At 37.0% G+C, this 238,556-nt stretch overlaps 10 protein-coding genes across 16 annotated transcripts; 5 read left to right on the forward strand and 5 right to left on the reverse strand.

Annotated features, from left to right (window-relative positions):
• Positions 1–2,741: 2,741 nt before the first annotated feature.
• On the forward strand, positions 2,742–19,755 carry LOC139150390 (adenylosuccinate synthetase isozyme 1 B-like). The gene is made up of 12 exons (XM_070722731.1): positions 2,742–3,019; positions 8,241–8,343; positions 9,632–9,736; positions 10,337–10,394; positions 10,785–10,892; positions 11,318–11,399; positions 12,591–12,717; positions 12,973–13,127; positions 15,423–15,547; positions 16,423–16,520; positions 16,815–16,964; positions 17,996–19,755. The coding sequence occupies exons 1-12, from the start codon at positions 2,825–2,827 to the stop codon at positions 18,046–18,048; spliced, it is 1,359 nt and encodes a 452-aa protein (XP_070578832.1). The 5' UTR covers positions 2,742–2,824; the 3' UTR covers positions 18,049–19,755.
• A 4,234-nt stretch (positions 19,756–23,989) lies between these two features.
• On the forward strand, positions 23,990–34,997 carry LOC139150392 (N-alpha-acetyltransferase 40-like). The gene is made up of 8 exons (XM_070722736.1): positions 23,990–24,119; positions 29,144–29,188; positions 29,703–29,806; positions 30,181–30,276; positions 31,370–31,528; positions 32,046–32,129; positions 32,818–32,895; positions 33,355–34,997. The coding sequence occupies exons 1-8, from the start codon at positions 24,114–24,116 to the stop codon at positions 33,527–33,529; spliced, it is 747 nt and encodes a 248-aa protein (XP_070578837.1). The 5' UTR covers positions 23,990–24,113; the 3' UTR covers positions 33,530–34,997.
• Positions 34,998–37,573: 2,576 nt separating this feature from the next.
• Positions 37,574–92,231, reverse strand: LOC139150391 (protein numb homolog). 4 transcript variants are annotated; one of them, XM_070722733.1, is made up of 10 exons: positions 91,845–92,208; positions 91,530–91,674; positions 55,107–55,323; positions 52,060–52,134; positions 49,004–49,078; positions 43,528–43,668; positions 42,851–43,058; positions 42,221–42,439; positions 41,296–41,583; positions 37,574–40,972 (listed from the first exon to the last, which is right to left on the reverse strand). In XM_070722733.1, the coding sequence occupies exons 2-10, from the start codon at positions 91,625–91,627 to the stop codon at positions 40,302–40,304; spliced, it is 1,992 nt and encodes a 663-aa protein (XP_070578834.1). In that variant the 5' UTR covers positions 91,628–91,674; positions 91,845–92,208; the 3' UTR covers positions 37,574–40,301. The 4 variants fall into 4 exon arrangements, with proteins under 4 accessions (XP_070578834.1, XP_070578836.1, XP_070578835.1 ...); XM_070722735.1 differs by lacking the exon at positions 91,530–91,674 and having other exon boundaries at positions 91,845–92,231; XM_070722734.1 differs by lacking the exons at positions 91,530–91,674; positions 91,845–92,208 and adding an exon at positions 60,630–60,996.
• Positions 92,232–101,159: 8,928 nt separating this feature from the next.
• LOC139150396 (uncharacterized) lies at positions 101,160–129,456 on the reverse strand. Its single transcript, XM_070722740.1, has 19 exons — positions 129,278–129,456; positions 120,561–123,739; positions 120,053–120,203; positions 119,369–119,525; positions 118,777–118,991; positions 117,838–118,369; positions 116,928–117,068; positions 115,673–115,848; positions 114,746–115,103; positions 114,066–114,257; positions 113,234–113,392; positions 112,514–112,685; positions 111,550–111,893; positions 110,801–111,008; positions 109,486–110,358; positions 108,149–108,417; positions 107,461–107,658; positions 106,439–106,541; positions 101,160–105,049 (listed from the first exon to the last, which is right to left on the reverse strand). The coding sequence occupies exons 2-19, from the start codon at positions 123,731–123,733 to the stop codon at positions 104,923–104,925; spliced, it is 7,548 nt and encodes a 2,515-aa protein (XP_070578841.1). The 5' UTR covers positions 123,734–123,739; positions 129,278–129,456; the 3' UTR covers positions 101,160–104,922.
• Positions 129,457–139,358: 9,902 nt separating this feature from the next.
• Positions 139,359–152,889, reverse strand: LOC139150722 (protein SpAN-like). The gene is made up of 10 exons (XM_070723136.1): positions 152,780–152,889; positions 151,493–151,721; positions 150,019–150,148; positions 147,404–147,473; positions 146,488–146,691; positions 144,134–144,260; positions 143,434–143,550; positions 142,750–142,850; positions 140,456–140,580; positions 139,359–139,726 (listed from the first exon to the last, which is right to left on the reverse strand). The coding sequence occupies exons 1-10, from the start codon at positions 152,855–152,857 to the stop codon at positions 139,603–139,605; spliced, it is 1,305 nt and encodes a 434-aa protein (XP_070579237.1). The 5' UTR covers positions 152,858–152,889; the 3' UTR covers positions 139,359–139,602.
• A 7,295-nt stretch (positions 152,890–160,184) lies between these two features.
• Positions 160,185–164,974, reverse strand: LOC139148854 (blastula protease 10-like). Its single transcript, XM_070720284.1, has 7 exons — positions 164,918–164,974; positions 164,258–164,461; positions 162,735–162,861; positions 162,245–162,361; positions 161,616–161,716; positions 160,711–160,835; positions 160,185–160,487 (listed from the first exon to the last, which is right to left on the reverse strand). The coding sequence occupies exons 1-7, from the start codon at positions 164,972–164,974 to the stop codon at positions 160,364–160,366; spliced, it is 855 nt and encodes a 284-aa protein (XP_070576385.1). The 3' UTR covers positions 160,185–160,363.
• An 18,883-nt stretch (positions 164,975–183,857) lies between these two features.
• LOC139148855 (uncharacterized) lies at positions 183,858–187,663 on the reverse strand. The gene is made up of 2 exons (XM_070720285.1): positions 187,255–187,663; positions 183,858–187,084 (listed from the first exon to the last, which is right to left on the reverse strand). The coding sequence occupies exons 1-2, from the start codon at positions 187,661–187,663 to the stop codon at positions 183,858–183,860; spliced, it is 3,636 nt and encodes a 1,211-aa protein (XP_070576386.1).
• Positions 187,664–203,091: 15,428 nt separating this feature from the next.
• LOC139150393 (uncharacterized) lies at positions 203,092–216,779 on the forward strand. Of its 2 annotated transcripts, XM_070722737.1 has the most exons (13): positions 203,092–203,250; positions 203,522–203,696; positions 204,787–205,045; positions 205,892–207,133; positions 210,060–210,250; positions 211,383–211,686; positions 212,096–212,145; positions 212,317–212,382; positions 213,081–213,172; positions 213,371–213,422; positions 214,308–214,396; positions 215,542–215,640; positions 215,824–216,779. In XM_070722737.1, exons 2-13 carry the CDS (start codon positions 203,600–203,602, stop codon positions 216,592–216,594), a joined length of 3,312 nt encoding a protein of 1,103 aa, XP_070578838.1. In that variant the 5' UTR covers positions 203,092–203,250; positions 203,522–203,599; the 3' UTR covers positions 216,595–216,779. The 2 variants fall into 2 exon arrangements, with proteins under 2 accessions (XP_070578838.1, XP_070578839.1); XM_070722738.1 differs by lacking the exon at positions 212,317–212,382.
• Positions 216,780–221,948: 5,169 nt separating this feature from the next.
• On the forward strand, positions 221,949–223,405 carry LOC139150395 (histone H4). Of its 3 annotated transcripts, none has more exons than XR_011556228.1 (3): positions 221,949–221,963; positions 222,243–222,650; positions 222,989–223,405. XR_011556228.1 is itself a non-coding variant. In XM_070722739.1 (2 exons), exons 1-2 carry the CDS (start codon positions 222,471–222,473, stop codon positions 223,118–223,120), a joined length of 312 nt encoding a protein of 103 aa, XP_070578840.1. In that variant the 5' UTR covers positions 222,354–222,470; the 3' UTR covers positions 223,121–223,405. The 3 variants fall into 3 exon arrangements, 1 of the variants encoding a protein (XP_070578840.1); XR_011556229.1 differs by having other exon boundaries at positions 222,300–222,650; XM_070722739.1 differs by lacking the exon at positions 221,949–221,963 and having other exon boundaries at positions 222,354–222,650.
• Positions 223,406–226,896: 3,491 nt separating this feature from the next.
• LOC139150399 (uncharacterized) lies at positions 226,897–230,935 on the forward strand. The gene is made up of 2 exons (XM_070722744.1): positions 226,897–227,937; positions 229,143–230,935. Exons 1-2 carry the CDS (start codon positions 227,597–227,599, stop codon positions 229,213–229,215), a joined length of 414 nt encoding a protein of 137 aa, XP_070578845.1. The 5' UTR covers positions 226,897–227,596; the 3' UTR covers positions 229,216–230,935.
• Positions 230,936–238,556: the final 7,621 nt, after the last annotated feature.

Here is a 238,556-nt window from a genome sequence, read left to right on the forward strand (position 1 = left end):
TGCCCCTCCCCAACATCGGGAAAATTTGTCCCCATATGATATGGAAAAGTTCTGCGCATTTTAACAAACATCTGTGCATTAGGGGAAAGTGTACCAGCGTGTTCATCATCAAATTTGAAGGAGGTTTATCATTGTTCTGAAAAAGTTCACCATTGCTTTTTTCCATAATTTCAAAATTATCAAATTATAGTGATGTCTTCCGTAGAAAACAGATACAGCAAATTGTCCTTGACATGAAATATGTATTAATTTTCAGCCATGTGGATCAACTCCGTTTGTACTTTTTAACGTCAGAGTTACATAACTTTTTGAAAGTTATAAATCCAAGACAAATGCTGCCCCTCGGGGGTATTTTTCATGTAAGAGAAAATCGCTTTGGGACAGTTTGATCAAAATACATGTAACTTTTTGGTGCTCTCCCGATCGAGAGAGTTCTCATTTGGACATGGAGGAATTTCCCCTTTTGATCTAGTGTACACTACCGTAAAACCAGAGTCACATATTCTTTCCGTAGACCGTTTGATTTTCAGGTGTGATAACAAAGTTTATCAATTGATGTGTTAATAATTATATTCTCGTACGTTATTACGTCACTATTAGTACATTGTCTCACTGTATATACTCAGATCCTTTCTTAGATTTCAGCTTTCAGGCACCGCTTACTATCACTATTTATTCTACCATCAAGCATCTGCGCTTGCCAAGGTCTCTTGTCCGGGCAGCTGCATGCTCCCCGAACGGACCCATGCGCGCGGACGATGACAAACAAGGGGTTTCATCTGCTGAGACAATAAGTTTAATCCATCAGGTGCCTTTCTCGTGACTTATAGACCTGTTCCCGCCAAAACTGATTTATCAACGGGATACGTCGCCTGCCTTACATTTCTACCTCCAATAGAGACACTTCACGTCACTTGGTCACCGATATTGCACAGGTGCGCTAGGAGTAAACAGTCTGGTTGAACTTCCTTTCTGCTTTGCAGCACTAGATATGAAATATGAATGAAATATGTGTAACAAAGGCCGGGGAGTCGAGTGTACAGTAGTAGGCCTATTATTAAAATTGGACGCCCAGCCTCTGTTATACACGTAATTCATCATACACACTCAGTGATTTTATCGTGTACTGCTAAGCAGAAAGGAAGCTCAGCCCTGATGAAATACTAACTCGGTTTTCTTGATATCGATATGTCATAATTATGATATTATTATGAATATTAAAGTGCGCCTGTGACTTGACAAGATCCAAAGTTTGGGGGCAGCGTCTTGTTTACAAGCAAATTAAGCCTACAATGCTAAAAAGTCATTAAAAAAAATCATATTGAACTTGATCGGATCAATATTGTACATGTTCAGACACACAATAACCGCCTATTGTTTTGTCCGGAAATACACGCATACACGAGTGAATGCTGCATGCTTTGTTGTTCTTGTTGGAATTCTAGTGAGTTTGAAAGAAATGACGCTTTTTGATTTAAAGAAAAACGAAACGGACTAAAATTGTGTATTTGGTTAGTAGTCCAGTCAGTATGCTATAACCAAGACCAGTAACAAGAATAATAAATATTAGTAATAGTGTTTGTATTAACTCCCTACTCTTTATTGTTCTTGCTACTTGGCTTTGTTTAAAGAACATTCCTCCATGAAGGCGCGACATTGCATAAACGTCCTCAAGAATATGGAATGGGCTGCTAAGTGAACAGCTTCGACACTTAGTATACTACATTCCCTTTCTAACTCAATAGCCTCGGACTGGTTGTTTTCTTGCGACACACATACCTGCAAAAAGCAAATAACCGAATGACACAAAATACGAGAGGTGACTGTGCCAGAAGAGAAATTGATTAACTTCCAGTCAGAAGGGTAATAACCATGGCAACATTGAAAATTTAGATTCGGCAAATATTTTTATTCGCAAGAACCACTAATAACACGGGCTAACTACAGCTATCAAAATCTAAACCCGCTGCGAACTCGAGCAAAATCTGGATAAAAGGAGATTGTTTCTGGCCATTGACGTCGGCAAAAGCACAGTCGTTTGGTGGGCTATTCAGCTCAGGGACTATTCGCCCCATAGACGAGTGTACAGATGCGAGAAGGGCGAATAGTCCCAGAGCTGAATAGCCCACCAAACGACTGTGGGCAAAAGCGATGAGATGACTCCGCTTCTTTTCCATGACCACTATGATTTCGTTGGCGTTGACTGGTTATGTGATTTTATTATAATACTTTGCACTCCTTTAAAAGTTGTGATCACTAAATCAATTTGTTCAGAGATGCAGCTGATAAAAACCAGCTCCTTTTTCATAGTAAAATAGCCGGAGCAAATATATGCAACTGGTGCCAAAGAGGGCGCTAGACTCTGCAACAAATGAAAGTTACTTAGTGTTTGCATTGATAATTCCTGTCAACAAAGTTGTTATATTTGTCTAGGCCCTATCCTGGCAAAGTTTCTTTCAACGAGACGTTTCTGAATATCTTCCCCGTACTGATGTTCTGCTAGTTTCCACGTCGAGCACCACAAGGCTATAATAGCTTTATAGGCCTACCGTGGAAGTGGTCTTTGAAAAAACTCGATTAATAATCATATGATGGATCGATATGCTCACCAGAACTGACATTGCAACTAATAATTGTTTATATCTCTATTCATCAGACTTGTTACGTCATAACCTCCGGTTACTTTAATTTATGCAGCCTTTTATTGTCAGTGCAAGTATAAGTAGGCTGCCTTCCCCTATACATCAGTCATTACTACTATACTATATGGAATTGACCATCCACGCAGGCGTAGAAGTTCGAACATCCTAAACCGCGCGAAAACATGGCGGACACGGCGATGAGCAACTGTGACTGCCCCGAAAATGGCCTCGTGAGCGACGATCAACTACGGAAAAGACGTAAGGATAGTGAGCCGAATAAGGTTACGGTGATCATCGGCTGCCAATGGGGTGATGAAGGGAAGGGTAAAGTGGTTGATATGCTCGCCGAAGAAGCCGATCTCGTGTGCCGGTGTGCGGTACGTACACGTCTCTGTTTTGAAGTTGAACCCTTTCCTCACTGCGAACATTAGTGCAGTCGTGACGTCAAGGCGGTCAATGCTTGGCATGCACGTGAAAGTCAGTCGAGTGATCATTGTTATCTCAGCGAGAATTCGTAAATCTACATCTGTGATATTTCTATGGTCGACGAAAAGTTGTATTAGGAGGACGTCGGGTTAATATTGTTACCATTTGATAGGCACTTGAAGGTGTGATCACGGTCCCCCGAGGGACCGTGCGGCCGTGGTGTGATGTAGCACGGAGTAACATGTTGTCAGTCACTCTCGCTGCATTTGTATGGTTTCTTCCGGTGGTCATGGACACAGGCACCAGGCGCGTGGACTTCAGTTTGTCAGTAATGCACATGTAAATAGGTTTTCTGTGTGTAGTACATTCGGAATCCCATGTGCGTACGCCAGTGACCATGGACAAGTTTTCTACGCCTCAGAACTTTTAGACCGTGCGATGTAGTGTTACACATGTATTATTCCTATGGGCTGAGTAATTTTTGATGTACCAGTAACCATGTTAAAAACCTGTAATACAACTCAGATTCAGAGGGATGCATTAGTTAGATATGTGGATCTGAGACCCCAAAAATGACTATTGTAATATCAGAATTTCAATAATCATTGGGTTTTATATGCACAGTCAGGATGCATTAGAAGGTGGAACCCAATGCATTGCCTGTATTTACTTGTAGTAGCCTGCTAGCCATTTTGGGTACAAGGTTGGACCATGAACGCACCAGAGAAACTCCATAGTATGTCAATGGAGGTTTTTTACATCCATGGTACGTCCAAGGTTAGATCTCACAAAACCAGTATACAGCAATGGGCAGTAGATCCATTCAATTCATCAAATTGATATTGCCAATGTCATATAGTATTCCTAGCCAAGCGAGACTGGATCACGTGGATTGGTAGTTTTTATGCTCATGGATTGATAAGAACAGGTTTCCAACACACACTCAAAATTTGCAAAATCTTACATGATGTTTGTCACTTTGTGTCACAGTAGTAAAGGTGCAGAAATTGAAGGCTTTGGACAGGTCACTACCTAAATGTCAGACCAGGATATTGGCCTTATTCATTCTTGTTGATGGAATGACAGGTATTATAATTTGTTCCTGACAGAAATATTGAAGTTCACAGATTTCCTGTCAAATTTCAATTTGTTTTTATGAAATTTGTAGGCTTGATAATGAGTTTGCGAACACTCGAAAGGTAGTGGGTCAAACCTTCAAAGTGCTTGTACAGGGATACCTGTACGTCCCAGGGTTCCCTTCATCATATTCAAACATACCTTCCGCGGTAATGTAATAATATAGCCTGCTATAAACTCAGCACCAGTGTCAAATATGTTACAAAATGTCATTTTGTTGGTTTTTAATTTTATTCTGCTAAAACAGATTGTACATAAAACCCATGCATGATGCACTGACCCTTAAAACTCTAAAACTTGTGAAAGTAACTATATGAACTCAGACAACATATAACAAAGGGGATTTAATTGCAAATTTGTAGTACAGGAGATGCATCCAAATATCTTTTATGATAGAACACCAAAATCCAAATATATTAAAATTTTGTCAAAAAAGAAAAATCTTACTTAGTCATTTTGTGCTATCACTGACCAAACTTCTGGCATTAGTTCAACAATGATGGTAGTGTACATCTTTCTTGCATAGTGCATACATATGACAATACTTGAGTTTGTTGTTTTTTGAAAAACAGTCAAAGGTAAGATTAGCTGTCAGGATACTGCCTGCTGTGTGTTTCCCAACAAAACTACTGTAAATATTAGCATTTTTCAAGGGCTTGTACAATCTCAAAACTTGATGGTTAATAATGTGTTTTGTATTCCAGGAAAGTCTGTGTCTTCTCCAGTATATTTTACAAGTGAGATGTTTTATCTGAAACTGGGAAATGACTTTGTTTGCATGGCTCTGTCATTGTTGTTCTTCACTGCATAGCTGGTTGCTATGCCATTACGTACCTGAAGGCATTTGCCAGTGTGTTATGTAATGGCAGTGTTTGCAAAGTTTGTGAAAGTCACGTTGGTGATACCTGCACATGTATGCAACCTACGGCATGTCAAATAGTTGCACCACTTTATCACCACAGGGGATATAGAATGACCCTCGTAACGGAAAGGGTATTTGTTGCATCAGTCATCATGGTCTTCCTAACACTGCAGCTATCTTTCCCTTAAAGCTTCATTAGATCAGAGATCTCATAACTCATCAATACATAAAGAGCTATATGTATATTCATGTGAAAGATATACTGTCAGTATGTTGTGAGAACTAGGAATCTTTTGCAGATAAATTCCATTGAATTTAGTATACAGAATTATCATTTTTGTGTTTTGCCAGGCTGTAAAACAAGATTTGCAGATTAGAAGCCAGTCCCCTCCTGTCTTTTAAGGGTCAACCAGACTTCTATTTAAGTTTCTCATATCCACAAGAACTAGGCGCATGCACACGTGTATAAACTTGGAATTGAGTTGTGAATTGTGAAGTCAGAGGTCAGAAGCATGGGGAAGGTCAGAGACGAGATTTTAAAATAATCTCTGCTTTGCATTTCCCATTCAGTGAGGAAGTGACACTATTAGTGTTATTTTGGTCAGGTTGTTCCATTTCCATGTATTACAATCACAATGATGATACACAGACATTGTTGCACATAACCTCAATCACCAGACAGTGTGACTGTACCAATGTTGGGGCTACTCATTTTGCCGACCTAGATAATTATTTACATGTCACCCACATCAAAAATACCATTGAATTGATTATGCTTATCTAGCACCACTCCCCAACAATGTTGTTGGTCATTTCTCTGGCCCTTTAAGTTGGAAGTGGTCAGTTTGCTTTTATAATATACCAGCAAAACAACTCTTGGTCAATCCATAGTGGATTTTTTGTCATATCATCACAACTGATGAATCAAGTTCACTCTTTTTGCCAAGTTTTTTGCTATTCCTTTTTTTTTCTTTTGAAGAAGAATTTTTATATTCTATGCAGAAGATCAGGTATCATGTTTTATGAGAGACAAGAGTTGATTGTTTCCTACAAACAATAGTTTATTGGTAACAACAACAATGCTATATCTCATTCAGTTTGATGTTTGAGAGAATTTAACCTTCAATATACACACACCCATTATTGTAGTTCTTTCTGATAAGTTTCTCATATTGTACTGAACTCTGTATTGATCGACAGGCCAATGTTTTGTTGACAGCTTTCTTGTAATATTAGGATGAAACCTGCAAAGTTGGTGGAAATTCAAAATAAAACCATCGATAGACACTGTAACTGATTTTACTTCTCTCTGGTTCTCTTGTGTCCTTTATAGAACCTGTTTTATCATGACATGACAAGACCAGAGTGTCAAATAATTTTGCACAGGTGAATAGTTGGAGAGCCGGCCCTTTGTTTGTTTGGGCACAAACAGTGGAGCGGAACTGTCCATGGTTTTAACATGTTTGTGTATCAACAACTGCACACAGTTGCCAACAATGGTACATGTGTGGGCTCTTTCAATACTCAGGATGTATTGTGTATACCAGCCATCTTTAAACAGTGCAAAGACATTTATTTGCAGAAGATACCAGTAACTGACCCATGTAGATACATTTCAGTATAATTGAACATAGCCAGGCATTGTCATCTAGTTTTGTGACGTTGTCAGTTGGTACAGTTTGATGTGTGCATCGCTGATGATAAATAGATGCTACAATGATAAAATGTATTTTCTCTACATACAAAACTGTACATAGAAATTGTACTAAATTATATAGCAGTATCAATTTTTTATTAAAAATCAAAATGGTGCAAACTGCTGCCAGTTTGAACCATCAATATGTCCATGAGTGTAGTACCAGTGATATGTAATTTGGCAACCCAAGCTCTACAAGGGCCTAATGTATTACCATGCAATTGCGATAACACTTATGTGACGTATATTTGCTTTTGCTTCTGCATTTTGACTCTGACATCACAAACCTTTCCATGGCTAGAGCAATAGTCTTAAGCGTATATTTGAAACAGTCAAAACTTCGAAAAGTTTTGTCGCTATGGTATCAACATGATAAAATGTTTCCTTGCATTTCTGTTAGTATTGAATCCAGGGAGAGCATGTCATTACGTGTGACAAAAGTTTTATTAGAACATTCAAAGTGCAAATGATAGTGTTTTCACGTTTACTTATTGACGTATTAAATCTGTATTTACAGCAGGTTAAACAATCTTAGAGAGTAGGATACCATTGTAGCTAGGAAGCGGCAACCTTCCTCAGCCCTTTTCAATTATATAGGAATGGCTAACAGCACATAAGTGACAAAAACTAGACCTTTTTCTCCTTTTACTGCAGTTTGCAATAAACAGACTGAATTTTAATGAAAGTATCCTCAAGTTTTGATTTACTTTGCAAAACAGAATGTTGATCCAAAAATGAAAGTTCCATTCTATTTAAATTTGTCATGTGTTCAGTGCCCATGAAGAGTGAAGTTTTTGAAGTATCAAAATTACACAAGCTTAATCCTGCCAAATAATATCACTCCCGTATCTGCTTATTCGGTAAAAAACAGTATGGAGCCAAATCTATGCATTTCACACCTAATTGGTGAGGTATGCTGCAGCATGCAGTAATAATAAAAAAAATTATGTTTACAATACTAGTATACGGGTATTCGAGAGCCTTTAAATGTTTTTTACACAGTTTTTTCAAAAGTTTTTGTTCAAATGAAAGACTTGGGATCTGCTATGCCCACTGGTTTTAACCAATTTGACTTGACTCATGAACTTGACAGGATATTAAAGGGTTAATATCTCATGTGAAATTTTCAACTGACTCTAAGTTGGTAAGAAAGGACTTGTGCAACAGCTCCTCAATGACAGTCACCATGTAATGATGAGACAACAAGATCACTTTGTATGTACAGAAATTGTGATGTTCTGATGATTGAATTAGAAAAAGATTTTATGAAGAAAGTCTGTTTTGAGATGTAACACTGTTACTATACTGCAGATGAGTGTTCCAGAGAGATATCATTTTGTAGTTTGGTACTCCAGTGGTAAAAATTTCAAATTCAGTTAGATACTTTTCATATTTAGCCTAGGTAAATCGTTATAATGAATTTTATTGATGTTACACAGACTTTTGATAATTTTATTTCCACTTTGTAACTTTTCAGGGTGGCAACAATGCAGGACACACTGTTGTGGCTGGCGGCAAGGAATACATATTTCATCTGTTACCAAGTGGTTTCATCAATGAAAACTGTGTCAATGTAATTGGTAGGTGATAAGACTATTCTAGAAAATACATCTGACACAAACACTCATGGATTAGCAAACAGACAACAATCAAAATGATCTAAAGGAATTGTACACTCTCAAGCAATTCCTCTCTTCAAATGTTCAAATGCAGAAAATACTTGGTGTAGGAACTGGTTAATTATGGACTGCAGAGTGAAGGTTGTACTTGACCTTTCGTTTACCGCTGAACTGTCTCCAATTGTCGATATTCCGTCCAGTTTGACCAGAATAGGATTTGTATTATTAGCTGACATCACAAGGTAATAAAAGACAAAAGCAAATATAAAAGAATTCTTTGTCAGAAGTGACAACATTTGCTGTATACAGTAGCTCCAAACATGCAACTACCTTCATCCAATATGCTACTGACAGCTGGCTAAACCCAATATGGTTTCCTAGTGTATCATGGATAAATCAAAATCTAAACTGAAGCAAAACCAAACTGTTTCCAGAATCCTTCTGAACCAACGGCAAAGCCACATGATGACAAATCATTCCTCATAGGAGTGTTTGAAGCAGAGATGATAGAATGATAGTAGAAGCATGATTGCTTTGCTTTTAGAGTTCAAAACAGTAGTGTTGAAAGTGGAGTGCATATAGCATTCTGTAACATTAATTGAAGCAGTTTCTTTGTTAAAATAGAAAAAATACTTCCTAAAAGAAAACTATGAGATGGTGTGTCAATAAAGCTTAAATGGCACTCATCATGATAACTTCAAGAAAAAGAATTTCAAGAATACATGTATAACAAATGCATTCAAAAACTATTTTATAAGAAAGAAGTTTAAGAAATGGTAAATCCAAATTATGAAAGCTTGTTCTTGCTAGATGAATCATCTTTTTGAGTTTGTTTCTACTTTCCGATCATTATCTTAAATGTTAAGTTTTTCTGTTAAAACTTTATATATTTGTCTGTGTCTCATGTGTGTTATTTTAATAGTGTCTTCATTGTTTTGTCCCAATACCATGATATAAATGTGAATCGATGTACATCTCTCGTTTTTCCAGTCCAAACATGTAGGAAAGACGTATTCACTGGTACCAGCAATCCATACCCACCATGTCCTTGCAAATTATGTTTACATGCAAACCTTAATGATTACATGTACCATAACCTTTTTCTTGGTTTTGTGATCAAAAGCAAAGAACACACCTGTGTGGGCAACCACTTTGTGGCTATACATTAACAGAGAGAAAAAATGTTTCAATATACTTTTGCAATTGTCAACAATACTAATATATGAATGTTATTGTCTTGAATTGTCAGGTAATGGTGTGGTTGTACACTTACCTGGACTCTTTGATGAGCTGAAGAATAATAAGATTGAGAACTGGGAGAATAGACTTATTATTTCTGACCGAGCACATCTTGGTGAGTATTGTTGCATGTGTGATTAGATTAGAGACATTTAGATGGAAAATGTTACTTCTCCGAGTGACTTAGTTTTGGATCTAAAAAATCCACATGCACACCTACGCTCATGCTGTGTTAATTTTTTTGTAAATAATAAATGGACGTTATTTTCACTTTTGTAATGTTAAATGGGAAATGAAAGATTTCCTATGACAACTTTGACTGTGTCTGCATATGCTGTTTTCTTTTTACTAACATTTGTTCCAAAGATATGCTAAAAAAATTACAAGATATTTCCAAGCTTTGCATATACCACTAATGCAAAATAGATGTGGAATGTTATAGTTTTTGGTGATAATTTAAAACCCTGAGATTACACCCATACCATAGAGAAAGATTACATACACCACTTTCAGTCTTCATTGCTATTCTCTGCCAGTCATTGTATGCAAATAATCTTTTTTTCTTTGAAGTATTGATCACTCTTCAAAAAAAGATTGACGTTTTTTCAGCTGCCAGAAGATTTCTATTCAGCATCACATGCAGTTAGTCATAACTGCTTCCTGTAAAAATGAAAAGAGGATAAAAGACTTTGTTTTTTTGCCTTTTCATGTACAGTGTTTGACTTCCATCAACAAGTGGATGGTTTACAAGAGACAGCTAAAGGGAAAAACAGGTGACTATTGTCAGTCAAATCATATTCATGATTGTACTTGATTATTTCAGTGTCTAATGTGTTTTATACTGTCAATAGCTTTCTCATTCTAATTAGGAACTTTGGTTTTGTTAATCAATATTCATATTGAATTGTTAGGCACATTGGTTCAATGGAACTGTTCAGCGTTTATTGACCTCTTTCTGCATTTCATGATTTCAAGTATTATAAAACTTCAAAAACCAATTTATTATCCTTAGGACAAAACTCCCCATTCGGGGACTATAGAGTGTTGATATGGCTTTCCCATTATTCATTGGAACTTTGAATAAAAGAACACAGTTTGTGAAACCTTAAAATGGCTTGATAATTACTAATTACTGTTGCCGATGTTTCTTTTCTGTACTGTAGTATTGGAACAACGAAAAAAGGAATTGGTCCGACATATTCCAATAAAGCAAGCAGAAGTGGTATTAGGATATGTGATCTTTTAGGAGATTTTGAAATATTCACTTCAAAGTAAGTCTGCATAAATCATTTCCATGGTTTATAGCATTCCAATCAATTCCTCAAAATAACACATCCTGGCTTTCAATTTATTTTTGTCTGATTCAAACAGAATATGATGTATGCTATGATTCATCAAATGTGTTTTGATCATTACAATAAAATAATACATATACAGCAATTATTTTAATTTGCAGAGTTTTACAAGATAAAAGCTCATTTTGCCTCCTGTTTTCTCAACAAAACAATTAGATCAGTAAATCTGCTCACTTTAATACAATATCTCCATAATGTAAGTCTCAGAACACTATGATATACTTTCCAAGGTGTATCAGTTGGCACTGAACTTGAAGCATGCCTGTGTAGTATTGAAGGACTCTTTGAAATTTTAATCTTTGAACATTTAAGCTGATTTCTCAATACATTTCACGTTGTAGGGTTACAAGCCTGGTAAAAATGTACCAAAAACTCTATCCTGAACTTGATGTGGATTTAAATAAAGAATTAAAGAAATACAAAGTAAGTATTTTTTGTGTACTTTTCATTTACTAGAGTGACATTAGAGTTACAACTGGTAGTGTAAACTAAATTAAATTAAATGTTTATGATCAGCAAGAGGAAATCTAGAAATGACATGGTGTTTTACTTGAGTGTCATGCTCATTTGTAGTTGGAAATTTGAACTTTTCTTATTGTATGAAATTTTTTGGAGCCTGTTTTTATGCCCATGACATCTTCATAAAAAATTAAAACGATAAAAAATCATTCAAAAGAGTTAGTGGAATTTTGATGTTTCAAAACTGACTATCCATGTTTATACTATCGATTTGTGTTGAATTGATTACATGTGGAATCAAATGAAATTATAGAAGATGGTTTGTTTTGGACGTCTTTTCAAGTAAATTTGAACAAATTGTTAAGAACCGTGATCCTTTGGGGGATGTCTCAGTTTAAGATCAGTGGATTGGAATGAGCTTACTTGATGCATCAACCAACTTCTCACTTTGAACCATATGCCACAGACCAGATCCTGCACAAAAATGATAATATTGTACGGAGCAAGCAATATTTGTGATAAAATACTTGTGATACTGGCGTATGAAGTATTCTCATGGCCAATAAAGAAACTGTGTTAGTTCTTCTAAAAGTATTACAACAGCTGCAATGGCTTTTATCACCACTGTCATTGCCAAATTCAATACTTAAATTTTGATTAGGAAATGAAGTTGACTTCATAAAGTCATCAACATTTTTGAAACATCTACAGAAACAGAAAACAATAAGATACAGAATCAAAACAACATGTGAGAACTTTGAAATCCATTCTAAAATTAAAATAAAATGTAGAAAGCCCAATCACAAGATGACAGCCAGACATGAACAATATAATGCATAAGGACAATTGTATACTGAAGACAAACAAGTGAACATGTAAATACAATTGAACAGATAATTTAATTGATATCTTAGTATCTGGAGTAATTTCACACTATTCAATACTTTCAGCTTAATCTCACTTTGTCACAATTAAAAAGTTAACTTGATTACTTCAGGGAATATTAGGAATATTATTGTGAAGTTTATGCCCAACTTTCTGTCAGAATATTTAAACATTACTAATTCTAAATTTTCAGAATTTATGAACTTGGTATTGATCGACAGTGAATTTTTCATGTGGCAATCTTAATGGTGAAATGAATTTTGTTTTCAGGAATATGCAGATACAATACGTCCCATGGTGAGAGACACAGTTCATTACCTGTATGAAGCCCTCAATGATCCAAGCAAGAATATCCTAGTGGAAGGTGCTAATGCTACAATGTTGGACATTGACTTTGGTAAGGACTACATCTATTTATGCACTCAATGAAAATTGATTTGAGCAAGAATAGACTTTCTCCTCAATTTTTAGTCCTGGGGACCATAGGATCATTTGACAGATAATACCACAGCCAGATGTCTATGAAAATATCATGGAAAGACAGATTTGACATCCTTTTCAGTCAGCAGTGCTAGCTATTGATGATACAAACTCTTTGTTTCTTTGCTACATTCTCAAAGTAATATGGTTTGTAAACCTCCATCTTACTTAGGCACCTATCCCTATGTAACGTCATCTAGTTGTTCAATTGGTGGCGTGTGTACAGGACTTGGTATTCCACCCAGCAAAGTTGGTAACGTCTATGGTGTTTTCAAAGCTTACACAACCAGAGTTGGAGAAGGCCATTTACCCACAGAGCAAGTCAATGTAAGTTTTGTCATAATTTTCTAGTACGAAGAGAGTATTTGTTATGCCTAAAAATATCATGGAAATTAGCCTGTTCATAGGGATTCTACAATTAGGGTGGCCAAAGTTAAGCTAAAATGTTGCGACATATTACGCAACTCACGCACACTGAAAGTGAAATTTGATTTTCGTGAAATTTTAAACGCCATTTTTGCTGAAAATAAGTAGCTCAGTTACTGAAAAAATGGATATTTCCAATTAAAATCGATGTATGAGGCAGGTTTCATAAAAAACTGAAGAAAAAAACGATTGAAAAATAGTGTTTTTCCTCTCCAAAAATGCCACTTTGTACTGACCAGCCACAGCGCTCGAGCGGTCGCCGCTCATGGCACGCACTTCTGAATCCAGTCAATACCTATTTCGCAACGGAACTGCTTTCGGGCCCTGTGCATGCTGTCATAGAACTGTGAAACTTGGCCAGGAAGTGGCAGACCATCCCATTTACATGTAGTGGTGAGTTTTTGTTATATTCTGGGAATTTTAGCCAGCAAACAAGAGGTAAAGTGAGTACGGTAAATTCGGTGTAGATTTTTCCCATTTAGATACATATTTTTGCCATAAAACTTGTAGCATGCTCTTTTTAAACATCATTCCAACATTTCTGTGAAATATGACGAAAATCTGTTCACGAGCACAAGTACGAATCATAAAAACAAAATCGTGTTCATTCATAGACCTCAGTACAGTGTGACTCAAGATGGCGGCGGAAGGCAGTCACACTGACACACCATTGACAGCCTGCCTGAGGCTGAAGTTAGGGACAGCTATTTCTTACAATTTCATGGCTGAAAATGAACTGCATTAAAAGACAATTGACTGTTTAAATTGATTTGTTAGAATTGAGTGTTATTAAATAACATTGTGACAAAATTTCATTGTATTGTGAGCTCTAGTTTTTAAGTTATGTGAATTCAAATTCATAAAACATAAAATACATCCATTTTTCGATGGTACGGTGCCGCCGCAATTTTGACTAAGTCAGACAAAATATTTTCAATTTTCAACACTCACAGTTTCAAAATCCAAGACTGTGCATCAGTCAAATCTTGATTTTTCCGTAATATTGGGTAAATCTGTGCACAAGACACATAGTTTAATGATTCCATGTGAAGTAAATAAAAAATTATGGGTTGCCAAACTTGAAGGAATCGGCATTCATTGAAATAATTTTAAAATTTACCGAAAATTGTCCGCGAAAAAATGGCATTTTTATTGCTTTAAAAATTCATAACTTTTGATTGGATACAGCTATTTGCATAATTTTTTTTTTATTTTTCTTCTTGTACCCCATTCTTGCTAAAATCCATTTAAACTGTGTGTATAAACAAGAGAAAAAAATGGCTTGGCCACCCTACTACAATCACTTAGATTCCAACACATAGAATCAAGTGTGAGCAAAGCCAATCATTTGAGATCTTTGGCAACCAAATCTATTGCAATGTAAATCAACTTGCAATTAGCCAACACACCAGTGGTCAGTCTAGTTGTAATACAAAGAATGTATGCTGGACTATTAAACTAGACTTACGGACAGCTTGCTAGTTTTGACACTGATCCAGGGACCACAAAACGCAAAGTGGGTTTCATCACTGTGGAATACACCATGTAAGGGCTAGCTGTATTGATATCAAATTTTATCTTTAGTGACATCACAGCTGAATGTACTGTTTGAAAGTTAGCTGTGTTGATATCAAATTTATCTGTAATTTTAATCATTAGCATCAAATTTGTACAATGTGGACATAATCATTTTCCTTAGTTATGACATTAACAATCTGCAAAAATCATTAAATGCAGTGAATTTTTGATTGGGCTCAAACTCACAACATACTGCACCCAGTCACCTAGCGAAGACCCCACAGTCAAAACTGCTCGGCCAAATCCCACTCTTAACTGTTGGGTTGTTATGAAACCAAACAAACAAGGTGTATTGATGATATTAATGTCAGGGGATTTTACTTGTCTGTTTTCATTGCTTTGGAATATTTTCTACTATCGTTATATCAGCTAAATATGATGGCTTGTGTATAATATTGCAACTTCTGAATTTTGATAAAAAGTTGAAAATAAACAAATCACATCATGGGAGTCAGCAGTATTTCTGAATATCCAAGTAGAAGTCATGGTCAATACCTTTGCTGTCAGTGAAATTTACTTGTGTACACAGATAAGTAACAAACTGCTACCTTTAAAGTAAATATCCCATCATCCCATCTCAACTAGTGTGTCGTCACATTTGTATTTTTATTTCCACAGGAAACTGGTGATCTTCTGCAGGAGAGAGGCTGTGAGTTTGGGGCAACAACAAAACGAAAACGTCGATGTGGATGGTTGGATATCATGGTGCTTAAGTATTCACATATGCTGAATGGATACACTGCGTAAGTGTGATGGTTTATCTCAATACATCCTGTAATGTTTACTTTTTGTACTCAAAGTGGTGTCAGCTGTTTGATACAGTTTTCGCCATGTAGGCAGAATAAATATTCATGAGAATGTTATCATCTCATTGAAACATGACTCGTTTGATCAAATTGATGTCGTAAACTACCATTTCTGTCAGAAACCTTGGTGCTGTGTGTTTTACTGTCCGAAATATTTTTTAATTGTAGTCAAAACGATAATTCACATTATCCCTAATAGTCTGTTCATCCCCATTCCCAGTGAACAGGTCCAGTAGGTTTGGCCCAAACCATAGGGACTGTAATAATAGGGTTAAAGAACATGTTTACTTTAAAATTTTGTATTAGAATCATGATCATAATTTTAACTTTTCGGTTGGATGATAGTCACAGAAAAAAATGATGTCACTGTTTTTCAGAAGATCTTGACTGATAATATTGCAAGCTCACATTTTTGACCTTTATAAAACAGAATTGCATGTGATCTATACGTTACATTGTTGACCTTGATAACACAGAATTGCATGTTGGTCTGTAAATTAATTTTTGGATCCCCGACCTTGAAAACACAGAGTTGCTCAGTGTTTTTGCTAAGGGCGGTAAGCAGGTAAATGTTACAAGGGTTCAACAGTCATTTTACCGGGGTTCCCCTTGGTATATCATGGAATTGGATTAGTAGCAATATTACCGGGGTTCCCAAACCATTTACCAATATTCCCCAATCTTGGCAAAAACACTGATTGCACGTTGATCTATACATATTGTGGATCTTGATTTAACAAAATTGCATGTTGATCTACACATTGTATCGCTGACCTTGGTAACACCTAATTACATATTGATCTCTACATCAGACTTTGCATGACCAAGCTGGATATCTTGGATACCTTGGCAGAAGTGAAGATTGGTATCGGATACAAATACAAAGGTCAACAGTTGTCATCTTTCCCAGGTGTGTCATCCGTCTCCATGGCCTTGCTTTCCATTCCTAAAGTATTTTCCATTCCGATGCGATGAAATAAAAGTCAGGCATGTCATACAAATACACTAAAATGAAAGAAATGGGGAAACAAACAGAATTCTTTGTCAAATCATTCAGGACAAAATGCTGAGAAAAAGAGTATTATATTTCCATGCGAATAAATGACCAACCAAATAATCAGGACTTTTATTATTTAATTTTAATCATTTATACTCATCCTGTACAAGCATTGAATGGTATTGTCCATGTCTTCATTTATCGCAGCTGATCAAGAAATTGTCAAGGGTCTTGAAGTGGAGTATCTGGCACTTCCAGGCTGGCAAACCAGTACAGAAAGTGCCCGAAAATTCTCTGATCTTCCACCAAATGCCCAGGCATATGTCAGGAAAGTTGAAGAGTTGCTTGGTGTTCCATGTAAGTATCAATAGTGTTGAGAAGCCACATTGTGAAAATTTGACAAGAATTTCTGCAATAATCAGCTTGTGAAATAGCACTTTGTACTGTTTTCTCCAGGTTGTGTGATTGCACAAATACCCCTATCTATTCAAAATCCCCCTAAAAAGATTACAATTAAGGGCATGACATATCACCCTTCTACAATGAGGCTTGAGATTATGATTTACATAGAGTATTTATAGTAACATTCCATGCCAAGATTACTGTCCATGATGTAATATTGTGCAGTAGATGTAATATACTATCTGTGGTTATGGTAAAGTGATACAAGCTTCCTAGATCTGCAAAACCACTAGATATTTGATCAATGCTGTAATCTTAATTTGCTAATACCTTTAACAAAATCTTAATTTGCATAAGTCAATGTACAAGCTCATTTAAGTCCGTATCATCCATGACAAAAGTATATAATTGGCAGATTCATACCTGTCTGTCTGATCAGCGTCTTACTACAGGTTTTCAATGTTGCCTAGAAGATAGAGCAAGCATCAGAATCAGAATCCATTTCAAAGAGAAATACTGATTCTTTCTCCACGGCTACCCCTCTTTCCTGATGCCAGCATCAGTACTGTGTTATTTTCCAAATGACATTTGACAAAGTAGAGAATCTGGCATGGAAGGCCTCTGCAAAGATTCATTTCATTCTGATTTCACTGTTACACTAGTGATCTGTGTTTTAAGTAAGGCTGGTACATGGTAAACTTTATTGGGATTCCACAGTCATGTTACCAGGTTTCACCAAACCTGTCAATGCTATCCTGTCAAGAGACAACAGAAATGGTACAGGGTTTCCAAAACATTTACCTATGTACCAAAACCTCAGCAAAAACACTATAACCTGACAGTCTACACAAATTTAGTACAAAAATTTGCATTAGCTGAAATTGATACTCAAGTTGTATTGTACACTAATCTCTATCTCTGTCTGTCTCTCTCTGTCTCTCTCTGTCTCTGTCTCTGTCTCTCTCTCTCTCTCTCTCTCTGAGCAGTAAAGTGGATAGGAGTTGGAAAATCAAGAGAATCCATCATACAAATGTTCTGAGGAGAGAGACTGATGTTCATCCATCTCATGGAAACTCAAAGAAGCATAAATCTATGTGTGTATTTATACTCACTTTGATGACAAAGGGATTGACGTTGGAAGAAGAGGAGGGGGCATAGGGACAATACACTGATGCATTGGGAGGGGGAGGGAAGGGTTTGAGGGATTGTCTTCACATTTTATACCAGTGGTGTGTGGTTATATCTGTAAGAAATATGGCAACTTGAAACTGCAGATACTTGATATCTTGCAAGAATAAAAATCTCACTGCATTGTACATCAATATAATATAATATCTGTACCAAGAGGTGCTACTATGTAGGGGGAATTTGTATGGTATTTATATTACCCACTTGAAATTGTGAATGGAAATGAGAAAATTAAGTTCTGGAAAAGAAATATTAAATATGAATAGTTTTTGGCATTTTTCGGCTCTCAAGTATTTTCACTGATTGGAAAGTGTGGAATCTATATCAAAACTAACCTTAACGACCACAATAGAAGGAAAAAAACTTCTTTTGAGAATGCACTTCCACACTGTTGGTAATGTCCAAATTTCTAAACTGTAATATCGTACATGTCTACTGCCAGGTCAATCTTAAGTGTTGTTGGAAATCTGAAATACTTTCACAACATTGGTAAAGATGAATCAAACATCTAGTATTTCAGGGATGATGTTTTTTTAGTAAAAGGGCATTTGTAACATCAAGCCTTGGCGTCACACACCATAAATGGACGTCTCATTTACATAAACATGGCATTGGTCGATCATTAGCATACATCTGTTCTCTGCTGTGTTTGTCAGTTATCACTTTTTTCAAATCAGATGCTATGTCACGTAACACTTTTGTTTCAAAAGAGAAAAAAATCACTCCATCAGTCTTCAATTTAAACAGAAGGAGCAAGCATCAAAGTCATTCACTTTTTCAGTATCAACTGTATATATGCTAATCAGTGAGGATACCCTATAGTATGCATTGAACTTATATATATTTTTTTGCATTAATGTGTATTTTTGTTTATTTTCTCCCTATTGTGTGTTCTTCACTGTGAACAAGTTTCTTTCTCCATAGAAGATTATGTATGTGTGCATGTATAGTTTTCATCAACTACTTCATATTTGTGTTCCACCCAAAGAAAGTTTTACTGTAATATTTGTTTTATTTTCAGTATATTGCTGGCATTTGCATAATGCATATAAAGGAAACGGAAAGATGAGATTATGTTTGCAAGACCACAAAAGTTTTGGTGTGTAATTAGCTAATTATACCAACAATGTAAAGCAAAATGCATCGTCTTTTTTAAATATTCTTAATCATTAGTAGAGTTACCATTAGGAATTAGGATGATGTATCTCACTAGTTATCATGTAACTTTGGAATTTCAAACATTAATAATGACATTATCCAGAATTGTATCATCGGTAATGTGTCACTGATATCTGTCTCAGGTTTCATCATGTACCTGGAAAAATTACAAGCTTAAAGCTTTTAAATTATAGTCAAGTAGGATTGGTTTTGTTTGAGAACCAACAGAAGAAATGGTGTGAACATTAGCCTTACTCTCATGCCAGTGTTTCTGAGGGAAGCCCCATGATGTATCTGTAACTTTCAAGTGTGATACACATAGAAGACTGTGTTACACCTGCAACAGATGTCTGATCCAACCTTGACCTACATTTTGAAAAATAAAGGTGATGAGAATAAATATCAGAGCCTGGGGAAGTGATTGTTTCCATTTTACAAAAAACAAACAATGTTAAGGATGTGTTTATTGTTTACAATCAAAAGATAAAGGAAGGGCTTTCATATTTTATATCATGATCTGAGAACTGTTTGACTATCTAGTGCAATTAATAGTGCTCTGGTCCGTAGGTACAGTTAAATTACACTATTCAGAGGTTCTGTAAGAAATGAAAATGATGATTACGGGTCATGCAGCAGCCAGAGGTTTTATTCTCTCGTTGATTTCTGTAAGTTCATCTGAATCCATTCCAAATACATTCCTGTATTCCCGCCCCATGTCAGTCTATGGATCATGAATATGCTGCTAATTCATGATTCATACAGGTTAGGGTTTTTGATGTGAAGAGTATTACAGGCAGTGGTCATTGATACTGCACATACCAGTTGAATCATTGAAACCATTCTTGATGCATTGTTCTGGCAGATTTTTTTTTGTAGAGACATGAACCAACCTGTGTAAGAAATCAGTTGTGTATGCAATATTACTGACTTACTGGTATTAGATGGACACTCATGGTTATTAATGCACAACAGCCTACAAAAGCAAGGCTCTAGCATGTCATAACACTTATCTGTAAATATGTACAGGTATATGCTGTCCATAGGAGCATTTGTCCCTATGTGTAACTGTAGAGACAAATCAGTATTTCAAAGTCAAACTATCTCTCCATTTGGATGATACAGTCATCTGTAGTGTAATGAGCTTTCATTGATCATGCATTATTCAGGTTATTTTTTTAGATGCGCCTGAACTTGATGATTCTCAAAGAATGATACATTGGAGGTTAATAGGGCTACCTCCCCCCCCCCCCCCCCCCATTTCATTTATTAAGGGTATGGATCATTAGATTGTTGGTGTGGGTTGGTCAAAATTATTGGATCGAAATTACTTAAAAAGTGTGTACATTTACTGACAGAGAAAACCATCTATGTATTCCCTAAAAATGTATATCTAATGTTTAAAGTGAAAAAAATTGCAGTACACTTGATCTGACCATCCTCTGCCAATAATACAGGGGGGGGGGGGGCACAGGCACCACCGTAGTTGATCTGACCATCCTCTGCCAATAATACAGGGGGGCCCACAGGCACCACCGTAGTTGCATGATAGTGCTTTTAGTGTAGTAGAAAGGGGCACTAAAAGTGCTATCAACTATGGTGGTGTCTGTGGGGGTGTGTCCACTGTAGGTATAGGTTGCTGAACTCATGGTACTTTCAGGGTGCACTTGAAATGCAAAAAATCACCATAAAACTCAATATAAATGCTCATTCCTACACTAAATGTCCCTCTGACACAAAGATTGTTATACAAAGAATGCATGTATAGGTCATTTACCTTGCAAGTTTAGTAGTCTGTTGTGATCATTGTTGTGTTTTTAAAAGGCAGGTTTATTTGCTTCCATTGACATTATCCCTGCCATATTTGAAGGCAGACTTGTGAACCTTGACCTGAGTGTAGTGGTGGAAACCTGTACATTTTCCCAAATGTGTTTATTGCCGTCACTCAAATTCCTCAGGGAAACCACTGCTAAACTTTGACCTCCTGTCTGTGTCGGTAACCTAAGGTAATTAGAATTTTTTCAGGAATGCAAATTACTTTCAAAAGCAGAAACTCTTGACTTATTTGTTTCATCTTACTTCCTGTTTTCCTGTTGTCACCATAATCTTTCTCATTCTTTGACATAAACCTACGAAGCACAAACATCCATGTCAATACCTCTCTTTGGGTTCGATGCAGCATAAACACTATGGTCATTATCACTATCCCTAATCCGTAACATGTTTCTTTAGAGCTTATTCAGTGCATGTGCTATGTATGAAGCAAAATTGATTTGCCATTGGCAGGCAAATATTGACTGTCCTTCAGTGTTAAACAGATAATATCCAAAATATCATGTTCCTTTGGATAAACTGGATTATCACCAGTATTCTGCTAATGACCAGTTGCATTGTGTACTTTCCACTGTTCAATTAATTATTTTGACTGCTGTGGTTTGCATAGCCATAAATATTCGGTTGGTTTGAATTTTTTTTACTTAATTAGTTTTGCTCAGGTTTCAACTAAACCTGTTGAGATTTTGCTGCCATTGCTTTGGGATATTGTTACTTTTTCTGTAAGATAGTGATAAATAAATTTGGTTTTATTAAATGGGAAAGTTAGACTTGTAATTTATTTGTTGTATAGTTGAATTGTTCTAGACAAGCTTGTAAAAAGAATATATCAGAATAATATGAATCCTTAAGTTGCTGATAATGCTACCATCCAGCTTGTCGTGTAATATTTGCCTAGAAAGGGCGTATTCCCTAATTCAGAGCGCCATCATCAATTTGCAGAAATAAATTTTTGTCCAAATATTTTCACTTAGGTGTTTTGAAAAACTTCCACGAATTGTACATCTGGTACTCCATTACACTGATGATCTGAATGAAGCTGTGAAAACATCCTTCAAAGTATCTGACTGCAGGTAGCAGTAATGAACACAAGTGCATAAAGACAAATGTCTGAATTGCTGTCAGCCAAATTGCAATAAGTCTCAGAGCTAAGCAGGCTTTTACTCCTGAAGGCGTGACTTTTCACCTCAAATTTGATACTTCTGCATGCTAAAAAATGTCAATCATATTAAACTTCAAGATAATCTAATGAAGCACTCCAAGCACTGCTCATATCAGTGCCTCTTCCAAAGAGATCTTACTTTCCACAATTTATTTACTTAATACCATGTCAATGTAAACAATTGACACGAGAAGGAAGGAAGACAAGGAAATGAAGTTGCTCTGAAGAAAGTTAGAAAAAGAACTATGGTAATAGTAGCCTTTACAAGATAATTGTTTGGAAAAAACAAAGATTTTTTTGTCTTGTCATTGAAAACAGGAGGTCGACGTGCACCCTTGACAATTGACTTTCACAAACTTGCTCTTGAAAATTTAGCTGAAAAATTACCAATAATTCATGTGAAGCCAAATTATATTCCATTTCCATTGTATAGGATAGAAGGGTGATCTTTTTATGCAATCATGAACAACTAACAACTGAATTTATCATGTTCTGGTCAGCACACTGGTTCCAGAGAAAAGAAGTAAAACAAACCAACAAATAATATTCAGACCAAGTAAAAAGAAAAGTAAATAAATAAATACAAACAAACAAACTGACTTGAACTAATATGTATAAGCAGAACAATTGTTAGATTGCTGGTAAATCTTGCAAACAAATAAAAACAATTGTGGAGAATTGCTTTTTAGGGAGCCTTCAGTTATTATGAAAGAGGGGTGGGCTGGAGGAAATTTGGGTGGGCCATCATGTAAAAATGTGACCCTCCCCTGATGCCCCTTTCAAAAATGTGACCCTCCCCCTTCCAAACTCAAAAGTTCAATGTACCAGGTATGTATAACTTTGATAGAATGGTTGACTTGACAAGAAATATAGGCTGGTTATCAAGTATAAAAGGCTGGTTAAAGGCAGTCATATGTTTGTGGGATGCTCAGTGGGTGCTGAACTTAAACACAATTCCAACTACACAGTCATGTAATATTTTTGATTAATACTGATCACGATATTCTAAGTTGTGCACACTCTACCAGATTGTGTCGCTTGGAAAATATCTGTCATATCAGTGTCTGTATCACTATATCATTGTCACTGTTTTTAGATTCACTACAGTCTGAATCACTGCCACTGTTCAGTACATTTACATGTAAAATCACACTCACCATCGTCATCATCATCATCATCATCACCATCCGGCACAGCATACAGCCATAGGTGCTATGTGTGTCCTTTGTTTGCTGATATTGATGCGTCATTCACAGTTAGTACAATTATGCATTTCATTTCTGCAGTTTATCGACACTATGCAAACAGTGACTGCAATTGCAATTCTCATAGGATTGAGAACTTTCTTCCAACTCACAACTTTGCAGTCATCATTTTAAAACTTAGCAAAATGTGACCCTTCCCTAGGCCATGGAGGTCTCTTCCTACCTCCATGCCTAGGCTAAGTTCATAAAATATCAACCTCCCTAGAGCAAGTTTGTTAAAAGTGACCCTCCCCCAATCACTCTGGCACATCCCCACCCCTTCATTATAACTGACGGTTCCCTCTTCCAATTTTTTGTGTGAACATGTAGCTGTCGTTTTCATGATATAACGAGTGCAGCGCCCTCGTTCATCAGACCGTCATATTTATTGGTGATATGTACGCTCAAACTAACACACCATGGACTTCCGCGCCATTTTCGGAAAGTTGAAGTCGTTGAGATCCATGTGTCAACACAGAACGTAACTATTTGATCCCGATTAGCAGTTTAATCTATTTAAATATGGGAGTAAGTATTTTTAGCCCTCTTTTACTATATTTACAGTTTTATACTTCTTGTAGAATTAATTTTGGACTCAAACGCAACCCAGTTCTAGGCCGAAGCGCCCTGTGCTTTCTCGGCATGCACAGATAGAAGATAGATGTCAACAAAGTGTTACTCGTAGATTTGTCAAATAAACACGGATGCGTGCCGTAGACAACATCAATTAATAACTCGGCTTGTATTTCACTTGAAGCCACCATGGCTTTCTGATGAACCGAGTGTATTCTAATATTATATGCGATTTGTGTCCTCAAGTCACCTCGACCCCTCACCATTTTGACCCCGTCACTCAGCTCACAGCGCTGCAGTCACTGGTCACCTCGACACCTTGCTGCGGATCCGTAGCCCTGCCACTCCCCCGACTGTTTTTATTGGGAAGTACAATACAAACAGTCAGGGAGTGGCAGGGCTATGGATCCACAAAAACTCGATACCCTTTATATATAGATGTACATTTCCTTTAGTGTTATATGTAAGGCGATAAACTTGTATCATTATCTCGAAAGAAAGTCGTAGATTTTGTTCAATACTTGAGGCACTTTGAAGGGCTTAATGCCGAGAACTTAATGCCAAAAACCCCCATGGCTATGATTTAGGCCACGGTGAGTGGAGAGACTGTGGTTTGGCAGATGCATTGTAAAGAGGTACACAACCAATCGTTGCCATGTATGCACAGACACTAGACGGTGGTGCCTGCATTTTGGACAACTGTTTTGAAGCAAGCAGATTTTCTTTCAGAAACACCATCACTTCTCCCAGCCAAATTGTATATTTAAAATGTTATATAATACTACTATCGACCTTGTCACTTTTCCTATCTGCATTAATAGCAAAAGTGACAAGGTCGAAGTGATTAGGGTACCAGGTCAAGGTGACCACAACCAGTGACGAGGGTGTACATGTAAATTACTTGGGTCGAAACGGACAGGGGTCGAGCAGGGGTTTCACTAACTTTTGAAGTAGGGGGCTAAAATAAAAATGTATTGGGCTTGCAGCTGCGTGCCACGATCGCCAAGGGGTGCGGGAGGAGGGTTTGCCCCTCCCAGCCGAAGGCCGGAAGCCTTGGAAAATCAGCTAAAAATTCACTTTTTACAGCTCACAGTCAAGGAATTATAGTATTTTCAGAAGTATTGTGAGCAATGTTCCAGGACAATTTGTGTTCATATCATAAAAGCCATTTTCCTGGGAGACTAAATATGCTAATTCATAATTACAAATGATAAAAATTGGGCAATGTTGAATATATTTTGAAGAAAGAAAACTGAAATCTAGACAATATTGACAATATTGCTCAGTAAAGTGCCTTGATGTATGGTATGAAAATCGGTATGTTCCTGGAGAGCCTCTATATTTGCTTTTAGGAGGAAAACTATAATAATTCATTATTGTTAATGATATAAATTTGATATTGTAGACGATATTATACAGTGCTTCATCTAGACAGGGGATGGGGGATTCCCCCTCTCTTGACATGTTGGCACCCCCAAGTAATTTGTCAAGGGGGACCAGCCCCCCATGAAATTGTGCCAGTCAAGTAGCGCTCCTGAACTGGTGAAATCCCCCTAAATTTGCTGGTAAAGGGGGAAAATCCCCCCTGTTGATGCCATCCTGGATGAAACACTTTGATGTTTTAAACACTGAAAATGATAAACTTTTCATTATTGTACTATGTTGTGCTTTAAATTAAGAACCCTGATGTTGGGTATGAAAATAGGTAAATGATGAACGTTAATACCATTTGGGAGGTAAAAATGATAATTTATTTATCAATAATGATTAGAAATGATTATAGTGACCATATTTCACAAATAGAAACAAAGTAAGAACCTTGATATGGAATATTAGAATTTGTAAGTTCAGAATTCACATAATGGATTTAACCTGACGATCATGTTTTTGAAGTCCGCTCATATTTTAAACCACTCAGGGCAAATTCTTATTGGCTTTGATAGACCGAAAAGCAGTATATATCATACCTCCAGCTGTACGTACACATTGACGCCTCTATGCCATGGCAGCGCAATGCACATTGGCCTTCTAAAATTCAAACTAATAAACCGAGAAGTTTTTTCGTAAGAAAAAATCAGGCCATTACCTTTGAAAACAATTTAAACCCACATAATTACTCTTCTCTTGTTCCCAGGGAAAGACACTTATTTTTTTATCCACTTGCCCTTCGGGCAAGTGGGGGGTTCAGTTCACTTGCCCGAATTGGAAAACCACTTGCCCGTACAACTTATGTGTTTGAAAAAAGCTAAAACATTGATTTTTCATTTCACACACTTTATTTTGAAAATTATCATGTTATCATGAGAAAGTGTCAGACATTCTCATAGGGTTCTCCTCACACTTCTAAGAGTGCTGGATGGCTCATTTAAATTCAATTAATTATTAAAGCCCCACTAGCTGTATCTTTTAACATTCTTTATTTGATTTTACTTCCGAACTAAAACAAGTTTTGGGAATGTGCTCTTTGAGGAGTTGGAATACAAGTATTATTATCTGCCCAGTGAGACTGCATGTGCAATTTTGAACTAGCAAAATAATAAATGTGTGCCCAAACGTAAAAGGGCACCCCATGCAAATATAGCAAAAACTGTGTACATCTTGCATATATGCATTTGAATATTAACAGAAACAACAGAGTAGTCCAATAGTGTTGAATGTTTTCAACTGGGACACATATGCTTTGTTTTCTTTGTAGTATGGTGGGATATCAAAGTAATGGTTAAAATGTAAATATACTTGTCCAATTTTTCATTCACTAAAGAATGGTTTGGTAAAGCAGTAAAAAGACATATCCTGTAAATGGGTAGAATTTGAAGAAAACCAGAGAAAATAGGAAGCCTTTTTTAGGTCGACAAATTTAAAGATTTACAGCTAGAGGGGCTTTCATATTCATAGAAAATTCTAAAATTCTAAAAATTCTTAAATTCTAAAGTAAATTCAAAAATTCTAACAGTTCATATGTTTGTATGTTTACTTTCTTGGGGCTTAATGTACAAATAATAACAGCCATTTCAATTGTACCTTCAAGGTCTTTTTGCAGTTAAAAGTTTTAACTTATCTATACAGAAAGAAAAAAATCTGTAGCTATAAAGGAATGTTTTGAAGCCTCTGAAAAATAATGTATTTGTCATGTTTTTACTGCGCTTATATCGTACACCAGCCCTATGAATTACCATTGCACTATACACCAGTATCCTATATTTTTCTAATAACCCAGGTGGTCTCTTTAATGCACATGCGCAGACCTAATAGAATTTGAACCAACAACCTAAGGCGTCAGTGTTTTTCTATGTGTTTGAAAGCTGAATTTCTCGATGTCAAACTCGTTCCAAGTCCTTCTTGACAGTCATTTTAGAATGGGAAAATTCACAAAAAGAGAGGTTGGTCGCCACGGACAAGTAACTTTTGGCTTAATATTGACCTGAAAATTAAGTCAGTGTTCATTGAAAATTCAAAGACTGGACCCGGTGACACCAAAGCTTGCTCATAACTTTCAGTGCATGCAGTCTTGCCACGATTCTACTCACTGTCACTCATCAAGTTAACATTGAAGAGTTCGTTTTAATAAAAGTCCCATTTTTGCGGTGATTTTTCACCACTGGACTTTATTTTTACATTATTATAAACGTTCATACAAAGCACAAAAACCGCTGTGTGTTTCTTTATTTTACCGTATCGACATATTGTGAGACACCGTAACCTCACAGTCAATGCAATAAACTTTGGTGAACGTACGCTCCACCAACTGAACAGCTTTTTCATATGCAAAATCAGCGTACTGTATTTAACCGGTGGTATTGTTTGAAGTTATACTGCATTTTTTGAAAGCGATTATATGATTCTTTTCATCAACTCTTCATGCAATTTAATGAAAAATCTTATGGAAATGTTCACAATGACATAATATGATTATTTTTTGTTGTTTAAGTTCCCTCACCAGAAAATTGCTCTCGTGAATCTGATTTCTAGGTAATTATTTTTTCTCTTGTCCCGTTGGGCAAGTGGCATCGGAGGTTCACTTGCCCGAACGCGACTTTCACTTGCCCCGGGCAATCGGACAACCCTTAGTGTCTTTCCCTGGTTCCTTGGTGCGCTTTAAAAAACACAAGATCGTACAGGGAAGCTTGACTTTGCGATCGTTTCTCCCTCTGTTTCAGTCATTTTGAATTGAGCTTATGAGGGCCGACAGGTGTAGTACACACGTTTCAATTGGCGGATATAAAGGTCACCACATTTGGGTCAGCAATTGCACTGGCCAATAGAATTGTCCATAACAATTCTGATTTTTACTCAGGCAATACACGCGAGGCAATCGCAGTGTTCGTCTACTAACTTTGTTTCACATAAAATCCGTTGAATAGTTTGATAGCATAGCTTGTGATACTTGTCCGAACCATTTCAGAAGGTAAAATAATATTTTAGCTATTAGTCGCAATTTTCCAAAAAAAGTAACCGGTCAATTTCGCTAACTGCCGGCTCTTAAAGGGACAAAGTCAGCTATTTTTCATGAATTTTGTTTGATACGAGATACTACTTATATTGTTTGACATGTCGAAATATACTGAATGAATGGGTGACCACGCATATATTCGATCCCGGTTTTAGACAAATTAATTGAAACCATGGCGAAAATGAATTAATGGTCATGACCATTAATTCATTTTTGCAATGGTTACATGTATCGTATCAAACAAAATTCATGAAAAATGGCCGACTTTGTCCCTTTAATGAAACCCATGTCGAGGTGACATGTTTCCAACTTAGAGTAGTATTGTTTACCAAGAATGTTGTGCTCTGAATTCACAATAATAACTTGGCTCTGATCTCTTTTCATACTTCCATTGACCAGTTTATTCGTCTTGAAATGCTTCCCCCTTTGTGTTGATGATGTTCTCAACCATGAAGTGAAATTATAAATATGACCACGTCTTTTTATACTGTTAACATTTTCTACATTATTGATGTTTTGTATATTTCAGCGCAAATCAGCAAAAGGTAAAGAGAGGAAGATGAGGAGGAAGGAGGTGAGTTAGAGTGGTCGTCATGGCAATTACTTTGCAGAATTATGTTCTGTCAAGTTTCCCTACACATGTTTAATTAACTAACGCTGTGCTTCACAACACTGATGAAGTGTAGGGATGGAAGTATGACCACAGTCACTTGTTGGCTTAAAGTCTTTTATGTTGAGCATGCAAAATAATGAGCTATGTTGCAACAAAGAGAAGATCAGGACATCAAGGAATGTTTCTTTACACACGCTGTCATTTTCTCAGTCCAACTCTGTTGACAAAACATGAAAATTTATTCATCACAAAGCCTTCATTGGTTTCCTTAGGTTATCTTTCAATATCTTCTGCTTTGTCTGCATCAAAATTCCTTTTTTTTGTCAAATTCTTCTCTCCCGAGGTTTAGAGTTACTCTACCGTTTCTAGTAAAATCAAATTGTCCTCTGCACAGCAATGAAATATAGGTCAGTAGTGCGATGTTGACTGGGTTGAATATTATGTACTGTACAACGTGTTTGTCATTATCTTACAGGAAAGTGCAAAACTTGCAGCCAGCCAGGCCATTGTAGACAGTGCCAATAGCTTGGAAGATCCAATGGAAAGCTTAGCTCCCTTCAAAAAATTTGACAGAAATGGGTAAGTGGTTTTCCTTTTGCTTCAGAAATTTAGTATTTACCACCAAGGTATTGCTATTTATGCACTAGAACTCTCGCTATAAATAAATATACTGTATATAATAAATGTTATCTTGCAGTTACAGTAACTCTATAGTACATTCCTGTTTGATTGACAGGTGCTTGATGAAGGAACAATCCTGTGTACCGTATATCTATATTTCAAATACACAATAAACAGTATTGTTTTCTTCCAATCATCCAGATGCTACAGTCTGTGGTGCATTTCATACTGCTTTCTTTAACTCACTGTGTGAGATAAACACATCATACATACCTGTACAATCTGCTTTGGTATCAAGACACATTTCTGAGTCACATTCTGACTATCTGCAGGTTGAACCTGATAATAGAGTGTGTGAGAGTGACGGAGCTTGATAGAGACACTACAGACTGGGCTTTCAATCTCACAAAGGTCAACATGCAAGATCTGTAAGTACAAGGTTAATTGTTGCAACACTGACTCATCCATACTGTGCCATGCACTTCAATTTTCAGATTAACAGTATGAACTCCTTGGTTTTGGTTGGGGAATTATCGGAAATTTCTGTATTTTCATGTATAGTTTCTAAATTCAGACTGAAAGCTCATTATAGGTACTTCATATCAGATTTTGCATCAATCTTCTGCCAACTAATCAACATGAAATGAGTATCATATCATATTGATTACAAGTCAGTGACACATTGCCTTTGATAACAGTAAAAGATACGTACATGTATTTCGTGATATCAAGATGATCTCACGTCCGTCAAAGATGTCAGTTTCTAAAGATGAACAGGTATTGAGATTGAGTCATGTGACTGACAGAAGGTCAAAAGGATACATGGTATTTGTGGTGTTCTGCAGTGACTGTGAATTCTAAGCCACTGGTAAAACAGTGAAGGATCATTTTTCTAATTTTTTTTTGATAATATTGGACCAAATGGACATTATACTCCATTGGCTACAGTTTTTTATCAAAATTTTGGCAAAAATCTGAGAAAAATTGACTAGGGTATATTTTATAAAGGCGAGAAAAATTGACGTTGGCGCTTAAAGGGTTAAAAAGAATTGCTTTCCATTCGCTGTTATATACAGATATTGATATCTGGTGAAGTGTGTTAACTATCTGGTGAAGTGTGTTAACTCTCTGCTTGTAATCTTATGATGCCTTTATACTAGCTAAACCTCTAGCAGAATGCATGCTTGTATCTTCAACTAATATCATCAAGTCAAGATGTGTAAATTATTTCATTATTCAAAAGCAAGCTAATGCATGTGTTTGTTGACCATCATAAGGTCATATACATGGCTGGTTCGTCAGGGATGTAGAAAATTTTGGTTAAATGTAGTTACAAGTGGTGTGTGAGCACACAAAGTTTGTGCAAAATGTCCTGATTTTTGACAAAACATAATTTTCACAGCCAGCAAATTTTAACTGACAGCCAGTTATTTTTGCCGGCTGCCAGCTATTTTCTACATCCCTGTACGTGTTACCTCTACAAAACCTGTATTATATAGCATTTTATATTTTGGCTGACAGATATGAATCCAGTAGCTGGGGCTGGAAAGACAGGGACAAGAAGGAGGAATTGACAGATGACAGGGCATGGTATGTGATTGCAAGGAATCTGGATGGACAAGCTGTTGCATTTGTACATATGAGATTCGATATTGACTATGATGATGAAGTCTTGTACTGGTAAGTGTGTTTTCAAGGTTGAATTTTACACACTAAAAATGTGGTGCTGGTGAGCCGTCCCATACGAAGCTGTGTGCTCATAAAATGTGGTACTGGTGAGCCATCCCATACTAAGCTGCATGCTCATAAAATATGGTACTGGTGAGCCATCCCATACTAAGCTGCGTGCTCATAAAATGTGGTGCTGGTGAGCCATCCCATACTAAGCTGCATGCTCATAAAATGTTAATCATGCAAAGTAATCCTGTGCTAGTTTATGGTCAACTCACTGCAATTCTAAAGTGTTACCAGAGGGATAAATTTTCTAACTACCAAAATAACAGGGAATGATGAACAAATATGTACAGTGCCAGATGACAGTAACAATTGGTGGTTCTGAAGTTGCAGATATCATAACAAAATTCACCAAGATGAGAAAAAGTATTTATATTGAAAAAATGATCTTTGTTGGACATTTTAAGAACTGCAGTTGATTGCATGGACATTAATGATGATTAATTTCTTCCCCAACATTCAGTTATGAGATTCAACTTATGAAAGAAGTACAAAGGAAAGGATTGGGCAAATTTCTGATGCAGATTCTTGGACTTATAGCTCATAAGTGAGTATTGAACTAAGTAGGTGCTAATACATGTACCTCCCGGACAATTACATTCTGGCCCCTTACCCTAAACATTTCAATGGAGTTCGAGCTCACAATGTAGGGTACCCAGTCACCTTGTGGAGAAGCTGCAGACAAAACCACTCGGCCAAATCCCCAGTCTTTAAAAGATTGGTTAAGTAACTGAGCTAAAGTTGTTTATTATCCATGGGATAACTGTCATCATAACGTAAAAAGGATATCCCCAACACACACACACAGACACACACACAGACACACTTACCTTTACTGCAAGCCATTATTGGTGGATTGGATATTTCTTAATAGTAGTCAATGCCAGGGTGTTACCATTCTGATGTTGTTGTGTGTGAAACCATGCATTGAATCTATGATCTGATTAAATATGGTATCTTCAATATGTATGTGAATTTCAAATCAACCGTAACTCTATCACTCAAGTTCAGCATTCAACTACCCAACCACATTCCTGTATTCCTACTACGACTTGTATAACTGAGAAAAAAATAAAAATCTGAAAGTGTCTATAAGATACGTAGCTACCTTAATCATTTTTAATCAGACCCGGCTAATCCTCTGATGCATGATGGAGTCTCAGAATTTAGACATCGCACCAATCAAGAATGGTGATAAAACTACAACATTCATTATTATGCATTAATTCTTTCAGGACAAATATGAAGAAGGTGATGCTTACTGTCTTCAAAAACAACATTGCTAGCTCGGAATTCTTCAAAAAAGTGCTCAAGTAAGTTTAGACTCTGAGACTTTCCAAAGTGAAAGACATTCATTTAGTAAATCCTCCAGTCAGTTGTCCGATTTCATGTACAGTTACTGAGTTACTGGTTATTTTCTGCAATTTTGATCTTTGGATGTATCACTTGTCAACACCGGAAATATGACAGCACAGTGGCATCTGCCATTGCTGTCCTCCCCCAGCAGTCTTGAATCTCAAAATTACCCTAAGGCTACTAGTGAAAACATTGCCATATATCTTGGTTAGATATTTGAAAGATAAATTAAATTTTCAGAAGTCTTGGTCAGAATTATGAGCATTCTTTTGTTGCTGTTACCATTATTAGTAAGTCTACCGAAACTGTCAAATCTTGATTATTATTTTTTTGTCTTCTATTGGTCAGTAATGATGATTTGAAACATTGAAATTGATAAAAAAAAAACAGCTGTGACTTTTCTTCATATATTTCAGGTATGAAATCGATGAGACAGATCAAAGCTCACAGTATCCATTGGATGACTATGATTATGAAATACTTAGTAAACAAATCAAGATACCAAAGAAGACATCAGAAGGACAAGCAGGGAGTAGTAATGGCACATCGACATCCAATGCCAAAGTAAACGGAACACCAACCAAAGCCTGAGATCATCTTTATTTATTGTCCTTGTCAAATTGTAGCAATATAAAATGTTTTCTTATGGCCTATCAATGTCACCGGGTTGACCTTCAAAATATGCTGGTATTGTGTGAATTTTCCATGAAGACTCATTGTGTTTTGTAGGAAATGTACATTGATCTTTTCCACTCCGCTCTGCTGATGAAGCCCACAAGAGGGACTTGTAATAATCAAAGTTGTTGGAAAATATGGAAAAAAACTGTATAGTGAGTTTTTATGCATCAGTATATGATGTTGAAACTTTTCATATGAGTATGAAGTCATTTACCATGGAAATGGTTGTCAGCTTGATGCTATGTTTTCAGTCTAGTCAAGATTTCATTATATTGTGAGTAAGTCATAATTCCTTTTCCACCTGATGTATTTTTGTTGGCAAAGTGAAAATGCACAGGCAAGGTATCATATTAGAAATGCAAATTTAATCATCATTCTGAAAGACAATTCCTTCACATTAGTAACATCACTTTTAAAAGTACCAGAAACAAGGGCATCCTTTATTATTGAAGATACCTCAGTGTTATGAAAAATATTGTCTCTTTAAGAAATTACATTTTGAGGATGTAATATTTTTATCCCAGATTGTCTTCTGGATATCAGACCATTCAACCTTGCAAAATGATAGCCACAAATATGTGACAAATGGCCTTCTGTGCAAAAATTGTGTTTTTAGTTTCTACACAACTTGGTGATTGCTATGTTAGATGGTGATTACGGGGAAGACTGTAATGTGTGAGTGTAGTGCCCCTAGATCCTTGATTGAAATCAGGAACATGAAACTTCAAAATCTGTAAAAAAAACTTTTAAACTTCCAAATCAGACTTTGCACTCTGCATAACACAACCTCAGAATCTAACACCCAAACTTCAGATTCATCCAAAGTTCTGATCCTATCAACCTATCTTTGAATCTTAGCCACTTAACTTCAAATCCTTGCAACCTAACTTCTGAAAGTTTCGACCTAACGTAAAAGTCTGCAAACTTAGTTTGACTTTGATTGTGTGCCATAGGTCTGAGTTTCTGACAGAAGCCGGTATTTATTATAAGACAGAGGTCATACAAAGGCCATACAAGTGCTACAAACAATGGCCAGCAAGTGTGAAAGTTGTACAGTTTAGAGACAATCTTAATCTAAATAGCATGATGGTGTGATCAGTATTCCTAACTCCACTGTCAAGATTAAGTCTCAAGCAAACAAGACATTTGTATCGTGGTAGGACTCTCACACGGGGTGTCAATGTGATTTGGCTAGCAGGCATGATAACATTTTGAAATATTGTTTTCATGACTTGTTCAATCTCAGTAACAATTTACTTTGATTGCTGCAATTTATCATTGTTTCACAAATTACTTTTCCACCATAGTTCTCCTCGGCTGTGTAGCTTTTTCAGTGCTCCATCATGATCATGTGAATTAAATTTCAAACTTCATGAAATTATCTCAGTCTTTCGTCTGCTTTGTTGCTAATGTACTGTTTGTGTAGCTGCTGATCAGTTTAACTCAGTTTTTTTTTTTTTCTGTCGTTGATCAAAAGAATAGCATACTTGTACTGAGAACACCTAACAAGTGACAATTCTGTTCTCTTTGTCTGAGTTATACAGACAGTGGTTGTGTATTGTCTACAGGTGCTTTGAGTGCCAAAGTCGATTTTTGTTGCATTTATAAATATAAAATAGACAATTTTTTTTTCAATTTTAGACAATTTTTTGTTCAGATTTCTCCTAAATTTTGATCAAAAACTGTAGACAATAAAATGTTACGTTCATTTGATCCTTAATTATTGAAAAAATTACAGAAAAATTCATAAAAATTGGAAAACTGATACATAAAAATATTGGGAAAAATTACAGCACTCGAAGGGTTATTCTGATTCATTAAAGTTCTATGAAGTATTTCAACAATTTTATGTTCAACTGTAGTGGAAAATTGAACTTGACAAGCTTGTTCTCATCAAACCGAAAATTCTGTCGCACAGCAGCTCTATCAACTTTGTTCCAGATTCATATGCATCAGTTCACTTATGAAGAAAATTACGAGGTGACGGTCTCTCAACAGTATCGGGTTGAAGATATTGAAGTTGTTATATGATACTGCAGAAGTAACCACTATGTCCAATTATAAACGCCAGCGCATATAGCAAACTGCTCAGCTAAGTTGCTGGGTAATAACCATTTCAATGTCCCAAATACATCTGCCTCAGCTCTAAAAAATATGAAGTTTTTCAACAGAAAGAATGAGTATCTCCAACCATCACAAGTTAAAGACGATAAGCACAGGGAAGGAATAGATATTGTACTTGTGGAGGATTATAATTGGCAAAACTAACTGTTAGAATTTGCAACTTGACACGAGACGAATGTGTCATCTATCTATGTGTCCACACTTAAACATCTGGAGTTCAATGCCCATAAGAGATGCAAGGTTGTCTCCTATGAATGACACTAGAGGGCGCAGTTCAAATAGGACCAGTTTTTTTTGTTAGCATTACTGCTGTTGTTAATAACCAACTCCAATTGTAGCCTATAAACATGATTTTAACCAAAATGCGCTGAAAGCCAAAGTCTAAAAGTTTATTCGCCAAAAATCAAAGGGAATATTTCATATTTGAAAAAGTGCACCATCGCCTTACTCATTCTAAAACATGACAGATTCCGTGTTTTGGCTGTTCATCCAGATACAAGTCAAAAGTAACCTTGGCCTATTTGTTAAAGATGTTTATCTGTCATATTTAACTTTAGAATGGTGCACAAATCACATGGCGGCTTGTTTCAACCATGTAGCCCTAATATACCTCAGACAGTGGCTTATCATTAAATGAACTACTTATACTTCAATTGAAACAAAGTTTTGTTGTTGAAGACTTTTGTTGACCATTTTGATTTTACCTGACTTTCAATTACATAAAACCAAAGAGTTGAAAACATCACTGGCAAAACATGATTATCTCATTTCAGCAGTAAAGTGTTCGGTGTTTGTGCAATATGAACAACGTGCTTGCAATAATCACTATTGTGTGCAAACTCGCAAAAAGTGGCACCATCTCGAACCCTTAAATTGGATTTCTCAATGCCCATTCCTGAAAATTTGGCATTCGATGCATACACCGTACTGCAAACACTCATTGACTTTGAAAATAGTCAGTTTGTCATTGATGTACCTTGCAGTTATTCTCTTCAGGGAAGTGAACTCAATATGCAAAATTCACAAAAATTCATTACATGTTTGATAGGAGCCAAATTGGTTGTTCAGAGAAATGAATTTTATGTCATTTCACTTTCAGACCTATAAGCTCTGGACCACAATTCTGATAATTATAACATGCATATTTTCCTCTCACATCTAGAGACACACAATTTAGGCTGGTTTTGTATTGATGGTGTGCATCCTCAATGACTTTTCCCATATGTTGATAAGCATGTGATTCAGTTTAATACCAAGATAACTTCTATTATTATACATATTGTGTTCTTTCCTGAACCAAAAATACTTGCCAAATTAAATAAGCATGTAGCATCTTGTTCCCCCTCATGGATGGTATTTGGGAAAGTACCAATCTTCCTCACAGCGAAAATCTACTCTTCCCATGGTACCTCGGTATGTTGAACAACTTGAAACATACCCATTACAAACATTTCGCAAAACATCATTGATCCCAATATTGTGGGGTGTTTCCCATACAATAAGTTTTGAAATTTTCCTTTCCTTTCCTTTCGGTTTGTATGTGTGCATGATTTTAAAAGTAAATTTTGAATTTTATTCACCAATTAAATTTTGATGGCAGTTATATCCACCACTGTCAGCATGAAATGCCATGTCTACATAATTGTGTCGTAAATAGGGCAAATGGGATATGTTCAAGTATTGTATACAGCGCCCTCTATAGTCTTTTCAATTTCAAAGCTAGTAAAACATGATTTTGACATACCTTATAATGTTCATTTAACTTAACAGAGACCCAAGGAGTATTTACTACTAGAGTTGAAATGAAAGTCAGTAAAAAAGCAATGGAAACAATTTTTATGTTTTTGATGTGATATTTTTATTATCCTTACTATTTTGTATAACATGGGAGAAAAAGATTGCTATTGACAAATTATGCTCGTAAAGTTGTTGAAAAATGTCATCCCATTTTATAAATTTTATGTTCATACACATGATTGGCCACTGTAAAGTTGTGAACAGGGGAGTTTATCATTAGTATTCGAATCGTGAACACAATCAAAATAATTAGAGCAGGGACATGTTCATAAAGTATAGTCTACATCAAAGTTTAAGATCACTGGATGAAATCTGATGGGGTCATCTACAAGGTCAAGGTCACAATCAAAGAGGGACATTGTTAACAGGATATATCATATCATTATTCACATGTCATTGAAAATATATGCTGGGATGGAGACATGATTATACAATATACAACTGCTCCCTTCCCTGTCTATCACCATTTCCCCCCGAAATATGAGTGAAATCAGAAATTCCCCAACGTGTCAAATTGTAAAATTAAGACTTTATAATTTGTAAAACTTACACATCAGTCAGACTACGTGAACTGAAAAAAAGTAAAGAAAATCAATAATGTACAGGATAACTTTTGTGAATTATTTAAAAATCTTGACAACTGTGTTCAAAGAATATCACATATTTTCTTTGTTTCAATTTTGTTACAAATGATGAATTCTCGGCTTCAGAAGTACAGTTTTTGTCTCATTCAAGCTTTGATCGTATGTAGACAAGTAGTAAAGCATCTCCAAACTTGAAATTATTGAATTATTGAATTTTTTTTCACCCAGTCAGTCTTCTGAGTATCCATTAATCAAATACTTCTGATTAACAATTAAAAGTAATAAATACTGCTGATCTAAAATAAACTAGAACACATCTTATGGTTTGAAATCTTGTTCAAGTCAAAGTGATCCTAAAATTTTCACCTAAATACAAACTTATAAAACAACCAGTAATCCTGCTCTGTTTGTCAGGTAAGACTTACTCTTGTCCAAAGATTGGAGCTGTTTCCTACCACCGTAAACAGCACATTAAACTTGACTGTCAACATAGGGGCAGCAATTATTCTGAAAATTGTCACAATTTTTTCTGGAAATTTATGAAAAGACTGGTATCATGTTGATATTCTGGTGTCCATATCAGGCAGAGCCATAACATATTCATTTTAAAAAATGCTGTTCGTTTCTTCATCAATTTGTTTCGATACTAGGCAATGTGTGTAATTTCCTACTTGAAAATGATTGTTACATTGCATTCAGTGTATGGTGGTACAAATACAAAATCATAACAGCTATCATATGTGTGTTATATATTCACTGTCACTCACTTCTTCCAAATGTGATATATAACAACAAAAATATATATATGTACCAGATTTCACTTTGTGGTGATTACGACATGATCATCTGCAAGCACTAATTCTAAACTTATTTTGGCGTGCCTTAAAAAACTATTCTACAAACACAAAGAGCACCCTCCTCTATGTAATCACGGCTTTATAGCCACGGCAACCAAAGATAGCATAATTAGGGACACACATATCTTATTCTCAATGTTCTCTCTCGGAAGTGTATACTTTTGAACATATTGGAAATATCATATTATGATCCACTGCACAGTACAATTGCTTAGGCTGCCCAGTATCAACGGCCCAACTCCAGATAGCGTGGGTAAAAACAGTAAGTTATTAAATGAACCATCCTCCAGCATTGATATTTATGGATAAGATCCTCCATGGAATCACACAATACTACCATGCTAGTCATTACAACTGTGCATGTCTGAATGGTGACAGCTCTCTCATGATCTCTCTAGGATGTTACATGTTATATACTTGAGAGTATATGGTCAACAATTTTGCACATACACTTATGATTTTTGTAGAAGAGTTCTATGATTGAACACAATTTGTACAGAGTTATCGGCCTGATACCATTATGAGCTCTGAAATCACTGTCATCTCATTTCTTGACGTTTGGATGACAATTCGCCGCGGAAGTAAGGGGAGAGTGTAAAATGCAGTTTTAAAAAGCACAAGAAGATACATGTATTCTCTGTCTGTGGTATTGTATCAAATTGAGTATTATGCCGGGGAGAACCAATCCTTTGAAGTTACCCTATGATTGGTGATACTGGAGTGACTCTGTGATGAAAAAGCAATAACTGGCACTATGGGGTGGGGGGTTGTATTTTTTCACAAACCATAGCATTGCCAGTTCATCAAAATATGGGTAAAGCAGTCTTCTTCAGCACAAAAAAATCTTTACTTTACCAACGCAAAGACTTTTTGTACAAGTCACTCAAAAAACTAGTAAAGGAATTCCTATCCCATATGGCAACAGGTAATATTTCTTAAAATTCACCAAATATTCTGAAACCAGTCAGAGTAAATCATGTTTTTTTCTTTCTTTCAATTATTTCTTATGATATGTTCCACCTGTATGTAACTATGGAAAGATTTTCTCTATTAATAAAACATTATTGGTCCGTCAATTGTAAAACAGCTTTCCAGTGAAGAGTATTACAAAAAGTCTCTTACTGGGCTGTTCAAATGTTTCAATGTAACTTGTAATATTGTCTGTCTTCTCACTGTCTCAGTGTCTATTGGTGAACGATAGCTTCACACTTGAGTAAGAATCTGCAAAGTATGTCTCAGTCCTATCATACACAACATCAAATATAAACTTTTATTGTTTTCGCTTAAGAGACGTATTGCACCTCGCCAGCTGTCATCGGTTTTTCATAGGTTGATTTCAAAAGTTTTGACAACATTTCGGTTGTTGAATGGATTTCCCGGGCTTGGCGGCTGGTTCTGCTTGTTGGCGAGAGCGCTCCACTGAGCATCAAATGGGTCAATTTGTGGAGATGGTTGGTTTCTAGCAGGCAGGTTGCGCGACATGTCGTTTGTCCAGGAACTGTTGAGTCCCCCATTGAAAGTTCTTTGCTGTGCAACGGGTGATGACTTGGCCATTGATGCGCTCATATTGGCATAGCTTGCCTGCTGGTTTCCTACTCCGTTATGTTGACTGTTTGTTGCTGGCATCTGCATAGGCATAAATGGGTCGTTTATAGTATGGCTTTTTATCAGCGGAGGTCTCTCAGACGGCGGTGTGCTAGTCTGGTTCGACAGGTTGTACGGACTGGACTTGCTTTTGACAACACTGTTATTGGCCTGTGATCCAGTCAAGAATGGATTTCCAGGGCTGTTTGCTGCTCCGGCAGTCTGCTGGGCCGTCTCAAGCCACCTGTCGGCATCTGAGAGTTGTCTTCTGTGTCCTGGTGTCCAGGCTGACTTGGCCGGTGAAACTGCTGTCTTTGTTGTGCTGTCTGCTGTAGCTGTGTTTTCCCATGGATTGGCTTGTCTAATCGGCAACGCTGCATTGCTAACAGCAGTCACTGACATAGGAGCATCTGTCAAAAGAAAATCATGTGACATTGGCATGTTTGTTCTTCTGAAGCACCCTTGATATGATATTGAACAGCCCTATCTGACATAACTGATTGATGATACTCTAACCTTTACACAAGTCTGTCATGCAAAGCTTCAAAAAAGACGTTACAAATATCCTAATATATTTGCGATATCCAGGGTGATTTTTGTTTTTTATTCCCTCTGACCCTTACAAACATTGTAGAGTATTGAACACTACCGACTAACATGCAAGACACAGATATGTCATGTTTTGAATGCAATGCACAGTGCTAAGCACAGAGATGGGAAAAGTTGAACATACTTTGTTGAGGTGGTAGTGGTTGTCTGTTTGGTGAGTACATGGAGGTACCGACTCCTGACGACATGGAGTTTGAAGGTGGAGATGTCGTTGCGTTCATTCCTGAGAAGTCAGCAAATGGATCTTTACTGCTGAGTTCATCCAATCCCATGCTTAGTTGCTGACACAAGGAACTGATGCTGTCTTGCTGTGCAACATTGTGGGTTGCTGCAGTCGGCTGTGCAGGTTGGAAAGCCTGGAACGAAGTGTTTTGCTGTGGTCGGCTTGGTGACAATGGAGACGTTGGTGATCCTTGAAAAAGAAGATCAATCAAAATCATTTCAAATTAATATTTGTGTATGGGTTATGACTTTCTGAATTATGTTCAGAAATCAAAGAAAAGATGATTAAAGTTATGAAACTGTGGATGTAATACCATCGTTTTATCAGATTTCAAAACCTGAGGGGGATATCTATCTATCTATCTATCTATCTATCAAGCAATCAATCAATCAATCAACCAATCAATGAACCAATCTATCTATCTATCTACCTACCTTCCTACCTACCTATCAATCTATCTACCTTCCTACCTACCTATCAATCTATATATCTGCGCTTGCATGCATGCATGCACACACATACATACATACACACACACACACACACACACACACATACATATCTGAACAACTAATCATAAATAGCCATCTAGTTCATCTTTTGTTGTTATAAAAGTACATATAGTTCCAATCTTGGCTAACATAACACTTATCTTTGGCAGACAAAAATATTATGCAGTATGAGACAAAATCCATGGAAATGCTGCTTCTCATCACTGTCAATCTATTTTGTAGTTTTGCTTATGCATCTTAATTTCTATACTTGAATTCTTTGAGAGAATTTAAGACTGGACACTTTATCAATCATCTTGTCTCTATTAACTTACCAGATTCCTCCTGTAGACTTTGTAGATCTTTCTGTCTTTGTAGCGTTGATGGCAGTTCACTGAGTCTAAGTGACAGCTGCCTCTTGAATGGAGCATCATGGGAGAGTTGGGGAAATCCACGGAATGATCCCTGCCTCTGCAACATCTGTGCGGTGGCATGTCTCCTTGGAACAGCATGGGGATTGTAAACTGGCTGAATGGGTGGTTGGGAGGCACTTCCTGCAAGGCAATTCACAAAACCTGATATCAGTGCCACTGTGTTTCCAGATGTCAACACTGAAAGTGTTGCTGCAAGTGATGTGATGTCATTGAGGCAAACAAACTCTTGTAGCAAGTGTGCACCAAGTTGAAGGGAAGGTTGATTTTTCCTGGTATTAATTTTTAGAAAATAAAGATTTCAAAAAAACCATTCAGGTTATCATTGGAGGATAAAGTTTACACCAACCCTCTAGATTACACTAGCATTACTTTGCTTTTATGTTCATCATTACTTCCTTTAAAAATTTGATACTAACTCCCGGTCATGTGATGAAATAAAATTGGTTTTGTGAAATTTTTGTAGGGCACAATGCTTTACTTTACTTAGATATAATGTTTTGACATTGTAAATTTTTTCATAACTTTTTTCACCTGTTCTGCTCTTCTCTTCTGCTTCTCGTTCTCTTTTCTGCATTTCCAATTTTTCCGTCAGGGTTGGCTCCCGGAATGATCCCTGCCTGGCAAAGGTGGTTTTGTTGACATCAAATTCCACCTTGACGCCGCATTCCTTATCTCTCTTCTGTTTCCTTTCAAGACATGCAGAAAATGCACAACCTACAGCATGGCTCAGTCTCTCTCCCTGTATAGTGAAAGAGGAAAGATCACTTGAAATATAGCTAATTTCAAACTAAACTGTTTGATATTGACCCATAACAACTATCTGTCTGTTCTGCTGGAGTAAAAATGGGTCATTGTCACTGTCTGGAGAATGTCAATATTGATTTCTTGTCACTCTTACACTAAGCTGAACCACAGCAATACGATGTCTGCCATTTTTTGGCTTCAAACTTTTCATTGAACTAATACTTCTTACAAGGATGCAAGGAATGTCAGGTTTTATAAACAACATGTATTGCTATGTTCAGCTAAGTTAGCACGCAATTATCCAGTCAATGGAACCGTTGAAAAATGTGACAACAAGACTTCATTTCTTTATCATCAAGCTTTACAACATCATGTCAGATTGAACAAAGGGAAAATAGGGAAAAAAGGGAAAATATTCACATGTGGGTTCTCATTACAAACAAGATGATGTAGGCGTAACTTACCGAATCCCTTTGAGCAATGAAAGCATGGCACAGCCATCTCCTAGTGGTACCATCACGACAGATGTAAGAGAACGCCCTCTCATTATTCCTGTCTGGGGCACAGAATGATACCTTCTCGATAGTTTGGTCTACGATCAAGCCCTGCAATGTAAAAAACAAAAAGTTAGCAACATGTTTTCACAGAAACTGTTCCTGCAATGGGAGTTATTGATGAGGGCACTGAAAAGATTATTTGAAAGAAAAATCTTCCACTTGTTTACTTTAAAATTGTTTCATCTCCTTACATGTAACAAATGGCTGACTTTCTGGTACACTGAACTCTACTATCAAATATTCAACAAAAATAATATTTTGTTATGAATAATAGTCATTTCAACATAGGAGGAGTAAACTGTAGGAGGATTATTGAGTCAATCTATGTGGTTGTCTTACACTGCACTAACATTAGCTTTGAAAAACTTCATTGCTGGATGGGTAATGGATGATATGCTCATTTGATCTTTGAAGGCAAAACAGGGAATGGTGATGTATTTCCATGCTGAGCACACATGTGTATCTCATGTATGGTGAATGCTCCGAGTGTTGACATCTCAGATGATGTAAAACAGAGACACATTGAGGGGAAATGCCATGGGATAACATCAGCAGAGGCAAAAACGTGATTTAAGAAAACTATACAACCCATAATGGCAGATTTGATTTGCTTTAAGCAACACAGACATCCCTGTTGCTTGACATTTTAGGAAAGGGCTTGCATTAGTATTGTGATAAAAAATTCATAAGAATAAGTGGAGTTGTCCATCATAATAAGATGGTCAAATATGCTCGGAAGTCTTAAGAATCAAATCTCAAAGTCAACATCTCTCACTTGATCAGTGAAATGATGAGATGATGAATGAATAACTCAAGATTACAAAATCAACATACTGGTTATTTGGAGTTTGTTTCTATTAGTAACTACCTAATGAATTATGACATAGCTATGTCAAGTATGCTCTGAGGCCAACTTAGACTAAACCTTCTATACCAGAGACAACTATTATGTTATGAACTACTTTCACTGATGGCACTGGTAGCAGTGCAGTGATAGAATCACCATCTGTGCAGGTGCATTCTTGCATGTCTAGTAATTCCTACTTGAAGATATTTTTCATGTTGATCATTTTGATACAACATTAAGGTTCAACGATACTTTTGTTGGATGACTAATAGTATCCAAAAACATGAATTTTTATCACATCTGGTACACAAGTTGTGGTGACAATATTGGACGTATTTGCCGGTCTTCTGCCAAAATTTATAATGTTCAGGATTTGCAGTTGACCATGTCTTTATACTGTAATACTGGTAATGAGATTGATGTTACTAAATTGATTATTACTCAGTAATATCCTTTACATATACGGACAATGTGTAATCTGTTACAAATCAGTTTGTAAGACTTGATAGGCAAAATTTCATTGATATGTTGTACACATATCATATCTAAGTTTGCACTTAATCTAATTCACCCTTAGCAAATATATGTTTCCATAAATAATAAGAAATATGACTCCTTCATCCGTGTTGTAATTTGTAAACGAAAATGTTCAAACCACTTACACCTGTAAAACATTTCAATTTTGAACCATTCATATTTACCACTGAGGAAGAAACACATTTTTCAGCATGCAGATTTTCTTCAAATAAATTTTTATAGATTTTTGGAATTCCAATAGTGGAGTCACCAAGGAACTTTGTAGCACATACTACACTATTGCAGATTTTCATCAAGTAATATGATGAATACACAGCATATCTTATTTTTGTTAAATGACTCACTACAAAGTATAATTTTTAGAAGAAAATAAGATTTGATAATTTATTTTTCTGGATTCAGTAACCTATTTCCATACAGATAACTACCTTCATTTTGATAAATATTAGTCATGACTAAAATTCTGATGTCATTTTTATAACTACTTTCTGATCTGGGAAAATCAAATTCTTTGTAGCACTGTTAAGCCGGACAGCCACAGTATGTTTTTGTGAAAGTACTTTTTTCCTGTTGAAAAGTCAAAGCTTGTCAAATTTTACGATGTTAGCAAATCCCTAGTAAGCTGCAATCTGTCCTCTTCCATTAATGCTATTTGGAAATTCACATGGGACTCTAATATAGGGCTATAATTAACTTCTATTTCAAAGCGTCTTTCTATTCTTATTAAGGTTACATGTTACCATGGAATGGACTTAATAACTATTGTCGTTTACAATTTACTTTTCTCAATAGGTTTCCTGCTGTTGCATATCCTGTCTGCAATTCAATATTCAATCTGCACAGCCGCTTCCCTGCAGGATCACTCAAAATCTCATAAATACGCTATGATAAGATAATTAGCCATGCAGTCATTTGGATTGTTTCCAACTTATACCAAATATAAAACATTGTTCTTTTAAATGTTGTTGCTGGGATTTCATTTGTTTCCTTTTCTGTGTGCTGGATCTCCTCTACCCTGACTGGCAAGCCATTTTTGTATTAAAAAATTAGCATAAGGACATCTGACATCTGTTGAGTCATCAAAATATTTCATGTTATTATCTCCTGTTCTACCTTCAATTTCATGGAACTTTTGCAATATAGATTTTCTCTCTCAGACAGTAGATTTTAAAATGCTCATTTCAACACCAACTGGAGAGATATGGAAGAGTTCTGCTTGTTCATCTAAGCATTCACAGTCTATATCAGTCAATCTTGTAAGAATCACTATTCATATGCAAATCAGATGTCAGTTCAAGCACAACCTCTGACCCTAAGCACAATATACAGAGAGCCACATCTATGTAGGCTAAATTTCATCTGCGTCATTTAATATTTAGGGATAAAAACATGGAGATTGCAAATTAAATTTTGTAATACTGAACATTGATGTCAACCGCTGAACCAAATAAAAGGTGGTGACTCATGACAGGGTTGTTCACAATTCAGTGATCATAGACATATACTCATTACACCATTGTAATTTGACATAATTCTTTTATTTCATTTGAAAATGGACAATATTGACAACAATAGTGCCCCAGGGTATGATGTCATTTCTGTCACTGATGTCTCTGTTTTTGTCCATTAAGATGAAAAACGTCTAGTGATTGTTTGTTTCTTTGACAGGCAAGAATGTTCACTTTGAAAGTAAATCACGACTTAAATGATCAGAGAAAGGTGTATAAATGTGAGTAACCTGGGGCTATGTTTACAATTCAGTGCAATATATCAAATGTATTTCTGTCTAATTGTTTATTTTGGTTTAGCTTATGTGTTTTGCATATATTTTATGTATACACTATTTAAAATTCTGGAGATTGTAGTTACTGTTCATTTATTGACTCGTAATCGCAGGTTATTATAAATCTCACTTTACACTGGTTGACAGACACAATTGACATCATATAAACTACAAGTCAACTGCAAATACATGAAATTCCTTGATTATGCAGAAACAAAGAAGTCAATTGTCTATATTTGATGCTGGGATATTATTTCAATAATGCTTCATTGTGGTGACAGGGAAGAAAATATGACTACAGGTACACTTGACCTTGATAGTCCTGAAATTGTAAACTTCTGTCAAGTTGTTACCAACAATTCCAGGCTGTCATAAATGTACACAGACCTTTTTTACTTCATTCCCTCTCCATTCAATGTAATGCACCAGTCAATGTAATTCCCAAGGGACCCTGACTCGGTCGATACCGGACAAATGTGGGGGATGAGACCGTGTTTGCCATGAAACTGTGCCAAGGGGGTGGGGCAATTGCCTCATATTGATCCCCCTAGTCACGTTCGCAGACAAGTGCAGAATTAATGAATGCCCAATCCATTGCAGTGGGGGAAATGTGGGGATTTACTTGTTTTAGGTGGGGATTTTTCAGATTGTCTTTCCTCAGGGAGTGGGGCATTTGACAAATTTTATAAAACTAATTTCCAAGTCTCCCACTATGCCCCAAGGTGCTGGGGGTGGGGGTGAGGGTTGACATTGACTGCCGCATAAGATAACATCTTTTTTAACATGTTTTTTTTTATTGCAAATCAATGGTTTGAGACTATGAGAAAAAACTTTCCATTACTGGGTCTTGTCTATAACTTTACAGGTTAAGTATTTGCCATACGTATGGCCTTGGGCTTCATCTCTCAAGCATGATTTAAAAGTGTGACTTGATAAAAAAAGCTAGGCTAGGAGTGAGGCAACTGCAATGTGGCAACCACCGCATCATCAAATAGAAACTAACTGACTTTATAATGTCATACAGTCAAGCTAAAGCAAAGCTGAATGGGAATATTTCTTGCACTGATCGGCGAGATGTCTGCATAACACTGTAACTTTGCATATGTTCTGTTTGTACATGCAACTGGGGCATATCTATTGTACCAGCTGCACTGGGACAGGACGGCACACTGTAAATAGACCAGCTTTCAGGCTCCACTAATTACATGACATGGTACATGTTTATGTCTGCACGACACAGAGAGAAGCCATATTGGACACAACTCTTGGCTGTTTGACTTCACCAACTCCCACTCCTAGCTCACATTACTGAACTCAACTTTGATTACTTTCAGACATTTTCTTGATTCTGTAGTACCCAACGGGTGAAATTTACACGCCATTGGTGGATTTCTGTGCAAGTTTCAACGGGCTATGAGAGTAAATGAGGACCACACACACAATTGGCAAATCGATTCTATTTTCACCACAGAATACTAGTACATGGCATGCACAATTTTCTCTAATTAGATCAGTTCTCATGACATGATCAGCTATAAAACCACATTAAATTTAATATTTAGCTTTCATCAAAGACCAGCACCTGAGTGATAAAACCCTCCACGATAAAACACCTGACTAGATTAATGTAACTAAACTGACTAAACTGCTGTTTATAATTGAAATTCAGTGTTTACATGAGTTGGCCTGCACATTATTTTAAAGACATAAGAACTTGATTTTATACAAAATGTACATGACAAGTTTTCTCCCTCAGCATTACATCTTATTAATTCAAATACTTCAACTGAGAAACCGTATATGTTAAAGAAATACATGGCTACAGGCTTCTTTCATTTCCCTTTTAGATTATCACTACATCAAGCCTTATGATGGTAAAGCCTGTACACAACCTGGACTTTGAGAAAAATCAGCCAAAAATAGAATTCAATAGAATTCATACAATTATTTTGTACCTGTCAGTAGTCTAGCACATAACAACCTAAAACATCTGGGTTAGAATTTTCTCCATGAAAATTCAGAAGTTGATTATGACAGCCACATTGGAAGTGTCACATCTATACAAGGTAGGCAAGTCAGGAGTACTTCAACTTATGGGATGGTTAGGTATTAATGACAAAATTAATGTTGGCAACGCAAAGGGTCAGTATTTTTGGGAGGAGGAGGTGCGTTGAAGTATGAGGGGTGAGAGGGGTCTCTGTTCAACGATACCTTACCTTGCTGTCTTCATCAACAACTCTAAGTCCATCTGAAGACACCCACAGAATCGCCCTGACTTTCTTTTTCCCCATCTGTGAAGAGACAACACGAGAGAGTTGTTATTTATTATAATACGGTCATTATATCTTGTTTATAGGATTCCAGATATAGCAATGGTAAATAAACACAGTGCAAACACCAACAGAACAGTGTAACCAGTATCCTGTAAAACTGTTCTTTACATCGACTGAAATGTCCCCTTAAAAGGTGTGTTGGCACCAGATTGTCTCATCAGAAAAGATACCCACCAGATTACAATTTCAATGGAAAACAAAAGGCTATCACCCCTCCATAATCCTCTTACATACAAGAACAAAGGTGATCCGTGGATCGCAAAAAGTGCCTTTAAACACTGTTTGATTTCATCAGAAACTCTCTGGTAACAGTATCATTGTATTGATGGGCTTTCATGGGAATGCATGGCACCATTTATTTCAACAAGCTAATTCAAGTACAAATACATTCAGTAATCCAGAGACAAATACTGTATTACTAACAATTGTCAAGTTTATGGTAATCCTGACCTGAGAGACAGATATCAACCTGTTTATTGAAAGGAAGTTCTATAAAGATACAAAAAATAAATACCATGGAATGTCTAGTCTCAATAATTTACAAATCACGCCTTTAAACTGATTCCACACTGGACAGCTTTCCACATTTCTCCAAATTTATGAGAAGCAGCTGACGTGGACAAGCGCTATTAAATTCCAAACTTGTAAAACAACAGACTGGTGTAGAACCTAAATATTTTTTCATCAAGTTTTATTTCTTGCACGGTAAAAGTTGCCTCACTGGTTCTAGACTTGCTGTATGTAGGAACAATGCAACTTTCATGTGCATGATGTGGTGGCAAACAGAGTTATAGCCTACGACCTTTAACTCCAATTCTTTTGGTTTTTTTAAAGCAACCACTTAAGGCTATCAGGTCAACAAAAGACCAAGTTGAAATATAAATCATCAACACGTATTAACTGACAATCGTAGAATAATTATGAAGCAGTTTTTGACGATGTGGAGTTCTGTGAAATAGTTTTCTGGCGCAAGACCAGTTTTTGCATATCAACAACGCTGAATGATTACACAGAAAGTAGGAATGTCGGTTGTAGAACTCACAACTGTCTAAGTAGCCATAAAGCAACTATACTAGATGTATACTCTACTGGTTGACCCACTTCATGTCTTCATGTTGTGGTATACAATAGATCAACAATGTAAATAATCATCACCAACTGACAAAACTTATTAAATTATGCAAAGAAATAACCTACGTGTAAGATCACGTTGACGTATCTGTCAATCAAAAGGAGAATTGCTTATAAATTTGTCTGACGGAGGCCTTCAAAGTATCATTTCTGACTTTGTCATTCACTCTCCTGACTCTCCTCTTTCAGTTGAATGATCACAGCAGTCAAGTCATCAAATGAAGTTAATTATGGGTGAAAAAATCAGATAATAAGGGAGACATACAGCAAACAGTAGCTGTACTTGCTCTGAATTCATAGTTACCATCACATGAAAAACTGACATTTGTTTCCACAAGAAGTAGAATCCAATCTATGATACTGATTGCCATGGTTATAACTTTTATCAACAGAAATTACTAGCAGATCAAAATCAGGATGACATTTCACAAAGCTTTGGCTGCCTTAAAAATCAAACCTGAAAGGTTTGTTTGATACTGTACCACTAAGCAAACTGGTTTTGATTGAACAGAGATGCTGTCATAGATGACAAATTATGGAATGCAAAATAGATCAGGCAGAGAACCACACAACTGTGTTTTCATGTAACACTGGTGTTCAGAGTTTGACAAAGCTACAGACACATGATGACAAACATGCCAGTGACAAGATGACAACGCAGTTAAACCAGAGATGAATGCCAGTACAACAGCAATAGGTCTTGCAATGAACAAACCATGTTTGACTAACAACAAAGATATACATTGAAAGTGACATGAAAAGTCTTACTAACACACTTAGGCCATACAAAGAATAGTGTTATCTAACTTCAACATAAAATTGACAAGTGTTTCTAAAGCACAGGCTGTCATTTTCTTTCACTGGGGAAAACTAGCATTCACTAGAATTTGGAGAAAAACTTCTTTCTCTTTTCTATCTATCTATCTATCTATATCTATATCTGTCTCTCTCTCCCCCTCTCTCTCTCTCTCTCTCTCTCTCTCTCTCTCTATATATATATATATATATATATATATATATACTCTCAAACCATCACTTGTGTTGGGAGGAACACGATGAAAGAATTGGTAGTTAAAGTTTAGTTTTAGGCATGTGATGGCTATGTGATTTAAAAACCTTTAGGTGAGGTGACTGGGGCAAGGAACTGCTTAGATTTGAATGGTAGGTCAACAACACTGGTTAAACCAACACATCCTCCACTGCGCATGAACTAAGCAAGAGTGCATAGGGTTCACACTATTACAGATGATTTGCCAGGCTTCTAATCATTAATCACCATGAAATGTGGGTATTCCCCCCTGAGGCACAGATTTTAAGGATCAAACCATACAGCACATGATTAATGGTCATCCAAGCAAAGCTTTCTTAAGTACAGCTTATCTCCAAAGACTTTTTAGTGTGTGTGATACACAGCACAGATGTTACTACACTAAAATTTCCTAGCTTGAGACTTGAAGGTTCACAATGTTATACAGCTTATACACTAGCATTGACTACCAGAGAAGTCAAGAATCTATTCATCAGTAGTCTAGCATCTACACATCCAGTTTCAAATTCAAGAGCTCTACGTAAACTGTATGGAGACTGAACATATCACTGAGATGACCACAGCTAATGTTCTAAACATAGGAATCCCTGCCTTGAATAGGAGAATTTGAAAGTAGTCTAGAAAGTCTTTTCATTTATTTACGGGCTTTTGTGTTTCTGGATTTGAAGAGTTTAACATAAAGTAAAGTGCTTCTGCACACGCTTGAAAGGGACATGACTACTAGTACATGCATACACATTTATTTACATAAAATACTCACATCTCTGAGTTTTCGAACTGCTTCTTCACATATTGGCATGCCCCTGGATTCAGCAACCTCCACACTTCCTAAATACTGAAACAAAAACAAAGAAGTACAGATTAATGTCTGAATTTTCTCTTTAATCTCTTCTTTCTGAAATATGTCAAATGTATCAGGTGTGTCAAAATCACCATAAACAATACACTTCAGCCATGATCTGATTGTCACAGGATCAAAGGTCATGAGTATGTAAGGTACATCACGTCTCAGGCAGACAATACTGACTTTTGTATAACTCTGCTTTCAATACAGATCACATGAACACAATGACTTCACAGAATTTTACACCATCTATTTTTAGCCAGTCTTTTACTTTTTGTTAACTATTCTCCTTTTTTCTCAGCCTTTCTTTCAGAGCAACAAAAAGAAGTTTGTTCACAAACAAATTCAATTTCACATTTCTACCCCTAGGGCAGTTTTCAGTCTCCTTTCAATCACCTTGATCTTATCTGCCTTGATGATACAAAGATGATATAATCCCTTTCAAGATGTTGATTTTGAACTAGGTGAGGATAACAGATTGGGAATATGGAAATAAAAGGTGCTTTGTGTTACTGGTCTTTCTGTCAGACTTGTACCAAACTTATTTTTTCTGAGGACACCTGCTTGTCAATACAGAGTTGTGCCACAGCAGATATAAATTAGAAAGTGGAGCTGACTGCTGAAAACCAACCAGTCTAGCACCTTACGTCAGAACAGAGAAGATTATATGGACTATGAACATGTAGTCTTTTTAATTAAAGAATGTAATTTTTGTTTCTGTGTTTAATATCCCATGAAAGGAACACAGACCTGAATATGGTTAAGATCATCACTAAAATCAACAAAATAGCATACTTGTAAATTCAGCCAAATAAGACACTGATGTCTGTATGGATTGCTGAAATGCGATCTCACTGTTTGAAGGAAATAAACCAAGCAATGAATTGAAATTCTGGAATTTACTATTCTTGATATGAAAACTCTCATCAAAATGGCGGCCAGTCAGACATATTGGATTGGAAGGCTATAATGAAATTCATATGTGATTTCATTTCACGGAGTTGACTTGTATGATATTTGAAAGCAATCCAGCACAGATGTGTCTTCAATGAAAGGAATTCATTGTCTTCTTAAGGGATAGGCATGAATGATATGCAGACGTTTGCAATATTTGAATATTCATACATTTTTCTCATCTGAGATATGTTTCTTATATGCCATGAGAAATAAGTATATTATGGAAAGAAAACAATATACAATTTATTGTGTGGGAATATTTACTTCAGCTTTTTCTAACGGCAGCACTTACAGACTTCAAAAACTGGCTTTGATGAAAAGCATATTTAGTCAACAGCATGTGGTCTTGACTATGATTTGCAGTTATATAAACAGTGTGGTAATTCTATGGGATTAGAGCAAATATTTGTCTATCAACATTTCATTTTATGACAGAGTTCTCAGACTGAGGAGTTTATGGGTTGCTGCATATACTGTCAATGGCTGACTCAACTGTGATCTGTCTTGCTTCAAACTGATTATGCAGACTTTTGCACTCAACATACATGTATCACACAACACTAGAATTTACGACACTGCCATTTTATGACTAGAGTTTATCTGGGTTTTTTTAATGCCAACTTCAAGTATTACATGAGAAGACTTTGATAGAAACGGCAGAAAATAAAACAGTGAAGTCTTACAAGTTGTATTGATGTAAAATATAACATTGAAGTCACTTTTGCTCTTTAGGTAATGAAAAACTCCACTCCACTCTTTGAAGATGTGTCATATTACACTTAAAGAAATTCCTTACGATGTACATAAATCCTTCCCAGATTATTTTTGATGAACTGAGTCCAACTAGACTGCAAGATATCCTATTATGTCTTTCTTTGGGAGAGGATAATTCCAGCTGAAATGATTTACAATCAAATGGCTTCTTTGGTTTCTTTGTATCTGTTAAATAACTTCAGCTTTAAATCGTTGCAGCCATGATCAGAGTTGTTTTCAGTCACACAATTTTAGAATTGATAAATTAGACTCCCGTACTCATTTGCAGTTTGGGACTTGTAAAATTTTAACATGTAGGAAAAAAATTCTGTTCAGCTGTTCTTCAGATGTCTTTCTCTCCACAGCCTCTGCCGCGGGCGATATTATTTCTGCAAGACATTCATAGTTTTCTTTAGATTTATTGATGGATCTCAGCTCTGCGTGTCATTGATGGATAAGTCAGCATGAATCTCTCAACTGACATGCATGAAATGCATAGATTCTTACAGCTAGGTCACAGGGGAACAGACAACTACAAATCACTGGTAGCTATGCTGTACAATCTAAAGCTTGCACACTGGAAACCCAGCAGAAGAAGCCACAGTGTCATTGACCCAGCCATACAAATTTGAATAAAGACAATAGATTTCGGGGGTCATTCTTCTACATGGTAAATGCTTTGTATTAACAAATTCTACTTGTGACCTTTGACCAGACTTCATGATTTGTGTACATGTACTGTTCATCGTATTTATATGAAGCATAATTCTAGGGTCTGCATCTAAACCGATACCTGGACTGGCTTGCTAGGTATTGTCAAAATTTCCTGACATAATAGAAATGACACACGCAATACCATAGCTATACAGAGCCTAGCCGGGTTTTTTTTATTTGAATTTCGCAACAGAGACAGAAAAAAACAAGTAATCAGACAGAATGAAACTGTTGGTAGATTTAGACTTTTAAATGCCTTGGAAAATAAAATATTATGTCATATAAATTTTTGGTTATTCCTAAAGACATGGATTATGGAGACTGTGAACATGGTACCAACTCATTATATTACAGGGCGACGCTTGTGAAGATGAAGGAAAGATATCTTTTTGTTAGTTTGCTTTGATCCAAAACAGGCATTTTGAAATCTAAATGTCTGTCCTTTGTAGCTTCTAGTGCACAAAGTTGTGCAACAGCCTTCTACAAACTGATCAAATAATCATTTTAATAATTAATAAGGACAAGCTCTTGCTACAAACCTTTACTGGGAAATTACAGGTTCCAGCTTTGACTAACTTCTCATCCTCTTGCCATTGGTGTGGTTTGCTGCATTCCGGTACATATGTTTCCCTTTTGCTCAGGCTGCGCCTTAGTTTCTTCATCCTAAAAGATTTTCTCAGTGACTTTCGGAACGACCGATGGAAATTGTTGGTTCCAACACGGACACCCTTGTTTTGACTTGAGTGGAACAGACGTCTGGTAAAACAACAAAACAGTGCCATTAATGAAAATTCAGAAACCAAAGAGTCTGTATAGATGTGAAAGTAAGCAGTTGGTAGTGAATTTGAATGAGCAGTGGTATATGTTTTGATATTGCTTTCAAGCAGTTGAATTCATTAACATAAAAATGGCATTTCAATATCCTTGTGGAGGTTTTTATTACGAGGACAGCAGCAGGTTTCATACAGCTACCGCAACAGCTGATAATTCACAATGTTAGTTTTACATGTAATGTACCCACTAAACACGTGGAATGAAGCAATCACGTCAGGTTTTCACATTGGTAACTGAATTAAGCTTCCTGTGAGTGACAATGATATCAGCAACTGCACTATACATGTACATATGGTATCTGTAATGACTACTGGACTGATTGCTCTTTAAATGCTGTGAACATCCTAAACTATTCAAGCAGTAAATACGGATTAAAGTGTTGAGTCTACTTGTATACAATGACACAACAATGTTTTAGTTTAGTGCTAACTAATACAGTTTTGAAAATAAGAACTCTGCCACAAATTTTAATAAAATTTGCTACGAACAAAATAAGAATATTATGACAAGATTTCCAAGGCCATGATTGACGTATTTAAATATAAATGAGATATTTTTATTAACCCCAATCTTGCCGGGCCCATTACTTCCTCTCTGTCAAGTCAATGAGGAGTGGTATTGAGCCAAAACATAGCTGTATATTCATCTACTCACCATGGAATGTTATAGAGGGTTGAGTTAGTAAATAATTATGTCTACAGTATGTTTTCAGAGCCTTCAAATTTTCAAGTCTTTGTTAAAATGTAACATGTGGGCCATGCTATGCCATGCCAGTTTTAGCCATCTTGACCTGATGGTGACAATCAACCTTGGCGGGGAAAAGGTTTAAAATGTGGTTTGAAACAGCTGTTATCATGAATATCACTGATATTAGTATTATTCTAACAACCTTGAAGCATTTTACTGACAAAATCCAATGACTGTTACTTTTGTTAGCTTTATCCTTGGAAAGGTACAAAATTACATCTTTTGTTCATGCAAACATATGTAAACAAATTTCAGTCATTTTGACACCATAAAGTATCATTTACATAAATTCTGTACCAGAGAATATTGTCTGAATATGACTGTATAAAAAATTGATGGTATTCACATTTTGTATCAACCCTACCCCGTGCTGGTATGACAACTATATGACATATTCCCACGGCACGGTAGGCAATGCAGCTGAGACTCAAAGGAAATATCTTTTGCACTAAAGACAAAGACAAAACCTAAGGAATGGAATCTGGAAAGGAAATGATCAGTTGATCACTATCTATGGAATGAACACTTGCCATGGACACCCTATCCTGGAGAACCAAGCAGTGTGTACACAACAGGACACTTTGATGTAAATGTAGTCAGGTGCAACTTATCACATCCAGGTCTAATTCTTCATCTGCTCACAGACAAACATGCATAACGTGATATCCATTGCTGACTTGTGGCAGCTGAATGGTCTATTTCTGATTTCATTTCCCAAACAATGCAGGAATTTCTGTCATGAATAAAACATAATTGCCCGGGACAAAACAGAGAACACAGACGTCATGGGAAGTCAATGACTCCTTGCTGTGGTACTAGCTTCCGGCAATGTTTTATAGGGCTCATTATATTTGATACAATTTCATGGAACAATTTTCCAGCTTGGATCATTTGCAAGGAAAAGACTGATTATACATTATTAATCCTACCAACAGTACCATGTACAGTGCCAAGGTACATGCTCTTAGTGATGGCAAAATTCACTCATGCACAGGATGTATTGGAAATGCTCAAAGGTACAGGCTCTTCACTCTGAACAGTCAAGAATATTTTTTCTTTCTCTGACAATCAAATGAAGTGAGCATCCTGTGTTGGCTGATTGAATTGCATGGTCTAAACCACATGCCCTGCCACAGCTGTTCACATAACACTTTGCCTCCTGACTGCATGGGTCAACAAAGCTTTCAACGATGAAGTCATCTACAAAGACGGCAGGGTACATGTCTCCGCCATGCTGAAGGAACACATGGATTCCCAATGGATGTCATTCAACACTCACTGACAAACCTTATAAACTTATATTACCACTTCTGTTGACATCATTAGTGTAATAATCTACTTGGGATGGGTAAAAAATGCAATAGAAAATTCCATTCGTATAATATTATAATTTAAAATTTACCATGATATAATGAAAGTTATTCTTGAATGCCGGGCTTTTACAAAGATTCAGGAACTACAGATGACAACCCCTTTCTGCCGAGCTCTACTGACTCATGGTAACTATAAATGATACATTGTCTCATTAAATTTTTCACATATTTAGCATTGGAACTGAGATTAAGAGGTCAAAGCAATGAATCACTTCATGATGTAAGATTTGCAGTGACCTAATAATGACATTGGCCTGGCAATATCCAGACAGGCTGTATAGTCAGGCTATCAATCTTGAATTGCAATACCCGACAGTAAAACTCATGACCCCTTTTCAAACATGTCATAATGAACAACCAACAGAGAGATACTGATGGCTGTTATCAAAAATATACAAATGACCCTTGAACCCAAGATGGCTGAACTGCACTAGACAACAGATAACCCCTCTTGGCGTCTATGCAACACCCTCTCCCCTTAAAACATGTACACAAGCACAAACCACAACACGTACCCGTAATGCTCTTGTATTAATCTAAGACCAAGTAATCGTGTACATTGAATACGAGACTCTGCCTGTCATGTAGCAAAATTTGAACGAATTAATGACATCAAATAGAAAACACAGAACACTGACAAAGTGGAAACATGAGCAACTCTTGAACTATTTCAATTCATGGCTGCCCATTTAATACTGTCAAATTACCAGGACATCAACTCAATAGAAGTGATGTTTATTCCAAATCTTCAACCATCTCTGTGAAGTGTACAAAGGGAAGGATACTGTACATGCATCTGAACTCTCTTCATTACACGCTGTAAGCTTTGAATGATCAAAATCTTATCACGACCATGACAACCAAACTGACAACATTAAATCAACAGAAACCATAGCACATCTGCCATACAGCCAATAGTGGTATATCCTTCCAAAGAGCTACCTATGACACTGTGGAATGTAATAAATGTGTGAGTGATCTTACCCAGGTTGTGCTGTTTCCTTGTGCAAATTGAAATGACTGGGGGCAGCGATAGTACTGCCAGTGGCTTTGGGATCAGCCACATCTTTCTTCTTGTTCATAGAGAGACGAAGAACAGACATTTTGAACGCTATGCTATCTTGCCCTCATGTCCGTCCGTTCATGATCAACTTCGAATGTCACACAAATGCCACGTTCTTATCAGATCGGCTCACTGGTTTACTAATACAAACAATCAATACTGCATGCAAAGTAAACATTACATCCATCATCTCCCTGCAGCCAATTAGCATTCAGTTATTTGATAATGACTTTGCTTCTGAGAACCACAGTGCCTGCAGTGACAGAATGGTAAACTTCCTTCGCCAGGTGGACACAATATGCTTCTTTTCTATACAATGTCATGTACATACAATTACATGGAATATATTCATTGAGTACATGTCTCCTAAAAAATTCTCCTAAATAACTCTGCAGGTGTCATAAATGTTTAGTATTTAAATCCCTCTGGAAATATACACAGCATGGTTAGACAGACTACCACCCATGAATGACAACACAATATACAGGCGGTTCATCAGTCAACAATGACAACACATTATACGGACAGCTCTGACCTTATCTAATCAAAATGTTTATATAGTAGCCTGTTTTAAAATTTTCATATCTTTGTATTGGTAAAAATCAGGAATTGTCATGTCTACTAATTTTCACCGGTTTACACACAGTTTCGGATAGTTCATGTTTGCTAATTAACAGGCCAAGGATTTTGTAAACACATACTGTGATGATAAAACATCACATTTAGATTTCATCACTAAACTCATGTGGACTGAGACAGTAATTTTAAGTACATGTACAAGCCTACTGAAGGACTTTATTGTTATTTATGACCACGACAAAACTTGGAATTAGCCATAAATATCCTTGCACTGCCCTGTACTTGGCAAGTGTCAAGGGCAGGGGAGCTGAATACATTTTACAAATCTGCTATCGGCTTTGACTGTGAGTTTGAACACTGAATGGCAGGCTATCAATTGAAATGTGTACTGTAAATCATCTACAAGTATCCATGTACATAATGATCTTGCTTTCATTCATAGACCAAGTCAGCTGGCTGACTCTTGAGATGCAGTGCACGTCCTGTTCACAGATGCAACTTGAATGTAAATACATCATCTGTACCTGAAAGTTACAGTACACATTTGGATGGCACAGACACACACATACAAACAACAAAGGAAAGTAGAGCAAAGAACACATTTATCAAGCTCAATGACTGGGGAGGAAATTTAATCAATTTGATAAAAGGTCAGTCAGTCTGTGCTGTGTCAGTTTTCATTACGTCAAAGATGACACTAAAATACATCAAGAGTTACTCTGCCACACTGTCAAACAGTTGTCAGTCAAATTTTCAAACTGTACACTGACAGAAAAAGACAATAAGGGAACCGTAACGGCCAGTTTGTGAGACTGACGGAATTCATGCTTATTATACTAGGTATCCTCTTTACGGCACTATCATCAGTGACACACAACCATACGCTTGACAATAATAAAACCCATTTTACTAGTACTACCAGCATAAACCACTGTTTCTACGTAGGTTCAGTTTTTGCATGGCTTTGGTGATCACCGCAGTATTAGATCATCCTGTACCACACTGAACTGACAAGGAACGCATCGACATTGAACTGACAACGGAATTCCCCTGTCTGACTACAAACTCTGGAATCACCACATACCACCCACATGATCTTGGTATTCACGGAGTAATTTTTAACTTCACACTGCTAATCGATGTGTTTCTTCATGTCAGACATGTGTAGGACAAGTTCAGTATATACATGAGTCCATTAAAACAATGGATTACAAGAACATTATAATTACATTACATGTAAAGAAGTGAAACTAGCTACTGTGAAATCTGACTGGGACGCTTTTGAAGTCATCAAGTTTCCTTCAACATGTCAGTAGTGTTGGATAACTAGATGCAGTGTTCTAACCACCATTGTTAATTACTCTATCAACACATCCACATCTGCTTTGTACTCGATTTTTCTCAAACATTCTGACCAACATCATCATTAACAGTTTCAAAAATCCATCATTAAAGATTTGAATTACCTTATTCGCCACATTGTGGATATCTTGAAGTTGTCGACAAGGTGAAAGTGTGCTATCCTTGATCAGTGTCACGTAGAGTTACGGCAAAGTTTTGCTACCGACATAGTGTTGAAGGGAGAGGCCCAAATGGGTAAAGGTAGTGAGCCAACCACTGGCATATATGATAACAAGCCTTATTGTCATTTGCATATGACCACTTTCACTATGAATAGTACATCACCAGGGAGTGACAGGCTGCTCAGTAAACTAGGTCATCGACAGTGCAGGTCCAGTAACCATTGAAAACAACACAAATTTACATATAAAACCAGTACTTATTTCAAAAGTTACTTTTTATCTCAAAACGGCGCAAACAAAACACAGAAGTAAGCATAAGATAGCTTCTGCTTTCTGCCCATCATAATATGCTAATGTCGAACACCCCTTTCACGCTTCAATTGGTCAACACAATACAACAGTCCTGCGAATTTCCAACGCAATCGTGAGGAACAAAAAGGGTAATTCAAAACCCTACCAACGTTCAAAAAGTGGTTTTGCACCAGATACAACTAAAAGAAACAACAAAAACAGACACCAGAAACATTCATGCCATTTCCCAGAAAAAAAATTCATAATACAGTCTCCATTACACATGAAAAGAAGACTCTCTCAGCAACAATATTCATCATCTCTCTATTGTCCAATCACAAATACCTAACATTTTTGTCTCTACGGTGGACAAACCAAGTGGGGAAAAAAGGGTGTGTATAGACGCATACTGCTTAAGGGAATTCTCATTGACATTTGCATAACAGTGAATTGATTTTAAAAGACTCGGACACAGAGAAGGACATTACTGCATTGTTGATGTCCAGCAATAACAACTGCAGTGAAGACAGAGTGGTCTGTATGGACAGCGGTCAGCATGGACAGTCAGTAATTCTGAGCAGTTTGCTAACCCAACTCACAATTACTTGCACATAAGATTTTTAAACTAAACTTTGACAAACTTTAAATGAAATAGGCTATTTTCCATTCATTACTGAATCTTACTGATTGATTACGCTTGCAAACTGAGCTTTTCAGTGTCAATGCATTTTCTATTTAAATTTTCCATTTGTATGCCATAGGACTGCACTGTTCATCTCCACAGTGAATTCAAAGTTATAAAATTGTTCTTTGTGGGCTTCCCTCTAAACCAATGATGCTAATAGTCTCAGACTGTCTACTACACACTAACAGACCCTACATGTAGGTACAACCACAGACCCTACATGTAGGAACAGACTCTTTTATTTTATTTCTATGTTAGGACTATTGTTGCATTCACAGGAATACATTCCATATTCTATCTAAGGTTCCCTAATCCCAGAGACGAAGTCAATGACCTCAATATCAATAATTCAGTAAATTTAGCTTTATTTGACTAAGAGTTTCAATCAAAGATGTTGGTGTCTACACTATACCTCTGTTCTTTACTTACTCTTCACTAGTCCCTCCACAAGTTTTTTAGGGACTATGTTCTTCCATTTCTATTTCCAGGAGCACTATACAAAACAAAAATGTTGTTTTTGTTTTGGTAATATACAAATGGCGATAAAGTGTAATGCCTAGATGTGTTGAGGGGACATGTCATCAGAGAAAGACAGAGCGATGACATCAAAAGTTTGAAAGTGAATGAAACTTTCTGAAGTTCTGCTTCTGCCCTTCCTTTGAGACTTAATCTGTTGATACTTATCAGAGCTTTGTTTCACAGCATTTCCATTTCACTTATCATTTTGATCAGATAGAAACTTATCGATCAAAACCAATCAATCCATTCTAAATCTCTACGGTTTTTATCCGCCAACAATCAGCAGGCATTCCTAAAAGCAAAAAAGTTTCTCTTTCTGACTATAAATCCAAAACACCTCATGCTCTGATAGGTGTAGTCACGGTACAATAATCAAAAAGGTACACACTTTAGCTGTCAGTACGTGTCACCACAGCGACAGAAATTTCTAGATTTATGGGAGACACAAAGTGGCCATATGAGGGCAGTGTCCATGCACATGTACCCAGTCAACCACTGCGAACCTCCTTTAATACCGTGAACTGTGAAATAAATTAAATTTAGATTACAGTAATAAAGTACACTGTCAATGATTGACATAATTCCCTCAAACAATCATGTCTGTCTTTCTGATACTAGTGGGAACCTTTCGTATTTTCTCAGTGTAACAAATGACTGGCTGCAAGGCAAAATCTCTGACGACTATGAATCCCTGAAAGGACATTACTACAAATGCAAATCCACAATGACATCAGTACTTCTAATTTTCTTTCCTGATGCAATTACTAAAATGTCTGACCATTACTGTTGAAATTGGTTCAGTACAAAGGCAAAGCCATATTATTTGAACAAGTTGAAAATTTTTGCAATTGCTATGATGACATACATGTTCTGTCAGCTCAGAAAAGTAATACCTTACCATATTTTTTATTCAATTGATTTCATTCGGTTAATGGGGTAAAACAAATTTCAAGTCCTGATGTCATTGACCTGTGATAATATACTCATATAATTCATATAGATAAGTCTGACAATGCAATCAAAAGCTGCTTTAAACTTTGAACTATAAATCTGATCCCGCAAAAATAGATTATCAATTCATTCAGGCCTTACGTTGTACTGTTACTCCAAAATAAGAAATTGGCTTTCTTGGTGATTTACATGACATTGAAGAGTGTATGTAGGAACATTGAGTAAAAGCATTTACAGTTTTTCAAATATTCTACAATGCAAACTAATTCAGAAATTATAAACCTGGTGATAATTTGCAGATATCCTCCCTAGCCAATGTTTCCTTTCTTTACATCTTGTTTTTTATCACACAATGGAGTCTACCAGTATGTGTAGCACAGTGCTTAGGAAGTTAGCACAATCACTGTGTTCTATGCATGCTATAAGTTATCACTAATCAACATTATGCATTTACTTTTGTACATACTGGGCAATCAAAACATGAGGACAAATTTACTCAGAAGAAAGCAAGCCTTCTTCAGAAAACTTTTACGAATGAGTAATGTTGAAAGTCATTCTTAAATAAAAACCTACGTGATATGTTAAATGAGAATTCATATCATTTCCCTCATACATCATTGTGAAAATTGCCACAGACTAAAGAAGCAAAAAAGCAAAAAAATTTACGCAGACAACAGATGTGTGATAGTTTTGTCTCAGAATAGTTCCAATATTTCAGGCTCTATTTACTCATCCATGTAAATCATTACTGCTTCCAGGTACATTATGAAGATGAAAACCTTTTGATATATGTCACGTATTTAAAAGCTACACTGCCCTACATGTACTTTCAAGACAAATGAGAAAATATTAAATCTAATTTGCCTCAGGCTAGCTGAATAGAATAATGGAAAGACCAATCATATTCAGTTTTCAAGCAAAGTACTATTTTGAAATACCTCCAGGCTGCAGTCCAAAAAATTATGGAAACAGACAGACAGACAGACACAAAGACAGACATAAGAGGGACTGGGATGGCATTAGAATGGGGTATACGACTACAATGTTAGGAGAATTTTACCTGGAGACACATGAAAATCTTCAAAGATGAAAAGGCATGAACAGGTAGAGACATAGAGGGATATACACAAGTGATAATACCAGCGACAGATGGGAAATGTGTGAGTACAGAGACAGAAAAGACACCATTACCGGTATATGACCCAGAGGCGCACATTGTGATAAAACAGGGAGGAACATACTATGATGAAACTGGGAGCCATGAAGAGAAATTATGTTTAAAATAGCAGTAAGAATAATGATTATCATGCAAACAAACATGAAATATAAAATTTCAATTTTCCAAAATCCAGTTGTAATAATTTGATAATAGCGGTACATGTACTCACACAGGAAATGGATATTCTTTCCTGCAGCCTTTTAATTTCCTTTTGTAAAAGCATTTTAGAAAACCAATGGCATCACATTATGATTATAACTTAAAAGGGATGATGACGTAAGCAAGCCTTATAATTCAGGAAGCCTTGCAGGTGCCCCCTTGACAGCCAGTTCTGTGAGTGACACTATACTACATAGTCAGCTATGTACTTTGACTAATGGGCAGTGATAGTAATATGTTGGGCCGTCAATACCTCTTATTTTCATCTCATATGATCTGTACGATCACATCTGTCATTCAACATTTTCCAAGAACCAGATTTGTATGATAGTTATAATGTACACTGTAAGTGCAGTTTGAGTAGTCTTAAAAAACAGCCAATCGGTTTCAATTTCCCCCATTTGTGCACTAGACTTACTTTGCAATCTGACCAACTGGGGAAAAAGGTTTATATGAGAAGGAAGAAAAAATGTTTGGTCAGTTCTGCCAGCTATGTCATGGAATGGAAACTGTCCAACAAAACGAGAGATATTCAGTATGTACTAGAGCAAAAAGAACACCGTTATTAATTCAACATCAAAAAATTGTAATGTGGATGGAGTGCTAGTACGGTGTACATGTCAACACATATCATATCTGTGCATTTGAATTCTACAAACATGTTCAAACATATTAAAGCAGTCATAGAAGGGAAGCCAAGAACACCTGTCCCATATTGAGGAGTTGTACAAATCAATACAATCCTAAAGGATCCACTTGGATTCAGGAAATTTTGCAGATATCTTCCAATGTAAAAGTTACATTCTTCATAAAGTTACTTCACTCTAGACTCCCATCTCTTTGCAAAGTTTAACCAGGTCATTGGAATTTTGTTATGGTAACTGGATATTGGCTTGCGCCCTCTACGTGGTACTCAGTAGACACTCATTAAGCTCACAGGCGTTAAAGTTTAAGAGCATGTATGCCAGTAGGTGTGAAAATTTTGACTCACTTTAATACTTGCGGCAAAACTTGAGGAGAGCTTTCAAGTTGTTGTCAACATTAGGTTTAATTGATAACCAAACAACAATGGCATACATGTAAATATTTTATCTTCTTAATAGTAATTTCAATGTTAAACTTTATCTGGCACAAATGGATTTCAAATTTTTGTGTTATTTATAATAATAAATTTACCAACTCTTTCCGAATATTAAACTGGGAAGACTTCTTAATTTCAAAGGAAAATCTAAGGAGAAAAGTCAAACCCATCACTACCAACTGAATCATCATCATCATCATCATCATCATCATCATCATCATCGTTATCATACTTAGTAATTACCAACAATCTAATCACTCAAAGATTCAGAGGCTAAATGGCAAAATTCCTACATATGAAATTGGGGCTTGACACAATTTGGCAAACAAGACTCATTCCTAGTGATGTTATTCATCAGTTAATACTTCTCATACTTTTCTCTCCAACCATCAAGTATGTCTGTTTGATGAATGAAATTACTGCTCCTACAAGGATTATAACTCTTGTCCCCATGAGTACTTTATCATCAAATTACATTTGTCTTCTACCATACCTGTCTATTCTTTAATGATTCTCAATGGTACACATAAAACAATAACACCTGACTCAGATAAATATTGATGATTGTAAACTAGGCCTTACATAAAACCTGATTTTTAACGTTTATCATGTCTATTGTTATCATGAATCCTGGAAAGCTGCTGTGAAAAACAACTGCCTGAAACATTGCAATCACAATGAACAAGAAAACACACAATAGCAAATCAGTTGGATAGACAGCCATTACTTCACTGAGTCCTGAAGATTGCCATGCACCCAGTCAAGCAGTACTTCACTTCAATTGCAAAGTGAATATCAAAATACAGAGCAATAATTCTAGACATTTTTTCAAAACATTAAGTGCTTGGCATCTTTTTATTTGAACAATGTACCACAAAATAGAACACCACTAGCAGTATTACCGATGATTTCCCGTTCAAACTGACTGTGTGCTTCAGAGATGAAACAACATAACACAATATCCAGCTGGCAAGGAGGTTATACTCTTACAAGATTGATATGAGTATTCATCACTCAATACCGACCTTTGACATGGATAGTCATTTTGTGTATGTAAATTAGTAGAGGCCATTAATTAGCATAATCAATGGCTTCTCATGACATCAATGATAGGCTATCCACAGTATTTGGTATCTCAATGAAGTGTACATGTACAGTATGTAACCATAACAACAGATTTAATATTTGCCTTGGTACACATTGATTTGAGTGGATGCCAGTTGCATCATATCTGAGTCAGAGAATACAGCATCCAAGTCACAAAGATTACTTATTTATTACCTTGAAAATATGAAATATCTGAATTGAATGAGCTAAAAATGAATAAGCTGAAATTAATTCAACTCTAAATCAGTCACTTTGTAATATAAAGACAGCTGGCTCATGTTGAGTTTCTTGTGAGTAGATCATGTGACAGCTAATGTTTAACCAAGGCAGAGTCCCTGTGACCAAGGCCATGCCAGAGTTCAGAAATACATGTACCTCTGAAATCCTTCTATTAAATGTTAACATTTAATCTCACAACAATGACTATGCAAAATTCCCTAATGTACATGTGGCATGTGTTCAGCGTGTATTCTCGTCATATTTTGTCACTTAAAATGATGTAATACTTAAAATATCATGACACTGTAATAATGCTACATCTCTGATTGGTGGAGATGAGATGAACACACACAATATACCTTTACCTATTCCTATGGACTGTAAATTTTGTGACAGGTAATTTCCCAATACTTTGCATGGCTTTACTTTGAAATATTCTACAGAGGATATAGAAAAATGCGCCACAATCTTTCATATGAATGCTATGCCAGTACAAGGCTGGACATAAACTTTGATGTCATTATCAGTGAACGCTATAAGTGATGATAACACCACTTTGATAATTGATGGTTCAAATAAAAACACACAGAAAAATATATCAGACCTCAGTTATATTTAGTCAGTTTGTCAATAACAGACTCTCAAAAATTAAAACAAGCAATAAAATTTCTTAATAATCTATGTTTACATAGTAACATGATACTTTCCTTGTGTTCTGGAAATAACACAGGAATTTCTTGCTTTTGACCTACATTTTTCCCTGGAAAATAAATTTTAGCAGTTTCACAATACATTTACAATACATGAAACTCAAATGTTTTGTAAGAAAGCCTCATTTTCTTGAAATATATTTGTTACAGTCTCACTTTGTTCTTAGCCAAGGAAGTACCGAAATCTGGACAAATGGAAAACTAGCCAGACTGTTAACAAGTAGCTGTCTGGTTGCTAGGGAAGACAAGAAACTATCACTTGGCAATAATATTAAAACACTTCAGTTTATTTTCAAAAGCTGATGAATCGTATCAATCATTAAAACTAGCTTTATTAGCAGTAATCTTTGCCTGAAAGGAAAGGAAAGGGCTCCATACAACAGCTACACTGTAATTTGTCATGTGACTGATACACAGCATCTACAAAATGTCACTTTTCCTATTTTTCAATTTGTTTCTTTGACATCTTATCAATTTAGGTTTCCTTGGAAACAACATACCTATTCTTGTATCATAAGAGACTAAACCCCTGAAGTCATGTACAATCACAGAGACATTACACATGTGCCCATGATTACTATAACATTTTATTCTGAGTTTCTTGTACAGCGCTCACAAAATCATACATTCACACAAGACAGTGTAGACATTTTGTGAACCCAAGTAGAACAGACAGTCTATCAAATCTCGCTTCTACTGTTTATGACCAAATGTGGTCAGATAAAAATGCTGAAAAGGGATCATTTTCCTTAGATCATGGAAATCTATGACAAGGAAGCAAAAATTACCATGGTTCCCATGAAGTAATAATCCACTGATCATTGAGAAAAAAAACCAAAACACAGACATGTACCAGTACACATTTATGATGACAACAACATCCATCCAGTGGAAGAAGCAAAGAAATAGTTCTAATATCAGAGTCTGTTGACAGCTGCAGCAATGAACGCCAGAATAAAAGATGACATACACGAGATAGTATCGTAGATTAAGATACAAATAGTTAATAAGAACACAAAATTGACTCTGATCATGCCTCTCATTGTCCATCTTTACTAAGCATCATGGGTAACACTCTGAACTCAATAATCTGATTCTGAAAGTAACCATGCACATTACCATCCAATGCCTTGGGTCTGGCTTCATGTTCATGAAGCATAATAAGTGGATTATCGGAGGACATTGACTGTGATGAACAGCTGAGCAGTGTATCGACAATGACCACCATAATGAACAGTTGGGCAACATATTGATGTTGACCATGATGCAAACCAGAGCAGCATATCAAATGATTAAAATATAACAGAAGATTGTTACACTGACATTACCGTACATTAAAACAGGTCAGAGAAATACGTTTCTCTGATGAGATGAAATGTACATGTACGTCAACCTTCACTTTATAACTATTTCAATAACCCATAACCAGATACATGATACCATGCGACATGAATTTCCTTTCATTAGTTTTTGAACTACATGTACCTTAAAATACATGTACATGTATGTCATATGACAACACACTAAAATGGCTCTAAATGTGGCACCGGGGCTGTTTGACAGTGTCATCAGTGAGTTAATGTGGCACCGGGGCTGTTTGACAGTGTCATCAGTGAGTTTCTCACAATCTCACAGTTCCTCCAACTGCACAACTTCAGGCTCTTTGAAATCAAACAGAGGTAACTCCTTTCAATGTACAGCTCTCTTGCCAAATTACAGCAACGGTAACCATGGAGATGGGATTGGTTGCTTAGAGATTGACAACAATGCTACAAACTGACTATACTGCATTTTGGAATGACTGTTGCTATAGCAATTGATATTGCTATTGGAGATTGGCTATACTGTTATGAAGCTGATCCATGTTGCTATGGACATTGACTGTTGTTATGGGGATTGATGGAAATCAACCAATGACATTGAAGAAAAAGAATGGTCATCCTCACCAAGAAATTATACATCAATTTAATACATGCTTCTAGATTCCCTTCAGCTAAAGTGGCGGCATCTTCTTGTACTTTTTACCACAAAGTAACATCCACAACTGACCCTACTTTCAAAGTACCACTTCTCTCTTTAAGCAATATAGGCTGTTATCAGGGTTGTAATGAAATCAATGGCGACAGCAGTATAGTAAATATTTGAAAGATTTCAGCTTTTAATTGCCATTTTTATAGACCATTTACAAAATTTCCAGGTCTTTATTGAATAATAGCTTTTGAGACAGTAAACTTTAAGGCCGTGTTTCATGTTAAATAGAAAGGTCATTCCATGGCATTATTTCTCAAAAGCCGTTTTACTTCAGATTATGTACATGTAATTATCTACAGGCTTCATGTAATAATAATATTCACCACATATTTTGGGGGAACACATAAGCAAGTACATGCAAACTTAAACTTCTGTGATACATTTATCCACAGTCCCTCCATGGAGGGACTGTGATTTATCTTATACAAGCAACAAAAGGAGCAAACACACTTGGCAACTCTTATAGCTTCAGAGAATCTTTTGTTAGAAACTACAATCACGCAAATAATACAGAGTTCTTTGTGCATTTACTGTTCATTTTATTTTCTCATTCTTTTTCCATGATATGAAAAATGACTGCATTCTTCAACCAACATCTGTTCACTTGCTGCATTTCTGCAGAGCATACATGTATGTTATGTGGAAACGCAGTATACATTTGTGGCAATGGAAACTTATCAATAGTCAACAATTTCCTGCTTTAATATTGATGTACAACCATGATAAATTATCAGGACACTTCACATTGTGGTATTCCACTGTACAGATGACAAGGACATAGATGTTTGTGTCACAAGCCTTATCCAAGGCCGCATGTCAGTTCCGTTCATAATCCACCATGCACGCATGACAGGCATGTCACATGTGACATTGATAATTTCATGGATGAAATTATGATTGCCATTCACCTAACGGAATAAGCATTTATTTGACAGACTACAAAACCAGTGAATGATCAGCTGTAGAATCAAATTTGAAAAAGCAATGCACTGTGATACAAAGTATGAAAGAGAAATAACACCACATGTGTTCACATTTGCAGATGAGATATGACAGTGATAATGAAATGAGGAGACAGCTCTTAGTGGTGAAACCATGGACACAGGGAGAAAGGAAGACGGATTCATGTGTCCCTACTCTGTTCAAAATGTGGCATGTAATCCTTGAAAGTTTTGAACAAATGTAGAATATGTGTTCATTTGTGTAACATATGCAAGCATGCATGTACATGTACATGTTGTGAGTATTGTACATCACTTTTCATATGACCATACAGTATGGGTTTTTGCTTGCTGATTCATTGCAAGCTGTGTTGGTACAACAGGTTGCAAGGCCACTAGATATACTCCACTGCCCGTAGAAATAATGTTTAAGGATGTCTACCCCTTGGTAGATGTAGGAAACTCTAATGCCGACATCATACATGTACAAGCACATACACACAATCTGTTACTTCGTGCATTTTATTGAAAATTTTCGACTGTATTTGTAATAAAATTCACAGATGTCAAATATACATGTATGTCCATTCGGGTAAGATTCTATATCTTAATTCACCAATGAAATCAAACACTTTCATTTATGTCAAGTACAACTGCAATTGTCATTTTGATATTTCACTACTTTCAATAATCCATTTCAATGGAGACGGAAATATTTAGAGTAACTAACAGAACTTTTTTACGTGAACATATTTATAGAATGTAAAGTTTACATGAACAGTCAGCTTTTTACAACAGCTTCATACAGGATGCTTTATTGCATGTAAATGTTACAAGGATTCAAGAGGGAAAAGATGCTACATTGATTACTGATTTAGTCTGATGTATGGATGAGAATCTCTCAGGACTTGACGCATAGCAAGACACTGTAATGTTTCAAATTCTTAGGTCTCATGAGTTTTTTATATGGTGGTGTATGATATTACCAACAGCTAGCACTAGTAGCAGCCAACACTCTAAACCAAGCTGATATATACATTGTGATGCATGTAGTTATGGAGGTGACATCATAATCCAGGCACCAAAATGCATACTACTGTAAGCATGAACAAGAGACTATAAGACATCTTCATAGAGCCCTTAATTTGGATCATTTAACACATACTGGTATACCTACATGTACTTTCAGTGTTTTCTCTGCATGTTCACTGATGGGGGCAATTTCTGCGCCATTCATCAAAATTAGGGGGCAAACTTGACATTTGAGGGGGCAGTATTTTTTAATAGTTACTAATGACATTTAACAACATATCCTATCAAAACATGAACATAAAATGGCACTAGTATCCATGGAGACTGAAGCACAACTATGTCCTTTACTGTGTTTTCTTTTCGATGAGTACACTCCACGTTATGCACATCACCAAAATTGAATGACAGGCGATATTTTGTCTTTTCCGGGGGAATATTCTGAATAGAAATAACAGCAAATTTACAGGTCACTACACTGTGCGCTTGGGTCACCATCATACGGACGTATTTGCGTGCTGTGTTTTGTGCGCGATTTTCGCGCAGTCAGTAACTTTTAAAGGGCAGAAAATGGCTCGAAATGCGCAATTTGCGCAATCGCGCAGTCGAGAGAAAACCCTGTACTTTACAAACCTAGTTTATGTATACAACATACATGTTGTATCTGTGGGTCAACGTACTCTTTCTAAAACAATCATACCCGCAATCACCATCAACTATAATGATATTGCACCTTATTCTGATGTACATGTATGTACCCGTACATAATCACTCACAGCTTTGAGCAATCACCAGCAAGCCAAGGATATGAAAAATACATTTAGGAAAAAGACACAAATTGGAATGGATGTATAGATCAGCTTGTGAATATGTGCTTGACTTACAATCCCTAATCACTACAGTATACAATAGCCACACATAAGAACATACATGTTAGCACACTCCCTCACTTTTGTGTACCCGATAATTTTTATTTTGTAGATATTTTTCTATGTTCTTCTGAAATGTTTGAGGGAAAATCTCCTGCTACTTATTTACCCAGAGGCAGTACATTGTAATGACATACATGTACTGTAGAACTGTTGTCACCTCCACAGTTCGTGTTCTTTCTGTCTCTAAAACCTGATTGGCTTGGGGAAAAATATTATTAAAATGCTAACTTTCTCTCGAGGCAACGGCCTACGTGTGTCTGCCATGTAATTTACAACTGCCAACGTTCAATCAAAGTGACTTTATAGAAGTAAGCACTTTCACTCCAATCAATTCCTTCTAGCTCCTCAAGCATAAAATGCAATACTTCGACACGTACAGTAATGCTGGACTTGGAGAGGCAATCACATAAACCCATGAACTGCACAATAATGGATGCAAAGGAATTTGTGAGAATCATAACAAAATGAAAATTGTTCTGTACATCAGAAAAAAATAAACCCAAAAGGCATGAGATGTTAAAGAATAACAGAAAACAATGAGTGGAAGCAGGGATTTTACTGTCGTATCCTGCAAATTAAACTGCTGAAACATCACCTCAGGGAAGGAACACGGAAGTAACATGTGACTAAAACTTCCCTTTTTGCTTTTTTTGGGCCAAAAAATCGATAAACTTCCTGTAAACGGGAAGGAAACAACAGTGAGAATGTCCAAGGGTCAAAACTCACACATTTTGACCCGACACGATGCAATCAAGGACTTGACAGTTTCATAAAAAGCCCTTATATTTGTGCATCGGGGATTAAGCTGTTGGCATGACAACAGCACACTCTTGAGGCAAATGTGTCTCTTCAGAGATATAGGTTTGTTACTGTAGGGTGCCCCAAATGGACATGTTATAAGAGGATATGACAGGATGACAGACAAATGTAAGCTAAGCTGTCACTCAATGAGAACTCATAACGAAGCAAACTTCTCAATGTCACGACTGGAAATCTACTGTACTACATATTGCATCCATTGCTATTTTCTGTCTTTCCCACATGCTTTAGTACATACCAAGCATACATGTCAGCATACACGTCCATTACATGTAGATGTCTCCATAGGACACTTTACAGGGACAAATGTTCAAGAGTTTGTGATTTGACATTGAAAACATAAGTGATTTTACAATATGCTGGTATATTTTTTGGAACTTGAACATGTTTGTTACATTTTTATTCAGCATATCTTTTAATCGTTTTAGAATACATGCATGCAAAAGTCTTGTGAATTTGAACACTCTAATTGCTTGGCAATATTACAAATAGACAAGGGTATTACAAGATTTACTTATTGATACATGAAAATTTGGAAATTACAGATTTTATCAACATGAGTCTCGGAAATGATTATTATAACCATATACTGTAAAACACTTTGCATTAGCGGCATGCTTTTTGAGCGATTTTGGAAATTCATTGCGATCAGCGGGTTTTTAATTTAGCTGAAAAGACATCTTGACCATAGTTGATATGGGGAAAGTTTAAATTAGCGGCATCTTAAATTAGCAAATTGTAACACTTAGCTAAATTAGCTCAAAAAGGATGCTGTTTTACAGTATACTGTACAGTCGACTTGTATGTAACACAAAGGATTAGATAGATCATAAGATGTATGAAACGTTTTGAATGTACTGTAAAATACGCATATCTAGTAATGTTAGAATTTTCACATATTTTTACAGGCAATATCAAAATATGAAAAACAAGATAATATCCTGTCATTATTTCTCAATGCCGCCTTTTTGCTTCACGTATCCTAGCTGGTATATAAACAGTGCAAATTTATGCGTGTTGTTCAAGACTCATAATTTATGACAGGTACACTACTACCGGTTGTTTCAATCAAACTTTGACCCAGTGAGATTACAAAAAATTGAATCAAAGTAGCGATAAATGAACGCTGAAAAGTGTTTACATAGTGTGTGCTGACATACATTGTACTGGCTCTACCCAAAGGTAATTTACAATCCTGTCCTGGATTCACAATAATGAATCTTTCTTAAATGAAGTACTGATTGGATGCTAAATGAGAGATTAATATGTGAAATTGACAATGCTGGCTCAAGGTACACACTTAAGCATAATCAACCTTCCGTTGTCTGTAAAGTGATAAATTTATGCCCTCCCCTGATGTGAATATCCTAATAACTTGCAAACCACATTAATTTGAAACGTAGGTATAGAGCAATGACCCACATAAGGATGATTTCCACAATACACATTAGTCAATAACTAGTATAATTAATTTAAATGTCTCAGCAACCTACTGTGACTGAACTGTAGACAACCATAATTGCACAACGCAAAGTAGTAACATACTGTCATTTAACTAATAAATATGATTACACAAAAATTCAAAAAAGTACCTGGCTTAGCATAACTGTATACTACCAACATGACATGTGTTTTGCAATATTGAAACTAACATACAATAATTACTGAAATTATCTGAATGAATGAATATAATTTTCTATTTTTCATTCCAGATACCAGTATGGCTAAATTTTGTGATGTGTTTTACCTAGATTGACTTCTATATGTGTTACCTTTCATGAATCACCTGATGCAGGAATGCCTGCATTTACCAAAATAGTTTGACTGTAACTGTTATCAGAGTCATCTACACAACACTAAACCATCAGCGCTAGATAAACAGAGAGTGACAGTGACAAGGTCATGTGAACTGACCTGCCACAACCTCAAAAATTGTTTTAATTTCTTGAAACTACAAATGAAAGGTAAGTGAACGGAAATGAATGAATTATGATTTAATTGCCAATAGCAACTGACACTGGGATTACAGTCACATTGAGAGTTCTACACCTAAAAATAAGTTTCTTTGATTTTGTTTTACATTCCACTCTTTCCTGCATGTTGTAAATTATTGAACATTCCAATGTTGTCTAACAGAAGTTTGACCTTTGACATGTACTTTTGATACAGAATAATCCACTCTTTCTGTGACTCACTGAATAATTCAAATCTGACTTCATTTCATGTTCCCAGCAGCTAGTCTGAAAACCAGATATGAACTGAAAATGCTCACGTGTTTCATTATATATTGCATTTATGTGCAAGTTTGAACCTTTGCTACATGCTTTGCTACATTTAAAGTGTTATGATCAACACAATGAATTTCACCACAGATCAATTCTAAAGGTCATTAAGTATTCAAATATGTAATTAGCTGAAATAAAAATAATTAATTTCTTTGAGTACTGTCATTGTATCACAATATAGCATGTGTAATTACCTTTGGTCAAGTCCTTCAAGCTCTATATGCCAAACCGTGAAAGCTTGTTAGCTATTTATGCAAATTATGAATTAGCTGACATGAAAATGCAAAATGACTTTCAATACTGTTATAACCTGGTATAATGATCAATGTACACAGCATGTTTCGCCAAATTTTATCAAGTAAATGCCAGTATATATCCCTAATTTGGAAGGTTCATTAAATATGCATATTGGGAATTGGCTGAAAAAAATGTCAAATGACTTTCATAATCTTGTATCATAGTATCTTTAATGTACATAGCAAGTTTTGCCAACTTTGGTCAAGTCAAAACAGATAAATATCGCTAATAAATGCGGGATATCGGACCGCAGGCGGGCGAAGATTGCATTATAAGCGCGCCAACCCAAACTCACTGCATGGACATCACATTTACGAAATCGAAGTCCAAAGTCAACTACGTCATTGTTAGAATAAGAGAGGTTTTCCATCACACGGGAGCATACCACCACAAATTTTGCACAGATGGCGTTGCACTGGCATTGAAAAAGGGTGCATGGGAGCATGGGAACGCGGGCAGTTTCCCTCGCTATGGGTAGGAAATGCATTGAGCAAGACAAACTTCCGGGTTCGCAAAAAAACGAGGATCCCATTTACGGAGCGCTCAAATATAACTATTTGCTGTGATACATAGCAGGGGCGTATATGTTTGTGATGCTGAGAATAACATCAGTAAATAAATGACGGGTTTTAAAAGTTGACGTTTTTTGCGATGAAACAGACTTCTGAAGGTAGCTCGCTTGGGGAACACGTCATCCCGGCCGCTGTCCGCTTTGACCCCAGTAATTCACACTGGTTTTGGTCGGCCCCAGGTACCCAAGTCACTTCGACCCCGTCACACTTTTGCCTACATGTCCACGGAGACGATTCAACATGTTCCACAACAAAGCCAAGACAAAAATTGAAAATATCAATAAAATGGCTTCACAAAGGCTGAAATACACGATACTCGATGAAGTATGAAGTTTATGAAATGAAATCAAAATTGACAACACAAGTGTTTGTCTCGGGTAATACCACTTGAACTATTCTACAGACTGTTTTTTTCCATACAGTGCAGTATTTGTCAGTGACAAATTAATCTTTGCAATACATTTTTTTGCGATGAGCTGGAAATTTGATTAATATCGAGTTAATGTACATAAATATTCCGTTATTTACTGGGACTCATTTATTTTCTCGATCCGCTATCTGCGGACTACGTGCTGAAGTACATTGACTGTTCATGTCAATGATCGTTTCTCCCTCTGCAGAGTTTCTTTATCCCGTTCAACAACGCTGTACCTCGATCACACGATAGTGACGCTATGTAGCTGTGCAGTATTGAAACTTATCATAAAATGGCCACCTCGTCTAACAGTAACACGTATTGTCGGGATTATCGTACGGAAAAAAGACTGCAAAAGTAAGACTTATGAATCTTCATCAGAATTGAACACATCATGATTGTACACGAGTATCAACCGTGAATGCACGTTGAGCTCGGCAGTTACACAAGCATGGTACGCTACATGCATAGCCCTACGAGTATGGCGACAGTGTCCGGCTTTGGCTACGCCGCCTACCGGAGGTGGGAGGCGGCGTAGCCAAAGCCGGACACTCTCGTCATACTCGTAGGGCTAGCTACATGCACTGCCGCGATGCCGATCGTATGCATTCCAAGGCCTATCCCGGAATTGTTTCACAAACAACCTCAAAGGAGAGCAAACATACTTCTATGGACAATGACGAACACGTTTCTTGGCGAAGCAAAATCAAAACAGTGCAGCAGTACATGAAGTAGGTCATGGCCTTGGACTCTGTGCACGAACCTGATTGGACACTTCAATACCTTTGACCCAAAGTTTATTATTCATCAGCACTTCCATGCCATGAGGCAAGGTAGAGAACGTATGTACTCATTTCTGGCGATCGAGCAGCGAGGGAAACAATCAATTACCAAGGATAAAGCTAATTTGCTAAACGATATTTTATCTTGATAGTGAGTTGAATGAGTAATAAAACATCATATTTTTAATGTTCAATACGAGGTTGAAACACGGAGGGACCGTGGTTGAAACCAGAGCTATCCAGCTGTAGCCAACCTGGACAAGCACATTTCACAGCGCCCTCAAACAGTCGATTGTTTTCACTTGTCATACGCGGCGTAACAGAAAAATTAAAACTTTCATAACTTCATTAATATCCAAGCCACGCCCACCAAAACCTTTTCAGTTCTAGCCATTTGAATTCTGAAGATGTCTACCAAATTTGACTGAAATACGTTCAGCCGTTTTTGAGAAAATGGACCAACAGACAGACAGACAGACACACAGACAGACAGACATCGCTGCGACATATGCTCACGTGTTCACACGTGAGCAAATAAGTCTTCTTGAAACTCGACTTAAATTCTGTAATCTGTGAGAACTATTCAACAGGAATCAAATCAGTGTCAGCTATTGATAAAATCTCTTTCAGTTGTGATACCGTACTGACATCTTCTCTACCACTCTGAATTTTAAGTCTACTTTCTTAGGTGTATATTAGTTTTTTACTCTTTTTGATTAATTTCTTTTACTTTTTTCATGTTATATTTTCTTTTTTAGATGCCATCCTGATTTTATATGCACTGCAGTATTTTGCCACCTTTTCATATTAAATACATGCATCTGTCTATTGGGTTACCCACTAAATTGAGTATACAATATGAGACAAATTACATGAAAGTATTTGAATCAATTGAACCACACATTGATCATCACGTACAGGGCTGGTATAGAATATGAAGATTTAATTTAGAATTTAAACTGATATGTCTCAGTTTGCAAATAATTACATGTACATGTTTCAATTTGGTAACAATACTGTTTTGATCAAATCATTTTCCTTACTGAGGGGAATTGACTTGTGTAAATGTGATGGGTGTAATTTGTACAAACCACCTGTTACACTCAATTTGTGAGGACATATGTCTTGACTTCAGTAAAGCTGTTTGTTACTTAATTTCAGCCCAGTTTCCAACTGATACATGGACCTCCTCTGCATTTAGGTCAGGTCTTTGTGAAGAGCACATGCAAATGGGTTCTGTACTGCAGCTACCATTGTTACAATGAAATACTATCAGCAGACAATTCACATGTAAATATCTTTGGGTACACAACTCAACTGTAGATGCACTGTGGTGGTACAAGGGCTGTGTGAATTTCTTGCTGAATATGGGTGCTCCATGAAGTCATGGTTTGATCTAAAGCGTCAATATTGAATCTTTTATAGTCTTTCGTGAACACATGAAGGACATGACCGCAACATTTTTTGTCATAATCCCTAATCCTAAAATAAATCAAACTAGTCCTCATTTCAGCATGCTTTACAGAAGTATCTCAGTGAATGATTATCAAAATGTGAATCTCAACAGAATAACCTGATACAAGTAAGCTGATTTGTCTAATTAACTATTTATATGAAACTTGGTACAAGTATTTCATTTAAGTATTAACCTGGTACAGGTATCTGTGACGAAACTTGTTTGTGAAATGTCCTGATTTAACCCTTAAACCACCAAACTTTAATATGACTCTGTTGCTCTCTATGTCAAAGTTGGATATCTACACAGGTAAAAGGGAATGAGAGGGCTACAGGCTATTCATGTACAATGGAATATATCAGTTGACTGATTGAATATGGAACAAGACTAGCATGACAAAACATTAATTTGTCAGTGTCATAACCTCGGATGAAATATTAGTTGTCAGGACGACCTGTCAATTGTCTGGTAACCTGTCTGTGAAATGAATGGAGTAGAACAAGGTAAAAACTTCCCAAGTCCTAACACTACTGTCACTTATATTTGGCATGCAAGTTTTGAAAGAATTTCAGTATTTCAAAGAATTTCTAACAGCTGTGTGAAATCAGAATTGAAAAGAGCATTGTCATAAATACATTGGTTTTAGTCAAGAATACAATCCGAGATGATCGTGGCAATTAATAGAAATGATATGGACAGAAGAAACCAGATCTTGTTTCTACTGTCTATGATAGAAGTACATACAAAGTCCAATTTATCATACCATTCACTAGTTTTCTGATGGAATGAAAAGTACATGAATGCCTAAAAGGGAGTTAATTAGCCATTCTTTTGTGTCACCTGAACTGCCAAGTTCTTAAATCAACATTAATCAAATACTTGTCAATCTTTTTACCAATTTTAAAAGGAAACTGATACAGACTTGTCATCTTTGATTGTCTTTCATTCTTATATTTGCTTTGAAAATGCACACTTCTCTATAACTGTTCAGCATCACTATATTTAATCCCCACACACTGCAAATGCCCTGGACTGGATAATGCTTTGCATATCTGTGTACACAATAGCAGAGAAATTTGAGTCCTTTAAACTCAGTAGAACTGCTTTATAGGGGCCTTACAGAAGTGTTGAGGCCTTATAAACAAAGTGACATAATTATTCTCATTTTAGTTTTTTGGAAGTTACTCTTACAAATCTAGAAGTAGAATATCACGAAAAAACATCTAAGTTTATGTTTCACGAATTGGACCATCATTTAAATCTGCATATTACAATCCAATAAGGTAATGTACAGTATTATGTACAGTATATGGTATGTGGTGCGGTGCTGTCCGTAAAATTTCATCAATAACGACATTATTAATGATGAAATTCATTAATCACTAGATAATCCCATCTTTTCAATGCCCATTACTATTATCACCATGACAATCATTCATGGATCAATCTAATTAAATGTTCTATTCACTGAGACTTGGAATCAGTGGGTTTTTTCTTCTTTTTCTTTGCATTAATCAGCAAGAGTCGGTAAAAGCTAAACTAACCATCAGCGCCCATACAGTATCATGCTGGGTCTCCTAAAACACAGATTTAAGAATATTCCATATGTAGTACCATACAAGTTCAGTTCAAGCATTCAGGCAAAACAAAAGAATATCATTCAGGGGTCTCTAACAGGTCACCTTGCTTTGCTGTCTGACAAATGTCAATGCCGTGTCTGTGTAGCACAGTGAAAAAATTGATAGCCTGAGGAACACAGTAAAATAGAGAACACCACCCCTCCACAGTGAACCCAATTAACCTCTTCAAACATTCCAAACATTCAGGACTCGTGTCAGTAATTGCTTGAAAGGCAATGCTGCCTGAAGACCTGAATTATCTATTCGCTTCAGGATGTCATAATGTAGTATGTAATGTGGCGATGAAAACAAAATCATTGCAGCTATGTCCAGCAGCAGTCTCACTAAGCAGCGGTCTCCTTGGTAGGGGTACTCATTTCACAAACCTGACAAGCAGTTGGAATGTTTGCTGCACAAATATGAGTGAATCCAAATTATTTAGGATAAAGTAAAAGACTACGCATACACCTGCATGTGTCTTTGAGCAAACTTAGAATATTTCATTCGCTGGATGACTGACAAATTTCACTTTCAGGATATATATACTGGTGTATCGTACATTTATCCTCCGCATGAAGGCATCAGGTTTACCCTCATCTCAGTCTCAGAATTCCAGCATTGTGCTGATGACTACTGTACATGCTATGGAAAGTGAGCTAGCACATGGTTTCGATAATGATGATATCTTACAGCCAAGATTCAGATACAGTGCATCAATGCAGACATGTATACATGTCGGCTCTCTGAGTACTGGGGAACCTTCTTTGACTTAAAAGAAAAATTATCGACAGATCCTGACTATCAGACTGTGCTGCTGTGTCTGCACATTAAAGACAAGGTATAATCTTATTACAATCAACACTGTATGTAGCTCTGGATGGTTTCTATATTATGGGATATACAAATTATTAATGGTTTAACTTCAACCATAGTCACTACACTGAAAATACATCGATATACCGGTACACAATTAACAATTCCTTGTACGAGCATCACTTCCACCTACGCATGTAAACAGACTCTGACATTCTGCAGCTGATGTGGATCTGTTCATAACCACGTTTGATATTGAGCCCGAAATGTTATATTTTGATCACAGTAGACGTTGAAATTCAGTAAAGGCTAGATAGCAAAATCAAAAACCTTACTTTTCATAGATCTGGAAACTTGGAATCACGTCTTGGGTGGCAAGGATTGCATACGCTACACCCTGCAGTCACAAGGCATCATGCATCAGCTGATGAAAGTCTGACCAGTCCAAGCAACAGATCCCTGCTTTATCAGGTCAAGAAACTAATGGTGTGAGAGAGATAATGCACACTGTGGGGGGAAATCACTGTACGTGACAGAGCAAGTAGTTGTTGCATTTGGGTGGTCAAGAGTCAATTCAATCAAGTCTTATTGGATGCAAGATGGGATAAATATCAGATGGAGAACGTCTCCCTCAGAGTTTTCACAGACTGTTGTACAGTGACATTGTTAATCTCAGGTCAAAACCACCTGTATGCACAGTACAGAAAGAACTCCAACCGGAGTTCCGAAATAACTGTGTAAAAGTACATTGATGTGAATTATTAGTTTGTCACGTGAAAAACATGAGCTGCATATGACAACATAAATTATGGGAATAACACACGGCTCGTTTGAGATACATTACTGAAGTAGCAATAAAATGACATCAAGTCTTTCTCACATCTGGCATTTACGGCAAAATGTTAGAATATTGTACTAACTTTTGCAAACATTTGAAACTCACGTGAGAGCTGTAGTGGGCGGGTGCTGTTCAGCCATTGGCTGTGCCTATAAACTCGGGCTGCTCAGCATTGGTACAGACTAGCCACTGGAATGAAATTCAAAACAAACCGCGGAGGTACGGTTCAGACAGACCACTCACGTGGAGAAATTGGCGACAAACACGTCATAAATTGTCAATGGAGATACATCTTGACGGTGAACGGAAGTGAATATAAGTACATTAACGTGCAGAAATAAATCCAGAAGGTCATTACGTATGCGCCAGATTTCAAACAGATCGTGTTGTTTCTGCCACACATGAAATGAAATGGTACATGTGCCCGTAAATTGACAGTTATTTTTCCCAAGTGGAACAGAATGAACCTGAATTAGGTGAACTGTTGAACAAGACAGCTCTTTGAATTCCAAACAAAACGTGGGGGTTACTTCAAAAAAACAGGAACTGTACTATAATAATGAACGCGAAGTTTGTCTTGTATATTTGTAGGGGAAAATGTGAAAAACATGTGAAATGAGGGGACTGGTACGTGGTAACACCCATGGTTATACATACAGTGACTGAGTATGGTTCGCTGCAGTTGGTTTCACACTGCATGGTAATAGCATCTCTGTAGTACAGGAATTGCAAGAGTTACATCAGAAGTTAAGAAATATTCAAAACCTAAACATTCAAGTCTCACTCTGTTATTGTGTGCAGTAACTCACAATGGATGGAAATGATTTTTTTTTCACCTTTTGTAACTTTCTTGCCATGAAACCCTAATACCAAGGGAAATGTGTCATACATGTACATGGTAGCATGGTTTATAACTCTTTATCAAAAGGAAAATTATAAACTTTGAACAGATCAGAAGTAGCAACAGTCATCGTGAGTACATACATGTAGCAGTGATGCAGCATTTGACTAGCATCTCACTTTCAAATATTTGCTATTTGCAGACTCATTGCTTTTATAGTTTTGTTCACAAAGACTTGACTTCAGTTGCAGAAATCCTACACTGGACATAATGTACTGCTCAATACTGAAGCGGTTCACATTACTAAGTACTGAGAATACACGTACAAGATTACCACTTCCATCAGAACGCAATCTGCTGTGATATTTTAGCATTTGAAATCAAACCAGACATTGGCTACTCTATACTAGTAAACATGAATTAAAACCTCAGTGCTATATTTAAGCTACATGCTGAATGCTTTTAAAGTTCCTAAAATCACCACTGGAATATCATGAAAGTTAAGAGACTGATTTGACTAGCATTCTGACTGCGAAACAGTTTCATCAACGAAAACAGGATAGAAGGATTTGTTGTCACGTAATACCCTACAAATGTACATATCACCTACAACAAAACTATTACATGTATTTGGCAAGACATCAACATGCCACTTGCATTTCAATCTCTTTGGGCTACATCTACGTGTAATTTCCTTCAAACAAACAAGAAGAGCAGTGAAACCTTGGCATACATTATAATAAAGTCTTGGGGTAGCATACACCAAAACTACGGAGAGGTTCTATACAGATTGAAACCTCAATATCATCATTATACAGTAATGCGGCAAAACAGGAGACCAACAGCTCAATAACGTACAGTACACAAACGAGGGATTGGTTTCACCGAGGACAGTGATCCGGCATTCACATGATACAACCACCACAGACTGGCTACAGCTGTCGCAGCTGATGATTAATCGGATAATTTTGTGTTTTTCACTCTTTTGTAGGCTTGGAGCAGATTTCAATGAACAAGCCATCATTTTACAGCTTTCCCCTGAGTCAAAATTCACTTTCCATTATCACTTATCCAACAAAGTGATTGATTCAATTTGCTATACACCAAATGTTTTTATTCCAGGGTCAGACTGTACAGTAAATGTATTTTTGAGACTTAAACATATAAAATATTTGCCAACTAAATCATTTTTGTCTACCTCATTCTACATAGCCTTGTTCACGGTTACAGGTTTGTTACTAAATATAGCTGTACGCGCGCGACATCGGACACGCAGCTTGAAATGCGGACAAATTTTATCAATGTTGCATGCGTGGCTGTTTTTGCAGCTTGTACTCTGAGTCGTGAATATGTTTTTTAGTATTCACTGTTACACTAGCAGTCGCCCACTGAGATGTATTTTCGTCGTTCTTGCATGCGTAATTTTCAAAAGCGTAATCTAAAAATGCGGACAAATATTTATTTTTGCATATTAATGAGAGAACAGTGACGTAAACTGTGAACGGCCCTATTGTCAAATTTCATCAAAAAAGGCACAATGTTGATTAGTTGAGGTAATCCACACACGTCATAAATATGTACACACTGCAAGGCTGTAAGTACTTTACTGTTTCTAGTCTTACAGCATAGAAAAGATAGCTTATTACTCTTTGCTAAGTAAAGAAAAAAGTATTTCACCTGTGGAAAATTAGTGATTGAGTTGACCAATGAAACTAGTAAAATTGCAAGACAAACACAAACGAAGAGCCAAGAAAAGTGCTATATGTGAGGTTAAAATGCATGTTCTCATCCAACATATCGCTGACATATTTCACACTGCATGCCACAACTCACATGTTTTATATTTATTAATTAAAGCAGCTGGTTTATCAGGTGGCATAGGCAGGTTTATTGTTTACAAACAATGAGTTTACCAGCAAATGAAAGTAGTTACCCTCACAGCAATGAATTTCACATCTTCTGATGTATCTCTGCCATGCCATGGAGGTACATGTATACATTTCTCTGCAATGTGTTCATCACACTGTCTGCTGGGCAAGGCTGAATACAAAATGCTTTACTTACACATTTCTTGTCAAATTAAGTATTTGAAGATGCACACCTGACAACGTAGTTGTTTGAATAACATGCATCCAATCATGCGATAAATTAATCACAATTCCTCCATCACATGTGTGGAGGAACTGTAAATTAATGTTGCAATTCACTGACATATATAAATCTGCAGATTTGCATACATAATTTCAATTATCTTGTGCCCATTATTGGGTTACTTGGGAAATGGATGTGACAAATAATGTCCACATAGGTCAAAATATCATGATGATTTCTTTCTACGTCTCCAGTAAAGTCATTGCAATTACTGTGGACATAAATTGCACATACATAAGTTATTGTACATGTGAGCCTCTACTGGCAAATTAAGTCTGCTACAAGTCCTTCAGTATCCCCCAGTACATGTTACGATGTACAATTGAAATTAATCTTCTTTCTACCAGGCTCCATAGACAAACCACAGAAATAAATACCACTTGGGAGAAAGAGGATTACACAATGAACCTCTCCAGTTGAAATAGTGAATCAAAATTATTTGGAACTTTTCATATGCTAGAGTTCTGTATGGTGTACACTTATGTTTGTGGGTTTTTTTGTACAGGAATGTAGATGTGGACTACAACCGGTACACAGTAGATTTATAAATATCAACTTACATATGTATTTTTAGAATATTCCACTTTATGACATACATGTATAGCTGGTGCGCAGCTCTATGAATGTGTATTGTACTTTTCCTACAAAAAATTTTGGACCATTCCATAAACAGGAAATATCAGACTACATTGATCTTCCAAAGACTCACTTTGTATCAAAATTCAAACACAATCCAAGATATCTGGATGGTATTAGCAAAATACATGTTTGGAGCACTACCGACACATCAAGATAGATAGCTACCACTACTGTTCGTTTCTTGTTGTTGCGGTTTTCACAGATTACATGTATGTCAATCAAAATTGGTTAAAATGACATGAAGTAAGGCACTGTCGTTGTGACATTAAGTCTCTTTCAAATAAATCTTAACTGAGAAAATTTCTGATACTATCTGAAGTATAAATCTGAGATTTTGTTTGCAACAATGTCATGATTGATATGCAGATCTTCCAGTAAATGCAGTATGGCAGAATATTTGATATTTGAAAGCGCTGCTTGAGTCACTCCTGCTATAATATTGAGGGGGTGGGGATGGGGGGCATATTTAAGACTGTATGTCAATCAGTTTATGTCTACGTGTCATTAAAGTATGTCTGAAGGTAATTAATTCATGAATTCATAATCACACTCCAGTATTCCAAGTTGCAAACAGGATGAAACTCCGGAAGCTGTACAAAATACATAGAAACTACATTAGCAGTATTAATGGAAAAAGGATATATTCACGTGGAAGTAGAATTACTGTGAAATGACATCAACTATGTAGAACATAGCTCACCCTTGCTGAATATTGACAAGACCCGCTTCAGGCTGGAGTCTGCCTCAAAACAGAGGAATCAAATGGCCCAATGGGAATCCATTTCAACAGACAGTTGAAATCATGATGTAATTAGTTCAATCCAGAAAGGTGACAATAGCTACCCAGTGGGTGAATCACCACCTTGATGATGATTTCATTATCCTATGAATACTATGAATAGTACCATTGTGGCAGGAAGCTGCCTTCTATACACACCTTCTTCCTGTGACCTTAATTAGGGCTAAAGGTCACCTAATAAACTGGAGACCTTCCGAGTTTCAGAAAGGTCAACCATGGAATTTCTACATAGAAGAGGACATGTGCTGACTCAATGTTTTTAGAGAAAGAAAAAGTGAAAAATGTTAAAATGTCCAAAATTCTTGTAATGTAAAATCAGCTTAACAATTTGTGTACCATAATTTGTGTTATGGCAGCTTACACTGTGAATGTGCTACCCTACCGGTATTGCACATATATATCAACTGAAAAATTTAGAATGTATGTCTCAAGGTTTGAAGTTACTCATACTAACACACAATACCGACTAAGCCATTACTGAGCACAGTCAGTAGAAAGCCATCAAAAGATTTACAAGTACATAATAATTCCATCACAGAGACAGTAGCCTGCGTCTAAAAATAAAAGTGCTGCTGTTCCAATGGACTAACAATTCACCACTGTCACAAGTACAGAAAGCTTTTTTTTAAAATCCATCCGGGTCAGGAAGGATGGAAAGTTTGAAGGACAAATCTCTTATCAAAATCCGACTTGACTTTCTATATTTAGACTGTGGATGTATATACATGTAGCTGGAAGGAAGACGTTTGCTGTATGGGCTAGCATTCTGCAGATAACATTTGATATACATCATACCGAAGATAAAAAATAGATCTGACCTGTGTGAGCAGATGGTCAACACCGACAATTCTGCAAGTGCACACCAATACATTATTCTATTAAACTATGGTATCTGAGCTTCTTTGTTTTTGAAACAATCAGGGACAACACTCATTTTTTACGCATAAAGGTAAAATCTTAGTCAATTTGCCATTACAACAAAAACCATGGTAGCAATGCTTTACTTGGCGTTGTTAATCCAAAGATAGGTTTTCATAATGTGCCATGGATTTAAATACACATTGTCAGGATTACAGGTAATATGACTATAGGGAAAACTGATTTTAGGCACATGAGATTGAGAGACTAGTGGGTAACTTAATCAGCAGATGTGGCAATGCTATTTCATTGCCAGCAGAATGTAATCACTCGGTACCTTACACTGTATCATACACATGTATTACATATCAATGTTGATGAACCCAGCATGCACAACAAATTATACTGGTACAGAAATATACTGTACAGATTGTATTAACCATCGGAATGGTAAAATGCACTCTGACATAGTCTGTCACGTTTACAGCTTTCTGTCACTGTTTTGACAGACTCAAAATGCCACAGAAAGTCACAATTTCTCCTTGAATCAGTGAACTGCACTGACTTTCAATGAAATGAACTTACTGGGAAGAACCAAGGACTCTGAAATTCTCACTGCAACAATACAATCATGAGAGACAAATGCAACCCCAGAGCTGCTTTTCCAAAATATGCACATGGCTTGCTAAGGATCCATGAGTCTACTACAGACACTGGCTATAGGTATTTGATATTACTGATGCAGTAGTGATTTCAGACATGAGAATTCATACCATAGAATACAAGTATGTATGTATTCTATGCGTATCATAATTCATGTTCAAGATATCTGAATATTCTTTTGTTATACCAGCGGTTGTCGGCAATGCAGAACACATCTCTAATGATACATATGCAATTCTATTCAACATGAAGCTGAATTATATCAAATGTTTCAGTTTAATATATGGCATCTGATACAAAAAGGCAGAATATGGCATTATACAAACTTTAAACTCTGTAATACGTACGTATCTAATTTACAGGAAAAAAATGAAACCAATTTCTTGCAATGATCAAACTTTCAACATCAGGAATATTCCCAATATTTGCAATCTACAACCAACCACCCACAGCCCTTAGATTCCTTCACCTGCCACCTTTACATTGGATGAAAGGAAGTTACACATCACTCTTCCCATAATATATCCAACATGAAGATCATTATCTCAACAAGATTTATGACAGATTCTTGATGATAATTGCCACTAAAGTGTGACTTAGTGTTGTCATCTATTTCACACATCCTTGCTATTTTTCACTGATAAAGAAATGAACCAATAGAATTGTCTGTACTGTTGATTATGCATGTTTCACGATTGAACTGTAAAGTACACATTTTACAATTGGATGGCTTTTGCATCCTTAAAACACACAGAGTCCCTAAAAAGTCCAAGGATTGAGAATTGCTGTCCTACATTTGAAGCTTTGGACATTGAAAACTGCTGCAAAGACAACCTTATTCAGTATTGCACACCTTCAAAACCTTACAAAATTGAGAATCCACATAACGGCAAAACCGCAGTCTGCTACATGTACAGGGCTGATATTATATCTAAATGACACATATTGCGAATGAAATAATATTTCACTGGGTCAATATTTCAACCTTTCTCGAAAGAGTTCAGCGCAGTATGAACATGGTATTAATCATACCCAAGTAAACAAGGGTACATCAGATAGATTTTAACTGCACCATAATTGACAGTACCGACTCACATTGACTGTATAATGTCTAGACTTCAATTGTTAGAATGTATGTATGCAACAATGTATTGTGAACTCTCATAAAATAATACCCCTATTTTCTAAAAACAAAAGATACATTTTTAGGCTATTCACAGCAGTTGCACACTACAGCATAATTACATAATACTAATAGTTATTCAAAACACGTCAGAGTCAGTTTCCGGGTACAACGGAATTCTTAATCTACATACCAATCCTGTACACCTAGCACCGTTATGAATATGAAATGTGTCTGTCATATGATTTAATAATCATGATTGACAGTTAGGAGATGACAGAATGTTTTTAATTTGTTTGAAACCAAGTCAGGGTACAGTTTGCATGTACCTCTACATGTGTATAAACTCTGAGTGTAAATTACATGTATCTAATCACAGGTAACACTAATGTCCTACACTTCCTCCGGAGGCTAAAATTAATTGGCACAACAGGGGGAATTACAATTGATCAATGTTGCTGAACTAATAAGTGACTACACATTGTCTTGAGTGACCTAGACATTCCAGACTTGACTGTATGTCAGGTCACACCAACACAATTGTAATTGTTTCACTTTATAATAGTTCATTGAATATGACCTCTGTATGTCAGGGTTGGGTTCTTTCGGCTTTTGTTTTTTTTCGTTTTCACTGATGAGATCATAAGAAAGTTATTTTAGTGCTCAGAGGTTATGACGTGTCAACCACAGAGCTTCAATCCTGACAGTGTGTGAACCATTCGCCTTGACACAGGAGAGTACAATATGAATAGTAACAGGAGTTGTCTTGGAGAGTTCACAAGAAATTTTTCAAGTAAATGTATGATTCTGTCAGACTCATGGAATCTCATTTCTTTTTATTTCTATTTTAAGAAAATATTTTTAGCTTAGGATTCTGTCATCGAATTTGATTAGTCACCCTATCATCTTGCAAAGTGACTCCAACTATTGACTGTAACATGAGATGATTTCATACTCTATCTATATGATATGCAGTATCATGCCAAGACCCTTATCGGCCTGAGTTCATAACCTACTGTATGCAAACATCTATTTATGTACAGTGTACATATGTATGCCATTTAAAATTCAGATTTATGTGAAATATTTTTCTTTTTCTGGCTATGTGATGATTAACTACAACGTTAAAGAGAGTCACTGCTCATAACCATGTGTTCGAAACTAATTTGACTGGTATGAAAACAGATACATATACTAGACGAGGGAAGCGAGTCCCTGGATAGGAGAAACACAAATCATTATGGAATGACAAATGTTATTGATAAAAGGGAATAATTGCTTTATAGCTCATGACAATCTTTCAAATTCAATCGTGTTTAATGACAAAAATGTTACAGTATAAAATCCAACATACAATGTATCAATGTCACAATGCTACCACAAAATTTAAAACTCACAGGAAAAAAGAAACCAATTCCTGGCAGTCATGGGTAACCTAGAGGATGTGAAGTACTTGATCTGTGCTTCCTACACCACATTGAAACCCATCAATGTGTAACACTGAAACACTTCCTGACAGTTTGACATTAATGGACCAAGAACTATCATCTTGAGAATACTTGCCAGTGAACACAATACAAACACACACGCTAAAAAAATACAACATCAAACTGAATGATTTTGACAGAATCGAATACTGGTGACTCAGTGTTGAATTGAAACATGAATGGACACGCCTATAGCCCGGTGTTGATGGTTGATAAAACCTGGTAGCGTACATTCTGAATTGTGAATGTAATCAAATGTGATGTCAACTACACCTGCTTTTTTGTTGGTGTTGCGTTTGTATTTTCACGAGGCCAGTTGGCCACGGGGCATGTCTCTCCGCAATTGATAGTTATAAGGGTCATCATATTGTCCATAGACACAGCAAGACACGCTCCAGTCTCTGGGATGGACGAGTACGGAATCTTCGATGTCTGGCCATAACATTGGATTAATCTATAAGTATGACATCATCTCGTGAGTTTGCCCACCCTTCGGACCCTTCGTCGCTTACCTGCATCGATCTGTGATATAGCATTTATCCACCGTCTCTATATTACTTGGTACCTCACGAGCCATTGCGTGTTGGCTTGTACGAGCTTCTCCGATCATACCAACAATTCTGTAAATTTCTCCAGCAGCTGACGATGGTGGATGAACTGTAGTCGACAGCAGAGTGAATAGAGGGAAACCTAAGGGTGACTCACGTCATGTAACTACTACCGGTATCCGACCCGACACAAACTGACTGAGGGCAGAACCGTACAAACTCGACAGGAAATGCTTTTATTTTTCACGTTATTAAGTTGCAGTAAAAATATTTACTTACCGTTGGGGGCTTCCAAGGATTTGGCCTCTCGAGTCCTCAATGAAATAAAATAAAATAAAAATCTACAAAATGCGATTTAAAATTTCGTCGACGGGATATTATGTCAAGTTCGATATAGCCTTGGAATCGAGTCGAATCGTGAGTGTCTGCTGCGCTGCACTCGCTCAGCACGCCGATCAAACTTGTTACTACTATACGGCGGGTAACGCCTCCAAGTCTTCAATAGAACGAAGGATATCAAGTTATGAGTCTCTATGTGAAAGTGACCAGTGGTGTGCGGGAATTCCGAAAATCTTGTTTCAGTGGCAGAAAATGAAAAGCAGCCTGCCGATCATATCCCGTAAGCAAACGCTCTGCTGTAGGTAACAATAACGGCTATCGAAACACGCGTGCGCAGATCAATCAACATAAATTATGATAATCATACCTGGTCGGCTCAGCTTATGTGGACCAGGTGACTCCACAGGTGATTCGTCACAGGTGAATGCACAGAGCGATAAACTAGGTCTTGTGTTGACAAACAGTATCAGTGACGTAATAAAAGGGAACCGGACACACACCTACTCAAGATACCCATCCCACATACCTAACCACCACGAGACGATATCCGCAAGGAATTCGACTCTACGTTTTATACTCTTTACTTTTTCATATTATTACTCTGTCTATTTTTGGAAAAGGTCAACACATGTTAACTCTGTATATTTTACCGGGAAGTTGACTCTGTCCAACGGACTGTCTTTCCTCTTTCTAAGGTTGAAAAGTCCCTATCATGTTACACAGTCGTTGCTGTGCGTGGCTGTTTCGCATACTGGGTTCCTCAAATCATTACCGACTAGAAATTAATTGCTAACACTAACATTTTCGAAAATAAACGAGACAAAAGCCAGTTTCACTTTCCTTATCTTGCTGTGACTTGAGATAACTTTTGCTTTGTGCTACTATTGAAATATTGTCAGAAATTCAAAAAAATTGTTATGACACAAACAGAAGAGAATAAAGATTTAATTGCTCGTAAAGTGACATAATATATGGCACCTTTTGATTGCACTGGGCGGACATCACTAGTAGTCATATTCATATTAAATCGTTCGAGTGGATAGGTGTATTTTATTCAAGCATCTCGACGTCTTTCGGACTTCGTGGACATGTCGAGATGCTAGACTAGCTTTATTTAGGAGTTTCAAGACTGATTGACTCTGAGCTCAACTCAAATAAGAGAAGGCAATTTCTAATCAGACATACTGTACTTATGTATGTTGGTGTGCTTATTGTTTGAAGATCATCGAGATTTCTCTTTCAGCAGAAAGAACAAATTAAGTTTTGAGAATTAATTAATACATACTGCTTGCAAACTTTTGTATTTGTAACCTACGCTGATGTAATGACAAGGTGGTTGAGGGGGCATTCATACCAGTGGTGCAACATTGAGCAGGTTCTGTATCTTTTAATAAAATAAAACGAAATCAAAACTTAGACTCAATTATCATTAGGCCTACAAGAGATTTCCATGATTCAGACAAGTTTGGTGTGCACATATTTGCTACATTGGCAAACATTCTTAGTTTCAGTCAGTTATATCATTATGGTGAATAAATTATATATTCTTTCAAGTTGGTACCTGCTGTAAACTGTTCTTGCCATCTTAAAACTTATCAATTCAAAGTTAAGATTAATAAGTTCTGCATGCAAATTTGAACATCTTTGTTAGACCTACTAACTTCAGCTTCTTGGTATATTGACATTGTTACACTAGCCTTTACAAAGGAAATGGTTATTGTCAAATAGGTGTCTCTGTTCAGTCACTCAATCACTTGTAACATATCGTTCAAAGTTTTGAATGTTTCATAAAAATCATAGCATGTTAAATTGGTTTGGAGTAGACAGGATGTTTGATTTTGTCCAAAAAAGTATCCTATCAAATCAGTGTAAAGTTATTTTTGAATGAGTCAACATTGTAAGAGTAATACTCTGATTACCGTTGTTTATAATTTTTTCAAAGGGGGAGGTGTCTAAAACACAATTTAGGGAAGTCTGATTTCAATAGTTCATTAAACTTTAACAGTGCTTGTTTTAAGATTAGTCTAAGTCAGCTATACAATGCCATAGGATGCAAGGATGTTCACATGTAAATTGTTTATTTGCAACACAAGTGAGTAATAACAATTGAGCTGTGTACAAATTTGCATCACAACAATTTTGAAGATAATTCTGGTTTTATTACATTGAAAAAGTATGTGAGTAATCTTGCCTTGGGACAAACCATCACGTCAAGCTTTCGGTTTGTAATATTTACATCATTGGCAATGTATTGATGTAAAAGTGTATGAAAAAAGGATGAAATTTAACGTCTTTGAATGAGCAATTCTATATGATTCAGAAATGGGTCAAAATTTCAAAAACATTGGCGTTGCTATACAAAAGAGTCTTGATCTTCCTGTTGTGACTCACAATTCATTTTGAATTTTACTCTTCGAAGAATCTTATTGGATCAAAGACAGTCTTTCTATCTGGAAAATATAGTTTTGGTTTTGGTTTTTCAGGATATGGTCAGAGTTTCACTTTAGTTACAGTACTATCAATACTGCATCTCACATTTCACTGTTTTCTGGAAACATTTTTTTTTCAGGAGATAAGATGACAGCCAACCTAGTAGCTGATATACCCGGTAGCTCTGCTGTCAGTTTATGTTTTCATCTGTGATTATCCTATTGTAGTTTGCACTGAGAAAATACAGAAACTTCTAACTTCTAACATTGCCAAATGCTTAAGCAATAATATACCCCTTCCAGCCCATAATAGCAAACTTTGCACTCTATACTATACTCAGTTTCGCCTTGTACATAATGTCATGCAAAGTTTGCTTTCATCCATTCTGGGCTGGGAGATGTTACATTATTCCTATTATAGTATAGTTTTGGCAATGCCAGTGAATTTGTAGATGTAGAAAACATCTATAGGTCACAATACTGGATAATCGGATACATTGTCAGTAATAATCTGGGGTATTATGTCACAAAATTCACCAGTATTGACAAATGCCAGCTCCAGCTGGTATTTGGTAATGCTGGTTTTGGGGTTGTAAATTAGAGTTTATGATTGGCAACTTGTGTTCATGATTGAGGTGCAATGTGTAACCATGCACTGGTCCATGTACAAGTCTTGCTCAAACAACTTAGTTTGAAAATCAGTGCAGTTGATTTCAATTTCCCCAGACACACTGTCTGCATGCAACAACCAAGTTTGTCTTATGCTATAGCAGTGATCTCATAAAATTGTGTTGCCTCAATAAATTAATTATCACGTAGAGCCTTTACTAATAGAAGTGATATCTTGCGTCTCAATATTTACCACAGGGTGCCAATCAGTGGCTCTCATTTACAATCCTTTGCAGGGTCTGTTTTGTCCTTACACAAGCAGAATTTCTGACCTTATCAAGTAGGCTTAATCAATAGTAAAATGACCACGAGTGTAGATAATAAAGGTGGTGGTTATAAGGGTAACATTAACAAGAGCATTCCTGAGAAACTACAAATGAATTTTTATATATTAAAGCCAATGGTATTACAGGAACAATATTTTAACCAAAAAGAGGAATAACTAGCCTAAAATTTCGCATATGCAAATTTCATCACCATTGGAACAACACTGAATGAGCCAATCACTAGGAACTTCATTACGATTTTACTTTGATTATGATTGGACAATATGTTTCAAAAAATGAAATTGAAGAAACTTGGGCAAAAAAATGAGAAAATTCTAAAAAATTTGAATATGTAAATTGTATGATAATTTAAAATAACTGAGAAAGGGAAGTAGCCCAAGAATTTGCATAAGCATATTTTATCATAATTTACATAAAATTGGAGAAGGTCATCTGCGGGGAACTTTTAATCCTGAATTGATGCTATTGAACAGACAGTTTCACAAAAAAAATGTTTTGAAGAAAATTACGCAAAAAAAATCAGAAAAAATCCAAAACATTTGAATATGCAAACATTATGCTAATTTTGTAAGCTGTCAGACCAGTAGTATCAGAGAAAATGTTTCAACCCAAAACGAGGAAATTTCAGTTTCAGAGATTTAGAAGAAAATATGAACAAAATATAGTGCATTCTTTACATATGCAAATTTTACAGTAATTCTTACAAAACTTAATAAAGCATCTCCATGATGCTGAAAAGCAAATTTGAAGGCTGCCAGACAAGTAGTTTAGTGAAAAAATGTTTGACCAATAATTAGACAATCAGCAAAAAAAATTGCACCTGCAAATTTCCTCATCATTAGAGCACGCTCAAGTATGGTCATTCTGAGTGACTAATAGATGAAATATGAAACATTTCTGAGCTGTGGTTTCGGAGAAAAAGTGTGATGTTGCCGACACCAGACACCAGACAACAATAGACAACCAATTTATCTGAACAGCTTCATGTTGCAGACAGTGGAGCTTAAAATGGAATTGAAGCATTATCGAAAGAATATGCTTCTCATGTCATGTGTGTATCACAATAAATATGGATAGACGTTCAGAACACATTCACATTTCAAGGAAAGAGCATGGCATATATACTCCTACAAAAATTAACAGGGGCATTTTCAGACATTTTATTAGGCATATACCGCTGAAAAGCAACAGTGATCTGATGAGTTCTGTCCTTGTTTATTATCCAGCAATCATATCTAAATATTTCAGTTTTGCTCACCAAAGCATAATAACTTGACCACTCTTTGATTGGAGCTTCCAGGAAGTATCAGTGTCTTTCAAGAACCGACTTTCAACCTTGGCTAGTGTACCTGACAGTGCGTACCACACAGACTGTACTGAAAAGCTGAAGAACAGACTTTCATAATACACTACTTCCGTTGACAAGATAACTGTAGTTGATCTGAAAACATAAAATACTCATCAATCCCAAGAAATGTATGATTGCTCTCCCTCTAGTGACATTTAATAAAACAACAAATTCTGCGAAGGCATTAAATTTTCATCGATATCTCAATTTATTTTATGAATCCTCACAAGATTAACATCCAGGATGTTAGACAATAAAAGCTATTGCAGATGCATATTTTGACTGGCATTTAATTTGAAAGATTTCACTATCAGAGAAAAATAAAAGCCTGCAGTCAATGCTAGTAATTATTATTCTTTTTACTGTCACAGTAAAAGATATCATGTCTAGTTGTGACTAATTTCACTGATTGAATGGATAGTAAAGACAATGCATTGCATGTTATTCCATTCAAAACATTTAGACACTCATTAACAGCAATAGAAACAAGTCATCGTTGATGACACAGTCCCCACTTGTTAATGGGTACTTTGATTACATGTCCTCAGAGATGATAGAGTCCTCTTCATTAATTAGGTTTGTGATAAAAATACTTGGATACAGATGGCGCTCAATGGCCAAGAATGAGTTCAATGGTGATGAAAACATAAAACCAATGTACGCAACCATCGTAAAGTTCATGAAATGAGTCAACTAGGAATTAATCAACAGGATGTTGCAAAACATTTTTGCATACAATCCTAACACTTAACAGATTATCACTGGTACCGTATTTCATAAAGTTTGATGCAGTATTTACAACACTATGAGATCAACATCTGTATCAAGTTTCATCAAATTTGACATTGTATAAACTTGTGGCTATATCACTGTAATTAGGAAAGTTCATTACTTATTACAAATTAATTAAAATGACACTGATAAATGTCTTTTTCAATGTTAAAGCAATGTGAGCTTAACATCTGTACAAAGTTTCATGAATTTGATGCAGTATTTCTTGACATATCAGCCTACTTACGAAACTTCAATAATTGACATGTTACTGCTACATGACGTGAAACAAATTGACGAGCATATGTATGAAATAGGTCAATGTCCTTGCACCAACTTTGAATAAAATCGGTTGAGATATGCCTGAGTTATGGCTCTGTACATGAAAAAATTGTAATACATGTAAAATGGCCGCCTGGCAGCCATATTGGATTGTATCACCAAAAAAATCGACGTGCATATCTATGACATTGGTCAATGTCCTTGTACCAACTTTGAATAAAATTGGTTGAAACATGTCTGAGTTATGGCTTTGTACATGAAAAAATCATAGCAAAATGGCCGCATGGCAGCCATATTGGATCGTTTTACAAAACAAATTGATGTGCATATCTACCACTATGACATTGGTCAATGTCCTTGTACCAACTTTGAATAAAATCGGTTGAGATATGCTTGAGTAATGGCTCTGTACATGAAAAAATTGTAATAAAATGGCCGCCAGGCGGCCATATTGGATCGTATCACAAAACAAATCGATGTGCATATCTATGACATTGGTCAATGTCCTTTTACCAACATTGAATAAAATCGATTGAAACATGTCTGAGTTATGGCTCTGTACATGAAAAAATTGTAATAAAATGGCCGACTGGCGGCCATATTGGATCGTATCACAAAACAAATTGACATGCATATCTATGACATTGGTCAATGTCCTTGTACCAACTTTGAATGTAATCGGTTGAAATATGTCTGAGTTATGGCTCTGTACATGAAAAAATTGTAATAAAATGGCCGCCTGGCGGCCATATTGGATCGTATTACAAAACAAATCGACGTGCATATCTATGACATTGGTCAATGTCCTTGTACCAACTTTGAATCAAATCGGTTGCAACATGTCTGAGTTATGGCTCTGTACATGAAAAAATCTTAATAAAATGGCCGCCTGGCGGCCATATTGGATCGTATCACAAAACAAATCGACGTGCATCTGTATGACATATGAAGTAATCCTTGTACCAAGTTTGAATGAAATCGCTCCCTGCATCTGAGATATCTGGGTGAACGGACGCACGGACATGACCGAACCTATAAGTCCCCCCGGACGGTGTCCGTGGGGACTAAATATGATAACAATTCCAGACATATTACTTGAGTAGTGTGAAGGGTTGTGAAATGTTATCATACAATCACCAAAACTCTCTGTATTACTCTTCTTTCACAGGCGTACTCAGAGGGTTAATGGGCTGTAAATTAACTTGAACCTCTCACAGGCTTGTATGAAAAATTGGGTGGTAAACAGGTTGAACGCAACTGGATGAAAAATACATCGACTAAAACTTCAGCAACTTCTGACACAAAGTGCAGACACATTTTCAGCTACAATCATAACACTTTATTTCAAACTGTGATTTTCTCAAATTGCTACAGCAAATTGACGAATAAATTACAACTCTGAATAAATTATTTAAAATGTTATATAATTATTTGACAATATATGTTATATAGATAGGATAAAAATTTTACTGATGAAGTAATCTCAAAAGGAATTAAAATTCATAAATTACATAGATAATTGAGGTAGCATTGTCACAAATTTGTGAAAGGTAAAATAAGCGTTGAGATTTTAGTTTGAAAGATACAGCATTGAATGTGTATATGTGTGCACATGTGTTGGTGCAGAAATACACATAAGAATAGGTTCACTATATACCTATGTCAGACTACAGACATAATGGTTTTGACAGATTCCATGAACTTCATTGCCTTTATAGCCTAACTAGCATTTCTCTGTTCTATCAAATATCAAATGTGGTAACATCATGGCACATGAAAGTGAAATGACAGCAAAATTCCTGCATGAATCATACATCTTTATCATAAAGAGACAGTAGCTGTAACTTTTATGATTATATTATCGGTATTTTGACTTTGCATGTCAATTACCAGTTCTACTTGTTCTACTACTAAAAGCATGTTGAAACATCCACGGTTTAGTTTGTTGGCAAAGTGTTTACACATGTAAATGCACTGTTATTGTTTATATTTGAATCCTAATCAGGTACAAGAATTCACCTTTCAACGATAACCATGCAGTCTATAAAAATACAAGCTGAGTTGAAAAACTGAATACTCTGTATTTCAGTGTGCTTCAGGGGGCAGAACAAGAATCTGTAGTTGATATTAAACCCAAAAATGATGAAAGCAATGTTTAGCAGCAAAAGTCATCCAAATATTACAGCTACTGGCCGTTTAATCTTGACAACTATGAATTGTGAATTATATCAGACTATTTGGATAGCAGAGCTATTGCTTGGGGGATATTTTCTTTTATTAAATATCTGACTCAGTGACTGAAGTAATTCTGTGGGATATGATATCACCTGCTAGCTAATCTTGATGCTATTGTTTGCAGAAGGAAGGAAGTTGGAATGTTAAAGATCTTAAAGCTTTGGAGATTGTCTTGCATTTTGCAAAGCTAATGAACATAGTAAATAATAGTTTTGCAAACCTGTACAAGGAATACTGGTTAATTTTAAGTTTGTAATATTCCACGAAAACAGAACATACATGTAACATTGACTTCAAATGGTTCCAGAGTTTTGCAAACTTCAAGGCTCAATGTTTCAGTCTAATCACACTGCAACTATCCAAATTCTATTTAACTGATCGCGAGACTCAGTGGTGTCATATGTTTGTCATGACAAATTTCCTTAACAGTTGAAACTCAGTCTAAACAAATTAAGAGATGTGTTTTTAAAATGAATGTGGATAGGAAGAAAGCCTATCATGGGGGATCATTGTAAACTTAACAGTACATGTGTACATGAAAGGAATACAAACAAAATCCCAGTTTGGTGAGTAAAAAAAATCCTAGTTTGGTGGGTAGACACAAGACAAAATATGGAAATACAATCAGTTGTAGACTTGTAGAGTATCAATCAGCTAAAAATAATACAAACATACATACAATAATTCTGTTACCCTCAAGTCAAATCACTTTCTTGTTGTCCATTTCTGTTTTCATCAATTATCAAGAGCAGAATGACTTGATACTTTGGAAATTTGACATTTGTAAAAGCAATGAATGGAATGATATCAAAAGTTAAAAGTTGTACATTTTAAACAAATCACACAAAATAATTCATCCTCATATTACCCAATTTTCTGATTTTCATCTTTAAACATAGGGCCAAAGTCCCTGAAGCTACTATAGACATGGATACAAAATTAAGTATTTCCTTACTGTATGAAATTATCTCACTAAGGTCATCCTACGGACAAGTAAACTAAATATTAAAGCTGTCTGACCAGCGGTTTTGAAAGAACAAGCAACTCAACAGTTGACAGAGCTCTGTTGAGTTATGTAGAGAATAACCTTTTGTGACACATGTATTGATGAAGAAGGTGGATATCTTTGATTAACATTGTGAGTTCTGTTTAATAAGTTGAGACTGTACATACTCAGAGAAAGCACACTGAAGAGACAAAGGTTCGAAACTTAAGAAGTTCAAGGTCACAAAGCATTATAAGGAATCATGTTACACTTTCATTGCACTGTTTACACAGATTGCATAATTGCTATAAATAGCACATGAGGAATCTTTATACAGCCCAGCTTTACCATAAAAACCCTATCACTTTGACCACTCTTTTAATTGACCACTCTATTTTTTCCTCAAAAAGTAATTTTATTTTATCCTTACCAAGTCAACCATAAATGGAAATTAGAACTTTCTCTATCTCTATCTCTATCTCTATTGACTATTTTGAGCAATTTCTTTTAGATAACATACAGGGCACAATAAATGACGGTTCAGAATATGTCAAAGTTGGGATTCAGGAAAGTTGCCTTTACATGTTAAATCCTCCAAGATGGTAAGCATTTCACTATGAACTGTCAAAAAAAGTTGAACTTTCTGATAATTCTACACTAAAATTATTTTGGCTTTGATGATTTCCTAATTAATTCAATTATTTAAAATCATATTAATTATTTTTTTCTGGGTGAATTGATAGGGTTTATACAGTACAAGTATTACATACAATGTAAGTCAAATTTTGACCAAAAATGACAAAAAAATTCCTTAAAAATACAGATTTGCATATTTCATCACAATTTGCACAAGTCTAAGTTGGGTTACCCCTAGGGACCTGTATACCAAATAACAAAGCTGTCTGACCAGCGGTTATGAAGAAGAAGATTTTTTACCAAAAACACCTTTTTTTGGCATTAATTTGCCTATTTTCAAAAATATCAAAAAATTAAAAAAAATAGTTTCTCAAAATAGTATTTTTCATCTACACAACAAATATCAAATCAGTAAGTACTGCGGTTCTCAAGATATTTGAGTGGACGGACGCCTCACAAACGGACATACATACATACATACATACATACATACATACAGACTGACGACGGACGCCGGACGGATACCCATCCCAATAGCTTCTATAGACTATAGTGTATAGTAGCTAAAAACTGATTCATAAAAGTTGGTACATGACATAAAAGTCTATCTGATTAAAATCCAACTTAGAGACAGGTCAGTCTTTTACGCTATCATATTACGGTCTTTATTTTTCTGCATAGTGAGGAGAGGACTGTAGGAAAATAAAGACCGCAATACGATAGCGTAAGAGATAGAACCATTTCTACATTGAATTTTAATCAGATTGACATAGAAGTAAAAAAAATACCGCAATTATACGATGTCGCTCAAATTTCATCAGAATTGGTACATACCAAAGATCAACAATAAGTGTTATTTCTATCTGTTCAGTGCAGGAAAATTATACGTTGATGTTATGACAATTTCTGCACAGTACAACCAGAAAAACAACAAGAAATATTTAAACAAGAAAATTAAGAACGACAAAAGTAAATACGGTCTGAAACTTTAGGTACTGAAGGTCAACTTTAGCAACATGCATAGCAGGGAATCTTTCAACCATGGATGTACAAACATAGACATCCATGGTTTCAGCAGATCTGTTAATATGTCACAGTTCATCAACAGTGACAGGAAATGACCAATTAGCTGTTTCAGTGACTGCTACCACTCCGAAACATAATAGGTACCCTGCATACAAATAGGTTAAAGGTCAAAATCCTCTTATTCAGATGTGTGGGCTGATTCAGTTCACTGCCACCACTCCTGCACATTTGCAGGATTTCCCTTTTTCTTACCTCATTTGCACATTTTTGACACTGACGTGTTCATTTGAACAAATTCACATCTCAACCCCTACATCTACCTGTACACCAAATACTGAGACGCTAGCTTTGGCGGTATGGGAGCCTTTGTGTGTGACGGACATACATCCTCACATACATACCCACAAATATACTGACATACAGACTCCACCGACTCATCATATAAGCTCTTTTTGGTATTTATATATAAAACCAAATATGAGCTAAAAAACTGTCAAAGAAAAACTTTTCTATTTCAAATATTATGGCACAAACATACCTCTGTAATATGAGTCGAAATCTTCCATCTCTAAAGTCTCAGTAATTAATACATGTATGAGATAAGATATGTACGTTGCAATAGACCCTACGTCAATATATCAGTTTCTGTATATTCATCCAGTGTATCAGTTTATAGCAAACATAAATTGTTTTAATATGGACCAACAACGTAATGGGTTACTACAGTTTTAACAAACTATATAAAATCACACAATCTCTATATCCTTAATGCTGAAATTTCAAAACTATGAGGTAGATTTCATGCTTTGTGTTCAGTGTTCAATAATATTCATATCATAATATGAAAAGAATACTTATGATATGTTCAAATATTAATGGCAATCCTAGATCCAGTAATTACGTTCTCTGATTAGTAAGTTCGTTTCCTCACTATCCCAACATCTGATAGGTATCAGGAAGGCAGAACATTATGGGAAGACTGCATTAACTTGCATGGTACCTGAAACCCGAGTCCTTGCCTGACCAACTCGGGTGACAAACAGAAGATTTTTAATCCCCAAGGTGTGAATGTTCCATTGTTATCTAATCCAGCTGGTGCCATTGTAGTGCCATTGTAGGAAAGGCAGGTCTATGAAATTGATCCTCATAGGGAAGTAGGGTATTCCTAAGTTAATGGAGCCTTCCCGTAATGATTAATTTCAATTAATTTAAAACTAATTTCAAAATACTTTCAATTAGTTTCAAAGGTATACCGACAAAGTCAGTAATTGGTAAATTTCAATATATATAATTTATGTTATTATCCATGGAGGTAAAAAATCAATCAGAATGAGTGAATATTAAGATTTTCAATTAGTTATCATTGAAGTTGAGAATAAAATTAGAAATTCAAGATTGGTAATAACGCCTTGGACAGAGTTTGATCTTGATATAACCTAATTCTTTCACAGCAAAATCAATGCTTTAATATTGAGTAACTTCATTAATGTAGACAAAATTGTCAACCACACTGCGCTGTCATAGAAAGTAAATACAAGTAAAACTCAACCATTTTCCTGTGTGTTCTGTGCAAATACAAAATAAGTATGGATCAATAAACTAAAAGCTGGTTAAATCATGGGCAGTCAGTCTGTCGAAAACAGACAGTACATACCGTGGTGTTTCATCTTGGACACTACAGAAACGTGCACTCTTAGCACATTTTAGGGATGGAATTTAGAATTATTCATGGGTATATAAAATCTTTTACACTATGTATGTATCCACTGTATGTTTGTTTGTATATATCCACTTACAAAACGGCACCAGTGTAACAAGTATAGTAAATGAAGATTATGCCTCAAAAACTATTCAACACATTTCCTTTTCGTTTGAAACGCCATGATAAACATAACAATGCTAATAATATCAAAAAAAAATTATTTTGGGTATTGACAATTCAAACCGTACTGGTAGTTGCACTGGTTAACACTGATAGGGACACGAAGTGTCACTGCAGGGCATATTGAATACATCAATCCTTGTTTGACAGGGATTTATGGAGGCTAACTTACACAAAAAATGCCATTGTACAACCTGGGTAAAACTGTGTATCTGTATAAAGTGCTAGGCTACAAATATGGGGAGTTTACACAGCACGTAAAAGGTACAAGAGGCTCTGAAAAGATATTGCAAATAATTCCAGAACTTTGTGTGAACTCACTTGAAGATCTGGCTTGACAGATATGCACATAGCAAAACACAGAGACAAACAGAGAATCAGAGAGTGTTAGCACTTGTACGATTTGATTCAAGGACCATAGGCTCTCTATCCATTCTTATACTTTCATCTTTATATTGTTGCATCAGCCTATGACTTGGAGTCATAAACTGGATTACCAAAGCTATGGAGGGTATTGCCATTACCAGCAATATTGTCAAGTTCACAGGCATCAGAAAACTTGAACTTGTCTTCAAAACCATACAGTCCACCATAACTGAGGGGAGATAAAAAGGAACACAAATGATGGGATCAGTTTTTTAGGAGTTTGTTGCATAGAAAAACAAATTTGAAATGATAACATTTGAAGGCTGTTTAAACATTCACACTGGACACTACAAAGATGAGCACACCCCTCTCTTCATCTGCCCTAACACACAAATGTTATGAGGCTTGGGTTTCCGACCAATTTCTCTGTGCTCCCTAACCCAAGCAAAACCACTAATTCTGATATATACATATGTAAAGAAGTTATAGATTCGCATGACAATACCAAATGTCTCTCACAGGTATCATGTTACCACAACACTGACATCTACATGTGCACACCATCAAATTTGCTGCTGCATAATTCTGGTATAGGCCAAAAACTTACCTAAGTTCTATAAAATATGCAAATTAGCAGATTATTGATATGAATAAAGGGCTGAATATCATGGCCTATCATCATTTCTCTCTACAATTAATATTTGGAGAGTTACCATTGATTTGAAATATTCCATAGCTATTTTATGGAAATGTTGATTTCTGAATTATTAAATGAAAATAAGCATCACATTTTTTAAATAGACCCATCTAGACCACATCAGTTCTTGCCATATAGAAAAAAGAATGTAAATTCTACATTTGATTCAAATCCAATGATATCTTCATAAGGTATGATATCAACAGACAGACAATATAAGGTACTTATGAATAAATATGAGAATCAAAAAATCTTGTTGATTGGATCTCAGGGTTGAAATTACAGACACTTCTTTATTTCAAATCTTCAGAAGACTGCACTGCACTCAATCATAACTTTCTAAAACATATGTATTGTTATGATGGTACATTGTAATTCTGATTTCATAAAGAGAACAAATAAACCAAACTACTGCATGTTACAAAATGTTGCACAGAGTTTGATATGGACGAAGGATAAAGGTAAATTTCTCCTCGAAGTGTCCCTAAATGAAAATTTGCAAGCATTTTCCAAAAATAAACTTACCTAGTGTCTCATCTTCTATATAAAGCACACACAGACAAATATGAATAAGTGAGTCATTTGTTTGTGTGCCCATTACAGACATTAATGAAATACTAAAAAGCAAGTGGAATATCAGACAAAACTTTAAACACAGCGGTAAAATATTATTCACATACTGGAAAGTACCTTGAGGTTTTGCAAAACAACATAAAAAGATCTGAAGGGTTCAACATTGCTTATTATGACAAAAATCAGAAAAAATCTTTGGCATCATGATGAAAGTGAGGAGAATTTAGTTGACATCAACCTGAACTGGAAATTATAAAGAAAAATTACAGCAATTGTGGTATATTAAAATGGGGAAGGATTCTGCATTGACAATACATATAATGATGAGACACATTAACGTGCACTGACCTTTTATGTCTTTTCAAGTAGAGAAATCCAGCAATTGCAATCACCAAGACAACTGACACCAATACAGCGATCACAATACCAGCGATGGCACCACCAGATAAACCTGAAAGAGAAGAGGGCATTGATAGTGGGTTACATCTAGAAGCAATCACTGCATAGGCATGCTCAGTTGTCATCCATTATCTCCTACACAGATACCAGAGAGTACACTTACAGCTTTTATCAAACAAGGCAGTATAATAAGCACCTCAGATATTCTGAAAGATGTGAAATAATATGCTAGCTTCTCTGTGGAAATCAATATGGTCTACCTTCATAATACACCCTACCAATTATGTCCAACGTTTTCATCATTTGTAGTCTATTTTTGCTTCATGATAGTTCGCAACGATAGTCAACAGGCGAGGGTGTATTTGGTTTCCCTGTAGAGCGTACTGGATCAGATGGACAGATGTCAAAATTTTGCTGTTTACAAACAATTATTTACCAAAGTCCAATTACTGTTACTCATATTTTGACCTTAGCAATATCAAAGTTACCTGTTTACTGTGGTTGAAAATGTCTGACAGTATAGGTCTTGCAACCATACTGCAGTAACGTCTGAGTTCAAAACAAAGGCACGACAAATTTGTATTCACATAATATATCCTTACTCTTCTAAACTATGACTCTGTCAGAAGCTGCTTGTAGTAGTTGGCTGTATCAAACAGCGAAAACTCATTTTCATTTGTAACATATCAAAATTTTTTTACACAATATCAAGTTTTTGTAGAAGTATGTTGTTAGCAACACTGTAGTAATCATATACACAAATGACTGCATGGGACTTGCATCTAATATACTGTAGTGAAAAGCTGTGCTCTTCAACTTAAAATACAGTTTATTTAAATCACAAACAACTTAGTATAGATATATGTTGCCTTATAAGTTTCAATACTTTTAATTTCCAACTAACAATATTACACTACTATATTGTACTAGCTATATCTTGCCAGCCTCAAGACCATATTTATATACTTTACCTTGTGATAACCTTTCAGGATCGGGTGCACAGTCTGAGACACACAGATTGTCTACTGTGTAGGTATTACCCAGTATTTCCACATACTGTGTCTCAGTGATATACTTTGTGTAGTTGGTAAATAGATAGTCCAGTTGTTCATCAGACATGGCAAGCATGTTGGCCTGGTATACCACGCTACCACAGAATATCTTGGAGTCTACAGGCAATACAAACATTTTGGAAAGCTCACATCCATTGGGAACTTGTAATCAAGTTGTGATGAAGTATTTGTGATTTTCAACAGCACTTACAACTTTCTGTGCAATTTTTTTTTTCAGAGAAAGAAAATTCACTTTCAACAATATACAAGAAGATAGCCTTAGTTATTAAACATCAAATGTACAGTGTAAAAATTTCATTTGATTTTGCTGACCTGATACTGGTTTACCATAATATCACTGTACAGCATGGTGGCAATGGACACTTGAAAAATATTGTTTAATCTGTGAAGTAGCATTCAAAGAATCTTTGTATTCTATTATGTCATGTACTAGGGTGAAATTTTTACTGTTCTTCCCTGAGATGTTTGAGAGTTTCTTAGTACATCAATATCTAAGAAAATGTGGTATTTTCAGAAGAATTCTGATGACAAAACTGTTTGAAAAGAGTCAGAAAAAGAAAACCAAAACCACGGACCAACTCTTTACCTTGTAAATAGACTGGAGTAAATCCACACTGACACCCTGCCTCAACACCATCTACAATCTCATTTATCAAAGCCTGTATATATCTGTCATCAGACATCCACACTTCACAATCAGCATCCACAAGTCTCATTTGAATGCCTTGAGAGTAGGCATGGCTGGGACAGTTGTTCTCATAACCAGGGCTAGGGTAGGACAATGCATACACAGCGGAGGTCCTTCTGTCACAGCAAGTACATCTGTTGATGGATTCGTCCTGAGTCTCATGCCATCTGTAATACAGTATGCCAGATTCAATTCAGTGTGAAACTTTAAAATGACATTGATTCTTCAATTATTTCAAAATATCATAAAAGAGCTTAATTGACATTCATATGCAATAGGGACACACAAGGTCATACAGATTGAGACACATTTACACTATATCTGCCGTATTGCAGTCATCATTACCCTCTATTCTCATCAACTTTTAATTTCCTTTCAATCACCAAATCACTGATATTATGATATCAATATAACAGATTGCAACTTGTTCTGTTTTCTCATCCAAATATGTACGATTCAACAGTTCAATTCAACTACTGGTACAATTCAACCATCGAGCATCCTGCAGCTAGCTGGACAAGCTAAAATCTTGAGATGGGCCTGTGTTCTGAAACTAAATGACTATCAATTTAGTCATGAGTTAAGTGCAGTACTTTACGATCATAGCTCTGATGTTGATTTTTCTATCGTTAATGCGAATGACTTCATAATAAGTAATTTTTGCAAATCATAAAAAGTAAACCACTGGCAATGTTTTCTTTTAAATAACATTGAAAGAACAATTATTCCTCGATTTAAAAAACCCTGAAATTAAAGTACAACCAGTAATCCTTAGAACATTCTTTATCCCTGTATGCTAGGATTGAATTTAAATAAAGCTTTAGACAAGCTTCAATGGAATCATTTTCATGCAAATTAATTATACAAGCTTTTGCTGTAACATTACCTAGGAATTCACCTTAAATGCAACATGTAACAGTCAACACTTTTATAACTGGAAAATATTTCTGCAAGAGCTATAGTTCCAAGGATGAAGAAAATATTAATTTTTATTCCTGCACCTTGACAATGGTGTTAAATTCTAGGTGTTTCACATTTACCGGTATATTGACTTCACTCCTCTGTCAAAAATTTCAAGTTATTTTAAAATGCTGGTCACTTGCATTTCTGACCAATGAGTGAAAATAAAGACAAACACTCCAAGGTATTTGTTGCATGTGTTGTAGCCATGGAAACCTTTGTGTCACTCAGCAAAAATAAGAATATTACGGAAAATCATCAGAATCTTCACCTACTTGTCATTTTCCACAAATATATCACTGTTTGGAGTCAAGACATCAAGGAGTGCCTGGCTTGTTTTGCTTTCATCATTGGTATAAACCAGAGCATCTATTAAGTTTTTGTTGGTGACAGGAGTGCCATTAGGAAAATCTGTCATGCTGGCTTTGTAGACAGCCACTGCATCGGCTCCATTCTGGATAATTCCAGAGTCCTGATCCGGTAATGTGACTTGTGGGGGAGGATTCAAACTGACTGAGCCAATCACAAGGAAACCCTGGCTATTTAACTTTTGTCCTTCCAATCCAATGGTGTAGTAAGAAGTTGGTGGATTCAGGTTACCGTTATACAAGACCACGACCATTTCACTGAGATCAAGTCCTGCTGGTCCGTACAGCTCTATGAACTCACTGATGTCGTAGCTGGGATTGTCAGGGTTGACTTCATTGATGACTGCTTCAGGTACAGTTGGAGGAACTGTGGTGATAGTAGTCACAGGAGGTGGTGGTGTGTACACACCTTCAGTACAGTTATTTGACTCTCTGGGAGACGGAACACCAAGTCCAAATAGAGAAGCCTTCAGTGGTTCACAACAGATGCAGCGGCTTATACTCTCATCACCTTCCATGAAGTCACCATTCTCATCAACCTGATGTTGCCCAGGCAACAGGGCATCCACAAGAGAGGTATCCGTATTGTCAGTTGTTCCATAGACAAGTGCGTCCATAAGGTTTTCCTGGGTTGGTAGAGTACCATCAGGGAAGTTTCTGGGATCATCCCGGTACAAAGCTATGGCATCTGCACCATTCTGAAGGAAACCATTGTCAGCACTGACTATAATGTCCACATAGTCAGATACTCCTTCAGAACCAATGATAAAATACCCATCACTGAAAATTGACAAAATTGAGAATTACTTTGGATCTCCAACAAAAAACTATCTTTTGAGTATGAAACATGGCATTTTCTCGGAAGTACTTGATTGGGTGTTCATCAAATTAAGAATCAAAAAACTTTCAAAACTTTTAGTGACTACTGTAGAGTTGCATTGGCTTACACAGTAATCTTTCTAGTTCTGTGTCTGTGGAGCCCTGTTGTGTCTTAATGCAGCCATGACTGTTATCAAGCAATATGATTTACTAGTCATTTACTGAAAGTTCAAATTTTCTTTGACATCAACAACATTACATGGAAATTAGTACAAAATTGTCTATCAATTGGCAGAATTAATAGAAAATCTTCTAAACTTATTTATTTTGACAATTCTTACAACGCAATAGATTCTTGTTAACACGTGAAAATGACCATGACTTCACTGTCTAATGAACTTACCTGTCTGTTCTGTAGTTCTGCAATGGAATGGTGCTGTAGGATTTATCATTGTCCTGTCCATTGAATAGTACTATAATTAGTGAATCAAGGGATGTATAGCCTCTGCCACCATCATATAACTCTATGAATTCTTTCTCATCAACACCAGGTTGGTCAACATTCAACTCATTGATCACAATAGCAGATAAAGTACAGTTGTTGGCCATTCCTGTGAAATGAAAAATCAAACCCAACTGGCAGCAAGTTGCTAATTTTCCACTGTATTTGAGCATTGAATGCGAAGCTCAAGACTTTTGAAGTTTCATGCCCGCCACTGTTATCTCACTTGTTGTAACCAGCAGACAATGAACAGCTTACAGATGGAGTTCTACAGGTGCAGCGCCCTCAATATAAAATAACTGTTGACTTTGTTTTTTTACACTCAACCAAAACCTATCCAGGATGAATGGTCAAGATTACACACAAGTCTTTCAAGGAAGATTTATTTGAAGACTAAATTTACCAAGTAACACTTATTGTTTATGATCTAGTGTTCATCATCATAATTCACTTTTAACTCCATCAGAGTTTATTTCAATTTCCAACACTATCGGGCGCACTCACTTCATAAGAGGGTGGCACTGTAACCATTGACTAGCTAGTTGTGACTTTACAACATGTGTTACATAAGTAAAGAAGCCATACCACTATCATTGTGAACTGCTCACACACAAAAACCAACATGTTTGTTAACAGTGTTCAGTTCTTACCTGGGGTGGGTTGAGACACTATGTATGCAAATAAATTCACCACATCATTTGAAAGACACCTTGACAGTGATTCATCTGTACTGAGATGACCATCATTCTCGTTCACTTGGATCTGTCCTGGTGTCAGGATTGCTATAAGACTGTCATCCTGATCATCATTGGTTCCATAGATGATACAATCCACCATGTTATCACTGGTTGCCATGGTACCACGGGGGAAGTCAGCAATGTTGGCATTGTATAAGACTGCAGCATCAGGACCATTCTGCAGAAAGTTGAAGTCAACTACAACATCTGGAGACACATTGTCACTACCAATGACAAAGAAACCATCACTATTTGTCCTGCAAATAAAGAAATGTTGAGTGTATGGTACATTTTAATTGATTTGAACTGTAAGCGATGCATTTCCGAGATAACAGACACCGATAGCTTGGGTCAATATTGATTAGTAGATTATTTAATGACTGCATTTAAAGGTATGGAACAATTCAAGGTGACTATTATTAATTTACTAGTACATAGATGGACTTTGATACACTACTACTAAGCTGGACTGCCTTGTTTACTGACAATATGTCATAATCTATAAAGATTAACACATGCTCTGTTGTAAATGTCTGTGGCAACACTTGGCAACACATTACGAGTGACCTGGCCACTCTAATTTTTAACTTCAATACAATTTCCAAGGTAGACATTGTATGATTTCATAGTTCTGCGCACCGACTGTTTGAATTTCACTCATGTGTATTAATTATTCATCCATCTTGACTATAAGTGTTGAGCAACATTATGCATGGCATTTACAATGCACCCTCCCGAAGAGTATGATCTTCCCATCCTAGATCCATTTTAACGACGTTCCTATAATCTTCCTAACTGTAACCAGTGAGATTGATTTCAAAGTACAGTATACTCACCTGTAACCAGTGAGATTAATTTCAAAGTACCGTACACTCACCTGTAACCAGTGAGATCCATTTCATAGTATGATTTATCATCATCAGCACCATTGAAGAACACCAGTATGAGACCATCTAATGGTGTATTACCAACGCCTTTGTCATACAACTCAATGAATTCATGAGTGTCAGTTTCTGGACTGTCAGCATTCATTTCATTGATTATTATGTCTGCAGAGAAAATTCATATATTTCATATGTTTTGTCATTTCAGAAAACATTCCAGTCACTGCAAAGTTTGACATATCTCATAAAAACTTTTTTAGTGTTATTCTGAACAGACATTAACTGTTTGTCCTTCCATTGTAGTATAAATTTTGTCCAGATATTTGGATTTTAAACTAGGCACAGCACTGTATTCCTTTGAGTGCTGTAATTATTCCCAACAAAATTTTAGTGTAACATTTTATTAATTTTTATGAATTTTTATGTAATTCTTTTGATAATTTTGGACTAAATGGACATAACTATTCAATAGCTACAGTTTTTGATCAAAATTTTTGGGAAAATATGAAAAAATAATTGGCTGGATCTGAAAAAAAAATTGGAAGGGTTTATATTTTATAAAAGTGACAAAATTGACTTTAGCACTCAAAGGGTTAATCACTCTACACAGACATGAAAGACACAAGTAAAATATTGACTAACGAACAAAACAGAAAGAGCACAGCTTGTCTGATAATTTCTTCAAACAACACACACTACTTTAAACAGCTTACCTTCGGCCTTAGGAGGGGGACTTGGACAAGAGTTATTGGATTTTGGAGTTGGAGATGCTAACTTATAGCTTGATGTATCAAATCGCATGTTGCCATTGCAACGGCTAATACTTTGATCATTTCCAGAAAGATCTGTGGTATCTTTGACCTGTCTTCCTCCTGTTGATGAACAATGAATGTATTTACTAAGATCACAATTAAGCCAGTTCACTGAAAATTCATTACGCAGCAGGAATACACATGAAACTCAGGCATCTACATTAATTTTCTACTTCCAAAACCTACAGTTGACCAGTACTGAATGAGTGATAGCAGATGCGTAGACAGACACATCAATGTTTAACTTGTAACAGCAACAATTACCGGTGACTTTCTGGGATTGTCTAATTTGTCAGGACTGTTTCAATGAAACAAGGAATTTATTTACAATTATTGTAAACTTTTTTTTTTATGATAAAGGCTTAAAGATCCTAGTAGAATTCTTTTCCATCAATCATAAACAAATGTAATTGAAGATTACAAGTACTAACTTATTAACATTTCTGTTAAGTTTCATAGGAATTCACAGGAGTGTCTGTGCACTTACTCTGAACTACTGGTGATGATAGTAATGTTGGGTGTGATAGTGTTTATATAGGATGATATGACCATCTCTTTTTGACACATATAGTTCAACGGACTTTTGACACTACCTAACACACATATCATGAACGTTACAAGATATATTAATCGATGCAAGAAATTTAACAATGTACATTTTGTAAAATGAGCCAAATTATATTTAAAGGAGAAAGCAAATTGTGCATTGGTCTTAATAAACCAAACAACAGACCTGGTGTAAGTGTGTTCAGTAAAACTTGATCCACATTGTCGTTGTTACTATAGACTATAGCATCTAATAAGCTGACATCAGTGACTGGTGTACTGTACGGAAACGCTGTGGCCGGAGCACGATGGATGGCTATGGCATCTGGTCCATCCTGTAGGAAACCACCACTTCCTGAGTCAAGTACAATATCTGCAGCTGTGAGAGAGATTAAATTCCAGGTTAAAGTAGGTACTGTGATAAGCCTTGTGTCAGGTCGGTGATTATATAACAGAGGAAAGACAGGTGTTGGGGTTAAGAAGGGAGAATATACCTCAATACTAACACGTAAAATACACAATTTCTAAGACGAAACCAGTTTTCTCCCTGATGCTGCTAATGACAAGTGGATACTGCAAGGCTGCTGCTGCTGGACTTTAGGGTGAATTGAACCAAGCTACAATCAACCTACAGATATTAGTGCTTGAACTTAGACTAAGTCCCCCACAAGGGAGCAGTAAAGCATACAAACTTTAAGTAACCAGAAAGTACAAGACTCAGGTAAAAGACAAAAAATAAATGTGAGTAAAGTTTCATAGCAGGGTGGGAAAGTGTAGGTGGCAGCAAGGACTTGCTCTTGCTACGGTGACAGGACATGAATGACCTCTGATTGAGGCTGGTTGAAATTTTGAAGCTGATGCTCTTACCTGGCAGTACATTAGCAGATCCAATGACAAGATAACCATCAGCATTGGTAGTGAAGCCATCAAGGTCAACAGCAATGTACGAACTGTCAAAGCCATCACCATTGTACATTACAAGAGTGATGTAAGACAACAATGTATTGCCTCTACCTCCATCATACAACTCTACAAATTCCATGTCATCATCTCCGTCCTGATCTGGATTGATTTCATTGATGATGATGTCACTATCATACACTGGACACTTATTGAGAGATCCAGGAGTCAGAACACCTGCCACGTATGCATTAGAATCAAGTCTATTACTGGACAGACATCTACTGATGGTATTGCTTCCTGTCTGTACATCATCAGAATTCACCTGTTGGTATAGCGTCAGAAAGTCTAATTACAGAGGAACAAAAACATTTTATAACTTTTCAATTGATTGTAAATTCTCTTCCTTCTGTACCTAATAAGGATGAAGGTCTTTCAAGTTATTAATTTTTGGTGATGTTTCTGCAGATAATTATTTAAAGGACCAGTAGCAGTAACTTTTGATGATTTTTTTCACTATTTTTGGTTTGTATTTCAATCACAAGTTCTTGTTCCATCCCAAAAGCATGTTGAAATTCCTACCATTTAGCCTATCAGCACAGCATCTATAAATATAGAATGAACTGTTATTGTACATATTGTAATTCTAATCTGTGCCATGTCTTTGAAAAACATTATTAGGCGCCAAGTTTACCCCTGATTTTACATTTTTAGATGAGTATCAAGTTGATATGAAACAGTATTGAATGTTAAGAATATTATAAAGTTGGGCATTCTGAATGTTAATGAAAGTTCAATAACTTTTGACAACCTTGAGGATTGAAAGACTGTACCGGTACATGGTGGTCACTTGAGAGATATACCAGTAGCACAATATTTTCTGAATTTACTCACCTGTTTAGCACCTTGGGAACCGAGCAATTCTTCAGCCAGACTATCAGCAGAGTTTCCTTGTTGACTGTACACCACTGCATCTACAATGTTTTCTGCTGTCGCTGATGTATCATTGGGGAATTGTAATGCGGCGGCTTTGTACACAGCAACACCACCATTCACCATGGGTAGGAAATCTGAAGATAATGACAAAATAAAATGAGGTTAATTTGTACGAAAATACTGCAAAGGATGCACAAAGACAGAAGTGCAGTACATCAGTATAATGCCCATAACAAAGTGGAGGGACATGTGCGGCACAAAAAGTGTCAAATTTAAATACTGAGCATTGAAATTGAGCATTGATGTATTTATGATGATGACATTGGCTCATTGATTTCAGGAGATGTTGACACAGAAGGGAGAAGACCATCATACATAATCAAGAAGTTGAAATTGTATCAATTTATGCTTATCTGGGTTCTATTTTTGATGATAAATTAAAATGGGATTATAACACTGATGCCATGGTGAAAAAGGGTCAGCAGCGCTTATACTTTCTCAGAAAACTGGATTCATTATAGTTGATAGAAATATTTTATCCCTATTTTATAAAACATTCATTGAAAATGTTTTAACTTTTCCTTTATTTGTTGAATGCATAATTTGTCTGTTAAAAATAAAAACTCATTAGATAAGATCGTTTCAATATGCTCCAACATAAAATCGGTACTCCTGAGAGAAATTTCTCTGTTTTTATAACCAGCAGGTGCTCCGGAAGGCTCACTCTATAATATCATGTACAACCAACGTTTTATCTTCAGAGTTTGTTGTACTTCCTTCCGGTCAGCGTTTTCAGTCCCCGGCTTGCATGTCAAATCGGCGCAAACATTGTTTTATTCCAACCGCAGTGCGGCTTTTAAATGAAAAGAAATGATGTCAAGCTTTTTGTCCAGTGTCTGTCTGTTGTTTGTTTTTATTTATTTCTCTTTTGTAGATTTCTTGTTCGTGTGTGTAAGTTTTCTCAGTCACCATTTCAGTTGCCCAGAGTTTGGGATGAATAAAGTATTGATTGATTGATTGATTTTGTCACTTTTTTTATTGAAACAAACTCAAAAAGCTAGTTTCTGGAGCTCTCTCTCCTCATGTTGCTTGGTCAGAAGCATCTTGCATAATGAATGTTGCCGCCATCTTTCTCTTTTTTATCTCCCACCCACCCCTTTAAGTCCTTCACCAGGGTGTTGGAAAGTCTTGTTACATTTGGAGCTTATCTCACCTTGATCTACTGCCATTCCAGGCTGAACACTGCTGTCTGATCCTATCACAAAGTATCCTTGCTGATTGGTTGTGTAACCAGTCAAATCAAAGGTAATGATTGACAGATCATTATCATTGTAGACCACAATAATATAGCCGTCTGGAAAATTGGTAATAAATCAGTATTTTTAGTCAGACACATATATGTATTTTCACTAATCCTTACAACTTTGCTCTGATACATTTATCATCTTTTGTGGTAGACTAAAATGTTCATATGAAGCTATTATATACATGGTTCTATGATCAAATATAACTTCAATAATTTGACAGACATGTCAATACCAAACCTCAATTTACCATTATACTGCTTGTTGTTTACTCCCAAATATATCAGTAATTTGCACATTTACAGAGTAGTATTCTCACAGTGATAATTATCAGAGAATTAGGGTTTCAAAAAACCTGACAATCTTGGAAGAAGTCAGGTTGAATTATCTACACTTGAAATCCTTAAACAAAGCCTCATTGGTACATCAGCTAGACAAACAACAATTAATCACTGTTCATATTACAGAATATTTCTAAATCCCGAGGTAGAGCAGCATGAGTCCTCCTTGATTTTCACTTTGGGCACATAACAACAGGTTGAAATCCAATGGGAGACACTTCATAGGGTTGTACCGGTATGTGTGCATTTAGAGCCACAAAACAGGGGTGAGCAAATCCTACAGTCAAAGTTTATCAGCTAGTATTTTACAGTAAGGCCAGCAGTGTTTTGCTTGTACAAGCTGTGGTGGCTTATTGAATTTCAGCTGGCGACTGTGAGCTAGTCATTTTCCAAGGGATCTGAAAATGATTTGATTATCCCTTATGAAATATTCTTACATTTACTAATACAGTTGATAAACATATGTGTATGCACCTACCAAGAAGGGCCTCTCCATATCCATTGTCCCAAACTTCTATCAAATTTTTATTTTGAACCAATCCAACTTCATTGATGCTGAGTGTAATGTTACCACTCAGTGGACAGATGTTCTTTATCTTAGGTGACAGATGGGACACCACGATACTGACTTCATCATCAACACTGCAGCGATTAATGGATTCATCACCATCATGAAATCGATCATCTTCAATGACTTGTTGCCCGTCTGGTGTCAATATATCAACCAATGACTGTGCAGGTGGGTCATTCTCTGTGGTATAAACAATCGCATCGATCAAACTCTCATTTGTAGCAAATACGCCATTTGGAAAATCAGACACACTTCCGAGGTATACGGCCACAGCATCTGGACCATTCTGTATGAATCCATCGGCTGGTGCATTTATGATCAGATCTGGGATGACTGACACTTGATTTGAGCCAATCAGGAAGAGGCCATTGTTATCTGTGCGATGACCGTCAATTCCAATTGAATAGTACGACAGGTCAGTTTTGCCGTTGTACAACACCTAATGAAACAAAAAAAATATTGCATCTGAAGATTCAATAATATTGTATGGTATTAGGTGTATTGAGCATTTATAATTGACAAATTGTCATCTAATCAACAACCAGGATAGCACTGTGAAAAGAGAAAGCTAGGAACAAAATTGACTGAGTACATTCCATACCATACAAACAGTTCTAGTTTCTGTATTTGCAGCAGGAAATATATCATTTGTAAAAACTTCATTGTAATAATAAAGTCAAACCTACTTTACATGTGCTTTCACCCGGTAACAATAGACTTCAAATATTGATAACATGGTCACAAAATTATATCCAATGAAAAGTTTCCTATTGCTTGAAGTAAACCCACAAAATTTGTGATTGACAAAGATGATATAGATGCAATATTCAGTTTGATTTAACTTACCACTACGAGATTATTGAGAGGAAAACCAGTCCTGTCAAGACTTTGTATCTCAATATATTCAGCTTTATCTGATCCAGCCTGGTCTACGTTGATTTCACTGATCACAAGTGGTGGTAATGGACATGAGTTGATGACACCAGGTGATGGGTGTCCCGGTGTAAATGCCATCAAGTCAATGGCATTATTGGAATAACATCTTATAATGGACTCATCACCTATCCAAGGAATAAAATACATTTCATGAGTCCAAATAGTTACTTTGTTGATGACATTTCTTTTGAATGTCATTCGAAAGTACGAACCACATGTAAAATAACTATTCTAATTGTGACAATGTATCAATTGACTAGTGATACACATTCACCGTTCGGTTCAAAATGGCTACTCCATCAAAGGTGAGAATATCTCACTCACTTTCATTCATTTAATTTCCGGATAAAAACAGTCAAAACAGATCACGGACTAACCATTCATTTCAATTTTTATTTCACAATAACCTTATTCAGTTAAGCATATCGAATGTAAATCAACAATAAACTGAATTCAATGATACAGGTACTAATGCAGAAGTCAAATTCAATATAGAGTATACCTGGCTGATGATCCCAATCTTCATTAATTTGATCCTGTCCTGGTGATAGGACATCTAACAATTCTTGATCTCTTTTATCATTTGTTCCATACACAATGGCATCAATTAAACCAATGTCAGTCACATAGGTACCTCTTGGAAAGTCAGATGACTTGCCCTGCATATCAAGGAAACAAATGACGTAAAACAAAAACATAAACAAAACACTTTCAGACCTACACTTTCCACACTACACACGACTTAATACCTTTACGAAGTGCACTTGACATAGCTTTTATGCTGCCCATCTGTGTATGTTAAGCATTTGTATGTACCAGTACATTGTAACTAGCAACTGACCTTGTCCATTTTTTTCAAAGAGAAAACTTTCTGCTGACAGTGAACATCAACACAAAGTTGACAGATTGAAATGTCTTTCAAAATACTTTACAATTGAAATAGGTAGAGTATGGCATTTATGAATACTTAATTAATACAAATTCTTCATTTCGAAAAATCACCCTGGAAGGTTCAGTGCTTTTGGTTTTTGAGGAAGATCACTTTCATTATATATAGTATTGGGAAAAATTCAAAGTAGCTATGCATGAAATGATTGCAAGTAGCTCTACCAACTCTATGAACAAAAATGCTCTCAATAAATTTTCAGGCACACTATTTGACAAAGTCAATACATTATGGTGATACCTTGTGCAAGGCCACTGCATCAGGACCATTTTGAATCCAAGACTGTTCACTGACCACCACATCTGGTGTTGGAGTAATCATTGATGACCCTAATGTGAACAAACCATTCTCATTGGTCTGGTAGCCCGACAAATCAATTGTCTTGTACGATCTGTACCAGGAAGACAGTTACAAGATCTATGATTGGCTATGATGACAGTGATAGATACTTGTTTGCTTCATAACATTTGTTGAGATCAGAATTCATAGAGAAAGATGTTCTTGATTGACAGAAAGATGCATAATTCATGCTCTTACAGTGATGAGAGACTAGTAACATGCAAACAATTGAAGTCTCCATATTTTGTCAATTCTTGTATGTTTTAAAAAGACCATAAAAATCTGTGCATAAAAGAGCATATCCACTGTTAACATTAATTATGTTAAGCATATTAAAAAGTTATCATTTTACAATAAAGGTCACAGGCTTTTTTGACAATAACTTGTAAGAGATCTGTTCAACTTTTACCTGTCATCTCCTCCACTGTAAAGAACCAATACAATGCCATCTAATGAAACAGACTTGTATGGACTTCCAATCTCTATGAATTCATGCATATCATCCCCTTCTTGGTCAGCGTTGACTTCATAGATTCTCAGCAAATCTTGCAGCACAGGCAAGGTTTCAGTCACAGTTTCATTGTTACGTGTACAACTAACACTGAGTGCACGGGGAGTGACTGGAGCTAAGCCATAAACAGATGAATTCAGCGCTTGGCAGCATTCGCATCTACTGATGCTGTGGTCTTCGGGTTTGAAGTTACTGTTCTCATTCACTTGATGTTGTCCAGGTAGAAGTGCGTCCAACAATTCCAAATCTGGGTTGTCATTGGTGCCATACACAACTGCATCAATGAGATTTAAATCTGTCACTGGTGTGCTTGTAGGGAATTGCTGGGGTGGGGCCAGATGTAGAGCCACCGCATCAGGACCATTCTGGATAAATCCCTGTGGATTATAAGGAACCTTGATTTCAGGGTCAAGTTCACTGTCTACATCTGCCGCAATGATCAGGTAACCATCTGCATCAGTACTGTATCCAGTACAATCTATAGTAAGGTATGACACATCACCATTTCCATTGTAGAAAACAACCAAGACACCATCCAGGCTTTGATAACCTATGCCACCATCAAAAAGTTCAATGAACTCATAATTGTGGACTGACTGACCAGAAAAAGCTACATTGACTTCGTTAATCCTGACGGCTGGTAGAGTGCAATTGTTGTCACTACGCGGAGTGGCAGATGTTTGAAGGAATGAAGAAATCTGCACTGGATGCCATCCTCTGCAGCGACTGAAGGATCCCTCCTCTTGTGAGATTGTTTCATCTTCAACAAGCACATCTTGACCTGTTGTGAGTGTTGTGGTGAGAGGGTGGTTGTCGAAATTTCCATCCACTGATGAATAGACCAAGGCATCAACAAGGTCTTTGTTTGTCACTGATGTGCCCGGTGCAACATTGGAAGCTGGTGTGTAATACAAAGCTATGGCATTGATTCCATCCTTCTTGATGAGATCAGGCAAGACTAAGATGTCAGGGGTCCACTCTGACTGGCTGGTACCAATACCAAAATAGCCATTTTCACTGGTTTTGTAACCATTCAGATCGTAATGCAAGTAGACAGTACTTGTTACCCCATCATACAGAGCTATGACCAACCCATCTAGAATGGTATCACCAACTCCACCATCATAGAGTTCAATAAACTGAGCCGATGCATCCACATCAAATTCATTGATGACTATGTTGGGTTGCAGTGTTGGATCAAGAGTTGGAAGAGCTGGGCTTGGCGAAGACAGGGTGAGATTACAGACATTGGTGGCACCTGGCGTTGGCACTGTGAGAGCAAACTGTGACAACTTCAAAGGATCTGTACCAGTGCAGCGACTCAGGCTTTCATCTTCAGCAAGATGGGCACTATCTTCATGGAGAGTATCTTCACCAGGTGTTAGCACATCTGTCAGTGTGTCATCATGTTGACCACCGTTGTCATAAACTATAGCATCGATCAATCCAGTGTTGGTGACACTCATACCAATGGTGTAGCTTGCAGGATTGCCATAGTACAAGGCAACAGCATCTTCGCCGTTTTGAATTGATATGCTGCCATCAAGAATTAGGTCTGGAGTTGGGATAATATTGCTTGATCCTACAACAAAGTGGCCTCTTGCTGGAATGGTTTGATCATTTGGTAATGCTATCACAGCATAGGCTGTGTCACTGCTGCCTGTGTAGAAAACAAGAACATAATTCTGCAGCTGCACTTGATAATTTTCGGTGTTGAATAGTTCAACAAATTCTTGGTCATCAGTTCCAGGGTTATCGGCATTGAGTTCGTTGATTACAATAGGCGATGTCACAGGTATTGATGGAGTTGTTGACTGGGAAATACTGGTTTGTTGTGATGACGTAGTAGATATCACTGCTGTAGGGTATGGAAAACTGCAGTTGTTGTCTGAGCCAGGTGTTATTGGACCTAGCCAGTACTGAGAAAGAATTCTTGGATCTGTACCAGTGCATCGACCAAGAGACTCATCAGGAAAATCATAAAAATAATCATCTTCATGCAGTGTCAGTTCTCCTGGAGTTAAAATGTTTGTAAGGCTGTCAGAATGGTCTCCATTGTTGTCATAAACTATGGCATCTACCAAGTTATCTGTCGTCACTGTCATACCAACTGTGTACAGTGATGGACTACCATAGTACAAAGCAACAGCATCAACTCCATTTTGTAAGATGTGTTCATCACCTGGTAATAGTCTGTCTGGCATTGGATCAACCAATGCTGATCCAATAACATAATAGCCATTGGCACCAATACTTCCATTCAATGCTATCACCATGTAAGCTCTATTGGCATCATTTCCATTGTAGAATACTAAAACATAGTTGTCAAGATTGACTATGGAGTCTGCTGTGTTGTAGAGTTCAATGAATTCTGCCTGATCTGTTCCTGGGTTGTCAGCATTCAATTCATTCAAGATCACTGTTTTGGGAACGCAGTTGTTGCTACTTCCTGGTGTGTGAGGAGTCAGCAGGAATTGTGACAGCGTCAATGGATCTGTTCCGGCACATCGACTCAAAGACTCATCCACATCATCTCCACCGGAATCTTCATGTAGAGTCCTTTGTCCTGGAGTCAGGACATCTATCAGTTTGCTGTCGTCATGGTCACCACCTTTGTCATAAACAATAGCATCCACAAGACTGTCATTGGTCACACTCATACCAATGCTAAACTTAGAAGTGTCACCATAATACAGAGCTACAGCATCAATGCCATTTTGTATTATGTTTGTATCCCCTAGAAGAACATCTGGTGTTGGAACAACATTGGATGAACCAATCAAATAGAAGCCCTTGGCAGCTATACTTGAACTGCTACTAAACGTGATGACATCATAGGCAGTTTCTCCGTTTCCATTGTAGAGAACCACAACATAGTTTTCTAATGAGACGGTTTGGTCAGCTGTGTTGAAGAGTTCAATGTACTCCTTGGCATCAGTGCTGGGATTGTCAGCATTCAGTTCATTAAGAAGTACACTTGCATGACTGGTGAGAGGTCCTAGCAATGTAAGTCCAAAGATCACCAAAGTTACCATCTCTGAAACTTTTGGAAACTTGTTTGTGAGTCCCATCTTGACCTTGAAACAAAAAGGATTAAAAACATTCAACTTATACTGACTAGATCATTAAACCATGTCTTGTAGTTGTTTACACTATGTGTAACATTTCCCATTGTGGAAAGAAACACACATTTACAGGAAAAATGTATTGGTGACAAAACAATGTAAAATGTACTAGTGACAATGCAATGTGAAATGTACGGGTGACAAACAGTGATACATGTAATAGTGATAAACAGTGTTAAACGTACTAGTGACAAAATGTTGAATGTACTGGTGGTAAAACAATCTTTACATGAACTATATGACCAGTGATATTCAGTACCTTTGCAGATGACAAGGCAGTAACGCTTATTTCAAACAGTTGTGCACAGACAAAATACCATTAGATACTGGCAATGTGAGTTCAGTTCTGGATGAGATTGTGCAAACAGTAATACTCCCCTAAAACAATTTTGAAATAGTTCCTTTCAATTGGATTCATTAATTATCACTGACACGTATCAACTTGGTTTTATCAAGCTTGATGCTGTCACATAGCTTTCACAGCTGTTGAGAGATGATCCTTCAATAGCTAAATCCATGTGCGCATACAATGAAAGTTTCAATATGCAACTTTATATTTATTTCTGGTGCATTAAACTTATTAAAGGGCCAGTACTATGCTTACTTTCAATATTTTTCACTATTTATGTTTTAAATATCAACTATACACATAAATTCTTGTTCTACTCCCCAAAGCATGTTGATATACACAGTATTCAGCTTGTCAACTCAGCCTGTGCATGTGTAAAATGCTTTGGTATTGTTGACAAGTGAATTCTGTTCCAGACTTAAATTCAAGTGTAAACAATAACAGTACATTTTACACAATATACATGTCACTTGACAAACTAACAGTTGATGTTTGAACATTCTTTTGGAAGTAGGACAAAAACCTGCTATTAACATGCAAAATAAAAATAATGAGAAAATCATTAAAAGTTTGAGTTCCTTGCCCTTTAAGTTAATATTAATTCATTCATGTGGTTAAAAATTCAGAATGATTTTGTCAGTCGAAATCTGGTAAATCAATTGTAATTGTCTCAGTTTTATTGTCTTCATTACAAATGCACATTATTTCCTATAGTCTCATGTTGGTGAACTTTTGGAACTGTATATTCCAAGGCATATTTTACTGCCAAAGTAAAAGGCAAAAGTGTTTTTTATTTGACATGTAAACTTGGAAGCTAGCTGCAGGAATAAATGTAGAATTATGAAAACAATATTGCCCAGGGGATGTTAATTGCTCTGAACTGCTTGCCAGTGCATGAAAAGTTGAAAACTTTCAATGCACACAAAGAGCGTATACAACTTACAAGTAATGTTCAAAACACAAAGCTAACACACTGCCTAGCATACACGTGTAGGTACGTTCCAATCTGTTCTGATTTCAAGATGTTGACATTTATTAGTTGACTCAATATACCCCTTCATTCTTTCAGTATTGCTTTCAATTTAAAGTTTCACCACCTACTTTCCATGTGACCAAATCTATTTAAATGAAACTTGGCAATACACTCTAGCAATCAATTCAATCATATTTTTGCGAACTCATCTAATCTTTTAATCTGTAAAGCTTGCTCAATCATCATAAATTATGATTCAGGACAGTCAACTAATGTCAAATATTTCATGGTGTGTATAGGATGACCTATATAAACTTTTGATTGTAGATGGAAATTAATTTCCATACAATGGTGAATGATCAGGCTGGTAGAAAATATAGGAGGAGCAATGTAATCATAGAGATTGTACATATGGTAAGTGCATGGGTACATGCAGGTATTACCGTACGTACCAAGTTCTAGTAATAAGTTCTAGTAATATCTGTATATATATATATATATATATATATATATATATATATATATATATATATATATATATATATATATATATATATATATATATATATATATATATATATATATATATATATGTATAGCGCAGCAATGATTTGAAAAATATATTTTACGTAATTAACAGTTACCAAATCATAAACTTACCACATATCAAAGTTTTTAAGATACACTTTTTTAATCAGGTTTACTGTTCTTTACATGGATCATTATATACTATCACACATACACTCTAAGTACATATACACGTCACATGTCACATGATGTGAAACAATTACTTGATAGCAATAAACCTCTGCCATCATTAATATTAAATACAATAGTTCTAATCAAGCAATAGTTAATCCCCCAATGAGTATGAGTACAATGTGTGTTGTATACATACACAGCACTTATGTGTTTATGGCATTAAAAAATTGTTGTCTCCATAGTTTTAGCACCAAAAAAGGAAGAAAGCAGAATCAAATACTGCGCATTTGTCATCAGATGGAAATTCAGCACCTGGGACTGTGCATTGTTGATGGGAAAAATGCACAGTATACCCATTTGGCTAGTGCAGTGGAATTGATGCAGACAATAACACTGACCCACTGAAAACAACATGAAAACAGCAAAAGGAAATTTCCACACAAGCAGAAGCTGAGTCAGCATGATGACGATGATACAATGAATTTTACAGTGCATATGTGATACTATGTACTCATTTCAATATTTTATGGTAGGTAATTAGGGGTACTGTATGTCTTTTTTTATTTACTTTTTCAAGCACACTGTGAAAAGAGGCCAATAAAGCTATTAAATCTAGCTTGACGTGAATGAGGATGTGTGTTTTTGTTTTTAAGATTTTTTTCAAATCTCATCATGTCATCACAATTTGACAAGATGCGGTATGTTAATATTGAAGGCTGTTCACTAAATGCTGACAATGTTAGACGGAGGTGTTAGTCATCTGACCAGAGCTTTATGTCTTCTTGTAGGAATTATCCACAATGCATGAAGGTAAACACATGTAGACCAATGAAGTTATCGCCCCTGGGCCAGTGTTTTCACAATGATAGTGAAACAGGGTGAGGTCAAGTTAGTATATCATTGTTCTTGTGTTCAGGCTTTTGACATCAATAGATATTGACTTTGATAATCTACTGATAAGAATGGTACCTAACTGTCATCAACATGCCCTAACACATGATTGGCCCATTCAGTCCACATGACATGCATGACATAGAAGTCAGTGAGTAATTTGCATAACAAAAGTATAACTGTAATGTACCTATCACCAGGCATGGACACTCCATGGCTGTGTTCATGGCAACGGCATGTTAGGTTTTTTACTAAACCTGGATACACTGTGATTCAATTTGGTATCAAAGTTACACAAACCTACTGAATTTCATAGGATACAAACAACATAGCATCAGCAAAAATCCTGCCCCTATTTGATAATTGATATGTGACTAGACTCACTCAAGTCTGTAAAATTGTACAATTACAGTCAACTTCTGCATCATCAAAATCCAAATGAGGGAACATAATATTACCATTGTAGAAATGATTTGAAACATTTGTTGTGTATAAGTCAGAATTTGCAAACATCTGAACATTTCTGGGAAGCTACAAACCAACTTCCACAGAAAAAATATGATTATTTTCTGAAATTTTATCTGGAAAAATTCAGATTTATCTCGCAATTTGAGGCAAAATTACTGATTTTATTGATTTTATTGTAACATGCAATTGATCCTAAATTTGTAGAACATCCCTAGCAAAATCTGCACACCAAATTTCAAGTATAGGCCTACTAAGACACGTTTTCTTCTTAATAATTTTAATTTGCACTATTTATAAATAGCATATACTCTATTATTCATTGATTAAGCCATTCACATAAACAAGTGGTACTTAAGATTTTGAGAAAAAGTGGCACCACCATAAAGTTTCAGGTTTCAATTCAATATTGTTGTAATACTTTTGTGTGCATATTTATTCATTTCAATTTTTAAAATGAGGATCGTTTGCTGATTATTACTCTATAGACATTTTGATTTCGTCAGTAAAAACAAATGTAGTGTAGAATAAATTAAAACTGAATAACAAAGTGTTTTTATGTCTTTTTTTTAATTTACTGATTAAATAAAAATGTAAAGAAAAAGAATGACTACCGAAAGTTGGGTCAAATCTATACAAACATGACTGTGAAAGGATGCCTTACTGCCTGAATAAACACCCACCATGGAACAATGTCTACTTTTAATATGGTACAAAGCCAAATTAGTGTTCTTTACCCTCGTAAACCGCAGCATATTTCAAAATTACATTGAAAAATAGTTTTGCATCATATTCAATTAAAGACTGCTACTTATACTGAAAAAATAATTGTTGAGAAGTGTTTTGTCACTACTCGAGGGAAAATTATCTGGTAAAATACTAAATGCTAAACTATATTTTGAAGAGATAGTGATGGGGAAGAAATTTCAGTCCTTTCTCATAAGGCTCAGCGAAACACACTTTTGAGAAGAGTTTAATTTAATGAGCTGTGCATCTTTGTGGGTCGAGTTCAGTTCAACAAAATCAACATGTATGACCATGATGACAGGTCACTTAACTTTCATGACAAGTGTCACTATGGCCTTTTAAAAAGTGATTTGTGGCTGTCATGTACATGAAAGTATGTCTTTGAGATTAACACTAAATAAACTCTGTGTAGCAATGCAAGCCTGGGACTGGGAGAGCCCCACTTTTGATCCTGTGATATTTATGAACTCCTCAGTTTGAAAAGTCCTTAACTTCTTGTCACCTTTGATCAAACACTTGTCACTTTTATATGCAAACACTGACATTAGTTGATACAAGCTGGAAAGAATAAACGTGCACGTTATTTAGGAGATAAGGTTGATGTTGGACTGCCCTGAAGAATTCGCAAATAAACTTAAAGAATTGAACATATTGGTGACAATGAATAATTACATCATCAATGATGAAAGTTTCATATGATACATGCTTTCTGTTTGCAGTAAATAATTGTAAAATAATGGTGATAGTAATAATGACAACTTGCTAGCTATTGGTAACTTTGCCATATAAAGCTTGTGTACTGCTGATACATGTAGAATTGCATCGCTCATTGCAAAAATCTTCGCTGATATTGCAAACGTTACCTTTGATCTTCTACCCTCGTACTCGTACTCGTTGGCCCTTTTATAATAGCAGTATTATGTGGTTCCAAAGACTATCCTAAATTTGCAAATCTATAGGTGCATTATTTTGTGAGTCGCCGATTGAGCATTAACCCGAACGACAAATCTTGTAAATTGGGTTTGACATCGTGTCAGTTGACATAAAACGTAAATTGCGTAACAAATACTCATAAACGTTAACTTGACGGAGGTCATCCGTGAAGTGTGTGCCATGTGTAATGTCCGATTCCGGTTCAAACATCCGTTCTTTAATATCATCAAATAAACAGCAAAAACTACATATATACTGAATGATCATTTCTCAGGGTGAAAGCATAGACACTGTAACTTTGAGATGAAAATAATTTTCCCGCTTAAAAAGGGGGTATGCATCGGCATAAAAGTTCACTTCACTACTGTGGCCCCATACAGCACACATCGACAAGGCATGGGGTCCAAAATATATGTTCACTTCAACTTACCGAATGATGCGTAAGGATAGATGTGCGAGTCTGACAAATAACAATGAAATCAAACACTTTGATATGTTCCTCCTCAAGTATCAAAACATCGATTTGAATCTGCCGTGCACCAATTCACTTTGCAGATGTGGTTTCTTCAGCCATGGGAGTACTTGAGCTGAGCAAACTTTCTGCGCCTGGCTCCTTCACTTGACCCCCTAAGTTATTGTGTGTCTGGTAGCAACGGTAACCTTTCACCCACTGCCGTCGATCCATCCATCCAGGTTTCAGCAAGTTTCTTCTGCACGGTATAGGCCGACAACGCGCACGCGGCAGACACGCTAACCTAACATTGGTAACAGTGACAGACAAGCAATCATAGGCCTAAGCGTTTTACACCTAAATGTACTTATTCAACGTATTTTGAACAAAATTAAAATTTAGAGAGGAAAACAATAGTTGTTCGTATTACTGCCATCCCGCCGCTACCATTAGAAGAAATCCCTCTCCCCGCGCTCATCCGCCAAGAAAGCGCTTTAAGCTGTGTCCACAAAAAACGGGGGGGGGGAGGCTGGAGGAATTCAGGGGGGACTCGAAAATTTATGGGGTAGTAGAGGGGGACTTGAAAGTTTTGCTTTGTCTATAGGGAGGACCTGAAAAATTTTTGGTTCCCTTTTACTTTTTACATTTTCCGATTCCAAGGTTTGGTAGGTAATTAAATGAATACCATTTTAATGTAACTAAATTGTTCTAATCATACAAAATCTAGAACTATTTTGTCACATTTCATGACTTTTATCTCTAAAAAATCCAAACATCTAAACAAATTGTCGTAAAAAATCAAACTTAGGCCTTGGTAACAGGGCAGAATCGAAGCTGCGACTGTTGATGATTTTTGCAATATTTGTACGCATAGGCCTATACCATCCACAGTTACTTGCTGTCTCCCTACAGCATGCTGAAACACACAATATTCAGTTTGTCGACAAAGCCTGTATATGTAAATATGTATAGGGTAATAAGTTAATTAGAGTCCAGACTGACAGTCATTTGTCAATGATACAAATGCATGGTACGCATACACAGGCTGTGTTAGCAAGCTGAATACTGGACAGTTCAACATGTTGTAGGGAGTCGAACAAGAATGGAATTATTTATTTTTAACCAAATTTGCCAAAATTTCAGAGATTAAAACGTTTATGTGATGGACCTTCCAGTATTGTCAATTTTGAGTAGCATCTAAATCATCATATATGTCTTGTACTTTAGAAAGAAATTTTGAGTAGGTCACTGTGCTCAGTTTTTTACAATTTGGCAATCAGTCACAATTCGCAGACTCTCTCATGATCTTCATTTTGTGTGCTCTTCAGGAGGTGCAATTGACCTGGCCAGAGTTGGATTAACTCAAGGTGGCTTAGACTGATAAATCCAAAAATTCCATTGACGCCTTAAAAATGAATCAATTTAAGAACTTGCCTTAGGAATACGACTCTACAAACTGCTAATAACAGGTACAGCGTTGAACATCTGCGAGCAGAACTGCGCGATACATGTTTATTTTTTCTGCGCGCACATCCCTTGCCAGTGATAGTTTGGGGGACTTGAAAAATTTTGATCATATATGGGGGATTTGAAATTTTTTTGAGGGTATTGTGGGGGATCAGAAAAAAATTTCAATCGCGAATTCTCCAGCCCCCCCCCCCACGTTATTTGTGAACGCAGCCTCATACAGAACAGCTTTGTTTGACTCTCTCGACGTTTTCTTATGATATCATACCTGTACACAGCCATACTGACAGTGGTATATAAGCTTTAAGTACCACTTCTTTGCATATAGATATCCGTACCTTCTTGGACAAGAAATCCTACAGATTTTAATACTGAACACAGTAGGCCTAAAAGGCCTATTTAAAAGCAATTGCCATAAATCATGGCTTACATTTTCGCGATCGTCCTGTACTATTTGAATATTTTCTGACGGAGCCGCGGAGGAAATGTGTTGCGAAGTCACAACTACGACCGTCTTTCCTAGTCTCTCTCATTTCTATTTTCCATCGTGACCATTTTCAGAAACTGAATATGCACAACTCGAATTAAGAATCAATTAGCGAACATAATAAAGACCAAAACGGATTTTGGCAGCCTTCAGAAAAAGGAACAGAGAAATAATTACGTCAAATTAACTATATAACCAAGGCCTCGTCACATGCGAAATATAGCGATGCACTCGAACATGCAACCAGAAAAGTGACTTTGACTATACAACATGTCAACACATATAATCATTCGATCAATACAATCTATCAAGTTTAACATCAAGCAACTGAGGTCGGAACAGCTACTCTCACCATGGTTAATCATTAAACAGAACAGTACTACCGAACAGAATCCATATTTTAGTGAAAACTCAAACAACACAATTATGATCGATGTGTGCAATCACTTTCGCGTTTTTTTAAATGATACTATCATATTTCTTTGTGTGCGTTTTACTGATTGCTGTTGAAGCTTACCATCTTTCGGCTTTGACCGTCACAAGATAGCAAGCCTCAGTGATGCTCAGCACACTGAACACGGTCATCACCTTTGGCATTGCCGGTAAATATGTGATGTGTAAGTCACATATAAAGTCCTCCGTCTTGCAGCTTATTTAATACAAAACCTATCGATAGTTAGAGTTTGATCGGAATTAGCTTTTCAAACCTGAATGATAAAACATCTTACTTTTAAATATTTTTTGGCAGAATAATATCGGTAAGACAGTCGGCACCGGCATGAAAACAGCTGCTCTAGGGCCATATTGCACTGTTGCCCGTGCGTTGCCAGAGATACATCGCTACTTCCAGAGGCCATATGCCGTAGGCAATGCATTTCTTGTAAGGTATGGCACCTCCTGTGACGTGTCATTATTTAATCTAAATGAAAAAAAAAATGTTTATATTCAAATTCGTATTCCCGTAGGCCTAAATAGATAAAGTAACGAAAGTTACGCTGAACAGCGCCATGAACAAAGGATATAGGCGAACACACACTATAGTTTATTCCGTCAATGGATGCTACATTAAGATTTAATTAAGGCTTTTTTATACGTTCACGTATGTTTATTGAAGATATTCCAATGCTTGAAGTATGAAATCCGTGACGTTCAGATGTAGCTTTCGGAGGTTTATCACGGCTAAGTTTCTTCTTGCATTGATGAATAATGCATGCGTTATTTTTATTCGATGTTTACATGTGATTTTTTCAGAGCTTCCACGCTCGATAGGAGAAGTTCCCCTAGTGCGCTAAAAAGACGAACTTCTGGCGAATTGCCGTCCCCGATTAGCAAGGAGCAACATCTTACAGACGAATGTTCACGGATTAACCCGCGCGCGTTTGCCGAAGAGCCCTTGATAAATGGGCGAGGCGTCGATAGAACTTTTACCCAATCATATTAAATGCTTTATTCAATCGTTGACGTCACACACAGCTGCATCGAAATAACGACCGAAGAGCTTGGTTAACATGCTCTCTGTGCTTGTCTCGTGTACTTTAGTGTCTGACAGACTCGGGCACTTTTTAAAAGTCTCGCAAATACTTTAATTTTCTGTCATAACATCTTCTTGAGCTCAACTGAATGAATATTACGCATTTGGTTGAGAAAATGAAACGTAAAATTGCTCCAGATGTGAACTGTGTCAGTGATTGTCATACATGTGCCAAGCGAAACAAAGTATGTTACATCAACATCCTTTTGCATTCTCTATGAATTGTCTTTGTTTTTTGTTTGTCTGTTTAAATGTTTCTAATACTTTCACACAGTTAATTCTTTCACAGTGGATTCTCTCATGGGTATGTGACAATTCAGAATCCGTGTAACTCTACATGCAACTTTTCGGACAATATGTGCAATTTAAGCATCCCGATTAATATATTTTTCACCAAAAATACTACGTATAAAAGCAAAAGTAAACCCTTGAAAATTGAATATTTATATGGTTTCATCGAGGAACTACGTTAACGGGGGGAAATGTCGTTGATTAAAAACATATCGTCACACATTTGAAAGAGTGCAAAACCAACCCTTTGACTATTTATGACCATTTCAATCGTTGGATCAAGTAAGCCATCATGGCCTGCGTCAATGAGCAATACAAACTAAGGGACTTGTCAGTTTCTTCGGCCTGGGGGGGGGGGCGGTTGGATTCATGGGGGGGTCACCCTGTTTTTGACTTTGGTGATAGGGTGGTCACCATGTTTTTGAAATGCCCAATAGGGGGGGTCAGTGTGTTTTTGAATTTTGACACAGGCTCATCATTGCCTAAAATGCATCGTGTCAGCCACAAATTTCATCCAGTTGCATTTTTCGGCGCGCCCTTCGGGCGCGTAACTTTAATAATCAGACATATTTTTCAGCACGCCCAACTTTAACATATCAGGCATACATATATCAGAGATATATGTATGTTCAATATTTTTTAGCGTGCTCTTCGAGCGCATTACTTTAATACATCAGACATTTTTCAGCACACCTTTCCTGTGCATTACTTTGCATTACTTTAATTATACAAGACATATATATCAGAGATATCAGGATGTTTCATATTTTTCTCCGCGCCCTATACTTAAATAATACTTAAATAAATCAGAGATATATGCCAGAGATATCTTGATGTTTGCTTAGTGAAAGTGTACTATTATGAAATCTGCATTTCATATGAAAAGCATGACAAATTCCTGATACTTTTCTTTTCTCTCTATGAGAATTCAGTATGAGAAAGCAACATGCACAAATATCAATGTTACAAGAAAAGGTCATCTCAGACTCTGCACTCATCAGATTTGGATAAAATGCCTCTCTATGGTTCCTCAGGAGATTTAATTGGATGGCTGGCAAGTCTTAACACCCATCAAAGTTTTTGATTTACTGCTTTTTCCTGTTTGATATTAATGATTGACATCCATTTCTGTACAACAGTTCAGGACATCTGGTTAAGCATAGAAAGTGTGAAATACATTCACAGCTCATTCAAAATGTACTGTATTCAAACTTTAAGATTGACACTTTGAAATTCCTATTTTACAACTGACATGCCAACAATTTCATTAAAACACAGAATGACTGTTGACATATAAAGGTATGTAAAATATAATATATATATATATATATATATATATATATATATATATATATATTATATATATATATATATATATATATATATATATATATATTATATATATTACAGTATTATATTATTACATATTACAGTTGTCGCGTGCAGGGGGGAGGTCACCCTGTTTTCAAAATTTGGAATAGGGGGGGTCACCCTGTTTTCAAAATTTGGAATGGGGGAGGGGGGGTCAGCCACTTTTTGACGTCGGCAAAAAATAATCCACCGGCCCCCCCCCCCCCCGGCCGAAGAAACTGACCAGTCCCTAAAACCCAAGGTTATATTTTCGTTGCGAAATACTTTCATTTTCATACTGAACCTGATGTTGGAGAAATTCAACGTTAAAGCATACATACCTGACCAATATTTTCTACGTTTACTCGCATCTGAAATCGCCTTAACTCTAACGTGGAGTATCCTTGTTATGAAATTTGCGAACAGCTTTGGTATTCTTCAGTTATTTTGTTTTTGTTTCTTGCAGAGAAGAGAAGTAGACTTCTATAAAGACGTTCAGATCAAAACATGGCGTGGTAGTCTACGAGATAAATGAAGATAATTTATCCAGGCAAGATGATGTTGAGTAAGTTACGAGTTCCACGCTTTCCTATTTGCTTGACATGTGTCTGCAGTCCGGAAGGTAAATTTAGATGCAGGTACGCGGTAACGACTCTGATTTCCATGGCAACAACAACGATTAAGAAATTTCATATCTACTTATCCTCAAACTTAAAAAATGATAGATGCATTCAAAATTTAATCCATTCACTCATTCGTTACAATTGTATTTAATTTACCGCTTGAATTTTTGCGATTAAATTTTTTTGTCATTCTACGTCTATAGGAGTCACTTTATGGAAAAATAAAGTTTGGAAATATATGATCACATGAAAAGGAGAGTCCTACCGTTTTAATCCCGTCTCACGGCCAAAAATAACAGGAGAGTGATTTCTTCGTTCTGTGTCGACTACATTCACACTTGTCAATTGAAAGTGCAGTCACCTAAATAGTGTACGAGCCGGAGGAGGAAAGATCGCTTTAATGCATACTCAGAAAAAATTTGTATATTTATTACGATATGAATGGTCGAATCATCACGTGGTGTAACATGCCAAGCACCGACGTTTAGTCGCTTCATTTTTCACCAGATAATGCGTTCGTTTGATCACATTTCGGGCAGAGTGCTAGCCATGGATCAGAACTCTCAGAATAAAATGCATCGGGAATTAAAACATGACAAAAGTGGATGCATTTATCAAAAACGACTCTACTAACATAACAGTAATGAGGACGTTACAAAGTTCTACAACTTTATACCAAGATATGAATAAAAATTTAAGTAGACTGCAAGGAAACCAAGTTCCACTGAAAACATGGGACACATTTGAGGTCTCCACACACGTTTGTGTCCAGTTACAAATTTCCTTGTCCGGTCATTCCCCCAAAGAAGACACCAATATCTACCCACAGACTGTCAAGCGGAAATTTACTGGTTTATCTCAAGACTGTGTCTCCATGTTCAGGAATTTTACAGTACCACCATTAAATGTCATGCAGATAAGCTTATTCCAAGGAGGACATATCTCTTTATTAAACCATTTTGATATTTTATATAGTTACGCCATTCATGTTCGAATATCTTCGAAAGAACTTCATCGTCCAGTGCATCAGCATCTTCAGTTACATCAATCCAGTCACTGACTGAAAATCCCCTTTTAAAACTTTCCAGTATAGGTATATTACTCAGTGAAGGCGCTGCCTGCTGAGTTTGGTGGATTCTTTATCAGTCTTAAGACAATAAAGCAGTCTCGTTTTGGTAAACGCCAGGTCATATGGCAAACTGCTAAGCGAAGTAGTTGAGTAATTATCTAATTTGGTGTGCCAAGTACACGCGTCTACTGTGTATTGAATTGTCTTTGTGATAAAAATGTTCTCAGCAAAACAGTGCTCCCAGAGAACTTGTTATAGACATATTGATGCAAAAATGTCATGTGTTCATCTTCAAGGTGCGATTCAAAATCGCTATAGTTTGATTATTGCTGCTATTTTTGTCTTATATGACCAACTATTCTTGTAGTTTTGCTCACTGAAACGAGCTAACTTGCCAGTCGTCAGGCCGCTCCCTGCTTGTAATCATATGAAATGCTTAGATGACATTTTAACAGTACCATACCGGAAATGATGTCATCAGCATATTTTAATGTTATCTGTATACGAAAAGTGCGAGTAAAGGCTAAGATGATTGGCAATTCAGCATGTACGAGGAATGAGGAAGGTAGAAACTTTTGCATGAATATTTACATGCAATTTCATTCAATAGAATACGTATACCCAGTACACCAGTTAAGTTTGTAGCTTTTCGCACAAAGCAGAGTGCATATATGAATATCAGAATCCTGTTAAATACATTGGAGAGAGGACTTAGTTTTGAAATGAATGCTGGATTATGTGTCCAGAGTCAAATTATGACGGCCTTCAAATTCCACATCAAAGTAGGAATCGCCGATGGTATCGCCATCCGACAACCTGTAAACTTTCAAGGAGAGCAAATAAGAGTCATACTAAGTCTGCATATCGTCTGAAATGTTTATTCTTCCTCACAAAAGACTGTGTTTACTTTTCTCATAAGAATGTTAGTCATTCAATTCATAGGTAACAGTTTAAATTATGAATATCTTTTATTGGCTTCACACTTCGAAAGAGAGACAAGAAATTCAAAAGTGGAGTGACTGGAATTAGCAAGATGTTTTCTCGCGTAACAAAATTGATACTTCGGGTTAATTCAGATATAGTCAGTTTCATTGATGGGCAAGCTGGGTGGAGGGGGTCAAATGGGAAATCAGTAACAAACAGTAACAATAAAATGAGGACATGCGACAATGTTTAGATGAAATTTACATGGGAAACAATGAAAAATGTTTTATGGTTATTAACTCTTTGAAAACAAATTGCATTTTTTTCATAAATGATATCGTTATATACTCTGTCTGTACACACATTCACAGTAGTCGTGCTGCTGTAAGTCATTCGGAAAGATGAATCCTCTGCAGTTTTCAGTAAGTTAAAACTTTAAACTTGCAAAATTCCATAAGACAAACCAAGTTAGTACTATACATTTATAAAGGTTTTAAATAAGAATAGACAGGCTTGTGGAAGCAAATTCATGTGTATAATAGTCGATAGAATTCCTACATCATCTACAATTAAGAAGCTTTCGGCAATAGTTTTAAATGTTCAGAAAGTCCTCGCCAGTGGGGAAAGGTAAACATTTGCCAGAGGCAAAACGTGTCCCCTACCCCTTTATTTTATTCACACAAAGACGAGAAATTTCGAAGGCCCGTGAAAATAGAGTAATCGTAAACATGGTTTTTACTGACTATACCTGCTAAAACATACCATGCTAAGTAGGTGAAAATACTCTAGGTTTTGGCTCAATACCGTCTGGTACTGTCTGGTGGGATATGGGTGAAAGCTGTGTATCAAACACAGTTACACGATTTAATATTTATACGTGCCGAAAAAGCCATGCACATCACTACAACAAAATACAGGGCCAGTGTGAAACCTTCCGATGTTGGAACTTTTAATAGTTTTACAAGTGAACGTGATCAAGTGATCACGAGACAAACTACACAAAGGGTGTGGCTTTAGGCAATAGTAGGCTATAGGTTATGTGCTTTTGTAACATTGTAAGTTTGCGGTAATTTTTAATGCAGCATGGATGCCTTGACAAGAATTGCAAGATTGGTCAACGCAAATCTTCTTGGTGACACTGACAGATCATAGATGGGTATGATATGATTTAATTTGCTGAACTATTTACAGCAGTTGAGAGAATTAAGCTTTGCATGCTTTTCTCTTTATCTACTGTTGATAGTTGTTCAATGATGTTTCTGAGAGAGAGAGAGAGAGAGAGAGAGAGAGAGAGAGAGAGAGAGAGAGAGAGAGAGAGAGAGAGAGAGACTTTCACTGTGATTGTTGGAGCAGTCATTTAATACCTTCGGTACGTCGTGTTGTTCAACTTTTGCAAGAGTTTCACAGTGGGTAAACTTTAAAGGGACAAAGTCGGCCATTTTTCATGAATTTTATTTGATACGAGATACTACTTTATTGTTTGACATGTTGAAAGATACTGAATGAATGGGTGACCATGCGTATATTCGACCCCAATCTGATTAAAATCAGATGTAGAGTACGGCGACGTCTCTGTACTTGCGCGGTTTTCTCTTGCTGTCGCCTCTCACTAGTGAGAGGCGACAGCAAGAGAAAACCGCGCAAGTACAGAGACGTCGCCGTACTCTACATCTGATTTTAATCAGATTGATTCGACCCCAGTTCTAGCCACGATACATGAAACCATTGCGAAAATGAATTAATGGTCATGACCATTAATTCATTTTCACCATGGTTTCAGTTAATTTGTCTAAAACCGGGGTCGAATATATGCATGGTCACCAAGTATCTTTCAACATGTCAAACAATATAAGTTGTATCTTGCATCAAACAAAATTCATGAAAAATGGCCGACTTTGTCCCTTTAACGAGTCAAAACGGACCCATGGGATCTAGCCCTTTTTTAAGCCCATGTGTGCCAATGTGTTGGAAAGTGTGTAATAAACCTGCACGATTCTGGCCACTTGTGTTCGATCTTACGGAAACGATCCGGTGCTTTTTCAGTTAGAATTGCAGCGACCACATGCCAAAGAAAAACCGTAATTTCCATTCAAGACCAATTCTATCACGGGAGGTAAAATTGTTAATCAGACTCCGGCTGTAGCCCTGTGGTAATTTTCCGTAGTGTTCGTGTAAAGAAGACGACTTTGATTAAATTATTAGTGTTCATCACGTTAATTATAAGTGATTGATGTATCGTGTACCGCAGAGACAAAAGCTCCGAATTCCTCTTTCTGTTTGCATGATGTTATAATGTGTGTCAGAGCTGAGCACCATGGAACATGTTAGCGACTGTGTGAATATATTCTGAAATTCAACCAAGATGAGAATTTTTTGTTGAGTTGCTCATCTGTTTAATTCATTAAGCCTGGACAGAAGAAAATCCCCAAACCAAAAGAATATGAGAATTATATCTTTCGAAAGAAGAAAATAACGTATATTCCTTATCCCAAATAATAGTTGGACATCCAGGCAATTTCAAGCGCTAGTGTCCATTAGAAATACAAGATCCAGGTCGGGTCATTATATCAAGGAGTAGGTGGCGCTGAATCCTTGGAAGCTCATTGAGAAATCCGAGTACAGACTCAGCATCATCTTGTTGTCAATGGATTCATGTGTCTGTCCCTGCAGAGTTCCGGCACAGAACCTGAGTGAGCGATGAGAAACAAAATAGTTAGTGTCTTGGCATTATCAAAACAAGCAAACAAACAAACAAACAGACAGAAAAACAAATAAACAAACGTTAGTTCACAAGAAAGAATAGTCGCATTGTATGTATGTATGTATGTATGTATGTATGTATGTATGTATGTATGTATGTATGTATGTATGTATGTATGTATGTATATGTATGTATGTATGTATGTATGTATGTATGTATGTATGTATGTATGTATGTATGTGTGTATGTATCACACGATTGGAACTAATTTGGGATAATTGGATGGTGAAGTAATGAACTAATTTGGGATAATTGGATGGTGAAGTAATGAACTAATTTGGGATAATTGGATGGTGAAGTGATGTCGATTTAATCCTTTTTATATTACACACTTGTTTTTATGAGTTATTTGCAATATTGTAACATTCAGCTATATGGCACCCAATGTATGGCACCTAACACTTTTGAGAGATTTGCAAAATATGAAAATCCAATTATCCCAAATTAGTTCCAATCGTGTTGTATGTATGTATGTATGTATGTATGTATGTATGTATGTATGTATGTATGTGTATGTGTGTGTGTGTGTGTGTACATGTAAATGCACATGTCTACGCAAAGGAGACTTGAAGAGCTCTCATAGAGATATCCACATACAGCCTATAAAGCCACAGATTTTGAGTGTGAAAACTACCAATATGTTAGCTGACTTACAATGACATACACGTGTCGTGATCGACTTCTTTCCGGACTTCAAACCTGTCATAGACACAGTCGCTACCACCACTTTCTACGTAGAAAGAGTCGAATCGCAGAGATATTCGCGTACCAACTGGTGCCTGCAGAGGACAGAACGTCACCTGTCAGTTTACTTGAGTAAAAGGGTGACTTGTTTAAGTATCAACAGGGATTCTTTACATGATTCAAATGATTGTAACATGATCAAAAATAGTGACAATGTCACTGTTCGCTCCCATATAGTTATCAAAACAAGCCAACAATTGTATGAAACATGGACATATACATACAGACAGACTGACACACACACAGACTAGCACAGAGTGATGACATTGGCCCCTAAGTGTGCATTGGCCAATGGAGAGTGATAAAAAAATAACAAACAACTGAATGTAATGATAAAATAGTTAAGTATAAGCCTGCAGGCACTGAGGGTGAATATGTTACAGCAATTTGATTAGTTTCTTTTCCTTATCTACTTCTGTGATAATTTTTAAGACAATCAATCTGCAAGGCAGTTTATGTATTGACAAATATGTTATCTTTTAAAAGCACACTGCAAACTGTTCTTGATTTTTCATTTTGTGGGAGCTAAAAACTTTACCAAAACACAAAATTTTAAATATTTGTCTGAAAATTTAAAATAAGTAACCTAGCAGTTGATAGAGCTTGGTTTACGTTATGTAGAGAATAACTTTTTGTGACGCATGTGTTGATCGAGGAGGAATCTTTGCAAGTCAACTTAACGTCGGCCTGACAAAAATAGCAAAAATAGCTGCAAAAATACCTATGGTAATTAAAGATTTTACCATAATTTGAGCATATTTAATTAAAATCATCTGTAAGAACTGTCTACTAAACATCAAAGCTATCAGGCAAGTGGTTTTTGAGAAACAAATTTTTGACCAAAATGGCAAAAATTGCCCCCAAAATTTAAAATTCCAGATTTCAACCTAATTTCAATATATCATATTAATATAAACCCTAGAAACCTGTTTCCTAAATAAATATCAAAGCAATCAGACTGGTAAATTTTGAGAAACAAATTTTTTGATCAAAAAAAGAGAAGAATTGCCCCCAAAAATACAAAATTGCAGATTTCATCCTAATTTCAATATATCTTATGAAAATAAACCCCAGGAACCTGTACACCAAATATCAAAGCTACCAGATCAGTAGTTTTAGGAGAACATTTTTTTTACCCCCCAAAAAGGGGCAAAAATTGTCCAAAAATAAAAAAAAATTGCCAGTTTCAACCTAACTTAAATACATTATATCGAGATAAATCTTAGATACCTGTATACCAAATATCAAAGCTATCAGATCAGCAGTTTTTGGATAAAAAAATTTTTGACCAAAAATTGGGAAAATTGCCCCAAAATTACAAATATGATAATATTAATACAATATGTACAAACTTGACTGAGGTCATCCCGAGGAACATGAATACCAACTTTCAAAGTGATCAGATGAGCAATTTCAGAGAACAAGATTTGTTGGCTAAAAACTGAAAAAAACACCTTCAAAATACAAACATGCAAATTTCACCCCAATTTGTGCACACATAATTTAGAATACCTAAAGGAATCTGCATACTACGTTTCAACCCAATCTAACCAATGCCTACTGAGTTTTAGCCATTTGCAGGATTTTTCCTTTCTTCCCCTCATTTACATATTTTTGGCACTGACATGTTCATTTGAACAAATTTACATCTCCACCCCTAGTTGCACCTGTACACCAAATACTAAGGCGGCAGCCGTTGCGGTTTAGGAGTTTTTGATCTAGACGGACTAACAGGCATTGATACATACATACACACAGACGCCATTTTGGCACCTTATAAGAATACCTTCCATTTGCATATATACATATGCATGTATGGGAGCTAAAAATGAAAATATGGGTTCACAGTATTATCTCATATCTACTGATATTAAAAGTTCACGATTGAAACAAATCTCTGTTTTAATTCTACGTTGAAATTAAACTTCGGTGTCACACAATTCGAAAAACTGTAAGGTTTATTTCCTCAACCGGTTTCATGAGTCAACACAACATAAACCAGAAGTGCAGCATTATGTCACATTGAGAGACCGACATTGAAGAGGTATGGATGGGAAGTCCACCAGAAACAATAGTTTGTCTTTGATTGAAGAATTCAATACATATATTAACTGTTTACTACTCTTGATTTGATTCCCTGGAGAAATTCCAGCACAGCTTAATTTACACTTTTCCTAATGAATGATAAGATATATAACATTTACCTCTAACAGCCAATGACATTCCTGATCGTCTCCATAGTTACCAGGGTAGTTGGGTGACGTCACTGTACCTGTCGACGTCGCCGTTATCTTGCCACCACACACTATTAAACGAAAAAAGAAGAAGAAGCAGGAAACATATCTTCAGGAAAACAAATCCAGTTCGGTTGAATATCTAACCTTGTGTACCAAAGTCAATCTCGGCGCAAATTTCAAAGATCAGATTGCTATTTTTGTGCATCGCGATCCAACAGTTAGGTAGACAGTGTGCTTTGCAATTGTGTACGTTCCCTCCGTCGTTTCAGAAATAGTATTGACGGAGATATCAATTCTTTCTGCTGTGACGTCACAAGTCAAGATATTTGTTGGTTTATTTTTGCTCTATCATGTTGAATATCAAATTTCTTTGGTGATGTGGGTCTTACATGCTGGGAGATGGCCAACCCCACAATACACAGGTATGCTTGGAATATTGCAATCTGATTAAAATCAGATGTAGAGTACGGCGACGTCTCTGTACTTGGTACTTACTCTACATCTGATTTTAATCAGATTGGGAATATTGCAAAAAGAGAGCGGGAGGGCCTCCACTTCTCCCTGACATGTTGATATGTAGAAGAAGTATCTGCGTGTCTCATATTACAACTCATAATACGCTTCATTTTATACTTTGTGAATGGCACTGACCTGATTGGTTCACCAAGTCGTCACACGTGGCACCTGTGAAGCCACTGGGACAGACGCATGTGCATTTCTTACCGACATAACCACCGTTGGAACAGACAAGACCGCTTTCACAATGTTCTAAAATATGCAAAAACGTCGAAGTTGGCGTCAGTATCATTTTGAAAATAATATTCATAAAGTAACATCAAGGTCAAGTTATAATAAGTTGTGATATCTAGCGTTAACTCTCCTGCTGGCATATTCGACTTTGCATCACGACCACCGATCCTAGTTTCACAAACAAACAGACAAACAAACAAACAATCTAACACAGAGAAAAATAATTGTCTTGATAAATAAATGTCTCGACAAATAAACGAGTAAGCAAATATATATATGTATATATATATATATATATATATATATATATATATATACATACACAAGTAAGCAAATATATATATGTATATATATATATATATATATATATATATATATATATATATATATATATATGCATAAATAAATAAATAAATGAATAAACTAAATAATTGTTGTCATTAAGTGAAGATTCTGACTGTGGATACATGAAAGTATAAATTAATGAGTAACCCTTTCAATCAGAAATTACATTTCTTTAAATTTGTTACATTTCCTGGATAACTCGTCCCCTATATTGAGTAAACTTTGCATTTCGCTTCTTCCATGATTAGTGATTTACCGTTACAATTGTAGATGTAGTTAACCATCTCGTGGTCGTAATGGGAGAGTTTGCTCTGTCTGCCCATAATATCCTGGTAGTCTGGATGGTTAGCAATGATTGTTGGCTGTCCATTTTTGCTGAATGCCTGTACAAAGTAGAGATACAACGTTGTTTAATGTGAACGTTTGATTTGAACGTTTAATTTTAATTTGCTGCAGTAGTATTACAGAAAGTGGAATTTGACTTTTGATATTCTTTCACAGGCTATGCAAATTGTCTTTGGCATCATTGAAATTTAAACTTAACTTCTACTTCGCCCGTCGACTTTTGTTCTAAAATGGAATGACTAGCAGGAAAGCCTTAGAAAAAGCTTGATTTTTCTGAGGTTCATACACGCTAATTCAGTTGCTCAGAATTTATTAGTTGACAATGGTGAAAATTCCACCCAAACTTTCCGCGAAATCACCAAATAATTTCTGAACATAGTCTCGCCATTGAATATCTTTTCATGTAAATATGTCTTCTATTAATTTAAAGATTTACTGAGACAAAGCTGGTAGTATGGCTGTACAACAACCAAACCTCGTGAGGTTTGCTGGTGCGTGATTTAACCAGATATGAACTAAAAATGCTCATGTATTTCATTATATATTGCATTTATGTGCAAATTTGAACCTTTGTCAAATGTTTGCAACTTCATTGAAAGTGTTATGGTCAACATGATGAACAATATTCACCACAAATCAAATTTAAAGGTCATTAATTATTCAAATATGTAATTAGCTTAAATAAAAAGAATTAATTTCTTTGAGTACTGTTATTGTATCACCACTTATATAATGTAGCACATGTAATTGCCTTTGGTTAAGTCCTTCAAGCTATATATGCCAAACTGTGAAAGCTTATTAGATATGCAAATTATGAATTAGCTGACATGAAAATGTGAAATGACTTTCAATATTGTTATAATCATTAATGTACATAGTATGTTTTGCCAACTTAGATCAAGTAAATCCCAGTATATATCCCGAATTAGGAAAGTTCATTAAATATGCAAATTAGGACTTGACTGAAATGTTCTCATTAAATGTGCAAATTAGAAATTTGCTGAAATAAAAATGTTAAATGACTTTCAATAATCTTATATCATAGTATCTTTAATTTATATAGCAAGTTTCGTCAACTTTGGACTAGTCGATACAGATAAACATCCCTCATTAAGAAAGTTCATCAAATATGAAAATTAGAAATTGGCTAAGTAAGAATGCTTAACGACTTTCAATAATGTTGTATTATAGTATCTTGAAAATATGTAGCAAGATTCATCAACTTTGGTCGAGTCAATTCAGATACATATCCCTAATTAGAAACGTTCATTACATGTACATATACAAATAAGGAATTGGCTGAAGTAAAACTAATTAATGACTTTCAATAATGTTATATTATAGTATCTTCAATGTACATAGCAAGTTTCATCAACTTTGGTAGAGTCAACTCAGATATATATCCCTAATTAGGAAAGTTCATTAAATATGCAAATACGGAATTGGCTACAGTAAAATGCTTAATGACTTTCAATAATGTTGTATCATTGTATCTTTAACGTACAGATCAAGTTTTATTTATTTTGGTCGAGTCAATTCAAATATAAATCCCTAATTTCAAAAGTTTATTTAATATGAAAATATGGAGTCCGATGAAGTAAAAATGCTTAATGACTTTCAAGAATATTGTGTCATAGTATCTTCAACATATGTAGCAAGTTTCATCAACTTTGGTCTAGTCAATTCAGATATATATCCCTAATTAGGAAAGTTCATTAAATATGCAAATTAGCAATTATCTTTCATGTTAACCCTTAATATCTTTCATGGCATATACATTTTGGTGTGATCAACATTTGTAGCAAATCTCATCAAATTGTGTTCAGTCATTCTCAATGTATATCCGTTTTTCTAAAATCATTAATTATGCAAATGAGCAAAAAGTAAGCAAGCCGCACCCGCCAAAAACTAATCAGTTCTTGCCATTTGCAAACTGTATCTATGTACCAGATTTGATTCTGATCTGATGAGCCGTTTTTGAGATATCGAGCACACAGACAGACAGACACACACACAGACACACAGACACACAGACAGACAGACATCGCTGCGACATATGCTTACGTGTGTGAACACGTGAGCAAAAAAAATGTAGCATGTGATTTAGCAGGTTTCTAGTGGGGAAAGTAATCGCACAGGTCAGGATTTCTGAGTAAGAAAAGCTGGACTGGCCTTCTTAAAAACTCGAACCTTAAAGTGTATGTGTTTTAGCCAGGCTCAGTTTTGATTTCAAATATTTAAATTGAAAGATGGATGTGTTCTTACCCTTTCATTGTAGTGCATGACAGAACAGACATCGTAAAGGATTAGTTTGGAGTCGTCTGCCACAGGGTCCCTCAGAGCAAAGTTTCCCTCCATACCCGGCACTATGTTTTGCTCGTTGATGGTCACGTAGCCATCCCTATGATAACGGACGTGTTCGTGCATAAGGCCGATGGCATGGCCAATCTCGTGCAATGCTACACCATCCTTTGGGGAGAAAAAAATTGAAATGGAAACTTGCCCAACGACAAAAACAACAATCATTGGATTGTTTCTGTAAAGACCGCCTGATTACGCTATGATGTACTGGCCTTGTACGCACATTTTCACCGTCAACTAAAGGCAACAACGTCATACAGCTCTAGGATTTTATGAAAGTCATTTGCGTCTTGTAAATGTGTATATTTCGATCATGCAAGTAGACAGTTTTTTTTCCACTGTTGATAAACAGTAGCTGCGCCGAAAGGTTAAATTAACCGACATCATTTTGCTATGAACGCTAGAAGTGACGACAGGTAGCCCAGTGTTTTCTCTGCATGTTCACTGAAGGGGGCAATTTCTGCTCTCTTCATTAAAATTAGGGGACAGATTTGACATTTAAGGGGGCAGAAACAATAGCAAATTCACAGGTCACTACACTATGCACTTTGGTCACAATCATAATCATATCCTGCATATCGGCGTCTTTGCTTGCTGTGTTTTGAGCGCGATTTTCGCGCTGTCAGTAACCTTTAAAGGGCGGAATGCGCAATTTGCGCAATTGCGCAGTCGAAAGAAAACCTTGGTAGCCTATATGTGAATCTTTGTATCAAGTACTCAATATTCAGTATCTATGACTTCATTCGGTAAATGTTGACCGAGAATGGAACTGAAAAACCTATACGTAAGGGTTTGGATAAACGGACAAGGTTTGACTTACTGATTGACAGGCAACCTTCTGCAGCGACACTTGACGTGTTTTGTTCTTGTATCCCATGTACGCATAACATCTGCAAAAATGACAGTTAGGTACCATAGGTACATAACACATGATCAATAGTATCCCATGTTTTTGACTTTTTCCCTCAATATCCTACAAATGCATTGCTCATGTTTCTATTCAACAAACGAAATATTGCATAAGGCCACTATATTTTTCGGATTCAAACGATTTCCGATGATGTAAGGGACTGGTCAGTTTCTTCGGCCGGGGGGGGGGGGCGCGGTGGATTTTTTTTGCCGACGTCAAAAAGTGGCTGACCCCCCTATTCCAAATTTTGAAAACAGGGTGACCCCCCTATTCCAAATTTCTAAAACAGGGTGACCCCCCCGGGCGCGACAAAGGTAAAACAAAAGATGGACATAAATTATATATATATATATATATTATATATATATATATATATATATATATATATATATATATATATATATATATATATATATATATATATATATATAATATTTTACATTTTACATATATTTATATTTTAAATAGTCATTCTATGTTTTAGTGAAATTGTTGACATGTCAGTTGTAAGATAGGAATTTCAAAGTGTCAATCTTAAAGTTTAAATACAGTACATTTTGAATGAGCTGTATTTTGAATGAGCTGTGAATGTATTTCACACTTTCTATGCTTAACCAGATGTCCTGAACTGTTGTACAGAAATGGATGTCAATCATTAATATCAAAGAGGAAAAAGCAGTGAATCAAAAACTTTGATGGGTGTTAAGACTTGCCAACCATCCAATTAAATCTTCTGAGGAGCCATAGAGAGCTTTTTAGCCAAATCTGATGTGTACAGTGTCTGAGAGGACCTTTTCTTGTGTAACATTGAAACCATAAAAGCACAGCTAATAATGACAAAAACTGCCTTTTTTAACTGTTATTTTGTTCATAAAAAAGCATCTTTCTACAGAAAACCTATGAAACAAAGGAAAATAATTGCATCAATGAGAAGGAAAGATATCTTGTCATTTTTCTATCTCTAAAATAAGTCACTGTATCAAATATATATTGTGAAATATTTGTGCATGTTGCTTTCTCATACTGAATTCTCACAGAGAGAACAGAAAAGTATCAGGAATTTGTCATCCTTTTCATATGAAATGCAGATTTCATAATGGTACACTTTCACTTAGCAAACATCAAGATATATCGAAAGTATGGCGCCCGAAGGGCGCGCCAAAAAATATGAAACATCCTGATATCTCTGATATATATGCCTTGTATATTAAAGTCATGCACCTGAAGGGCATGCTGAAAGATGTATGATTATTAAAGTAATGAGCTTGAAGAGCACGCTGAAAATATTGAACATACAGATATCTCTGATGTATGTATGCTTGATATGTTAAAGTTGGGCGTGCTGAAAAATATGACTGATTATTAAAGTTACGCGCCCAAAGGGCGCGCCGAAAAATACAACTGAATGATGAATTTTGTGGCTGACACTAGCATTTTAGGCAATGATGAGCCTGTGTCAAAATTCAAAAACACACTGACCCCCCCTATTGGGCATTTCAAAAACATGGGTGACCCCCCTATCACCAAAGTCAAAAACAGGGTGACCCCCCCCCCCATGAATCCACCGGCCCCCCCAGGCTGAAGAAACTGACCAGTCCCTAAAATGCTAGATCACGTGACAATCGAAAGTCCACGGCATGTTTCTAATATCACAGAAAATAACTTCGGAAAAAGTGACATGATTGCCACGTCTACCACCTTCATGAAGGTAATAGAATGTGCAACTCTAAAGGGCTCAGATGCAATGCTTCACGGGGGTTGAGGTTTTTCACGCGAGCCGGGGGAGCCTAGTTTTAGACAATAATTCTTTGACATTAAATTCCAAGCGAAATATCTTTTTGACTGATAAAGATTTTAGTGCAACAACCTTGCATTACAAAACTTAACGTAATGGTCATTTTGAGATGTGTTATTCTTCAAGAATCCTACTGCTTAATACTTTGAAGTAAACAATTGTAATGTTATGATATCAATCCTACTGCTTAATACTTTGAAGTAAACAATTGTAATGTTATGATATCAATCTGACGTTGGATAGGGGCTGTGGGACGCTGACGCCACAGCCCACACCATTTCAGTATTCATAACATGACTGGCGCAAACGTGCCGGTGTAAACAATAGGTGAGAATAAGGATAAAAAGGATTGAGAAAAAGAGAGTAGGAGAATCGACGTTGGAGGAGATCCCTTGACGACCTGGAGACCACGCAGGACCAGACAACTGCTCGACACTTCTCTCCTCCACGGGTTAGACATCTTGCTTCCCGCTACCCCCCGCACTGTTTTGTTAGCTTGGCCATTATTTGTCTAGGCAGTAGTTTACGTAAGTGCTAGCGACTTGGCTATTTTATTAAATTGTACACATTTCAATTTGCACCGTAAATTCCAAGTTCGTGTCGATCTATTCGGATGTCAGCACGATTCTGTGTAGGTACCTCTCAGCTCAGTCTTAGCCAAGCGAGTTAGCTCTAGCTCTATATTTCCCCGCTCACCCTCCCCCGCCCACGTGACAGTAAGACGACTTACCCAACTCCATCGATGAATGATATTTTCCCCACGTGATTAAGTCCTGGGTAGGGGTATGGCACAAACTGTATACACGTCTTGTTGGCCCACTCGTCCATTGCAGCTTCGACGTATGGTATCATACTTGCGTCTGAAAGACGAGACAATAAAGTGTCACGAGTTCAAGTCATACTCGATGTAAGTGGTAATATTTTCATGATTGTTGCTCTACAAAACAACTTAAATTTCTTTTCCCTGAAGTATTTTTCAATATGGAGTATTAGCTGTACAAGCATAACTCCTTTTGTGCAAAATATACCATGTTGTAAATTTAACCAACTGAAATGAATTTCAACTTTTGATAATATGCATTTGTACGCTGCGTACATCTTTACCACTTGGCAATTCGGTAGAACATCTAGAGTAAGTAAAAGAAATTGCTTACTAATAAAAAGCAGTAAATACATCGAAAATGATGGCTTAGAGAGCTTTTGTTACAGTTTGTTCACTACACTAATGCTATGGTTAATGCAAATAACAGTGTACAGTAATTCGTGTTGGACATGTAAGTGCTCATTCCAAAAGGCCGATTCCTACATATTGACGGCAAGATGGAGGGTTTCTGAACGACTGCATTTGGTTTACAACACAAATGAAATCGTAGACACAGTTACAGGATACAAACGTATCGTTTGCTTAAAGCCTGAATCAAAGTCACCGCCGCTTGACTCAACGAAACTGTCTGTAGACTAATTGTTGACTAATTTTTCACTACTCTGTTTCAACGTATCAACCACAGAATTTTACTATAATCCGATCATCATGACCGATGCCCGGTGTCCTTCTTGCCAACACCGCCTGTATATGTGAAATGACCATTGTTATTGTTGATAAATGTATTCTAGTCCGGACCTGAATACAAAATTTAAACAATAACAATGCAGATTATACTCATGTAGGGTATATTTTTGAGCCAAATATTACCAAATATTAGGAATTTCGCCACGGTTTAGGGATTCAAACCAGAAACTGCAGATGATACACATAAACAATCAATTTTTTTAAAAATGACCAATGTTACAGCTAATGGATCTTTAAGAACGACTGACAGAGCTGACAGAACAAATGAAACATGCAAGTAATTTCATAGGCCATTTAACAGTTACTGTGTGGTCGCTAGTCGTCATACGTATACACAGCTACGATTGGAAGAAACTCAGACATTTTGAATGAAACACTGTATAATCCTCAGATTCAATACTCGAAGGATGTATGCTGTCAATGGTTGACATGGAGCCCTAAAGGTATCATGACGGCGCGCCACAGCTGAATTAGTGGTGTCACGTTTTCTTCATTAGTCAAAAGCTACGATGTAAATATTACCTCATAACAACTCTCTTTACCTTAAAAGGAGCTCGCCAGTGATTGGAATGCAGAAAGAAAGATTGATATTGCAGTGAAAATAATACACCGACAACGATGAATTGTTAAATACCTAAAGTGTCATACTCGTAAGGAATGATACCACCGGGCCACATGAGTTCGTATACTGCGGCTTTACGTTCTGATAGTCTTCGCTTGGGTCCTATTTTCCATCTCTCGTACTCTTCAAATTCTTCAGGCGACATCATGATGTCGCCCTCTACACCCTCTCCCGCCGTCTCGGCGTCAGTGGGGATTATTTTAGGAAAGTTCTGGCTGCAAAAACGTTTCACAAGTCTTTCCTGCAATCAAAGAAATTGCTCTCGCCATTAAGATAGAATGAACATTTCCTCCAAGTGAGCGGTTCCGATAGGATCCTCGGAAACGATATAGGGATGAGAGAGAGAGAGAGAGAGAGAGAGAGAGAGAGAGAGAGAGAGAGAGAGAGAGAGAGAGAGAGAGAGAGAGACTCTGAGCAGTTTTGTGTAACGCTCAAAATTACGTGAAAGAAACATTTTTCAGGTCTAAAACGTCTGACATACAAGATGACTACCTGTGTGCATGTCTTTCTTTCGACACGAACACTTACGCTCATGTTGAAACGTACTGCGTTTGGTCATCTGAGATACCGGCGAATTCGAATGATTCCTATGGTGTACACAAGAATGTAGGAATAAAGTTTCATTTTTTAGCTTTGAATTCTGATACATTCTACATGACCTTGCTCTGATGTAAAATACTTTTCTTGTACTAGTTAATAAGTCATGTCGAAAATCTCGAATGATCAGCTTGTCGACATATCCTGATTTGTCAATAATTACGCAAAATTAATTTCGTTCCGGAAGCTAATTCTGTGTTCTTCAACTTACTTTAGAGGAAAAACAACACGATTTAACTGTTCTGTGCCACAAAAATTATGTATATGTCATCATATTTTTTGCTCAAGGACTGAGTTTGTCACTCGAGCATGCGAGAAATTTAAGTACTTCACAGTTATTAGCACACTACGGGATTTCCGATTAGGAAAATCTTTTCAGTGATATAACCGAGCCAAAATGGTCAAAAGAAGAATTTATGCATCGTTCCTGTAAGCAAGGGGAGAAAATAACTGAGTCTGTAGAGATCGAGCTTATTCCATTGATATCATGCACGATTTAAAACAGAAGACTGGTTAAAAGCGATATCGCAAGCGATGTTGTCTGGTTACAACGATGTAGCTTTTTTGTCACAGTCAAAGTGTTAGCCACAATAACTATTTTGCAAATTTACACTTGGTTAGTTTATTGTTCACTGGCAGTCACGCAATCGTTACACATATCTTGCCTTTGACAACAATGGTTCCCCTCCCAGGCCCACTCACCTTCTCCTTTTTCGACCTTGGTTGACCAGTAGCTTCAAGGATGACGACGATCAGCACCAACAAGGCGAAAAGCTTCATCTTGGCTCTAACCTTGCTTGGTACAGAAAGGGAAGATTGAAAATTGTGAAATCCACAGCACCTTTTATACCTTTGCAGTACAATTGAGTAGTTTGAAGTTAATTGTGATTTATTCAACTGCAAATATTAAGATTGAAGCCGAACTACTCGTTGTTTATCTACAGCTCTCAGGATATGTGACTCTTCAAATCACAGCATGCGTTCTTGTCAACGGTTGCCAACGATTATGGAAAATTTTTGTAATAGGAATGAATGGATGTATTTGAAATACAGTTCTGGGACCGTTGTTGATGTTTAGTCCAATTGCGACTCATAGTTCTGTATTTCAAAATGAAAAATCCGTCGATGAATGGTTGTATCTCTCAAGAGAGATAATCTTCCCAGTCGCTATAATTATAAACGATGTCTATGTCTCTACCAAGATATTTAATTTACAAACGTATTGACACTGATGGATAAATGGTTTACTGTGAGCCAATGTAGCTATCAAGGGGGTGAAGTCTTGCTTTGCGAAGGCTGTCTTTTCAGAACTGTCGTGTCTGACATATTCCTCAACGAGCTAACTGTAGCTAGAGGAATAATAGAACAAATTTTATTATGTCTACAGGTTATGTCACAATAAGGCTGCATTCACAAACACCTCCGGAGGGGGAGGGCGGGAAATTCCAAAAAGAGTTCTCAGAGTTTTTCAACTACCCACTAACAAACTCACAATGTGTTCAATACCCCCTTCTGACTTGGTAAAATTTTGAAGTCCCCCTCAAAGGAAGGCAAAATTTTAATAAGGCCGATATAGAGCTTCGTCCCAAAAACCCTAAATAATAACACATGGGAGTCTAATGGGCAAACTGTTAAAATTTTTACCATAAAAAGCTACATCTGTACATTTATATGTGTATAATAATTGCTTGAAGTGGCAGCTAAAACGTGGACGTGTGTACAAAAATTTGAGTTTTGGATTTCATCGATGTTGATTCACTATACATGGTAGTCTATGAGAAAACTATGTTTTCCAATACAAAACTAGCAATATCTCTTCATCTATAGACGTTTGATAACTAATATAAATGTACTTATAAGTATAGGGTGTTTACAAGTGCACATGTGTACAAGAAATTTAATTGTGGAATTTTGCCGAAAATATCGATCCGCTATACATGAGTCTATGACAAAACAGTGAATATTTTTTCCAATATAAAACTTGCAATATTTGTGCATATATGGACTGTGAATAATTGACATAATTGTACTTGATTAAAAGAGGTTGGGTACACGTGCATACAAGAAATTTGATTTTGGAATTTCGCCGAAAATGTTGATCCATTATACATTGCAGTCATTGAGAAAACTATGATTTTTTTACAATACAAAATTAGCTAAGTCTGTGTATTTATGGATGTTTGATAATTGATATTTATGTACTTGATTAGACTAAGGTGGTTTCAAGTGCATGTGTGTACAAGAAATTTGATTTTGGAATTTCACTGAAAATGTTGATTCACTATACATTGTAGTCTATAATGAAACTATAAATCAAACATAGGTTCTCATCTCCCAATTTTTTATTAAAAGGCTGTTTGGCCTGAAGCTTCCAGTTGTTATTGATGACACTATGCACTATTCTCAATAGTTTGTATTCTGTCAAGGGCCTCAAAAATTTACGTACTGCGACATTAAATCTCCCGACCCCCTCCAGAGGTTTGTGAATGCAGCCTAAAAGTAGTTTGCCGAATTATAAAGAAAAAACATAAAGTTAAATCATGAAAAACACCAAATCTGTGAGGATACGACTTGAAACATCCCCACAAATTCGAACAATTCATTTTATCTTAACCGACTTCTTGGCATCGTTATTAATTGTTACGCCAAGTAAAATAGTCAAATCGGTCACTTAATGAGGTTAGTACCGAAAAAAATGCAATTGTTTACAGATATCCACCTTGGCCTCCTTCGTGTGCTTCATAATCAATACCAGTGGAATAAGGTAAGGAAAGACAAGTGTGTTTCAGTTATTAACCAAACTTACTATTAACACTTCACTTTTCCTACTCAGATCCTACAATTATTGCAAGGAATGATACTATTCCACCCAAAGGCCGAACAAAGAGTGTTCACTTTCTTTCACAAGTTTCTACAATGTGGACATGTCTGTAATACATGTTAAAACATTGCTTTAGACAAATTTATTCCTTATGAACATATCATTTCTGTAAAAGAAACGTTATATCGCTGTCGATAGTTCTCCTAGCATTGTTTTATAATGCAACCTGATTCTTCCATTGTCAGGGGTACCTATCGTCAGAAATACTGTCATTTCCTTACAATTTTGTTCTCTTACGGTTTTTCACTTTTGCAAAAGTAATGTCTCCACTGTCTCAGCGAGTTGTAATACATCTCCGCTGATTACGCCTTGGAATGTCTTTTACATTGATACCGGAGGCGCATCATTTCTGATACGCCCATAAGCATCCTCAACACCGATATTAACTTAAGTTTTCTAAGGCAATAAATGCATTTTCGAATAATCCTAATGGGTACATCAAAATTCTCAGCGAAGTATACCTTGCAAAACCTTTCTGGCGAATATTGCCGACGAAACACATGAATCACCACACATATGGCCATCCTTCCATGTTCGTACAAATTAAAAGGGCTGGCATAGCTATTTTAGTACTGGATACTTTGCTGTTATTACTACACTAGATAAGATTAATATTTATGACTTCGACAGTGTACGCAATATAACACATTGTAGTGAAATTACACAGAAGGAAAGTTTCGGTGAGATGATGACGTGTGTGATCGCACCAAAACGTTGATTTCATCAAATAAATGATGATATTTGTGCCGCTTTGTACAAAAAACCTGGGAAACTAAGTTTTCCACTGTTTTCCCAGGAATACGTAGGAAAGAACGAGTTGTAGCATACATTCACATTGCGAGACAGTAGAAACTCAAATCGCACGTTGGTTGTCGACATGTGCGTGAATGATAAAACAATCTCTATATGGATTCTAACAGATATAGGCTATTAAGGTTAGAAGGAAAATGCTACAATTGAAAAAGTGAGCATGTATCGAAATGAAGAGATAGTGTTCATAAATCATTATTTTTAATTAACATTTTTTACATGACAAAGAAGGGAAATCTCAAAAGTTGAACAAATCTAGCACAGTTGAGGAAGTCGGGGTAATTACTAAAACCAAACGAATATTAAACGGTAAGAGACGTCACGCTGAATTTATCGCCGAGAGTTCACGTCGCATTTGGGTGGAACCCAAACAAAAGAAATTATGTTACCATGCCCTGTCCATTGCGTTTTAATTTGTCGAGCTGAACAACGTGACTGCCCACAAATACACAGTATTGGTTTGTTTTCATGCCCCGTGAATGTGAATAATAACGTAAACACAGTATCTTTACGGCTAAAACGAAAATAGTGATTTGTACAAAGATCACAATCAACCACAAAATAAAATGGAGCATTTGTGGGCCAAGTTTAGACGCTTTTTTTTTTAAATCTCCGGTTTTGCCAAAATTTTTGCAGCGCGCGCACTACTAACTGACAGGTTTGGGGCCCGTTGTCGTTCGCACGAGAAATTTTCGTAAATTTAGACGAAAGGAAAGCCAAATTAACGGGCTCGGCAAGCCTCGCCCGTTAATTTTTGGCTTTCCTCTCGCCCTTGCCTATAAATAAACGTTAATGGTCAGCGCGTCGCCCGTTATTTCTATAATAGAAACACAGTGACATTCAACTGAAACTTTTAATACGTTTGGACTGCCAGTCCCCTAGCTGATGTTCACCCTTGAATATATCAGTCTGTCTGAAAGATACAGTTGAATAGGTGCTACCTTCAGTTTGTTACCATAAACTTTCTTTATTTTGAGTATCATTATCTGACACTGAAATTAAGACAAAAGTCATCAATAAATGTAACCACATAAATTCTGCTCACAGGAGGGTTTGAAATGTGCGTATTCGTACCTCCTTTCGAATGTAAGCGCCTCCAAATTCCGTCTCGTGTTCCTAACTACCACATTATATATCCAATGTAAACTTCGTAAAACGTGTCTGAAAGTTTCAGCTGACTTTCATAGCAATTTTATCGAACGAATGACTTTCAATTTTTACACGTTTGGTCCTTATTCACGTGAACTGGAATCCATAAATGACCTTTTTGTGTAATTATTTAGCCAGACTATTTAATTTTCCTCTCCATATTTTTTGTAATTATCCATAAACATTATGGGTTGTATATGAAACATTATATGTACATGATAATACTCAGCGTGATCGAGCTCTGTACTAAACGAGTTACGACTTTGCCTTGGAGCGTCTTTGACATGCTAGTACTAAGACTCCGTGGTACACGGTATACTGTGTCAAAGAAACCTGGCATTTAGTGAGTTCGTCAAGAGATTGGCAGATCATTGCTGCAATAAAGTCAGGTATACAGTCATGAGACGGCGAATTCACATTATAAAATGACTCCACACCAGGTGAGATTAGCTTTCTCTACATAGATATAATACTGTTATCCTAAAACGAACGTGATAAGTGTCACGATTTACGAGCACACCGCCAAAATAGAGGATGCAGCAGGATACGAGTAGCACTTGATTACTAGTGCATTTGTGCTTCCTTAACTGTTACAATTATGTTTAAAACTTTTCAATCCTACTGACTACTGAGATGAAACTAAAATTTATGTCATTTTTCTATAAAAATAGAGTAGAAACTTATAGGCGAGTGCTTTTACGACACGGCAATAAGGATTAGGTTAGATACCTGAAAGTGAGAGACAATCAAAATGTCAACAGCGTTTTACGAGTTGGGAGCCACGACCAGCTTATCAACCAAATTCACTGGAAGCCATTTTTACATCACAGTCCAATTAAATGAACAAACACTCGTTTGCTAAAGTATAAATCTAACCTAGGAAAAAATGTTGCGGTGTTTTTAAAATTTTGACAAAAAAAGAAATTAAGTCGAGCGCTGCATACTTCAACTCTGTTGGCCTTTATTAGCCTTTATTAGCCGCCGAGAGGGAACTATGGTTTACCTCACCAAGTGGTGAGCTAGATCCAGAGTTTCGGGTCATAAAATTATCTCATTGAGTAAATTGCTCAGCAGAGCTGATTAATTTTTCTCCTAAATCTTTGAAATGCTGGGCAACTGCTGTATGATAGGTTGACTCGGGTTTCACTGCTCTAGTTTTCAGTTGACAATTTGAACGTGTACAGTGCATGTTACATATCTTCCCAAGTCTTTATCTTCTATGTCTACTGACGTATTTTTTGATGCCGTTTTCAATCTGTCAGTCATTGCAAGGGCGCGATTGCTGCTAAGTGTGATATGCATGTGTTCTCATTGAGACGACAACTCGATTTTAGTTGCCTTTGTACGTCTCAGTTTACACACGAGGGGATAGTACTAGAGTTGAGACAATCATATTTTCTCGATTGTTTGAGAGATCCGTTGCGTCAAATGACGAAGGCAAAACAGATTTGAAAGCAAACAAACAAACAAACAAATAAACAAACATGCAATCAAACGACGTATTTTTACACAACGCCTTCTTGTATCTTTATCAAACTTGTGAATTATTTTTAAAGTTCCATCGGCTGTATGTTTTTGCATTTTTCTCGTTAAAGATAGTTTGAAATTATATGAAATTGTTTGAAATTGTATAGACTGTAGTCTACTATTCTCAACAGAGACCATTGCATCGCTGATAACAGCGTTTCAAAAATATATATTATAATGCAATAACGTTAATGCATTTAACAAAAACTGGATTGACACATCCTGTGTGAGGGCACAGTAGTCAGCGTTAAAGAGTCAGCTTTTCAAAGCTAAAATTGTATAGACTGTAGTCTACTATTCTCAACAGAGACCATTGCATCGCTGATAACATAATCCTGAGCGAATATTTTGTCATCATGGGCAACTGATGTTTCTTTTTTCCGAATCGCAAGTTGTACTCCATACGTTTCAACCATTCAATATGTTATAAGGCTTCGTAGATCAATAAATAGACAGAATTTATTCTTCAAATAATTAATTTCATCAATATCAATTTCACTACAATCCTTATCTTCTGCAAAATACCGACGTGATTCATACCAAAAATGTCTTGGTATCATCTTCTGTATTCGCGATACCCTCAATGGTCACAGAAACAGATTCAACAGATGGCTTTACAACATTGTAACCGTTCGGGGAAGAGCTTCGGCAAATGTCTCCTCATTTACAAAGGTTAATTGCCGTGAGCGTCAAGACAAATTTTGCTTCACAGATGTTGCTATGCTGGAGACATGCCAATTGTATCAGATGACGGTGAATATGAAAATGATGATGATTGTGATTGATAGATGATGCTGCTGCTGTTGCTGTTGCTGATGATGACGATGCTGATATAAACATCATGCCACGTTAGTTCAATGATGCATTCAAAATAAAGTCGATGATTAACTTGACAAACAGCAACATGCTGAAAGACTCGTTTAACTTTCGAAACAATGTCTCAACTGATTGTCTGAGTTGGACTGTTTCTTTCACATTGCTTGTTGTATATTAAGTGTTCGGCAGACGGCTGACGCATCTGTGGTTACTATCAAGTTCTGGTAGTGTAATACAGAAAAGTTAGAGCATATCATACTCTAGTATAGTAGGATTCTAAATTTGCCATCTATATGTCCACCAAAGCAGCAGAGATATTATAGAAACACACTTTGTATAATGCACTCTGTTTCCTTTCACGCCTGCAAAGACCATGGAACTGACGAGTGGTGGCGCTGTCACAATGGCGTTCTGGTTACTTCAAGTATGAAGTAATAATATGTAACTGAAGTTTCATGCTTTCTGCAATCTTCAGACTGACAGTCAGAACTAAAAGGATTCTTAGCTGTAACTCTCGTTTATATGGTTGGGACGGAAAGAGAGAGAGAGAGAGAGAGAGAGAGAGAGAGAGAGAGAGAGAGAGAGAGAGAGAGAGAGAGAGAGAGAGAGAGAGAGAGAGACTCTGACTTTCCCCTCATCGTGACTGTAGTTCTGTGAGCAGTCTATTCTATTAATACCAACATTTGCCAATGCAGTGGAAACCAACACGGTCCACCACTTGTGTTCGATCTCTCTAAAACACGTCACAGTAAAGGGTGCTTTTTGTGTGTTTGATTTCACGTCACAGTGTAGGGTGTTTTGTGCGTGTGTAAGAGTTAAACACTATGCGTGGAACATACGAGGGAGGGTGTCTGTTCTGAAATTTGAAACAAACAGGGTTTTTTATTTTGCTTTGTTCATTACTTTAATGAATTTCGGTTTGGACAATAAAACCCGCAAAACAAAACCAAAATGATATAAGAAATAGATATTCTGAGATCAGAAAAAATAATGTATGGGCCTAGTCGCTAAGTAATGGGACATCCTGGTAAGTACCCTGTCCGTGACCAGCACAAGATCAGAGTAGGTAAAACTGCGATGATCATATCTTGGAGATAGTCGGTTCAGATCAAGGAGTAAGTGGCGCTGAATCCTTGGAAACTGAGAGAGAAATCCGAGTAGAGACTCAACATGATTGTATTATCAATGGATTCATGCGTCTCTCCTTGTAGAGTTCCGGCACAGTACCTGTAAGTCAATGATGAAAAAAGTTATAAACTTGGCCATTGTGAACGAGAGACGACGTTTTTCAAAGAAGTTGAAGCTACAACTATTCGTTCATCTTTTTTATTCAATGGTGCAGTGAAGTGAAGTGTAGTGTAGTCTGTTGGAACTTTACATCTCTTTGCCAATGCAATATAGGCGGAAATATAGGTCAAAGAGTAAACATATACTGGTAGAGCTGACTTACGTTAACATACACATGTCGAGGTAGACTTCTTTCCGGACTTCAAATCGGTCGTAGATACAGTTGGAACCACCGCTTTCTATATAGAAAACGTCGAACTTAAGAGATATTCGGGAACCAGGTGGTGCCTACAAACGGTAGTTTATTGTAGGTTAGTTATGATGTACGTGTACTCCATGGAGAGATATTTAGTCTTTGCGTGCACATTCATTATGTATACACGCATTCATGTGTATGTACACATGTGCATGATGCATACACATATACACGTACACACATTCATACACATGCACACATACATACATACACACATACACACACATACATACATAAATACATAAATACATACATACATACATACATACATACATACATACATACATACATACATACATACATACATACATAAATACATACATACATACACACACACGTACGTACGTACCGATAGTATATTACGTTAAAAAGAATATGACAGTGTATGTTTTAGGTTATTCGCACATCGGAAATGTAATTCAAACTTTTTTCAACCATTCTCACTTATAAATCTCACATAATTCACAGTTCCAATTAAGATATTCAATTACCTCATCGTGAATATTACAAGAAATTCAAAATGTCTACCGTTTTCTTTTTGAATTACATAAAGTAAAAATCAAACTTTTGAGTTTCACACAAAGCTTTGTTCCTCGATGGGTCAAAATAGCCTAGTGAAGAATTTTTATACATTGAGAGTTCGAGACTACTGTATAATCTTGTTTAAATGAAGGGATGGCCGGCAATTAGATGGCCAGAAACAATCATTTTCTTACAAGCTACGTAGTATTCTTGACTTGACCATTCGGGGAAATTCCTGTGTAGCATAATTGACATGTTTTAGAATGAATGATAAGAGATAGTCAATTTACTTGTAACAGCCAATGACACTCTTGATTGTTTCCATAGTTACCAGGGTAGTTTAGTGACGTCACGGTACCTGTCGACGTCACTGTTATCTTGCCACCACACACTAGTAAACGGGAAAAAAGGGAATCAGGACGCATATATCGTGGGCAAAACAAAGCTAACTTGGTTAGAATTTTGACATATAGTGTACCAAGGTCAACCTCGATGTATAATTTCAAAGATCGCATTTCTATTTTCCTGTATTGCGGGCCAATAGTTTGGTGGAAAGTAAGCTTACTTTGCGCAATTGTATACGTTTCGTCCGCCATTGCGGTATCAGATTTGGTTTTGACGGTAACCTATAGTAAATTCTTTCTGCTGTGACATCCAGGGTTGGAATATTTGTTGGGGTTTGTTGAGTTCCACTCTATCATCTTGATTATCCACTTTCTTCATTAATAGAGGTGTAATATGCGGGGAGATGGTAATCCTATGTCACACAGGTATGCCAGGTATGCGGAGAACAGTGCATGAGCAGGGCTCATGGACCTGAATTGAAGAAATAGATTTCTGGAAGAGGTGTCTCTATGTCGATTTCAACAATCTTGATAAGTTCCATTTGAAACTTTAAGCGCATAGGGGTGATACTGACCTGATTGGTTCACCAAGTCGTCACACGTGTCACCCATGAAGCCATTGGGACAGACGCATGTACAGTCTTTACCGACATAACCACCGTTGGAACAAGTAACAACGCCGCCACAATGTGCTGAAACATAAACAGGCACACATAGGACGATGTCGGCATGACTATAACACGTAAGGATTATGAAAATAATATTAGTGCAGCTACATCAATGTAAAATTATGATGAGTTATGATATAGCATTATCAAAAGTTGATTACGCTCTCCTGCTGGCGTATTCGTACTTTTCATAACTATCCCCATCCCAATTTCTATATAATAATAAATAAAACAAATAAATTAGAAACTAAAGTAAGTAAATATAATGCAAAGTGACCGACCGATGGACTAACTGGATGACCCTCAAAAACTCAGCAATAGTTTTGGTCATCGGTCCATGATCAGTCGTTGCTAATTTTGCTTTAACGTTTCACTTCTGATTTAATTAACTAATTACCATTGCAACTGTACATGACGTTGATCATTTGGTAGTCGAGATGGGAGAGTCCCCTTTGTTTGCCAATAACATTTTTATAGTCTGGATAGTTGGCAACGATTGTCGGTTGTCCATTCTCGCTGAATGCCTGTACAAAATAGATGTAACACGCTTAATTTGAAGGTTAAATTTTGCGTTAGTGGTATCACAGAAAGTGAAAGATAATATTTGATATTTCTTTTATTAGTTTGTTTCCCTTTGCTAATTGATTTCTTTGTAAACTTTGAATATAACAGGAAAAACGCTAGACAAATAATTTTACTCATGATATTGCGAGGCTTTGCACTTGAAAATTTGGTTGATGCGAATTTATTAGTTGGTTTGAACATTTTATTTTTATGAATGTATAGCTTTTAGTTTATAGCTAATTCATTTTTTTTTCAAAATTGATTATATGGTGGAAATCCTCTCTCAATGCCCGGCTTTTCAAAATCATCGAATATTTTCTGGACGACGTCTCCGACATTGGATAAACATACATCGATGTATAGATGGAATGGTTGATTTTTATGAGACATGAGTGACAAGTTTACGCAAACTGCCAATAAAACGTTATTCCTGTTTATCAACACCTGTAAACAAACACAATTGTTGATTTGACAAGTCACGGCTTTGTTTCGTATTGCTGCATTAACCTCTTGCAACTCGAATAAAAAAAATGAATAAAATTACTGCTGTTACCTATACACTATATAACATCAAAGTACATCGTACGCTTCGGTATTGTCCTCGACGCTACGCGTCTCCGACAAATCCTCCGCTGCACGATGCACTCGGACATAAATCCCAGTATTTTGGGAATAACCTTATTATTATACACCTTTTCAGTCCGACTTTACCATAAAAAGTCAAAATTAAAAGCGTTTTTAGGATGCTCGTCGCTTACTGCACTGAGCGATTGCCAGCAGACTGGAAACGCGTTCAACGCGACCAGAGAGCGCACAGAACGAAATTTCAACCTGCGGCCGCGCTGGTAGAAATTGTAGGTCAGCAGCATAATTTCACTCAAATTCACAGTTTTAACTGAAGACTATTAACTTCGTGAAGTACTAAATGTTTTCAAGTATATTTTTTGCAATAAATGTAAAATCATCTTTTCTGTTTCCCATGTTGACGTATGGGTGTTTTAGGTCAAAGGTCAAATAATGTCCAGTTTGTTCTCCGCGTCAAAGTTATTGGACCCCGCGTCTTCTGATACCGAAATTTACTGTACGACGAAACTCCATAGGTTACAGACGCAGGTGTATAATAATGTGGCATATTTACACGATGATTAATTTTGATTTATTCTCGCGAGGTTTAGTTATGTGAATAACATGTAATTCAGCTAGTTTATATCAGGGCAGGTTGGCATACAGGCCAGGATTCCTACTAAAGAAAATTGGGACCGGCCTTGTTAGAACTTTGAACCTTGACATGTATGTGTTTACGCCCCTGTATCTAGGATTTGAAATATTCATGCCAAAAGACGTAATTTTTCTTACCATTGAGTTGTAGTGCATGACAGAACAGACATCATATAGAATTAGATTGGTGTTGATGTTAAAGGGAGCCCTCTTTTCAAAGTTTCCTTCTCTACCTGACTGTATATTTTCCTCGTTGATGGACACGAAGGCATCCCTGTTATCACGGACATGTTCATGCATAAGGCCTATAGAATGGCCAATCTCCTGCAATGCTATACCTTCCTGTATGACCGAATAGAGACAAGATAATACGTGAAAAACTGAAATGCCAAAATCAGCAATGATCAAATTACACCTTCGCCTTCTGAGAGAATGATCATATTTTCCCGCCATAGTACCATAAAGTTGTTGGATCCATATTCTTAGGCTTCTCGAAGCGCAAATACACTAATCACGGGTGCAATCATGATAGGTGTCGCAACAACTAGTCTAAAGATTAAACTGAAGTAATTTGTGTTTTGAAAATATGAAAAATTGACTTTAATGATACATTTTTATAATAAATGACAGTTTACTACAACAATTATGATATAGAAGTGAAACGATATTAGTATTAGTTAAAACACACAATATCCGATATCAAACGCTAATTTCAACAAGCATGGATGTTAGATGCCCGAAGAAATGGATATAGAATGGTTTGAATGGTCGTTAGGTAGAACGGCTGGGTTGACTTACTGATTGACAGGCACCTTTCTGCAGGGAAACTTGACGTGTTTTGTTCTTGAATCCCATGTACGCATAACATCTGTAAAATAAACTCGATAGTTAGAGTACTTCAAGTACAATCCACTTGTTTCAATGCAACTCTACGCTCTAATAGTTTTTCACCTTTTCTTCATGGCCACAGAAATGTATCTAATCGCACCCGCACTCATCTACAGGAGTATTTCCCGTTGGAAAACGGAACTATCGCTGGTCGTTAGATTCAGTTCAGGTGCACGATGTGCACGTTTATTTGCATTTCAAGGCCTCCGGCCCATATACAAGGGGATTTTTGTAGCAATATACACTGTCGAAAGTATTAAAGAATGATACAAAAGCAAGCAAAACAAAAGGTACTAAACAATATGTACAATAACACAGATTGCAGAATTAAATAGAAAAAATAGAAATAACAACAGCAAAAAAAGATGGAGTATGTCATGTGATGTTACGGGACTTCAATACTGATTCTCTTAGTTTAAAAGCTTTGTAAACAAACTTACAAAGATTGAGTAATTTTGTTGAGTCCTTCTCATTCATAATTTTTACAAACTTATGAAAATTTGGTTCTTTAATAACATCACTTGGTAAATAATCAATTCTCAATTGAGCATATAGAGGACAAAGCAGTAAAAAGTGATACTCGTCTTCAACACTCTCAGAACAACAAAGCTTACAGACTCTTCTCAAAGGTTCATTTACTATGTCTCCCTTCCTCTACTGCGAGAGGAAGAACAGAACACCTGAAGCAAGCAAACATTTGTAAGATATGGCGGTTACAGATAAGTGTTAAATATTTTTCAGGTTCAAGTAAACTCTTGAACTGTACGTATGTACGTAATTTTGGTTTTAAACCAAGTTGCCCATTCCACTGTTGTTTTAAAATATCTTCTGTAATTCTTAACTCAAACGTTGAAAAGAATATTTGTGTATTACCTATTTCCTGAGAAATCCATACGTGTCCAAAACCATATGAGAATAAAATATGTTTGATTGATGTAACCCAAGTATGCCTACCAAGAGCGTCCAGTTTATAAAGCATTAAATAAGCCTGTCTAGGGAGCCTTACATCCGGCATCTCAATAAGTTTTACCCAAAAACGAATACAGCGTTTTAATGTATGGAAATAAATTGGCAGACGGCCACATTCACCAATCACAGCTTCATTTACTGAATGCGTTGGGACACCTAGAAGTTTTCTACACCATGTTCTTTGAACTTTCTCAATGATGTCATAGAACTGAAAGCCCCATATCTCAGAACCATAGCAGAGAATTGGTAATATCATGGCATCAAATAACTTAAAGTGTGAATGGAACGAAAAGTGATTGAGTTTGTATCTGGCAATGGAGAGTACATTTAGAGCCTTGCTAGCTTGATTTGCTAAATTGTGAACTGCTTTAGACCATGTATTACGTGAGGAAAGAAGTAAACCTAAATACTTGTAATAGGATACTACACTAATCAGCGTGTTCCCAAAATACCACCTTTCATAGCTGGCTCTATGTCCTCCTTTGCGAAATACAATAATCTTTGTTTTATCTAGATTTACTTTCATCAACCATTTATTGCAGAACTTAGAGAGAATGTCTATTAAATTCTGCAAGTTTCTAACAGAGTCAGCAAATATTACTATATCATCTGCATATAATAATGCAAACAGATCGTACATTTCTTGAGTTAATTGGATACCAATTTGTCGTGATGACATTAACATTACATTCAGTTCTTCAATGAAAAAACTAAATAGCAAAGGGCTCAGAATGCAGCCCTGTCTGACACCTGCAGGACATTCAAAATATTCTGATGTGATATTACCCCTTCTTACACATGATTTAATATTACTGTACATAGAAGATAATATTTTATACATATTTCCCTTCACCCCTAGTAACATAAGTTTATACAAAAGCAGAGAATGGTTCACTCTGTCAAAGGCTTTCGAGAAATCTACGAATAAACAATAAAATTTACCACGTCTGATACTTAAATATTTTTGAATAATAGCATGCAAGACGAAAATATTATCAATAGTGCTGTGGTTTTTTCTGAACCCAGCTTGACAATCTGAAATCACATTTGATTTTTCAGACCACTTTGTCAATCTGTTATTCAAAATTGAAGTAAACATTTTTCCTAGAGAATTAAGAAGAGAAATGCCCCTATAATTATTTACATCACCCTTGTCACCTTTTTTAAGAAGAGGAATTACAATCGCTGTGGTCCATTCTGAAGGGAAAATACCTGAATTAAATATGCAGTTAAAAAGCTCTACAAGCAGAGGTAAAATAACATCAGCTGCATACTTATAGAACTCATTCGGAATTCCATCTGGACCTGGAGCTTTGTTAGCTTTTAAATCCATTAGACACTTTATAACTTCTTGTTCTGTAATTGGACCATTTAGAAAATTATGTAGTTCATCATCGTCATAAACATCATTATCATCAATATCACTTGTATTTGAGAACTGATTTAAAGTTTCTTCTACAGTGCACAAAAAGTCCAAATCTCCAGAGTTACTACCATGACACTCTTTATACAATGAACTAAAATAGTTGTACCAGGTTTGAATACTAATGTCATTGGAGGAATTACTTTTGTAGCCAACCACAGATTTCAAAATAGACCAAAATTCACCAGAGTTATGGACAGCTGCCTCCTGAAAACGATTTCTGATCAAATCCTGGTATTTTTTCTTAGAATTTTTACATGTCTGTTTAAAAAGTCTTTTTGCCATTTTATAAGCATCCAAATCGTCTACAGAGCCACTTTGTCTGAACAACTTTAGCTTGTCATATGCACGACGTTTAGCATTTTGACAAGAAACACCAAACCAACCAAGATGGCTGAGTTGCTTCTGTGTATTTTGTTGTGTGTACCGATAACGACCATCAACACCTGCTGTCATAAGTGCTTCATTTAGTTTAGATATAGCATAGCTTATGTTAGAAATATTCTGACGCGAATCTTTTAACACGTCCAATACAGATTGAGATGTGAAATTTTCCTTAAAAGATTTTCTGCAGGTCTCCGACATGAAAAAGCGGACAGTGTTGGAGATGGTATTATCAGTATCTTTTTCAGAACGCCTTTTCGTATTTTGTAAACATTTCAGTTCACAGAGAATCGGAAGGTGATCTGAATCTATTCTGGTCAATACTTCAAAGTTGCTTACATAATTGAATAGTTGTGAAGAAACAATGACATAGTCTACGACACTACAGCCATTAGCAGTTACACATGTGAAATTTCCTGCTTTATCATTGGCTGATCGACCGTTTACAATACACAAATCGAAAATCTTACAGGTGTTTAGTAAACACTTGCCGGATTCATTTATCACTTCGTCTTTGGAATTTCTAACTGAATGAAAATCTGAAGGTTTGTACATGGAGTCATTGAAAGGAAGATAATCAATTGAATCATCGTAGATGAAGTCATCCTCAGAGCTTGTTCTAGCATTGAAGTCACCTCCTATGATAAAATAACTGTCAGGATATAAACTATACAATTCCACTAACTTGTTTTCTAAAGCTAATATATTTTCTAGACTACAATCTGGTTTGCAATAACAGCATCGAGTACGATATCTTTTCCAAATTTAAATAAACTTTGTCTATATGAAGAAATACACAGTTTTCTACGTCGCTATTTATTTGATTTACTTTCCTAGTGTAATCCTTTTTGACATAAATAGCACATCCACCGCTTGGACGCCCTTTATGATGACGCTTTGTGGCGGGAAAGCTAAAAACAGCATAATTTTTCAAGAAGTTTACACTATCTTTACTAGTACAAAAAGTCTCTGTCAAACCATCACATCATAACTTGAACAAAACGAAATAAAGTCTTTATCATTTAATTTTGATTTCAACCTCTAATATTCCACATTAAGATCGACAGGTTGGTCCCTTTAAAGCCTTGGCCATATCCCTATCTTGCTGGTTGGTTGACATGAGAGATACTTCCTGTCAATTCATCGACGGTATAGACTGTTTTCAATCCCTGTGGGTCAATAGTGATCAGTTTATCATACCTTAGGTGGGTAGTCAGTTTCGGATTCTCTTCAGTCAGAGACTTACGAAATTCCAATAGTCTTTTACGAATATTACGTACTCGCCGAGAGAAGTCTTCTCCTATGCTGATATCGGTATCTTTCAAAAGCTTTGCATTCGATAAAACGTTAGATTTGTCCTTGAATTTCGTGAACATAGCGATGATCGGCTTCGCTCCTCGGACCAATGGCGCATTAACGATTCGATGCACTCGTTCAAATTCTACATCTTCATTTATATTTAGGTTATTCCGTAAGACATCTTTCACCTTTTCTTCTGAAGATTCCCAACTCTCTGGATAATCATCTTGATTAATACCGTAGAATAATAGGTTATTCCTTCGGCCCCGGTTTTCCAAGTCATCTTTTGCTCGTTTCAGCTCGCTGTTTTCTTTCTTCAAATGTTCTAGCGTTGCTTTTATTTCAGTCAGAGAGTTGTTGTTGGATTCTAGAGTGTTTGTTTTTGCTGAATTTTGTTGTAACTGTTCTCGAAACTCGGTCATGTCATCCTCAATGCTATCCATTCTACTCGAGAGTACTGCTAACTTCTGGTGGACGGATTTGGATTCGGCTATAATTTTGTCTAGTTTCTCATTTATACCTACGATATCTTCTTTTGTCACTGGTTCAGTATCTGTATCTGTAGCAGTGCTCGCTGAACGAAGTTTTGGAGGTCCAGGATTTCTTTCAACATTTCCAGCAATAACCAAGAGGCTTACCAAGCATAATTTTATGGACAGTGACATCTGGCAGTTCAGTAACGGAATGACAATGGCTGCCACCTTCGGAAGTTTTCTTTGTCTAGCTGGTCGTTAGAAGTGGCATATGATAGCCATAATATTAGGGAAGATTTTTTAGTTCAAGCCATCCGGTTTTCGCGCACTACCAGCGTAAGTAAAAGTGACATCCCATTCGTCTCCTAATAAATACGCATGCGAAAGGTGTTCTTCAATGGGATGTTCTCTACGTAAAATACACTGCACTTGCGCGATATTCGAGTTTTACACTAATGGTTTACCTGTGTATGTACAGTGAGGACATTACAATGCCGTGTTACGGTCTGACGGTCTAATTAGCTACTACCGTTCATATCACACTCGACTTCTCCGTTAAAATAAAGCGCACCAGCGAACAATAATCATGTGATATGCGGAAATTTTCACTTGTCATTAGGCATTAAAACTCAATTATATTGATTGTGCAAATACAGTGAGCTGATTGGTCGAGATGCGAAAAGAACCGTGGTATATTGGCGATATACCACGGCTGGTATACGTGTGAGCTCTCAGCTTGAGCAAAAACCGGTTTTTGACGTTCCACGCCAGAATTTCAATATACTATTACGATATAATAGCAATAAATCACACCCATCGACTGTATACCACTCTATTTTGACCAGTTCACTTCATATATGCACTCGCTATCGCTCGTGCATATTTGTCATGAACTGGTCAAAATCTCGTGGTATAACCGTCGCTGGGTGTGCTTTATTGCTTAATTAGTGATTTTCAATAGTGAAGAAATAACTGTTCTTCGACAAATGAAAAACAAACAAGATTAACAACAGAGAATCAAATATTTGGTACTCTGAAGACAAATAAATAAAGTAGAAGATGCAAGAAACTCCCGTCGAGAAAAAAACCCAAAAGAAAATGGGCACTGTGAACAAAAAACAGAGTGCATATTCATCTGATAATACAACAATAATGGAACTATAGGCTTAGAAGCATTAAAACAGAAAACTGATTCAGAATTTAGCTAATGATCAATTTTGAAGTTTTTCGTTGTGTTTATGAAGCGCTTTTCGAAATCAACACGTTTTCATCAGCAACAAAATTATGACAAAATGGTAAAAAACCCTCGTTAGGATAATACTTTGCGGCAAATCAGTATTTCATTCACGAACATTATCATAATATGCTACTTACATGTATCTTAGAAACAGTCCCCTTTTCATTTATGTATCTTTAAAAACTGCCGGGGAATTGACGGCTAAAATTAGCCATTTTACCATTTTCGGATCTCCTAATTGAGCAGGGCGTGATCTATTCTATGGACAGGGCGTGATCTATTCTATGGACAGGGCGTGATCTATTCTATGGACAGGCAGATCATGAGATGAGTGATCATGAAATCTCGATTAATAAAATGTGATGTGGGAGCGTTTTATCGAGGATATCATGATTCAGACTCATCCTTATTTGACGAGCCTGATGGTTACGTTCCTTGCATTTGGCGGCCTAATCATGGCTCAGTCTGTGTAGGATGTGTTTTTTTCAGGAATGTATTACTGATATAAATGAAAGGATTAAAACTATTGAATTGTTCAAGTTTCTCCAGCGTAATATCTCCGTCCATCTACTCCAGTGGAAAATGCCATGTATGAAGTTGATCAACGTAGCGAGGTCTGTAACCCCGTTTCATTTTGAACGAATTTGGGTACCTTGCTACCGTAATGAGAGAGGTAAAAGATACATATTTCACGCGATAAATTTGGACCATTTTATTTAGGAAGTTTTCCTGCATGGAATGTCATGCCAGTCAATATATTATTAAAGCTCCATAAGCTGTATCTTTTGGCTATTTTTTCAGAACTTTTCTTTTGTGGTTTCCCTACACTTTCTGCGTTGAATCTCTAAACTGTAATTTAATGCCAAGTATTTAGCACATCAACACAACCTATATAAACAATAATCACTACATACATACAAGCTGTGTTGACAAAAATAATACTCGAAATTTCAGCATGACAAACCGATTAGGGTCAGACACAGTAGTTGATATACAGAAGCAGAATACTGAAAAACTTGCCACAAGTTACAGTGAACATTGAGGACAAGTTGTTCAACTTAACAGTACCGGTGTTTAAAGGGATATACCTGTAAACACCGGGACTGTTAAGTTGAACACATTGTCCTCAATGTTCACACGATTTGAGTCCCCACTTTCATTGTACTGTGAGTTGCGTTGCATTGTTGGGAACACTGGGAACGAGAAGTACTGAGTTGCTAACAGGCACGGTGTAACTAGAAACTTAACGATAATATCAGTTAATCACAAGAAATCGACTCTGTGAAAAAGGAAACTTTGTCTAGCATGAGGTCAGACATAATCAACACAGAGCCACTTTAGGTGTGTGTCCCGCGTGGCGCAAAAGTAGAAAAAGAAAAAAAAACACTTAAAATGTAGAGAAGTCGAAACTTCGTGTTCGCGAACTGACAAAAGGTACATGCCCTCTTTTCTCAATCCTTTGATAAATATTCACATAGTTACGAAGGATTGTTGTGGATAGCAACCTGTGTCTGTAAAAAACGAATTTAAAAGAAAAGTATAGGAATTTCTTCCAAAATTCTATTGCAAGCTTTTACGTCGACAGAATTATGAAACTTACCCTACACCATCGATGAATGATATTTTGCCCAGGTGATTGACACTTGGGGCGGGATATGGCACAAACTCTATACAAGTCTTTTCAGCCCACTCTTCCATTGCCATTTCAGCGTATGGTACCATACTTGTATCTAAAAGTCAAGAGAAAGGTAAGGCGCCATGTATCAATCGATTTCAGTTTTTGATGATTTTAATATTTTCATAATGGTTGCTATACAAAACAAATGAAATTCTTCTTTTCCCTGCAGCATGTACAAATACACAGTATGAACCATGCAAACGTTAGTCAGTCTGTACAATGTGCAAGGTTATTGTCAATTCTGTCTTGACTGAAAATCAATGTCAGTCATAAACATTGGGAATTACACACTTTTACTCTTGATACAACTTTACCACTGGGCATTTTGGCATGAATATTTTGCAGTAGAACAAGGAATATTTTCCTAAATGGCACAAAAAATACAAGAAAATACGTCGACATTTACAGTTAGCAAAATCTTTCATATTTCAATTTTTTGCCAACGAACACTGCGATTTGTACTGATTTGTGTTGAATTTAGCTCGTAGGTGGCCGTTCCGGAATGACAATTTCGAACAAATATTATATTGTATTACGGCAAAATTGCTGTATTTTAGTCACGTGATATCGACGCTCGTTTCTGAGTGAAGGTCTCCTCTGTTTACTTCTATAAAAAGGCTACATTTTTTTTATCACAGCTTGAAACATAATCGGGTTTTTCCGCCTTCAGTATCAAGCTGTCGCACTTCAGAGCTAACGTAATAACAACAACTTCGCTTTAGAAAACGACTTTACATATATTACGTCATCTATGTACTTTACATATATTACGTCATCTATGTACTTTACATATATTACGTCATCTATGTACTTTACATATATTACGTCATCTATGTACTCAATCAAATACAATGCCTCAAGGGACGTTAGTGATGGATGTAACCACAGGCTACCCAGACAGAATAAAATAAGCTTGTCATTGAGTTTTTCTCACTGTTTTCTCTATCAGTTCCTCTCCTTTTCTTCATCACAGTCCCTCTATGGATATAGGGACTGTGTCTTCATGCTCTGAATGATCGGAGTAAATAAAATAAACGGTTAGGCCTATATAATCTAACCTAGCCTCTTATAAACCCTTTATTCATTTTACACAAGGACGTTTATCTCTCATATACACATCTTGTAATTAATTAGTCAACACAACTAATTATGCTAATCCGTGGACTTATCAAGAGTTGGTCAACATTGCAAAGATAGAGATGTAAATGAAACCATTCCTATCTTTCGCGATGTTGACCAACCCGTAAAATCCCCGATAAGTCCACGGATTAGCATAATTAGTTGTGTTGACTAATTAATTACAAGGTGTGTATATGAGAGGTAAACGTCCTTGTAATGTATGTAAAATGAATAAAGGGTTAAGAGGCTAGGTTAGATTATATAACCGTTTAATTTATTTACTCCGATCAGTCAGAGCATGAAGACACAGTCCCTATATCCATAGGGGGACTGTGATGAAGAAAAGGAGAGGAACTGATAGAGAGAACAGTGAGAAAAACTCAATAATGAGCTTATTAATACTGTCTGGGTAGCCTGTGGTATGACTGCAGCGATGCGTGTGCGTTTGTGTGCGTTCATGACGGTGCCATGCTAAATGCCAAGTTTTTTTCAGGATAGGCTCCTGAGATGTGACCAGAGACTCTCCGCAGGCATGATATAGAATTAGAGCTTCTTTTCTGTTGGTAAGTCGGGCTCGTATCTCTGATTTGGACGACCTGCTGCGAATTACATATAGGGTAAATTCCGTAACCTTGGCGGCAATTCATCTTCCTATATTCTTCCTTGTTACCATGAAGCAACAGCAAATTATGAATTTAAACAGCCACGCAGTGAACAGCCAAGTCATTGGTCAAAACTGAGATTTCATCACACAATACGGGTCTATTATAAGACTCTAATTTATCAAAGTCTTTTGTGACGCCATCAAACGACTGATTCATGATTATTTTTGTGCTGTATTAACGTTGAATTTCTGTGGTAGGCTATACTACAGAATCGTCTAATTCTTGTGCCGCGTATCAGAGGATGTCGTTTGTGCCACTGGAGCCATTACCACAATGAATCGCATTCACATTCACGAATGGGACAAGGAAAGGCTTGCTTGAATGAACCTATTAGGCTTGGACAGAAATAACAGAGGTGTCCAAAAACTGGGGACATAGAAAATGGTGACCCCTACCTCAAATGTCTACATAAGAAATAGTGACCTTCTCTCGAATTCATGCACGGAATATTATTATCCTCCCCGTCTCCATTTTAACACTATTTCATATATGAAAATGATTCTATCAATTATCAGTAATGAATGATTATTATTTAGAACTAAAATTGTACACCACTGTTAAACATTCACAAATAAGCTTAAACCAGAATATGAAATTACACTGTCAATTTTTCAGCAGCAAGGAAATCGGGATTGCCTCTGACATGAAGTGGAGCAATGCAATCATGCAGTGGTCATGTGGAGAGTGGTCACCCACTCCTGTTGTAGAAACTTGAAAGTTTTGTGTGAATAACTAGAAATGTGCCAGCCGTAAGTAAAATTTTACACTGTTCTACAACACAGAAAAAAAGGGAATCGATATTTTATGACTCAAAGTGGTGCAATGCTATTAAAATTTGAAGACATCTTTGGGTGAATTGTGAGACGTGCTGGCCGCCATTCCTTGTTAACTTTATATTATGGAGTAAAATATAATTTTCCATTTTCCAAAAACTAGGACGGCTTAAAGTTTTCTTATGCCAATAGCTTCAAAATGGGCCCAGCAATTGGTAGATCAGAAAAGAATTGTAAAAATTTGAGAGTTCGAATATCTGTTCCTGTGGCGCATTCTACCTTAATAGCCGGATTCTGACTGGAGTTCATAATGTCCTCTCTTCCATTTTTATTACCATTAGTAAATCAATTGTCAACAACAACAACAACAACAACAACAACATCATCATCATCATCATCATCATCATCATCAGTAGCCTAAGTCAGTTGTCATTGTAACCTCCATAAATGTAATAATCTCCATAAATGTAACATCAACCATAATTGTAATAAAATGCACCTATAAATGTAATATCACCCATACATGTAACAAAAATCAACCAGAAATGTAATAAAAACACCAACCACAATTGTACTAAATTGTAACCATAAATGTAATTAAAAAATCACCCATAAATGTAATACTTGTCAACCATAAATGTAATAAATCTATTTTGTCCTTGCAATCATGAGGAATTAGCCCTTAAATATTTATCTACGTAATCAGGAAAGCAACCCTATACATTATTCATATCTTAATTGTTTGCGTTTAGTGTGTTTTGTGTATTTGAAAGTGTATTTTACGTTCCCCTGTTTTGTGTACAGAACTGATTGGCCAGGGCGAGACACAGCTGTGATCTGAACGTCAGTGCAGTCTCTACTTTAGAGTGGAGGAGACTGTATAACACTAGGATTTGTAACCTCCACAAATGTAATAATCTCCACAAATGTAATATCAACCACAATTGTAATAAAATCAACCACAAATGTAATAAAATAGTCAACCATTAATGTAACAACCCACAACCACAAATGTAATAAACAAATTAACCATAAATGTAATAAAACTCAACCATAAATGTAATAAACTTGAACTTGTATATGTGATCATTTGTTTATCAATGCCCTGAGTAAATAATAACTTTGATAAGACTAGTGTAATGTTATTGCATACTTTCCTGAAACTAGGTTTCCTTTCCGAAACACAGAATAGAATACTTTGAGAACGCTATCAGAAAACGGCGAGGTACTGATCAAACCGTTAGATAATGGAAGTGGAACAGCAGTTCTCAGTTCTAGACACTGATAATAACATAATAAGGAAGCATCAAAATAACTCGTCAACCAGTGATACCACACAAAGTTTATGACAGATGACTCAGAACAAATAACAGAGAAATATAAAACCTTTAACAGAAGCTTACAACACAAAACATGTTGACGAGAACATATATTTCAATCTAGTAAAAAACAATACAAACACTACCTTGAACCCAGTAGAACAAAATTAGACATCCTGGCATCCCTAGTGAAGGAACAAACTTCAAGTGGGACAACATAGTGTTATGTAGGTCATTTCCCCCACTATCATCATGACCTGAGTTCAATTAGTCTAGAACATTCTCAAGGTCACTGCCCTTAATGACCTCACAACCTTGAATTCAATTAGTCATGTTTGGAATGTTCTGGAAAGTTGATTAGTTGTGTAAGAGAGATAATTTTAGAACAGTAATTAGCATGTCAATAAAAGTTCTAGATTGTTCTTATATGCCTTTATAAAAGGACGTGCACAGCTTCCAGTCAGACTTTTGGGATCGTGTCTCTTGTGTGTTACTAAACTCCAGCAGTAGTCATTCTCAAGACTTTTCAAGACCTTCACTGTCAACGCTGGATTTATACTGTGGACTTTGTGCAGCTTCAAGCCTGCAAGCCAAAGGACTGTTCATTCATCCGACTGACTGTTACAACTCTGAGACTGGAGCTTTGCCGTCCCAGCTGAGATAAGTAGTCTGTACACTTTTAAAGCTTGTACTCTATCCCTGACTTAGCAATTAGTTTTTATTTTGTAATAAATTTTGTTTAAACATTAACTGCTGAGTTCACCCTTTTGTTAGTTTTCTCTGCACGTAACAAATTGGGGGCTTGTCCGGGATACGAATATTTTGAGTCGTTTGACAACATTTTGACAGCCTTTTCAAAACTACTGTATACTGTGAACTCAGCGAAATTTAATCATGGCGGAATTTAAACCAGAGGAAATGGATGACCTTGATCAGGACACATTTGATTCCCTCAGAAAAGACGACCTCATAACACTGGCCAATTTCCTTAAAGTAGAAGTCAAAAGATCTATGCGCAAGCGAGAAATACAGTTCAAGATTGCAAAACATTTAGTTAATTCTGGCCATTTTGAGGAGTCTGCCTTAAAAGATTATGAGCCTGAGTCTTCCTTTGAACTCAGAAAATTAGAATTAGAAATACAGGCAGATTTGGCACGTGAAAAGTTGCAAATGGAAGAAAGACAGAGAGAGAAAGATAGGCAGGAAAGATTAGAAATGGAAGAAAGACAGAGAGAAAAGGAATTGCGATTAGAAGAACAGCGATTACAGGTAGAAATAAAACGTTTAGAGCTTGGACAGTCAGGAAAATTCTTCCCTTCAGACAAGTTTGACATCACTAAGCATTTCAGGTTAGTTCCCCCTTTCCAAGAAAAGGATGTTGATAAATATTTCCTTCATTTTGAGAAAATTGCTCAGAGTCTGAATTGGCCTAAGGAGTCCTGGTCTATGCTTTTGCAGAGTGCTTTGGTGGGTAAAGCCAGAGAAATTTACATTCAGTTGTCAGTAGAGCAGGCTTCAAATTATGATTCTGTGAAGGAATTAATTCTCAAGGGCTATGAGTTGGTGCCTGAAGCTTACCGTCAGAAATTTAGGGATTGTGAGAAGGTGAAGGATCAAACTTATGTTGAATTTGCTCGAACAAAAGAACAACTGTTTGATCGTTGGTGCTCTTCTGAAAAGGTCAGTCAGAATTATGACAAATTACGACAACTTGTTTTGATTGAGGAATTTAAAAGGTGCATCCGGAGTGACATCAAGACGTTTATCAATGAACAAAAGGCAGATACATTAGAGGTTGCTGCACGTTGGCCGATGATTATTCATTGACCCACAAATCTTCATTTCTCAGCAAACCATCCCAGTCCTTTTCATACAGAAACAATGCAGGTAAATTTAACTCGTCCTTTTCATCCAAGAATTTTTCAAAGGAGAGTAGGAAATCAAATGACAACAGTTCACAAAATTCAAGTAACACTTCCACATCATCAAATCCCAAGTCTCAATCTCCTTCTGACAAACAGTTCGGTACACTTTCTTGTAATTATTGCAAGAAAGACGGCCATTTAATGTCAGAGTGTTTCAAATTGAAAAGAAAACGTGAAGGTCAAAGTGGTCAAAGTGGATCTAAGCCAACCGGCTTTATTTCTTCATCAACTCAATTAGAGTCTAATAATGTGTGCAACACATTTTCTGAGGTTAAACCCCTCTTATCCCCAATTAATGAGGTCAAGGTCAATTCTTCTCAAGATAGCATTATGGGTATTTTCGAGCCATTTATTCATAATGGTTTTATATCACTTTCTAGTGATTTCTCTTCCGCTACCCCTGTCAAAATTTTAAGAGATACCGGGGCTTCCCAGTCTCTTTTGTTGGCAGATACCCTGCCGTTTTCTGAAAAGTCATTTTCAGGTTCTAAAGTTCTTATTAAGGGGGTAGATTGTAATGACTACATTCCTGTTCCTCTCCATAATGTCTATTTGTCTTCGGACTTTGTTTCTGGACCTGTGGCTTTAGGTATTAGGCCTTTTTTGCCTTTTGAAGGGATTCACCTTCTTCTTGGAAACGACCTTGCTGGGGACAAGGTCATTACTAATCCACTTGTGACTGATAATCCTAGTTTAGATCAGGATCCAGAGCCAATTGAACAAGAGATACCTGATTTATTTCCTTCATGTGCCATTACTCGAGCCATGTCAAAGAAAACTTCTGAGAATCAAAATACTCTCAAAAATAATGTCACAGACGTTGACTTAAATGACACCTTTCTCAGTCAGGTGTTTGACACGGATCATTCTGTTATCCCTCGTGGATTTGAAACTTCCAGTAAAACTTCTGCTGACCAATGTCAGACATTTTCTAGATCAAATCTCATTGCAGAACAACACAAAAACCCAGATATTTTGTGTGTTTGACAGGGTAGATGATGATGGTGAAACTTCAGATAGCCCTGTTTCCTATTATACAAAATGTGGTATTCTCATGCGTAAATGGAGACCTCCAGATGTCTTGGTTGATGATGATTGGGCTATAAAACATCAAATTGTGGTTCCAAAGCCCTATCGTGCTGAAATATTGCGCCTGGCCCATGAAACGCCCTGGGCTGGTCATTTGGGAGTAAGGAAAACTTATCAGAAAATTCTCAGTCACTTTTATTGGCCTAATCTCAGGCAGGATGTAGCACATTTCTGTAAAACTTGTCACACATGTCAAATGGTAGGAAAGCCAAATCAGACCATTCCAAAGGCCCCTTTACAGCCAATTCCTGCATTTCAAGAACCATTTAGTAGGATTCTAATAGACTGTGTTGGGCCCCTACCAAAACAAGATCAGGAAATGAGTACATGCTGACAATAATGTGTACATCAACTCGGTTCCCCGAAGCCATACCACTGAGAAATATAAAGACAAAGACTATAGTGAGAGCTTTAGTCAAATTTTTCACTTTTTTCGGCCTCCCTAAATGTGTCCAGCCCGATCAAGGCTCCAACTTTATGTCTGGTATTTTTCAACAAGTAATGGATCAGCTAGGCATTAAACAGTATACGCCATCCGCCTATCATCCAGAAAGTCAGGGTGCTCTTGAGCGATTTCATCAAACTTTGAAAAACATGATTAGGACCTACTGTTTTGACACAGAGAAGCAGTGGGATGAAGGAATTCATTTTCTGCTCTTTGCTGGTAGAGAGTCAATTCAAGAGTCTCTTGGTTTTAGCCCATTTGAGCTTGTATTTGGACATACAGTCCGTGGCCCACTTAAGCTCGTTAAAGAGAAATTCCTATCAGACGATGATGATTGTCTGAATATTTTGCAATATGTGTCAGATTTTCGTACAAAACTCTCTAAAGCATGTGAATTAGCCAGAGAAAATCTTGAGTCATCTCAGCAGTCAATGAAAACCAATATGATAAAAGCACCTCAAAACGGAAGTTTGAACCAGGTCAAAAGGTTCTTGTTCTACTTCCAATTCCTGGCAAACCACTCCATGCTCGTTACTTTGGTCCATATCTAATTGATAAGAAATTGAGTGATTTAAATTACATCATAATAACACCTGACAGGCGAAAACAAAAACAGCTATGTCACATAAATATGCTTAAGCCATATTTGGATAGGGATAATCCTACTAAAACAAAGCCTGTCAGTACAGTCAGTTCTGGCCATTATGAAGATAGTGATACTGAAACTGACTGGAGTGAAAATACTCTAAACTCAAAGCTGGGCTCGGTCAAGCTTCAGAACTCAGAAATCCTGGAGAAGCTGGAATCTACAAAGTTGGCACACCTCCAGCCAGAACAACAACAACAGGTGAAAGAACTGCTCCACGAATATAAACACCTGTTTCAAGATGTTCCAACGAGGACAAACATCATCTATCACGACGTTGATGTTGGGGACAGTAAGCCTGTAAAACAACATCCATACAGACTGAATCCAACAAAAGCGAAATATCTCCAGGAAGAAGTCAAATACCTGCTGGACAATGACTTTATTGAACCCAGTAAAAGTAACTGGAGTTCGCCGTGCATACTTGTTCCCAAATCAGACCACAGTTATCATATGTGCACGGACTTTAGGAAGGTCAACACTTTAACAAAGACAGACACTTTCCCAATCCCGAGGATTGATGACTGCATCGACCGAGTGGGAAAAGCCAAGTATGTGACAAATTTGACCTACTGAAGGGATTTTGGCAAGTCCCTCTGACGGATCGTGCTCGTGAAATATCCGCCTTTGTTACACCAGACGGATTGTTCCAGTACAAGGTGATGCCATTCGGAATGAAGAACTCTCCGGCAACGTTCCAACGGATGATCAACGACGTCATATCCGGGCTAGACGGGTGTGCAGCCTACGTTGACGATGTCGTCCTGTATAGTGACACCTGGGAGGAACACATCAAGCTCATGCGGAAGTTCTTTGAGAGACTGAGCAAAGCAATGTTGACTGTCAACCTTGCCAAATCTGAGTTTGGTTGGGCTAGGGTAACTTACCTCGGACATACTGTAGGACAGGGTGAGGTAAAACCTGTTGATGCTAAAATCAGTGCCATTTCAAGTTTTCCCATACCAAACTGCAAACGACAACTGATGCGCTTTCTCGGTATGGCTGGTTACTACAGAAAATTCTGTCCAAATTTCTCCACAATTACTGAGCCTTTGACTAACTTACTTAAAAAGAAAGTAAAGTTTGTTTGGTCAGAGCAATGCCAACAGGCATTTGATACACTTAAAGCCATACTGCAAAGTGCCCCAGTATTGTCTGCACCAGATTTCACTTTGCCATTCAAATTAGCTGTAGATGCTAGTGATACGGCTGCTGGTGCTGTTTTATTGCAAGAGAGGATATTTATGGTATAGATCATCCTGTTTGCTATTTTTCACGCAAATTTAACAAATTCCAGAGAAACTACTCTACAATTGAAAAAGAGTGTTTATCTTTGATATTAGCTTTACAGCATTTTGAAGTTTATGTTACTTCTTCAAATCAGCCAATAGTGGTTTATATTGATCACAACCCTCTTGTATTTCTACAGAAATTTAAAGGCAAAAATCAGAGATTGCTAAGATGGAGTTTAATGTTACAGGAGTTTAATCTTGATATTAGACATATCAAAGGCAGAGACAATTTAATTGCAGACTGTCTTTCTCGTATTTAGAGTTTATTGTTGTTCACTTTCAAGAAGTTTTACTTTAGAAAAAAAAATTCGAGTACTTAAATCTTTTAAAAGATAACATTTCCAAAAGAAAGATTTTTCTTTGAAAAATTTTCTTTTTTGAAGAGGGGGTGTGTTATGTAGGTCATTTCCCCCACTATCATCATGACCTGAGTTCAATTAGTCTAGAACATTCTCAAGGTCACTGCCCTTAATGACCTCACAACCTTGAATTCAATTAGTCATGTTTGGAATGTTCTGGAAAGTTGATTAGTTGTGTAAGAGAGATAATTTTAGAACAGTAATTAGCATGTCAATAAAAGTTCTAGATTGTTCTTATATGCCTTTATAAGAAGGACGTGCACAGCTTCCAGTCAGACTTTTGGGATCGTGTCTCTTGTGTGTTACTAAACTCCAGCAGTAGTCATTCTCAAGACTTTTCAAGACCTTCACTGTCAACGCTGGATTTATACTGTGGACTTTGTGCAGCTTCAAGCCTGCAAGCCAAAGGACTGTTCATTCATCCGACTGACTGTTACAACTCTGAGACTGGAGCTTTGCCGTCCCAGCTGAGATAAGTAGTCTGTACACTTTTAAAGCTTGTACTCTATCCCTGACTTAGCAATTAGTTTTATTTTTGTAATAAATTTTGTTTAAACATTAACTGCTGAGTTCACCCTTTTGTTAGTTTTCTCTGCACGTAACAATAGGAATACAGACAATCTATCGATTATTCCACACAATTTATCCACTGAAGACGAATTTGAGGAGATTGAGAAAGAAAGTACGGCAATTTTCGAAAAAACGGCGTTAAAGGATCGTAGTGTTATACAGTTGTCATGATCTTGCATCCACCGATACTCAAACTCAATCACGACGAGGTCTTGTTCTTTACAACTGAACACTAACACCTTTATTGCATAACGCCATAACTCCCAAAAGCACATGGTAAGCACTTACATATCCATACGCCCGTATAAGGATCACTGTTTACTCATACATATGAATGGTATACATGGGCACAAAACAATGTAGTCCCAAAAATCATCACATTCCTCCCCCCTTATGAAGTCAGAAACCCGTTTCTGAAAAAGCATAAGAGCACTGGGAAAGAATAACACTCAATGTGTCGTCAATGGTAAAAGTCTGGAGCATATCACATTTTAGCTCAAATGATTTTTAGGGCTTTAATTCGCCCATGCACGAGACAAACCATCTGCATTACTGTTTGCAGTACCCTTACGATGAACAATGTCAAATGAGTACTCTTGAAGTATCAAACTCCATCGCAAAAGTCTCTGATTCTTATCTTTCATATGTAACAACCAACGTAATGGATGATGATCGGTTTGAACAATAAAATGCTTACCAAACAGGTAATGTCTCAATGATTGTATAGCCCAAACAATACTCAAACATTCCCGCTCTATGGTAGAATAGTTAATTTCTCTCTGAGCGAGCTTGCGACTTAAGTAAGCAATAGGGTGCTCTTCGTTGTCATCATCAACTTGGCTAAGTACAGCGCCAATCCCTCTGTTACTTGCATCCACCTGGACGATGAAGGGCTTGTTGAAGTCAGGATTGCTCAACACAGGATACGAAGTCAGTAACTTCTTCAGCTCTGTAAAAGCCTCTTCACACTCTGTGGTCAAACTTACTCGTGTAGGTACACCTTTCTTGGTTAACTCTGTCAACGGACAAGCAATACTTGAAAAGTTGGGTATGAAATGCCTGTAGTATCCAGCTAGGCCTAGAAATGCTCTGACATCAGTTTTCGTGATGATATTGTAAAACTCAGTACTACTTGAATTTTCTCTGGCTAGGGTTTCACTTTGCCACATTTTACAATGTGTCCAATCACTGAACTACTGGAATTCCAACTTTACATGTGCTTGGTCGAATAGTCAGTTCGGCATCTCTGATTCTAACAAATAGTTGTCTGAGGTGCTCAATATGCTCATTCCATGTTTGATCGGCAGTATCAACATCATCAAAGTATGAACTGGCAAACTCTTGACATCCATCAAGTACCATCTGCATCAACCTCATAAAGGTTGCGGGGGCGTTTTGCATACCAAAGGGCATCACAAGGAATTCATACTGGCCATATGGTGTGATGAATGCAGACTTGGCTCTGGCATCTCTGTCCAAAGGTATCTGCCAATACCCCTTAGTTAGGTCGATACTGGTTATATAGTTGGCCTTCCCTAACTTCTCAATCATCTCATCTGTACGCGGCATGGGAAATGGGTCAAACTCCGTCACTTTGTTCAGTCCGCGATAGTCAACGCAGAAACGCCACGATAGGTCCTTTTTCTTGACAAGAATAATAGGAGCAGCGTACGGACTGTGTGACTTCTGTATTATACCTGCCTTCAGCATCTTACTCAGTTCCACCTTGACCGTTTCCTTCAAAGACTCAGGAAGTCTGTAGGGTCTGAGCCGAACAGGTTGTTCTGTGGTTGTAGTAATACTATGCTCTATGAGTGGTGTGCGTCCAGGACAGTCAGTAAACAAATCACCGAACTCTTCTAACAACGCTGTTGCTTCTGCCCTCTGTACATCTTTTAATCCACTGTATATCTCAACATCTTTCCATGTCTCCTCGGAAGACATCACATGGCAAATATCCATTTCCACTGGGACAGACTCATCATAGTCTTCATCAGTTTTCCTCACAAGAAAGGCAGTCCCTTCTCTTGAAAACCACTTTCGCAACATATTCACATGATACACTTTCTTCTTCTTTCTCTTGTTTCCTATCTCTACTTCATAGTCAACTGTAGAAATCCTCTTGGTTACTTTGTATGGTCCCTGCCATTGTGCTTGCAATTTGTTGGTGGACGATGGCAACAAAATCAGCACCTGGTCCCCTATCTGGAACTCTCTTTCTCTCGCAGTTCGGTCATACCATACTTTCTGTTTCTTCTGAGCGGTGGACAGGTTGTCTGTAGCCAGATCTGTCATCTGCGCTAATCTGTCACGAGTCTCAACAACAAACTGTGCTAAGTTCTCTTCACTGGGCAATTCTCCGGTCCAGGACTCTCTCATGATTGCCAACGGTCCTCTAACCTGGCGTCCATAGAGAAGTTCAAATGGGGAGAAGCCAGTAGATTGCTGCGGCACTTCTCTATATGCGAACGACAAGTACGGAATGTATCTGTCCCAACTCTCTGGGCTCGTTGCTGCAAACTTCTTCAACATGGATTTCAACGTTCCGTTAAAATTCTCCACAAGACCATTAGCCATCGGGTGATATGGCGATGTCTTCAACTTCTTGATGTGCAACAGTTTACACAAATCTTCCATCAAGTGTGACAGGAAATTAGTACCCTGGTCTGACAATATCTCCCTTGGTATTCCAACTCGGCTAAACACAGTAACCAACTCCTCAGCTATCCTCTTTGCCTCTAATGTAGGTACAGGTATGGCTTCAGGATATCGCGTAGCGTAATCACATATGGTTAACACGAAACGATTACCACGTGACGTTACAGGTAATGGACCAATCATGTCCATAGCTATACGCTGAAATGGTTCTTCCAACACAGGCATCGGAATGAGTTTAGCTTTAATACCAGCTTTTCTTGTAGCAGCTTTCTGGCATGCTTCACAAGTACGACAATACTTGGCTACATCTGGAAAGATTCCTGGCCAGTAGTAGTGTTGAAGGAGGCGCGTCTTCGTCTTCTCTACCCCAAGATGTCCAGCAAGAGGTATATCGTGAGCAAGGCGAAGTAGTGTTGCACGACACTGTCTTGGCACTACCAACTGATTCAATGTTCGCCCAGGCTTGACTTTTGATGTCCATTTCCTATACAGGAAACCATCTCCCCAATAGAAGCATATATCCTCACTAGCAACTTGGCTCGCTGCGACTGCCAATTTGCGAAGTCTGCTAAGAGTAGAACAACTCTTCTGAAGCTCTCGCAATTTAGTGGGCCCTATGTCAAAAACATCAATCACTTCCTCTTCACAAGGAAAGTCTTCATCAACCACTTCTTGGGTTGGTCCACCACTGTCAGCATCAGAACTCAACTGTTGCTCATCACAGACCTCCGTCAGTGACTCAGTGTCACGAGTCATTGACTCAGTCTCTCTGGGTTCTTCAGTCTCTCCAGTTGTTGTGTGCGCTTCCCTATTGTCCTCAGGCACAACATGTTCAACACCAGAGATATCATTCATCTGTTCCACTGCAATATCAACTGACTCATCATCAGCAGTACACTGTCGGTTACTCAGTGGTACAACATCATCTATATGAACTGGCTTTGGCTGCACACCAGTTCTGTGAATATCGATCAGTTCCTCTTGAAGCTGTTGCTGCTTCAACTGTGCTTGTCTTCGGGTGACGAAGAATGCTGGCTTACACCAACTACTGTCATCAGTGTCTTCAATGTCATTACCAAGAAGTACATCCTCTGGTAAAGTGTCTAACACAGCAGCCAAAATCTGACCTTCATAGCACTGACACTGTATATAAATGACAGCCAAAGGAAGGAGTCTACTGCTACCATCAGCGAATTCAATGTTCACATACTGATCATCTACATATGTATCTGGAGGTACAAGAGCTGAATGGACAATTGTCTGGTCACAACCTGTGTCTCTCAGTATGCAGGCATGCTGACTGTTCACCTTACCAGGATAGCGGTGTCGGTTTCCACGGTTTCTGGCCATATCACGACATCCACTAGGCACCAACTGCTGGACGCGACATCTGTAAGCCTTCTGTCTTTCCTCAGTGACTTTCTTGTTAGGGCATTTGTTGGCTTTGTGTCCAGGTTTGTGACAAGAGTAACATGTGAGAATACTCCTTGGTTTACCTTGCTTTGAGTCAGCTTTATCGTTTGCTTGACTGGGTTGCTTCTTTACGTCTGGAGGACGTCCATTAGAACGCTCGCTCTTCTTGTGAGTCTCCACATAATGATCAGCCATGTCAACTAATTCTTCAGAATTCTTCGGTTTCTTTTCCCTCAACCATACTTGCAGATAAGGTGGGGACATCTCTAGCAGTTGCTCAACTAGCATCAGATCCTTCAGTTTATCAAAACTGTTGACATCTACTGCTTCTAGCCATCTGTCTAGAAATCCAGAAAGAACAGTTTTCCATTCACCATAGGAATCATCTTTCTGTTTCTCGATCGTTCTAAACTTTGAACGATATGCTTCACCGGTAAGTTCATACCGTTTCAAGATCGCTTTACGAACTTTCTTGTAATCTTCACTCTCTGCAGGGGGTAGCTTTGAGTACGCATCAAGTGCTTTTCCCACCAAAAGTCCAGCAATCTAGTCGCCCATGTTGACTCTGGCCATTCATGTACCTTGGCTAATTTCTCAAAAGTTCTGAGGTATGCATCAATATCTTCACCCTCTTCGAACTTTGGCACTTTCGGTCCCTTGTACTCTGACTTCTTAGCATTAGCTAACTCTGTCTGTAATTGCAGGAGTTTAAGCTGAAACTCTTGATTCTGTTTCTGAAACTCTTGATTCTGCTTCTGCTGTTTTTCTTCCATTTCTCTAATCCGCAAATCATGTGCACGCCGTTCCCTTTCAAGCGTCAACATGTCTTGATTAGGAGCTTGGGTTGGCTCTTGTGTCCCCAACTGTACAAGTGCCTCTGCTGCACTGTGGTCACCTTCACGTCTTTCAGTGTCACTCATCTTGGCTTTACTGCAGTACACCCTTAAGCTTACTCAGTACACAAACTCAGCCAAAATAACTGTAAAACAGTTAACACTGATAATATACCGCAACAGGTATCAATGAAAGGACACTCTTTGAATATACAAAATGTAAACAATACCCAAAATACATACACAGCTGCTTTAGTATTGCAGCACTGAAATGCTGATAAGAAAGTACAGACAAATAAGCTCTCTCAAAAAATACTGAATATTACACTGTAACTGAAGTAATAGACCTTATTCTTAAATGGCGGACGAGATCTCGTTTAGCCCGAGAAAGCGCGTGAGTTGTGCTTTGGGGGGCAACTTTACTTCCGGGAAGCCATGCGTGCGTACAGTGCATATGGAAGTCATGGGTGGACACGGTTCCTGTAGCGCATACGGCTATTTTAAAAGAAGAGATTAGTCTTATATGTCATTAACCAAATTATAAACTTTTTAATATTCTGAAAAACAACCCGCCCACAACCAACTCACCCAATTCAAACTCGCCCGATACCAACTCGCCCGATTCCATCTCGCCCGATGCCAACTCGCCCGATACTATTTTGCAATGTTTTGAGTACCTTTTATTTCTGACAACAAATATTGCTAACATGGAGAACCACGGGTGCCGGCTTGAAATATGTGCCAACACGGACAAGTTTTTATTTGCGAATTTTACGTTTTACAAATCTCTTGAAAGAATAAATTTCGTTTGACTTCTTTACGTATAGGGATAGTTACTGCAGTTACTGGCTCACGTCTTTAGGAACTGCAGGACAGTCTTTCACGTCTTTCACGTCTGGCCCGGCATGAAAGTAGCTGGCCTCGGGCCGTCGGGTTAGCGTACATGGAATCTACAACTACACCCCATCTCAAACAACGGGCGAGTTGGCTTCGGGCGAGTTGGTTTTCGGGTGAGTTGGAATCGGGCGAGTTGGTTCTGGGCGGGTTGGAAAAGGTGCGAGTTGACTGTAATGCCTGAAAATCATACGTCAACACACAACAAAAATATCACTATGGTGTAGATTCAGAGACGATATTTTCCTGATCTTCATTGGAACAGAACACGAACTCCACGAATTCATAACACTAATTAACAAAATGCATCCTACTTTCAAATTTTCATATGAAAGTTCTTCACACAAAATAACACATCTTGATCTAGTCATTTACAACAACAAAAACATACTGGACACGAGAACACACACAAAACCAACAGATACATTTAAGTTCTTACAGAGAAAATCATGTCATCCAAAATCAACCTTCAAGGGCCTGATCATGAGGACATGTTACAATGAAGAGGACTTTAACAACAAAGTCAAAACATAATATTCACAACAAGAAATATCAAACATAAATGCGGAAACAAATTACGCAACACTACCGACACACTCATAAATGCACAAGTACACAGCTTGCGAAATTCACGCCAACCCGATGGCCCGAGACCAGCTATTTTCATGCCGGACCAGTGACTCCTGAGGGATGTCCTGCTGTTCCTAAAGACAATGGCCAGTAACTTTCGCTATATGGAAAGAAGTTTACCCAAACGTTTTGCTAAGCTTAATACATTACAAAATTATTCAAAGACACGAAATTTATTTTTTTCAAGAGATTTGCAAACTATGAAATTCGCAAATAAAAACTTAACAGACTGATCGCTACTGCATCTAGCTATAGGCGAAAGACCTTACCTCATTTTTTGTCGAAAGAGTAGAAAGCTATTCAATGTGCTCCCCATTTACGAAGCATGCGTGAAATCTTGTTGTGGTCAGAGTCCTTGTTTAGCGTATCGACCGTGTCGAGGTAAACTGGATTTCAAGGACACAGCGACATTGCCCTTTAATATTATATCGTATACTGACAGCAACTAGACAACACAGTATCGAAATTAGAATTGTTATGTGAGTTGGTGAAATTTCCAATATCGGATATTTACCACCACTTTTAGACAAGTCTAGTATCGTATAGTCGGACTACGGAAATCGGGCTCGGCCAGACCGCTGGGCTAGATCTGTACGTAATGTAGTTAAATCCCAGATATACATCGAATATTTACCCGCAATTTGACAAGTATAGTATCGTCTAGTATCGAAGTAATAGTCGGATTGAGGAAGTCAGGCTTGTCAAGATCTGTGAGATGGTAAAATCTCATATATATTATTTTATATTTACCCGCGATATGTACATATTTACCCACAGTTTTAGACAAGTCTAGTATCGTATAGTCGGACTACGGAAATCGGGCTCGGCCAGACCGCTGGGCTAGATCTGCAATGTAGTTAAATCCCAGATATACATCGAATATTTACCCGCAATTTGACAAGTATAGTATCGTCTAGTATCGAAGTAATAGTCGGATTGAGGAAGTCGGGCTTGTCAAGATCTGTGAGATGGTAAAATCTCATATATATTATTTGATATTTACCCGCGATATGACAGTCTAGAATCAACTAGTATCGATATTAGAGTTCCGAATATTTATCGGCAATTTTACATAGACCAGACGTGCCGGAGACACAAGGCAAGTCATTCTAGTATCGATATTAGAGTCCCAATTGCCGATAAAGATGAAGTAAATATCTGTGATTTCACAGATCGGGTGTGTCTAGACGCAAGGCAAAGTCATTTTGGAATTGTCTAGTATTGATTAAGCTTATTAGAGTCCCAGCCTGAGGTAAAATATCGGCAATTTCGCAAATCTGGCGTGCCACGACACAAAGCAAGTCTTTCCTGTGCTGTCTAGTATCAATATTATACCCGATATATAGATTGTTATGTAGGACAGAAATATTTGGTTTCGAAACGTAGCGTCAAATGATCACACTGTCATTCGACAGCCCGATTACGGCTACATCTCGCCATGGCTTATATCTACACCAATAGCCGAACCATAGACTTTAAGGTCTATGGCCGAACACACACAAAATCAAACCATGACCTTAAAAAAGTCTATGATCAAACATTAAAACAGAGAACGTAAAAATAGTGTAGGCGATGCGTGGAGCCGCTTTCCCTTTATTACATTCAAAATCTAGTTTGATTGTTACCTTCTATATTTTGTACGTAGCCTGCATGGAACAGTCGATAGGATCGAACTGTAGAGAGATATATATTGCGATCCTTTAGAAATGCTTTCAGCTCAGACGCCTTCCCGGCACCGTTTCAGTATTTTGTAGGTCGGAGTACATATCTCGAAAATTTGTTTTTATATAAAAACAACTTTACAGTAAAGGATGTGATCCCACGAAGTTACTTGTCGATTTGGTATGCGAAGACTTACTGATGACCAGTTATTTATTGTTCTAAAACCTGGTGAAAATCATTTCGGGACACTAATCGATTATGTCTTTTGGAGAACGTCCTAAGCCTGAACCTGACATGACCCTTGTTTGATGCGTTAGGTAGTTGAGTTTTTGGATTGATAAAATAATGTATCAATATATAAACAGATTCACGCGACTGAACTATCATATTTTTGGCAGCTCAATGACGTTTTTATGGCCGAGAGGGCGAAAATCTCAGAACAAAGCGAGCATAGGCAGTATGCAGTACATTGCATGCTTTCTGAGAAAGAAAAGCCGGTTTCCTTAGCTGCCATGCAAAATCCGGCTTTGACTAATGTACCCGTCCTGTTTCCGAGCATAATTTTAGGAAGATCGGCTGTGTTCTGCTCATCACTGTCGTACGCCATGCATGACTTGTAAACCATGCTAGTCACGAACCGGAAGTAAAGTTGCCCCCCAAAGCACAACTCACGCCCTTTCTCGGGCTAAACGAGATCTCGTCCGCCATTTAAGAATAAGGTCTATTCACTTGCAATTATACACACAATGTGTTACAATATACTTGCAGTTCAATAGTAGTACACTTGTTGCTATGCAACCAAGTAACTGTTCAGTGTCTCTGAAAACAGCCGTAATACTATTAATTTATATTCAGGTTTTCTGATATTTGACTTGCAAACCACCTTGATACATACAGCTGACATGCAAATACTGAAAACACAATAACCGTAATGTTATTTGTTTTACTCTGTGGTTAATTTATCAAGTCCCATACCACACATCTATGTTCACAATGCACCGTAAACACAGTCAATTTCACTGTAAGGTTTCCTTCAGTCTTCTCCGTAGCAAAGCTATGCCAATAGCTTCAACTTCACTTCAAAATGCACCACTCGTTAGAACTCCACTGGCTTGGTTCATATGCGGGAGGCACACCATGCGGGTATTTCCACCACTACACACACTAACGTATACGAGGTAATCCTAGGCTGGTACTCACACAACCTTGAATGGGCCCCTCACTGTAGACGTTCGAGTGAAGGTCGCTTCGGAGTTTCACTTTACACTTGCAAACTTTTACGACGTACAAGTGTCTCAATGTTTATTTTGTTTTGGCTTTTCCCTGTCTATCTTGATGACTTACTTCATCACCAGACGAGTTCTTAATTGGCGTTTAAACTGTAGTTGTACTAGAGTTCTCTGTGTTGCTCAACTTGCAGACAGACTCTCTCTATTACTACACATGCAAAGTTCTCTTAACTGTACCGTCTATGACAGTCTTGAACAGTTATCAATTTGTGTTAGTTCCGACCTCAGTTCACAGTTTATAGACACAGGAATATTCACAAGTTGCCTGAACTCGGTTCTCAGTCACAACAGTTTACTTACAGTAACAACCACAAGTCAGTCCGTCGACTCAACTGGCTCTGTGACTTTCCCGCGCTCAAATCATTGCACTGTATCTGCAACAGGTGCACGGCAAACTTGCCTCTTACTTCAGAGTTGAATTCCTTCGGGTCCGTTTTCAGAATGACGTTGGCACTCGCCTACCTCGTCAATCCCATTAGCTGCCACCAATTGTCATGATCTCGCATCCACCGATACTCAAACTCAATCACGACGAGGTCTTGTTCTTTACAACTGAACACTAAGGGACCGTCTCAGATTGTCGCAGAAGTTCAAGAAACGAAATTTTTTCGTTAAGATCAAAACCCCCTCCCCCCTCTCCCTAAACGAAACTTCAAAAGTGCGAAATGTTCATGTCTGCCTGAGAGTTGCATTTGCATGTTGCATTTTGCTATAGCTACTAAAGACGTATATCCCTCGCCACATTACAATTAAAGTAATCTATCAGATTGAGTACTAACAGGGCATTTTACCGCATAAAAATTTCATTTTATTTTACTTTCCCTTTTTGCATCTCTTGTGCTGTTCTTTGTCTTTGTGAACACGCAAGTGGTACTTGGTAGGGGCGATAGATAAGCGAGAAACTTTGACAAGGAGGCCCAGGCATGTTCAATCATATTCAAAACGACTATGACCAGGTGCATAACAATTGAGAATAAAGACATCTAGTGGTTAGAGCAGACGCTTATAAATAGCACATTTAAAAAAAATGATACTTTTTGTCTTTGTATAATTTGATGAATGAAATGTTTAGGATACAATGTTCCTATCGGTAAATTGTGTTTGGGGTACAAACGAGATGGAAACAGTGACACATTTGTTGGCACGAGTGTGCAGTTTTTCTTTAATTTAAAATAAACACACGAAAACTTGTGATCACAAAATAAAAGTGCGAAAGTGAAGTTCACTAATTGAATGGAGGTCAAACCCCCTCCCCCCTTAAACGAATAAATTTCGCTTTTTGAACTTCTGCGACAATCTGAGACGGTCCCTAACACCTTTATTGCATAACGCCATAACTCCCAAAAGCACTTACCTGACTTACATATCCATACGCCAGTGAAAGGATCACTGTTTACTCATACATATGAATGGTATACATGGGCACAAAACAATGTAGTCCCAAAAATCATCACAACAGTCTTCCCCACTCTGGAGTAGAGACTGCACTGACACTCTGATTACAGTTGTGTCTAGCCATGGCCAGTCAGTTCTGTACACAAAACAGGGAAACATAAAATACACTTTCAAATATGCAAAACACACTAAACGCAAACAATTAAGAAATGAATAATGTGTGGAGTTGCTTTCCTTATTACATAGATCAATATTTAAGGGCTAATTCCTCAATTGCAACGACAAAATAGATTTATTACATTTATGGTTGACAAGTATTACATTTATGGGTGATTATTTTATTACACTTATGGTTACCAATTATTACATTTGTGGTTGGTGTTTTTATTACATTTATGGTTGATTTTTGTTACATTTATGGGCGATATTACATTTATGGGTGTATTTTATTACAATTGTGGTTGATATTACATTTGTGGAGATTATTACATTTGTGGAGGTTACAGGATTCTTTAACGCCGTTTTTTCGAATTTTTGCCGTACTTTCTTAATCAGTCGCCTCAAATTCGTCTTCAGTTGATAAATTGTCTGGAATAATCGACAGATTGTCTGTATTCCTATGTTGTCCAACTTGAAGTTTGTTCCTTCACTTTGGATGTTAGGATGTCTAATTTTGTTCTACTGTGTTCAAGGTAGTGATCGTATTGTTTTTACTTGATTGAAATACAGATATATGTTCTCGCAACATGTTTTGTGTCGTAAGTTTCTGTTACAAGGTCGTATATTTCTCTGTTTTTTGTTCTGAGTCATCTGTCATAAACTTTGTGGTATCACTGGTTGACGAGTTATTTTGACGCTTCCTTATTATGTAATTATCAGTGTCTAGAACTACTGTTCCACTTCCATTATCTAACGGTTTGATCAGTACCCCGCCGTTTTCTGATAGTGTTCCCAAAGTATTCTATTCTGCGTTTCGGAAAGGAAACCTAGTTTCAGGAAAGTATGCAATAACATTACACTAGTCTTATTAAAGTTATTATTTATTCAGGGCATTGATTACACAAATGATCACATATGCAAGTTCAAGTTTATTACATATATGGTTGAGTTTTATTACATTTATGGTTAATTTGTTTATTACATTTGTTGTTGCGGGTTGTTACATTAATGGTTGACAGTTTTATTACATTTGTGGTTGATTTTTTTACAATTGTGGTTGATATTACATTTGTGGAGATTATTACATTTATGGAGGTTACAGTTGTCCTATTGGGAATATCTGTATTAACCGCCATCATGGAAATCGCGACGACCGCAGTGGTGTATGGGTAACACCACTGCATTTTCATGATATTAAAGGTATACTGTCACCTGTTCCAATTTTGCCACAGTTACCACAGCTGTCGTTCTTTCATAGCAAATTACTCCAAGGTATACTCATAAGATCCCTCGTGACAGAAATACACAAGATGTAAGACAAAGTGTGCGTGCTATTTCCTTTCCACGACAAGACCAGGTGCACATGATGAATGCATATAACTTTCTTATGGACCCCACAAAACACCTTTAATACAAAACATGGCGTTTTTGATTGAATATAGCATCCCCGAGGCTGAGAACACATTTCCGTTTTCGCTTAAGGCTTAGAAAAAACTGTGTTTTCCCGGTAATTAACCCGACCTACTTTAGTTCATCCCGACACTTTTTTCCTTGCTTGCAAGCATTTATCCCCCCAATTTGGAGAATAAACTCAAAAACACGTATGGTTTGGAAAAATTCTCATTTTTTCCTCATTTTTTGTGTAAAAAATGGGGAAAAATAGTTTCCTGGCCTATCTACCTTATTTCTGAAAGACATGTTAGAAGGAAACACACTTTTGATTTATTTTTAAATTGGCCTAACTTCCGTATTGGACGTACGTGTCCATCGTCGCCAGTTTGTTTTCTACATGTATTTCTTATTTCCAAGGTCTGTTATTTATCGTGTTTTTGTTATCATCTACACGTTGCAAGGTCTTTAGGCCCTGTTCAAAGTAATGACATAAAATATCACATACAAAACAAAATGGAACAAAATTGTTCATTAACGTTTTGTTTTAACTGTAATTAGAGCTCATCGGGAGATGGTCATCCCTGAAGAAAAAATATGAAGCCTTTTGTTTTTCCGGCGCATTTTTACGATGACACAGACATTTCATGGTTATCCTTTGCCCGATGTGCGAGTCTTGGGTTTGCCGTCCTTTGCATCTTTTACTGTGTCTCTGCCAGACCTCGAACCCGTATCGTTCATGACTGTAACCGTGACCCAGGTGTCCTGAACGGTACACCACGATACCTTGCCCTCCACCAGCCCTAAATGTTACAATACTTAAACCCACTTTTGACTGTGCCATTTCTTGTTTAGTAGCAAGCAAAAGTAAGTAAATTCTTTGTTTTGCGTCCGCGCGCGCCTAGGTTTTTGGAGATTTTTCGGAAAAAAAACACAAACTTCCCTTTCTAAATTTCGCCGTTGGTGGCGCTATTTTGTCGCAAAAACAAGTTGTGGCTTTTAACTTTGCGATGAAAAACTCCTTTACGGCAGTCAGATTTCACTAATGGACCATGCGGTGACGTAAAACAGTACTCTCTACACATTTACCCATGTCGATACTCTCAGCCTCACGCGCGCCGGGGCCTCACGTTCTCCCTGTTTGTTGTTGCTTTGCCTGTTGTGGCTTTGTCGTCACGATAAAAAATGGATGAAAGCAGGGAAAAATCGAAGTTAAAAAACAGAAACCTTTGCACGGCAACTTGAAGGCATGGTCACTGTGAGCAATCGGGACTTGAACAGAGAGAGATTCAGTCGGCCGATTAACGCGATTGGACTTGGGTACCACGACTTAGAGAGTATGGCAGACCGAAAAATCGGAAAGTGTTGAGCCTATCCCTGGTAATTGGTCTTTTAGGTTTGCCAAAAATTTGGTTAATTTGTCCATTTTAACTTGAAACAAAAAATAAACCAGTGATCAATCGTGTAAACGAAAGGCCTTTACGTACTTTTTTGTTCAGTTTGGGTATGGGAAAGTATATTAGAATCCCTTTGTGAAAGTTCAAACTTCAGAAACTTGTAGTAGGCGGTCGTAGCTGCTCTTGAAGAAGGTCACACTTTCTGCATTAATGACATCGGCTGGTTATTTATTCCAGATGTCCACAACTCTTGCTGAAAAAAGTACTTTCTTGTGTCTGTTTTGTGTTAAGTCGAACGGTTAGTTTACGAAGTTTGGGACAGTGTCCTCAAGTTCTCGAGTCGGCTGCTAACTCAAGTGAAAGGTTACAGTGGTCATGGCCTTTGAAAACTAATTCTAGAGTTGAATCGTGTCGCCGGGAATTCTTTTTGTGTTCAAGTGTTATTAAAATAAGCTTTTTAAGTCTATTTTGATAATTGTAGTGTTGGAGTTTAGGTATTAGTTGCCGTGCTAAGATTTTTATGTCCTTTTGTAGCCATGGTGACCAAGCTTGTACTGCATGTTCAAGCTGTGGGCTCTCAAGTTGCTTGTAAAGACGAAGAATGACATTTTTTTGATTTGATCGACAATGATCGTTTGATGAGATCAACATTCTGTTTGCTTTTTTGCAAACTTATCACATTTGCTTGAAGGTTTTAAGGTAGAACGAAGTAGATCGCCCAAGTCATTTTCTTCAGTTGTACGTCCCAGTGAAATATTGTTCATTGAGTATTTATTGAAGGGGTTGTTGTAGCCAATATGCGTCCGCCAGTGTTCACTCATTTTTTGTAGCTTGTCCAAATCAGCTTGTAGAATTTAAGGATCACTACAATTTCGCAAGGGATGATATGTCTTTGTATTGTCAGTAAATTTTTGAGTTCAGAACTAATTTCACCGCCAGTATGATTGATGTAGATTAGAAAGAGTACTGGTCCAAGAACTGAACCCTTTGGGACACCACTTGTGACGTATTCTCCATTCAGATGATGCTCCATTTATGACTACTCGCTGTTCTGTATTTGTCAATCATACTTTGACCCACTGTAGAATATTTCCATTTATGCCATGATACTTCATCTTTTCAATCAATCTGAGGTGTGGTACTTTGAAAGTGCAAGGAATATAGATGTGAAGCTTCCACCTAAATTTGGGTCTGATGAGTCTGTGTGTGGAGACTGACAATTGCGAAATGTTTTCTTTTATTTGATGGAAAGGAAAGGTGCTGGTTTTACGGATGGTCCCGAGGAACCTACAGGGAATACTTTTGTCATTTATATAACCAATTTCTTCTTCTCTGATGCCCCATCTTTCTAAAATTGAATGCAGAGGCTACAAGTTAACATTTTTGTTTGCTGTTTTCTTTCAAAACAGACACCTTTCAGCAAAACTATGACATTACATCAGAGCACAGACATTACAGGAAACTTGAAAAACGTACAAGAACTTGAGGACAAAAGATCGCTACTGTATACTGTTATAGTGTACCCATTCCTCAAACTGTCCAGATTTAAGTAATTTGATGAGGCTGTCAAGTTACTGTGCAATGGTATTGACATGTGGACACTTTGAGTGCGCAAGAAAGAAATCTAAAACTAATAAGAGAAAAGCAAACGTCAAAGAATGGCTGTTTATTTTGATCCATTTGTTATGAAAATGCATACAGTGATCACACAGTGTGTCACACTATGACAGGAGTATTCATGTGGTTTGAGAAAAATTGTCCAATAAAGGCAAACAAATTTTGTGTTAAATTTTCTGTGTGTGTGTTTTTAGCCGCTTACCCGCGTACCTTTTAGGATTTTGAGTGGACGCAAAACAAAGAATTTACTTACTTTGGCCTTAGTAGCAAGACAATGACGTTTAGGAAGATGCTAATAAAGTCACATCTACAATTCAAAACTGTAGCAGTGATGATCCTCTGGAAGAGAGTGTTACGTTGGGAGAGAGTTGTCAAATAATGATATTATCTTTGTTGTGTTCCTTATGACATCTACATTACGTTGAAACAACAACATCACAATGTTCGTTGAATTTTATTATTTATATCTCCGAACTCGGCGATGTGTGTATCGAGGCTATTTTGTGTCCCAAGTTCCTCTCTTCTCTCACTTCGACAAAACGTACGCCGCTATATGTTTGACTTGCATACATTCGAGCGGCCAACGTAAGTGCATCATTTCAAAGTTGATCATTAGAAGGGCTAGCTAGATGTAGTTGTTCAAGTTGGGGGCGCAAATGTATGTCTTTGCCACCCCTATCGCCGAACTGCAGCATTGTGAAGATAACTGCTCCCTGCCCTGGTTCCTATGCCTGTTTATCTCAACCAGATGTTATTGGTTGAATACATTTTCGTAAGTTTGATTTCTTCGCGAAGAGTAGCTCTGCGCGGCAGGACTGTCGTATTTGGGTGCCTATAGCCAGTAGCTGGCCACTGTCTTTTTCAAGAAAAGAAAAAAATCCTTTCAGCCATTCCATTTTTGTTGTAAAATTAAATTCTGTTATTTTTTGTGTCAAGAAATGCACACCAAGATATAATTGTTTACGTTTGAACACTTAAAGGCACAAACACTGTAACTTTTGATTATTTTTTATGAATTTTGACCTATGTACCAACTTCAGTTTCTTGTTCTTCTTCCTAAAATTTCAATCAAAGGCATACCAACAGGGACTAAAACAAGAAAGATGGCTGATATTTACAGAAATAGTGAAAAATCATCAAAGGATTCAACTGAACCTCATTTTACTATGCATGAGCAGGTGTGGTGTTGATGATCATTATTGTCACATACTGAGAGGGGTCTGTCTATAGACGGAGAAGGGATATGCTCAGGCACTCTGTCTATAGACACAGTAGGGGCTAAACTGTATGATATAGTGGCATGCTGGTGCTGCTGTAACAGCCACCCTGCCCTCGGAGTGAAATACACAGAGCGCCCCCCCCACCCGCAACTGTATCTCAGGGTAAACCCATTGTGGGAGAACTGCCGTATAAAGGGTGCATTGTACGGTGATTTTGACCATCTTCTTTCTTCATGTAGAATTTTGACAATTACAAAGGAATGATTGATTCATTGCAGGTCTTTCCCCATCTTTTTACTTGAAAAGGCTTGGGACCCCACATAAACTCAGCCCACACATCATGACCTTTGACCCATCATTTTGGTGAAAATGTGTATTTTCTACATCAGTGATTGGCAAAAAATGAAGACTTTTTACCCCTAAATTCACAGAAAATTGTAGAGTACAGGATTTAAATCATTGTTGGGGCATGGAGCTAGAAACGGAGCTCCATGGTTGGGGGAAGAGCGAGGGCGAGCAGCTGGTCAAAAAGACAAACCGTAGCGTTTCTCTTAAAGCGTTAGTTTGAAACAGAATGTGTGACAGTGACAAAAAGAAAACTCGTGTCATACTGCACTAACACAATACTACGTTTGTAGTCGGGGGTCACTTGTCGTGATTTTGGCTTCCGTGTGCATTTCGTGAAGACTCTTGTCAACATATATCGCTTTGTTCCTTAATACCTGGAGAGTCCAAAAAAACATTGTTGGCATTTTTCTCTCCACTTTTTCAAGGTCAAATGCAAGGTCATTCGTTACTCGGCAAATTCCATTGATTAAGCATTGTAGTGCATACCAATTGGCTATAATCATTGACCAAACTACTTCATAATACCTTCAGTGGTGTAAGGGAACTTAACAGCTCTTAAAATCTTTAAAAAACCTTGTTAGGGGCATTATTGTTGCTGTTTTTACCGTTTTATATGGATTTATATGCAATTACAAGGATTGCTTGTCTTGCAGTTGTACATCGTTTCCCATGCACAGTGTTAAATAATGACACGGATCGGTTTCTGACATGCACTGCGCTTAACAACTACATCACAGACTTTATTTTATCAATTTCCATGCATTTCAACGTAAGTCATCAGCCGTATTACCAGCTCTGGTAGGTTGTAAAATGTAGACCTCTGCGCAGAATGTCACTAAGTGTAGACTGGATTGCTGTGCAGCTAGCAGTGCACTCTTTGCTTGTAGTGAGAATAACCATCCCTTTTCCTCGCATTTCTCTCCAAATCATAAAAAACGATTGGGATTTTTCCTTCACAGTAGCAGGGATTAGAGACTTGTTGCTAAACATAGGCTACATGTAGAAGCTATTATTGAAAACTAAACCTCTGCGCTAAGAAATATTGCCACCTTCGCACACAATACTCTACTTTGCGCTGACAGTATTTAAACACCAGTTTGTGTCACTATTACCAGTAGCCCCCCCCTACTTTTGTTAAATCAGCATCAAAAGAAATGCAACGCACCCATGGCCTTATAACATATACTTTGTAAATTTCCTGTGAAAACCATGACATGAGCACTCTTTTGTTATGATAACAAATGTTTCAGATTAGGTAGACTTACTCTAAGTCTATGGGCATATTAATATCAAAACAATAAACTAAAGAACTAAACTTCAGCAGACTGTCACGATAGTGGTAAGCTGTTTCGTAGATCGTAAGGTGAACGCAGCCGACCGTATAGCCAGCCAGTGACGGAAAATAAAATTTTTCGATTTTTCGAAAAACTAATACGATGAAAATTTTTCTTACATCAAGAGCTTTAAAATGAGCCCCCAACAAATGATAGACAAGAGAGACTTGTAAAAGTTATATATTTGTAAAAGTTGAATATCTGTCATCCAGGTGCACATCTATCTTAATGAAAAATAATGAGATATAAAACGTTAATAACCAAAGGTTGTACACAATTTTCGGAAACAACAGTGCAATAATCGTGATGAAAAATGAAATGCAAAATTGTTCAAACCGGTAATTTCAAAAAAATAATAATGAAATAAATAGCGGGATTTTAAACAAATAAATAAACGAACAATTGTGTTTTGGCTGTGATCTCACCACGTAGCAAAGCACATCCAATTTCTCTAGACCCGATAAACACATATAGGACTACGTCTTGCGATCATGTTCCTTCCGCTGATTGAGTTTTTAATCGTAAAATTATATTTTTGTGACATTGAACACTACCTGCTTCTTTCACATGTGTCATAATGATATAGAAAATAATTGACAATCACTACGCCTATGCCTTATTTGGTGCAAACCGGCGAGAATTGAAGTTCTTCTAACTGCAATCGAAACAGTTTTTTGTGGACTAGTTGAAGAAAATGTTAATGATTCAAGTTTTGCCATGTGGCGGTTTTACAATTTTCCCCACGTTTTCTCTGCTGTAGCTGTTAGATAGCTGAAAGATTAATTTGAAAGGATGACCAACTTTTGATACCATATCGAGCGACAAATTCACCAGACCAATCTGAATGCTTGACAGACGGCCAAGTGTAAAGATACAGGAACGTCGGGAGTGTGCACGACATGTTAATCTTTCAAATTCAGAACACAACTTACGGAAAAAAGACTTTTAAATTAAAAACGCAAATAAGGCAAAAAGGTTTCAACATGTTCGCAGCTTACAGTGGGTCAAACAAGACGTTCACGAGGTCAAGCGCGTCCTTCGGATGTGCTCGCCAGGCTATGTCAAGAAAACTTACTTTTCCAGAGGAGAACTTGAAGAAAAAACCAAAGAGTCATCATTCAGTTACTAGTAAAGGTACTTTACAAGTGGAAATGTCCAACCGCAGCAGCGCCTACAATATTCGTAGACTTTTACTCGTAAATTCCTCCCTCACCAGTTATTATACAGTAGCAGAGAATATCGGACATGATATAAGACATGATCTTGAAACCAACAAAAATAAAATTCTAGTAAGCTCCACAAATTAAACTTAGTTTATAGGCTCAAAGTGGTTGCAACCATCAAAAAAGACTTCGAACCTCCGAAAATATCGCTGGTTAGCTTAAACTTTATTAGGGCCTAAATGTATAAAACTACGGACCGAGCAGTGTTAACAAATTCCAAAGGCGAGCATTAGATCTGAAGAAAGCGCCAAAAATATTGTCATATATTTTGAACTTCAGCAAAAACTACCAAAGAGGAGCCATTCGCATAATGCATACTACATTTCAAAATAAAATGGCAAGATCACTTTTTTCTTTGCCAAATGCAAAATAATGCTCACTTAACGTTGTTGATATAGTCTCTCACTGAACTTTGTCCCTGAAGTGTTGTCATTGAAGTACTGAAAAAAGTTAAAAGCGTATCGCGGTGGAGTTGTTGTGTTTTTTGTGACATTCCAAATAAAGTAAAACTGTATCACTTCTCCAGACGGTAAAGCTACCAGCTTGAACCTCAGCAACCTACGTGTGAGGTGTTTGGGACCTCCGTCCTACCCTCGGGTCCACAGTTGCGAGTGGAGTGATACGTACCGGCCGCCGCGTACTATGCATAGAATAATTGGCATAGCACGCGGCGGCCGGTACGTATCACTCCACTCGCAACTGTGCTCGGGTCCTACCCTGCCCCGTGATGACCTGTTCAATGTGGGCTGCAGAGTTAAGTTGCTACTCCCAGCTTTAGTTGGTGTCTATGAAATGTGCGATTTGATAAATCAATTGTTGAATCATGTCATAGTTTGGTCATCTTACCCGGGGATCATAGGTCATCAGTTCATTCTGATTCACAACGCGAACAGAGAGAGCGCGCGCGCGTACTCACGACGAACGCCAAAAAAGGGAAACTTCTTCAACCTTTGACCTCAACCGTTAGATGGTGCAATCTCGAGATCTTCAACGCGTTCGTTCCATCCATAATCAACGGCCAGAGAAGAACGATGTTCCCGTCCGGAGGCGGAGTGTCCCGTTCATGTAGCTGCAGTGCGCGGTCAAGAATGAAAATCATGTCCAACGATCTCGGAAGGTAATTCGTCAAGTTGAAATTTTGACTATCTATCAGTGGTGGCGGCAGTATTTCTTTTTCACAAGACGTTAAACAGTTACAAAATCACAGAATCGTACACTGCAGTTTCAACTAATCCATGTGCATCGCAAAATATAATGTTGCTAGGCTGTGGAAGGGTAAACACTGTCGGGAAATCTATCAATCTGCCCTCCAATTTCGGGGATGAACCGTTGGGGCAAATTGTAAACGTGACGGGATTTTAAAAGCTTACTTTTGTGCTCATTTTCAGGACGTGAGATCGAGAGACTGCCCGCACCCGTGGCAATGCTATTACTGTACATCTAAACAAATCACGGTGCAGTGCAATATGCTGAATACGTCGGACACCCAGAAAGCCTCAGCACAAAGAACGGATGCTGTACCACAAGAAGAAGTATCAAACAAACCAACAATATTGCAAACTGGTAAATATCAGGGGGGGGGGGGGGGGCGCTAAGGTATTCTTGTCCAGTTATACGGTCACAATAGGGGAGAACCATTTGATTTCTTGGGGGAATGGATGATGGGGGTGTATTGTCGGCAAAATTGATCTAGTAATGGCATTTCCCCTTAAAGGGGGAAAAAAGTTCCAACAGAGAGAGGTTAAAAACAAACAAAGTGTGGAGAACATTGAAAGACCTGGGTTCCTCATCATCATGTACGTCAAAAGTATCTACAGGTTCCATTGGGCTTCATGATAGTGACTCGATTAATTTTCATAATCACAAGTGGTCAAAACATTTAAACATTTCTTCATGACTATCGCTGCAAGCCTTGTCCGGAAACTTCCTATTGGTATGGGTCGATTTAATTAAGCTCGTCTTCATGTTAATATAATACCATGTGAAGACTTTAAGAAGTATCATGTCAATGAACTGCTGATTTGCATAATTAATGAATGTTCGTAATAAGGCTGATATGTCAAGGAATAATATATGTAATCCAGTAAATAAAGTGGGCGGGGATTTCATTGGTGGAGAGAAGGCAGCTTAGGGAGCTTAATGAACTGTTGTGTTGAGTTGGGAGCAGGCAGACCAATACCAGTGGGAGGGCAGTGACCAACAGCCCTTCTTCCCCTCCAAATTTTAGGTCAAGGTCAAAAATATATAAAATCAGTATATCAGCATTCAAAATATGTTTTGTGATGATTTTGTAAAAGTGACAAAATTTATCAGTTAGCCACACCTGTATACATCTTTTTCAGAGCCATAATCCTATCATTGCAAGTCTTTTGATTGAGAATTTTTACCTTACTTTAAGAAAATGACATTGAAGAACGATTTACAGCATGCATTTTATAAATGAAAAGTTTTGTACATGCCCTTACTTTCATCTTGTGCTCACTCACTCATATGTTTTATACTTTGACACCTTCAACTGTTTGTACTGTATAAAAGTCAATTGAATGGTGACTTATAAGCCAATTGGGCTAGGCAACTCATAGAGTTGCAAGTCACAATGATAAACAATTACTACTACATGCAGTTTGTCTTACTTTGTGTCCTTTTCTTCCAGTTGTTTCCAATGACAAAAGTACTGCTAAAAACATTATCGCCACTACAGCGACATCCTCATGTATTGTAGTGGGTGTAGAAAAACCCATAACCTCACAGGGAGGATTTGTCCAGAAAAGGGCTACAGGATATGATTGCCATGTCTGTCAGAAAATATTCATCACTCCATCTGGACTGAAGAAACATTCTGTCATTCACAGCGACCTTCGACCTTTTCCTTGTCAACTCTGTGATAAAAGCTTCAAGCGTTCTGATCATTTGTGAGTATACATGTAATTCGTTCCTAAGATACAAGCAGTTTTTTTAAGATTGTGTGTATATAGCTCTTGTCAATGCTTAGACATGCTCTTTTCCATCAAATCTTTTTCGCTTTCTTAATCATTTACTTTTGTTTGTTTTCATTCAACTAAAGCACAGAGGGAATACGCAATATGAAGAATGTAATTCTGTTTCTCTGTCATGAGATGTACCATACGGTGTTTTCATTTTGATTTTTCTGAGTAGGCTACTGTTAGATGGTAAAGATGCTTGGATCTACCATGCCAAATAAAAAAATATGTGTGTTTCTGATAGCCAGACCTGCCCAACTTTAAAATTCTCTGACCCAAAAATTGTTTTCTAATTTTTCAAACATCACATAAGATTTTGCCAAATTTTACTGCTTTTTGACTGGTCAAACTGAAATGAAAATAAAAAATAAAAAGATTTCCCTACCATATTTCCTGAGGACTTGTTAACGGAAGCACACAATATTTTTTATACACCTCAAACATACACAAACTGAGCATATTAAACAAAAAGAATATTAAACAAGATATGCAGATTTTTGTTGAGTGTAGGATCTACTACACGAGCCATTAGCACCTACTATGTGCTATTCAATAAAAATGATAATCTTGATAGGCTTGATACCAAGTTGGCAGTTACAGAACAAGGTCATAGGACACATTGCTTGACCTTTGGAAGGTTAAAGGCTGCATGACCAAGTCTGGTCTGCAAAAACAGTATGATGTTGGTTCAAACATCTGGCACAAAAATATTTAGAAAATTGAAATTTTAAAAAAGCACAGTTGAGAGCTCAGAATCGATATTTTTTTTGTAACCAGATCAAGTCATATGGTAGCCATTCACAATCAAATAAAGTTTATGTATGGATGTTCTGTTGATGGATGTCAGAAAGAGTTTAGAGAAGAGAAGAGTTGTAGAGCTCACATCAGAGAACACCTGCAGCTACTGAAAGGTCAAGTGAAAGTGTCAGTAGAATACGCAAAGAAGGATGAAAGCCAAAAGGATCATGGACAGAGTGGAAGCTCTCAAAGTGATTCAGTAGAAAACAGCTCTCCAAAAGTTGTGACTAAGTACATTTCACTTCTCTCAAAGCCACGGCAAGATGTCAGTGGAAGTGGCAGCACTTCTAAACCAGCTGCAGCTTCGGCAACGACGCTTCCTATTCACACTGCCAGTCAGTCCGACAGCAGCTCTGAAAAAACCTGCATTCTACCGCCAAAGGAGATCAGTTCCTCTCATACTAGCATAGCAACCAAGTTAACAACAAGTCAGTCTCCTGCAGTCAAATCTGAATCTTGTGTTACAAAGATGCCACCATCTGATACACTTTTGAAAGCTCTCAACGTTCTTGCTGAAGAGGTGAGGAAAAAAGCTGTACCTGACCCCGCTGGCGGTGATGTTTCACAGTTCTTCACTTCTGATGGTGACAGTACAAACAAACAAGATGTTAGAATAATCAGCCATTCCAAGATTAAGGTCGAGAAGTCAAGTTCAAAACCTGTAACTTTTACCACTTCTATTCCAGTGAGTCATCAAGCTGTCAAAGCTAACTTTTCACCTTCAATTGGTAGTCATGTAGGTCAGCCCACTACATCATTGCCACCTGTTAACCCAAGTTCAGGTGTGGTTCAACATATTCCAGTGTCTGTGTCATTCAGTGAAGACAAAACAGCAACGTTGCGGCTGTTTGTACCCTTGAAGTCAGGTAGTGTTGGTTATAAGGGATTATCACAGGCAGCCAAGCCTTTGACAATTAAGGTGCCACTGGACAGAAACATCTCTGAATCGAGCGGTACAAGTGGCAAAACTACATCTGTGTCCACGTCTTCTGGACTGAAGATCGTTGAGAAGTCAATCACAGCTCCATCTGAAAAAACTCCATCAAAATCAAATCCTGTGCATGCCATGAATCCCAGAATGATAGATGGGCTGACAAAACATCTTCCATCAAAAATGGAATCTGCAAGTACTTTGTGTAAGGCATCATCTGAGCAAACCAGACAAGTCAAGCCATCTCAGTCAGTCACAGTCATAAAGAAACTAGAAAACTATCAATACAGGTAAAAATGTTATCCATATTGCTTCGTCTTTTTATTTATATTTATTTACTTGTAACCTGAGTAACAGCTTTACATGTAAAAGAAGGGTGTGATTTACAGGATTGCAAAATACTTCACAAAGATTACAAAACAAACACAGAAAGAGAAAAAACATTTCATAGTATAGTCAATGCATCTACTATTATCAATGTTCAGTGTTTCAGCCAGCGTGCGGCATTGCGACATTTGACGCAATTTGTTTTGTTTTGTCCCGATAAAATAACCATTGTGGGTCACCATGACGCAATCTGAGTAGGCCGTATTTTAGTGGCTATTGGATTTTTAGACAGTGCCTTCTGGACAGAAAAGTACAGCTAACAATTAATAAAATGTTGTATGTTGAAACAGTTTACCCTCCTCCCTACAAAGTTGCAATGTATTGAAACAGTTTACTATCCTTCTACAAAGTTACAAATTCCCTGGTACGTAAAACAAACATTGTTGCTGTTCGATACTACAATACATCACTGATATAAAACGTCCATGAATACACTGAGGCTTGGTTTTACCTAGGTGAGTGCCGCGTACCGGTCGTCCTTGAGTTCAAGTTTTACCTACATTGCTTGCATCAAAATTTGGCCTGCAGCTACTCAGTTTCATAGTAAAAACCATAATTTCTAAGGAAACTTTCACAAACAGAGTCACTGTACAAGTGAAAAGGAGAAAAACTGAGGTTTTCTGAAAGGTCAAATGTGGGTCATCTCACATGATGTCATAAATGAAGACCTCTTAAGTACACAATTATGGTTCAAAAGAAACCACCTAGGGAGGGCCAATAGGTACAATCTTATGTTAAAAAGAAATTTCTTGGTGCCTTCCAATTTAAATGTCATCTAGCTTGACTGTCAGTTTTAAATTATATTTTATTAAGAGTCATGGCAAAGGGAAATTGTCAACAGTACTTGCAGTAAGCATATTCATTATCAAATCTTCACATTTGAGCAAGAATTCAAAAGTAGAGCTATTAAAATTGTCCATTTGGCATATTTCAAACTACTATAACTTATACTAGAAATGGTGTGATTCTGAATGATTTTAATATTTCTGCAGATTCCATCAGTTTAATGATATAATAGTGAACATCACTATACATTTCTTGATGATATCAAAATATAAATGAAAATATTTCTGGGCTAAAATGTTATCATAATCTTTGAAACAATGACTACTCTAAAACATTGGGAAATTAAATGAACAATATCATTGTGTATTGTTTTACAGGATTTGGGTTTGGCCAAACCCTTTTTGTCTCAAGAAAAATACTTATGCTTAAGATGTTATCGAGTCTGCTTGATCACAACTATGACACAACACCAGGGCCTTAAACACAACAACAATTGTATCTACATTGCCACTATGCTACCCAATGCTTTCTTCTGCATGGAAAATTTTATCTGTGTGGCTCACAAAATTTTCGTCATGACTTAAAAACTGCATAAATTTGCCACATTAGGAGCTTGTAGCTGAAATGTATTAAGTTGTCATTCTGTGAACACTGACAGAATGCTACTGAAATATTCTGTATCTGTGGTAATATACACTTCACACTGCTACCTGATTTTTAGAATTGCCACCTAATTTTATTTCTGATGGTAAAAGTTTACCACCAGAAATGAAAAAATATTTCTATCACTAAAAACACAGATAATTAATGCAATAAAAACCGAACAAATATTTCTTTAATGTAAAATACAAAACATCTTGATTTGAAAAATAAAGAACTCCTGAATACCAAGAAAGTTGTTGCCACATTTGAGATAAACTGCCTAAAATTTGCTCAAAGTGGCTACAAGATTTTTGATTCGGCTAATGAGTTGGCTAATCATCTTGGTGACTTAGGGGGAGCCATACAGTTTATGTGCATACCATGTGGTAGCAGTAAACTTAATGGTACTGCAAGTTTCATGTTGGCACAATTTTGCACAACACCATTGGCCTAATATATATACTTACCATTAATGCACTCACCTGACTTGCCTGTTGAACACCAAATATAGTACCAGGTCATAATGACACATAATGACACTGTACCGTGTTGTTTTATTGAAATACATTACATGTCCCCCAAAAATTTAATTTGTCCCCCATTCAGGCCTACTATGGGTCACTGTGTCCCCATGCTAGCAAAAGCTGGCTGAAACACTGAATGTTGAACTCATCAGAGGAATGTGTATCCTAATCTTGAAGGACAATTTTCACATTGAAAACAAGTATTTCCTTGATTTTGAACATGATGATTAAAATGACTTCAAATTGCAAGTGACCAGCACGAGATACATGTCAAAGTTTCCCTAAACATTCAGGCTATAAGATAAAAGGTAGTTTCATGGCTTAAATTTGAACAAAAATTGCAAATGATAGAACTTTGCCAAAGACTTGAATATTTCAGATAAACACTTTGCCTCTGAATGATCTGTCTTTGCTAAAGACATTAGAATTTGGAAGCTGAAAATTTGTCCACAGCAGAAGACAATCTTCCAGGTGTATATATCATTTATAATTTCTTTCATGTGTTTCCGTATATTTCTGTGGATTAGTTTGTTGTTCATGCTTTTCATTGTTTCTCACATGAACTATGGAGTATTTCTGACAATTTTTCTGACAGAGAACACATATGTGAAAGGTATGTGAAACGTGCAGCCATAAAACAAACAAACTGTGCTCACATGGACATATGTGTTTAGAGCAAATGCTTTCAGGATAATTTCTGTATTCCTGATGTCCAGTCAAGTGTGTTGGAATTGTAGTGAAATGTTTGTCAGTGATATCACCATGGAGGGACTTTGTGTTATCTTGCTGATAGCCATTACATGACTGTCACCTTGAGGATTGATTGCATCCCAGCCTGACATGACATGGAAATACCTTGTTCTCCATTGCAATACAGTAAAAGTGATCTGACCTGTCACGTATGTAAGAGGGTTTTTCACTCAGTCAGAGCGCGATGTGGTCATGCCAGAGTTCATCAGTCGATTGGAACCAGCCAGTACAAACCAAACAGGATAGAAACCAACCATACAGGACAGCTGACTAGTGAAAACAAAGTGATCACATCTTCATTGACTGCAGGTGGTCCCGGTGAGTAGCAGTGTGCCCTCTAAGCATAATTTTTGAGTCATGACTCAAAAATATTCTCTGTGACGCAAGAAAATTTTGAGCTGAATAGGAAATAATACATGGTGACTCAAGAAAAATAACCAAGATTTTAAATTGACTCAAAAGTTTTTTGAAATTTTGTTAGTTAGAGGGCACACTGGTGAGTAATAAGCAGTGAGTTCAATGGTTCATGGATGTGATGGAATAACATCAGTCACTGGTCTCTAATAGGGCTTGTCTAGATCCAGCAATTTGATTTACTGAAGCAGTGGTTTATATTCTGAACTAGAAGGCCAGGGCCCTGGACAGTTAGTAATGAAGTAAAACTGAAAACCTACAGTGCATGTTTGAAGGGCTACCGTATGAGAAAAAAATATTACCTGCATAGTGTCTGTAATCTCTCATAGATTTTGACAAACTGAGACATCAGCATGCCCAGCTTGTGGTAAATTTTAATCCGTTTTACACTTGAACCTCTAAATATATGTATACCAGCTATCAGGAATCAAGTTTGTGATATCTGTAGAGATCACGTGACAATGATTTTTTCTTGAAAGTCACAAAGGGTTTGTACCAATGGTACATGTATGTTCTGTTGACATCTATATTGTGAGATAGCATCATGATAAATTTATCAGAAAAATCTTAGACAGAAACCTTCAGTGGCTTGATATTACAGAATATTGACTTAAATTACGTAAAAGGGCCAGTAACTTTAACTTTTGATGATTTGTTTCGCTATCTTTGTTTTTTATGTCAACAAGTTCTTATTCTACTCTGTAAAGTATTTTGAAACACCACCCATTTCACTTGTCAACACAGCATCTATATATATGTAATATGTACTGTTATTGTTTATATTTGAATACTAGTCTGGACCAGAATTCACTTGTCAACACAATGCAGTCTGCACATGTATAGGATAAGTTGACAGGCTGAATACCGTGTATCTCGACATCCTTTGGAGTTGAACAAGAACCTGTTGTTGACATAAAAAACAACAATAGCTAAAATGTCATGAAGTCCCTTAAATTGCATTAATTCACAGTGGCTGATGCAATACACTGGCTGGAGGGAAAGTCTAGTAATAGTAAACATTATCATTATTCTACAGAAATAAAATCAACTTGCAATCTAGGCATGAATGCAAATGAGAAGATAGACGCCACAAAACCTTTACAAAGAATTATTGAAGTAACTGTAACACAGGACAAAATGACAAATAAAGAGTCTCAGAGTACTTGCAAGAAACAAGAGGAGACATGCTTGCCCACGTCCACGTCTGAAGTTACTTCACAAAGTTCTGTAGGAGTTGTGCCAACTGCTGATTGTCAAGATAGGAATATGATTGCAGTGAAAGTAGCCAGTAAGAATTGTACTCCATTATGCAGTTTCAAAGAGGACAGAACAACTACAAGGTCAGTGTAACTTACAAGTGATTTGTCATTGCATTGTTTTGCATACTAGTAATATCGACAATGTATCATTTTCAATAAGTTTCATTCATATTTTTACAAACATTGACAAGACCATGATGATTCATATCATTATAATTCCAAAGGAGTAAGGAATTTTGTTTTCATACATCTATATTTTTCTTTTCAATCATCATGTTGTTGAGGATGTCTAAATTTAGGAACTGTTGACAGAGTCCCTCCCATGGAAGGCCTTGTTGAAACAAAATCAGATATTTTGTTGCAAATTATCAATATACTTGATGTACTATTCAGTATTTACGACCAAAATTTACCAATTAAAATTTAGAGTGGACAAACAGGTAAACAGAAATGCCGATGATTTATTCATATTTGTTGTTTTCATCCACAGAAGTGGTGTTGATCTAACGGGAAAGTCAATCTTGTCAAACCAGAACCATGGTGAGTGAAAAACCAAGGAAGCAATTTTTCATGACACAATCAACTTAATCTACAGAAATAAAAATACCAAAAATATCAATATTATTTGTAAAAGTAGTCAAATTATTCACTACAAGTGTGTCCACCAAATCTCTAGATCCGACTTTACATCTCATTTTTTTCTGTCTACAGTAATAAACAATGGAACTCCAGTCAGTCTTCAAAAGCCAGTCAGCACTCATTGCACTGGTATTAAAGGTATTATAAAAATCAATCTGATTAAAATCAGATGTAGAGTACGGCGACTTTTAGTTAAGCATACGTGGTATTCTCTTGCTGTAGTGAGAGGTGACAGCAAGAGAATACCGCGTACGTGTAAGTAGACATCGCCATACTCTACATCTGATTTTAATCAGATTGTATGAAAATCTAAGATACTTGAAGTTACAGTGCTCAACTGAAAAACATCAGCTTAGTCTTTCTTTGATACTTCCAAGGGCTTTCACATAAACTTCAATGTTTCAACTTTCAGGATCACAAAAAATCAGGGTAAGATGTTAAAATTCTGGTGGATTGGAGTTTCCAAATTACAAAAATTTTACCAACTGTGGTGGATTTTAGTTTAAAAATTACATAAATTTTACCAATGGTTTTCATTTTGTCATGTAAATGTGCACTATCTCTCTAGCAAGTCCACATAAAAATAATGTAGTTAACCTTTTGAATTTATTCACAAGCATTCCTCAAAATGATACAATGAACTGAGTGATAATTTGAAAAATTTGGAGTTATATCTTTCAGAAAACATTTTCCCTCAACATAATTCGTATTCAGGTTATAAAAAATGCTTCACTATCATGTGACCTGCTACAAATATTTCCTTTCTGTGAAATTGTATGCATTCAAAACCCAAAGTTAATGAACATTTTATTTCTTGAACTTATCATTGTTTATAGTCGATAACCTCCTGAAGACCTTGTATCCATCTCTTGGTTTAAATTGTACTGTCCCTCCAATCTTGAAAACAACAGAAAACCAAGGTATGATGGTGAGTATTGTTATGCAAAGTTTGTTTATATGTTTTCAAATCGCATTCTGATCCTACTCATTTAGGGTGAATAGTAACTGAACAATGTTGATGTTTAGGGTAAAACCTTTCACAAGCTGAGTAAGTCAATTCCACATGCCATGTATAATGTACCACAGTAGCCCATTCTAACAACAACTGCACTTTCAATTTTCACAGCTGGATGATTGTAAAGCCATTGATGATGGACATCTCCAATATAAATACAACTGTAAGTTACGTTTTTACTTCTGATGTGTCAGGGACAGGGGAGGAGGGAGGGGTGTAAGTGCCATATTATATATTATAGCCAAAACAAGGGACTATTTACTTGAGGGCAGGTGACCATTTGCCCGACACAAGGAGGGCAAATGGTCACCTGCCCCCAGGATACATAGTCCCTTGTTGTGGCCATAATGTTTTTATTACGTGCCTCTCTTACATAGCTTTCACTCCAAAGTCTAGGTTTACCGGCAAATGATAATCATATGATTTATTTCCTTTTTAGATGAAAATCCATTAAAAAATGGAATGATTTTAATCATCAAATGAAAGAGTGATATATTTCAAACACCATCATGCAGTTTATCAATTTTTATATTCAAAAATTTTTTTAAACCAGATTTCCTTTGTAAAACATGTAATTTGAACATTTTTGAATCCCAAAGTTGTCAAGATGAAAATAGTTCAGGTTCACTCTCAGTCAAATGATGCGGCCAATGATGTCAACTCAGATTTAGAGCTGTACATTGCAACTTTTCTGCATTGAATGGAACTTCAATTCATTGGATTATTTTGCAATATTGCACATGTGCATTGATATGCTTGCCCTCAATACAAGACTTGTTTTCCATTCTCAAATCATGAAAATTTTTTCAGAAAAGAGTACCCCTGAGAATATGACATTTGCACGGATGAGATACAATTCATGCCATTTTAAATACAGCATGGATTACAGTGCCAAGGCTGTGATAATATGTGCTCACAGTTTGTACTGCTGAATATAAGGCCTATTCATATTGCATAATGCTCATGTTTGCTGAAAGACTTGTTTTTGAAATTACAGGCAATAATCTGTCATTTTTTCCTTTATTTTCATCACATGCATGGTTGCCAGGCAACATCTACTGGCAACCAAATGAGATTCACCGTTTCCAAATTGGTTTGCTGAACTTTGGAAAGAACTTTGAAGACATTGCAACCTACGTGAGTACATGAGATTCTTTTGAATAACAGTCCAAAGTAGTTCATGAAGTATTTTTCTGGTGCATCCTACCGGAGGCCAATGATGATGACTCTGTATGATGCAGATGATGCAGCTTCCATGGCTTGTCTGATTGTTTGTGCATTATTATCTCCCTACAAATGGACCATGGTCAAAGGATACACAGGTTTTCTTGAATTTATGTCTTGAAGACATAGGGTTTATGGTTACAGCTTCAAGGTTTGTCATTGTCAATTCCTTTTCCTTTGGAAAAATGGATACTTGAATTGGCAAATTGAAGTCAAGTTCACAAGTTGATATCGTGACTCTATCCAGTGTTGGTGCTACGGTATGGGGAACCTTGTGTAGGAAGTACGGCAACATTCCAACAATCTGTTATCGTGACCACTCTTGTAAACCATTTGAAAAGTCAGGGAAATAATGTTGTGACTTTGAAAACATTTACCGCCTAATTACCCCTAGCAAAAATTTATGTAATCATAGAGACTTTAGTGGGAAGGACTGGGAAGATGACCCTATTACATTTGCAAAGAATTATATGTACTACCTAAACAAAAAATCAAAGAAAACAGCACTGCCAAAGGAAATGATGAATAGAGATGACTGTTTTAAATTTTCTTGCCATAACATTATGGAGATGTTAGACACATAGGTTCATCTAAATCTAAATGTTACTAGCACAGAGGAACCTGGACTACACAGCTGTAAACTGGGAGTGCACAGTAAACAAAAGTACTTGTCTGATGAAATTGTAAATGAACATAACATTGCTAATTTCACAAACTTCAATTTTGTGCTTTCACTTTTGATAGCTTTGTCAAACAGAAAATTGATTGTGTTGTCACTGTAACTTTGTTTACATTTCAAATTAAATCTATGACCTCATTTGGAACTAATACTTGTGGCCATTTTCTCAGAAAATACTTAGCAGCGCTCACATAGTGGAGTCACAGTGGTTTTAAACTCTTTATACATTCACAAGAACACTAACCAGCAACTTTCACTTTTGTTCCTACCACATATATCCCTTGTTCTTCTATCCGACTCGAAAATCACCTGTGATATTTCTTGTTTTCAAGCTTTCTATTATAGTTATTAAGTATTTCATTTCTCCTACTATACACAGGTTGAAACAAAGTCTGTCTCCCAGTGTGCCAAGTTTTACTATGTCCTAGAAAAACTGAAACCCAGTCTACAGAGCTCTCCACTTGACAGGAATAAACAGGTATGTGTTCATGGCACATAATTACCGACATAAAAAGCATGTACATTGACAGGTGCAGCATTGTTCAATTGTCTTCACAATATCCATCATTCATAAAACTTGAAGCTTTTGACAAAATCTGAAACGTGCGAATAGTATTTTTGTGTTTTTGAGAAAATTATATTTGAAATGTTTTCATCACAGGAACCTAGAGGAATTGATTATGGAGAGCAGATGAAGACTTTGGAGGGTAAAAAGTATGAGGGTTATGTCGGCAGTGTTCACAATGGAATATTCAAAGTGGCAAAGCCAGTTAGAAAGTACAAACAGCTACCAGTGAAGACTGGCAGTGCAAGTAATGTTTCTGATACGACAAAGCTTAGCTTTGGTGTGGCTGATGTCATGCGGGGTACTGCAGCCAAAGTGGTGAACGCCTCTGGTGGAATTCAAGAATCTACAACTAGGAAAAGGGTAAAAGATGAAGAAAAGAGACTAGAGCTCAAGAAGACAGCAAAGAAAAGGAAATTTGAAGATTGTTGTGACAAGAGAGCAACAGAACATAAGATGATTTGCAGGAAAGATAAATCGTATGTGAAAAGTGAAAAGTTTATGAATGGTTACAGAAAAAATCCAAGAAACAGGAAACTGAAGGTAAAGTTACCAATTTTCTCAAAGAAAAAGTCAAGAGATGGGCAGAAGAAAGGTAACACCTTACAAGAAGAGACTGTGACCTCACAGCACACCAGTAAAAAAATGAAAGAAACATGTGAAGCCAAGCAGCAAAAGAGAAATAGACTTGAAAGGAATTTGCACAAGAACATGAGAAGAGAGGAAAGATGTTCAAAAAGAGCAAGAAACTCCAAAAAACAAATTTGTTGCTCATCATGTATGCCCAGCGATTCTTCAGCCAGGGAGGCAAAGTCCACAGAAAGGAAAAGGCGAAAAGTTCAGCACAGGGACAAATCTGAGAACTAATAACATTCTGCCACCTGACGACTTTAATTAAAGACTGCCCTCTAGTGTTGGACATATGAAAGAGTAGATTGGTGTCTGATGATGGACATATGATGCAGAGGACTTTCATCCAGTCTGTTTTTAACATGAAATGTATTTGGTTGAAATTAACATTATTTATTGCAAATAAATCAACTTAACATGAAGCAATGTCCTGTTTATTTCAAACTTAAATAGATATGCTTAGCTAGAAAGAAGGAAAATTTATGCTACTCATTCACATAAATTTATTGAAAAGTGCCCTCTTCATGCACTGAATGATGTATCATACTGGAGTTTTCCTCCAAAGATTCTGCTGTGCCGTACCCATGAATCTTTGCTTGATAGTTCCTTTGACCTAACAAATAGTTCACAGAGTGTGCTTACAGTGTCAATAACAAAAAGGACTCCAAAGTTAAAGCAGAATGGTCATTGATCAAAAGCTCAATTTGGTATATTCAGGCTTCATATTCTGATATTGTGGATCAAAAGAATAGATCAGAAAGAGCATGGTCATCACTACAAATTCTAATACTTTCTGACAGACTCATACTCCATGGCATAACAACTGAAATCATTTGTAAATTATTGAAAGCCAGTAATATGACTTACGGTCCTTTGGAATATTTTGTCTGAAGATTTTTAGTGTTTTGACATTTGACTTCACAAAAGTGTGTTTCTATCAACATGTTTATTCTAGAATGTAGTGTTAGGTTTGACCCCTTCAGACTGTTTCATTCTCAGAGGGCAAAGTGTGCCATAGAAAACAAAAGGTCAACTGGTTCAGAGGTGATGATAACCTTTAAACCACTATGGCACTGATATAAAGTACACATGTATGAATCAAGGATGTGCTCCAATCGCCAACTTTCCTAGCCATCTCTCTTAGTGTCATTTTTAATAAACAAGGAAATGTTTTAATACATTTAAACTGGCTCAACAATTCATAGATTTTGTAACCAGGATTATTGATCTGCAAGGGACTAATACTAATGCTTGCCTACTTTAAAATATCGGTGATACATCAACTTTACCTTGTCATCTGTGTAGTAGTGTTACAATGATCTGATTGCTATACTACTACACTGTTACAAACTAGACTACACTCTTGTATACAATTTTAACAAAAACAAAGAACTTTATGCGGATAAAGGCCACAACAGTGTTTTGAAAGATTTAAGAACAATAGTTGGTTCAGATAAAAGTAAAATTTGGCCAGTATTACTGAATAAACAAATGAAAAATGATTAAAGTACAAAAAATGTGTAACAATAGTAAAGTTTTATAATAAAATGAACAGATTGTTTGAATTGCCAGCAAACATGGCAGTTTACACTCTTTCAGAAGATTGTGGTCATCTGGGCAGGTGTTGTTATTGTTTGCTTGATGACCTGTCACTCTCCGTGCGGAAACCAGTTCCTGGTCATTCCAGATTCCAAGGATTATGTACTGTGGGAAGATGGTTTTCTTCATGTGGACTTTAGTTAGCTATGTAGCCTGCTGCTTCCATCATTTTGGCAGTAAGGTATTCCAGCACTGCTGTGAGGTAAACCGCAGTGAGCGCATTCACCTGGAATTTGGAAAACAGTATGTGAAGTGTCATTTTTCTGTTGAGGATTGTGATTGAACCATGGCAAAGTCATCAATGTACATACACAGCAATACTTTAATACATTTTTGATAAACTACTCACAGTAGTAAACTTGAACACTTTGTGAATTCCTGTTTATTGTGAACGATGAAAAGTTTGCTGAATTCCTGTTTATTGTGAACGATGAAAAGTCATTACATACAGAACAGAGATTGCCAAGGCAATACTGTGACCACGCATAACAGTGCAATGCTACAGCTATAGCAGCCTATATTTCTGAGGGTCTGCACTACAACAACTGTGTGAATTTGGCATAAATACTACAGTTGGGTATCTTTGTAGGTATACAATAAGGTTAGAAATATGTCATTTTTTATCATCAATATGCACAATCACAAATTTATGAAAAACAATTTCTTACACTTTTGTTATGACAAGTTATGCCTTATGGCCCCCTGGTGCATGCAAATCCTGACAGGTTATAACAATCAATCAATCAAATAATCTATATAGCATCAGTATCCCATTTATCCACAGTTCAGAGGTACTGAACAGTTGTGAAAGGATTGAAAAAAGCAGAATTTCAAATCACCTTTGCAAACATATGGTATTCATCTAGAGTGTTGTCTGCTAATTAATGTCCACCGTTGACAGTTTCAAAATCATTTTGATCAAAGACTGTGGGGAAGGCCAGACAAATGAAATATAAGGGAGCCATAATTATTTATGGCCTGGGGGGTCAGAGGAATGTGAGGGGGTCACTCAAAAAATTGAAAACTTCAGGGGGGTTGCTAAAAACGTGGAGAGGAAGAAGAGGAGTTACTCAATTTTCGGTGCAAAACAAATTGAAATACCTCTCAAATTACACCACTGCAAATCAATTTCTAAAAATTTTCAATGCAAGACGGGGACACTCCCCTCTCGTGCTTTCCCCCTTGGGGTATTCTAACAGTTTTACTTGTAAAAAACCAATGAAAACACCTCTCAGATTGCACCATTGCACACATCATGACTCAAATTTTTGACATGATCTAGGACAAAACTGAACTGTTGTGAATTCATCCTTTATTATGACAGAAACATATATTTAAATTGACTTCAAGCTTTTCGTTGGAAGCTGGCAGCTGGAGAAATGACACAAGAAGGTCACAGATTTTCCATTCCTGCATATTCTTTGGTCTTCAATCTATGGCAAACAGAACTTTTTTTTACAAATGTATTGTCATTGTTTGGTTGTTGAATATTGTGACCCAAACACTGACCATGGAACAATGTCATTAAAATACAGTGTTCAATGTCATTTTCAAACAATTTACGGAGTGCAAAATGTATTGAAACACCTCTCATCAATTTCTCGAAATTTTCGATGCGACGGGGAAACCCCTCTTGTGCTCTCCCCCTTCGGATGTTCTAACAGTTTTACATATTAAAAAGCAAATTAAAAACACCTCTTAGATTGCACCAGACTGCACCATTGCACAAATCAATTTCTTAACATTTTCCAAGCAAGTCAGGGGACAGCCCCTCTGACACTTCCCCTCAGCCTCTGGCGTGTTCTCCCCATGTACTTTCAAATTCTGCCCAGTCAGATATTCTAGTGAAAACCCTGTTATAATACCCATCCAAATGAAACAATGGTTGGATACTGGTTATAGCTTCAGCTTTTATATCTGTATTTTATTGTCACTTTGAATTTCATTTTGTTTGTTTCACCTTTTTCAACCGTCACGAGATAACCGATGATAATCTAGCAAGGTACATCGGGACTTGAAAGATCTTTGCTATTGCTGTATTTTTGTAAATTTTACAAATACATGTATTGGTATTTAACTCTGAGTGGGGGGGGGGGCAGTAAAAAATTTCTGAGTTAGAGAGGGGTTACTCGAAATTTCGGAGTTTCCGATGAAATTCGTCCGACCCCCCCCCCTCCCCCTTCACGCAGGCCGCAAATAATATCGGCTCCCTAGACTCGATAAGTTTTCCTTCTTACCTTTTCGAAGATACCTATGAAATCTTGATACTGGAAACAAGACATTTGCTCGTGAGCTTTTAGTCTTCCGGATTTGATATCTTTGTCCACGGTCCCTCTGGGACCGTGCCTTGTCTAGCCTGTTAACCACCTTTTCTTGTAATTTTTGTCTGTTTCATTTGACCTCCCCGTGTTGCATGAAAAATGACGTCCACGTTTTGAGCAAAAACCAATTAATAATCAATAGGAGAATAACGCCACCAAACCCCATTTATTTTTCCGAGGAGTAGTAAGGCTGCATTCACAAACATCGGGGGAGGGGGGGGGGAGCGGAAATCAAGATAAGTTCGCTGACTTTTTGAAATGCCTCTCCTAACAAGCTCAAAACACGTTCAGATGCCCCCTTCTGATTTGCTATAATTTTGAAATCCCCCTCAAAATAAAAATCGCCTGATTTTCTATTTTTTACGGTGTATGTGTGTGTGTCTTCCACTAAAGGAGGGCGCTGTTTTAACATCTTTTCTCTTTTATACAGGAAAATTTCACCTTATCTCATAAAGCAGAAAAAAACAGCGATCACAGAAAAAACTGTTTGGAAACAGGATGACTTCCCTCATCAGTCAGGAAAACTGAACATAATTGACACTATTCTATAAAAGGGACATTAGCTGTACCTTTTGGTCAATTTCCCAGCACCTCAAGTTCTGTGCATCAACTGCAGTTTCGTGTTCTACTCCTTACAGCATACCATAGAATAACAGATATTCTGCGTCACAAGCTACTTTGTATATGTACTTTGTAAAGACCGTAATCATTGTAATTGACGACAAGTAAATTCTATTCCTGAGTTGAATTCAATTTTAATTACTGTTTCTGTTGACACATAAAACAAAGAGGCTGGATCAGTTCCATGTGATCTTGGTTGATGTGAGAAAGTACCTGTCACTTTGTGTATCTTTCCTGAACAAAAAGTACACATGAGAGGTTGTTTTTTCCATACAATTTATTTTTGTGGTGGATAGAGGGACTGTGTCCACATCGATCAGAGACAGTTTCATTTCGAGTTCCCCCTTAAGTCCCTAAATCCCTTCAAATGGCTCCCCCATACACCCTTGATATTTTCAAATTCCCTCGTCAATTCCCCTCTCCGTAGGTGTTTGTGAATGCAGCTAAGCTTGAGAAATTCCTGAATATACTGGGAAGTTACACTACTGGTGATCTTTTCAGTGGAAAATCATTGCAGTGTCTAAATAAAGATATCAGCTGGCAAATCGTGAACTGAAGGCACCTGTTTTTTCCATATCTGGAAAAGATCGCAGAGCGGGTTCCCGTGGTCGGTCAGATCAAATGTAAAGTTGAGGGATGAAACGACGCAATATCGAAATGAAAAGAATATTCGGATAACAGTGTAAAAGAAACTTTTACACCCGTTTGTCAGTAAAGATATTCATTCGATTTGCGTCCTCGAGCAATTTCGATAACATAGCCACCCGATCATGAGAGACAAAAAAGACAATTTACAAATCCTATGGCTGACCAACCTATGCAAGACTGGACTATCCATCATACCCACATTGTCACTGCCCTCTCTTTTTATAGGTGACCCGCAGTGTGCCAAAATACACAATACAGTTGGTTGTGGAATGTATGCACCTGTTAAACAAATTCGTAAATAAGACTTAAAACACAGACGAATCGTCTGGTAATAAACAAAGAGAAATTTAGTATGAAGAAAACAATGCAAGAAAACAGTGGCCAGTCCCGGTATCTTACAGGGCCAACCCGACGTCGGTAAGATTGAAAACCCCTGTTTGCCCTGTCCCTCGTCCTCGCCGTTGTGAAACCCCGGCGAACCTCTTTTTGTAAAATCATTGTTTGCTGCTCTGAAAAAAAAACCCAAAAAAAACAACATCCGTAAATCATTATGAAGTTCACCTACAAGTTACTAAGGGCGGGTACCGTCTCTGAAATTCGGAAATTGAAACCTGAGTTTCTGCCATTGACGCTGGCCAGGTTGTGTCAAATGATATGCAAAGAATGTGCATGATTAAAATGTTATCGTTGTTACAGAAATATATCAGTAAATCAATTCGTCGCACAAGGAAAAAATGTGTTCATTTCAAGAAGCCTTTTTTTCTATTGGTGGACGTTTGTGTCGGATGTCTATATAAATGTGGTGTTCGAGACTCTTCCACGCGGAGCACGACTTGACGTCCAATAGAACAGATCAGAAGAAGTTTACCCGTCTGCGGCTTCACTTTTACCACCCTTATTTCGAAGCAAGGAAAATCTGACATTATGAGCGGACGTGGAAAAGGAGGAAAAGGACTCGGAAAGGGAGGCGCCAAGCGTCATCGTAAAGTGCTCCGTGACAACATTCAGGGAATCACAAAACCAGCAATTCGTCGTCTTGCCCGCCGTGGTGGTGTCAAACGAATTTCAGGACTGATCTATGAGGAAACTCGTGGTGTGCTCAAGGTAAAATCACCTCACCAAAATTTGATTCAAACTGATAACGCAATGTCACCCATGTCATTTAGGACGGTTTTTTATCATTTTGTCGTATCCTGTAAATTTCAGCTCGATGAAATCTCATTCACCATTCCGGTCGCTCATACAAGGTTTCAGATATTTCCACTTCGGTGATTTGAACATGTGCCACAGCAAGCATTCTCGTTTCGCATTCCTCTGAGGGCGAAGAACGGAAACTTCTTCGAAACAAACTGGCATTACTCTTCCACAGAATCCATAACCTGTGAAACGTCTCGTCGCCTTCGTCTCTGAACTACAGAATACTTTTCTCTATTGAATTGCAGGTATTCTTGGAGAATGTAATTCGTGATGCAGTCACCTACACGGAACACGCTAAACGGAAAACCGTCACCGCCATGGACGTTGTCTACGCTTTGAAACGCCAGGGACGCACTCTATACGGCTTCGGAGGTTAGCTTCCTACACTCCAGAAAATGCGTGCAGCTTGCAAAGAATACTTGTACCTGTTCCGACCCTTCGATACGAAGTTTAAAGCAACGAGAACGCTAGAATCCCTCCAGAAGAGACCATTGTTGATTTTGCTTTCTTGAAACTTATGAATGATACATTTTGAATTTCCCTGTTAGCCTGAGTACGCAGCCTCCAACATATTTTACTTGTACACGTTCCATTTGTTGTATGTCAGTGTGTTTTTTTATGTAAATATATTTTCGTAATAAAAGTGAGGAAGATTACCTAAATCTTGCGTTAGACTCTTTGCTTCTATGTTGATTACAAATGGCCTTAAGATACGAATTTCCAGAAATCCAAGACTTTGATTTCACATTCTGTGATGCGATCCACACGTTTGTATATTTCGAAAATTTAAGTCACTTGTGAAAAAAGTTTAAATTAGATTTCACAAATCTTAAGTTTTTTTTAACGTCGCTTCAGATATTGTTTTGGCGGTAGTGCCGGCCGTTTATCTGCTTCAAATTCTGTATTTTCTGAGTACAGGCCACTTTTGACCATGGGGACTGTTTTCCATGTTAGATTTTCACGGCGAGCACCGTTCAAGTTTCCCCGCCTAATTTTGTGATGTTTCTATCACGAATAATGAATTTGAAATCTACTAGGTGCAAAATATAATGCAAATAGAAAGCCTGGGCGAGTAGATGAAAGCCAATCGAGATGACCAAGGGAAGTCACGTGATGAAAGTAGCACCTGGACATTGTTAAAATCTTGACTATGGTCATTCACTGAGAAAAATCCTCCCAACCCCTGGAACTACTAAGTGAATACTCCCTGTTGGCTGATTTTGGGACTTTTCCAGGACGATTGTATAATGTAACTCCTGCAACGTGCTACATTTCTATTTTTGTCTCATGTCATATCAGAATCGGCTAAAAATAGAACAAGAAAAGTGATTTCAAATGAGATCAAACACCGAGGCGGAAATACAAAATGTGGGTCAAACCACAGACCAAAGCATGTCGTGATGTTTGCTGCTTAAATCCGGCTCGTTGCTGCAGACTGTTCTAATATGTAATAACCGACCAGTTCCAGGTCTTGGTCACATTTTCCATTACTTTAGTGCTTAATTAATCAGTCTTTTTGCAGGAAGTCCACTGATACTTTTGGAAATTAAATTTTTTGTCTTGTACAATTGGGAAACATTTTTATGATGGTCATTTGATATGATACATGGGTCGCCCTGCATTGACTCCAGCTGGAGCTCGAGGAATGAATACATTTCCTGCATGACGTAGAAGTGGGAATGAAATCTAGCATATACTTTAATGCCCTTGAATGCGACTCGCCCCCAACGCGTGATGTGCACAGGAAGTCAATTCAACAACGATAAAGGAAAGTTTGACTTTCATGCCATGTTTGGGTTTCAGTTTGTTATTTTGAAAAGTTCTGGTAATTCAACGAAAGGTTTGATGATACTTGCTAATTTTACATCAAATAATACCATGGATAAATTATCCGTCGTGTCGCGGGAAACGGAAATGAAAATGATGGGTACCACCGGCAAGGAAAAGAATTTTCATGAATATTATCAACCAATGAAAGTATGTTATTTTGTAGACCTGATCGGCCATGCAAAAGTGGTTCTCGCACAGCTGCTCCGAAGGCCTGTAACCTCCGTAAGATCAACCATAATTGTAATAAAGTGCACCTATTAATGTAATATCGCAGAAAATGCAAAACTATTTCATGATTACATAGAACTCGCTGTTCTACGTCATTGCACGCCCCAATAGAGATCGCAGGATAACGACATTCCAATTGTTTTACAATGAATACCGATTTACTAATACAAATTTCAATATCCAACACCCTGGCCGATGATCCACTTACTCGTCGCCAAAAGTTTCTTCTTCAACCGTCCACGGCACTGCTCATGAAATCGTGATCTATCATTCCTGTACTTGAAAGAGATTAGTGTGTTTCCCGCTTATAGGTTTAAATCTTAAATGCCACTAATTATGAGCATTTCGGTCAAGAAATACTAAAATAAGCTAATTTTATAAGACAGTTAGTTTAAAGACAGTTCCGGACATCCCATCGAAACGCAAGGCACGGTGGCCAACGCGGAGACGAGATTGCTTAAGTCTTATTGTAGCAGAGTGAGCCGGGGGGATTAATTTTTAGAGGCTTGAAATGAAAGGAAATCTCTCCTTAAATTTAGCGGGGATCAAGGACCAAAGGGTTAATATGTCACCTATTGAGTGCCACCACTATGATTCTACTATGGACAATCTTGCAGCCTTCGATCAGACACTTTTATCTATATGAATGGCTGTCACGAAAACGATATCCACGATATCAATAATCTATGTGAAAGACATTACTGTAACTTTAAGAAAGAATTCCAAGATATCTATTTTGTATCAAGAATCACAACTATACATCAATTTTTTATTTCTGCCAAAATTTATTGAACGTTGAACATATTGAACAAAAGTTACACATGTACGTAACTCGATCTGATAAAGCTCTTTCTCTTCCCATCCATCGACGTATTACTTTATTTATTAATAATAGCGAAGAATTCTTAAATGTCCACTATACTCGATCGGTCGTTTGTAATATATAGCCCTAAGAAACCAAAATTATTGGCCAATCAGAAGTTCAAACTTCTGATGATTTAAAGTGAAATAAAAAAGTTTATGTTCCCGTGGACAAATGGAGAGCAATCACATACAATGTCATTACGAGCGATGATCAGACCATAGCAGTATGACGTCACATCAAGAATCGTTTAAATCAGTTCCCAGTTTATTTACATACATTTCATAACATTTTGGCAATTGCTTGTGATGGGCCAGAATCCATGTTGTGTGATCATGCACTGACTTCCTTCCGTGTTTGTAAATAAACCTTGTGCGGTGTCATTCTCATACAAGAACCTGGTATTCCCCTTGAGATTACGGTTAGCCAACAATACTACAGTGTAGTGTATAAAAATGCCCAAAAATCGAAATTGGGACAAACACAAGAGCCCATCGATCGGCGAACTTGAAGTCATCTGCACAATTTGCTATCGCCTGCAGGACCCACATAAAATATTGAGCAGAACACACGCTTCAACCATGAGGATTAGAACTATCATACACATGGTAAGTTTTTCCTGGAACGTTTCTGCATACTCTTTCCGCGAATTGTGCTGCGCAGATGATCTCACAACTCAGCTTTAATATTGTTCGCACTTCAATACGCGAAGACGAAGCTGAACATCTTAATACGTGGAGGGATGTATCAGCGATGAGCCATACATAACCAATGTTGTCAAGCTACGGATTCGTTTTTCTCAATGTTTTTAGAGTGCTTGCAATAGTTTAAATAGAAAATAATCAGGAATGAAGGATGAGTGATATGAGATGAACCATTCAAAAACTATATCACATTCCCAGTCAACTGACGTTAAAAAGGGAATGGTTTACTTTATGACTCTTAATACCTCCAGTTGATTAGACACAATTTATGAAGACTCTCAAATTCTTACACAAGCACTGATTGAAAACAACATTCCGTGGTTGTTTTATATTTTCATTCACAAGCTCATCTTATAATATCTGTCATTTCGATGTGTCCACGGTCCTTACAAAGTCGAAAAACTTCAAAAAGCAATGTAAACATTTACACGTTAAGGGTTATGTCCCAATGTGGAGAACGGTTGTTAACCGTGAGGTAGTCACATGAGGATCTCCAGGACGACAGCCTGCACTATTAGCAGCAATGTAGTTCTCATTGAGTCACATGACAGGGAAACGTTTTAGTCTTCCATGCAGTCAATGTCTGACCTTTTATGTTTTGTTCAAATGGCAAAGAGAAACTTAGGAAAATTATCAATGCCTCGTGCATATCTTGTTGTCACGAAGACTGACCGAAAGTCGAGCAGAGCGGTACAATTTCCAGGACATGTATACATGTATTGATATTCTCTCTCTCTCTCTCTCTCTCTCTCTCTCTCTCTCTCTCTCTCTCTCTCTCTCTCTCTCATATTCAGCTTCTGGTGGTAATTGCACACTTGACACCTCAAGCAACATCTTCACCGATATCGCTGTCGACTTTAAATTCGGCGGCAACGTTAGATGTCACTGATTCTTCCGAAAACCCGGTCGCTAATAGAAGCCAGTACATTACGCCAAGTAGGGAAAGTGTGCACAGTCAGGGAGGTGACATCGTAGGTTCACGTAAGTTGTCGGCCATTCTGCAGAACAGTCCGTTGGCGTCAACGGGTGATATCGCTACGGACGAAGCCGAATCTGCTCTTGACATAGTTACCAATCATGTCAATGGAGAGGGGAGAGAAGGAGCGAATGAGGATGCTGTTATTAGCAACGATCTCCAAGACGATGGCGTCGTAAAAAGAACCAGCCACTCTCAGCCTCCCTCGCACGGACCCGAACAAAGTTGCCATTATACAGCGCCGTCGTTCTTTATGACGAAAATGATAGGCGATGTAAAAACCAGGATGCCCGACTCTACCATAGGGGGACCTTGCTTGTCGTTCCCGGACCAGCCGTACGAATGCCCGGAAAAACTCCCTTTTCGCGATGATGGACAGCATATGTTTTCAACTTGCCCATGGAAATACATCAACAACTACGACCCGGCTCGGGAGCCCATGCTTATCAAGAATGTCACCTGTCTATGTGAAACTTGTCGATCGATAGAAGTCAGTGAAGACGGAGATTTCATCGAGGAGGATACGATGCAGTCAACTTGTGCTGCTATCCATTACGACATGCCAGTGTTGAGATGGAGTGATTACACTAGAAGGTAAGATACAAAATTCTTTGAAAGATAAGTCACGTAAAAACTTTCAGTGAGTGAACAAAATTCAAGTGTTTGTGGGACATTCCAGGTTCCAAGCCATAAAAAAAAATCAATTCACAAAAAGGTTGGAATATCTAGCGGATGTGTATTCTTGTCCGTTTTGTCAATTTTGTGTTATCAGCAGACACATAAATGGGCAACGGAAAGACATCGAGGCATGGGAATAGAGATTACATAAAAAAAGCAACTCTCAACAAACCACAGTCGCTTGTAGTTCGATACACGGCGAAGGCCGCTGTGGTATTTTAGAATTGTCTAATGCATGCTACAGTAGACACATATCGCCTTGCATCGAACCACCAGCGACTGTGGAACAAACCTCACAAATTGAGCATGCTTTCACCAACAGTTACTTACATCCTCGTGTAAGCGTAAACGTTCCTTTTATGATTCTATTGACGGAAGTTGACTTCATACATTTACTTCTTGTTTAAAGAAGAATGATTTTGAAAATATGCTGTAATTCGTAATTCTACCAATGTGCGACAGCTATAGTCAAACTGTGGCTCTGCTTTCTCACAGTAGCAATGAGTAGTTTTCTGTACATCATAAGCTTTAAAATCTTTTGACAGTTTTGAAGCGCTATTATAATTATTAACGAACTTCGTCTATCATGGAAACGAAGTATATGATTGTCATTTGCAGATAAACCCAAACATTCCGAGTAAGAAAGGCATGTAAAAACTACATACTACAGCCCATTGACTATGCACCCTCGAGGCATGGAGACCTTGTGCTCTCCTGACGTCAGGCAAATTATCACCAACCCTCCAACCCTCGGCACATAATCTCTTGTTCAGTTTCTCTCTCTCTCCATATATATCTATATCTATATCTATCTATCTATCTATCTATCTATCTATCTATCTATCTATCTATCTATCTATCTATCTATCTATCTATCTATCTATCTATCTATCTATCTATATATATATATATATATATATATATATATATATATATATATATATATATATATATATATATATATATATATATATATATATATATATATATATATATATATATATATATATATATATATATATGAGACAGTGTAATGCTGCCCGACATTTGTTGTATAAGATTACGGACTTAATTTCACTTGCTGCACATATGAATTTCTCTTTTTTTCTATTCCTTTTCAGTGGGCCTGGTACACCGGGAACTGAACGCATAAACGTTGCATGTACGTGTCTGGGTACAGATTATAGAACATAGTCTGCTGTCAACTATAACAAATCATCAACGGTGATCATTCGAGATACAACATACCGTACTTCCTCTGGTAGTTAAAGTTTTTAGGTATACTATACCTTGGATGCATTCTACCATTTACATGTAACTTAATATTTATTATTATTCATTTCATTGAATATTTATTATATCTTCACAATGATATTTTCATAAATTATAGTAGTTGCGCCAGAAGTGTAAATTAAACTGCTTGAACGATCAAGAAATCATATATCCTGAATGCGGGGACGACAACAGATTCGAAATCACAGTATTATCGCAATGTGTCGTAAAAAATTCCTCGTTCTTGCTTTATTTTATTTCTTGCATTGGCGACAAGACGAGTACAGAAATGCAAATAGCCTAGGCCTCATAATGAAAAAAAAACAAGCCTATTCTTTCATCAGCAATTGAAGGTGAAGGGTCTATAGCTTAAGGATTAGCAACAGCAAACCGTATTTTTTCGATAACATTTAGGTTTTAGTCTTTCGATTTAGTTACACTTTTGCATGAAGTCAGCGACGCTGCGTAAGTTTTGTGGCTGGATTGGTTTAAAACCAACTCGATTTGTGATGACATATTGCCATCAATACCTTCGATCGAGCAAAGTTCCGGTGCAATAGACAGAATACACGTGTACCCTCGTTGAGGGATGACATTACTATGTAATCTCTATGAGAAAATCTATGTTTCAGAAATACTGATGATCAATTCATTTTTACCTTTGTATGATTGACATACATGAATTTGATCCATTTCCATGGCAACCGTGTTTTTATGTAGGTTTTAGGCATTATTTACATCTGATATGCATGTTAACTTGCAGATAACATCGCAACTATTTTGAGATGATTTCATTGTGATAATGATGCAAGATATTCACACATTTCTTTTTCCACAGTCTTTTCCCTAATATCTTGGGGTTTTTTTTTCAAATTTAATTCATAAGAAAGGGTTAGTTAACTTTAGTTTTACACCTTTCTCTGCCAAAATAATCTTAAAACGATTCCAATATTTTTCAACCAGAATAGTTATTCGAAGTTTGGTCCAAGCGTCTTTATTGATATGGTTTTAGGTAAGCTTAGAAAAAAATGGTGATATTTTGAAATTAATTTATAGATGATTGGTAATTCATAATGAAAAGGACTATTAAAAAAGTGCAATGTTACGATTGACATCAGTACGGGGTAATGACATCAGTGCGGGGTAATGACATCAGTACGGGGTAATGACATCAGTGCGGGGTAATGACATCAGTGCGGGGTAATGACATCAGTGCGGGGTAATGACATCAGTGCGGGGTAATGACATCAGTGCGGGGTAATGACATCAGTGCGGGGTAATGACATCAGTGCGGGGTAATGACATCAGTGCGGGTAATGACATCAGTGCGTGGTAATGACATCAGTGCGGGGTAATGACATCAGTGCGGGGTAATGACATCAGTGCGGGGTAATGATTCGTTGTACAGTATTTAGTAAAAGGATCTACTCGATCCCGTCTGGATCATTGGATAATAATTTGTTGAACGATTTAAATTTAGCCGGATAAATATATGATATATTTATTTATCAACATATCTTGATGTAATCCAATCAGTATTTTTTTACTTTACCGTACATATAGATATTTATTGCAGAAAATGCGCATTTGTGTAAGAAACATAAAAAACGACCAATAAAATTCTGTCTTGAGCTGATATCTCATCTCTGTCTCTGTTTCACTCTGGTCTTTGTGCAAGTTAAAAAGAGTGATGATGATGATAGATTGTGTTGTTAAAAATATCACAAAGGTACTTCTTTCATGTTTTAATTGGCTCCTATCATTTAATCAGTAAGTTTTCAGATCATGCACAGATAATTTCTCAATCAAACTTCTACCTCTACAATCTAATATTTTTTTCACAGTGTTTTCGGTTATCTTCATGATACACAGACCCTATCATATTTTTTTTTATTTGTCGGTCATTATATCATAATTTCATATTCGTCATATGTCTAGTAATGACGCAGATGTGCTGCCACATCAATGACGTCATCACACTTGCCTATTGACTTATCAGTCTATCATGTATGATAGCATGATACTGTAAAAGAATTTATCCATTTCCTTTAAAATATCGTTTTGAAATACACAACTTGACTTCTATAAACGACGGAAAAAGGTCACACGCGAATAATGAAATAAAATAAATAAAATGAAAGTACGAGACGATCACTGCAGCTACCTAAAACTTTTGAGCATATTAACAAATTGTGTTTCATTTCCATAAATCATCTAGGCATCTTTGTAAGATGTCGATGACCGAACAGTCATTAAACTATCGAAAGTACATGCTCTCTTTATAAAGAAATAGTCTCGGAACTGCGGCTATGCGAGTTTCTTATTTACAAATAATGTATTTCGTGTACGATATCTAGATGCACCTCATCATCATAGCTGCAGGCAATATGTAAATTATACGATGTAGATTATGATATACATCTTTTAACTTTTCAATCACCATCGTACTTTGGATACAGTGTTTGCATTGTTCGTATGGGTCCCAAACGACCTTTGAGCGCAGTTCTGACGACTGTATCCCTTTAATTTGTCCAGAAACAGGTATATTAGAGATTTCAGGGAAACAATCTTTCCAGGTATATTTGTGTGCCTTGGCCAATGGAAATTTGATGAAAAAAATAACGACCAGTTGGCAAACTGTCGTGCTTTTTCATTCCACAAAGTCAGCGAGACCTGTAGAAAATGTCGATAAAGGAAATTTAGTTTTTTTTGAAGTAACTCTTCTCCTTGAAGGATATCGTTTGTATCTGTGTGCGATGTGTCCTGGTGCTTTTCATGGCATAAGGTTGGATCCTATATGCGCGAAGGGGGAATGAGATGTGTTGGGTGTACCATCGCTCGCCTTTGCCAAATATTTTACTAAAAGACCCAAAATTGAAAACACAAGGAGAGTAACAATATTAACGATGGCCGCCTACTTATGTAAGTGATATCTGAACAATTAGAAAAGAAAAACATCAACGCGTCGACGCATTCTCAAACGCTGGTAAGGAAATTGTCTGTAGAGGAAATTGCAAAATGATGAAACACAAGTTTTAACATTTGACAACGTGGCAAACATGATACTAGTTTTATCTAATTGGTTCAAATGACCCTTGTGCTCCGTGGCTCGAATACCTAAGCTTACTCAAAAATAATTAAGCGAGAGAAATTTAGAATAGGCAGTTCTTTTAGTAGCGAATGTAAACTTATTGGATCCTTCTCTCTGTCTCTGTCTCTGTCTCTCTCTATCTCTGTCTCTCTGTCTGTGTCTCTGTCTCTGTCCCTCTGTCTGGCTGTCTGTCTGGCTGTATGTCTGTCTGTCTGGCTGGCTGGCTGTCTGTCTGTCTGTCTGTCTGTCTGTCTGTCTGTCTCTCTCTCTCTCTCTCTCTCTCTCTCTCTCTCTCTCTCTCTCTCTCTCTCTCTCTCTCTCTCTCTCTCTCTCTCTCTCTCTCTCTCTCTCTCTCTCTCTCTCTGTTTAGTTTGTGACGGTTATCGTGTAAAATGTGAGGAACATCTTAAAGGTTGCGTTGCTTTCGATGAAATATGTCAACCCGGTCAATATTACAACTGTTACTGCAACATGGGAAGCATTGTCGAAGGTATAAATAACATAAGTTTCAAATCACATGTGTTTGTTTCATATCTCTGTACTTGGCATATTTGAAATATACCTTCATTTCGTTGTACATTTCTATCGAGTGGTTTCCTTTGTAGTTCATGTACATCGTTAGTTTCTGTTTTCATTGACGTAATGTAACAGGCGTTTAACTTCTTTTGTATCAAGCTTCCCCAGGACTGTGAAGTTATGCCCTTTGTCCCTTCGCTCGTTGTTTTTTGTATGCAAGGATACGTGTCTTCATCTAGCCAGCTTTCTAGGACTGATGTCTCTGTTACTTTTAAAACTTTGCTTTGTTACTTGAAAAATCACTCCAAGCTTTTCTTTATTTAAAGGGACAACAACAGTAACGATAGGTAGTATTTTCATTATTTATGTTCTATAAAACATACACATGCCTACTCTAAAAATTACATGTATGCTAAAAGGAAACACACAAAATATTGTTTTAAATTGTTGCAGTGACCGTAATGCTAGGACAAAGACTTTGAAATCATAAAATTAAAGCCACAAAATAGTCCGTTTCATTGACAGGACTTGGAAAACCATGGAAACTACAGTAAACGATAATTTTATGCTAATCAGACACGGGAAAAATTGACTGAACGAGTTAAAGGAGAGTGACTTATCGGATATCATGGATACAGCAGCGATATTGACTTGACTTCATAAGTTTTTTAACAGACTTTAAATGGCTATTAAATCTTTGATTTGTTAATTCGAGAAAAAAATCTGTCCTCTTTACCATGATCGAGTGGAGAGTAAGCTGTCATGAAATGTTACTTATAAATTCAACCCTGTTTCGACAACGTCATTATTGATCTGAACAATAACTAGTGCATGTTATGACCAAATATGTGGATATCCCAACATGATACACTACAGTGGAACATGAAGGATTGTTGAAAAAGTATTGATCGTAGGTTGTAAAATTACGTGGTTTTCTATATTTCTTAAAATCTTTCAAGTTTTCTTGTATGGTTTGAAGTTTAGGGTAAGTTTCAACGCGCCACAGAAGAAAGGCGAAGTGAAGGCGAAGTGAGGTGCTAGCATAGTGAGAAAGTAGGTTACCCTAACATGTGACGTCATTAAGTGCTATAAGCAAATAACGGGAGTTCCCCAGACATCCATCTTTATTGATTCTTTTGGTGATTTCGAAACCGGAATCCATAATTTCCCCATCGTGAGGAGACAAACTGAAACATGATATTAACTGGAATCGAGTTGACGATTGTATATGTGTACTCTTATTCCTGTTGAAGCTATATCCCTATCAGACGCTATGTTCCCTCCAACACTATCAAATTAGACGTGATTCATTGTAATTCTTGGAAAGAGCAGCCTGGAATCATTGACAGGATTTTGACCTTTCAAATGGAAATGTCCAAATATTTCTTGTACTTGCTCATTGAGCTCAATTACAGCTTACGGAAAACGAAGTGGTCCAGTTTACAGCTTGCTGTCTATTTTTGAGTTTTCTTATAAAACACAAAACAATCTATGTTTCCGATGTTCTGAAACATCCATCCAAGTGAATTTTGGCCGAATCTATAAAATATGATCAGATTATACTCTGATAGTACTGAACTATTTAAGGTGCAGATACTCTTTTTAAGAACATTATAGGATAAATCAATTTTTCCTTGTTGTCTGATTGACACGGTCGCCTTTGTCGCAAGCCAAGCGGAGTTATTCAAGACATGTTGTTCAATGAAACCAGATTCTGATTCAGACTATTCTTGTGATTCGATGTTCCGCAAAACCCGGAAAATCGTAACACAATCAGCGAGAAGACTAATTGGTGTATGAAAAAAGACTTTTCTATCAACATCCGATGAAGCCCGTTGGACTTGTCCATTCACACCAATGTAATTTGCCTTGCTGTTGGAAAAAATACGGGACGATAGCTGTGACTGCAAATATTTTCACAATTTTTTTCTAGCCAATGAGCACATTTCTCTTCTTTCCCCTAAATATGCAGAAGTAAGGGGATTTTGCCGTAGAAGTATAGAGCAAACGATATATTGCGTATACGGTAAGCAATTTCATCGTTGTCGAATATAAGAACTTGGAATTCAGTGGTCTAGGGTCACATTGGACATTACGCATACACAAGCTGTGTTATCAAGAGAACCAGCAGGCATTTCAACATGATTTCATTGGTAGAACAATATATCTTAAAAAACAGACCAAAATTGATAGAAAATGTTTCGAAAACCAGTTACACCAGCAACATGTCAGGATCGTTGACAGCCGATTGTGTTAATTGCAGCCTTTTTCGGAAATATCTAATATCATGAAGTCGGTCCAGTATGTTTATTCATTTTACCACAAAGTTCTTTCTCCTTTTACATGAAAAATTTTAGCAAACACTCTTTCACCTCAGATGTTATGCAGTAAGAAAACGATAGGAAAATGCCAATGGATGGCTCGCCCACATATATCAGTAACTGATATAATTTCAGTCTGTTTGTAATGAATGCATTTATACATAAAAATTGCTCTCTTTACGCAAATTACATGTCGCCTCCTCTCTATTTTAAAATTCACGATTGACTCGGATGACTCGCGTTTTGCAGCCCACCTCACGGATGTGACATTATTTCCACTGTGATACGTAAAACGTCGTTTTACTCGCGAAAAGGAAATGACTTATTTGCTGGAAATTCAACCTCAATTTGTAAACATTTTGGGGAGAGGATATCTGATTGAATTACACTACGTGTCTCAAATGCCGAAATGTATACTCGTTTCGTACCAGTGTTTGGTGTTCTGTGTCTGAGCAGCATACGCCAGTAGTACGACGATGTAAAGTAAAACACGTGTATGGAAAGCGGGATGGAAAGCGGAAACCGTTGCGTTTGATATCAAATCCTATACAAAAGCTTGAAGTCGAACACAATAAATTACTAAAATAATTTGTTTGAAGTTTAAACTGCATGTGAACTGGCTTTTTAAGTAACAAACATTTCAACATAAAATCGGAAGGCAGATCGTGTGTCCTTATGTTGCCGGTTTCTATCACAGACAAGGACAAAATGGAGCTAGACCTCTCCCTAAAAACGATGCGGGGTTTCATTTTCATTCGCACATTGAACAGAGCGTGAAGTTGTCAAACGACAAGGTATTCGTTGTTTGATCCAAGGAAGTGAGGAGGCCAGCTAGTCAAAGCAAATCCGGGGCAATGTTGAATATATACAAAGGCAGGGAAATACTCGATGAGGTACAGTATCGTTTCTGTTCGGTTGTTAGTTTCCACGGACAAAGAGTTGGTCACGACCGTGATTCCGTGCGTGCATCCCTGCGTCCGTTCACACAATGTTCTCAGAGATAGAGCGATCTCTTTCCAACTTTCAAACTTGGTACAAGGATTACTTCCTTATGTCATACATATTCAAATTAATTTGTTTTGTGATACGATCCAATACGGAAGCGTGACGACCAATTGTTTCTTTTATCTGACGTCTACTGCCAATACTCAGACAGGTTTAGACCAAAGTCTTTCAAACTCGGCACAAGGACAACCGTACATACGGACGTAAATTATTTTAGCAATATGATCCAATTTATGTATCGGACGGCCATGTTTGTTTGTGTTGATGGTGTTTTAAGGAATAAAAATGAGCCAAAATATGTGAAGTCAAGTATTTTGTACCAGGCAAAATGTGGTTAGTAAATGCGTGTTCGATTGTTTGTTGTTATTGTTGTTGTTGTTGTTGTTGTTGTTGTTGTTGTTGTTGTTGTTGTATTGAATAAAAATTGACTGTAAGAATGAACGTCAGCTCATGAAGTTTTCAATGAAATTACTCTAAATCTGATTGTGAAATTTCCCGACTTTCACAATATTAGTTGAAAAACTCTGAGTTAAAATACATTGTATAAAGTTTTGTGAAATGCAATTTGTTAATTTTTATGATTGTGTCATTGAATAAAAGTGAACTACAGGAATGTCAGTCATCTTTCATGCAATTTCTTGTAATACGACAATGAAATTTGCCGAATCTTAGTAAGAATCTGAATCCATTTCCGATAAAACAATTGCATTGACACCTATAATTAGCAGCCCTGTATTTCCCTTTGTGCCCAGTACTTTCAAGTCAAGTCACCTTTTACTCTTGTGCTAGTAAAACTGGGCTTTATGCATTGCCAGGACGACAATTTTGAACAATTAAAAATACCATGGATATATTCCATGTGGGGCACTTATACATCTGTCCATCCATTATCCATCTTTATTATAAATTTAAACCAACACTCAGACTTCATATAACCACGCAACCATTAATCATACACCCAACTATATTATCATTTCTCAAATTTAGCTAACTTCACACATCAGACATCAACTCCACATACACGTCAATACAACGTTTTCTCCATCATTCCCGGATATCTATTGACCAATATCACGCCAGCATCATTACTGTCAATGGTTTGCAAATTCATTAACCAAGTGGGGACTATGACTTTGACAATGACCTGTTTTGAAAGGCATGCGTTCATTCAACAACAGAACAACTCACACTACTCTCACAGGCACAAAGTAGTTTTAGAGGGCGTGAACCGATACGCTGTCATAATGCAAAGTCACTATGTTACACGTTTAATTTTTGATAGTATGACGTCCGAGCTGAACAATGTGCAGCAACTTCAACCCTTTTAGCTTTCAGCAGATATTTATCAGTGGCAAAAATAAAAACAAAAAACACTTAGGGAGTGTTCACTTATTGTAGCCGGGGTATACCGCCTAAACCGGGGGGGGGGGGGGGGATTCATCTCATATTGGTAAACTGCAAGGGGTTCAGGCATTTGTTTCACACAGCTGAGGGGATGATTTCAAACATGTCTGGCCTCGAAATCTGAAAAAGCCTCGTTTTGGGGTGAAAACTATTACGGGAAGTATTCCGTTAATTCCCATATTTTCATTCTCCGAAGTCCGTGCAATATGATCCGAAAGACAAGGAGATGATAATTTCCTGTCTTAATAAAATATCTATCTTCGGAAGTCTACAAAACCAGTGAGAAATTTAAAGCCATTACATAGCATTCGCCCGGGAAAGCAGGAAAAAAGAGAGAAAAATTTAAATCTTTCGAAAACTTATAAAAAATAAAGACAGTGGCATATCAAAGCAAGAGATCTACTCTCATAAAGATGATGATAATACTGCAATCAATGAAATTTGCAGCAGCAGAATTGCCTGAAGTATTGTTTGAAGCCACCGAGACACACACACACACACACACACACACACACACACACACACACACACACACACACACACATACATACATTATATATATATATATATATATATATATATATATATATATATATATATATATATATATATATATATATATATAAATACACATTATACAAAAGTACTTCAATACAGACTTTTAAAGTAATTATATCTCTTAGTTAAGTTTCATGCATCTCGCAATCTTCAGACTGATTTTTCCTTAGGTCCTCACTGTTATTAAAACCGATGGGACATACCATTATACTATAATCTAAGGTGTTGTTGAAATTCGATAAATACTATTAGTTTTGATGGCGAGACTTTTAAACCAACTCAGAGCGTTTGTTTAACAGCGTATAGATTTATCAGCGTTGATTGTGTGCAGCGTTTCTGACAGACAAAGATGACATTGCTTGCTTATG

The sequence above is a fragment of the Ptychodera flava genome, chromosome 14 (genome assembly GCF_041260155.1).
Source record: "Ptychodera flava strain L36383 chromosome 14, AS_Pfla_20210202, whole genome shotgun sequence".
Classification (NCBI taxonomy): domain Eukaryota; kingdom Metazoa; phylum Hemichordata; class Enteropneusta; family Ptychoderidae; genus Ptychodera; species Ptychodera flava.

Coding starts and splice junctions, on each gene's coding strand:
- LOC139150390 (XM_070722731.1), top strand. CDS start 2,825: ATGGCGGACACGGCGATGAGCAACTGTGACTGCCCCGAAAATGGCCTC. Junction 8,344..9,631: donor AAACTGTGTCAATGTAATTG/GTAGGTGATAAG, acceptor TTGAATTGTCAG/GTAATGGTGTGGTTGTACAC. Junction 12,718..12,972: donor AATGTTGGACATTGACTTTG/GTAAGGACTACA, acceptor CATCTTACTTAG/GCACCTATCCCTATGTAACG.
- LOC139150392 (XM_070722736.1), top strand. Junction 29,189..29,702: donor GGAAGATGAGGAGGAAGGAG/GTGAGTTAGAGT, acceptor ATTATCTTACAG/GAAAGTGCAAAACTTGCAGC. Junction 29,807..30,180: donor AAAAAATTTGACAGAAATGG/GTAAGTGGTTTT, acceptor GACTATCTGCAG/GTTGAACCTGATAATAGAGT.
- LOC139150391 (XM_070722732.1), bottom strand. CDS start 58,624: ATGTCTGTTCTTCGTCTCTCTATGAACAAGAAGAAAGATGTGGCTGAT. Junction 43,669..49,003: donor TTGTTGATGAAGACAGCAAG/GTAAGGTATCGT, acceptor TTTACATTGCAG/GGCTTGATCGTAGACCAAAC. Junction 42,440..42,850: donor AGAAGAGAAGAGCAGAACAG/GTGAAAAAAGTT, acceptor ATTGCCTTGCAG/GAAGTGCCTCCCAACCACCC.
- LOC139150396 (XM_070722740.1), bottom strand. CDS start 123,733: ATGGGACTCACAAACAAGTTTCCAAAAGTTTCAGAGATGGTAACTTTG. Junction 112,686..113,233: donor TCCCCCTCCTAAGGCCGAAG/GTAAGCTGTTTA, acceptor TTTTCTCTGCAG/ACATAATAATCAATGAAATG. Junction 110,359..110,800: donor CAGAACTACAGAACAGACAG/GTAAGTTCATTA, acceptor GTCAATTTTCAG/TGATGGGTATTTTATCATTG.
- LOC139150722 (XM_070723136.1), bottom strand. CDS start 152,857: ATGAAGCTTTTCGCCTTGTTGGTGCTGATCGTCGTCATCCTTGAAGCT. Junction 146,692..147,403: donor AGAAGGTTGCCTGTCAATCA/GTAAGTCAAACC, acceptor TTCTCCCCAAAG/GATGGTGTAGCATTGCACGA. Junction 140,581..142,749: donor AATGTCATTGGCTGTTAGAG/GTAAATGTTATA, acceptor TGTCCTCTGCAG/GCACCAGTTGGTACGCGAAT.
- LOC139148854 (XM_070720284.1), bottom strand. CDS start 164,974: ATGGGATTCAAGAACAAAACACGTCAAGTTTCCCTGCAGAAAGGTGCC. Junction 162,862..164,257: donor TCATGCACTACAACTCAATG/GTAAGAAAAATT, acceptor TATTTTGTACAG/GCATTCAGCGAGAATGGACA. Junction 161,717..162,244: donor CGACTTGGTGAACCAATCAG/GTCAGTATCACC, acceptor CCCGTTTACTAG/TGTGTGGTGGCAAGATAACA.
- LOC139148855 (XM_070720285.1), bottom strand. CDS start 187,663: ATGAGTGACACTGAAAGACGTGAAGGTGACCACAGTGCAGCAGAGGCA. Junction 187,085..187,254: donor GTGGGAAAAGCACTTGATGC/GTACTCAAAGCT, acceptor CTGGATTTCTAG/ACAGATGGCTAGAAGCAGTA.
- LOC139150393 (XM_070722737.1), top strand. CDS start 203,600: ATGCTGAATACGTCGGACACCCAGAAAGCCTCAGCACAAAGAACGGAT. Junction 211,687..212,095: donor GAGGACAGAACAACTACAAG/GTCAGTGTAACT, acceptor TTTCATCCACAG/AAGTGGTGTTGATCTAACGG. Junction 215,641..215,823: donor CACTTGACAGGAATAAACAG/GTATGTGTTCAT, acceptor TTTTCATCACAG/GAACCTAGAGGAATTGATTA.
- LOC139150395 (XM_070722739.1), top strand. CDS start 222,471: ATGAGCGGACGTGGAAAAGGAGGAAAAGGACTCGGAAAGGGAGGCGCC. Junction 222,651..222,988: donor AAACTCGTGGTGTGCTCAAG/GTAAAATCACCT, acceptor ATTGAATTGCAG/GTATTCTTGGAGAATGTAAT.
- LOC139150399 (XM_070722744.1), top strand. CDS start 227,597: ATGACGAAAATGATAGGCGATGTAAAAACCAGGATGCCCGACTCTACC. Junction 227,938..229,142: donor TGGAGTGATTACACTAGAAG/GTAAGATACAAA, acceptor ATTCCTTTTCAG/TGGGCCTGGTACACCGGGAA.